We start from the raw sequence: 251,444 nt of genomic DNA, 5'->3' as shown, positions 1-251,444 counted from the left end.
TCTTTTCCCTGTGCTTACAATTTTGGCACGATTCTCTCACTAACTGAGTTTTGCAATATGAGGGAGAGGGCGGGTCAACCACCTTCTTGTAGCCAATCACATGATTCTCTTTTACTCTTATCTGATTGGTTCAATAAATGTCAATGTCAATGTCACCTTTATTTATATAGCGCTTTAAACAAAATACATTGCGTCAAAGCAACTGAACAACATTCATTAGGAAAACAGTGTCAATAATGCAAAAATGATAGTTAAAGGCAGTTCATCATTGGATTCAGTTATGTCATCTCTGTTCAGTTAAATAGTGTCTGTGCATTTATTTGCAATCAAGTCAACGATATCGCTGTAGATGAAGTGTCCCCAACTAAGCAAGCCAGAGGCGACAGCGGCAAGGAACCGAAACTCCATCGGTGACAGAATGGAGAAAAAAACCTTGGGAGAAACCAGGCTCAGTTGGGGGGCCAGTTCTCCTCTGACCAGACGAAACCAGTAGTTCAATTCCAGGCTGCAGCAAAGTCAGATTGTGCAGAAGAATCATCTGTTTCCTGTGGTCTTGTCCTGGTGCTCCTCTGAGACAAGGTCTTTACAGGGGATCTGTATCTGGGGCTCTAGTTGTCCTGGTCTCCGCTGTCTTTCAGGGATGTAGAGGTCCTTTCTAGGTGCTGATCCAGCATCTGGTCTGGATACGTACTGGATCCGGGTGACTGCAGTGACCCTCTGATCTGGACACAGACTGGATCTGGTGGCCACGGTGACCTCGGAACAAGAGAGAAACAGACAAATATTAGCGTAGATGCCTTTCTTCTAAAGATGTAGCAAGTACATAGGTTGTTATGGGAAGTGTTTCCGGTTCCGGTTTACCTAATTAATGCAGCCTAAAAATCCTTTAACGGATCTGGATAATAAAAGCATATTAGTATGTTATGAGTATGCCAGGTTAAAGAGATGGGTCTTTAATCTAGATTTAAACTGCAAGAGTGTGTCTGCCTCCCGAACAATGTTAGGTAGGTTATTCCAGAGTTTGGGCGCCAAATAGGACAAGGATCTGCCGCCTGCAGTTGATTTTGATATTCTAGGTATTATCAAATTGCCTGAGTTTTGAGAACGTAGCGGACGTAGAGGATTATAATGTAAAAGGAGCTCATTCAAATACTGAGGTGCTAAACCATTCAGGGCTTTATAAGTAATAAGCAATATTTTAAAATCTATGCGATGCTTGATAGGGAGCCAGTGCAGTGTTGACAGGACCGGGCTAATATGGTCATACTTCCTGGTTCTAGTAAGAACTCTTGCTGCTGCATTTTGGACTAGCTGTAGTTTGTTTACTAAGCGTGCAGAACAACCACCCAATAAAGCATTACAATAATCTAACCTTGAGGTCATAAATGCATGGATTAACATTTCTGCATTTGACATTGAGAGCATAGGCCTTAATTTAGATATATTTTTGAGATGGAAAAATGCAGTTTTACAAATGCTAGAAACGTGGCTTTCTAAGGAAAGATTGCGATCAAGTAGCACACCTAGGTTCCTAACTGATGACGAAGAATTGACAGAGCAACCATCAAGTCTTAGACAGTGTTCTAGGTTATTACAAGCAGAGTTTTTAGGTCCTATAATTAACACCTCTGTTTTTTCCGAATTTAGCAGTAAGAAATTACTCGTCATCCAGTTTTTTATATCGACTATGCAATCCATTCGTTTTTCAAATTGGTGTGTTTCACCGGGCTGCGAAGAAATATAGAGCTGAGTATCATCAGCATAACAGTGAAAGCTAACACCATGTTTCCCGATGATATCTCCCAAGGGTAACATATAAAGCGTGAAGAGTAGCGGCCCTAGTACTGAGCCTTGAGGTACTCCATACTGCACTTGTGATCGATAGGATACATCTTCATTCACTGCTACGAACTGATGGCGGTCATATAAGTACGATTTAAACCATGCTAATGCACTTCCACTGATGCCAACAAAGTATTCAAGTCTATGCAAAAGAATGTTGTGGTCAATTGTGTCAAACGCAGCACTAAGATCCAATAAAACTAATAGAGAGATACACCCACGATCAGATGATAAGAGCAGATCATTTGTAACTCTAAGAAGAGCAGTCTCAGTACTATGATACGGTCTAAATCCTGACTGGAAATCCTCACATATACCATTTTTCTCTAAGAAGGAATATAATTGTGTGGATACCACCTTTTCTAGTATCTTGGACAGAAAGGGGAGATTCGAGATTGGTCTATAATTAACTAGTTCTTTGGGGTCAAGTTGTGGTTTTTTGATGAGAGGCTTAATAACAGCCAGTTTGAAGGTTTTGGGGACATGTCCTAATGACAATGAGGAATTAATAATAGTCAGAAGAGGATCTATGACTTCTGGAAGCACCTCTTTCAGGAGCTTAGATGGTATAGGGTCTAACATACATGTTGGTTTAGATGATTTAACAAGTTTATACAATTCTTCCTCTCCTATGGTAGAGAATGAGTGGAACTGTTCCTCAGGGAGTCTATAGTGCACTGTCTGATGTGATACTGTAGCTGACGGCTGAATGGTTGCAATTTTATCTCTAATAGTATCGATTTTAGAAGTAAAGTAGTTCATAAACTCATTACTGCTGTGGTGTTGGGAAATGTCAACACTTGTTGAGGCTTTATTTTTCGTTAATTTAGCCACTGTATTGAATAAATACCTGGGGTTATGTTTGTTTTCTTCTAAAAGAGAAGAAAAGTAATCGGATCTAGCAGTTTTTAATGCTTTTCTGTAGGATATGTTAATTTCCCGCCAAGCAATACGAAATACCTCTAGTTTTGTTTTCCTCCAGCTGCGCTCCATTTTTCGGGCTGCTCTCTTTAGGGTGCGAGTATGCTCATTATACCATGGTGTCAAACTGTTTTCCTTAACCTTCCTTAAGCGTAAAGGAGCAACTTTATTTAAAGTGCTAGAAAAGAGAGAGTCCATAGTTTCTGTTACATCATCAAGTTGTTCTGAAGTTTTGGATATGCTAAGGAATTTGGATACATCAGGAAGATAACTTAAAAAGCAGTCTTTTGTGGTAGAAGTGATTGTTCTTCCATACTTGTAACAAGAAGTAGAATTTACAATTTTGGCTATATGAATTTTGCAAAGAACTAAATAATGATCTGAGATATCATCACTTGGCTGAATAATTTCAACACCATCAACATCAATTCCATGTGACAGTATTAAATCTAGAGTATGATTTCGACAATGAGTAGGTCCTGAAACGTGTTGTCTAACACCAATAGAGTTCAGAATGTCTATAAATGCTGATCCCAATGCATCGTTTTCATTATCAACATGGATATTAAAATCACCAACTATTAAAACTTTATCTGCAGCCAGAACTAACTCAGATGTAAAATCACCAAACTCTTTAATAAAGTCTGTATGGTGCCCTGGTGGCCTGTATACAGTAGCCAGTACAAACATAACAGGGGATTTATCATTAACATTTGTTTCTTTGGATAATGTTATATGAAGTACCATTACTTCAAACGAGTTATACTTGTAGCCTGCCCTCTGAGAAATCCTGAAAACGTTGTTATAAATTGAAGCAACACCTCCACCTTTGCCTTTTAGACGTGGCTCATGTTTATAACAGTAATCTTGGGGGGTGGACTCATTTAAAATAATGTAATCATCAGGTTTTAGCCAGGTTTCTGTCAAACAGAGTACATCTATATTATGATCAGTGATCATATTATTTACAAAAAGTGTTTTCGTAGAAAGGGATCTGATATTCAATAAGCCAAGCTTTATCATTTGTTTATCCATATTGCTTCTGTTTTTTATTTGTTGAACCTCAATTAAATTGTTAATCTTAACTTGGTTTGGACGTGTTTTTTTTTTTTTTTTTTTTTTTTTTTTTTTTTTTAATAAACACATCATATGCAAAAACATTAATCTTCATTTAGTTCCGGATTGTTCTTGCTAGTAGAATGGTACTTTTAACGTACACATAGGCTACATTAAAAAATACATATATAACAAGTTAATTAAAACATGACACTTTATAAGTTGTGTACCATTAGACTCCCATGTGTTCATAATGAATTGTGAGTTGGTGTTAACATTATTGGATTGGGTTGGCTTTACATTGAATTTTCATATAATCTGCATACACCATTGAGCTGTTAAACATTACAATCAAAATGATGTTATGTGACAATGCTCCGAACTAAAGTATCTGAGTGCTATACTTCGTAAAACCTTTTTACTAAACCAATAAAGCTACATAAATCTGAATTTGTCAGTTTTTCAGACCATCATTCAGACCGTCTCTGTTTACGGTATTTAACACTCAATTGTATAATTTTGATCATTCTAATTACTTTCATGTGACTGATCAAGCTATTATAGGAAGCAAGAATGAGCAACAAAATTATTTCTTTGTGTCCAGATTTGACTAATGCAAAAACTTACAGGTGCTGGTCATATAATTAGAATATCATCGAAAGGTTTATTTCACTAATTCCATTCAAAAAGTGAAACTTGTATATTATATTAATTCATTACACACAGACTGATACATTTCAAATGTTTATTCCTTTTAATTTTGATGATTATAATTGACAACTAAGGAAAATCTCAAATTCAGTATCTCAGAAAATTTGAATATAACTTAAGACCAATACAAAGAAAGGATTTTTAGGAATCTTGGCCTACTGGAAAGTATGAAAATGAAAAGTATTAGCATGTACAGCACTCAATACTTAGTTGGGGCTCCTTTTGCCTGAATTACTGCAGCAATGCGGCGTGGCATGGAGTTGATCAGTCTGTGGCACTGCTCAGGTGTTATGAGAGCCCAGGTTGCTCTGATAGTGGCCTTCAGCTCTTCTGCACAGCTGGGTCTGGTATATCGCATCTTCCTCTTCCCAATATCCCATAGATTCTCTATGGGGTTAAGGTCAGGCGAGTTTGCTGGCCAATTAAGAAAAGGGATACCATGGTCCTTAAACCAGGTACTGGAAGCTTTGGCACTGTGTGCAGGTGCCATGTCCTGTTGGAAAATGAAATCTGCATCTCCATAAAGTTGGTCAGCAGCAGGAAGCATGAAGTGCTCTCAAACTTCCTGGTATATGGCTGTGTTGATCTTGGACCTCAGAAAACACAGTGGACCAACACCAGCAGATGACATGGCACCACAAACCATCACTGACTGTGGAAACTTTACACTGGACCTCAAGCAACGTGGATTGTGTGCCTTTCCTCTCTTCCTCCAGACTCTGGGACCCTGTTGTTCAAGAGTGGCTTGACACAAGGAATGAGACAGCTGAAACCGATGTCTTGCATACGTCTGTGCATAGTGGTTCTTGAAGCACTGACTCCAGCTGCAGTCCACTCTTTGTGAATCTCCCCCACATTTTTGAATGGGTTTGGTTTCACAATCCTCTCCATGGTGCGGTTATCCCTATATTGCTTGTACACTTTCTTCTACCACATCTTTTCCTTCTCTTAGCCTCTCTATTAATGTGCTTTGACACAGAGCTCTGTGAACAGCAAGCCTCTTTGGAAAATGACCTTTTGTGACTTGCACTCCTTGTGCAAGGTGTCAATGGTCATCTAAGTCAGCAGTCTTCCCCATGATTGTTTAGCCTACAGAACTAGACTGAGAGACCATTTAAAGGCTTTGCAGGTGTTTTGAGTTAATTAGCTGATTAGAGTGTGGCACCAGGTGTCTTCAATATTGAACCTTTTCACAACATTCTAATTTTCTGAGATACTGAATTTGGGATTTTCCTTAGTTGTCAGTTATAAACATCAAAATTAAAAGAAATAAACAATTGAAATATATCAGTCTGTGTGTAATCAATTAATATAATATACAAGTTTAAATTTTTGAATGGAATTGGTGAAATAAATAAACTTTTTGATGATATTTTAATTATATGACCAGCACCTGTACACTTCAAATAAAAATAAATAAATAAAACAATACAACTTTGATAAAAATGTGTTTAATGATTTCTAAATCACGTTCCCAGCCACTAGGGAACACACAGCCATGTTTATATGTTTATAGAGCTAAACATCCATCTAGTGGTTACACAATGGTATTACATATGATAAATGGTGAATAAGTTCCCAAGTTAGAGATAAATATTTTAGTAATATTTAGTCAAATCCCCTTAAATTACAACGTTAATGTAAAAAAAATTATATATATATATATATATAATTACTGTCGGTTCAGTTTTGGTTTTTAAAAAAAATAATTGCCCCTGATCAGTAGACAGGTGAAATTATACATGTATTAAACTAGTGCAGATACTAAGTCATCTTTAAGTATCATCAAATTTACAATATTACAATAAGCTAATATATAATACAAAGCCTGTTGGGGAAGAAAAGGATACTTGTTACATTCAGTGACTTTTAGTTTCCTTATTTGGTCTTTCCTGTTCTTGTTTTGTTAATTGATTGATCCCCACCTGTCTCCAGTTCCCTGATTACCTCCTGTGTGCTCAAATACCCTGTCTGTTTAGTTCTTCCTCGTGCGTGATTGATGTTAGTTAATGTAGTAGTGTTGTATATTGTCTATTATCTCTATCGATGTTCAGTAGATAGTGATGGCAAAATCGAGGCCTCGTGAACCAATGAAACAGTTGAACCAAATGTGCCATATTGTTTCGAGGCTTCGAATCAATCCGACACCCGTCTCAACGGTGACACCTAGTGGTCACTTGCAGGTGTTGATCTGAAACAACCTTGACGAGCCATTAAAAAAATGTGTTTTTTTTTTTTATTATTATAATGTTCTAATATGTCAAACTTGTGACCTATAGACTCCTCACTGTGCATAATGTTATTTTGGTCATGAAAAATGAATATTAATAAAAGAAATCAAGCCACAATGTTTCACTTTTTTAGAGATTTTTATTCAAAAATATTAATTTATCTGCTGTGGAAGGACTTAGCCTACTTCTTTTTTTACAGATAATTTCTCCAGCCTTTGAAAAAATCCTCTCACAAGGGACACTTGTTGCTGGCATACAAAGATATTTTTTTGCAAGGACATACAAATGAGGAAAGATTACTGCTCTCTCTTTCCAGTAAGTTAGTGGATCATGAGTTCTGGGCAAATACGCATCGTTGATGTATTTTTTCACTTCCACTGTGGCATCAGCTGTAGCATTGTGTATCATCTTGGTTTGATGGATGCGAGTATCAAAAAGTTCCCATAAACTGTCCTGTGTTTCTACTGGTGTTGATGTTGATGGTGATGGTGATGGTGATGATGATGATGATGGGTGTGATGTTGACATTTCTGGGTCTGAATAAAAATGAAAACAGCAATTAGTAACAAATCCTAAACTGACGGCATATATGAAGGATATATTATATTACATGATTCAGATTACATAACATAACACAGACTGAAACTGCTCACCAGGATTTGTGTTTGAACGCATCAGTGAAGCACACTCCAGTGTGATATGCTTTTCAGCTTCCTGGGCTTTGGCAGCATTTCCAAATGCCACATTTTTGAACCTTGGGTCCAGCAGTGTAGCCAGTGCCAAGGCTCTAAAACTCTCATAACCTCCACATCTGGAGTGCAGACCTTCTTGCAGATGTGAGCCTATGAGCCAAAACAGGAGAAACACATATTTATAATAATGACAATAATATGACAGTTATGGTCAATCACATGGGTAGTATGGTCATTGTGGCCTACCTAATTGAACAGTTGATTCCTGCGTTGCATTTCCTTTTTTCTGTGCAAGCTTGTGCTGCAACATCCTGTACAGTGGTATAAGCTTTGAAGCAGACACTCTCTTTTCCTCTGACATCTCTGTTGTTGCGAGTTTGAATGGTTGCAGTATTGACAATGATTGTTGAATAATGTCATAATCAATACTTGTCAGGGGAGCAGTATCATTGTTTAAGTTGGAAAGTGCAGCAGCCACTGGTTCACGTTGGTCATACAAGCGCTGTAGCATGTCAAATGTGCTGTTCCATCTCGTGTCAACCTCCTGTATCAGTTTCAGAGTTGGTCTTCCCATCAAGCTCTGCATCTCCACAAGCTTGTCCTTTGCTTTGCAGCTGGATCTGAACAACCCCACTATCTTTCTGGCCTTCTGGCGTATTTCATTGATGACTGGGGTTTGATCTAGTGCCTTTTTCACAATCAAATTTAAAGTATGAGCAAAACATGGGACATGGCGAAGGTGGAGTAGCTGGGCACTTAGGATCATGTTAGATGCATTGTCAGTCAGCATGCACTGAACTTTGGAGGTTATTCCCCACTCAGCCATTAGCAAGGCTTTAGCCTCCATGAGATGCTGGGCTGTGTGGGTTTGGTAAAACCTCCTTACACCCAGTACAACAGTTGCCATTTTTGCCTCTGGTGTTATGTAATGGCAAGTCACACCAAGATATCCATCCATATTAATGGAGGACCACATGTCAGCTGTAAGGCTAACAAATTCGGCCTTTTGTAGGTCCTCCATTGTCTTCTCCTTGGCTTTGTTGTACTTTTCGCTGACCATTATATTAAGCACCTTCCGGGATGGGAGGACATAGCTTGGATCAAGCTTGTTCACAAATGCCCTGAATCCCTCATCGTCCACGATGGTGAAGGGCTGCAGATCCTTCACCACCATGTTTATAAGAGCCTCATCCAATTCCCTCTGTCTGACTTTTAAAAGAGAAGACAAAACATACTTTCAGACAAATACATTGGAAAAATACAGCTTCAATTAGTGCACATCTATTAAAAGTATAGCCTACTGGTTCATTATTTGAAAACCTTCCAGTGTTTATAATCAGTGCTTTATATAACTTATAAACTTTATAAACAGTGTCCCAAAAGGTTGTAATTATATTTCAATTATAATTATATCCCAAACAATGCATACCTTGCTTAGATGGCCCAGCAGTGTCAGTAGCAGGCCTAGGTACAGGGGGAATGCCATCCTCTGCACCCTGCAAAATGGCAGGATGAGTGCTCCTCAAATGGCGCATCATGGATGATGTATTGTTGCAGTAGGCTAGCTGCCGATCACAATACACACATCTCACTTTATTTGGGGTTTCTAAATGGAAATGCTCCCACACCACAGATGTACGGCATCTCTTCTGGGGAGCTTCCATTTTATCTATCTATCCAAATCTATCTATCTATATATGAATCGATCTATGTATCTAGATATGTATCTATAATCTATGTATCTATATATGTATCTATCTATAATATATGTATTTATATATGTATCTGTAATCTATCTATATATGTATCTATCTATTAATCTAGCTGTCTATATATATATTTATATCTATGTATCTATTAATGTGTCACTATATGTATACTCTGTCTGTCTCTAGCCTCTCAGTCAATGTGTTGTGTAAATTTAAATGTAAGTCTAAATTGCCTATAACTAATCAAATCGCACTATGTCACTATATCACCAAAAATCCGCTATCTCAAAGTCAACCTCCTCTCACAAAAACCCACGAGGTCAAAATGCGTTTATTTCACTTTTATACAGATGTGCGATTGTGTGGTCTGTTCCCGACCGTTCCAATCAAACGCTGATTCGGCGGACCACACCTGATGAAACAATTAGTGAAACACTTGGAGGCTTCGTTTGGTCATAGTCACGTGACATGGGTGTTTCGAATCACGCTTCGGATCAGTGTTTCGACACATCTGCGCTTCGGGATCTCGCAAAGCTTCGGAACGACTGTTTCGCTTCAGCCATCCTTATCTTTTGATTCATACCCTCCTCGAGCGCTTGATCTCTATGCTAGCATACACACGACTGTAACAGAATCACGGACCTAAAAGTGTAGTTTATTTAGCTGCGTTTTTTCTTTCTTTTTGTTTTTGTTTTCCTCCCTCTCCCGGAATGGCAATCCCAGCAGTCCAACTCCTATGCCTGGAGCAACTGGACCATTCGCTGGAGGACCATACTAGGGACTTTCTCGATCTGGCGTGCCTTACTCACTTCCCCGACCACTCGCTCTCTAATTTCTACTACACCGGCCTGAGCGAGCGGTGTAAGGCACGCCTACCAGAGAACGGTCTCCGAGAGGATTTCGCCGCCTTCGTGGAGTGGGTTCTGGAGAAAAATGGATCCCCATTTACCATCTGCACCGCCGAAGAGGATATATCAGCCCCACTCCCGAACCAGAGACTAGCCAGCCGCCATCACGGCGCACGGAGCTAGAGCCCGCCGCAGAGTCCGAGCCAATCACCGACAGGGAGCAGGAACTCGAGAGCGCGACTGACCAGGTGTGTGAGCCAACAACACCGTGCGTCGTGGGAGTTTTAGTGGAGATCGAGGGCATGGAGGAAAGCCCTGCCCACACTTCTGCGAAGGTGAGCTGTATTCGGTTTCTGGAAGTTATATGGAGCAATTTATGGACCTTATAGACTGGTTTGTGGAGGTAATTCCTGAATCCTGTTTCTCTGCTGGTTCCGTTCAGCCCTGATCCTCCTGTATTCCCTACCAGCCTCCTACTCCCACCTCCTCAAGTCAGTTCCTCTGCTCTATTTCCACTGGTTCTGCCCAGCCCTGAATTTCCTGTTTACCCGCTGTTTCCTCCCAGCCCTGATCCTCCTGTATTCCCTCCCAGCCCTGATCCTCCTGTATTCCCTCCCAGCCCTGATCCTCCTGTATTCCCTCCCAGCCCTGATCCTCCTGTATTCCCTCCCAGCCTGCCTCTCCCAGCTCCTCCTAGACCTGCTAGTTCCTCTGCTCCACTTCCGCTGGTTCAGTCCTGCCCCGTATCTCCTGTTTTTCTGCTGGCTCTGTCCAGCCCTGATCCTCCGGTGTTTCCTCCCTCTCTCATCTCCAGTCACTCCGGCTCTGCAGTGGTCTTCCAGGGCCCCGCCTCCGCCTTGGTTGCCTGAGCCTTCTGCTCCGCCTTGGCCCTCCAGGTCCTCGGCTTCACCCTGGCTCTGCAGCTGCTCTGCTCCATCTTGGGCTCCTCACCCACCGGCGCAGTCTCCGTCTGTCGGCCCCCTGGTGTCGTCAGCTCCTCCTCCACCATGGCTCCTCCCACCATCGACTCCACCGTGGATCTCCATCCTGGCTGGTCTCTGGAGCACCATCTGGCTCCAGGCTCCGCCCTCCATCCACTCCGCCCTGGTTCCTAGCTCCTTGCTCCCCCTTCACGTGCCCCACGCCCGCCTCTAGAACCCCCACCCTCCCTCCGCTGGTATTCCTCTTGCGGTGCGAGGACGCACCATTCCGGGAGGGGGCGAACTGTTACGTTCAGTGACTTTTAGTTTCCTTATTTGGTCTTTCCTGTTCTTGTTTTGTTAATTGATTGATCCCCACCTGTCTCCAGTTCCCTGATTACCTCCTGTGTGCTCAAATACCCTGTCTGTTTTGTTCTTCCTCGTCCGTGATTGATGTTAGTTAATGTAGTAGTGTTGTCTATTATCTCTATCGATGTTCAGTAAACTCCTCTTTTGATTCATACCCTCTTTGAGCGCTTGATCTCTACGCTAGCATACACACGACTGTAACAATACTATACGTACAGCTCGAAATTCAGTATGAACACATAATGGTACACAATCACAATTGTATGGTGTAAATCACTTTTCAAGCATAAGAAAAAATTATTGGCAGCATTTTACCGTTACTCATCAGTGTAATTCAAGTATTGTGAAACTGCAGCTTCATGCTAAAGCAAAATAAATATGATCTGTATTCTTTTGAAATATGATCTGTATTCTATAAGTAATGTAACAAGTTTTAACCATTACGCCTGTTACACATATAATCCGTCTGCAGTGGGTCTGCAGTCCGAGTGCGTTATGTATGTGGTGCTGAAGCAGCACGGACTCCTTGTGCTTTCACACAGGACGCGTTTGCAGTCCGCTACTGATCCGCGGCTGTTTAAGCCACAAAAAACAACGTTTGTCAATTATTTTGATATCAAATCATGTAAAAAAAATATATAAATTAAATAAATAAAAAATTCTAAAGCTTTTTCAGCACTGTGATACTCTTTCATCACAGTACAGTCACAATCTTTCATAGATATATTTAAATTCAAATATAAACAACGTATTACTCATGCATTTGACTGCTAGGTTTTTATAATAAGTTGCTGTAACAAGCTGCAACACATTTAAACACAACATTAGCCTTCTTTTCTTGTTAGGATATCACAAACATTTAAAATTAAAACACCACTGACAGAAACAGTCGACTCTCGTGCCTTTTGCATTTGATGGGAAGTTCTTTGGCTCAGCTCCAAAAGAAGAATCGGCTCTTTCGACTCCTGAATGGCTCTTAATTTAGGATTTTTCATAGGCCTTTGTTTTCTCTGAAGGAACTGATGTTGCCACAATACACAGTCACGACTCGTTAACTTGCAGTGGAGTGCCGCTTCCCCCCCCCCCCCCCCCCCCCACCCTCTGTTTTTATATAATGGTATGATCTCATATACTCACATCTGATTGGCCGCTGATTGGTCAGCAATGCGATTGCTGACCAATCAAAACAAAGTTCTGCCTTGAGGTAAGCAGCCAAAGGAAAAAAACTGGGAGCCGGCTCTCACTCGATGCTAGCTGGCTCTTCTGATTTACTACAAAGCATCGGCTCTCAGAGTCGCATCTTTTGCGCATGACCCATCACTAAAATCTTTATTACACACAATCCAACGGGTCTTAAATCACTTTGTTTTTCTGCCTCTATAAAATTGCATATATAATGTTGCCTTGTTTCTCTAAAGTTGCTCTTTTTCTTGTTTTAAATCTAGCCAAAACCCGTGTTGCGTGTGAAACACAGTAGGCTTTAATTAGTATACATTTATTGTGAAATGACTGCATTTCCGTGTCAATCCATGTTCATTTTTACCGCGAACAATGCGCTCTCACTTTAATTCAGCGCATGCAGCACAGCAAAAATAGACTCGGTGTAAACGATTGCTGCACTCCTGCAGACGCACTGCTCCTTATGGAAGGCCAAAGGGGTCAAATACACGTGAATTTTAACGCGTCAACAACACGTTAAATACGTGTATTTCACGCGTAAACAACGTGTATTTAACGCGTTAAATGCATGTAAATATGCGTGAAAAATCAGCGCGTATTTAACGTGTATTTCACGTGTTAAATACGCGTTAAATACATGTCAATGTCAATGTCAATGTCACCTTTATTTATATAGCGCTTTAAACAAAATACATTGCGTCAAAGCAACTGAACAACATTCATTAGGAAAACAGTGTCAATAATGCAAAAATGATAGTTAAAGGCAGTTCATCATTGGATTCAGTTATGTCATCTCTGTTCAGTTAAATAGTGTCTGTGCATTTATTTGCAATCAAGTCAACGATATCGCTGTAGATGAAGTGTCCCCAACTAAGCAAGCCAGAGGCGACAGCGGCAAGGAACCGAAACTCCATCGGTGACAGAATGGAGAAAAAAACCTTGGGAGAAACCAGGCTCAGTTGGGGGGCCAGTTCTCCTCTGACCAGACGAAACCAGTAGTTCAATTCCAGGCTGCAGCAAAGTCAGATTGAGCAGAAGAATCATCTGTTTCCTGTGGTCTTGGCCTGGTGCTCCTCTGAGACAAGGTCTTTACAGGGGATCTGTATCTGGGGCTCTAGTTGTCCTGGTCTCCGCTGTCTTTCAGGGATGTAGAGGTCCTTTCTAGGTGCTGATCCACCATCTGGTCTGGATACGTACTGGATCCGGGTGACTGCAGTGACCCTCTGATCTGGACACAGACTGGATCTGGTGGCCACGGTGACCTCGGAACAAGAGAGAAACAGACAAATACATGTGAAATACACAAGAAGTAAGCGTTAAAAATCTGTTTGAACGGGTCAATGTCATTGGCTGCTGAGGACTTGGGTCAAACCACTTCTGTGAGCTTAGGGGGTGTACCATTCATAGACAGGCAACCACCATTTAACATGCTATAGATCAACTTATTCAGCCTTATTATTTTGTCTTTTTTTATTTTCTTTTTTTGTATAGCCTATAGAAATAATATATTTAAGTTTCAGTTTTAATGAAAACTTATTTTTTACCACTCATGCCTTTGTGTAAATAAACACATTAGTGGACATTCTAGCTTTAATAGTGGTCACTCTTAAAGGGTTACAAGTAAAGCAACAAATCTGTTTTATGGATGGTAACTGTAAAATTATTACTGAAATATAATTAGTAATTAGTTACACTACTAGTTACTGCAAAAGTAATATTATTAAAATAACTAAATTACTAGTAACTACTTACTGCTCAACTTGGACTTTCAGTAATATATATATATATATATATATATATATATATATATATATATATATATATATATATATATATATATATATTTATATCCGTCTTATTTGATATTCAATATCTCAGGACATAAATAAAGTAAGATAAAGTGTATCTGTTTCAAATGTTTGGTGATAGTATAAGACTTAAGTTAGCATCAAGCATTAACCTTTGTGTGGGGGAAATAGTTACAATGGAGGTAAGCAATCAATTCAGGTTTAAGATACAAACCACTGAAATCAATATCTGTCTTTAGAAAACAATCATCTTAGTAATCAACAGCTTTTATTGTGCTTACATTTACAGCTATCGCCAGCAGGTGGCACTTATTGAAACCTCTTTTTGTTCAGAAATTCTGCACTTTTTGTTCAGCGATTATGCACTCATCAGACAATTAGTAATTAGGTACACAGGTGATGTTATAAGACATAAGCATTTAAGTCTTTCAGGATTAGAATGAGAGCTTGTACTAGGGTCAGGACAACAGAAGTATTCTACTGCTACCACCATACCACTGTGAACCCCCCCAACCCCCCATCACATCAATATTATTAATCATATTTTTCAAACTGCTGAATTAATATCGAGAAAAAATAGAAATCATTTGAAAGCTTAGAGTCTGAGCATTACAATGCATTTATCATGTTGATCAACTCCAAAATAGTGCCAAGTTATTTGCTGAGAAAAAAAATATATATATGTTATGGTATGAATGATGGAAGACCAGGGCGGGATTCAGTTAACAGTCTTTAATGAATAAAGGAAATAGTTCTCAATGAATAATGAGAACACAAATCACAGGCATTAATCAGAGCCAGAACAGAAACTGCCAGACGACTGGATCTTTAGAAAATCAGCATAAACTTCCACGAGGACAGAGGCAGGGACCCCGAGATGCATTCAGCCAGTCAGAAATAGTGAAGACAGCAGAAGGGGGTGAACAGCCATGAGCAGGCGCTGAACAGGTACTCTGCACAGGCACAGGCACAGGCACAGGCACAGCTGGATAATACACAGTCTGATGGCAGTATTACTCACAGCAGAATTTATGGTTTAGCTTTTCACAGACAAGACAGGACAAGACAGGACTAGAGAACAGACGTTTCTCACGAGAGGTCATTGAATAATCCGACAACAAGACAGGGCTAGGAAGAGGGAATAAGAAGCAGAGACAATCAAGAGAAAAAAAGGGAACAGGTGAGGAGAAGAGAACGAAAGGGGAAACAGCTGTAAGAGATAATGAGTGGAGGAGTGGATGTGTGTGCGTGATTGTGTGAGTGAGTGTGCGAGTGAGTGTGTGACCACAAGAGGGAGACAGAAAAAAGAGGAAAAGAAACCAGGATCATGACAGTGCCGCTCTCTCAACGAGCGCCACCTGGCGCTCCTGAGGACAACTGGCGGGACCGGAGGAAATCATCGATGAGTGAAGGATCCAGGACGTCCCGGGAGGGAACCCAGCTTCTCTCCTCAGGACCATACCCCTCCCAGTCGACAAGATACTGATGGCCGCGTCCCCGACGGCGCATGTCGAGAATCCGGCGAACCCTGTAGATACGGGTATCATCAACAAGACTAGGGACGCGGACCGGGTGAGAAGGGGGACGGATGACTGGTTTGATGCAAGAGACATGAAACACGGGATGAACCCCACGTAAACTAGGCTTAAGGTGAAGCTAAGTGAGACCATGGTCATGTAGGAACCGGTAACGGACAAAGTAGACTGGCCGGAGGGGAATTTCCAGCCTTAGTTTGCGCGCACGTAACGCAGGAGGCAATAAACCGTCGCACGTCTCGTTCCAAAGAAGACAGCTCGACGCGCAGATACAGGAACAAAAAGGAGCCCCTTAGGACAGTTGCGCGGGACTATGACTCGAGAAAGAGAATGCTTAACCAGCTTCTCTATTCCCCAGACGGTCGTGCCAACAACATGACCCGGGGGAATAATCTCCTCAGGCTCAGAAGATGAAGAGGAGTCAAAAAGACGAGATAGCGCATCAGGCTTGACGTTCTTGGTACCCGGGCGATACGATATGGTAAAATCGAAACGGGTAAAGAACAAAGATTTTAGAACGTCAAACGCAGTCTGCGCAGATTCTGACCACCTAAACTGGGACTTGACTGAGGTCAGAGCTGTAAGAGGAGCGGCCACTTGACTGAAATATCGTATAAAACGACGATAACAATTTGCAAACCCGAGAAAACGTTGTAGCGCGAGGCGAGAGTCGGGCACGGGCCAATCAGTGACCGCCTGGACCTTAGCTGGGTCCATACTGATAACCTCTGCCAAGATGACTGAACCTAGAAACGTAACTGAGGGGGCGTGGAAAGAACATTTCTCGGCCTTTACATAAAGTCGATTTTCCAGTAGACGCTGAAGGACATGACAAACATGTTGGACGTGCACCTGGAGTGATGGCGAAAAGATCAAAATGTCGTCGAGGTAGACGAACACAAAGACGTTGAGCATGTCCCGTAGGACGTCATTGACTAAGGCTTGAAAGACCGCGGGGGCGTTTACCAATCTGAAAGGGAGAACCCGGTATTCAAAATGCCCTAGGGGCGTGTTAAATGCAGTCTTCCATTCATCCCCCTCCTTTATACGCACTAGGTGATAGACGTTGCATAAATCGAGCTTTGTGAAAATCTCTGCTCCCTGCAAGACTTCAAAGGCAGATGACATCAGTGGTAATGGATAACGATTCTTGACAGTGATATCATTTAAACCCCGATAGTCTATTCAGGGATGCAGGGAGCCGTCCTTCTTTTTAACAAAGAAAAAACCGGCTCCCACTGGAGACGAAGAAGGAACGAGTATAGTCTTCCCCGGGGGGGCGTGGTACCCGGGAGAAGATCTATACTGCAGTCATACGGGCGATTAGGGGCGAGAGAAGTGGCCCGGGAACGTCTGAAGACCTCCCGCAAATTGTGATACTCCTCCGGAACTCCAGACAAATCACCTGGCTCTTCCTGAAAAACAGTTACAGGCGAGACAGGGGGCACAGCAGAGGACAGACAATCAACATGACAAGACAATTTCCAAGATAGATTAGAGCCCTCCGCCCAGTGAATCTGGGGGTTGTGGAGAACTAACCACGGGTGGCCTAAAACCACTGGAGTAAAAGGGGAATGAAAAATAAAAAAAGAAATAGTCTCTCTATGATTTCCTGAAACAGTAAGAGTCAATGGAGAAGTCCTTCTCTGTACCCTAGGAGAAGTCTAAACAGACTGGAGGCCCAGCCCACATCTGAACAATCGAAGCCCGGCTCGAGGGGGTAAAAATGGTTGGGGCCTATCGGGCTCAGGCTAAAATGCAGGATTCTAGTGTCTGTTGTTGAACCACAGGGAGACCTTCAGAGTCGCAGAAAACTTTTTTTCCCCTTAAATGGCTCGTTGCACCGGTGCGACATCAGAGTTTTTTTAATCGCATCATTGAGAAATTAGGTCAGACTCTAGAGCCCGGAAATTGTTTGAGGCTTTGAATAAACTGGAGCGAGTTTTGTACAAGAAGTCAACCCCAGACCCATATAATAATAATAATAATAATAATAATAATAGGCCTATAGCCTATTGATGTCACTGTTTTACTTGTAACTTCATAAAACAAGATTTCAGTGTAAAATTATGCACCATCATTTAGAGTAAATTCTCCTGATTAAAAAGAGCCCAAAACTATCTGTCAAATCTGTCATTTATATCTAAAGATTTTCCCCCTAAATTTATAACACACATAAAACTGCACAGGTTGCTGTCATGTAGGCTTTTCTCTTATAACTTCATGAAACATGCATAGGCTATATCATAAAAAAGACATGTCACTATTTGCAGATTAAAAACTGTCGAAACTCGCCATAAAACATAATTTAGATCTAAAGATATATTTCATAAAGCTATAACACATAGAAAAAATTAGGTAATGTATCTTAGCAAAAAAAATTAGAGGTTTCCGTCCCGTGTGGATTTAGCTCTTAACTTCACCAAACATGCATAGATCCTTTGATCAGATCGAAAGATTTCGTTCATAGAGCTGTGACACATGAAAGCAGACTGGCGCACTGAGGCTGCAAAGAAAAACAGCTCGATGCTTCACGTTTCGTTTTAATTCATAACTTCATGAGCCACGCATAGATCATGGAAAATTGTTTCATTATTTTCAAGAAATTCTCTTGATTAAAATGAGACTAATTATACAATAAGCTGTCATTTAGATCTGAAGATATTCGTCATCTAATTATTACACATAAAACTCCAAATGCGCACATGCTGCAATATTCTCATGGTTTTACCTTTATAACTTCATGAAACATGCTCTGATTGTGAAAGATATCATTATTTACAGCAGATTCTCACAATTGAAATGAGTCCAAAATCAAAACAATCCATTACGATCTTTCATGTGTAAATTATACCTAAACCCATGAATCAGTTGGAGAGCTCTATTAAACATTTGACAGAACGTAGAATCAGACTATATCTTTTGACTCTCCTTGCTATTTTCGTGGAGTTATGAGTTGGAATATTTGTGTATGGCACTCAGAAAGCAACAGTATTTAAAATCTGACTTTGCTGCAGCCTGGAATTGTACTGCTGGTTTCGTCTGGTCAGAGGAGAACTGCCCTCCCAACTGAGCCTGGTTTCTCCCAAGGTTTTTTTTCTCCATTCTGTCACCGATGGAGTTTCGGTTCCTTGCCGCTGTCGCCTCTGGCTTGCTTAGTTGGGGTCACTTCATTTACAACGATATCGTTGACTTGATTGCAAATTAATGCACAGACAAGATTTAAACTGAACAGAGATGACATCACTGAATTCAATGATGAACTGCCTTTAACTGTCATTTTGCATTATTGACACACTGTTTTCCTAATGAATTTTGTTCAGTTGCTTTGACGCAATGTATTTTGTTTAAAGTGCTATATAAATAAAGGTGACTTGACTTGACTAAAAATACTTTGGCGAGTCAAGAACTAAACAAAAAGTCCTGTTTCATTACAAAATACTGTAACTTTTAGAAATGTCATACTATCACCACAACATTTAAAACATATACATCTTAACTTACCTTATTTATGTCCTGAGATATTGAATGTCAAATAAGACGGATATGAAAAATGTCTCTTGAGCACTCAAATTTTTCTTACATTTTTATCAGTTATTTCTCAGCAGGAAAATGTCCAAATTGTCAGAGTTGAGCAGTAACTAGTAATTTAGTTATTGTAATAATATTTATTTTGCAGTAACTAACTAATTACTAATAATATTTCAGTAATAATTTTACAGCTACCATCCATAAAACAGATTTGTTGCTTAATTACTAACCCTTTAAGTTCAACCACTGTTAAAGCTAGAATGTCCGCTAATATGTTTATTTACAAAAAGGCAATATTTCATAAAACTGCAATTTAAATATATTTTTCTATAGGCTATACACAAAAAGACAAAATAATAAGGCTGAATAAGCTGATCTATAGCATGTTAAATGGTGGTTGCCTGTCTATGAATGGTACACCCCCCTAAGCTCACAGAAGTGGTTTGACCCAAGTCCTCAGCAGCCAATGACATTGACCCATTCAAACTGATTTTTAACGCGTACTTCACGTGTATTTCACATGTATTTAACGCGTATTTAACACGTGAAATACACGTTAAATACGCGCTGATTTTTCACGTGTAAACAACACATATTTAACGTGTTAAATACGTGTTGTTTACGCGTGAAATACACATATTTAACGTGTTGTTGACACGTTAAAATTCACGTTTATTTGACCCTTTTGGCCTTCCATAGCTCCTGGAAAGCACTGACAGACCACAACCGTGTGCAGTGTGAACGCTGGAATCCGTTAACATGGGTGCGTAAAAAATTACGCAATGCATACGCACCGCAGACGGAGTATGTGTGAAACGGGCGTTAGTTTGTGACTCGCTGCTGTTGGATCAGATTACTTTAAAGGTAATGGCACCGGCGGCAACAGAGAGAATAAAAGTTGCGTCTTCTTTCTTTGCGTGAAGATTTGGGCAGCTAAACCTACTCGCCTATCCAATGTCATAATTCTGGAGTGGTTTTTATTTACTTCATAATTGCAGTATAATTGCAATGAAAAATCTTCAAGTATATATCATTTAGTTGACTCTTACGTGGATTCATGCATCAGATTTAAAGTCTTCCATTGTCCTGTATTACACAGGAGCAGAAGAAGGAAATGCACAATTACAAAGAAACACAAATGAAATGCAATCATATAGAAGATCTGCAAGGTTATCCACCTCCAAGAACACCCATATACACACCATGTGTACTGATCGACTCTGATGGCTATTACAGGTTAATGATGAACTTGCTCAAGCCTGACGTGTACTGCAAGATGGCGGACAGAAATATGCAGCAAATTATAATGTTCAATGAAAAGGGGAAGATGGGAGGCAAGGTGAGATGAGTTAGCAAGCAATAATATCTGGTGGAGGAGCTGCTGGATCCAGCCCAGTGTCAAGACTGATGGGCTTCCTGAAACTGTAGGATGGTAAGTTTGGGATGGTGCTTCTAAAAAAGAAAAGGTGACCATACCCTGTTCAGCTGGAGTCAATTTATGAAATGAAGACAAGGCACCTATGTGTAGACTGAAGAAGGCCAGGCAAAAGGGCTTTGTGCAAAAGTGCAATACTGCTGGAGCTGAGGGCCAGGTGGTGCAGTCTGTCAGCTCAAATGCAGTTGGTTTGCAGCCGCAGATGAACATGGCAGAAAATACAATGCGACACAGGGTAAAACCAGTCTCCCAGCCTACCCAGATAACTCCAGCACAAATATCAACTACCATCAGTACCACTATAATAACTACACCCATAAAACTGACAACAACAACTACCTTGAAAAATACAATCACAAAACCTCCAATTACAATTACTATAACAACCACAGCACCCACTACCACCATTTTTCACTCAGCGATAACATTAGGTTACTAACGTAACCGCGGTTCTCTGATAACATGAAGTGAGGTATCTCACTATGGGACCGCCTCGGGCGTGGCCGATCGCGGAAGCACCAATAACACCACGTCTGCCAACCATGGCAGACCAATCGCTGCATCGATCAGGGAGTCCTGCTCCCTGTATATAAACCGCAGCTACCTGCCATTTCGTCATTCACACATATCTCTTCTCCGTGCAGAACAGGCAAGGAGGGCAATGTTTGTGAGATACCTCACTTCATGTTATCAGAGAACCGAGGTTACGTTAGTAACCCAACGTTCTCTTTCTAACATTCGTTCGGTATCTCACTATGGGATATAGACAACTCCCGTATTGCCGATATGCTGACGAAGCAGACTAAGAAAGGCTGAGTAATTATCTGAATCATAGCTCCAGACGGAGGTGAAAACAGAATAATATGAGGAATTTGCCCTTTAATAAAATTGCATTATACAACCTGACTACTCACTTCTAGAACTGAATGGGCCAGAGAGGGCTTTGTCACATCCAGTCTATAAAAACAAGCAAATGTGTGCGGAGAAGACCAGCTGGCTGCCGCGCAAATTTCCTGAATAGAGATGCCTCTAAACAGAGCCCAGGAACTAGCCATAACTCTAGTAGAGTGTGCTCCTAGTCCTATTGGGGGCTCCAAATTCGAATTATTGTAACATAATATGATAGCCTCCACCACCCAATGGGAAAGACATTGAAGGGAGATAGGTCTTCCTCTGTAAGAATCAGCCCACGAGACAAACAGCTGATTGCTCTTACGAAGTGTATGTGTTCTCTGAACGTACATATGCAGAGTACGAACAGGACATAAAGTGTGCAACCTCTCCTCCTCTGGGGATGCAAAGGGTGGTGGATGAAAAGCTAGCAGGTTCACTGATTAAACTGCCCCAGCGTGATCAAACACTTTGGGTAAGAGGGCAGGGTTAGTTCTAAAAGTGACTTTTTGAACACCCGGAGCAAACATCATACATGAGGAGTGAACTGATAAAGCATGTAGTTCACTCACCCTTTTTGCTGTAGTGAGAGCGAGCAACAGAGCCATCTTTAGAGCTAGTAGATTCAAGGCAATTTTATCAATGGGTTCAAAAGGGGCTTTTGAGAGCGCGTTCAGAACCATGGACAGGTCCCAGGGCGGGACCAGCGGCTTCGATACTGGGTCTAACCGACGTGCACCTCTCATAAATCGACAGACGAGAGGGTGCTGGCCAATAGTACCCGAGTAAATAACCATGTGACATGCCGAGATAGCCGACAGATAAACCTTAACCTCCCTGTTGGTTTATGTAGGCTATCACCGTTGTATTGTCTGACCAATACGTGATTATTCTTGAGAAAAAGCACAAAATGTCTCAGAGCTAGTAACACTGTAAGTAGTTCTAGAAAATTTATGTGCTTCTCTCTTAGTGCCGAAGACCAAACTCCCCTCACCGTTCTGCCCTCGAACACTGCCCCCCAGCCCGTGAGAGATGCATCGGTTGTCACCACTTTCCTCAATAGTACAGGACCCAGAGGACATCCTGTCCTGAGAAAAGACGGGGCTCTCCAATGACAGAGAGCGCTCATGCATTCTGGTGAGACTCGCACTCTGCGGCTGAGACGGCTCGTGGGGCGAATGCCCTGTGACACTGTCCAGTTCTGAAAATCCCTCATTCTCATCAGTCCCAGGGGAACCACTGACACTGTTGAGGCCATCAGACCCAGTAGTCGAAGACACATTCGGAAAGAGACTAAACTCTCTCGTTGAAAGAGGGAGAGGCAGTTGAGAAATGTTTTGATGCACTCTTCTGATAGGAACGCTCGAAACCTCACTGAATTCAACCTGAGACCCAAGTAGACTATTTCCTGTGAAGGAATTAGACAACTTTTTGTTTGGTTTATCTTGAAACCTAATCTCTTCAGATGCTTCACTAGTGTGTGTGTATCGCTCTCTGCTTGATGCGGAGACGGTGCGCAGATGAGCAGATCGTCCAGATATGATTAAACTCTGACTCCTCTGTTCCTTAACGGTGTCCACACATTTGGTAAATACCCTGGGTGCTAAAGCCATGCCATAGGGGATTCTCATATACTCGTATGCTGTGCTCTGATAAGCGAACCTTAGATATTTCCTGTGAGCAGGAAAAATATCTATGTGAAAATATGCGTCCTGGAGGTCCACTGAGGTGAACCAATCCCCTTGACGAATACTTTGACACAAAGTTCTGGGCGAAAGCATTTTGAATTTGTATTTTCTGAGGTGTTTGTTGAGGACCCGTAAGTCTAAAATGGGATGGAGACCTCCCCCTCGTTTGGGAATAGCAAAAAAACGGGAGTAGAAGCCCATCTGGCTTTCCTCCATTGGAATCATTCTTATCACTCCTTTTCTCATTAAAGAGGATATTTCTTCCTCTAAAACCTGAGCTGCTTCCCCTTGGGCCACTGAAATCACCACTCCATTGAACACAGGAGGTTTTACAGCGAATTGAAGTCTGTATCCTCTGTCTATCGTGGTTAAAAGCCAGGGATGAAATGCGCATGCGCGCCAGTTCGCCGCTTGAGCAGCGAGTGAGCCCTTCCCGGCTTCACTCACTGGCTGTGCTGTGGCACCCTATAGTGGCGAAGGGGGGGAATAACGCTCCGTCGAAGGAGTTATATTCGTTATTTTTTGTGATTGTTTTTCTTTTTTGTGATATCTTTTTATTTTCATCCCGCTCTGTGCCCTCGGCCCTTGGCCTGGATGCAACAGAGAAAACTTTATTTGTGAAGGGATGCTTACACACTTTTGTCTTTCCTCCCTCAGAACCAACCTCGTAAGTGGAGGGAGAGACAATTCTTTGGGGGGTGCCAGGTGAACATGTGCCATTTTCCCGCAAACACTGGACTTTGAACTGCCCACATGAACATTTTGCACATTTAGATTCCTTCTCCGTTTCCCCGCGGGAGGGAGAAAGGAATCATTTTGAAGGTATGGGACAGAGAAACCCTGAGTGCTGTCTCCAAACCCTTCTTGTTGCCAAACTGATCTCTCAGGTCGATCGCCTGTTTTTGTTCCCCTGAGGGGGGGCCGACCAGTGTTTCACTGCTGCGGCTGCGAACGATTGTTTCGGTTTCACGAAACCAGGCTTTGACTGAGGACCCGCGCTTCCCGGCTGTTGTGGCGGAGCAGGACGGGAAGGTTGATAGTCCGAATGACCTCTTCTACCTGAAGGCCTGAAATTCGGATGGCTTGGGTGATAAGGACGAGCTGCCGGCTTTCTGGGAAGACAGACCTCAAATGCTTCTCCCTCTTTTTCCTGCAGGTCACATTCCTGACACATAGCTGTTACCGTCGCGCCGAACATGGCCTTCGGATCGCTAGGGGCATCCAAAAACTCCACTTTTTCTTTGTCAGAGAGGCCTGACAAACCCAGCCATAGCGATCTCTCTCCCACAACCGCTAAGCCCATACTCTGACCGCAACTTTGAACTGCTCCGCGGGACGTGCGCAGGTTTAAATCTGCAATGACGCATATCTCCTCCCAGAGCGCTAGGTTGGGAGAACCGGAGTCCAGCTGACGCCCCATCTCCTCTAATAACTCCGCTTGATAGGCTGTAAGGAGGGACGTCACGTTCAAAGCACGTACGGCCAGTGCAGAGGATTTATAAATCTTTTGAAAAACAGAGGCCTCGATAAGATCTGTATCCGTCTGCACAGGGGAGGGTGAGCTCTCATCCTGTGCACTCGGCGGATGCGACTGCATCGGGGAAAGAATAGCATCTTCATCATTCTCGTCCTCGAGGATGGTCTACAAAACTTCGTCATCTTCCTCTCCTGCTAACGGATCTTCAAACAGCGGAGAAAGAACGGGTGACACCTTGTCCATCATCTCACCCCAGGAGCTGGAGGCCTGTGGACAATCCATCGGTTCCTCTCTGGGTTGAGCAGAGAGGCATGGGTCCGACTTCCCAGCTACTGCAACGCGAAGCCTTCGCTCTCAGGTTTTGACCGAGAACATCACTCAGTGGGGACAGCCCTCGGGGTTGGACAAAGCTGCCTAAGCGTGTTTAGCACCCAAGCAGGAGATGCAGAGACCGTGTGAATCTTTGGCAGAAATCCACATTCTGGATTTCACACAGACGCACATAGATGAGGAGGACGGCCCTGTCCTCTGGGGCTCTCTGGCTCTTTTGCAGTGGCCATGAAGCCTGCACTCTCTTCTGCACTCTCTTCGTAAGCCCACCACAACGTGACAGCTAGTACGGAGCTGTGCTGTGAAAGAGAGCTCTTTTCCTACTTTTTTTGGTGCGTGGTGAGCGCTCCAAAAACTTGAAAAAAATAAGTAGAGAAACAGTTATCTTACTCTAAGTGTTAGGTCACTCGACAAACGTTAAGAATATATTGCGTTTGGGACGTTACCTTGCGGCTCCGTCGAAAAACTGTTTAGCAATAATTATCCAAGTCTGCTGAGGACAGCTTCCGAAATCTTCACGGGGAAGAGAACGAGAATGACGAAATGGCAGGTAGCTGTGGTTTATATACAGAGAGCAGGACTCCCTGATCGCTGCAACGACTGGTCTGCCATGGTTGGCAGACGTGTTGTTATTGGTGCTCCCATAGTGAGATAGCGAACGAATGTTAGAAAGAGAACTACTATTACTGCAAATATACCCACCACACTGAAAAAAAAGTTTCATTCATCCAATAAAAAAAAATTAGGGTAATGATTCACATCTATATTTTATAACTTGAACCAATGAAAAATAAATGACTTGCCCTAAACAATATTTTCTATATCTATGAAAACTATTTTATTAAACATGGCACAGAGTATATTTTTCTTGAAAGTCAATTAATTTAAATTCTATTTTTGATCCAAAAAAAAATTGCTTTTAATCAAAGCAAAAATTCTCATTTAAGAAATTTATTTTTATTGTTTTCAATTTGTTGAACTGGAAAATTAAGAAAAAAAGCTAAAAAATAAAATAACATTCATGCATTTTTTTATTTTCATTAAATTCCATATGTAATTTAAAACACAACAAAACATGAATTTTTATCTGAAAACATTTCCCCATAAAACATGAAAAAAAACTAGTTATACAAACATAAAACAGTTTATCTCAGATTCACAAGCGGCATCAAAACTGTATGGTTTTATTCCAAAATATTGGCAGTACTGAACTTTTGTTACTAACTCAACTTTTCTGAGGTTGAGCATTACCTGCTGAATAAAATATAAAGTGCTTTTCAAACACGGTCCAGGAGCAGGGCATAAATCAGTCTGAAAACAATTGACATAGAAGGCCTGAGATCGGTCGTTTCATCCATTACAAAGTTTTCTTTCAAGATGATTCCCACTCTAGATGGGTTAGATGTGGACTTGCTTGATCAACGCTGAGGACTCTTACTGGAGTCTGTCTTGTCAGCTGCATCCTAACAGAGGCCTGGCTGCCTGTGATGCATTACAATCCTCCGACAAGAAAGTTATCCATGTTATTCCTCTCGTTATTCCAAGTCCAAGCTGAATCCACTCATTATTTCAGCTTCAAAAGTCCACTTGATGACACGGTGACGGATGACAAATGCAACTGTGCATTCTGACTCGAGTTAATTCGCATAATAACTTTGACTGTTTGCCCTTTTGAACTATAATAACGATCGCTCGTACAATGCCATGGCCGCTGACGTTATTTATTTGCTATCATCTGATCTCTGTGCTCTCTGCTCTGCATCGAGTCTTAATCTGACCACTAAAACTTTAAGATTAAATGGTTCATTTATAATATTATAAAAATGGGAGAAAATGTAAAAAGCGGGTTGGCGGTCGAAAGTGTCCCTCACTGGTTGCCATAGAAACATGAAATGCGCTCGAGACTGCACATGCGTGCTAGCTGTATCAACCTAGCATCCGAGCGTCATAGAACTTCATGTGACAGTTCACCTCAGATTGTGTTGCTGATTTGAAATATATTAAATATGAGTGTGTCAAGTCTGCAAGCATTAATACCGTGCGTGCACTCGTATTAACTATTACACACAATGTTAAACAGACCCGGGACCCGAGGTAATAGATTCGGACCCGACCCGGAACACGTGCGGGTCCCGGGTCGGGTCCTGGGTCGACGGGTCTCAGGTGCACTGTGAAGACCTCTAGAACACAGTGAACACACACAAACCATGAACACACATCTTGTGCAGTGGGCAGCCATTTATGCTGCGGTGCCAAGGGAGCAGTTGGGGGTTCGGTGCCTTGCTCAAGGAAACCTCATTCATGGTATTATAGGCCCGAGATTTGAACCCACAACCCTAGGGTTAGGGATCAAACTCTCTAACCACTAGGCCACAACTTCAATGGCAATGCTATTGCTATTGTCAAATACTCAAGATTATACGCGGTGTTCACACCATGTTCTACTTAAAGCTGTTCATGTCTTTGGACTGGGAACTGTGCGTTTCTATGGCAACACTATTGATGCATAAATTAATCTGCAGCAGTCAGGTACAGTCATGTGATACAAGAAGAAACTCACAGAAAATTCCCAGATTGCAGATGGTAATTATGTGTTCTAGAAGGACATGAATTCTTTTTCCAAATTGGAGTCTTGTAATTATGGCAAATACAACATGGGATGAATGCACTAAAAATGGGTGATGATGTGGGTGATGTCAGCCTTGTCGATGACAACTTTTCTGTGAAGATCAAACATTAAAGTTACAATTATAAGGGCATCTGACTTAACGGTTTACATTTAATTGTGCAGTGTACCTGTCAATAAAGTGATTTAATTAACTTCTATAAAAATGCCTTAAGAACTTTACTGGTGTGCATCTTGAGACACAGCAATGGCACTGACATATTTTAAGATGTGCCAGTACAAGATATTTCCAGTTAAGTACATGCATTTTAGTCTGAAACTTGTCTGTGAAACCGGGGATAATGTTTATATAACGTCTCAATTCTGAAAGTCGTGACATTTGCCAAGTATGGTTACCCATACTCACAGTGGTGCAAAAATTGGGAATGCGCCATATGCGGCGCATAGGGGCGCCACACCATGGGGGGCGCCAAAGCGATGGTTAATTTTTTTTTTATAATAAAAAATAAAAATGTATATTAAAAGTATATAAATATATATATAAATTTTAGAGGTCTAATAGGCGCCGGTGCCCTCATAATATTCCATCATAGAATTTAGACATAGAACCTCGCGAGTGGGTGGGGCGCCGTGAGCGCTGAGTAAGCAGCAGTAACGTTAGTGCGTTGTCGTTGAAACTCGAAAAAGATGGATAAAACAAAATAGCTCTCGGGGGCTAAAAATAGAAAAAGAAAGAGGGAAAAGGAGATGGCATGTCAAGGGATGCGACAGCAGCTAAATAAGTGATTGGTGAAAGGCAACAGGTAGGATTAAAAATGTGACTTCTATCCACCGCGGCCTCGGGGTCTGAGGACTTCACAGCCGGCGCTAGCCCTCTCCCTCCTAGTGGACAGGAGAAGCGTGTTTCCCCCTCCTACAGCGAGCTGTTGGATGTGGTTTCTCGCCCGGTGGGTGAACTGGGGCTGGATTGGGAGGTTGAGAAGGCCGAGGCCCAACCTTCATCTAAGCTGGATGACCGTTTCCTAACTAGTCGTACACCTGCGCAGCCCCGAAGGCCCTTGCCTTTTTTCCCGGACCTCCAACAGGAGGTTTCGAGGTCCTGGAAACAGCCGTACTCGGCGCGCATCACTAACGCTGCGGCTGCGGATTACGCCACCATTTCTGTCATGGCGAACCATGGCTATGCAGCGATGCCTCCGGTTGAAGAGACTCTAGCCGAACATCTTTTCAAGGAAAACATCTTTTTCAAGGATTTCAAGGAAAAGGACAAATCTTTTCTTTTGGACGCTCCTGTTTCTAAGGACGGTTTGTTTGGAGAGGCAGTCACTTCGGTGGTGGATAAATTTAGGGCAGCGAAACAGCAATCATCCACCTTCCACCAGCTGATTCCTCGCAGGCCCAGGGAGGTTGAACGCCGGCAGGCGCCCGCGCGTTCTCGCTCAACCTCCTCTCACCGCCAACGAGTTGCCTCACGAGAAGAGCCTTCACCTATGGCGCCCCCTCGTAAGGATTGGGGTCCTAAGGTTTTTCCACCGACTCGCCAGCGACAACGAAAGAGGTTAGACCTGAGCTCGACGGCTAATGCCTCTCGTTCTCGGGCCCCGAATAGCAACTCCTGATACTCTCCCTGCTTGCCAGGGACTGTGCCCTCCACTAGAGAGCGCTGTTGGACCACTTTTGCGCATCCAACCCTCTCACTGCAGTCCCCACACTCAAACATTGACTGTCTCGCCGCAAAGTGCACTTCGAGCAGCATTGGATCGAGTTATCATGCTGAGCGTTCCCTCAGACACTGCGCAATTCAGCTTTCAGAATCCGAGGGACGGTTCAAGGGTCTGGCAAAGACGGCCCGTTTATGATGGCTCACACATATGGAAGTAAAATAATGACTTATGTCTTTGAAATAAAAAAGCATGCTGAATAGCACTATCTGAAAAAATAATGCATTGCATTAACAGTACTTGCATTTTAATGCCTTGTATTTCCAGGGCTTGCATCTTTAGGTCCTGAAATTTAATATAGTTGTTCGTTTAAGCTGTGAATAATTCAATTCAAAATATTTCACACACCTTTTCATAATTAGAAAATCAATAATTCATATTCACGTTCCAGAATTAACTTCCAAAATATTAAATTGGTAAAAAAAAATACGATGTATAATATTTGACAGGCAAATTTCGGTCCATTTTATTTCCCTTTCCCTTTCCAAATTCGCTTCCACAAATTCAGTGGTTAAAATTCGGCAGATAATTCGCTCTTTCACATCCGGGAGCTGCAGGAATAGCAGTAGAGCACAGAGGCATGATCTCTATCTGCTGTCAGTCGCTCACCAGCAGGTGGTGCAAGCAGCTGTTAAATAAGGCCAAAGCAACAGGTGGATTAAGAAATACAGTTACAAAAACTGATCTGCAGAAATTGAGCAAACGCTAAGTAGAAGTTTTGATTATCGGGGCATGTGGAAAAGCTGATTGTGCGTATGTTTATTTCAACATCTTTGCTGTTACCAAGTAAGCAGCATTCAAAGAAGATTATAATGGTGTTTTACCCAACGCTGAATTACAGAACAAACATTACATCTAAGGAAGACATATATTGCTTTCGGTTGTTTAGTTTCCGTAAATTCAGATCTCAGAATACGTTTTATTGATGATTATGCAAACTATATAGACAGTTAAGCAGATGTAAAATATGAACGAACGCTCGCGGTTTCCCTCAGAAATCTCAGAAAACAGTGACAGCGATTAAAAGACAAAACTCACATCTTACTGATGATGCAAACTATATACAGACAGATGAGGATATGAACGCAATTTATGGAACAAGAAAAACTGCATGTTATATATATATATATATTAGGGGTGTAACGGTACGTGTATTCGTACTGGACCGTTTCGGTACAGGGCTTTCGGTTCGGTGCACGTGTGTACCGAATGACCGAATGCAATATTTTGTTTGCGGAACATAGGCACATTTTCGTGTTTCCAAACGAACATATTAAGTGGCGGAAGTCTCCGCGTTCAGCGCAAATCCCGCCCTGCAGCTGATTCTAAGGCCAGTGACACACTGGCTTCGTGGCGTGAGCGTGCGTTTCTGCTGCGTGTCAGTTGCTTCGCGTTTTCTGTGTCTTTACACACCAGAATCGTGCCTGACGCGGCGCTGGTGCGCTGCTGCTGCTGTAGGTGACATAGAGGGAGGCCGCCGACAGACCAGGGTCTTGTCTTCACAACAACAATATCTATATTTCATGTTGAGCATAAATATAAAGCCTACTGATAAAGGACACCGTCAACAGTATTGACGGTGTTTGACAGGTGCAATATGCCAGTGTGTCACCGGCCTAATGTTTTCAAAAGGCATCACGCAAGTGTGAACATCACTACAACTAGGAAAGAAACGATTGTAATTCAAACGCAGCTCCCGTTAGCATTTAAACAGACCTTTGCTCTTAATTCCGATCGGTGCAACGCAATAACGAAATCTGAGCAGGTCTAAAAACTGAAACTGTTGATGCTGCACTTCACACTTTGGAAAAGTTATATATATTTTTTAAATATGAGCAGGCCTACAAGCTGGGATTGGTAATGCTGCACTGTAACAGTTATTTATTTATATTTTTCATTATATTTTATTATATGATATTGGTTTGAGACTGAGAGTATTTTATTTAGGGGAGAACTTTGCAGCAGTATTTTGTTTCTTATTCTTTTTTATTTTATTATAAATTATATTTTATTATTTATTTTATTAAAAAGTATTTTTAAAAAGTGTAAACAAATTGTTAAAACAAGTTTATAGTAATAAACAACCTGCAGTTTAATTTTTGCATTTCTTTCCCTTTACTGTACCGAAAATGAACTGAACCGTGTCTTTAAAACCGAGGTACGTACCGAACCGTGATTTTTGCATTCCGTTACACCCCTAATATATATATATATATATATATATATATATATATATATATACATAAACATTAACGTCTTTTATTGCCTCAAGATATTAAATTATTAAATTCGGCATCTAATTAATACAATATATTACTGTATATTATTTACATTTAAGCAGTTGAGCCCAGAAATGAGCCTCACAAACCACACAGTTTCACCAAATTTCACCATTTTTTTCGTAAAAAGAAAACCAAGCGCAGTAGTTTTATGTTTGATATTTGCCTACAATAAATTAATAATTTACTCAAACTGACTAAATATATATGGCCAATAACGTATTTCTCTTTATATGGACACTACACAAATATTTTTTAAGAAAAATTACAATACTTAAAAAACTTTTTTTTTAAATGGGGGTTTTCGTGTTCAAAATGTTGTGTTACTAGTATGTTACTAGTGACCAGACTTACTTGCTACAGTTGAAATTTTGCCAATATCTTCCTCACTGTATATACAGTATATAATAACTCAAAAGAAATTACTGTTATTCACATAATTTTTATTTTATTATTTTATTATGTTCCAAAGGTGTAGTACATTCCTAGTTACTAGACTGACATACTATAGGTAAATTTCTGCTAATACCTCCCTTGCTGTACATAAAGTACATCAATATTTTAAAATACAACCTTTGGAACATGAAAAATCACTTTTGGGGTCTTACAGATTTTGTTTTGTTTTAAATAATTGTGAATGGCACATACACTATAAGGCAGATATTAGCAATTTACATGAACTACATAACTAACAACATACTACAACCCGTGAAACATGAAAAAATCACTTTGGGTAAATAGTTTTCTTTTATTATTTTATTTTAAGAAATGTATGTACTGTACGTAATGTAAGGGAGATATTGGCTAAATCTAACCTGTAGTAAGTCAGTCTTGTATCTAGCAATGTACTACAACTGTTGGAACATGAAAAACCCTTTCAAGGGATCTTTAATATGTAAATAATTGTATCCTGTAAATATATGAAGGGAGGTATTGGCAAAATCTCACCTGTAGAAAATCACTATGAGAAATACAAGACTCATTTTTTATGTTAATATAAATTGGTTGCATATTGTTAAAACTAATCATGGTATTGATATCTTTGTGGGACTGTCGACTTTATAGATCAGTGGTAATGGAAATCAATTATAAATAAAATGCAGCGCATTGGATTCCTTTTTACCTCATTTGCTTGCCTGTATATAGTTTGCATAATCATCAATAAAATGTATTCTGAGATCTGAGGTCTTATATCAAAAGGGGTGGTGTTAGCGCAGTGGATAAGACGCATGCCTGTGGTGTGGGAGACCCGGGTTCGAATCCACTGTGATCCGCCAGTGTGTCCCTGAGCAAGACACTTAACCCCTAGTTGCTCCAGAGGCGTGCGACCTCTGACATATATAGCAATTGTAAGTCGCTTTGGATAAAAGCGTCAGCTAAATGAATAAATGTAAATGTAAATATCACAGTATTAATTGATGGAGAAGCGTTACTCGACATTGGGGAATCCTGGAGTGTGACGTGAGGGGATCCCCAGTGTTACAGCACAGTGACGCACAAGCCATGACACAAAGTTACGGAAACTAAACAACCGAAAGCAATATATGTCTTCCTTAGATGTAATGTAAGTTCTGTAATTCAGCATTGGGCAGAGATGTATAAAGTACTAGAGACCCAGATTTGAGTAAAAGTACAAGTGCTCTATCAAAAAAATGACTTGAGTAGAAGTTGAAGTGCTCTTTAAGCACCACACTTAGGTAGAAGTACTAAAGTATTCAACATTTTTTGTACTTAAGTATTGCAAGTAGTCTATTTGAAAATTTACTACTCAAGTACTGAAAGTAAAAGTACAAGTATTGTGTTATGTAGTTATTGAAGAAAGTAGTCAAAAGTTTGAACATATTGTTTTTACTATTTCAAATGATTAACCTAAAGAACAATCACAATTCCTTTGACTATAACATTTTGTAAACAAAAAACAGATTAAAGGGTTAGTTCGCCCAATTTGCAAAATTATGTCATTAATAACTTACCCTCATGTTGTTTCAAACCCGTAAGACCTCCGTTTATTTTTGGAACACAGTTTAAGATATATATATATATATATATATATATATATATAAGATATATATAAGATATGTATTAGATATATTCCTGCCTCAAGTGGAGGAGTTTAAGTATCTTGGGGTCTTGTTCACGAGTGAGGGAAGGATGGAACGGGAGATTGACAGACGGATCGGTGCATCTTCTGCAGTAATGCGGTCGATGTACCGGTCTGTCGTGGTGAAGAAAGAGCTGAGCCGCAAGGCGAAGATCTCGATTTACCGGTCAATCTACGTTCCTACTCTCACCTATGGTCATGAGCTTTGGGTCATGACCGAAAGGACAAGATCCCGGATACAGGCGGCCGAAATGAGCTTTCTCCGCAGGGTGGCTGGGCGATCCCTTAGAGATAGGGTGAGAAGCTCAGTCACCCGGGATGAGCTCAGAGTAGAGCCGCTGCTCCTCCACATAGAGAGGGGTCAGTTGAGGTGGCTCGGACATCTGTTCCGGATGCCTCCTGGACGCCTTCCCGGGAAGGTGTTCCGGGCGCGTCCCACTGGGAGGAGACCCCGGGGAAGACCTAGGACACGCTGGAGAGACTATGTCTCCCGGCTGACCTGGGAACGCCTCGGTGTCCTCCCAGAAGAGGTGAAGGAAGTGTCTAGGGAGAGGGAAGTCTGGGGTTCTCTGCTTAGACTGCTGCCCCCGCGACCCGGCCCCGGATAAGCGGAAGAAGATGGATGGATGGATGGGCTCTGTCCCTCCATTGAAGCTATGTGTACGGTATACTGTCCATGTCCAGAAAGGTAAGAAAAACATGATCAAAGTAGTCCATGTGACATCAGAGGGTCAGTTAGAATATTCTGAAGCATCGAAAATACATTTTGGTCCAAAAATAGCAAAAACTACGACTTTATTCAGCATTGTCTTCTCTTCCGTGTCTGTTGTAAGACAGTTCAAAACAAAGCAGTTTGTGATATCCGGTTCGTGAACGAATCATTCGATGTAACCGGATCTTTTTGAACCAGTTCACCAAATCAAACTGAATCGTTTTAAACGGTTCGCGTCTCCAATACACATTAATCCACAAATGACTTAAGCTGTTAACTTTTTTAATGTGGCTGACACTCCCTCTGAGTTCAAACAAACCAATATCTCGGAGTAATTCATTTACTCAAACAGTACACTGACTGAACTGCGGTGAAGAGAGAACTGAAGATGAACACCGAGCCAAGCCAGATAACGAACAACAGACTGACTCGTTCACGATTAACACTGTGCTAATTTTATGAGCCCAGGTAATAGAGATGGGATTTATGGCTCTTTGAGGGGATCCGGATCTTCGCGATCCGTTCCTTTCAAAGAGCCGTTCTTTTTAAATATTTAGTCAGTTTTAAGAAGCCAGCTTGGGGGCATCTCAGTTTATCCTGGAAATAATCACTGGGAGGAATGATGAGGTGAGATTTGTAGTCAAATAATTAAAACTCAGATATCACACACCAATATCTGAGTTTGAATTATTCTGAAATATTGATTATTACCTCATTTGTCATGTGTGGACTATATTCCATAGGGTTGCACAAATCCCTCTGCTTAGACAGTGACATCACTATTTTGGATTTACCTTTAGTACAAAGTGTATGTGTGTGTAAAGCTACGTTGACTTATGTTATTCATACAATACCTACTCAAATAAACATCAAAAACAAAGCCGGCTGCAATGAATTTCTGTGCAAAACAGCTTTTACTACAAACACTTCCACACAAGAACATTGTTATCACACAAGAACATTTTGATAGAAAACAAAAAATATTTAAAGTAGATAAAATTAGAATAAATAAAATGGAAATGTCTACATACTACATACTATTACTATACTGTAAACTTTGCAAATAGGACATCAGCCCCTTCAAGTCAATGAACAATAACAAAGTGGGCTGCAATGAACATGCACAACTAATAACTAATATCATCACGCTATAAAGGGTTGGCCTGCGCTGGGTGCGCCCCTCCCCCTATAACTGTCTCGCGGAGGAGCTCATTTGTGTGCATCTGTGTGAAATACGCATAGGAAAAAAGAACGACAGAAAGAACGGCTCCCCTCCAGCCACGACTCGGCTCCCATCGTTCATGTTTATGAGCTGTTCAAAAGAATCGGTTCGTTCGCGAACGTCACAACTCTACCAGGTAAACCGAAGGCTTGCAGCCAATGACGCCATTACGTTGAGCGCAAAAGAACTGGTGAACTGTTTTCTTCAACTGGTTTATTGAATCGAACTGTCAGAAAGAACTACTGGTGATTCGAAAACCGATGCAACCGGTTCTTGACATTATCAGGCTAGGCTCGGTGATCTCTCTCTCCACAGCAGTTCAGTCAGCACGCGCAGTCTTCTCAATCACTTGATTCGCTCAATGATGTGCCAGCTTCATCAAACCTGCCATCTACAGTTCTGTTTGTAATGGAATGATTCGTAACATTTTTATAATTGTAACGAGTAACGATGTAGCACATAAAAAAATATCGGAGTAAAAGTATTAAACTCATCGAAAATATGTACTGAAGTAAAAGTGGAAGTAGGAGAAAAAAATAATACTCTAGTAAAGTACAGATACCGCCTTTTAGTACTTAAGTACAGTAGTGAAGTAGTTCTACTTCGTTACTATACATCTCTGGCGTTGTGTAAAACACCATTATAATCTCCTTTGAATGCCGCTTACTTGGTAACAGCAAAGATGTTGAAATAAACATACGCACAATCAGCTTTTCCGCATGCCCCGATAATCAAAACTTCTGCTTAGCGTTTGCTAAATTTCTGCAGATCAGTTTTTGTAACTGTATTTCTTAATCCACCTGTTGCTTTGGCCTTATTTAACAGCCGCTTGCACCACCTGCTGGTGAGCGACTGACAGCAGATAGAGATCATGCCTCTGTGCTCTACTGCTATTCCTGCAGCTCCCGGATGTGAAAGAGCGAATTATCTGCCGAATTTTAACCACTGAATTTGTGGAAGCGAATTTGGAAAGTGAAATAAAATGGACCGATATTTGCCTATCGAATATTATACATCGTATTTTTTAACCGATTTAATATTTTGGAAGTGAATTCTGGAATGTGAATATGAATTATTGAATTTTTAATTATGAAGACCTGTGTGAAATATTTTGAATTGAAATATTCACAGCTTAAACGAACAACTATATAAAATTTCAGGACCTAAAGATGCAAGCCCTGGAAATACAAGGCATTAAAATGCAAGTACTGTTAATGCAATGCATTATTTTTTCAGATGCTTTTTTGTTTCAAAGACATAAGTCATTATTTTACTTCAATACACACAGCTGCCGCTTTTTCGCTAGCAGCAGAGCCCGATGTTCATCTTGTTGGATTAATTCCTGCCGTGGACACGCTTCAGGATTATACACAATGAGACGTAACGACTTTGACGCATGCGCTTCCCCTGCTTATGAACGCCGCGAGCTTTTCGTGCCCGGACATTTTAACGTGTATGAAAACGTTGCAGAAGGCGGAAATCTTGAAACCGCTAATGTTGTTTCGGGCCGCGTGGGAACGCTTGCCTGGCATTTCACAATGGGTGTTATGCACAATTCGTCACGGATACACCATTCAGTATCGAAAAGGCCCGCCTCCTTTCTGCGGAATTTTTGTTGTGCCAAAAAAAGACGACGCGTTGCGACCCATTTTGGATTTACGCCATTTGATTCTTGCACTCAGGACGAGCAAATTCAAGATGTTAACGGTAAAGTCAATTTTGTCTCAGATTCAACCAAACTACTGGTTTGTCACGATCGATCTGAAGGATGTATATTTTCATATTCAGATCATCAAGAGACACAGGAAGTTCCTCAGATTCGCTTTAGAGGGCAAAACGCACGCGTTCTTCCCTTTGGCTTAGCTCTGGCTCCCCGAACTTTTTCAAAATGCATGGACGCAGCTCTGGCCCCGTTGCGGCTCCAGTCGGAAAGTCGGAACATTTCACCCCATTGTCTTCCTCATCGGACGATTTCGGTGACACGGAGGTGTGTTATGTCAATAAAGCAGTGGATGTCAACCGAGTTTCTTCTAGCCGGAGTTCGGCTGGGGATTTGTACTTCCCGAGAGACTGTCACGACGGACGCGTCTATGACCGGTTGGGGAGCTGTTTGTCAAGGGCGCCCAGCTCACGGAGTGTGGACGGCGACACAAAGCAGTTTCCATATAAACAGGTTGGAATTACTGGCAGTTTTTCTAGCTCTCCAGTACTTCTCGAATCTGCTGATCAGCCGTCATGTACTGCTCAGGTCAGACAACATAGCGGTTGTGTCGTATCTGAATCATCAAGGAGGATTACGCTCTCGTCCCCTGTGCAGGCTGGAGATAAATATTCTTCTTTGGTCTCAGAACAGATTTCTGTTGATCCGAGCGGTTCATGTCCCCAGACGTTAGAACTTCGAAGCGGATATGCTATCCAGACAGACTCTGGAGCAGGGGGAATGGAGGTTGCACCCCCAAACGGTGAGCCTCTTATGGCGGATTTTTGGAGAAGCAAGAGTGGACTTATTCGCGTCGAGCATGACTACGCATTGCCTGCTGTGGTTCTCCCTATGCCCTCCATCGCCCCTGGGCTTGGATGCGTTAGCTCACAATTGGTCCAGAACCAGTTTGTATGCTTTTTCCCCTGATTCGTTTAATTCCAGCGGTGTTATCCAGGATACGGCTGGACAGAGTGGAGCAGCTGCTGCTGGTGGCTCCGTGGTGGCCCACACAGCCGTGGTTTGCAGACATGATCAGTCTGTTAGCGGGCTCTCCATGGGAGATTCCCCTCAGACAGGATTTACTATCGCAAGCACAGGGAATGATTTGGCACCCAAGGCCAGATCCATGGAAGCTGTGGGCGTGGCCTCTGGGCGGAGTGAGTTAGTATGTCCCGGTCTTTCTGTTGAAACCACAGAGACTATAATGAATTCTAGAGAAGCTTCTACGAGATGCTTATATGCTTTCAAATGGAAACTGTTTACGACCTGGTGTGGAATTCGTAATATGGATCCAGTTTACTGCCCAGTGGCTTCAGTACTGGAGTTCCTTCAGGACCGTTTCTCTGATGGAGTAACGCCAGCCACTCTGAAAGTTTACGTGGCAGCCATTTCAGCTAACCACGTATATATAGATGGTGCCTCAGTGGGCCGTCATCCGCTGGTTTCTCGTTTTATACAGGGTGCGCGACGACTGAGGCCTTTCCACCCTGCACGAGTTCCTTTATGGGATTTATCCATTGTGTTGCAAGGTTTATCAGGGCATCCGTTTGAGCCCTTGGAGATTATACCGGATAAAATCCTGACTCTAAAGACAGTTCTTCTTGTGGCTTTAACCTCCCTCAAGAGAGTTGGGGATTTACAGGCTCTTTCTGTTTCACCCTCGTGCATGGAATTTGCACTAGGCTCTGTGAAGGTATTGCTGCGACCGAGGCCTAATTATGTCCCTAAGGTCGCTTCTAACCCTTTCCGCTTTCAACAAGTGGTCTTGGAGGCTTTACCCCCTGTAGAGGTGGGGTCAGGAGATCTGAGTCTTTGCCCTGTCAGAGCGCTAAAGACTTATGTTGATCGAACAGCCCCATGGCGTGAGTCTGACCAGCTTTTTGACTGTTTCGGACACAAGAATAAAGGCCATGCTGTCACAAACCAACGCATGTCCCATTGGCTGGTGGAGGCAATATCTTTAGCCTATGAGGCGCGCGGACTCGCTTCGCCCTTAGGAATTGGAGCTCATTCCACGAGAGCAGTGGCTTCTTCACAAGCTTTTCTCAGTGGATCTTCTATGGATGATATCTGTGCTGCGGCAGGATGGTCCTCACCGAGCACTTTTATCAAGTTTTACAGTCTGGATGTGAGGACGGCTCCTGGCTCCCGGGTTCTCTCCGCTTGAGCAGATGCTTCCTTGGATCCCAGCTATCAGGTACGTCGGCGTTATGGTATAGGGTTCCCATACGGTGACGTCACCGCAGCATTGAAGTGACCTATGAAAGGGAACATCTCGGTTATGTATGTAACCACGGTTCCCTGAATAGGGAATGAGATGCTGCGGTCCCGGCCGTTCCATACCTTGATAGCATTCTTCTTCTTCAGTTCATGAAATCTGAGCGAAATAGCACGCGGCACCCAGGTATACGATGCGTACGCATGCGTGGGGTGGTGCCAAGCGCTATTTGGCCAATAGGATTGCCAATGCAATTCGCGAATTCTTTTTTCATTTACACAATGGCATAAATTAATAAATTATTTTCATTGTAAGATAATTTTTTTTTTTTTTTACTCGAGTCTTTTTGGTTTAGTTTTGTCGTGGCCACGAGATATTAATTCTTGGGAACGTGATAATGTCGTGGCCACGAGTTTAATGAATAAACAAACCAGGGTGACCAGAGCAACCTGAGATTATCAGAGATTGATCAAATATTTTTTATCCATCCCACAGTCCATTGATCGTGTCTTTTTATGTAATATATGTTCAAACAAGGCTATTATTATTTTTATCATTACTGTATTTTTTGGACTATAAGTCGCACCTAATTAAGTATGTCGCATCAGTCCAAAAATACGTCATGACGAGGAACAAAACATAAGTCGCACTGGACTATAAGTCACATTTATTTAGAACCAAGAACCAAGAGAAAACATTACCGTCTGTTTTCAGTGGTAGACTACAGGAGCACTGAGCAGTATAGAGCGCCCTCTCGCGGCTGTAGACGGTAATGTTTTCTCTTGGATCATGTCAAATTAATTTTGATTAATAAGTTGCACCTGACTATAAGTCGCAGGACCAGCCAAACTATGAAAAAAAGTGCGTCTTATAGTCCGGAAAATATGGTATATATAATATATCCAAGTGGATGCTGCACACTGCTGGTGGTTGAGGAGAGACCCCCCTCAACCACCGTTGGGGAAGTCGTGGCCTAATGGTTAGAGAGTCGGACTCCCAATCGAAAGGTTGTGAGTTCGAGTCCCGGGCCGGCAGGAATTGTGGGTGGGGGGAGTGCATGTACAGTTCTCTCTCCACCCTCAATACCACGACTTAGGTGCCCTTGAGCAAGGCATCGAACCCCCAACTGCTCCCCGGGCGCCGCAGCATAAATGGCTGCCCACTGCTCCGGGTGTGTGCTTACAGTGTGTGTGTGTGTGTGTGTGTGTGTGCTCACTGCTCTGTGTGTGTGCATTTCGGATGGGTTAAATGCAGAGCACAAATTCTGAGTATGGGTCACCATACTTGGCTGAATGTCACTTCACTTTTAGAATGTCACTTCACATGATTGTACAGTCCTTTGGGTGGACAACAATACAAAATAAAGCACTATATAAATGCATCATTCATTTATTCATTAATTCATATAGTCTAACCGTATATAATCGATAATAATATTATATTAATTAGAGCTATATTTTTATATTTATTGTTATGCTTATTTTCCCCTTTCAATTCGTGTATTGCTTACCTAATTAACGTTCGGTGATAAATGAGTGTTTTCATTTACAAATGAAACTAGCGAATTATTAATTTACTATTATTACAGGGTTAGGATATTTATATAGTTATTGTTAAATTCATCCTCTAAAGTAATCAAAGCTTTATTGGCATGTCGGGCTTTTATAGGATATTACAAAATATATATTTAATGTTTTTATAATAATAAACATTTATTTGAGAATATATAGGCTAGCTTTTACATATTGTTATAAATCTGTTAAAACATTGAGATAAAGCATTTTTGTTAATTTATTAGACATTTGCTTTATTCTAATAGATTTTGCCCTTGTAAGGTTTTATATTATTTTTCTCATGTTTTATATATAAATGAACGGGAATCATTAAGGCTTTCAAAGCCTTCTGACGCCACAGAGCGCGTTCGAATAGAACGCGCGAAGTATATAAAGTGCGTGACATTCTTTCATTCTTTGTGGGTTTGTTATGGTGGTCAGAGAGTTTTTCACAGCGATGGGACAGCGAGTGACAAAAGTGAGTCCGATGACGGTTGGCGAGGTGTACGATCAACATTTTAGTACACCCCCAAAACCCAGCACCAACACGAAGCTTCAACATCCTCGTCCCCGCGATGAGACCCCTGTTGGTGCTGGAGGAGGCGGAGGAGGAGAAGGAGAGGAAAGAGGGGGGGAAGGGGAGAGGAAGGAGGCAGATAGAATGAGGGAGAAAAGAAAGAGCAAGAAATGGTGGCGGGGGTTGTGCTCTTTCTTTAGAGCTGCCAAAAAACACCCAGAGAGCAGCTCAGGTCAGAGAGAGGAGCAGCAGCAGGATGAGGGACAGAAGAGGAAGGTGGCATGGGCAGGAAGAAGTAGTGATGGTACATGACACAACCATGTTATAAAAATAGGATTTTTCACTAGAGCTCTACTTTGACCTTGTAAATCTGTCAGGACCTTCACACACAATATCAAAAATACACATCATACAGACATGGTCAGATATTTATTCCAGAACGTTAAAACATTATTTTTATATGTCTTTATTTACTAATACATGTTAAAACTAGAAATATTCAGAATAGTCTCTATCAAGTCATTTAAATGAATGATCTATGAAGAAAAGTTTAAAATAAATACAGCAGCTCACTTTACAAGGCACTGAGTTCATGTGAAATTGTTACCTTTAATAGACTACATCTTCAGCCGTTACACTGTGGGCGATCAGCTGGGCAAAGGTGGTTTTGGTGAGGTGTATGAAGGGACACGTCTGCAGGATAATCTTAAAGTAAGTCTAATATATAACACATTACCAAGCTAGCAAATGTTTTATCATCCAAACCCTCTTCTTAGTCTATTTTAATTAATACATTTTATTTTTGTTGTTCATCAGGTGGCTTTGAAATACGTCACAAAGACCCAACACACAAAATGTATATTCATTGTAAGTAAATTGCACTGTAAAAACAATATAAAATGTCTGATATTAATATTATTCACAAATTAAGTAAACAAACTGGTCTAAAAATTCAATTCTTCTAGCCTGATCATCCAAATCCCCTTCCAAAAGAGATCGCCCTCACCATCCTGGCAAATAAAGGTCCCAGTGTGCCAGAAATAATCAAGTTACTGGACTGGACGGACCACCCTGACCACTTCGTCATGGTCCTCGAATGTCCCTCTCCCTGTGAGAATCTCGTGGATTTCATCAGACGTCACGGTGGAAGCCTTGATGAGGAAACAACACGGCAGATCATGTGGCAGGCGGCTCACGCAGCAAACATGTGCCACCTCCGCAGAGTGTTCCACCGTGACGTCAAACTAGAGAACATACTAGTAAAAAGGGAGACATCCGAAGTCAGGCTGATTGACTTCGGATGCGGGGACATTTTGAGGAGGTCACCGTACAGGTCATACTGTGGTATGATATAATTAATTTCTTCTAATAGATACAGAACAATCATGCTGCACTAAAGCAAACTTACACATCATACAATCTCCTCTCTCCTCCAGGCACAGCAGTGTACTCCCCTCCAGAGTACCACAGCAGGGGGAAGTACTACGGCGGACTACAGTCTGGTCACTAGGGATTGTGATGTTCGCATTGTTGTGTGGACGCTTCCCTAGTGACTATGACCTGTTCCTGCTACACTGCAAGCTCTGGTCCAAACCCGGCCTGTCAAAAGGTGGGATCTTTATTAACAAAAAATTTATAATTCAGATTCATACAAAACACCTTACAGTTTAGAATAAATAACATGATCAAATAGAGCGAATTTAAAGTAATTTAAGGTGTGAAGTTTAAGGTTATCAAATGTCCTTCATGTCTTCCTGCACAGAATGCTGTGACCTCCTCGGGGCTCTCCTGCATGAGAAGCCAAGCCGGAGACTTTGTCTGGGGCAAATCATATCCCACAAATGGTTTAAGGTAGTGAATACAAGATCAGCTATAAAGAATTAACATCCTCATGACTCATGCGAAAGAACCAAAAAGTCAAACCTGTTCTTCTTTTCTGTTTTGTTTCAGGTCGTCTCGTAAGACCACTCAGCTGGTGTCTCTCGTGCAGCTTTGCGTCTTGCAGGCTGCAGCGGGAGACGCTTCCATCCCTCCTCTCGCCTTTGTGTCTTGCGGGGCGAGCAAGCCTTGTGTAGCGTCTTGCACCTTGGCTCGAGGAAGCAGTATTAGCGTCTGGCGGTACTGCTTTCGGAAGGATGTGTACATATTGTATATATGTACATACTTCTTTTGGTTGCCCCTATTTTTCCCATCATGGCCACTCCATTCCTGAGCTTCCTGCCTCCGCTCTCCAAATGCTAGAGCTCTCTCTTATTCTCTGTCAACAAGCAACCTTAAGATACTAAAGAAGTTCTTGCTATGGCTGCTCCACACCTGTCATAGGCACCCCAGTGGTGTCATTGCCTCCTCTGAGGTTCCTGTAAAGTCCACAGCCACCCTGGGCTCCAGTCTCCCAGTCACCTCTATACAGGCCCAGAGGTGTCTGCCATGTCCATTACTTCTTCAGAGGTTCATGACTGAGATAAGGTTCAGCCACAGCCAGAAATCAAAGCATCTCAGTTCGAAAGCTTCCATCTCAGCCACTCTGGTCTCCAAGCTCCCTTCATCTGTCATTGCTTCTTGGTCCAGTTACTCCTGTTACAGCTGGTAAAGATGGTCCTGTATTAGGTGCCATGGTCTCCAAGCTCCGTGCAATGCAGTCCTAGAGCTCCCTGCCTTTGAACAAAAGATTAAAAATGAATTTCAGAATGTTAAGTGAATAAAAAATTTTTTTATTAAAGAAACATTAAAAGTGCACTTCAAAGTGTTGTTATGACCAGTTCATTTCAAAGCATTGGCAAAACACATAACAGAGGGATCAAACAACAAAGGATATCAAAGCAAATACTTTTATTGTATTAAACTAATACAACAGCAATCAGTGTTAATAATAAACATAAGTCTAAGGGTAATAAAAAAAACCAAGAAAAAATGTCACAACACAACTTTAACTACATGATATAAGAAATACAAAGGTTAGCATAATCAACAAGATCTTACATGTTGAAACCAGAGCAACTCCAGAGAGACCATCCCACAGAGTGCCTGTCTTAGTCAACAGGTAACCCACTAATACATGCTACTAACAAACAATTAACAGAGAAGACCAATTAGGAACTGCCACACTCCGTCCAATAGGAGCTGGAGAAGACTCAGGGTCATCACAGTGTCTGCTTAAAAAATATATTATTAAATAACAAGTATAATGGATTTTAATTGAGTTAGCAAACATTTAACATACATATAAATGGTTAAAGTACATTTGGCAAAACAGTGAACACGTTTTGAATATTGAGTTGGTACACATTTTCTAAGTTTTGAAAAGATGGATAGATAGATAGATAGATTTAATTTAATTTAATTTCTCAATTTTATCTAGTCCTGTTATCTGTAAGTTAGCTATATAATGCTTTGTCCTAATCATTATTTCTATGTTCCCTCTCTTTTTTTCGTCCATGCATCCATTCATTGTTCAGGGACTATGTTATTAAGCGAATATTCACAAATAATACAACACTGGTGTTTCTACCTAAAAGAAAAAACACAATTACACTTGACATCCTAAGCAAAACAACCTAAAAGAATCCAAATATGCTCATTGTGGACATATTAAAAGAAATATGTTGTACAATGGCCTGAAATGCATGAAATAAAAAATATATCTTGCACTTTGAGAGAGTTTCATATTAAAATATAACGTTTATGTTCCGCTTCTCCATACAGCACAGGAATGTCGACAGGCAAATATTAAATAGATAAATATTTAGATAGATAGATAGATAGATAAATAGATAGATAGATAGATAGATAGATAGATAGATAGATAGATAGATAGTGTCACGATTAGATTGAGTGCCCATGAGCTTCAGTAGAGGGCACTCCAGTCAGGACCATTCCACCCATTCACCACCAGTTGTCACTTGGACACTAGCACCTCTCAAACTGTTGCACCACACCCGAACTACATTACCCATGAGTCACTGCATCACAATCACCCTGCCACACCTGCCCCTCATTCATCAGCCCATTTCCTTGCCACACCTGCACCTCATTTACACACACACATAAAAGCAGCACACTCACTCTCACTCACTGCGAAGTCTTGTTTAGCCAGTCTGACATTTCCGAGCGTTTTCCCTGTGTTTATTATTCCTGTGTTTTGACCTTTGGACTGTTTATTCCGACTCTGATTCTCCGCTGCCTGTCCCGATCCCTGCTTGTTTCTGATTACGATTCTGGTTATCCCTGACACACCTGACGCCATTCCTGATCTCTGCCTGTATGACCATTCTGTTTAATAAATGCTGCATATGGATCCGAACGCCTCCGACTCCTTGTTACAGAAGACTTCGCCAAACCAGGATCCAGCAGCTTTAAAGAGTAAATCCAGGTCAGCCATGAATCCAGTAAGCCAACTTATGCATTTACGTCAGGGAATTAGGCCCATCGAGGACTATGTGAAGAACTTTGAGTTTGCCCATTTATCTATCATGGACGAGATATGCCTGATGATATTTTTTCGTGGTGGCCTATCTGAGCCGCTTGGCTCACTCATGCCTTTGCATGATCCTCACTGGACTCTGCAGTATTATATTGATCTTGCACTCCAACTGAGCAGTTCTGCATATACTGTGGGTGTTGTGGAGGAGGAACACAGCACTTTTGCAGTATCCACCACTCCTGAGCCTTGTCCTGTAATGGCGGCCAGCCCAGCGACACTGCACAAGATGGCCGCCAGCTCAGCGACACTGCACAAGATGGCCGCCAGCTCAGCGACACTGCACAAGATGGCCGCCAGCTCAGCGACACTGCACAAGATGGCCGCCAGCTCAGCGACACTGCACAAGATGGCCGCCAGCTCAGCGACACTGCACAAGATGGCCGCCAGCTCAGCGACACTGCACAAGATGGCCGCCAGGCCCCTTCGACTCTCCAGAGTCGAGTCAGGTTCCAGTGAACTCTCCAGAGTCGAGTCAGGTTCCAGTGAACTCTCCAGAGTCGAGTCAGGTTCCAGTGAACTCTCCAGAGTCGAGTCAGGTTCCAGTGAACTCTCCAGAGTCGAGTCAGGTTCCGGTTGAATGTTCAGAGTCGAGTCAGGTTCCGGTTGAATGTTCAGAGTCGAGTCAGGTTCCGGTTGAATGTTCAGAGTCGAGTCAGGTTCCGGTTGAATGTTCAGAGTCGAGTCAGGTTCCGGTTGAATGTTCAGAGTCGAGTCAGGTTCCGGTTGAATGTTCAGAGTCGAGTCAGGTTCCGGTTGAATGTTCAGAGTCGAGTCAGGTTCCGGTTGAATGTTCAGAGTCGAGTCAGGTTCCGGTTGAATGTTCAGAGTCGAGTCAGGTTCCGGTTGAATGTTCAGAGTCAGGACTAGTTACCATGGACTTTCCAGAGCCAAGGCTAGTCACCGTTGAGCTAACGAGCGTTTTCCCTGTGTTTATTATTCCTGTGTTTTGACCTTTTGGACTGTTTATTCCGACTCTGATTCTCCGCTGCCTGTCCCGATCCCTGCTTGTTTCTGATTACGATTCTGGTTATCCCTGAGACACCTGACGCCATTCCTGATCTCTGCCTGTATGACCATTCTGTTTAATAAATGCTGCATATGGATCCGAACACCTCCGACTCCTTGTTACAGATAGATAGATAGATGCTGTGTTCACATCATGTTCTACTTAGAGCTGTTCATGTCCTTGGACTGGGAACTGTGCGTTACTATGGCAACACTATCAATGCCTAAATTAATCTGCAGCAGTCAGGTACAGTCATGTGATATAAGTAGAAACTCACAGAAAATTCCCAGATTGCAGATGGTAATTATGAGCCTACAAGGACATTAATTATTTTTCCAAGTTGGAGTCTTGTAATTATGGCAAATACAACATGGGATGAATGCACTTGTACATACCTGGTTTACTGTAAAAATGGGTGATGATGTGGGTGATGTCAGGCTTGTCATTGACAACTTTTCTGTGAAGATCAAACATTAAAGTTACAATCTTTATAAGGGCATCTTTATAAGGGCAAAAATGAAAATTATGTCATTAATGACCCTCACGGCATTCCAAACATGTAAGACCTCCATTCATCTTCGGAGCGACTGCTGTGACTGTTGACGTATGACGCTGCTGCCGTGTTTTCTGGTGTGCCCAAAAACAAAGATAACACGTCAGCAGCGTCATACATCAACAGTCACAGCAGTCGCACTCACAACAGACCCGGAAGAGAAGACAATGCTGAGAAATGCGTGAGAAAATTAGTTAACTAACCGATGAGAAATGTCCTGTAGTTTAAACAAATTTTCGCCGATCAGTCTCTCGAAAAACAGAAAGCGTGAAGAAAGGTAAATGGCAGAAAATAACATCCATACACCTAACTTATCTGAAACAAAGTTTCCACCTCCTCATCCACCACACATTACTGGGACAAAACGGTGTTGTTAATGGACTCGCGGCACCGGTGTGAGGAGGCGTGGTCATGATAGAAACTAAATCATATGAGTTAATCTAACATGGGTACATGAAGTGATGGGAACACTTTTTGTAAGTGAAGAAAACAAAAATAACTACTTTATTCAATAATTCCTTTGTCAACGGTCTCCTCTGTGTCACTCCATATCACCATGCCACATTATTGAATAAAGTCGTGATTTTTGTTATCTTCACTTACAAAAAGTGTTCCCTTCGCTTCATGTAACACAGATTGCACATCTGATGGCAGATGGACTATTCTGACGATGACTTTTCATACCTTTTATGGAACTCAACAGTGTAATTTACTTGGCAGTCTATGGGACAGTCTCAAGCCTCCATGTTTTCATCCAAAATATCTTAAATTGTGTTCCGAAGATGAACGGAGCTTTTACAGGTTTGGAATGACAGGGGGGTAAGTGATTAATGACAAAATGTTCATTTTAGTGTGGAGTATCCCTTTAAACTTGTCATCTAGATAAGATATATAGTGCAGAACTATTTAACTATTACTACAATTTTTCTTTGTTTAGAAAAATATACATTTTGTGTGAAAACTGTATATAAAAATACAATTTTAAATACATTTAAATCAAAAAATGATACATTTGAAATAAAAAATATAAATGTAAACATTTACATTCATAATTTTCAAAAAAAATCCTTTCTTTTGAGCCCTGTAGATATTTCACTCTTAAAAACAACGGTTCAGCATGTATGAAAGCATCCATGAAAAACCATTAACATCTATAGTGCAAAAAGTTTATTCAGTCTTCACAATAAGCAAATGGTTCTTTTAAGATCTTTTCATGAATTGCTCTTTGGGGAACCCAAAATGTAAAACCCCTCTTTTACAACCTTTATTTTTTGGAGTGATGATATACAAATAGGTTTCAAGTTCCGTTATTTGCTTATTGAACAATGACTTAAAACAGTTTGTTGTCTTATTAATCTTCTCATTCTCATTGTCTGCAGGTAATTATGGCTCCAGATGAGCAGAATCATATGTACAGTGAACAGAGGGATGAGTACCTGGAGCAAGTGTGTGATATGGCACTACGTAAAATTTCCATCATCAGCATCTTTGGGCCTCTCACAAATAGTACCATGAAGATTGAACACTACCGAAAAGGTAAGTGCTGCTTAGCATCTTTGTTTGTAACATATCATATCAAAATGTCTTCATTCAGATTAAATTATTATTATGATTATTAACAGGATAAGCCCTTGCGAGGCCTGTTGGACAGAGAACTCATTAACCAGGACCTCATCACAGCATTTCAGAAGCATTTCAGGGTTGATTTCTACTTTGACATGAAAAACGTAGATCATTTTATCAGTGAATAGATGTAGAGGCAATCATTTCTCACTTCATATTATAACACACAATTATGCATTCCTTGTTTCCACAGCAACGATATGAAGTGCCGATTGTCATGAAAGCAGTGTTTTGACTATGTTCACACATTGTCAACTCGCATTAAAGAGACAGAACAGCAGAGGACACTTGCGGTTATGTGGAAAAAGAAGATAAATCAAGATCTCTAGGACTTCCTATCTACTGTACGTTTAATTTAGGTAGAATTCTGTTTATTTTGACTGAAGATTCAGCACCATTTATTTATTCTAATTTTACATTAGATTTAATCATATTTTCAATACATCTCAAACACCCTGCAGGTCCCATCACAAACCCCGAGTTGGGAAACCTTTTAGTATTATAAATAACCTATAATGTAAAATCTCATCTCAATGGTTATAATATAGTTCAGAAAGAGACAACATACACTATAAAGCAATATGTAGGATTTGTAATAGGCATTAAACAGAATATCAACATATTTTAGCCAGTGGAGCACTTTCGATTCCTAAACCTAGACTGAGTTGTTCATGGCATCAGTAAGTTGCAGACTGAAAAAGTGCAGGAAAGTTGAGACTGTATAAAACCACACTTAAATTATCAAAATTAAGACCATTTTGTGAAATATATATATAGAAAGTGTTGCTGTATCAACACCACTCCCATTTTTTTATGTAACTTGGGAAAATATACAATTCCATGTTAAGCATTTATAAACAAATTTGGGGTCCAATTCAGTGAAGCATCAAACTACTCTTATGTGCATTGTACACTATCTGGATGTCTGACCTTCAAACAACCCTACTTAACAACAACTGACAGCTAAAATAAAAAACTATTTGTAGTAAATCTTGGGATATGGTCATTTTCTCCAGAGATCTTCCTGCTTATAAAAGTGCAATATGTTACTGGTTCTTTTCATTTCATTGGAACAAGCTCTCATCTGCACAACAACCCTCAATCACAAATGCTTCTGAAGAATGGCACCAATAAAAATAGGATGACGCAGTTCATTTACAGCTCTTTTGTTAGCTATTTTGGAGGTAGGAACATTGTTAATAATCCTTCTCTGCATTCTTTACAGTCCAGGAGGACCTGTGGATGTTTGGGTCCTGCATAGTGGTCCAACAGGGACCGCTTCCTCTCTGGGGCATGACAGCTTGATTGATGCCCTCTCAAAAGAAGGCCTGTTTCAGAACGAAAAACATCAACGAACATCTTTGATGCAGGTCACATGCCTGTTTCAGGGAACATCTCTGAAAAAACTCCCACTCCAATCCCAAATATAGTATGAGTCAGAGTTGGAAACGACTGAGTCATTTTTTGTTGTTTTTCTGTTCTATAGTCTTTTTCAGGCAGCTATGAATTAACCAGCCTTTTTCACAAATTGTCATAAATACAGGCCTGTGTCATATATCCCTATTGAAACTTGCTGGAAAAACCCTGGATGACATGAGTGGAGTCCTGGATCTTTATACCATAAATGGTGAGATTGTTTTGCATTGAACAAAACTCACTTTTATGGTCCCTTCACTTTCTTTTTGTTGAAACTATGATGTAGTGTTGAGGAAACTGTGGTCTGCATTGCAGAAAAAGCATCAGTGGATCTACACCTTAAGGATCTGTCTGCCTCGCTGGTTCAGGACAGCTACTTCCAGATTAGCCAAGAGTATTTCTCAATGCTGCCTGTTGGGAAAGATGGCAATGTGAAATCCTGGTACCCCTCCCTTATGTGGTCCATGTCAAGGAGATGGCCATCCAGCAGTCTTTTGGCATGTGCTGCCCTGACGATGACTACAGTCACCACAATGGTTACGGTTATTAAGAACAGAAGGGAATGTCTTTGAGCCTGTGCACTTCCTACTGGGAAAGGTGTGAGTAGTTTCAAATGTCAGAAAACCTTGCCTTTGCGTTTTTCTTACTAAACAGTACCATAAACACCTCTCACTTTATTATTTTTTAGTTGTACATTCATGAATTACCAATAATAAACTTTAAATTCCAGTAAATTAAAATCTAAGTTTTACTACTTATTTTGCAGATTGCTAAGATTAAGTCCCAAGTAAGTGTTTTGTATTGTGGGAAGTGTTTTTTGTACAGTATGGGCCATTTTATCTTAATTTTCATCCATTTGGAATTTCTTTTTTGCCCTCTTCTGGGCATTTTGTGATAGTGTAAACTATTCATGTAGAGTTAACTTTTGTAAGTGGACTACAAAGCATTTTTTAAGCGGATTGTTCGAACATCTAGGCATGGTTTCATAGACCGGGCTAGGCCTAAACCAGGATTAGGCCATAGTTCAATTAGGACATTTAAGTAATTTTTCTAAACATGCCTTAGAAAAAAAACATTACTGGTGTGCATCTTGAGACAAAACGAAGGCACTGATATATTTTAAGATCAATCAGTACAAGTTTCTTTCATTTGAAACAACTCAGACTTGCATTTTAGTCTAGGACTAGGCTTAAGCCTTGTCTGTGAAACCGGGGGCTAATGATCTGGATGATTAAAATAAATATATTTTAAAAAAAGGCTACATGTTAGATGAGTTATTAGTATACTGTATGTATATGCAGTTAAGCAAAATAAAAGCCTTTACATTTTAATTAGTACAAATCTTACATATTTTATACCAAAAGAAATACACAGATCCATATTTTCAGTGATCAGGTCGTTTATTTCTCTTCTGCAGAAAATCTTTAAATCATACTTGTAAAAAAAAAAAAAAAAAAAAAAAAAAAAACATTAGCATTTTCTTTTTCTTTCTTTTTTTACACATTTGAGTATAGGAAGGATCGTCTCTGTTGGTCTCAAATTTCCACCACATCTTATCTGGAATATTATTGCTGGAGATTAAAAATAACATTCTGTTATAATGTTGGCACAATAATTACTTCATTTATACAATGAACAAGACAATCACGTTATTGCTGTAAAAATACACATTTCAATTTTTTTTAATATTTTTAAAATAAAATTGTTTATATTTTTAATGAAGGCTAAATATTCAAGAAAATATTCTAATTGCAGTATTATTGCAGGTAAATTAAGCACTGCCTGTTTATAAATAAAAGCTTTCTACTGTAACTGTATTTTTTTTTAAAGATAAACCACCAATAAAGATTTGAAGATCTATGCTACAATGGATGGTGCAATTCACCAAGTAATTATAATATTATATTATATAATATTATTAATATTACCATGTAATTACAGACAAATCTAAATAATTCACTTCATTCTGATGTGGCAAATCTGATATATACAGGACTATAAAGAGAGGCATGCAATAAACACAAAAATATCTTCATCTTTACCTATAAATTAAATGCTTTTAAAGAATAATTTATTAAATAAAATGGAAACATTTTATCTTCAGGACCAATTCTCACAACTGACTATCATGCATATTACTAGCATACAGCCTAATTAATAGCCTACTTCAGTTCAGACTAGAGCATCATTTAAGGAATAGGCTACAGTCATTTCACTTATTTCACCACATAAATAATTAAGGCAATAAACGATATGGATTTAAGATGAAAATGTTTTAAAATCGTACCAGTTTAATTATCTTATAATCCATTACAGTGAACAAAACAGTTGTCGCAAAATGTCAGCAGCTATGTTTCTATGAAAAAAAGAGCACGATACCAGGATGACATAATTAAATTATTGTATACATAATAACGAATTGAGTTTTAATATTTTATTAGCTAACCAAACGCAAAGCTTCCACGAAGGAAAACTGTTCCTAGCACCGACTTCAGTTACTCAGATGAGCATGTGTTTATCAGCTTTTACCATCTGTTATTGAGGTATAACACTGACCAATCAAAATCAAATATTCCACAGAGCCTTGTAATAATCAGTCTGTGGTAATAATGGATATTAAGTAGTGTTTGAAAGTGCTTTAAACTGTATCGTTGCTGTTTCATAAGCGCCACCTGCTGTCAGAGAGCAAATGTGCATTCTCTGCTGTTTTTGATTCGTGCAGATGTTTTATTAGCAAGGCATCATAATGGTGTGGTTTAAATAAGTGCATTTTGTTCCACACAATGTGTGACCCACAAAGGCCACTTATAGTGCATAATTGTGAACTCTGTTATAAAAATCCTCAGTGCTTGCTTATAACCTTTAATGCTGGATCTGTGACTGATTCGGAAATCCTGCTTTTTCTTAATATGTAGTTATCATTTGACCTATGCTCATTCAGTTGAACGGAAGATTATTTTATAAACTTGTGCTTAACAGACGCTGATGTGTGGTTTTTCAGGACTCTGAAATGGTCTCTTTTGAAAGTAATTAATTCTGTCCTCCAGCTCCCCTCCTTTTGAACAGTTTATACAGCCAAGCGATGAAGAATATCACAGCTATTACAGCAAAGTAACTTGCATAGATCAGAAACTGTGGAAAGGAGCAAACAAAATTGCACAGGATATTAGCTTTCATTAGTGATCCACATGCATGATGACACACTCACACTAAAGTTCATGTTGTACTTTACCTGTAGAAAAATATCCAGGCCTAGACCAGCAGAATCTACTACAATCACGGTAAGAAGTGTCTGCAGTAAGAGTGCGATGAAAGTGTTTACTCCGAAAACCAAAGCATAGCGTTTCATACTTAGGTTAACAGCAATCTGATACCTGCAATACAAAAGACAAATTAATAGAACCTTTCCCAACATTCATATAAAATGTTTAGCATTTGTAATATTTTACAAGGGGTTTTCAAAGGATTTTAAAAAGAAATATTTGGCAATGGTCTGAGTCCAAGTACACAAGGAGAACCTGATTGAAATTGCCAATAGAATTTCAGATAAAAAAGCAGTGAGACTACTTTCATGTTTAGAAGGTAACATTTCTACTGTGAAACTCAAGAATGTGTGAAGATTTATATATGCTTATTTGGAGTTCTGGAGCTACTGTTACAAGGTCAAATACAACATGGTTCATAGCACTTTGTGGTCAGAACAAAATCAAAATGTATCCAACTTACAGTGGATTTCTAAAGAAAATGGATAAGGAGTGACAGCTTTGCTTACGTTGCTATAGTGATAAGTAGCATGTAGGTAGCTCTGAAGAGCATGTAGGAAGTGTAGCAAACCCAAATATTCCTGATGGTGTCCATGAGATACACACACACTGCAATTACCACAGAGAAGATGCAGAGAGCAAATTCTCCCCACACTGCCCAGGACAATTTCACGAAGCTTACAACAAACGCTGCAAAAGCACCTAGGTAGAAAAACACAAATCATTTAATTAATGTGTTAAACTGTTTTATTGTTGATCACATAACACGGGCGTCTGCTGTTAGCTATTTATGACTGTAGAATTTAGGTTTATGACTGATGAAAATGCTGGAAAAGATGGAAGCTTGTTTCCGATATGGGACAAAAGATAAAAAAGTAACTTTTTATCTCACAATTTCTATTTTTTTTTAGCTTGCAATTCGGAGTTTACGTCTCATAATTCTGACTTTGTTTCTCGCAATTCTGTGAAAAAAGTCCAAATTGCAAAATGTAAACCCAGAATTCTGACTTTCTTTTTTTCACTTCATGGGAAGCTTCATGCGATCGGAGAAATCATAACACCGAATCCGCCATTTTGTCCGACAAACAAACCAAGACAGGAGAATAGATTAAGTTTGGTGGACTTAAACTTGTAAAATGGTCTGTACTGGCATCTTTCCATGATTGAAATAAAATACCGAGTTAACATCTTGCAATTCTAACTTGTTTCCTCATTATTACAAGTTTATATCCCTCAAAATAATTTTGTTTTGTTTTTACCCATAGTGGAAAAGGGGCTTCCATAGGTTACAGAAAATACATAATGCAAAATCATTTAAGAATGGGAATATAATACAATTAATTGAATAACCAGATGGCCATACCAAGCAAGGTAGAAATGGTCTCCACATATCCATTGTAGATGTCAAACTCTTTGGAAGGTAAGATTTTCTCCCAAAGTGCTTGAGCATAATTAATCACTTGGAGGTAACCACATGTGGATAAAGCCCACCACACTGACCAGGCCAGTAGTGTGGAGGAGGAGTAACACTGCAGAAAGTCTGTCCAGAGCATTTTAAACACTTCCAGTAATCCACTACTGCTAGGATTGTCCTTGAGAGTCTGAAAGTCAAACCAAATCATAGAAACAGCTGAATATCAATATGCTGATAAACATGCATATGTCTGTGAACATATCAGTATCTGCCCATTTTAGCATTTTTTAATTAACATTTCTCTGCGTAGGCCAGTATTTAAGCGATAGTTCACCTAAAAATAAAAATCTGGCATAATACTCAAACCCCATTTTGTTCCAAACACAATGGTTAATCTTCAAACACACAAATTAAGATGTTTTTAATAAAACGTGAGACGTTACTTTCTTTCCATTGAAAGTCCAGGTAACCAAAACGTAGATAAAAGGTCATAAAGGGATCTTAAATTGAATCCATATGAACTAAGCAGTTTAATCAAAGTCTTGTGAAGAGGCATGATCACTTTATACAATGAACAAGATCTAATTTAGGCTTTTATTTACATATAAAACACACATTCATGAAGCACATAATGCATGTGTGTCACAAGCTACAACAAACCTCAATTCTCTCATGCACGCCTGAGCTTACAATTTTTACCATATTTGTGATCCTGGACCACAAAACCAGTCTTAAGTCGCTGGGGTATATTTGTAGCAATAGCCAAAAATACACTATATGGGTCAAAATTATAGATTTTTCTTTTACGGCAAAAATCATTAGGATATTAAGTAAAGATCAGGTTCCAAGAAGATATTTTGTAAATTACCTACTGTAAATATATCAAACCTTCATTTTTTATTAGTAATATGCATTGCTAAGAACTTCATTTGGACAACATCAAAAGCAATTTTCTCAATATTTAGATTTTTTTTGCACCCTTAGATTCTAGATTTTCAAATAGTTGTATCTCGCCAACTATTGACCTTTCATAACATACCATACCATCAATGGAAAGATGATTTATTCTGATGTATAAATAAAAGCCTAAACTAAATCTGTTTATCATATAAAGCAATCATGTCTCTTCATAAGACTTGGATTTTACTGCTTGATTCATATGGATTAATTTTCATGATGGCTTTTTGAGAGTTTTGATTACCTTGACATTCAATGGAGGGACAGAAACCACTCAGGTTTCATTAAATTCATTCATTCTTCATTTGTGTTTTGAAGATTAACGAAAGTCTTATGTGATTGAAACGTCATGATGTTAAGTAAATGATGATTTTTCATTTTTAGGTAAAGTATGCCTTTAATAATAATAGTCAGTATTAATAATGCTTAATACAGGTGAGCTAATACTGTAGGGCTCATTCTGTTCAAGAGCACATAATGGTAAGAAAAAGTATGTAAAATCTTTGGAATTTGTTGGTTTCTACATTAACTCATAAAAATTCATCTGAGTTTGTGTATGAGTACATCAGTTGTCCTCAGTGTGAAAAGATGGATCTCAAATTGTGAATATGTTGGAAAATTAAGGATTATAATTATACAAATATATATATATAATTACTCTTTATTTTTAATATGATTTATTATTATTTTAAATGTAATAAAACACTTTGGATGACCAAAGATGTATACACACACACATTTATACACAATATTTTTGTTTTCTTTTTTAAAATTCTACCCACTGTTCTTTCGTCAGCACTAAGCTGCATTTTGGACTCTGGATCCTCTGGCTTTTCAATCAGCTGACTACTGTTAATGGGTTCCAGAGCTCCATGATCCTCAGAGCTGCTCTCCCTCTGGTGAAAGAACAGGCTCTTATTGGGAATGGGTAGGAACCAAGGGGCAACAAAGGCTATGCAGGAGGACACCAGTGTGATGACGCTCAAGTAATACATAGGGACCTGGGCTACAGACACCAGAATCTGTCCGATGAGTGAGCCAATGGCCGAGCCCAACAGGGTGACACTGCGACAAAAACCAGTCACTCTCTGATAATGAGATGGCTCCACGACACTGTAGATGTAGGAATAGTAGGCAACTTCAGTGGCAGTTGCCAGACCGAAAAAGAACTCCAATAACTCCATGGCCCTCACACCCTGAGCCATCAGAAGCAAAGCATATGTCACTATGAAGCTTGCTGCCTGGACAATAAGCACAGGCTTGTAGCGAAGGTAATCCGTGGCCAAGAAAACAGGAAAAAGCAGCAAGAGGTAGGAATATGTCCAGAATGGATAGATCTCATTCACAACCTATGATAAAAGATAAAGTAGTTAGAAGGGTCTGTAATGTTACCATCAAAAAACAAACAAAACCAAAAAACTATAGTCCTCACAGTTTCAATACATGTGAGTGAACACATTTTAATTAAGTAGATCAAAAACAACTAAACAGATCTATAGTTACATATATATATATATATATGAGAACCACTGAGAATTCTGAAAAACCAAACAGCTTATTGAGGTTTTCTTATCAATAATTGCATTTTTTTATTTTTTCTTCATTATGATATTCCAGGACTGTCGCAATACCTTGCCATTCTTGGTTTATGATCCCCCAACCATCCACCACCCCCCACCCCCCCAAAAAAAATTAAAAATTTATTTTAATGTGAAAATTAAAAACATCATTAAAGTATAGACATTTTTAAATCATAGTATGTAAACAAAACAGCATATTAGACAGTGACCTATAAACAGAGAGCTGAGATGCAAATAACTAGCTGACAACCTACAGTTAGCAAATCGTTTAAAGATCTTTAAAAGAATCTTGTGACGCAGATTTAGTCATTTAAGTAGGTTCTTGTTTATGTCAAAAGATTAAACTTCTGGGATTACACAAAATAGCAGGCAGATTTGCCATCTAGTTGGCGGGAAAGCTGACCAACACTGCTACACTCAAATATTCTTCATATCTTTCCCTACAGTATATATGCAAATTCTTTGAAATCGTGCTCAGCAAGGAAATCTATATGTAGCAGAGTCAAAAAATGCACGTTTACACATTTCTTATTATGTTATGTCATGCAAAACCGAAATTCCATTTTCTATAGCGGTTACGCTTGAAAGTTACTTTTCAGAAAGATGCCATCACATGGTCTGACATCATTTTCCTGTATGCTTACATCACCTTCAGGCACATTTACCTTCTTCTTCTTCTTCTTTGACGTTTTTATGGCAGTTGTTGACAAACCAGCTTTAGGTGCATATATCACCACATACTAGGATGTGAAAACCCTATTAAATCCTGTTCATTAACTCTGTATACAGTATTTAAGATACTTAAATAGTATATGAAGCATGTCTAGTTGCATCTTTATGTAACAATTTCTGAAGTGAGATCTTAAGATGTAATCTTTCGCTATCAAATCCTTTAAATTTTATTAAAATATGTTTAACTGCTTCAGGAAGATCACATTTAACACAAGTCCAGACTCATGTTTTCCTATTAAATATAATAATTGATAAAGTACAGTGTGTCCAATATTATGCTGTCTTTTTTATTTTCAAAAATTCTCATCATTTCCAACTATTTTTTGAATATTATATAAATGTCATCCTTTATTCCCACCATCCCATTTACTCTGCCAAATATCTTTTAACACATTTTTCATTAGCCCTTTAATTTCTAATTTACTCATTGGAACATTAAACTCTATGTCTTGATGTTTTAATCTTTTTTACCCCTCTCTATTTGATCCACCATGTGCAGGTATCCATACAAAAGAGATAACCGTTTTTGTTTGTATTCTGAACAAACTTTGTAAAATATCAGATATAATGTCTCATCTGTAGTCAAAGATTTACCACTCATTAAACTTGATAATGCTGAAAAAAAGAGTCTGAACATATGACCACTTCAGGTAGGTCTATATTAATCTCTTCACCTCACTGAAGAGCCAATAATATTGCAGTCATTTGTTGTAGAAACTGATAGATGATTAGATGTGCTTTTTGCTATTTTATACCTCAACCTTGGAACATATATTGCTGCTGCTGCTACTGCATGTCCTGGTTTAGGATCCAAATATTGTACAATTGTATCTTTAGGTTCTTGTCTGTTTTTATCATTTATGCTCAACAGAACCTGAAAATCAGTAAAGGCATTGAGAATAACCATGGAGGTGTTACAGTATTGCAAACAGCATATTTGCTTTATTATTTGTTTTCTATCCAAAATGTTTAGATTCACATATTCATGTTCCCAGCAGTTTTCTAATACTCTTTTAACTCTGTGTATTTCTGAATGCCCCTTTACAGTATCCAAATACACCAGTTTTAGCTTCAACCTGCGAGGCTCCAGTGACATCTCATTCAGTTCAACCTGTGAAGCTGATACAGGACAGGAGAAGTTTAAAAAAAAAAAAATTCCCCGATTGATATTAGTATTTTTTACTGATATTCGAAATCCTCAATTACTTGGCCACATTTCAACTCCTTTAATAGCATTCTACATGCTTTCTTCTACAAACAACAATAAAGCACCATCGTCTTCATATAAAGACTTTCCAATCCCTGTTCCAACATGATTAAAAATATCATTTATCATTATGTTAAACAATATAGGGCTGAAAACACTACTTTGTGGGGTACCATTAATTGCATATATTTTTAAGTATGAAGCTTACTTCTATCAATTTAAAAAAAATCCTTAATCCAAATATACATTCACCATTAATATTATTTGTATTCAGTTTAATTAAAAGTCCTTCCTTCCACATCATATTGTACGCTTTCTCTATATGTTCAAAAACACACCAACTAATACTTCTTTATAAACCTGAGCCTTTATTATATACAATTCTAGACTTAAAATTGCATCTGATGTGTTTCTACCTTTTTCATAACCATAGGAGGACATAAAATATTTTTTGATCTTGCCACTACCATTCAGTTCCATTAGTTTACAAGGGTTAGATGTAAATACAAATGTTCTGTAACTTGTAACTTTTAAATAGTAATCTTTTCCTGGCTTTACAATTGGAATAATTATGCCATGTTTCCAAGAGGAAGGGAGCTTTCCTAATTTCCACACTATTAAAAAGATATAATAAAATGTTTTTTGACTTATCTGATAGGTATAATAATTTCATTACACATTTAGTCTTTACCAGGAGAAGTGTTTCTCACTTTTACGAGTGGCTGATTTAATTCATACATGGTAAAAAACTTCATCTACTGAGCTTTCATTTACATCTCTGTTCTAAAATATTTGGATTTTCGTATTTTTTTTTCTCTCTTATCTAATTTCTTTTGCTATATTTCTATTACTATGACCCTTAACAAAATCTTCAGCCAATATTACTTTTTTAGAGTTTGCCATCTGAATTGTTTTCCTGACAATTGCTTGTGCTCGCTTATATTCAATAAAATCATTAAATGAATATGACTATTTTACTTCCTTAAATACTCTGTTACTGGGATTTTCTTCACTTTAAACTTGTTCTAATTCTATTCCAATTTTGCATGTTATTGGGAAGACACATTTACCTCTGTTTCGGTGAGGTTTTTATCAGGTCCCATCAAAAACGAGATTAGAAATGGTTCCAGTGGTCTGTGGCTGCAGAAGAACCCATAAATACAGAGTAAAATGGTAGGGTAAAGCCATGGTTCAGACATTCTCGCTTGTATCTCGAGCAATGCGGGGGCATTTTGCAATCTCGCTGACCGGTTTGAAAGCGAGTCAAGTAACAAGCCAATGAGAGCTGCTGCGTCCCAATTCGCATACTATCCGCCCTAAATAGTATTCGAAATTAGAATTAGTATGTCTCAATCCTAAATCGTAGTAACGTTATGTTGAAATGAGTAGTATTCCAAAAGTACCCGGATGGTATACTGCTTCCGGTAGAAATTCGAACTTGCAAACTTGCCTCCGTCTCGTTTACTCGGATGTACGTCATTGATTACGTTGCATGAGTGCCCAAATTTGACTCATAATGATTAATAGATGCACGCACAATTATCCATGTACTGCATTAATTTTATACATGTATCTTACCAACCACAAACAAATGCCTGTCAATTTGAGTCTGTGGAATTCAGGATTAAATGATTGTACAAATAAAGACATGTTTGCGCAATAAAAATATTCTGTTCTGCATTTATATATCATAAATTGCTCATGAAAAAGGGAAACCGTGCATAAGTGGATCAATCAGGTAACAAGCGTGCATTAATTGACGTCTAGTTCGAGTCGATCTGGCGTTTCACGACACTATGAAACTATGAAAAAAACTCAAATGACTATGTGACAAGCATTTCGTCTCAAGATAAAGACTAAATAAAAAATGCCTTTCAAAATTAACACTGCGTGGAACGAGTGCGTGTCTAAAACATAGGTCTAAAAGTGGAGTGGAACGCAGCCCAGATCCGTGCAACTAGAACTACAACCACGCATGAAAGATGTTAAAAAACTACAAAGATGGTGGATACGCAACCCCGACTGACAGGTAGAGAAATGGGTTTGAGTTAGGGGTGTAACGATTCACTCGTTTTCTCGATGCATCGATTACAAACCCTGTCGATTCATATGCATCGATCTTGAAACATGATTTTTGAATCGTGAATCACCGATCTTGGACAGTTATCAATTAAAAATGCTAAGAATCGAATGAATCGCGATTTCTATAGCAATTCAATGCTTTCAAAATGTATACACATTAAATTACTACACGCACGAATTAATGGAGACCTTGAAGAGTGTTTGTGAATCGTGCCTCTTATCTGTCCTTCACGCGCTCCACTGTTTACCGCCTGTCACAGGATTGCGCTCGCGCTCCGTTCGTCTCTGACGCAGCTGACGTGTGATCTATAGGACTCGTGGCCAGTAATGCTAACGTGAAGTAGTTTTACTTTTCTGTAGTTTGTCAATGGCTCTCTACATCTTACCGACGGAGTTACCGGAGCCGTCGACAGCTGTATTTATTGCATGGACGGAGCAGAAATGTAAGTGTCTAAATCATACGCACAGATCCATTGAATGATAAATGTTTTTAAACAATGCGGATGAACCGAATATACGAAGGAAGCTTTTAAAATTAACCACAGCATTAACAACGACCTTGAAATAAGAGCGCGAGATTTATCTGATAATCAGATGCATGAAAGTAGCGTTTGTTTCATTAGCAAACAGACATCGGGCGCGTTTTCTCTCAGAATCATTCGCTGATGGAGAGGAAAAGTTAAATAGAGATGAAGACGTTTTCACACTGAAAGAGAAGCGATCTCGCTCTCATAGACGTGCCAGGCTATATCTGCAGCTAAACTGAATAAAAGCAGAATGAACTGATGAAACTAAAAAAAAAACACAAACAATTTATGAATGATGCAGTGCTAATTGACATTTATTACAGTACAGAAACTATAAAGTATATTTTCTTTATTCTGTGCAGAAAATTTAAATAATTGCTAATTAAATGTAGCCTAGTATATAAAACAATCATAAAATTACAAATGATTGATTATGGTCCAGCAGTGTATTTGAGTTATTACAGCTAATTAAAAGTAATTAAAAAAGAAGATAATTCCTTGTAAAAAAATAATGATAATAATAATAATAATAATTATTATTATATAGGCTACATACATAAAATGATTGTATTTGACATTTCTGTCACTTCTGAAATTATGGCTATGCCCCTGGTGTGACAAAATGTTAGCTTATACATAATACTCTTTAAGCTCTTTTTTAAAAACTTGGCTTACATACATTTTTACGTATGCCATGTCGCATCATTAAACTAGCATTTAACAATGGACAATTTTTTTTTTTTTTTCTAACCTATGGTTCTCTAACCATAAATGCTACTGTAATTTGCCCCCTGACTAAGCATTTAAAGAATTTAGTAGAAGCATTTAAATAATCCCGTGAATGCACTTAAAGAATGCAGAATCGAATCGTTATAATCGAATCGAATCGAATTTAATTGTGAATCGAATCGAATTGAATCGTTCTAAATTTGCAAAAATCGTTCTTGAATCGAATCGACAACCTATGAATCGTAATCGAATCGAATCGCTGCCTTGCCAAAGATTCACAGCCCTAGTTTGAGTGATAATTAATCAATATCTAACGTAACCTGTTAAAAAAAAAGTATTTAGGCCTAAGGTTATCCGCGTTATATTTTATCTGCAGCAACTCTGTGAATTTTATAATGACACTTTTTGGTCATTAACTTTTAACTGCATCTTAGTCTAGTTGACATGGGATGTGTTGCACTTCACTTTTAGACACGCACTCGCGAACTTCCCTAAGCAATCCGGATCCCCCTGCTGCCATTTTCAAGTGCGCTCCACTTCGTGAAGTTTTTGGACAAACCATCAAGTCTCGACCCCTTGATTTTGACCAAGGGAGCGAGTTTACTTCACTGTTACTTGTTATGGTTTAATAAAAGACTAACATGAAGAATTCTTATATTTATATATATTAAAAGACTAACATGAATAATTCTTATATATATATATATATATATATATATATATATATATATATATATATATATATATATATATATATATATATATAAGAATTATTCAATAGGCCTAGTCTGGTTGAATATTAACAAAGGAGTTTATTTCTTGATTTCACATTGATCAATTCGGCTCCCAACATAAGAATGTGGGCCATTTCGGTGATGACTTTTGTCAAGTTAATTATCTTTCAATTGCAATAATGTATTTACTAAAGGCACTTGTATGTTCTTACATAAAGAGAGTGGAACAGATCAGCTGGTGAATGTTTATGATATTTGAATGACTGCAATAAATGCATTTTATTGTTTTTCTGTAGTAGTTTTCTTTTTGTGATTTACTCAAAAGTTGAGGCTTTACTGTACTATAAAATATGCCGCTGTGGTAGAAACATCATTGTATACTGTGAATACAAAGAACAATTATCTCTTAAAGATTCTACAACTTTTGTGCAAGAATTTTTTATTGGGTGTTGAGACATTTTTAGACATCAGTCATCAACCTCAACAATAGTGACAGTCTACAAAATAATCAAATAAACAGATTAGCTCTAAACACAGCTGCAAAATGTCAACAAAAACAACTGCAAAAATAAAATAAAATAGTAAATAAAGAAAAGAATAGGACAATTCAGATGAATAATATATAGTGCATGCTGGGAGCCATGGATGAGTTATATACTATGCATGAGAATTCAGTATGGTTTTGTTGATTGCCACTGAGTTTCATTTTGTGTCTTAATTATAGTAGTTTGATACTTTTTGTACACAATGTTATTAAAATCCTTAATAATAACAGATTCTCCACTGTTGGATCTCATGCTGTAGCCTATCACAGGGTTAAATGTATTAATAGCAAAACACACCGTGATTGACACACACCTTTATGATCAGTGTTTAGACTTTATTAATAATGTTTGCAACTCAAAAGTAAATATGCACTTAATGTAGTTATTTGAATATATTTTACTGTTATTTACCACAAATAAATAAATAAAATCAAACTTACTAATAGGTTATCCCAATCTTATTTGCGTAAGTTTTTTTGCGCAAAATTGTTGGGGGATAATAGCCTGTGCTTGCCTGTTGCATGCGGTTGCATGACATGAATGGATATGTAGTTATTTTCTTTACAACATACAACAACTGCAGAGGAATCTGATCCTAACCAAAGTAAAGACAGATGAAGCTAGATGCCCGACTCCAAGACCCAGACAGCCTCATAAAGGTGATCCACAGGACACTCCGTTAGCAGCTCATTGTTTTACATTTATGTGAGATAAAGGACCATTTATATCCAAATGGAATGCAAACCGAACAAAACCTAGAAATATATATTTCACAATATAAACTGCTTAATCGGCCATTTTAAGTAAGATTTAACATTACTAAAAATGTGTTTGTGTGCCTGTGCGTTTAACTTGAATAATGTCCAACATATATCTTTTTTAAAGCAGTGGGTAATTCACTCGTTGATTTGCATAAAATCTACTTTGCGATTAATTGCTAGTGCAGCAGAAATAGCGCAACCTTAATGTAATTCGCTTGCAATGTATCTGGTTGCTGCTGCTCTAATCATAGTAACACCGCTTGGATTGTGACTTTGTACGTTTACTATTTAACTGACCAAATTAAATAGTAACAAGTTTTTTTTTTTTACTTGTAATAAAACCATTTGAGACCCCTGGTAGTGTATCTGCCCCGTGCTAGCAGAAGGTGGCGGTAATGAGCTATTTTAGTTTGCCCCACGCCTGAAACAACAAAGGGAAGAGAGAAGAAATTATTCCTGAGGAAATGCACCTTTGTTGTTCGGTAGTAACGGATACGTTATTTGGATTACATAATTAGATTACAAAAACCAAGAGTCTGCCAATAGAATATGGTATATTTTATTTTTTTATGACACGATTACACATGAATCAGCAAGAGTAATTGACTGTTTTTGTTAGTACGCTTTCTAAGAGCTGTCCACGCCGGAGCTTCGTGTGAAGATGGAGCGGTCTCGTTCAGCATTTGACCACTGGATGCACAAACACCACTTCACGTTCAGAGACACAAGAGGAAGAAACATTACTGTTCAGTGCAACCTCTGCCTACCAAAGATCAACATCTTATCCACTGCAAGGGACTCGACGTCTAATCTAAAGAAGCATTTGGAGGTAACGTTAGGCTAACATGTGCACGTTTTCTCAGTTTAACACCCAACGATTGTGTTTTTATTGTATATTTGAGTTTGTGGTGAAAACAATGCAAAAGTATACCCTTTTTGGTAGATTCTCGGTGGAGTACAGATAAAGCTTTTGTTGCACTGCTATATGTGAATACAAGGAAACGAAAATATGATCGAATTTGGTGGCTCATAAACACATGTAACGTTAGGCAGTGATTTTCACTTTATCTGGTTTTCATGCGAAGTTTTAAGCGAAACGTGGAACAGATGATCAACAAAGTGGGAGTGGTTTTGAGTCTATAGTAAATCCATTTCTTTTAGGAACCGTGATAAGTTAGATGTTAGAGTGCCAAATTGGGTCTGGTATTATATAATATCCAATATCCATAAATGAAAAGGCTTAATTTAAAAAAGGATTGGTGTAACGTTAGGTGAGAAGAACTGTTCCTGACGTTTCTGAAACAAGCTCTTGTTCTGCGAACATATTAATGATTAAATGACAAAAACGTTGGTAAAATACATTTAGGGCAAATGTTAATGTAAGACGTGGCCATTTGGGAAGGAGTAGTAACCGCATGTATTTTGTTTATTGTGCTCTGCAGAAGGAAAAAAATGGCGCTTATGTCACTATTATAAGTTAATAGGCAACGGACTCTTACTGTATGTTTGTAAAATAAAGTTTAAACTATCAAAACATGCATATCCTCCCTATATTTACATTTAAAAAAAGCAAATAGTCGTCTGAGAAAATGGCGGACGGCGGCAGTGGATCTGTCCATAACGTTTTAAAGGCGGGCTTAGCGAAGTGTTTGACTTTGATTTATGAAAAATGTTATGTACGAAATCGACCCCTATTCCCTATATAGTGGATATCATGTAGTCTACTACACGAGAAAAGAGTGAATGGAAATTGCAGATCGAATTGAGACTATGATGTAAACATCGTGCGCTGGAGAGAGCTGTGGACGGACAGGTGCGTAAATAATCTCGATAATATTTAAGTAAAAGTGTGGACACTTGAGTCAAAATTTTACTGAAAAGTCCAACTTTCTAGACAAAAATATAGGCTACTTGAATGAAAGTAAAAAAAGGACAACTCTAAAATGGCATTAAGTATTGTAAAAAGAAATAACATACTAAACAAACAAAAAAAGGTATTTAACATTTTACCATTGTAGAAACCTTTTCAACAATGTTTCCATCAACGGGAAACCAATTGAGACACAGGGCCCACAACTGATCTAAATTTTCCATTTAGAAATATATTGCCCATTCTCAATGGGAAAGTGCCCAAACAACATCACTCAGAAACATTGCTCAAAAAGATGCCTCGTGTGTTTTGCGGTGCCAGTTCATTGCTTCTATCTGCAATAATTGTTTGAGTCACTGTTTTTTCTGTTTGTTTGTTTGTTTGTCGCTGAAAATACTGAGATGCGATTTAGCTCTATTAATCAGCATATCATGTTACTAATTTGATTGACGCGCATGGTGTAATTACAAGTATTCAGTTTAATGCACTTTAGTAAAGTCCAGTTCCCCCAATATAATACTTAAATTTAATAAGCAAGTAAAATTACTCAAGGATTTTACACCTCTGGCTGTGAGGCTGTCGCAAATAAAAAAAAAAATGTATACACTATCATTCAGCAAGAATATTACCATTTAACGTTAATTTTCACGACAATTTTTTTGTTTGTTTTCTTGTTTTAATAAGGTAAATGCTTAAAGCCTCAATCAGTATAAAAACAATGTATTTACATTTACATTTATTCATTTAGCATGTATTGAATTGTTTAGTTTTGTTACACTTCATACTGGTATTCGTACATCGTGTAATTGATAATAAAAATACCTTGCGGTAATTCCTTACAGATTGTGCAGTTATACTCCTCTTTACAGTCTTTTTCTCTAGCTTTCACCAATAAAAATACCATAATCATGGATTTTGGGTATTCTTTAGTTTTTGAGGATTGTAGCATTACTAGCATATAGTGCTAGGCGGTTTGGTCAAAAATTTGTATCCCGTTTTTTCTTCTTTTCTGGTGATTTATCACATTTTTTCCCTGACTGGACCTTTATATGAAGTTTTCATAATGCACTATATAAGGGACTGGGGCAATTTCGGAGACAATAGATGGTTTAGGACATGTTCATTATAGTATGACAAATAATTATCATTCATCAAAGCACTTTATCTGTTGCAACTAGCAATGTAATGGTATGATTTTACGGTACACGGTTTAAATACAGACATTATTATAGTCCAAGAAGGATTCTTATTTTTAATAAAACCAAAGAAAAAATGAATTATGGTTATATTTAATCTACGTTTAATTAAGAGAGAGTTATAAAATGTCTAAATTGCGACTTTTTCCTCTTTCATTTAAGTGTCACTCACCTTGCCAGATGCGCAAACGCCAGCACAGCGAAATATCGGAGCCTGAGCCTCTTTTTCACCCATCCAAGCGGCTAAGGTCTGCTGTATGGGAGTATTTTGGGTATGTAAAAGACCCAGGAGGCACCATCAATGTTGATGGTTATCCAATTTGTAGAATGTGTCGGAAAAAAGTGTCTGCTCGGGCAAGCAACACCTCAAACATGGCGCACCATCTCCGTGACCACCATCCCAAGGAATTTGCAAAGATGAATGTAAGTGGAAATACTGTAAATTGTTGATAAATAAAAGGTAATAAATTAATGATCCCCCTTCATAATTTTCACAAAAATCTTATGCAACAAATTAGTGCAGGCCGACTGTTTAATGAAGAAACATTAATAAATACAATTACTGTGAGGGAAAAAACTGCAATAAACAACAAATGTAATAATTTACTATTCAAATTATTAACTTTTTCGTTGTACCGTGATGATCTCATACCGTTACACTTCTAGTTCAATTAACCTCAAAGCCACTGTCCCACTGTGTCCAACATGTTAAAGGGATAGTTCAAACAAAAATGAAAATTGTCATCATTTACTAATTGTCAAGTTGTTCCAAACCTGTAAGTTATTGTCTTTTGTGAAACACAAAAGAAGGCATTTTGAGAGAATGTTGTGACCATACAGTGAATGTTAGTGGGGTCAAAAAAAACATTGGATCCCATTGACTTTCATTGTTTGTACAAAAGCAGTTTCAAGATGGACTCATATCCTTCATAGGTCATTCATTCATTATTGATTTCAATTCTGGAAGACATAAATATTTGCAAAATACTCCTAATGAATGAATGAATCTCTATTGAATGTAAATTTTTCTAGTGCGATACATACTTATCATTTAATGTCTTAAAGTGTTTTAGTGTGTTTAATCTGCCTTGGTTTCACCAAGTTTAAGCACAGAAAATAAGTCTTATTTTGATTCATTTTCTTTGTCCTCCAGAGAAAGCATTCTGTGGTGTGTAGGAGAAAAATAAGAGATACACCAAGCAGCGATGCACCAAGCAGTGATGGACCAAGCAGTTATGGACCAAGCATTTTGGAAAATCAAACGGCAGAACCATCTGAAGCAAAAGAAGCTAAGATTGATCCCACAATTTATTATCAAACATCGCAATCAAGGCTAAATACCCTGGTTTTCAATTTCATTGTGGAGGATGTGCAACCTATTTCCATTCTAGAGCAACCTGGTTTCAGGAGGTTGATCGAAATTTTAAGCAGGGGCAAAAAAGTCATGAGTCAAAATGCTTTTATCACCAAACTTGAAGTAGCATTCAATAAAATGAAAGGGGAGCTAAAAGTGAAACTCGACAAAGTGAAGACACTATGTACAACTGCTGATGTATGGTCTGTGCAGGACAGAAGTTATTTTGGAATGACTTGTCACTGGCTTGAGGACAATCTAGAAAGGAAGTCTGCTGCTCTTGCCTGCACAAGAATCCCCATCAGCTACACTTGTGAAACCATCATCGCTAAAATTCAAGAAATTCATTCGTCCTATAACATCGAGAGCAAGGTTCAGGCCACCGTCACTGACAATGGTAACAATTTCATTAAAGCCTTCAAAGAATTCTCCTCTGAGGATGACCAAGATGTGGAGCAAAGTCATTTTGAGGATTTGGGCAGTATTCTTTGTGATGGAGAAATGGGTGGAGACTTCTTTCTGAGTTATTTCTTGCCACCCCACCAACGGTGTGCTTCTCAAACACTGAACTTGATTGCCTCAAAGGATCTAGCGGATGCTGTCTCAAAGGGACAGACAGGTAAACTGCACAGCAGCGCAACTGAAAAATGTGCAGCAATATGGCACAAGGTCCAAACTTCCACCGTAGCTGCTGATGCAATGGAATCCATTGCGAAAATGAAATTCACATTTCCTTGTCTCAATCAGTGGAGCTCAGAATACTATGCCATTAACAAGCTGATGTCACTTACTGATTCACAGCTCAACGAATTGACCGAAATCTTAGGTGTTCCATGTTTTACACCTGATGAAACTGCGTATCTCACAGAATATACTGACGTCTTCAAACCAGTGGCTTTTGCGCTTGACCTTCTACATGGTGAAGACAAGTGCTTCCTTGGCATTGTGATACCAACGTTGTTGACCCTTAAAAGGAAGCTTGAGGAAAAGGCAGCAAACACCCGCCTTTTCTCCAAGGTCATCGACAGCACTGTTAAGGCAATTGACTCTCGCTTCAAGCAGGTGTTTGGCAGTTCTGATGCCAGATTGGCCACAGCCACCATGCCACAGTTTAGACTCTGGTGGTTACCAGAAGATGAGAGGGAGAGTCTTCGAGCACAGTTGATCACTGAAGTATTACAGGTCGACCAAGGGACCGAAGAAACCGAGACCAATGGAGGCTCTGTTCATGAGGATGAATTCTTCTCGTATGGACCTGGAAGTTCTGCCAACAAAGGTGGAAAGAGGGAAGCATCAGAAGAGGTGTGGCTGTATCTTCAGGGCACAAACAAAGATCTGAAATGCTTAAATGAATTTCCAGGAGTGAAAAAAGTGTTCATCAAGTTCAATACAACTCTACCCTCAAGTGTTCCAGTACAACAGCTCTTCAACAATGGGGGCAATATTATGACCCCAAAAGGACATCACCTCTCAGATGAACATTTTGAGCGTGTACTCCTTTTACGTTACAACAGCAAAATCACCACTGCTTTGGAATAATTCATGGAGTAATACTACTGTAAATAGATTCTTTTTATTTTTGTATAGTTAACAGGATGTATGTTCTGTCCCTTTTTACACCCCCCCCCCCCCCACACACTTTAGTTATTCCACAAAAAAGCATGTGGCACCAAAAAGCTTTGGTAAACGTTTATTTCTTAGTAAACATGCATACAAAAATAAATGTTACTTTTAAAGTTTAGACTAGTGGTTCTAGAACTGTTCATACAACATGTTAGTCCTAGAATAATCTAAATGTATAAAGATTAGTTCTTACTCTAAATCATGATTTGATGTTAAGAGCTGTTGCTCAATGCTTTAAAAAATGCATAACTGTAACCATGATAAAGCACCAGGGGCCCGTTTCAGAAAGGAGGTTAAGTGAAAACTCTGACCATGTTAACCCTGAAATGAGGGAAACTCTGGGATTTCCATTTCAGAATGGGAGGTTTGTCAAACCCGAGAAAGCAGGGTAGTCAAGCCCATTTCTGAAAGAGAGATAACTTACTCTGTAAACCTAACCTGGTCGGGACTTCTCATAGTCGTGGTGCACGTGCTAAACTCAGTCAACCTACTCCGATTTGATTGAACGAACACAATTTAGCTGTTCTGAAACTGAAAACTCAAGTTTCCCATCTCAGAGTAAGTTTCAACTCAGAGTTAGTTAAACCTCCTTATTGAAATGGGCCCCAGGTTGCTTAATTGCTTGGCAGTCATAAACTATATCACATGGTGGAATAATTGTCCATTCTGATTCTTGTTACTAATAAATGTATTTTTTGAACATTGGTCTCTTATTTTATTGTTTCTACAATCTTTTAAGACCAGCAAGATGCTTAAAAGAGATACTCCACCCCAAAATGAAATTTTTTTAATTAATCACTTGCCTCCATGTCGTTCCAAACCCATAAAAGCTTAGTTCGTCTTCGGAACACAATTGAAGATATTTTGGATGAAGACCGGGAGGCCTGTGACTGTCCCATAGATTGTGAAGTAAGTTAAGCTGTCCAGGTCCAGAAAAGTATGAAAGACGTCATCAGAATAGTTCATCTGCCATCAGTAGTTCAACCTTAACGTTATGAATTCAATCTCTAGCACAACTTGATTATGCAGCAAGATGATGATCTAAAGCATGGGAGGAAGTCCACCTCTGAATGGCTCAAAAAAAAATAAAACAATTGGAGTGGCCTAGTCTAAATACTTGGACCTAATTGAGTTGCTGTGGTTCATGGACAAAAGCTTTAAAATTTCCTTTAAAGCCACACATTGGTGATTTTGCCATGATTGTGTTTAAGGCAGCTAATTTGTGTTTTTATTTTTAGTAAAACCCTATACAGTCTTGCTTTAAGCAGTAATTTTGGGAGAAAAGAGATGCTTTATATTATTAGGAGACTTTATTATTTATGAGACAAGCCTTTATTTAAAAGAATTGTGTTTAGCTATGTGAGCCTTTCATAAAACCCTTGGTACTATAGTATACATGATGTGAGTGAACTTTATTATGATCTGAGCTGTGGTGATACAGGGGCGTCAGGCTTTGTTTTTAGAAGACTACAGTCCTGCAGACATTAAAAAACAAATATCAGAGTTTTAATGTATTCATACTTATTACCCAGTTTATTACTTCCCATTATTCATAAGCATTGTACATCTTGTAAAAACAGTATCTCCTTTTCAATATCCCAATTATATTTCTTACTAGGAAGAGAATACTGGCAATTAATCCTGGCTGCTGTATGCTATAACATAGAACAGTACTGAGAGCCAAGCTTGCCACAGTATGCATTAATACCAGTTGTACAATTTTAATGCAAGATGGTGAAGAATCACCGATGGTGGTAATCCTTGTAATCCCACTTTACCATATTGACCCGAATATAAGACAATGTTTTTTTGGAAATACATCAATAATACACCCACAACAATAGGTGGCGCCAAAAACGCATAAAACGAGTGTTCATGAAATAAGTAATGTAAGGTGTGTTGTAAAGATGTCGAGTGAAAACAAAAGAAAACTAAAATGCTTACAGCGGCTTGAGTCGTGACTGTCATTAGCCTGATATGGGACCAAACTTGGTCTGTAATTGATTTTAAAACATAAGACTACCCAGATTTGAAGACTACAATAAGATGTCACTTCTACTATTAATACAATTTTGGTAGGCTACTATGAGATGGATGGACTAAATGTTATATAATTAAAATGTGCTACCTGTTATTTTTATGGTATATCAAAAAGTGTTTATTTTTTAAATGTGATTATTGTTTGTACATTTATCAGTATTTACCATACTTTCAAAACAAAAATTGAAATAGGAAAAATATGGAATATGAGAAAAATTTAGGGGAAAAAATTGTTTTACAGAGAGAGAAAAAAACAAACAAGATTTGGTTTTCAAAAAGCCTTTTTCCAAAAGGTCTGGAATTTTGAAAAAAGGGGGTCGTCTTATAATTAGGGTAATCTTATATTCGGGTCGATACGGTATATTGTGATCACTTGTCAAAAGCTATTGATATTAGCAGTTCAAAATGTAACTATAAGGGTTAAAAATATCAATACCAGATGATTTTACCTGTTGATTTTGCAGTCCTGAGGAAAAAAAAAACATTGATTATCTACATGTATCAAAAAAGTATGAAATTATATAGTATAAATATAATAAACATTTATACATAGAAATTGACAGATTATCAGTTCAACTTTTAGGAATATTGTGTTTGCTGGGAAACTTGCACCAATGAAAAGCACATGAAGCTGAACATAGATTTTTGCTTACAAAAGTAAAGTATGGAAAGTCTTAAGAGTAGGCACGAGAAATAAAAGAACCCAGTGGTCAGTGAGAAGAGGTTTACACAAGGTTATGGGTTAAAACACATCTGTCAAAGTTTTTACACAACTTCTCCAATAATGTGTAATGAGAAAATGTGATATTAAAGGTCATCTAAAGAAAATGTGAATATCATGGAAAAGTTCTTTATTTTTTGTATCAAATAAAACTTTCTTTTATTCTAGATTCATTGCACACAAACTGAAAGATTTCAAGAGATTTTTTGTTTTAATTCTGATGGTTATGACTTACAGCTTAGGAAAGTAAAAAATTCAGTATCTGAAAAGAATTGAATATTTTCTCAAAGATCAATCTAAAAAGGATTTACAAAACAGAAATGTTCAAGATCTCCAAAGCAGGTTTAATTATGCACTCAATACTTGGTTGGGTCTCCTTTTGCATGAATTATTGTTTTAATGCAGCGTTGCATGGAGGCGATCATCCTGTGGCACTGCTAGGTGTTATTGATGCCCAGGTTGCTTTGATAGTGGCCTTCAGCTCCTCTGTATTGTTTGTCATGTTACTTATATTCCTCTTCACAATACCCCGTTCTCTGTGAGGTTCAGGTCAGGTGAGTTGGCTGGCCAATCAAGCAAAGTAATATAATTTTGGCACTGTGGGCAGGTGCTAAAGTCCTGCTGCAAAATTAAATCAGCATCTCCATAAAGCTTGTCAGTAGATGGAAGCATTAAGTGCTTCAAATCTCCTGGTAGATGGCTGCATGGACTTTTGACTTGATAAAACACAATGGAGCAACACCAGCAGACGTCACTGCACCCCAAATCATCTCTGACTTCAAAACTTCACACTGGACTTTGGATTCTGTGCCTCTCCAGTCTTCCTCCAGACTCTAGTCTAGACCTTGATTTCCAAATGAAATGCTAAATTTACTTTCATCTGAAAAGAGGACTTTGGATCACTGAGCAACAGTCCAGTTCTTTTTCTCCTCTGCCCAGATTAAATGCTTCTGACATTTTTCTGGTTCAGGAATGGCTTGGTTCTAGGAATGTGACAGCTGTGGCTCTTTTCTTGAAGACGTCTGAGTGTGGTGACTCTTGATGTGCTGACTCCGGCTTCAGTCCACTCCTTGTGAAGCTTTCGCAAATTCTTGAATCTGCTTTTCCTGACAATCTTCCCAAGGCTGTGGTCATCCCTGTTGCTTGTGCACCTTTTCCTACAACACTTTTTCCTTCTAGCCTATGAATTTATTTTTATATAGTACTCTGTGAACAGCCAGCCCTTTCTGCAATGCAGCAATGACCTTCTGTGGCTTTCCCTCCTTGTGGAGGGTGTTGATGATTGTTTTCTGGACAACTGTCATGTCAGCAGTCTTTCCCATAATTGACGTTAAATATTCTAAACTAGCCCAAGAGGTACCCAGTATTTGTACTCAAAATTAATAAAACTAATCAAGCTCAAAATGAAATATTCTAGTTTTTTAGAGATACTGAATTATTTTCCTAAGCTATAAGTCGTAACCATCAGAATTAAAATAAAAAAAACTTTAAATATTTCAGTTTGTGTGCAATGAATTTAGAATATAAGGAAGTAAGCATTTTTTTTTATTAAATTACAAAAATAAAGACCTTTTATTATAGATACAGAATGTTGTATATATAAAAATAGGATTTATATATTGTGGCATTATTGTGGAATATACTCTTTTTATACACAGGTGATCAGGGTCTCTGGACATCTTTCTTCTGCTGTTCAGTAGTCGTTGTTACTGTGACTTTATCTTAAGGACTGTTCCACATTGTTTAAATTCTTTAAAATAGAGATCTGTGAAGCTTAATATCTTTTAGAAAATTATCTTTAAAATATTCTAAGGGGACAAATCTTTTGTTTTTACCATGACTTTTATGTTTCCCAGACCCTGAAACAGCAAAGCTTGCCCATATTATGGAAGTCGATATCTACCAGCAACTGTTTGATTAACGTTCTTCAAAATATCTTCTTTTTTTAACAGTAAAAAGAAACTCAGAAATGTGACAGCATTTTCATTTTTGGGTGAACTATCCCTGTAAAGTCGCAATGAACCAGAAGTAGCATTTTCATAAACATTGCCATTGTTTTCAAATTGTTTTCAGGCCCCCAAAATGCCATTGTCTTCCAAATGAATGGCCAAAACATGTAAAAAAGTTTTCAGTTTTAAGTTACTCCCCATAAATGTGTGGAGATGCATGGATCAATTGTTTACAATAAAATCTATAAGCATTCAGGAAACAAATTCATTTCTTTAAAATGTCAAGAAATAAGTTAACAAAAATTAATAATTTACAAACATCTCTGACCACATAACTGGCAAAAGAGTAAATATTAGAAATGTTTATTGAACAAGTACATTTCGATGATGACAAATGGAACAAAGCAAATTCTATTTCAGTACAAAAAATGGGGTTGTAGGAGAGAAAGCATAGCAGTAGTAATTTTCACTAGTCCATCCTGGCCTTCAGGGTGCGTGTGGTTATCTTATCCTTCTCACTGTGAAAACAAATACACCAATTAGCTCACTGAATTCAACTAGAAATGTAAAAATTAAAAACTTCATCGTCTTGAAATTCATTAATGAATCTGTACCATGCATTACTACAATCAATTCGACAATAAATCAAGCAAAAATAGCTATACAATGACTAAAGCAATTTTATGTTCATAAAGTTCAGTACAAATGACAATCTTGATTCAAATCAGTTAACGTAGTTAAGAGTTACTGATTGCCATAGTTTAACTAAGGTTGATGACATCTGAAAATATATATTTACATGACATGAACAACGACTCCCATTCCAGACACTGCATCCCTGTCAACAGCGTTCAGCATGGCCTGTGAGATGGTCTCAAATAAATCCTCTGGGTTCTAGAAAACACAATCAAAAGCACACGTCCGTAAGATTACCAGACCAAGATCAGATAAATCAGTCTTCATGTCCAATACAGTTACATAGTCTTGTTCTTCTCTACTTACCATGTCAGGTTCCCACAGGGACTCACACATGCCATACATCTGCTCTGAGCAAGTTCCACTCACAACAAAGTCTTCTGTCACCATTGGGCATCCAATAAGGTCAAGGGAACAGATGAAGGGTTCAAAGGTCTTTGGGTCCAGACCAGCAATCACAGGCTCAATGTAGTACGGCCCAAACCTGAGACAAGGACATGACAGGTTTCAATTCTGTACACAGTGCACATGGGAATGTTGCAGAGAAAGACATAAGTGCTAAACATTACATATCAGGGCAGTGTCTCAAAACCCTGTTCCTGGAAACACAGCAACAGTACACATTTTCCAAACTTTTCCTAATCTAACATATCTGATTCAACCCATCAGCTCCTTAGTAGAGACATCAAGGTCATTCAAAATAAGTACTGTTGGTGTGCTTCAGAAACGGTTGAAAAACACTGTTCTAGGGATGGGTTGCATGACTGACAACATCTGATTAGCTGATTTAGATTTTGACAGTGTTCTATGCTTTTTAGCAGGTCTACAAGTACTGTCAACATGAGACTTGCTGATATCTGCATTTAAACCAGTTAAACCCGAATTATGCTGTAGACACACTAACACACAAAACTGTTACAGACACTGCAATGGTCATATTATGATGTCACACTCTTTTTTTAAACAACATTTACTACGTCCAAAATGTAAAAATATGTATTCATTCTTTTCAACTGTACTGCAAACCAGCAGATTTCAATGTTACATTCTTTTAATTTAGCTAAGAGGTCACAGTGTGACCTCTCAATCTTCTATTGGTCACATGTCTTTCTGTGTTTTTGAAATCTGAAATGCCACAAAATTGCATGCACGTTGTTTAGTATTATAACACACCGACTAGTTGATTTAGAAAGGTAAAACCAAACTAATCATACCAATAGAACACTTTAGCACCCACTTACTCCCATAAAGCACTGTGAATGAGTCAATACTTTTATATTTCTCCATTGTTTTTAATTTGAGATTGTAGTTTGCAATGGGATTGTAGTTTCTCTTCTTTATTAATGCCGTTAATTACAGCACCTTTGTCTGATTTTCAACAGAATACTCTTTTGCTTCAGATCAAAGTTTGTTATGTTGTGATTTCCTTCCATTTCCAGTTATGGTTTTCTCTTTGGTGCCAATGAACAGTGACTAGCAGGTACAGACATGCATTTTTACCTCCTCTCATACAGAAGGTTGGACACCATGCTCATGAAGGTCTTAGGCTTGATCTGACGACCTTCCTTCAGCTCATACAAGTTCAAGCGGAACTTCAGTCTTTGAGATCTAAAACAAGAGAGAAAGGTAAAAAGTTACAACCAAATACAAGTGTTATGTTTAATATCAAATGTTATAATGCATCTGACACTGTATTCTTACACTGTCTGTACATCTGTGGCAAGGCCTGCCAGCCCGATGAAGAGTCTGTCTCCCATAGGGAAGATTTTCTGGAAGTCGGTTGTAACCATCTGTGCCTGGATGCCAAACCTCCGATCTGATGCTATTGCTACGCATTCCTTTCCACGCATTGCCATGACGGCACCTCCATTATATGACATAATAGACTATGGGTAGAAAATAATAAGACAATAAAACTCAATTTTTCTATACAGTCAATACATATTTCAAAAAGTTATATAGGCTTAAAAACTATTTGTTATCCAATGCATCAGAAAAGCTTATGAAGGATAACACATTTGATAAAGAAAAGTTCTACCGAATTCCCCTTTTAATACCGATGCATTTATGAAAATTATTATATAAAATACGTCTACACACAAGTGATCACCATCCATATTTAGCCCAGGCAGGCATCCAAGTACAACACTTAGTTTCGTTTTAAATATGATCGACTTAAATAATCCAGCTCAAAAGTACACGCTCAATAAAGCTTTTTATGCATGTGAAGTCAACTTAATAGACAAAGAAGTTCCTTATTAAAAAGCAATATGAACTGCAAGTTAGGACAAATAATTTGATAACTAATTTCGTCTGGAAAGATGGGATGGCTAATGAGCTACAGTGCTAATATAGACAAATACATTAAACAAACATACTTGATTCTTCAAACCTGTTCACTTACCATGATGGCAAATGTAAAAAGCAGGCACTGATATTAAGAACTGGTTTAATGATTTTATTATGTTGTGCTGAAAATAAAGCCGTAGACCGGGTAACACACGGTGACTACACACTTTCTCTCTTTCAAGAGCTGCTAGTCGTTCCTGCTGCTGACGTCATTTCCTCCAGCCGCGGTTCCTACAGCGCCCCTGCTGGACAACCCCCCTACTGTAACATACACACACACACACACACACACACACACACATACATACATACATATATCGCACGGGAGAATTTGTTCCCCTTTTCAGGGATTATGATTCATTTTAAACGGAAAACAACAAACCCACAGGAGCGAAAAGACAGGAGAAGAAAACAATGCTAAACAAAACCAAAAAATAAAATGGATTCGGAGGATGGAGTCTATAAGTGCAAGTAGCAAGTTTCAGAGCAAAATATGTCGGTTTATGATTAGCCAGAATTCTTTACCTTCTTCACTTCTCAAATGCAACAGTAACAGCATGATCAGCATGCTGTTACTGTTGCATACACCAGTATCGCGAACGTTATGTGATTCATTCCATCTTCAAATGTGGTCAAAGGCAAATATCTTTCTTTACCAGTCGTCTTTGTGCATTTAGGGATTGATGCCAACACGGCAGATCTGATTGTATGGAGATTCAGTAAAAACTGTCTGTTTAAAGGCAGTAGAACAGTAGTGCTGTTGTTCCTTGTCTTGTCCACATGCTTATTTGATGCTGTTGATCTGTCAATCTACAGGCTGTATGTGAAAGAGAAACAGCTGGTAGGGAAAATGACACCTGTATGGGTTCTAAAAAAGTGGGAGAATCTAAAACAGAAGTACAAAGTGATGTCCTCATCTGCTCAGGAAGCTCCTCCCATCAAGCAGTGCAAGGAAAAGGACTGGTTGACAACCCTGCAGTAGATGGAAATGAGACAGGAGGAACGAGAGACAAGCTTCAGAGAGAGAGGATGAGAGAGATAGAGGATCGAAGGACTGTGGACAGAGAAGAAGTGAGAGAGAGACAGGCGCTGGAGGTGGAGGAGAGTTGGGAATGATAATTGTTTGCGAGACAGGAACAGTGGAAGAAAGAGATGCTGGCTAGAGAAGAAAGGCAGGTAACACTTTAGTATAGGGTCCAATTCATACTGATAACTAGTTGCTTATTAGCATGTGTATTATTAACATATTGGCTGTTTATTAGTGCTTATAAAGTACATATAATGCATGACATCCATAATCCTACTCAATTCCCTAAACTTAACAACTACCTTATAAACTATAAGTAAGCATCAAATAATGAGTTAATTGAGGCAAAAGTTATAGTTAATGCTTAGTTAATAGTGTGAATTGGACCCTAAAATAAAGTGTGACTACACTTTACACTTACACAAGGGACTACAGAGAAATATAGGAGAGGAGAGAAAGAGAAGCTGCTGCTAGAGAAGAAAGGCTTTTTAAGCTCCTTGAGACATTTATGGCCAACAATTAAAATTGGTACTGATACAGTTACATTCCAAGAATTGCCTATTTTCTACTAATAAACTCTTTTGCATCGCCATCATGTGTCTAGTTATTTTGAATCTGAGAACTAGTAGTTAGTATTAATCTTTCCTTAGAGAAAAATGGTATATGTGAGGATTTCCAGTCAGGATTTAGACCGTATCATAGTACTGAGACTGCTCTCCTTAGAGTTACAAATGATCTGCTCTTATCATCTGATCGTGGGTGTATCTCTCTATTAGTTTTATTGGATCTTAGTACTGCATTTGACACAATTGACCACAACATTCTTTTGCATAGACTTGAACACTTTGTTGGCATCAATGGAAGTGCATTAGCATGGTTTAAATCTTACTTATATGACCGCCATCAGTTCGTAGCAGTGAATAAAGATGTATCATATTGATCACAAGTGCAGTATGGAGTACTTCAAGGCTCAGTACTAGGGCCGCTACTCTTCACGCTTTATATGTTAGCCTTGGGAGATATCATCAGGAAACATGATGTTAGCTTTCACTGTTATGCTGATGATACTCAGCTCTATATTTCTTCGTGGCCCGGTGAAACACACCAATTTGAAAAACTAATGGAATGCATAGTCGATATAAAAAACTGGATGATGAGTAATTTCTTATTGCTAAATTCTGAAAAAACAGAGGTGTTAATTATAGGACCCAAAACTCTGCTTGTAATAACCTAGAACATTGTCTAAGACTTGATGGTTGCTCTGTCAATTCTTCGTCATCAGTTAGGAACCTAGGTGTGCTATTTGATCGCAATCTTTCCTTAGAAAGCCACGTTTCTAGCATTTGTAAAACTGCATTTTTCCATCTCAAAAATATATCTAAATTACGGCCTATGCTCTCAATGTCAAATGCAGAAATGTTAATCCATGCATTTATGACCTCAATGTTAGATTATTGTAATGTTTTATTGGGTGGTTGTTCTGCATGCTTAGTAAACAAACTACAGCTAGTCCAAAATGCAGCAGCAAGAGTTCTTACTAGAACCAGGAAGTATGACCATATTAGCCCGGTTCTGTCAACATTGCACTGGCTCCCTATCAAACATCGTATAGATTTTAAAATATTGCTTATTACTTATAAAGCCCTGAATGGTTTTGCACCTCAGTATTTGAATGAGCTCCTTTTACATTATAATCCTCTACGTCCGCTACGTTGTCAAAACTCAGGCAATTTGATAATACCTAGAATATCAAAATTCTAGGTATTATCGGCAGATCCTTTTCCTATTTGGTGCCTAAACTCTGGAATAACCTACCTAACATTGTTCGGGAGGCAGACACACTCTTGCAGTTTAAATCTAGATTAAAGACCCATCTATTTAACCTGGCTTACACAACATACTAATATGCTTTTAATATCCAAATCTGTTAAAGGATTTTTAGGCTGCATTAATTAGGTAAACCGGAACCGGAAACACTTCCCATAACACCCTATGTACTTGCTACATCATTAGAAGAATGGCATCTACGCTAATATTTGTCTGTTTCTCTCTTATTCCGAGGTCACCGTAGCCACCAGATCCAGTCTGTATCCAGATCAGAGGGTCACTGAAGTCACCCGGATCCAGTACATATCCAGACCAGATGGTGGATCAGCACCTAGGACCTCTACTGCCCTGAAAGACAGCAGAGACCAGGACAACTAGAGCCCCAGATACAGATCCCCTGTAAAGACCTTGTCTCAGAGGACCACCAGGACAAGACCACAGGAAACAGATGATTCTTCTACACAATCTGACTTTGCTGCAGTCTGGAATTGAACTACTGGTTTCGTCTGGTCAGAGGAGAACTGGCCCCCCCAACTGAGCCTGGTTTCTCCCAAGGTTTTTTTCTCCATTCTGTCACAGATGGAGTTTCGGTTCCTTGCCGCTGTCGCCTCTGGCTTGCTTAGTTGGGGTCACTTCATCTACAGCGATATCGTTGACTTGATTGCAAATAAATGCACAGACACTATTTAACTGAACAGAGATGACATCACTGAATTCAATGATGAACTGCCTTTAACTATCATTTTGCATTATTGACACACTGTTTTCCTAATGAATGTTGTTCAGTTGCTTTGACGCAATGTATTTTGTTTAAAGTGCTATATAAATAAAGGTGACTTGACTTGACTTTCACAAATGCATACAAATCAATTGGTAATTACAAAGCAGCTTTACAGAAAATTTAAGTTTCTACATTATATTTAGTAATAGCTTATCAGTGGTGACTATCTCAAGTTGATGTCCATATGGCAGAAATGTATGGTAAAAATCAAGCAGTTAGTTAATATCATTTAATTAACCAGACAATCCAGCAATGATTACAAGTTGCGATCAAATTTATAGCAACATTTGGTCATTTTGTATGTTGTCTGAGGGTTGGCATCATCTGAGGTAATCTGATGGCATCATCTCTTCTCAGGTGTTCGGTCATCTCAGGTCTTTGTAAGGGCTGGATCCAGACTGAAGCTTGTAGAAACAGAATAGAGAAAAATAAGTGTAGCTGCTGTTGCAACTAAGCAAAAAATTATAAGGTTCAACCCAAGCAAAATAATTTTAATGTGCATTTGATCATATGTAACTGAAGTAGGGGGTTATGAGATACATTATGTGAATGCTTGGCTAAAGAGATGTGTCTTTGATCTAGATTTAAACAGAGAGAGTGTGTATGAACCCCGAACATTATCACGAAGGCTAATCCAGAGTTTGGGAGATTAATGTGAAAAAGCTCTACTTCCTTTAGTGGGCTTTGCTATCCTAGTAACTACCAAGAGTCCACAGTTTTGTGACCATATAGGGAATGGTATTGATTGTAGCATGATATTAGACTAGTTAGGTTAGAAAGAGTTAAACCATTTAGGACCTTAAAAGTAAGTAGTACTTTGTAACTGTAACAGAACCTAATAGGTAGCCAATTAAGACTAAAATTGGAGTAATGTCATATTTTCTTGACCTGGTAAGCACTGTAGCAGCTCCATTTTGGACCAACTGTAGATTGTTTATTTAAGATGGAGGACAACCAGCTAGCAGTGTATTACAATAGTCCAGTCTAGAGGTCATGAATGCATGAACTAGCTTTTCTGCATCAGAAAAGGGTAGCATGTTACGTAACTTGGCAATGTGAGATGGAAGAATGCTGTTTTTGTACAGTTTTTTTCTCCGAAATGAATTGGATAAAATTATTGGTCATCCAGTCTTTTATATTTTTAACACACTCTGTTAGCTTAGATAATTTAGAAGTTTCATCTGGTCTTGTTGAAATATATATGAATATCATCAGCATAACAATGGAAACTAATCCCATATTTTCTAATAATATTACCAAGGGGCAACATGTATATCAAAAATAGCAGAGGGCCTAGGACAGATACTTGTGGCACTCCACACTTTACTGGATTTAATTGAGATGATTCCCCATTTAAATAGACAAAGTGATAGCAATTGGACAGGTAGGATCTAAACCATCTTAAAGCCTGCCCATAAATAGTTTTAGTTTTGTAATCGATCTATGAGTATGTCATGGTCTATAGTGTCGAACGCAGCAGTAAGGTCAAGTGACTATCAGTGAGATGCAGCCTTGGTCTTACGCAAGAAGCAAGTCATTTGTCATTTTAACAAGTGCAGTTTCTATGTTATGATGGGGCCTGAAATTCTTCATAGATATAATTTTTTATACCATGCTAATTATAATAAACCAAAAAGCCCAAACCAAACATGACATGATTAAATAATTTATTATTTAACAAATCCAACAGATAGCAACACATTAGACAAAAATCAATATGCCCACAAAGCAGCAGACACAGAAACATAAAATGTTGAGCTTTTACATTCTGAATACAAGGGTATGAGACATTGAGTTTTTTTTTTATTCTATTGACAATTTTAACACAAAATGTTATGTAGAAGATTTTGTGACGTTTCTGTAAAAAGGTTATAGTGTATTTTGAGTCAGTTTAAGTATTAGTTGAATTACATTGAAGTTAACATAAGAATCAACAACATAATCAGGACAACAGCAGGTAAGATGCTTAGAATATTTCCATTTAAATATATTAATATATTTTTTAATATATGTATTTAAATATGTATAATATTCAATTATGTTTTTTAGCTTAGTTCCCACTGAAATTTGGCAGATGCTTTGAATTTGTCTTTGCAAACAAATATTTGGCCAAAAACTTGGTATCAATATCATACAAGCATCTTTATATTTCTCAAAATATAGAAATATATTAGAATAAATTTTATAAATGCTTTTTTCTATATATTTTAAATATGTATTTTTTTTATATAATCCTCTAAAATAAATAGTTTATTAGAAGACAAATATTTAGAATACATCTATACAATTAAATACTGAGATTTTGTAGCCATTATATAATTTTCACAGAATGTTCCATTTAAAATTACATAATTTATCTCACTAAAGACTGAATTACTATACTTACAATTAGCTTTCATTTATGTGTAGAATTATGCACAGTGCTTCATAAATATATCTATTAATTGCAGAGAATGTCCCATGATAGCTTAAAATGCTTTAACTCTTGTGGGCAGGAGTTCACAAACAAATGTAAGTTAAAGTTATTCAGGAAACAATATCACAGGATATCTTTTCCCACTTTCTGTTAAACTAGCACAGTATTCAAGCTGGACATTCTCAAACGTGAGACTCATCTAGATCCAGGTCAACAGGGGACAAGGGGAGTGGAGAGAGAGCATGCGGTGTGAGCAGCGAGGTCAGGAGTGGGTTCTCCGTGCCACGGTCCTCTCCTACACTAAGGGAGGTGTCCGTGTTTTGCAGAAGTCCAGTGGTCTCATCCTCGGGACTTTCTCTGATCTGGGTTGGGACCAGTCGGGATGGTGTACTTAGGACGGGAAGGGGAGGAGGAAGAGGGGAGCAGGCTCTAGAAGTGGAGCTTGAAGCAGCAGAGGGGGTTGGAGAAAGACTGCTTCTTACACTCCCGTGATCTTTCCTGTCTTTATTCTCATACTGAGAGGAAAATTAAGCAATGGTTATATAAGCCATCATATTCAGAGGTATAAATGGCTACATTCAATTTTAAAGACATGCTGTCTCCACTCAACATTGATGCAATGCACCCAAACATACATAATAGAACCTTTCATATCCAAACTAGCACTTACCAAGCTAACAGGGATATTCTCAGAACTTCCATAACGTTCTGGCAAGGGTTATAAACAAATTTTCTTCCGGTAACTTTAATAGAATATTCGTTCAAAGCTATTTGGTTTTAACAATGGTCTTAAACCGTTAGCACAAAAAAACATTAACTATGCATCGTTAAAGGAACTTTCTTTATTGAAACGTTTTAGTTAGATGTTTGTCTTACATTTTTTAAACATAACAATTTGTTTCAGAATGTTCAGAGAAAATTAAAATGTAACATTCCCATAATGCTCGCAAAACATTCCCTTAATGTTTACATTACCAAGAAAAATTTTCCATAAAAACTGCACAGTCTGAATGTCATTACATTTCCGTTTCATAAATTAATGGGAATGTTATCAAAACATTCTTACAACATATGTTTTGTTAGCTGGGTATACACTTTGTAATTTTAAATTGAGGATGTGTGTAACCAACAACTCTGCAAGCTTTCATTTAAACAATGTGTTCTTATGAATGACAGTGGGGTAAAATCAGACCTGTGGCCATGCTGGTTTGTGCTGGGCAGTTTTGATGCTAGGTGATGAGGACTCTGATGCGGCACAAGGAGAGTGTCCTCCTGCAGAATGGCTCAGCCTCCCAACCTCTGTGAGCCCTGGTAGGCCACTGCTGGGGCTGGGAGTGGCTGTGGGAGATCTGCCAGCTGGTTCCTGCTGGGTCTCAGTGAAAGTGACAGACCTCTTTTGGTCACCTTCAGCTGAAGAAAAAATGATAGATTCATTAGACTTTAGAAATTCATTAGTATACATTATTACATCATGCAGTTTACTGGGAATCAAATTCATAACATTGGTTTTGTTAACACTAATCACTACAGTCTGAACTATAAGAAACTCTACCTGGTTCTCATAGTGGCCATTTACAAACTATCTGTCTTAAACTGGGAAGTTTTTGCTGGTTTTGACAAAATATTGATGTCTCAAAATTACCATTTAGTGGATTTAAGTGTGCCCACCCACACATTATAGTATATTATATTATATTATATTATATTATATTATATTATATTATATTATATTATATTATATTATATTATATTATATTATATTATATTTATACACACACGTGCACACACACACACACACACACACACAGAGAGAGAGAGGGAGCAATATTTATTTGATTCCCTGCTGATTTTGTAAGTTTGCAAATGTACAAAGAGATGAAGGGTCTGTAATCTTTATAATTTGGTTATTTTAATGGATAGAGACAGAATAACCAAAAAATCCAGAAAAAAAATCATTATATAAAGGCTAGAAATTGAGTGAATTAAGTATTTGATCTGCTACCAACCAGCCAGAATTCTTGCTCGCACAGATTGGTTATGTGCACATGTGAAACACAGATTAGTCCTGTCACTTTAAAAAGTTACTCCTAATGTCAGCGTGTTAGGTGTATAAGACATCTGTCCACACAATCTGTATCTTCCATTACAACCTCTCCCATCACCATGGGCAAGACCAAAACAAATGTCAAAGGATGTCAGAGACAAGATTGTAGATCTGCACAAGGTTTTAATAGGCTACAAGACCATCATCAAGAAGCTTGGTATTCACAAATGGAAGAAATACAAAACAACCATCAATCGTCCTCAGTCTGGTGCAAGATCTTGCCTCGTGGGGTAATGATGATCATGAGAAAGGACTACACGGGAGGAGCTTGTTAATGATCTGAAGGCAGTTGGGACCACAGTCACCAAGCAAAAGATTGGTAACACACTGCTGCAATGGACTGAAATCCTGCAGCACCCGCAAGGTCCCCCTGTTCAAAAAAGGAACATGTACAGGCCTGTTTAAAGTTTGCCAAAGAAAATATAATGATTCAGAGAAGGCTTGGGCGAAAATGCTGTTGTCAGATGAGACCAAAATTGAGCTCTTTGGCATTAAATCGACTCGTCGTGTTTTGAGCATAGTTTGCTGACTATGACCCCAAGAACACCATCCCTACAATAACAGAGGTGGAAACATTATACTTTGAGGCAGTTTTTCTGCTAAGGGTACAGGGCGACTTCACTGCATTGAGGGGCAAATGAACGGGGCCATGTACAGTGAAATCTTGGATGAGAACCTCCTTCCCTCAGCCATAACATCAATAAGTCAATAAGTCATCATTAAGTCTTCAAGGATTACAATGACCCAAAACATGGAATGGCCTAGCCAGTCTCCAGACATCAATCCTATAGAATATTTGTGGAGGGAGCTGAAACTTTGCCAAATGAGAGCCAAAGAGAGAATCTGTAAAGAGGAGTGGGCCAAAATCCCTCCTGAGATGTGTGCAACCCTGGTGACCAGCTACAAAAAACGTCTTACCTCTGTGCTTGCCAACAATGGTTTCTGCACTAAGTACTAAGTAATATTTTGCTTGGGGATCAAATACTTTTTTCATTCACCTAAATGCAAATCGATTTCTAACCTATATAATGTGTTTTTATAGATTTTTGGGTTGGTTTTTTGTCTCTATATGTTAAAATAAACCTACCATAAAAATTACAGACCCTTCATTTCTTTGTAAGTCGGCAAACTTAGAAAATCAGCAGGGGGTCAAATAAATATTTCCCTCACTGTATGTATGCATGTATATATATATATATATATATATATATATATATTGTTTAAATATTCATGTTTAATGTTAAATCTTCTGCACATAAGAGTCACTGATATTCATTTTCTTTTTTAAGTTACTGTAGATAATGCACAAACAACACGCACCCCTGTCGAGTGGTTTACTCTTAGGCTGAATGCCCCTGCGGGTTGTTGAGAGTCTGGCTCCTTGACGTCCACAAGACTCATCCTGCGCCCTCTGTATAGACAGCAGGGGTCGCCGTAGCTGCAGGACACAGTGCTTCATATTAAAGGGGTTATATGACGTTGCTAAAAAGAATATTATTTTGTGTATTTGGTGTAGTGAAATGTTTATGCAGTTTAAGGTAAAAAATAAAAACATTATTTTCCACATACTGTACATTATTGTTGCTCCTCTATGCCTCGCCTTTCTGAAACGCATCGATTTTTACAAAGCTCATCAGTCTGAAAAGCGAGGTGTACGCTGATTGGCCAGCTATCCAGTGCATTGTGATTGGCCAAATGCCTCAAGTGTATGAAATGTTACGCCCCTTACTATACTGTGATGCTATGTCCTGGCTTGACAACACAAAAACAATAAAATCCATTACAATCGAGGCATTTGTTGTATCCAGTGGGAACATAATTACTGATTATAATGTCTTACACTGTTTTTTTTTAATGCATTGCGCTGCATATCGCGCCACGTAAATGTAAAACCATGTTGTGATTGGAGAAACGACAAACAACAAGCGCAACTACACTGCTCAAAACTCGCGTTTGAATCGTCAGTTGCAAATTCTTTTAATATGAAAACGTACTTACAGACTGTGAGTTAGAAGCGCAGACCTTGCAAAGTTGGAACTGCACCACTTTATAGAAACAGCCTTTGTGCCACAGCCGGCATTGTAAGCTACTCTCCCAGGAAACAGTCCTCTGTAAAATGTGCTGCACACGTTGGAATATTTGGGTTGAACTGTTCTGGGACAGTGTTGTAAATACAACTTAACCCCTGATTTCTAGTTGTGTCCTCTTTTGGAAGGCCAAACAAAGTAGTTTCGCTTTCACACCAAATCATACAGCGTCTTAATGACATTGCGCCGGCAGCAGCAACAATACTACAGCAAGAATAAAAGTTACTTCTTCTTTCTTTGCATTTGGGCGGTGTTATGCAACTCTTCCCACACAGTGACATAGACATGTGGGGGCGTGTTTAAACGGGGCATTTTAGGAAGGCATGGTCAAGTCTTAACTTTTATAAAGAATATCTCTTTGGATTTGAGACTTTCTTTGCAACTTTAGGGATCTTATCTATACGTGAACAGCTTGTAACACTCCAAAGAGAAAGGAAAACTTTGCATCATATGACCCCTTTAATGCCTAAAATAATAGATAATACACTAAAAGCAAAAAATAAATAAAAATAAGACTGTGTTCTAAGCACTCACCTGCCTAAGTCCTCTCTTACGACCGAGTGGTGGCTGGATAAGCAGATTCTGCTGTCCTGGTTCACTCTGCACGCTGGTAACCCTGCCGAGTAAAACCGAAGGACAGACACACAATCGGAGCTGATGAGCTCGAACAGCCCGAAGAGCTGAACAAAGTCCCTGTTAAATCCTCCTAATAAATTGGTGAGTTAAGAAGAAATGTGTCCCATCCACAAATCCCCATCAGTCCATAGCCCTCCACCAATGAAACACAGCAACAGGGACGAATCAAGAAAGCATGAATCACAGGTCAGAACCTGCAATGTTATCCACAAAAAAAGGGCAATAGAGAATCTGGTATAGCAGTATGAGCAGGAGGATATAAACATCCAATATAAACTAAGCCATTTTGTACAAGAATTTGTCAGATTCATGTAATGTCAGATCAGAAAATAAGTCTAATTGTCTACTTTAATCCTGCTAGACCATACCCCCCAGTCCCACAGATTGGCTCCCCAAAGAGGAACTCCAATTTGAGCAGCAAAAAGCCTGAAACATGAGTGGACACCATGACGCCATGAGGCTCATTGGAGATGACATGAGTACCACAAAGTGATAAAACATAGACAGGCATCACTGTCCCTAGCCGAGAGAGAGAGAGAGAGAGGGAGAAAGACAGAACGAAATAGCGACTTAAATGAGAAGAGAAAGAGAGATCCTAGTGATAAATCAAGTTGGATGTGATGAACAGGGAAGGCAGGCCCAGCCCCGGCACACAGATGGTGAGACACTGCACACACAGGCCATCACACTATACCTAGACAGGTTACCCTCCTCCAGAAGCCCCTGGGATTCATCTAGAACATTGGGTTCACTGTAGAGTTGGGCAGGGAACAAGATTAGGGGAATAAAAAGAGAGACATGCAACTCCCAGCTGTAGATCAGCCCTCTCTTAAAGGGGTCATCAGATGCTACATGCACTTTTACAAGTTTTTTTTAACTGAAATGTGTGTTGCAGTGTGTTTACACAACTGCCCTATAATGATAAAATCCACCCAGTGCTTTTATCTACTAAAATCTTTACCCCTTTCTCAAATCGATCCGATCTCAGATGCCTGTGTTTGTAACGTCACACAGACAGGCCCCTCCCACGATAGTTTGCTTGACAGTAGCATTTCAGCAGACTGGACTGGTGTCTTACCTTAGACCCGCTGAGTGAGCTGTCATCAGTCCACCATTGTTTCAACACCGGAGCAGATGTAGACAAGGATGACTCCTAAGCGATTGTGGTAATTTGTTCTTGGATGAGCCGCTGAAGACGCAGTGGATTACATTTGTTTCTGAAGGAAACGCACCCCCGATCTACCTAAATGCATCTAATGCGGCTAAGGTAAACAGTTTCTCTGAGAGCGGCTTTGAAGAGAGGGGCAGGGTCAGCAGAGCTCATTAATATTTAAAAGAATATCCTACAAAACGGCTTGCTCTGAAAAGAGCTGTTTTTGACAGGGTGAAAAGATGTTCTTTACACTACCACTGAGAAATTTTAACCAAACTATGTTACAGCCTTTTCATCAAGACCCTGAAGAATCATACCAACTTGTGGAAAATGGGCACCTGATGACCCCTTTAAAGGGAAAGATTGGATAAATAAGAATGTTATAGACAGTTTTCTGAATGAGCTCAAGTTTTTAAGAAGGCTGTTTGTTTACCTGTGACTGGGCAGCATGGTGCTAATGCCTGGTTCAGGCTGAGCAGCAGCCGACACCGAGGTGTGACTGGAGAAACGCCGCTGCGAAATGAGTCTGGGGAGGAAAGCTTCGTGCTCACTTACCACGCTGGGGATGCTAATCGAGTCATCTGAAAGCAACAGAGTAAAACTTTACATGGATCATTAAACAATCTTTTTTTTTATTTTATTTTATGCAAGGTTATGCAAGTTGAGTGCTTTGATAGTACACCTTTGGTTAATATTCCCTATATTAACAGGTAACCAGTAACACTACTTACAGTATCACAAATATATAGCTCAGTCATGAATCTCTAGATAATGCAGGTTGATAAGTCCTTTACATGCACTCCGCTAGCAATCATATGATTTAGTATATGGCACAAGCTGATACTGCAGCCAATGAGATCGTTTGCTCAACATTTAAATAGCATGGGTCATTATTCACTATAAGCTGGTCCTACAGTGCACTCAGTTGCTCTGAAATTCACCACCTACCCCAGCTCCACCTGTCTAGATCTGCTAGAAGATTTATCTGTCTATTCATCCATTCATATTATTACACACACACACACACACACACACACACACACACACACACACACACACACACACACACACACATATATATATGAACAGACTGTTCTTTTAAGTCAGATCTTTTCAATGAACTAGTTTACAAAGAAAGTGATACAATTCAGAATGACATGAGGACGAGTAATTGATAACAACTTAAATATTTTGAGTGAACTAGTCCTTAAGAAGAAACCAAAGAATATCAATCACACACTTTCCTCCTCTTCCTCATCGGTACACCGACTGAGTGTGTCCTGTGGAGGCTGGCGTGAGGGTTGGCTCTCTTGCTCCCAGACAGTTCCTGTACCGGTGTTGGAGCGGGACATGGTGGCCAGACTCAACCTGTATGCAGAGATGGACGTGCCAACGGTGCTGATGGAAGTCTTTCCTTGGTATGCTGAAAAACAGGAGAGATAAAGTCCAGAATACCGGACAGAGAATCACCTACATGTAGACTGCACATTTTGTCTATTTTGTCTGACACATCAAACATAGATGAAGCTACTGAGTCAATAACTAGATATATAAAATTAAGATAATGTGTAGATAATGTGTTGGCAAAAAAATACATAATTGTGTACTCTCTTTACAACAAGCAACTCTAACAACAAGTCACATATAATGAAGGAAGTGAAGGAGTGCATTAACAGGAAAAAAGCAGCTTTCTGGTACTGTGAACGGTTGCAACTGAAAACTGTACAACAAGAGCTCAAGCAGCTGCTTCAGTTGGCCTGAAGGTGACAAAAAGACATTATTGAGGAGAGCTTTGCCACATCAATCTATAAAAGACTCTGGGATTCAGTGAACTAGCAGGAGACTTTTCATTCCCATGGAAGAACATCATAACGCGAATGAACTAAATCAATTTTATTGTATTTTATATTTAATTTTATTACAGCCTTTCTGCTGAAGACTTTTGCAAAGAAACTGACCCCAGAAAATGAGCCAATTGAACATTAACCCTTTCCCGATCAAATGGTATCACTCTTTCTTAAGCAGCCTGTGACGAGTGGGGCGGGGCCGAGGGACATGGGAGCGAGGCCGGGGGAGTGATTGGAGATGAACTACACCTGTTCGTCCCACCGGTCTCGAGGCCCATGGAGGAGATGGAAGGATATAAAACTGGAGCGACGACAGTGAAGGACGAGAGAGGACCAGGCCTGGGCTTTTAGTTGTGTTTTGGTTTTTATTTTATGCGCACCAGTCGTCCGTGAGGGGCTGGTGCGCTGTTTTGTGTTTATTTTGTTATTAAAATGTTTTTGATTGTCCGCCGGTTCCCGCCTCCTTCTTCCGGATGAATATGAAGGTTGATATCATTACACAGCCATACTCAGGTTGCTAAGATCAATAACACCCTCTCAGACCCAAATATAATGCACAGAGGTGCTCCTCAGGGTTGCATGAGTTTGCCTGTGCTTTTTACACACTACACCAATGACTGAGTTAGCTCACACGGGGAACTACGTCTTTAAATTTTCAGATGATACAGCCTTCCTGAGCCTACTGTACAAAGACAGTGATCCTTCTATTTATCACTGAAGAAGAACTTTGAATAGTGGTGTGATGCCAATAAATTTATTTTAAATGATAACAAAATGGAAGTTACGAGCAGAGCAGTCAGTGTTCACAGTCCTGTTGTTATTCATGACACTCAAATCAAACAGGTGTGTTCCTATAAGTACCTTGGCATCAATATTGACAACATGTTTACATGGCAGATTCATTTTGACAATTTTTGTGCTTAACTCCAACAAATACTTATTGAGGAGACTCAGACTGTATGGTGTCAATGAAATAAAATATAACTATTATATCAGGCTGTTCTGAAGAGTCTAATAAGGTACAGAATCCAAGCTTGGTATGGTAACCTCTGTACAGCTAAAAAACAGACTTTCTTACATTGTCCAGACTGCCATGAAAACTGTGGAGCTGAAAGATCATCCATCCCTCCAAACATTATTTGAGCAGTCTGTGTAGTGGGGCTCACAAGATACTGGCTGATCCTTCTCACATCTTAGATCCTGAGTATGTGCTTCTGCCTTCAGGAAAAAGGTACAGAGTGTCCAAATGTCGACTCAACTGGTTCAAAAGCTCTTTTGTGCTTGCCTCCATAAGAATTTTGAATGGCAAGGACAAAGGCTAATGATTTGTTTCTTATCAGCAGTGATAATCTATCATTACGTATTGTTTTATACTATTTATTCTTATTTACTGCTGTTTATTATTTATTGGTTCTATGGTTTATAAACAACTACTTGTGCAATAGTGTTTTTTCAGTTGTGCAATGTGACATCTGATATACCTTTCTAAATGTCCTGCTCCCCTGTATGGTACGGTTTATGTGAGATATACTGTATGTGATTTAGTTATTTATGTGTGATTTGTATATGCAGCATGTACTAAGCACAAGAAAAATTTCCCCTAAAGGGAAAATAAAGTATATTGTGTCGTATCGTACTTCAGGTTTCGGAGTCTCTACTAATGAGCTGATCAGGTGTGATTAAGAAGACAAAATGTTCACTGTTGGGGGGCTGCAGGAACGTTGTTGAGAACAACTGTATTAACCCATAGTTAAGGATGACTTGTGGTTAACAAAGTGTGACAAATTTTGCTGAGAGATAGGTAGGTAAACTTTTGTTTTCTAGGTTATATCCCAATAAAGCTAGTTCTCACTGGAGCCACTGTGCACAGCCTCTTTCAAGATCTTGAGCTCGTTGCTGAACTCGGCAAACAGAGAGCTCTTGCAGAGGGACCGTGGGATGAAACGACGCTCTAGTTGTTCTGCAATATGGTGACGGGCCGTGATCTCCTCCTGAGACTCAGCTGGTTGGGTTAACAGCTGAAAGTAGAGACATGAAGACTTTTTCATTAATATGAATGAAATGAGCAACTGATACATCGCCAAGGCAGAAATACCGGCCGATATTCTGAATTGTTTATCATAATGACTAATTAATGTGATGTGCATTGGATCCAAACAGTGTGAACTGTTAGTGGCTAAGAGACTCACTTGATTGGATCACTGGATCATTTTGTTTACTTGTATAAATAACATACACTACAATATTACAATATTCCATCGTGACAATTTTCCAGTTGTCATTTTTTATTTCACGGTGCCTTTATAATTATGAAATAAGTAGTCATTTTAATGTAGCAATGTTGTACATGTGTTATTTACTAACTTAAAATAAATATGTGTTACCAAATATAAGAGCTTTATATCAGCCACCTTTTAAGATATCGACATTGGCTATTAAAACCCATATCGGTCGACCACTAATACAGAATTCAAAAAGGTAGCACAAATCCTCAAAATCTGCCTACCTTGCACTGTATGAAGGGGCGCAACAGAATGAAGATTGAAATTCTTGTGCGCACAATGAAGTCAATGAAATCCCAGAAAGCCAGACCACCAACTTTACACAGGGCCATTTCCTTGATCTGTAGACTCAGCTTGTACCACTGATTACCCAACTGTCGCTCAAAGCAGATTAAGACCACCTTCAGAGCTAGAGAGAGCAAATAAAAAAAATAAAAAGCATAAAATATGCAGATATCTTAAAAAAAGTACCAAGCCTCTAGTACCAAGATAAGCTGCTTGGCTGGTGGATTCAGCCAGTCCCTCTCTACGCTGGTCTTTCCCAGTGTCCCCTGGGGTGGAGCAGTGGGCAGGGGATGTATCCAGTACAAAGTTCTTACTGCGGGAAGTGCTAATAATGCATGGAGGTAACAGGATGTTAATGACTGTCTGCAAAAGTAGAAATACCTCCGGCTGCTCCAGATTAGGGATGTCTGTGAAGGGAAAACATAAATAAACATATTATAAATGACATCCAATCGCATTATGAATTTAAGCATATTTAAATTCCTGGTTCTGATGGTCCTCTAAGGCAGACCTTTACTCCCTGAGCCCACTGTTAATACAAATGGAATCAAGAGGTTAAGCAGCATCCCCTCTCGTCTCTCTTGATTGGTGAAGGGGGAGATCACATGACTGAGAGGAAAATCATCCTTTAAAGCCTAAATTTGCAGGAAGACATTAAACATGTGCATATGATTATAGGCAGAATTATGTCCATGAACTGAAATGCACAGTAGAATTATTTATGGGAAGGAACAGATTAAACCTGGATCTGTGTGGCAACCAAACGAACAACTGCTGTACTGAAGGGAAGAGGAGGAGACAGGTACGGACTCAAATGCAACAAGGGAAGTCCATCTGCCACACTAGATGGCCCTACAACTCCCATTACCTAAACACATACATCTTTATGTAAACACATACGCATTACACAAAGGATATCACCAGTGGTGGATGTTTGGGACTCACCAGGTTGACACAGACGTTGATTAGAGATCGCAGGTGAGGGAGGAAGGAAATGATTGGCTGCCGATAAAGTGTCAAACAAATCCCTTCAATCAGACTGCTAGCTGCCTCCCACTCCACCTGCCGCCTGAAAACAACACACAGACTTCAACTTTCAAAAGACGGACATCAACATGATATCATACATTAGGTTTTCTGCCACTAGTCACTGAATTACAGAGCCCCAAAGTAGAATTTTTCAGAAGGAAAAGATTTCCCCAGAAGATTTCTGCTTGTGCATTAGAAAGTTATAGGTCAAAAGTTCAGAATACTTAAGATTTTTTGATGATTTTGAAAAAAGTAACTTCAGCTCATCAAGGCCGGATTTATTTGATCCAAAATAATGGTAAAAATAGTAATATTGTTAAGTATTATTACAGTTTATAGTTAATAGCAGTTTATATGCACATTAAAATGTTCTTGTTTGCAATGTTTCATGTTTGTGGGAAAATCTTTGTGCTTTACACATTATAATAATTGGTTTGTGTGTATAAATGCAAACAACCAACACATAAAAATTGTGTATGCATGAGAAAACCTTTACGTTACCAACCCAAAACAATTTTCCCATGCACACATAAAAGTTTTATTGTGCACATATAAGTCATTGCTTTGTGTATATACATTTACACACAAACACACACACGCACACATACACACAAATTGTGAATACATAAGAAAACTTTTACGTTAAAAACACATTTTCCCATGCACACATAAAACTGTTATTGTGCACACATACGTTTTTCAGAAAATATTAGCAATTTTGCATGCACAATAAAATGGTAATGCACACACAAAAATAGTTTTCCACATGCTGTAGAAACTTTGATATGTCCACAAAAACACATTTGGGTATTGAGTTTTTTTATGTGCAAATGACTGATATGTGCAAAAACTGATACTGAATGGCTACATAAAATAGGCAGAATATTTCAGGTTGTACTTTTTTGAGAAAAGAGTATTGTAGACAATATTTCGCAAACATAAGCAAACTCATAGCATTTACAAAAAAGCAAGATATATATTCTTAGGCAAACATTGGGGAAAAAGGTCCCACATTTAGTCAACATTATTTTGAAATCATAATGAGACAATGGAAAACAAAGAACAATACCAAAGCACAAAAGCGGAGCTCGGCCAGTGAAGACAGAAACACGGTGGAGGGCTAGACATCAGCGTGTGGACATACCTGGTGCACAGAGCCTGAGGATGAACGCACCTGATTGTGGGCATCTTATGAATCTTGTTAAACATGCGGTCCAGCCTCTTCAGAATGAGGATGAGGGCAGGACGAATTGCCTCTGCAGACCAATCAGTGATGGGTAACATTTCTGTGATGTAGTGGCGCAGTCCTCTGCTTTCCATTGTCAGTGTGTCATACGGGGCCAATTTGAGAAGGGAGTGGGCGATTTCTGCCAATCTGCAAAACACATAGGTTACAAATGTATGCCATGACTTGCTTGCTCCATGTGCTCCCAAATGTTCAAACAGCTTTAGGTAGTCTTTGTTTTACCTCATATGAGATTTGATATCCAGCAGTTCTAGAGCCGTGACTCTGGGTTCTCCTGCCACATTCTGCAGGATTTTGAGGCGAGGACCACAGTGCTTGTAGAATTCTGTACAAATTTTAAGCAGAGACTCACGGGGGCGACGGAACTCTTCACGGGTGATACGCTCGTCCAGTTCCTCCCTCATTATTCCCTGACCCTCCTCCAGCAGGTGCAGGTTATCCCTGCAGAAAGAGGCAAATCAGAGCACTTTCAAATAACTACTACTTGCTTTATTGTCTATGTACTGTTATTTGCGTACCATATCAAGAGGCAAACCATATGTGTTCAGGCAGTGCAGCCATTTTCTGCTATACTACTTTGCTACAGTAACAACATTAAGTAGGTTGAGTAAGTATATGGTGCTGAATGAAAACTGCAAGAAAAAAATGTATAAATTTATAATGAAAGATTTGTATTGTTATGCAAATGAGCAATAATAGTTCACTATGGGATTCTTGGCATGGTTACTATTCTTACTAACACACATTTGCTGTGCTTCGGCACTGCCCTTCCATGTAGATGAATCTGATGGTTTGAGGTATATGCATGGTTTCCTGTGTTTACCATATGAATGTGGACATGACTAGCCATATAAAGATCACTGACACAGAAAAAAGTCCTAAGAGACAAATATCTGAAAAATGTCCTGGCAAGAAAGAACTATAGAACTCTGAACGCAAGTTATATTGTAAAAACCTTTAAAAAAAAGTTAGGTCAGCTAGGAAGGGAAAGGCACAGTTTCTGTATGTCAGCTGTTTTACTTTGTTATGATGCTTCAATAAAAAAGAAGAAATTGCAAAAAGTCACAAAAATAGAAGCTGATTCAATACAGTATCAACTATTTCAACTTTAAACAACTGTAAACAATGTCTTTAGACCCTTATCCTGGCTGTAAACATTTTTTGGTGTACAGATACATTAGAAATGAACCTGGTGTTTGGTCCTCCAGACATGGCGTGGTTGGCTGTAGTTGCTCCCTTGTGGCCTTGATCATTTCGACTCATCTGAGGTGCAGTCATAGGTCTATGAATTAAAAATCAAATGATAACCCAATAATAAATTATCCATGTCATAGGGCATATCTAGGACTCTCGGACAGTATTTAATTACAGTAAAGGTGTTGTTCTGGGACTGACCGTGTCAATGACTCCACGCTGTAGAGCAGAGCCTGCAGAGAGGTGGCCAGAGCAGCTATGGCAGTGATCTCATCCCTTGCTGCAGACGCCGACTCCAGAGTCTGGATGTTACTCTTCATCTTCTGCAGGTAACATGGAACTAAAGCCTCAAGAACCATCAACATCTGCAGACTGACAAGAGAAACAGAGAATTTCTGCCTTGGACATAGAAATATTCCTTTTCAAGTCTGAAATACACTAAACAACTTTACATATATGAACGAAATCACTTGCCAATTTCGTAAATGTTTACAGGGGAAAACTGGTCATCATACACTAAATGACTGAGGATCACACTTCCAGACTTTAAAAGTGCCTCAAACTCAAAGAACCCTAAAGTATCAAACACGTTTGATATCCTTTGACTGGACTGAATCATAATCTGAAGCTAAAAACTTTAAAGGAAATCACATAATAATCACATAATTAGCCATTACATCATTAAAACAGAGATTTGCTAAAAATTACATTTAACAGTGTTTTTAAAATTATTTGAAATATTAGTGTTTTTTTTAAAAAACGATTTTTAATTCAGCATTAAATAATGTCAGAGAGATATTCTAAATAATCTAAATGCAAAAATTGGGTAAATGAGCATACACGCATATCTAATATTGGAAAATATATATCTAATATTGATTGGCATCTGATATCTGCTTATAACTGATATGAAATCTGCAAGGTACAAACCTGCGGTAGGATTCTGGGGCATAAGCAACCACTGTGACACAGAGCTTTATGGCTTCACTGATTGAAAATGCCAGGTCCTCATTACCGTAGCAAAAATCTGAAAAAGAAACCCAGAACAATAACAAAAGGCTGGTGACTAGGGGTTGCACGACTACTGATTTCTACTAGTCGATTTTTTATTTAAAAAATACTTGAGTTACTCGACTACTCGTGGTTCAATCTACTGTAAATGAAAAGCCTTTTTTTTTAAATCAATAAACGCTTATTAATAAATAGCCTTTACATATATAAAATGTAAAAACTATTATGACATTACATATTTAAATTTTCATGTAACAGCCAGTATTTGTATTTGTGTCTTGTAACAATAACAACATTTTTCGTATCTGCATTTGGATACAACGTCGTACAGTACTTGATAAGACCGTTATGGCTTTTTTTCATAGTTATCACTGAACAAGTATGCCGTGTTAAACTAAAATAATTATTTATTTCATTTTTGAAGCCATTATCCGTGCCATTCGGAATAAGGTATTCGGCTTCAGGGACACCCCTATTTACACATTTAAATTTTACATGCAACATTGATAAGGTCATAGAAAGTAACAGCTAGACGCAATATTGTAATCCTAAAATTCACGTCGTATTTGCAAACTCTTTGTACGCATTATGGTTAATGCATGCTCAAGTAGTCGATTGTTTCCGACAGCGCCGACTAGTGGTTGAAGTAGTCGATCACTCGACTAGTCTATGCAAGCCCTACTGGTGACATAGGGCATGGGGGTCGATCTAATTTATGTATCCTCCAGGAGCTCTGTGAGCCATTTTACCCAGAGAGCGGAGAGGTTTCTCAGCCTTCACCAGCTCCAGAGCATCCAGGGAATCTGCAGTCTCTCCCTCCAAAGATACCAGCAGGTCAAAAAGGCACTGTGATGACACGCCTTTTGATAAACCAGTACTAGTGCGAGTCTGTAAAAAAAATAAAAAATACATGCAATGTTTAATAATGCTGTAATAACACTTGTCTATGAATGAATAGTTGTTAGGATCATTAAAGCTCAATTTTCTTACAGTGAACTCCAGCAGTGGGGCCACACTAGCGAAGAGCTGCATTATGAAAGGTTTGCGGTGGAGGATATAGAACTGCCTGCAGCAGAATTCAATCCCTTGACGCAACAGTGGGTTACTCTCATAATCTGCATACGTCTTCAGCAAAGAACAGCAGCAACACAAAACAGAATAAGCATCATAAAAACAGGGAAAAAAACATTCCTATGTGATATTAAATAAATAAAAAAAAACCTGGAGCATAGTAGGAAGGATCCATTGATAGCCACTGAGGGAGAAGAGGTGGTTGAAGTGTACAGCTGTGTTGATGGCAGTGGCGCTGTATTGCCTGAGGAGGGCGCTGTCCTCGGGGTGTAGGAGCAGTGCACCATTAAACACATTCAGAAATAACATAATCTCATCACCCCAAGGGTATTCACTGGGCATGCCCAGAAACATCTCCTCCAGCAGTTTGATCCATAGGACCTTGTGTAAAGTGTCCAAACCAAAGAGCTCTTTGCCTGGGAAGGGGGGAAATTGATAACATTTATTGATTATATAATATAGGGGGGGAGGGGGTGGGGGTGAGGGGTCATTTATTGTTGCAGCTGGCTGTATGAAATCAAGTTAAAGAATTTGAATGCTAATTTAAATTTAATGATGTTTCAGAATTATAAGTAAATAACTTATCTGATGGAGAGATGCAAATCAGTTTAAAGCACAGTCCTGTTTGATAAACCCGCATCCACACCCGACCCATTATCCAGCAGCAGCACTAATTTAATTCTGTACTGGACTAGACCTGTTTGACCGTGACCCGAACTGCATTAATTCTAGCTACTGCTGTTACAGACACGCCAGGTTCCACCACCTACCAATCACAGCGCACTCCCACCTGATCCTCATCCACCAGCAATCACCATAGCACTACAAATACCACATACACGCACCCAGTCAGAGTACGGTCTCGTTCGCAACAAGGTCTTACCTGTATTCTTACTCTAAGGACTAACTCTATCTCTACTTACCTCTCTCCAGCGATTTCCAGAAGCTCCCCGTCTTCTTCGTGCGTGTATCCACTTCCTCCAGCGTCTGCAAACCATTCCACTACGGATCCCTTCATCACTGCCTCCAGCACCATCACATCACCCAGCACTACCCGCTCTTGTGGCCCAATTAACTGTGTTTCTGTTACTTTCCGTAACAGAAGACCGGACCAAGTCCGATTGGCACAAGCATGAGCCTCACGGACCCCTTCCAGGACCTGGTTGACACTTTGCGTCGGACACTCACAACTCTTCCCGCATCTCCATCACCTGCAAGCACTTCCGCCGACAACACCACCACTTCCTCACCTGCCGTGCACGCCAGTCCCATGGCCAAGCCGGCGCCCTACTCTGGTTCGGTGGAGGATTGCAGTGGATTCCTGATCCAATGCTCGCTGGTCCTGGAGATGCAACCGCACTTATACCCTACTGAAAGATCTAAAGTGGCCTTCCTGATATCTCAATTACAAGTTAAGCACTTCAGTAGGCCGATTCAATTTGGACACAGAATAACCCAGTTATCCAGTCTTATTCTAGCTTCATCGACCATTTCCGAGAAGTTTTTGGCAAACCAGCTTGGGTAGAACGCTTCATTCAACTCTCCATCCGCTTCGCCACTCATATGCAGTCGTGACTTGAAGAGCACCAGGGCCAGGCGTATTCCAACTCGCCACTCTGCCGACCAGAGACCGTCAGCTCCCCAGAACCAGCAAGCGAGCACATGCTCGTTGATTCCTATCGCCTCACTGCTGCTGAACAACAAAGACGGCTGGCCCAGAATCTGTGTTTATACTGTGCATCTCCGGGGCATATCATCTCCGTATGCCCCGTCCGTCCTCCTCGTCCCATGGTGGGTGCCATTCTCCCTTCAAAGTATCAAATGAAACCACTCACCACAATAGTGACACTTACTGCCGCTGACATCACTCTTCCAGTTTCCTTCCTCCTCGATTCTGGGTCAGCCGGCAACTTCATCTCCGGCGCCCTCTGCCGTCAACTCAAGCTCGCTACTACGGCAACACCGTCAGCCTACCAGGTCCACACAATAACTGGAAAGCCTTTGAGTCGAAGATATATTCGTCATAGTGTGAGCCCCATCACTTTCCAAACCAGACTACTCCATCAAGAGGAGATCCACCTGCAGGTTCTGGAGGAATCCACCGCTGATGTCATCCTAGGGCGCCCGTGGTTGGAGCAGCACAATCCCGTCATCTCCTGGAAGACGGGCGAGGTCCTGAAGTGGGGCGACTCCTGTTTCCAGGGCTGCATCACTGGTTACCCTGTTCCAGCCAGACTTTCCCCGGAACCTCTTACTGTATGTACCACCTCCATCGAGAGCCAGTTGGAGAAACAATCCATCTCCATTCCGACCTGTTACGTCCCCTTCAGTGATGCATTCTGCCCCAAATGGGCCTCCAAGCTGCCTCCACACCGGCCGTGGGACTGTGCCTTCGATCTGCTTCCGGGTGAACCAGTGCCTAAAGGAAGGATATATCCCCTTTCCATCCCGGAGGAGAAGGCCATGGAGGATTACATCAAGGAGGCGCTGGCTCAGGGTTACATTCGTCCATCTACCTCCCCTGCTGCTTCCAGTTTTTTCTTTGTGGAGAAGGACGGAGGCTTACAGCCCTGTATTGACTACCGTGCCCTCAACAATATAACAGTCAAGTTCCGCTATCCACTTCCCCTCGTCCCAGCTGCCCTGAAACATCTCCGTGGTGCCACTGTGTTCACCAAGTTGGATCTCCACAGCGCATACAACCTCATTCGGATATGTGAGGGGGACGAGTGGAAAACTGCCTTCATCACCCCTACCAGCCACTATGAGTACTTGGTGATGCCGTATGGACTTGTTAACGCCCCCTCCGTGTTCCAAGACTTTATCCACGAGGTGCTCCGGGACTTCCTCCATAAGTTCGTCCTCGTCTACATAGATGATATCCTCATTTACTCCCGGAGCCTAGCAGAACATCGTCGCCACGTTGCGGAGGTCCTGCAACGCCTGAGGGCCTTTCAGCTCTACCTCAAGGCAGAGAAATGCTCCTTCCATCAGCCCTCATTGCAGTTCCTTGGATATAACATCGACAGCAGTGGCATCCGGATAGACGAGGGGAAGGTAAACCCTGTCAGAAACTGGCCCACTCCTACCACCATCAAAGAACTCCAACGATTCCTCAGCTTTGCTAATTTCTACAGACACTTTATTCAAAATTACAGTTCCATCACCAACACTCTCACTAACCTCCTCCGAAAAACAAACCCAAATCACTGTCATGGACCCCAGCCGCCACAGACGCCTTCAACTCCCTCAAGGAGGCTTTCACGATCGCTCCACTCCTGGTGCATCCTGACCCCAATCGACCCTTCATCGTCGAAGTCGATGCCTCCACCACCGGAATGGGAGCGGTCCTGTCACAGCAGCAGGGGAATCCCAGTTGCCTCCATCCATGTGCCTTCTTCTCTCGGAAGCTCAACCCGGCGGAGGTCAATTATGACATCGGCAACCGCAAGCTGGCCATCAAGTTGGCCCTGGAGGAATGGAGGCATTGGCTGGAGGGAGCCAAACACCCTTTTCTAGTCCTCACAGACCATAAGAACCTCGAATATTTACGTATCGCCAAAAGGCTGAATCCAAGACAGGCCCGCTGGGCGCTATTCTTCACCCGCTTCAACTTTTCCATCTCATATCGCCCAGGGGACAAGAACATTAAGGCTGACGCTCTGTCCCGGTGTCATGCCCCCGAGGAAAACCTAGAAGAACCTGAAACCACACTTCCTGAGAAAATAATCGTCAGCCCTATAACCTGGTCCGCAGAGACCCTACCTTCCTCCAATCATTCTGATTACTCCGCCGGGTTGCCCACCGGGACATCAATACATCCCCAGGACACAGGCGCACTCCACTCATCCACTCCACTCACACATCTCTTGGCACTGGTCACCCGGGGGTCAATGAAACCCTCTCGCTGCTAAGGGAACGCTTCTGGTGGCCCAACATGGCATCGGACATCAGAAGGTACATGAACAGATGTACAGACTGCGCCATCTCCAAGAGTTCACGCCATCTACCATTAGGCAAGCTCCACCATCTGCCCGTCCCTAACCGCCCGTGGTCACACCTAGGGGTGGATTTTATCACTGATCTTCCTCCTTCTGACAATAATACATGTATCCTGGTCATTGTTGACAGATTTTCTAAATCATGTCGTCTTCTCCCTCTGAAAGGTCTACCCACGGCCATGGAAACGGCCGAGTTAATGTTTAACCATGTTTTAAGATACTTTGGCATTCCAGAAGACATTGCCTCAGATAGAGGTCCCCAGTTCATCTCCCGGGTATAAAAAAGCGTTCCACTCACTCCTAAGTGTGGCCATCAGACTGTCTTCCGGATACCATCCCCAACAGAGAGGAAGGTTAAGGAGATTCCGGCCGCTTCCTCTGTACCTTCTGCCATGGCCTCCAGGACTCTTGGAACCAGATCCTAAGGTGGGCCGAGTGTCCTGCTATTCCGTAACAACTACATCAGGTATGCAAAATGATTTATTTTCTCATGTAACACAAACAATCAAAAATAAACACGCGGTGCAACATGGCAATTACAAGAAAAAAGGTGAGAACGCACATCCTAACAGAAAAAAAAGATGAAAACGCGCTTCATTTCTGTAAACAATCTTGTATTTCTTTTGTCATTCTGTATCAGATTTAATGTTATAGTAGATTATTAGCTGTTAGAGCAGACCTATTTATATTGTTCAAAAAGATTAGTGCGCTCAGGACTTTGTGATATTGTGAAATTGACACCACTTGGTAAATGGTTAGACAGCTGGTCAAGACTTTTATCTATTTTAAAAATGATCAAATTGTTTTTCTCACTAACCTAGAGGCTCATTGAAGAGTGTGAACTCAGCATCAATGGCAGAGCGAGGAAATGACGGCAGACGTAAAAGGTCTTCCTGAAGCATGGAGACATGGAATTGTTTGTGCATGGCAGGCATGCGCTGGGTAAGTGAGATGATGAACAGAACTCGGCCAATCTCTTCCAACTTTCTAGAAAACACCTGCAAAAAAAATTATTGGCTAAGTATTGTTAACTGAACTAAGAAATTTGCTAGACTTAAAAAGTAACATACGGTATATGCATTCGACAATGAATCATAATAATAAAGTTACCTTCATATTACAAAAAACTCTAGGTGAGCTAGTCCAAGGTGTTCAGTAAAAAGTTCTCCCGTAATGCTAAAATGAACAAAACTCACCTGTTTCTGGATGAGCTCCTGGCCCTTCTCTGGAAGCATATAAACCAGGTTGAGTTGAGGAGACACTGATCTTCTGAAAGGGTAGATGTCTCGCACATATGTCTGATGCAGAGAGGCATACCAATTTTCAGTCACCATACAAATGATCTGGTGTTTATTATCAAGAATATATAGTATGTATCCTTTGAAATGTGTAGATCTGTGAAGAAACAACCACAACCCACCTTGGCATAGTGTAAAAGGTTCCAACGCTTATCCATCAAAAAATAGTTAGCAGATCGAGCCTCTGGTATATTGAAGAATTCTAAACACTCCTGGTGTGAAAGTATATAAGTAAGAAGGAAAAAGGTGTTACATTGTAAAAATATAGCTAAATAATGGTCTAATTATAGAATAACTTGTCTATATTGAACAAATTTACAGCTATAACAATGACCTTCAAAAGGGACTCAAACTGGGTGTCTTCATGCACTGGTAACTGGGTGGGAATGTCACACTCATTCTGTCCATGAACCACCATGGTTTTGGTTCCTAGGCACACAATTACAGGAACAGTTATAAACATGAAAAAGACAATAGTAAACTTATTGTCTGTATGGATGGAGTAATTCTGAAATATGCAACCTGGCATGGAGGCAGTAACCAGAAGCTTGACCTCACACTGTTCTTTCTTCATAGTTTGCTTAAGGTCTTTGAAAAAGAGCCCCTCGACAAAACCCACCACCTCCCATAGAAAAGTCAACGTGGCTGATATGGCATCCATGCCCCACTCACAGGGAGTCCTTACGAAGTACATGATCAAGCCCACCTTGGGAAACAATAACAGATTGCACATGTCTAGTTTGATATGTAGATCTGCAGAATGAGATTGCTGTATCTCCATCTTTTACACTTAAAGGGATAGTTCACCCAAATATAAAAATTCCATCATCATTTGCTCACCCTCATGTCGTTCCAAATAAATAAGACTCTGGTTAATCTCAAAACACAGATGAACATATTTTAATGAAACCTGAGGATACTCCATTCAGAGTCGAGTTAACAAATCTTACAAGATACAACAAGGTAATAAAGGTGTTGTAAACTGAATCCATATTTACTGAGTGGTTTAATCTTGTGGAGAGACATGATCACTTGTTAAAATGAACAGATTTATTTTGGCTTTTATTTACATCTAAACTAGGACAGACATACATACATAGAGACCATCACATATGATAAACCACTCGATTCATATGGATTCATTTCATGCTGACGTTCTGACTTTTTGTATGCATGCTAAGGTCTCACCAGATAGTTGAAAAGAATGTGCGAGGTCTGTGCAGGCAAATCCCCAATGTTAAGAAGCAGTTTCCTCAGCATGTACATCAACTCATCCTGAGAACAATAACCATAACATATGTTTAATCATATAACAGCACACACTCATCTTTTGTTCTCTAAAAGAGTGATTTATTTAGTGATCTTACCTGTCTATTACTGACTGTGAGTTTCTCCAGGAAATGTCTAAGGACCAAGGATGGATCTTCAATCAGGCAGTTCCACAAGACCTGCTGAGCAACAGCACATACTGCGGGAACACAAAACAAAGAAGCAAAGTTAATGTGAGGGTCTAAAAGATCAGTGGGTAAAAATGTTTTAGTTTTTTTTAAATCTTCGTTGCCACTCACCTGCAACTCCATCTTCCCGAACTCCTCCATCTTCCATCAGGTGCACAATGGGCAACACAGCAGCGCAGATGCATGGTGGGAAAACAGACTGGGGTGGCTGCAGCATGTGATGTGTTGGTGTGAGTTCTGTCATGTTCTCATAATCTTGTAAGGTAAAACAAACCATATTAATGAAATAATAAATTCAATGGACGTCAATAAATATAAGATTTTATGATTCCTTAACCTGTACCCAAATGTATTCATAGTGAAATAGTGATCAGGTTTTAAATAATTTTAAATGTTTCTTACCTTCAGCACTGTCCACTGACCGCACTGACCACACAGAGCCCTTGCGGAAGGAGTAGTTTCTGTGGGAGTTACTGGAGGCACAAGAGGAGCTGGCGGACAGACGACGTGATGTCAAGTTCACCACATCTTCTACTGACGGAGAAGTGGACACCAGATATTATATTTGTTCATAAACCGCTCATCTATATTAACATGTTCTGAAAACCCATAAGGTTTCAAATAGTTTCAGGACTGATCATTGGGCTTAAAGCGAAATCAACGTTTCAAAATCAAATCCTGACAATCTTCACTTAAAAAAGTTATATCATACATTTTTTCCCCCTTGAATCCAATAATAATGACCACTTGCCACTCTCTTTTAGGCACTTAAAATGAAACATGAAACATTTAAATTTTTGTTATTTAAAACTATGTAACATACAGGGAATTGTAGTACACTGAACTTTTTTTTTTGTAAATATTGCAAGTATTAATGTAAATAATATTTTAATGTAAAATATTATTTAATATTGATGAATCAACCTAAACACATTCAATTATAATAATATTTTGTCTTTAGACTAAAGTCTTTATATAATAATAGTACCTAACTATTCTGAATTTTCTGTCCTCAGCAAGTTGTGTAAGTACTGGCAAACATCTTGTTATGTTAAAATCAATGTTCTTTTTAGACCATGTGTTGAGATATGGAAAGTTATGGTGTTTTCATAATAAAATTAAAATATCAAGAAAATGAGATATAATTAGGATAACTCTAACTAGTACAGCACAGAACACACCTTCCTCTTCCTGCTCGGGTGGGGGACTGCATGTGGGCTCATAGCAGGCCTCCTGAGCGACAGGGATGGCAGTGATGATGCTGGCCTCACGACCGAGCCTCCTCTTCTCCTCCTCCTGCTTCATGTTCTTCAGGATGTGCTCTGCCCGTTGGTGAGAGCGAGATACTGCACGTGCCGAGAATGATTTCTGAAATGTACAGGGAGCAAATACAGGAATGAATGAGTGGATAATGGGAAAAATCTTCTGTAAAATTTGTTCATGACCATTTTGTCTTATGGCAGCAAAGTTTTGATGCGTAGGCAGCTAAAACATACAGACTGATCTTCACTGATTGCATCTGGAACAGTGCCTGCATTAACAGGAACCCATGGAGGGTCAAATATAGGCACACATGGCATTCCCAGGATAGGAGAGGGCAGTGTGAAGTTAATGCTGGGTGGAGGAATCTATGAAACAACGTGCAAACAGAGATAGATTGAACAAAATGTTTAGATATTGTCAATATTGATATTATTTTGTTATAATGATTTAAAACAAAATAATATCAGAGTAGAATATGCATAGGATTTAAAAGTGTACAAACATGCTGTAGTCAAAATAAAAAAAAAATTAAAACAGACCTACCTTAAAAATCTGTTGAGCCCCCTCCTCCATCCGAGGCCACACTTGGTACCGGAATCTCCAAACAGTGTAGAATTTCAAAATGGAGTTAATTCTCTGACATGCTTCCTTGTGCTGAAACTCAGCCATCATCATCTCGGTTACTCCATCCGGCACCTTCACCGCGCACAGCAGGAACAGGGCAGCTGCGTGTTTGTGTTACAATGATTATAGACATATCCTTTTAAGAAATGAATGTATGAATATAGGCTACACAAGTTTTGCACTGTGTTAAATATGTTAAACATCCTTGAGCTTTAAAACGTGTAGCACAATTGACAAAAAACAGCATTAACTAACTAATAACTACACTCCCCAGCAAGGGATGAATATATTTGCTAGACAGACCTGCAGCTGCAGCCATATGTTCATCCACACTCAGTAGAAGCTCCCATGCTGCAGGCAAAATGTCTCCATACATGTCCTCAGTCAGGATAGGGGCTGCTTTTATAAGCAAGGACAGAGGGGCTGGAGATAGACTCATTACCTAAAGGAATAGAACATAGTACACCTAACACAACTAACACACAATCAGTATGGCTTTGTAAAAACAGCAATAGTTTGTACACCGGTAGTGTACAATAAGGAGATACCTGGTTGCGGATGTACTTTAACATGCCAGTGTCTTTTTTGCCCGCAGCACTGCTGTCAGTGGGGTGTCTCTTCATGGATGGGGTCCGGAGGCAGGATTTGTCTAAACACTGAAACAAAAAAACAATTATATATTGTACTTGGGCTGTCAGGGTTATTTTCTGTTTTGGTTTAGTTCTGTGTTTAATTTGACCCAGTTTCATTTGTTTTCATAGTTACTCATTAGTTCTCACCTGTTCTGATTCTGTTAATCAGTCTATTTAAGCCCTCAGTTTTAGTCAGATCCTTGTCTGGTATTGTTTGTATGTTTCAGTTGTTGTGTCATGGTTTCTCCTGAGTATTCCCATTGGATTTATAATTAAAGATTGTTGGTTTGTTGACTTCTCCTGCATTGTGTGCTTGATTCTGCACAACAGGTTACAGAATACCAGACCTAAACTACAGAAAAAAGGACTCACTAGCAGTGCACCTACTCCTTCTCTAGGAACAGGAGTTTGCTGGAGTATTTGGGCTGGGTACTCCGGTGTGGCTGTGTTTCCAACACTACCTGTGACCCAGAACCCAGCCAGCCATGACCCTGCTGCATGGACATGGTGCCAGAGTCTACCACAGATGGAGAGCCCGAGCCCAAGTGTGTGAGCCAGCAACATTGTCCATCATTAAGGGAGTACTTGTGGAGTTTGAGGGCATGGAGGGAAGCCCTGCCTACACCCCTGCTGCTGAGGGTGAGCTGTGCCTGGCCTCTGAGGTTTATAGGTGTGTTTGAGTTCATGTAGCGCTGTGCAGACCAATCGGCAAGAGTAGCTACTTGCAGTCAGGGGCGGAATTGAAAGCATGAGATGTCAAGTTGGACACTTTCTGCTCCCGGTAGTGATGCTCTAGCTGTGTTTGCATCCTCAATCAGTGCTTTAAGTGGGCCGGTACGCACCGGTACTCAGTACCGCCACTTCCAAATATAGCTCTTGAGCGTACCGCCACCTCTCCGTGCGCCCAGAACGTGCTTTTAGCGTACCGGTACGCTCATTTGGACATCTGTTTTAATAGAAGTTTTAATCTTTTGCCTGCGCTGCCGCTTTTCAGAGCACCCTTCACAATGCAAGCTTCCTAATTTGTCCCACCGAGAGCAGAGACTACATTACCCATACACCCTTGAGTTTTACAAGTAAAAAGCGCATGTGTCGCTTTTGCCGCTGTCAGCAACTCATCGTTGCCGGAGAGAGTGTATGAAACGCACATACTCGGCTCGGTTAAAATTCAAATATAGTGATCAACACTAAATATGCTCTCCTGGCTTCAGACTCTGAGTACTAAAACAACACAGTCAGAATCAGATGACTCGCTGGCTGACACCCCACCAGGCCTGAATAATATTGCTGCAGGTCAGACTCAAGCTAATGAAGTAATGCAGTAGCTCTTTCAGGTAGGGTGACCAGATGTTCCGAAAAATTCGGGACAGTCCCGAAATCTAAACTGTTGTCCCGAATCCCGAATCTCGAATCTGGCCCTAATTGTTCAGAAAATTATACTAAAGCAAAATCTTGAGTAGTTATTGTCTGATAAACATTGAAAACCGTCTGCGGAGGTTGAGTCGTCCTGCAAGCAGCCCCCGCCAGCTGCTCATTGGCTGCAGCATCTTTTTTCTAAGTTCTAAAAAAATACTGTAGGTGGCTAGGCTGTAGAGACACCCCACTGACAGCAGTGCTGCGGGCAAAAAAGACACTGGCATGTTAAAGTACATCCGCAACCAGGTATCTCCTTATTGTACACTACCGGTGTACAAACTATTGCTGTTGTTACAAAGCCATACTGATTGTGTGTTAGTTGTGTTAGGTGTACTATGTTCTATTCCTTTAGGTAATGAGTCTATCTCCAGCCCCTCTGTCCTTGCTTATAAAAGCAGCCCCTATCCTGACTGAGGACATGTATGGAGACATTTTGCCTGCAGCATGGGAGCTTCTACTGAGTGTGGATGAACTGTATCTGGTCATATATATAGGCTATAATAGAGTACTGTCACCTCTTTTGGGCCACTTAAAGCACTGTCCTCAATCACAGATGAAGTGGACCTTTACAATTAATCCAGAACACGGCAGAAAGATTAATTTTTTAATGACCTCACGTCATGTCATGTCACACCTCTGTCAATTTCAAAATCTTATCAATTTGCACTGGCTACCAATAGCTGCTCACATAAAATTCAAGGCATTAATGTTTGCCTACAAAACCACCACCGGCTCAATCTCACAATCTCAAGCCTACTGGTTTTTATCCAAAATATATTTTACGTGTTTGGAACGACATGGGGGTAAGTGAATAATGACAAAATTTTCATTTTGGGAAGTAGTATACCTTTAAATAATTCATAAATTAACAAAAAAAAAGAAAAAAAAGTGCAACAAGTAGTAGCCTATATGCAGAGTTAATATTGCAGTTAATATTTGTGATGCACTTCACGAACAACTTAAGAAAGCGGCATCCCGTTTGTTTCCTTTATTTCACAAAAGCACAATGTTTTGTTTTATTGTGACTACACACAAATAAAAGTAAGATTTCTAATAGTTTTGAATGATGTCTTATTCTTATCTATATGACCATAAATGAAGGAGTATTGTAAGTTGTTTTCACTTTTATAAGAAAAAAATCAAGTGGTCATGCAGCCGCCTCATGTACACACACAGTTCTAAGCTTTGCTAATTTGACAACCCAGACAGTTCATTATCATAATAAAATAGTCAGCCAAACATGGAAAAACCACACTGCTCAATTTAAAAATCCTGAAGTACAATCTGTGCTGCTCAGTGTGACCACCATACTGCCATGATACTATGCCAAATGCACGGTTATATTTTCACTCCTGTTCTGGTTTGAGTACTGTTAAATTTAAAGCAGGGGTGTCAAACTCAGTACCTGATCCAGTAAACATACCTGATCCAGTTAATCAGACATCCCTGATTTAAACAATTTGTTGTGGACTGAGGGGGACCAAAATAAAATAGCCAAGCTATTTTTATAATGTTTGTAAATGTCTCGATTTACCGGTAGCCTATTTCTGAATGTAATAACAAAATGTGACTTATATGCAACTTATCTGCTTTTTTTCTCTGTCAAAAACACAATTTTATTTTATATATGTAGCATAACCTAATAACTTTTAACTGTGCAGCAAACTTCTCAAAATATTTTGAAAAATTACTTTTAAATACTTAAAGACTTTTAAACTGTCTTAAAATGACTTTATAAACCATTTAACTGATTGTATGAATTGGTTAACATTAACTGGAGGTTAACTGGTTAATGAGCATCCCTAACTGATTGAAAAGCTTGTTATAGGCCTCTTATTTTTAAACTGTAAGAAACAACAAAATTTATACACAAAAAAAAATATTGTCGCAATTACAACAATTATAATTTTCCCAGATTTAACATGAAGTAGGTTATTCAATTTCTCACCTACTTCACATAATTGAAAGATAGGCGAAAGATAGTAGATTTGAATTTTGGCGCTCCCCCGTGACGCGCTCTGACGCACCTGTCAGCTGATGGAGGCGGAACTTATAGCGATCGCCTTTTTCTTTGTTTGTTTTATTTTTCAACAGTTTTATATATGTGAGAGTGTGTTTTATGTTGAATGTGAATGTATCTGCATGATTACCATCTGTTTGAGTGCAAATCAGCCCAAATCAGCTCGCTATTACTGTATGATCACGGCTATCAAAGTAAACGCATCTATATGAATAAAGAGAGTGGATTATTGATTTATTATTATTATTATTATTACCATCTGTATAAGTGGCCATCAGCACATCAGCACTTATTTGCATCGTAATTCATTGTAAATGCTGCATTTCTAGCAATCTCAGGATTTTCTGTAAATGGCAAACAAAGTTAAATCTATTTTCATTTTTCTTATTATTCTTACTCAAATTATTCTTATTGTATTTTTCTAGTGCTCAAATAAATCACTTATATGATGTCTAAGTTTCTGTCTAGTGTTTTATAATTGAAAACTATGCAGTGGTATGTTTACTGACTAAATAGTTTGTAGAAGCCTTCAATACTATTGGGAAATATATATTTTTTATATTTGGGGGGTGTAGGCATAGTCTCATAAAAATATTTGCAGGAGTCTCATTTTTCATGATATCTTATTCAGATTTGAAATAGAAACTCATGAGACATGTGGCTTTCAATCCATTACTTTTCTAGATTGCTCCAGGACTCATTTCATGTATTTTTATATCAAATAAAAAAATATTTAAGTGTGGTAAAAAAAAATTCAAGGCACTGAAGTGTCTATAACTTTTAATATTTTTGAGCATTATCAAATCTGGTTGATAAAAAGTAAAGCCCAAAAGGTCTTCTTCCCGAAGACACCAAAATAATGTTTGTAACACACTGAAGTAGGAAACTGTTCCAATTCTAAGTTAGGTAGAGCACTTTCAGCTGTGAGGTATTTTTGTCCAATTTAGTGGCATTTTTGCCCGAAGTTCCCATGGCCAGACTTACACACACACTCCACCCATGCACACAGCTCTCTTCTTACTCCCAAAATCCAAGCTGCTGAAGACAATGTGGATTAATTTAGTTTTCAAAGAAAATGCTCCTTCGACTCTACCGAAATTAATTTATGTCTGCACAAATCATTTTACACCGGACTGCTTTGTGAATGAGGGTCAGTATAAAGCAGGTTTTGCACAAAAGTTGCTCCTGAAGGATGGAGCAGTGCCAACTGTTCGTGATTCAGCTACTCCTCCAGAATAATTAAGCATCACGCATTAATTTTCAAAGTTGCCTTTCTGAAAGGGCTTCTTAGCACTTTTTAAGGCTAATGTTACTAAAGCTACCATTGTCTGTCTATTTTCACTGATGCTGCCTTCACGTTCTACAAGAATGATCGTAAATAGGACTGTGGGAGTTAAAATTGCATATGAAGCAATGTGAAGCCAACCGCTGGAATTAGTCAAACTCATAATCACAAGTGGAGCTTTTAAAGTTTGTAATAGCATGCAAGGGCACCATGAGTATTTTTTTATAGTGCCGTGCTCCCGTCTGTGTAATTCATAACGTGCATGTTTTTTTATGCACAGTACAAATCAGATGACTGACTTTTAAATGGAGTGTGTTTTCTGTAAAGATAACAGGCTTGTACTAATAGTGGAGTATTTATTTGCAAAGTCTAGCACTGGTATTGCCAGAGTTTGAGCTCTTGAAGCCCCACCCTCTTCCCCAGACCACCAGCTCATTTGCATTTAAAGGGAGAGAAGAAAATGGCGCATTTTGGGTCATACCCTAAAAGTGGCAATTTTAACAAACATTAAAAAATGATCTGTAAGGTATTTTGAACTAAACCTTCACGCACACACTATGGGGACATCAGAGACTTATTTTAAATTTTGTAAAAAGGGGCATTATAGGTTACCTTTAAACTTCCTTAACTTTTTTATACTTTCTTTTTTTTTTAAATGCTTTCAAATAAGCAATAATCTGCTATGTGATTTCTTTAAAAAGAGACCGTAGGTCTGTATTCCAGAGTGTTCAGGAATTACAACCATGTTGCAACAAGCATTGATAAACAAGTGTTCTGTTTAAAGTGAATTTACACCCCCAAAGGGGCGACGTATCCTGGGGATACAAACAGTAAAATACAAAAAAAGTAAAGTTTTGAAAAAAAAAAAAAAAAAATATATATAATATAATAAAATTGTATTATTTGAATCTCAATAAAATGGAAAATAGCAATAAATTAATTTCTGATGTCTCTTAATGGTTTTGCCTTTTTTAGGGTTAAGTTGAATAAATGTAACATTTTGAAGAAGCATGAGCAATGTTGAAACCACATTTTCTTTACAGTGCACAGAATGCAATTTTTGATCTTCAGAACAAAATGAATAAATTTGAACTTGCAACATTACTAAAGGAACATAAAATTCTGTTTTGGGCCATGTCGAACACTGACACTGAATATTATTTAACCACCTCTTTGCTCTTCTTGGCACGGCCACTGATATTGCCGGTGGTGCTGTTCTCTTCCAGACTGTCTACTGTCTCTCCGTATAGAAGTTTGATGGCACGAATGAGCCGAGCACATGAGCGGCTGTGGTGCTGATAGCAGCGAGGGTGGCAATAATCCACATGCGTGCAGATGAAACTCTGCTGGTTGCACAACAGAATCATGATCTGGAAATTGAGAAAGAGGATTGTATCAGACAAATATCAGACACATTTTTTTCACACAGGGAAAAGTCAGAGTGCTGGCACTTACATGTAGCCACGACATGTTGCGATGGTAGTTGTCCTCCACACCCCCTGTGCTGCCAGGACCCTCAGGTTCAATGCTTGGCTCGCTAGCACTCCATGGACTTCCTAAACATATACACATTTTGTAATAAATGAAAATAAGTTCTTATTTATGTTTTTTAAAGTTTTGGTTTACTACAATACAATAAACTGTTAGTAATATACAGCAAAGCCATTATCTGCATGAGCATATTTGTATTGCATATCTATTTGTGGCAATGATAAATATTTATGTTTTTTATTTTGGATGTGGGCAGTTAGTTGTTTTAGATTTATCTTTTTGACATTTATTGTGTCCATATATGCCTTGTATAATCCATAAAAGTATGTAAATCAAGCTATATATAAATGTATACAGAAATAAACCAGTTTGGTGACCCCTGCTGTATATAGAAACATGTTATCATATATTTCTCACTTAGATGATTTAAAGCAGCAGTATAAACATTATAAATAGTGGAAAATATTTACGACATCATAATTCCGTGTTAAGGTATCATTCAGGAAGGTTTATTATTCATGCCATTTTATTTCCTGTTATGTACTTCCAAATAAGGTTTGGAAGCTTTGGCCAGCTCCCTAATTATTACATTTACAAATTAAACATTAAAGCCCTCAGATACATGAGGTCAAGCTTAAATAAAATAATATAGGGCAGAAGGATTGTTTGACCTATATCAGTGACAGTATCTCTTCTCTGGGAGAGCAGCCGTTCTGACTCTGCGTCATTCTCTGACTCAGAGTCCTGTCTGGACGTCTTAGTGCTTTTCAGACTCCCTGCTCGGTGGATAGAAGACAAAGAGCCTCCTTTCTTTACTCGGAAACTCCTTGCTCCTTTAATCTGTAGCAACCGAGAGCCACCAATACGAATCTTCCTAATTGGAGCTGGGGAAAGGAGACGAGACAAAATGATAAAATATTGATAAATCAGACTTCAGCCTTGATCAAACATGTGGACAACTATTCCTTTTCCTTTTTACCCAGTGGCTCTTGTGATGATTTCTTTTCCTCACAGCCAGTGTCAGACTTGAGGGTGTGGCTGCTGCTATTCAGAGAATCATGCCCATCTTCATCATCCAGGATTCCTGCAAAGCTGATCTTCCTCTCATAGCGGTGACGGCCTAGCTTAGGGTCCAGATGCAAACGACAGCTCTCTAAATCCTATTGAAGCCAAAAGACACGCCTGTTATATGTATTCTTTTACTGGGCGATTTAAGATCCACTTACCCATCAGTCATTAGTCAAACAGGCTTTATATACAGCAGGGCTGTACGCTATTAAGAAATGAATTTAATTGAATCAAGATATTTAAATTCGAATTAATTTCCCATTCATAATTCATTTCAATAAATTTCGGTAAATTTCCAATTCAACATCCTGTGTTGTGTCCAACTGAATACAAATTCCAAATTATGAACTGAAATATTTCAGTTTAAATTTTATTTTCAGTTATTTTACTGCTTCAACTCAAACGTATAGTTTAAGATAGCAAGTTAATAGGTTTAGTTTTAGTTAATAATAATAACTCTGATGAATTAATTTGGTCTTAGGGAGTCAATACCAAAACTCACCACAAGGGGCTCTGTCCTGGGTCTGGGGAGACAGGGAAAGGTCTCTCGCAGGAAAGTGGTGATCTCTAGAAGCAGATGACAAGCAGCCATCTTCAGGGCAAAAGGACATCCACACTTTGTGGGGTTGACTGTGTCTGTTGAAAGATTCAAAAAAAAAAAAAAAGTTTGATAAATGCTCAACTATTATAATGGATTTGAAGAATCCATCATCTTTGTTTGAGCCCACTCTTACTGTCATCCAGATAATCTTCCTCCTCATCCTCCTTTTTCAATCGTCTCTTGCTCTCTTCATCATAAATAAAACCCAAGATGTTGGCTGGACTCTCACTGTCTGAGTGGCAAATTTCACTCAGCCGAGTGCCTATCGCCTTTTTGAGGATACAAATATTAGATACAGGCAAATACTAATAATTAATTTCTCAAAAATTACATAGGAACACTTTCTGCAGGAAAGACTAAATCTGCATATCAGTTTGCATTATATTACTCACATCTCCCCACTGGTAAAAGTGTTTGGCTGCGTTCCACTGGAGCTTTGTGTTTCTTTTGTTTCCTGCTACCGGCGATCGTCCCCTGGACAGTCCCCTCTTAGTGATGTTCACATGGTGACCTTTCATCCACTCTGGCCAGTTACCACGGTTACAGCGATGTACAAAACGAGCACACTCCAGGAAAAGCGAGGCCCTTGCCACCACAGGCGCTTCCTGGTGAAGACATTTAGCACAATTAACAAGATAAAATTCGGTTCCCTATTTTTTCTGAAAATAAAGACAAAGTTTTGGCCTTGATTTAAAGGTGCCATATAATTCAAAAATCACTTTTTGAACACTGTTTGAACACAGTTGCGTGGCCACAGTGTGTGAAAACAACCAGCCTATAATGGTAAAAATCCATCCACTCATTTATTTATAATCCCAGTAAATCATAAACTGTCTCTCCACACTTCCAGATTTCTCACTACTATGACATCATACTCGGGGAAAGTCCCACCCATTTGTTGACGATCTCTGCTTTATTAGCATAGACATAGCCCTGAGAGAGAGGCAGCGGTTCTGTTTTCTTGCTGTAGCTGCTGGAGATACAATGTGAGCGACAAAGAGCCATTAAAAGTGTAATGTGTTGGGATACGAACATAGGAGTCTCCATAGACTAAGGATCCCGTGGTTAAATGTAATTTTTGCAGAAATTGTCCCGGGAGAAAAATGAAAAGTCATATACGTTTGTAATAACATTTTACACTGGACTGCCTCACAAATGAGGGTCATTTCAGCGCTGGGGTTGTGCAAAGATTGCTTCTGAAAGAGGGATCGATACCAATGCTTTGTGCGCAAATGTCCAGACTCCAGACAAAGTAAGCATCACGCGTCATATTTTGTTTACCAAAAGAGCTTCTTGGCTCTCTGTAAGGCTAATGTTGATAAAGCTACCATTGTCTCTGTCTGTTTTCAGTAATGCTCCCTTTCAAGTGCTACCAGAATGATTATAAATAGGAATGTGGTAGTTAAAAATTGCATTTGGCAGCAATGTGAGATCATCAACATGATCTAAACAAGTTAAACCATAACACCGGTATGCCTGTAAGCATGAGCTCTTAAAGCTCATTATCATTTAAAGGGGACAAACACAGAAACAGCGTTTTTTGGCTCTTACCCTAAAAGTGGCAATTTCAACAAACTATAAAAAATTATGTGGGTTATTTTAAGAAAAAACTTCACATACACACTCTAGGGACATTTGAGAACAATTTAAAATAGTAATCAGTAATCATTTGCTAATTTAAAAAAGTAATACACAAAAATAAATTAATAGCAATTTTGAGTATCATGTAAAAATCATGTAAACTCACTTGAGATTACTCTAGACATATCAATGGTCTATAATAGTAATAAACATAATGCAAGTCAAAATTCATCTATTAGGATGCAGCTATAAAAAAAAGCATAAAAATTAAAACACCAACATGTTAAATATATAATTAAGTATATGCACTATATTATATCAACATTATATTTTTCCTTAACATGTCATTGATGTCTTAACTGTTTAGTGGATGTCGGAATAAATCCCTTAATTTTGTCAAATAATAAATGTGTGATGGTGACAGCTAACACAGCACAAAATGTTTCTATCTAAGACAAATCTGTGGCAGGGAAAGAATTCAGAGCAGACAGGTTCCACATACCAGCGCAAACAACAACATCTGGTGAAAATGTATAAGGACTGAATCTAAGAATGCCCAATTTATTATAGTAGTATGAAATTCTGCTTTTCAATATTAGTAACTTGTCATTATCTTTAGGTCACATCCCAAAACAATTCAAGCTGCCAGTTATTAAGCCTCTTATTAAGAAACCACAACTAGATCCTAGTGAACTGGCAAATTACAGACCCATTTCAAATCTTCCATTTATGTCAAAAATTTTGCTCAGTTGTGCTCCTTCCTGCAAAAAAAATTATCTCTATGAAGAAATTCAGGCTGGTTTCAGGCCCCACCATAGCACAGAATCTGCACTTGTTAAAATTACAAATGACTTGCTTCTTGTGTCAGACAAAGGCTGCATCTCATTGCTAGTTTTACTTGATCTTTTTGCTGCATTCGACACCACAGATCATGGCATACTTATAGATCGATTACAAAACTATACAGGTATTCAAGGGCAGGCTCTAAGATGGTTTAGATCCTACCTGTCCGATCGCTACCATCGCTATCGCTATTTAAATGGGGAGTCATAATGTTTCTCCTTAATGCAATGTATTGTAGGCTGTCTTAAGTGCTGTGTATTAATGTCACGGGATTATATATTAACAGGCGGGGGATGGGGTGTTGGTTATAGTTTTATTTTTTTTATTTTTTATTTTTTTTTATTATTATTATTTATTATTATTTTTTTTTTGCATATAAGAAAATTAATCCTGGAACCTGTAATTATTTCAAGGTCATTTGTTATTCGAATAAAAAACCCATTTGACAAAAAAAAAAAAAATGGGGAGTCATTTCATTTATCATCAATTATATGGAGTGCCATAAGGATCTGTCCCAGGTCCTCTGATATTTTCAATATACATGTTGCCTCTTGGTAATATTATTAGAAAATACGGGATTAGTTTCCAATGTTATGCTGTTGATACTCAACTATATATCTCAACAAGACCAGATTAAACTTCTAAATGATCAGAAATTTTACAGAGTGTGTTAAAAAATTTATTATTCTCCTATTAAATTCGGATAAGACAGAGATATTACTAATTGAAAAGAGCACACCGAATTTAGTATATTACAATTTGTTACTAGACCTTCCTGTACTGTTACTTCCTCTACAGTCAAAAATCTGGGTGTTATATTAGACAGTAACTTGGCTTTTGAAAATCATATATCCCATGTTACAAAAACAGTATTATTCCATCTTAGAAACATTGCCAAGCACGGAACATGTTACCTGTTTCTGATGCAGAAAAGCTAGGTGGTTGTCCTGCATCTTCAATAAACAATCTACAGGTAGTCCAAAATGCAGCGGCTAGAGTCCTTACCAGGTCAAGAAAATATGACATTACCCCAATTTTACAGTCTCTGCACTGGCTACCTTTTAAGTTCAGTATCAGTTACAAAATATTATTACTTACCTATAAGGCCCTTAATGGTTTAGCTCCTGCATACGTAACTAGTCTTCTACCATGCTACAGTCTCCCTAAGGGCACAAAACTCTGGACTTTTGGTAGTACCTAGGATAGCAAAGTCCACTAAAGGAGGTAGAGCTTTTTCGCATTTGGCTCCCAAATTCTGGAATAGCCTTCTTGATTATGTTCAATGTTTATACACACTCTGTTTAAATATAGATTAAAGACACATCTCTTTGGCCAACCATTCAAATAATGCATCTCATAATCTTGGACTGCAGTTACATCTGATTAAAGGCGTCTTAATCTTACATCTTAATTTTCTGTAAAGTTACTTTGCAATGATTTGTATCATAAAAAGCGCTATACAAATAAACTTGAATTGAAATGAATGAGATGAGAAAAACATACTCATAAACTCTAGGCACCATAAACTAAACAATTTAGGATCATAGAATTAGACTTTCAAGACATTCTAAACTAATGTAGAAACGTGCGCCCTTGCTGGGATCTATGACCAATTAAAACGTGTTGTAAAATTGACACTAATATAAAATAATTATATCCTCTGACTGGATGGAATCAAAGTCTGAAGCTAAAAAAAAGTTAACTTCATACTCTATGTCATTTTCTGTGAAATCCATCAACTCTTTCGTCAACTAGCGTCAACTCATCCAGACATAAATGTGGGCAAAACTCATGTAGTGTATTCCAGCCTTTAATAGCAATTATCTTGATATTTTATCTGTCCAGTCTAGTATGTTTCAAAAGTAATGTGAAACCATTTTATATATAAGTAGAAGAAATAGAACTGACCAGGTCCAGTGCTGCTGCTAAAATGGAAGCATCTGGTATAGTTCCTGGCTCACAGCAGTTCAACAGGAACTGAAATCTCTTCATGCCCTGTCTGATTGCACCTAGATTCACAATGTTCTTATTCTTCATGGCCTCCTGACTGGCAGTCAAGCGCTCCTGGAATCCATGGCAACCTTGTCAGGGTACAGAATGATGTCAGTGAAAGGAGTGCAGAACCTTTGCATGAACAGCTGAAAAAGGCTGGTGAAATATGCATCTGATGATATCGAATGAACATGCAAGTCTGTTTTATGCCACTAGTCTAAAACAACAAGAATACTCAAGATCCGCAAATCAAACTACGACTTCTGAAATCCTCCAAATAAATATCTAATAACAAGTCACTATTAACTTGGAGAGCTGAAGGTTCATGACAACTCTGACAAAGCTGTGACGGGTCATGGTGCCAGGTCATAGGTCAGAGAACCACAGTCCCTCTTCCAGCGGATGCATCTGACAAAGATGGACAAACACACAGAGAGCTAGTATGGAAGATGGTAGAGGAGTGTACCAGAAGCACAAGACAAGTCAAGTACGGGCACACACACACAAAAAAACATAGCAAATTGTGTACGGGGGAGGGGGAAGGCACCCCAGGATTCTACCATCTTTCTCTTCTGTGTGGTGAAGCTTGGAAGGGTTCCTCCGACCAGACGGCTTCACAGCACTGGTGAACTTGACCTGAGAAGTACAAAAAAGGCTTAAAACAAGGACTTCCTCTCTGATATCTCTACAGCAATGACTGATTGTCTGTCATGAAAGTTCAGCCTTATTCCCAAGAAAGAAATTAGGTGAGTCAGAAACATTATTGCACTAATGATCACAGTAACATTAACATAGTATTTCGATTTGTTGTTAAATCAAACAGTCATTCAAATAAAGAAATATTAAGCAGAGTCGATTATTCAAAAATAACTGTTTTGATCTGATCATAGCCTAAAGAGTCATGGGTCTGAGTTGGATAGCACTATATTGTAGACAGATTGGAAATTAATCCTAATAAACATGCCGCTAAAATTAAAACCATTAGCCTACATTAAAAAAACATTTAAAACAGTGTAGTATTTAAATATTCTCGTTTATGTCAGACTGTGGCGACCGCGGACTTATCGCTCACATAATGTACCATCTAAAATAACGGGAAAACATATAGATTTTATGACATAATATGTCGTTATAAAGAGAAAAATATGTCGTTCTAACGACATAACATCTCGTTTTTACGAGAAAAGATGTCATTTTAACGAGAAAATATCTTGTTATTACGAGAAAAGATGTAGTTTTAATGAGAAAACATCTCGTTATTTCAAGAAAAGATGTCGTTTTAACAAGAAAATATGTTGTTTTAACGAGAAAACATCTCGTAATTACGAGAAAACATCTTGTTATTACGAGAAAAGATGTTGTTTTAACTAGAAAAGATGACGTTAAAACGACATAACATCTCGTTATTACGACATAAGTGAGTGGAAAAAATAAAATGTGTGTGGCAACAATGCGTCACCATATAAAATAACTAATACTGAAATAAAAATTAAAATGTACATAAACATATTAGAAAACAAACAAAGCTACTACAAAAATCGAAAAAAGAATATTATATTATCTTATTATATTATAAGATATTTTATTATCATGGACACTCTTAACCAACTATCCTAACCTTACTACTCAGCAAATGCAGAGATTTGCCCTTACCTTGGAGCTCTGTCTGATAAAGGACAGTCTGTCCACTGAGCTGATGTCCAGCAGGTCATCCACCCCATCAGCCAGACCAGATAGAGAGGAGCGTTTCAGCCAGTTTCCTGTTCCACAAGGTAAATGTTTATATGAAATAATTATAATGTAGCACTCTGGTAACTCTGAGACACATTCAGACCTATTTGCACTCTGGTACCCTTTAAATGGAAGTGCAAACAAGCCAAAAGGAATGAAAGTTGGAAGATTTCATGCTGGTGCTCCAGCTCATATAGCATAAACACAAAAATGGACAAATAACACATGCACACTCACATTACATAAAAGTACATAAAAATAAATAAATAAATAAACCTTTGAATGCATTTTTTTAAACTAAAGCTTCCATTATGACACTGTATGATGAGACTGTATAACTAAAACACAATACATGGAGAGAGTGAGTGGATGGCAAACTTTCCTATGGCATGCTGGTGACAGAACAGGAAAGGAAAGAACAGAGATATGATTTTTCTTAACATTCAGATCCCTAAGCCACCAGTAAACCAATTACAACTAAAGACTCTAGTTAATTGGTATTTTTTTTAAAAGTCCTAATGTTAACCTCACAATCTCTCATATTACAAGCATTCTTTATAATAAAACTATGCATAAGGCTGTATACCAGAAAGAGCTTTTTCAATCTTACCTATGTGTTGCACGGATATTAACACATTTAAGGGAATGAAAATGTTTTTTTGTTATGAACAAGACCTTAAAGAAACGTGTATGGAAGTTATAATTTTGTAGTTATTTGGTTACAGAGAGCAAATCACTAACAGTCTAGAACTGTTAAGATAAATGTTTTTACTGTACTTTCCATTTTACTGACTGTTTATCTGGTGTTTAATTAGTAGTGTAATATATCTCATAATACACCTGAATCCTACATACAGTAATTCTGTAATTGAAGAAATTCAGAAAAAGAGTAGCCAAAGACTCTAATTATCTGTTTGTATTCGAAAACAAAGTAATAGAAACAAATAAGGTTATGTTTGTAAAGAATTTCTTTCTCACAAAAACATACCTATGGGCAGTTTGAGCTTTTTGCGTAGTGAAATCCGACGGGAACGTGAACGTGAACGACGGTCTGTGGTAGTACCAGAATGGGCAGTGGTGCACTCTGAGGTATCCTGCTCTGATTGACTGCTTGTATCACTGGCGGCACTCGGAGATTTGAACATCTTCCTCCAAAAGTCCTTTCTCCCTAGAAGTGCTCCTGGGATTTGCTCTTCACTGAAACACGGATACAGATACATACAAACTCCATCCATGCATGTTTCTGATTTATGCATTCCAAAATGTATTGAATTAGTCAAATTAATTTAAAATAAATGTTTAAGTGTACTAAGCAAATAGACAAATAGAAATTCCATAGGCATTTTTATACTGAACATTTGAGTAAATATGTGTTATATTTATGCATGTACTTTTTTGTTGAAGATGGCTTGGTCTCCTTTTCATCTGTTTTCTTAGTGGTATTGAGTTTTTCAGCGCTGTCCAGAAGTGCACTGAGAGCCACACGTCGGAAGACATTTCCATGGGACTCCTTAATAAACTGAACCAGCTGACGTATGTCGCAATACAGACCCTGATTTGAGTGTGTTTAGATGTAAGCAGAGACAATCAAAGTGTGAATGTGTGAAAAGAGATAGATGGAAAGTAGAAAACAGAAATACAGATTTAAATATTCAAACTTCAGTGAACAAGAGACTGCTTTACCTGAGAGGTGCTATTTATCAGCTATTCATTCTACATTCTACATACAAACACTCAAAATACTATTTATAACTACTATTATACCATGTTCTAACCAGATGTCAAACAGCAAGATCCCAACCATGAACAATTTGTCTGTCCACCCTGAATGCTAAAATGAAGTGTGATGCTATTTCAATCATAAATTACAAAACTACAGACAATCAGAAAAAAAATTATCTCAGTTCTGCCTCAGACAAAGTAAAAAAATGTGAAAGTAATTTTTGAGCAATGCAAATGTATCTTACAATGCAACTTTACATCTCACAGTGTGACTTAAAGTAAAGACTGATCTTTCTTTAATATTGTGATCTACATCTGAGTTAACTGGTTTATTGGAAAAAAAGTAGGACAGGGACTTTCATCTATTCCTTGGTTGTTGATTGTTTGATGGAGGCAGATCTGAATGCAAAATTTCAGCCGATTATAAGTAAGGGGTGGCGTTAAGGTGGACTAATGATTGGAGAAGTTTGGCATATGTCACAAGAGAGAAGTTAAAATTTTTCTTAAAAAAAAAGGTCAAGATCAATAAAATGCCGACTTTAAAGGGGTCATGTGATGCAATTTATATTTTTTCATTCTCTTTGGAGTGTAACAAGCTCTTGGTGCATAAGGAAGATCTGTAAAGTTGCAAAGACTAAAGTCTCAAATCCAAAGAGATATTCTTTTATCAAAGTTAAGACTCTACCACGCCCCCCTCATTCAAACATGCCCCCATATGTATACATCACTATGTAGAAATATTTGTGTAATGCTGCCCAAATGTTCATGCAAAGATGGTCTCAGTAACTGCAGTTAGTTTTAAAGATGAAGCTCACGATTATGGAAAGGGCGTTACATTTCTGAAGAGTGCTTGCGGTGTTCGGCCAATCAAAATGCACTGGGTCAGTTGCCCAATCAGAGCAGATTGGGCTTGTTAGAAGGAGGGACTTTTTTCTAGAAAACAATGCATTTCAGAGAGGCGGGGCATAGACCTCACACGGCAGACTAGTAGTCCAATGCACTATACATTACGCCACACAGCCACATGCAGTAGCTTCTTCCAGGCTTGTGTCAGTCCTAAACAAAAGATCACCTATTATAGGCAAAACCACAAAGCCCAAGGTGGAGCTTGATCACCAGCAAAGGCACCACTGGGATTCGAACCCAGGATCTCCTGTTTACTAGACAGGTGCTTTTACCAGCTAAGCCACAGCACTGAGTTGACTTAGGCCAGCATTCTTCAGCAGCACCTGAGGGGTGGTTCGCAGATGAAATCACATGCTGCTCTGGCACTCTTCTGCACCCCCTATTTGTGGATAGCAAAACCACACAGCCCAAGGTAGAGCTTGATCACCAGCAAAGTCACCGCTGGGATTCGAACCCAGGATCTCCTGTTTACTGGACAGGCACTTTTACCAGCTAAGCCACAGTGCTCTGCTGCAGTGCTGAGTTGACTCAGGCCAGCATTCTTCTGTAGCAGCTGAGGGGTGATTTGCAAACAAAATCTCATGCTGCTCTGGCGCTCCTCTGCACCCCCTATTCGTGGATAGCAAAACTACACAGCCCAAGGTGGCGCTTGATCAAGAGCAAAGGCACCGCTGAGATTCAAACCCAGGAGCTCCTGTTTACTAGACAGGCGCTTTAACCAACTAAGCCACGGCACCAAACTGCATCCATTAAAGCATCCAGATAAGAGGCCAAAGGCCAGGCACAGCACAGTTTAAAATAGTTTTTTTGACAACTGAGTCGGGGTGGCCTATAAGCCTCTGAGTTTGTTGGCCAAGCGCCATGAATTAACTTTTGAATGGCCTCATCTGTCCCTCAAATAGGGTTTAGGATAGAGGTCTTAAACTAAAGAAGTTTTGTTTATTATTTTGGCCTGGTCAACTCCTGAAGAAAATTCCCTATTTTCTTATTTTGTTGGTTGTATTTTTGTTTGGTTCAATTAAAAATCCTCAAAAGAATCCCCGCTTTCTCCTCCTCTTTTCATGTTGTGCCCTTTACCTCTAGACGGGGCATAACATTAATTGGGGGCTCGTCCGTCCATTCGGATAAAATTAGAAGCTTGTTCACTCATCCATCCAAATGAAATTGAGTATTTGGGTAATCACTGCTTTTGCAGAGTTGTGTTTTCTTGTGTTTGCCTAGTGGTTTTCATCTAGTGTGGGAGGAAGCTTATGGTTTACGATGTCGTTGAAATTTGAACTTGAATTTGAACGCGCCTACAGAAGAACAGTTTGAAAAGTGTCGGAAGGGTGATTTATTGTTAATTGCAGATTTCTTTGATGTAGGCGTGCCTCGAAATGCGCTTAAGAGGGAGATTAAGGAGGCCTTGCACAAGGAGTTGGTAAAGCAAAGGATTTTACCTGGTGAAACTGAGGTAACGGGTAACAGGGTTTTCTGACGACTTAGATCCCGATAATCCCTCTTCACCTAAAGAGAAAATGCTAGCAATCCGACTAAAGTAGTTAGATGTGGAGTTAGCCCGACTGCATTACCAGAGTCAGCTTTTATAGGTCCGAGCACTGGAGCTTGAGACAACATGAGACATCCGGCTCAAAGAGCTGGAAAATGAGCAAAAGTCTGGTCAAACACAGCATCCTTCTTCTCCTGGATTGCAGGGAAATGCTACTCCTGTGCAGGCTGTTCATTCAACAACTCTTCCCGCAGCATCGTATACTTTACCGGTGAGTCAAACTGAATTTGATGTTTCCAGACAAATTTCGTTAGTTCCTACATTTCGAGAAAGTGAAGTCGATACTTATTTCAGAGAAATGCCAGAGAAAAGACTATTCTATTTAAGTGGTGTGCAGCAAGTAAAATCAGCACGTTTGAACAAGGAGTTAATCCTCGTAGAGGAGTTTAAGAATTGCGTGTCTGAAAAGATTGTAGTTCATTTAAATGAGCAAAAGGTGACATCACTCACCAAAGCTGCCATCTTCGCAGATGAATTTGTGCTTACACACAAAATTGTGTTTTCTCCTTTACGTCTTACTCGTCGTGTTGCTGAGCGGAATCACAATCCTAAAACTGTGATTGGCCAGAATGATGAGCAGGGTCCTAATTCTCGTGAGTGTTTTTACTGTCATGAGAAGGGTCATTTGATCGCTTTATGTCCTACGTTACAATATAAGAACCAGAGGAAAACACAGACCACACATAAAAGTGTTGCTTTTGTGCATACCAACCCTTCAGAGTCTATGCTTGTGATTGATCCCACCTTTGAACAATTTGTGTGTGATGGTAAAGTCTCCTTTTCTGAGTTAGACACAGAGCATAAACATGTACGCATTTTGAGAGATATGGGTGCGGCACAGTCGTTCATCTTGACAGATGTACTTCCTTTTTCGACACAGTCCAGCTGTGGTTCAGATTTCCTAGTTCAAGGAATTGAACTTGGGGTAGTTAGGGTTCTGCTCCACGAGATATATTTGCATTCTCATCTTGTGACTGGGTTAGTCAAAGTAGTCGTACAATCTCAGTTGCCACTGAAGGGCATTTCTCTCATCCTTGGTAAAGATTTAGCCGGAAGTAAGGTGTCTTGTCTTCCTGAAGTAGTTGATATACCCCGTGTATCAAAAAGTAATGCGCTATTGACTCAAGAGTTTCCTAAGGTATTTCATTCCTGTGTTGTTACACGAGCACAAGCTCGTAAGTTTGAAGAAGAACTTGATCTCTCCGACTCATTTATCTGTTCTGATCAGTCAGATGTTGAGACCAGTTTAAACGTAGAGAAACAAATTTTGAGTTTAGGGCCAAATGTTGATTTTCCTTTTGATAGGAAGGACCTAATCGAAACACAAAAATCTGATGGTACACTGACGACTTGTCTGATGACGCTGTGATGGATAAAACCTTGTTAAATGATAATGTTGCTGCTTATTTTCTAGATGATGGAGTACTTATGCATAAATGGAGTTCAGAAGGAAAATGTGACTGGAACTCTGTTTTCTAGGTACTGTAGTTCTGCCTAATTCTTACAGAGAATATGTTCTACGTGTTGCTCATGACCATGACTTGTCTGGACATTTAGGGATCAAGAAAACCTATAACAATCTGTTAAGACACTTTTTCTGGCCTGGCATGAAAGCTAGCGTGACTAAGTATTGTCGATCTTGTCATGCTTGCCAGGTTGCTGGAAAGCCTAACCAGGTTGTTGCCCCAGTACCATTAAAGCCTGTTCCGGTAATGAGCGAACCTTTTGAGAAACGTAATAGATTGTGTTGGTCCCTTGCCGAGAACTAAGTCTGGCCATTTGTATCTGTTAACTTTAATGTGTTCTGCTACCAGGTTTACAGAAGCAATTCCGCTACGCACCTTGAAATCTCCTGCAATTGTGAAGTCCACTAAGTTTTGCACAACTTTTGGTATGCCAAAAATAACTCAGTCAGATCAAGGATCTAATTTCATGTCCCGTGTGTTTCATAAGCTAATGAAAGAACTGAATATCAAACATTGTGTATCCAGTGCATATCATCCACAATCACAAGGCGTGTTAGAGAGGTTCCATCAAACTCTTAAGTCTATGCTTCGAACTTACTGTCTTGAACATGAGAAGGATTGGGATGAAGAGGTTCCCCTTTTGTTGTTTGCTGTCAGAAATACTGTCCAGGAATCCCTCGGATTCAGCCCAGCTGAATTGGTCTTTGGACATTCCCCTCGTGGTCCATTAAAGATGTTGCAAGAACAACTTCTTTCTCAAAGTCACTCAGTTAAAGAACAGAATGTGTTAGATCATGTGAGTTATTTCCATGAAAGATTGCGTTTGAGCCTGGTGATGAAGTTATTGTGTTACTGCCTTTGCCTGGGTCAGCTATCCAAGCTAGATTTGTGGGTCCATATGTGATTGAGGAAAAGTTAAGTGACACTGACCATGTGTTAAAAACCACTGACCAGAAAAGGAAAGAGAGGGTATGTCATATTAACATGCTAAAATTGTATGTTTCTCGTCCTAAGCCTGATTGCACAGTTCCACTTCCTGTTATTGTATCTGTGAGTGCAGTCTCCTCTGACTTTTCACCTGTAGATGATCTACGATTTGGAAGTGCCTGTTTGTCTGACATTTTTCTGAAAAATTCTGAAACCCTTGCGGTAATCAGTTCAAAACTCTCTCACTTATCTAGTTCATCTCAAAAGGAACTCATGCAGTAACAAATGTAACAAATGTGTTGGAGCATGATATTGATGTGGGTGATCATCGTTCTGTTAAGCAAAATGCTTATCGTATCAATCCAGTAAAGCGTGAGATCATGCAGAAGGACGCAGTACTTGATTGAGCATGGTTTAGCTGTGCCAAGTTCAAGTCCCTGGTGTTCCCCATGCCTTTTAGTTCCTAAACCAGATAGAACGTCATGCTTCTGCACAGATTACAGAAAAGTTCATCAGTTGATTAAATCAGATTCATTTCCTCTTCCTAGAATAGATGATTGTGTTGACCGCATTGGTCAGGCCAAATTTGTGACTAAGCTAGATTTACTAAAAGGTTATTGGCAGGTGCCACTCACTGATCGTGCTTCAGAAATCTCCGCTTTCGCTACTCCAGATGTTTTCCTGCAATACAAGGTCCTTCCCTTCGGCCTGAAAAATGCTCCTGCCACTTTCCAGCAATTAATGAGCAAAGTGCTGTGTAATGTAAAAAATTTGGAAGCCTACCTTGATGACATTGTTTGTTACTCTGATACATGGGAAAGTCATTTAAAGACTCTAAAGGAAGTCTTCTCTAGGTTCCAAGAAGCTAATCTCACCCTCAATTTAGCAAAATGTGATTTCTGTCATGCCAAGGTCACCTATTTAGGTAAGGAGGTTGGTTATGGTATGGTACCAGTGGAATCTAAAGTTCATGCCATAATGGATTTCCCCTCTCCTAAATCTAAAAGAGAACTCTGGCGTTTTCTTGGCATGGTCAGTTATTACAGAAACTTCTGTAAAAATTTCTCATATGTAGCAAAGCCTCTCACTGATGGTCTTCGAAAAGATGTTTCTTTTGTTTGGAGTCCTAATTGTCAAATTGCTTTTGATTCCCTAAAAACATTCACTAAAAACATTACACTCGAAGTGGATGCCAGTGGAACCGGTGCTGGTGCTGTCCTTCTACAAGAGGATGATCCTGTACGCTTTTACTCCAAGAAATTAAATTGACACCAGTTAAATTATAGCTCTATAGAAAAAGAAGCTTTAGCTCTTTCATTGGCATTACAGCAGTTCGAAGTGTATATCAATTCAAGTTCACAGCCTGTTGAGGTATTTACAGATCACAATCCACTTGTTTTTCTTCATCGCATGTGCAATAAGAATCAAGAATCAGGTGTTATGTATAAACCTGCTGCCATGTTTATTCTTATGTGTGGGGGTGTTACAACCCTTTGTTTTGCATTTTGTCGTTTCTGTCTCCTTTTTGTTTTTGAAAGTGTTTGTCCAGGTAGGATGCTGATTGGCTCCTGCAGGCTAATGATTGGCCCATTTGGATTGGTGCATTCAAATTTAGGCACACCTTAAAAACCCTGATGTCACTTCCTTTCTCCAGTGCAGAGCAGAGGTTGGTTTTTGGCTGTTTGGTCTCTTTGTTTAATTTTGATACTATTTTACTAAGTAGGAACTGTTTGGTATTTTGACCCTATTGCTTGTTATGACACGGATTTGGATTCTCCTTGTAACTCTGTTTGCCTGATATTGTAAAGGGTTGGGAGCAAGTAAGGAGTTTGACGCCATTTTGTTTATTGTAACCTTTTGATCTCTGTTTTTTGGTTAGGGAGTTAGGTTAAAATATTGTACTTTTATTTTATTTAATTTTGTTTAGGGTTTAGGAAAGAGGTCTTAAACTAAATAAGTTTTGTTTATTATTTTGGCCTGGTCAACTCCTAAAGAAAATTCCCTATTTACTTGTTTTGTTGGTTGTATTTTTGTTTGGTTCAATTAAAAAAATCCTCAAAAGAATCCCCGTTTCCTCCTCTTTTCATGTTGTGCCCTTTACCCCTAGATGGGGCATTACAATACATACATACATACACACACACACACACACACACACACACACACACATATATATATATATATATATATATATTAGAAATTTTTACTCTGATTTGGAAACAGTTTTTCATATCTCTGTGATGCTTATACAGCTGTTTTCAAAAAGATGACTTTTTACTTGTTTTGTTTTATTGTGCCTGGTTAGTATTACTGTCACCAAAGGCAAACTCAAGCCTAAACTTTTGACATTAATTAAATGAAACACTCTCACCAGGTTCTCAGAACTGTGAAGCTCATGTGTAGTGGAGGAACATCTTGTAATGAGAGACTTGAACATGCAGCCCACCACCACAGTCTCCATGCTCTGGGCCAGAGATTTATCTCCTCCAGTGGTGAAGTTGTTCCCAAAGCCAGCCTTGTCTGCAAACACAAACAGGTCATCTCAGAGGAAACCTGTGACCTGGATGCCATATCTGGGCAAAATCACTGAGGCTCAGCCATAATTGCCAAACAATGAGGGAAAGCAGGAAGCATTGATGTTTACAAGAGGAAAAGGAGGAAAATCAATAGCACATATGATAGGAAAACCTAAAAAGTGATTGCGGGTTTTGAAGGTTTGCTTACATGCAAGTGACTGAAGCCTGAGAGATAGTTATAGACCTAACAATCAGGTCATGCTCTGATTTCAAAGCAATGTTGAGTTTTGTTTAGCTGGATCTATAAAGCCGGTTTTTAGATTGTTTATTTAGTAAGGCCTAAGCACTGTTTAGCTCTACTATAGGCGAGAACATAACCCTGGACATTGTGAGGGGTGCAGGAATGGGTGTAATGCCTAGTTTTGGCAGTAAATTTAGATATTGTGTATCTACCGATGTTTCTTTTATTCGCCCTCCTGGACCTCTCACCTGCACTGCCGTATTCTGCAAGAGAAAAGATGGTGGGCAACATTGGTGTCAGGCCAGCACAAACATGTACTCGTAGGTCAGGAAACACCAACTCAATCCTAAACACATCCACGCACAGACGCTGCACCCACAGATGCAAAAAGAAGACAACCGAAAAAAACATAGGGATAGAATTTTCATAACACTCTCTCATGTTCACTAACTTGCCAGAAATCAATCGAAATTCAGCTTATCTTGCTGTTTTGATTCAAGAAAATTTAAAATACAAATAATATACAAGTATATATACTAATATATCTGGTGTAATAGCTAATCATATAATTTAAGGACACGAATGAAAAAGCACTGATATGTGACACAATTATTCTGCCTGCTATATTGCTATGATCTGTTTTGATTGTTCATGGCTGTGATATAAAACATAGTTTCTGTTGTGCATCTGAGACATGTGGTATGACCAGTGGTTAAACAGGCTTTTGTAGGGAGGGGGAGCCCTTATTTACGGTGGTCATCATTAAAAATCGTGTTTGAATAAAATGACTTGAGGGCTGATGCTGGGCTACTGCTACTAACACTGCCATTGCTGAGAGCTGGGTTGCTGGTTGTGCTTTTCTTTAGGGCTTTTCTACTAAATGTATAGTTCCAAACATCAAAATTACTGACAATGCACAGGCTTACATCTTCAATCTCTATCATTCTTTTGATATGATAAACAATTGCAGCATTAACTTACCCCCCCCCAAGCTAAAGCCTTAGGAGCAGTGGTGCCCCCAGAAAAATTTTACAGGGGTGGCCAGTTGAGGCCATAGTAAATCTTGGGGTGGGACATCGAAATAATTAGACTATTTTGCTGAGTGTTATTGTGCTGATGTCTTATTTCTAATTGTGCTGACAGCTGACTCTTATTTTTACGTTTATACAATTTTTTTCTAAAAGTGTGAACCATCTTTTAGGTCAAATACTTGCATTTGGGCTGTTACCAAGCAAATGCAATCAGTATCAACAAAACTGATCTTTGCAATGCAGAGAAAACAAAAGCTGCATCTGAAGTGTCATTTAAAAAAAGTGTGCATTATAATGCAGCTCTGTGGGACATGGAATACTTTAACCTGCATTTACAAATGAATAAATAATGTTTTGATATTTTACAGATAAAACATTGAAAACTGATGTTTGATATTATTAAAAAAATTAAAAGGTACCTTAAATGTGAAATTAAAACAGCCAGTAGGTGGCAGCGAGTCACTGTTAATAAGAGAGTCGGGGACGGGCAGCTACTCTGGTGGCGCCAATCTGCAATCTTTTATGGTGGCTGCAGCGAGTGCTGCACGTTTTTTTTTTTTTAATATTGTGAATTTACATTCTGCATTTAAATTAATAGTAACCACTGCAAATCATCCTGGGGTGGCCACAGGGGTGGCAAGAGTTGGCCACCCCTTGGGGGCGCCCCTGCTTAGCAGACAAATTAAATCAAGTACACCCGGCTGCAGCATGCAGATCGAGGCGGGGCTGCACCTGGGGCTGGGTTGCACGTGCAGCCCCGCCCCACACCTACTCTGATTGGTTCGATCGTCTTTCAAAGACATACATGATAGGAAATGTGTGCGTAGTTGGTGTAGGATGGAGAATGCTGTTTAAAAAGCTAAAAACGCTGTCGATCTGCAGGCTGCAGCCGGGTGCTTCTCAATTTAATGAAAAACTAAACAGTGCGAGCGAGGTCACATTAGAAAAATGAAGTTGTAGGTTGTGTTTGAATAATTAATTGTAAATTAAACCAAATACTCATGTATGCTCGATAAAGAATTAGACAGCATAATGAGCCCATCGAGAGGTTGAATTTAAAAGACGTCGATGGTGCGCGGGGTGCTGAACCAGAGAACGCAGGGATTAATGCATTATGACGTCTGATAATTCCATGTAGCCTGGGTGTCTCTGTGTAGTCTTGCTAATTATTCAGTCTCATATGCCATGTAGTTACCAGGAGATGAAAAATAAATCAAGAGGAATAACAATATTTGGTGCTGAAGGAGATGGAGCTGAGCTCCGGCATGGTGTGTTGTGGACCCGAGGAGGCGGAGCTGAGCTCCAGTGCGCTCCGGCCCAATTTAACCTATGGGTATGACACAGAAATATCCAGATGTTCTGATAAATGGCAGTGTGAAAATATGATTTAAAAGTCACAGTGTTCATAAGAAAAGTTACTCACTCCATTAATTTCTACAAGAAATGAGACTTGTACAATATACAGTACAGTCAATTGGTCATTTTTGGAAAATATTAAGCCAGGCAGGGGATCAGCTACCACCTGTTTAAATTGGGAGGTTTGGTTTTACATAATGACTGGCTAACTGTTCATTACATTATCCTGCTTATTTACCAAATAAGCAAATACATGTATAGAAAACACTGATCTTATTTTATTATATTACTTTGGACAAGCTTAGATTTTGCAGAAAAACAGTCAACAAAATAAATGCTCCATATTATTATAATATTAATTTATATTTTATTATTAATACTAAATTTAAGTTGCTTCTTCTATGGACTAGTTATTTAATATAATTAGCCACAATGTAAAATGTCTTTATCTATTTTAATTTTTCTCTCATCCAGCTCTTCGTGTCTCTTAGTGGTTAGTTGTTCTTCCAAGCTCATTTTCTTGCTTTTTCTTGCTTCTAGTAATCTATTTATGGATTATCCTCACCATATTAATAAATGAATACTCAAGTCTTCCAGTTTTGAGTCACAAGACGGCACCAATGAGCTATTTTAAATTGGTATGAAAACAGATGATGGTGTTATACAAGAGACATGAAATTAGCAACGGTATCTTGGACAACAGTCAATTATACAGCTTATTTTAGCTTAAACACATAGCTAAACTCAGCTTATTATTATTATTGACCAATCAGAATCAAGTATTTCAGAAAGCTGTTTAATAATTACTTCAAATTCACTTAATTTGAATGAATTTTACTGAACATCCTTCTCTATTGCTGATGCATGAAAATGGGACTCATGCTGTATCTTTGGAGAATTCAGAAAAGGGATAAAAAAGTTTTGTCTGGGCATGTTAAAGACATGCACTTAATAATTGCAGCTCTGCCCTCTTACTGTCAATGATTGGCTCCATGCAGAAGCCAAGTAGGGCGTGCAGGAAATCCACAATGTTGTTGAGGGAATCCTTATTAACGTATTCTTTCATAGTCTGACGGAACTGCACTTTATCCAGCTTGTACAGAGTAGTCAAACAGTTCTGCGCCTTAAAAATAGGACAGAGCATCTGGTCATTCACCTTTCTTGGAGACAAATAATTGCTACATTCAAATGAACCCCTATTAAAAAAACCTATGCCATAATTTAATTAAAATACATTTATTTCTTAAATCACTTAAGACTTACTGATATAAAATTATAATTAAACTTTATTTGGAGCATTTCTTTATTGCATGCACGTTTCTTAATGCTTAAAATATGTTTTAATATCACTATTAATAAGTATTGCATAATCTCTGTATAATATCAGCCCTTAAATGCAAGATATTTAAAGTGTAACTGAGTTATACTTGCAATAGTTCCACTTTAGTACAATCAAAAATACTCTTTAGTTGGTATATATCTTTAGTTGGACCTCAGCACTACTTCCGCACAATTTGTGCATTAAGCACAACATTTATTGTTTCAATTTAGCGTACTTGTATCTATACCAGTTAAGTATACAAAAAGTATAATTGCAGGGTATAATTATTAAGCACAAATATGTAAATGTATTTTTAGTATACTTAGCATAAAATAAATGTATTTCAAATACATTTTAGTATATTTATTCTTTCACTAGGCATTATATACAACATACATTCTGAAATCCATTTCTGACAATCTATGATTTATAGTCTGACAGCAAATCTACATAATGCTGTCTGACAGGGATCGGAGATTAAACCTCTTAAAAAATAAAAGTTAATCTGCACAGTAAAATTATATTTTAATTGTATGAACATATTGACCTGCATCCGAAGGCGGTCTCCAGAGTGCCCGCGATGACCTTCACCACAGCCGTACATACAGCCGAGTGATTTTACAATTTTAATAAGCATGGTGAGAGCCAACCTATGAGTGCTGATTGAAGTGTCTCCATCCTGTTGATGATTTAAAAAATGCATGAAATCTTGCGTGTGATAATTACTTTCACATATTAATTTACAACAGATACATTAACTGGCTTACCTTGTTGTCCTTATTATCCTTTATATCATCTCTGCTTCCTCCACAACTCTCTCCACCGCCTCCTCCACCATCTCCTCCATCTCCTCCACCACCTCCATTAGGTGCTGCTCCTGTGCCTCCAGCAGCCTCCCCCTGAGCTCCACCCACACTTTGACTGGCTCCCTCCTTCGGATGCTCCGCCTCTTTATCCTCAGGTTTGGAAGCTTTCTTAATTAAACTGGGTACAACGCCCAGCTGCAGGAGGCATTCAATGATGTTGAGAGCCACGTCGCAAAATCGAGAACCGATGTCTTGGGTAAGTACGGCATACAGGGCCTGCAGAATAGCCTTGAAAAAAACACAGTGGTAAACAGGAAAGGCAACAATATTCATAATACGTACCATATGGTCAGATCTTTTCAAGCTTGATAGGGTACACTAAATCTAAAATAATTTTCCTCAAACGTTAATGGCTAATCGGAAAACAGAATTTGACACTACTGGTCAAAGGACTGAAATACTGTAATTATGATTTTTTTTAATGTTTTTTAAAGAAATCACTTATGCTCACCAAGGCTGAATTTATTTGAACAAAAAGTAAAGCAAAAGGCTAATTTTGTGAAATATAATTAAAATAATTACAAAAATTTAAATAAATACTGCTATGTTCCAGGCAGGTTATTGAGCTCATAAATCACGATTTCAAACCACGACTAATGACTCAGTACCATTCCAGGCAAGTCATGCCAAACTTCCTGAGCGCATGGAATTGTATCTAGATTATAAATTTTATTGCAACGTTACATCGTCCTAAAATCGTTTTTTCAACGTGTACCACTTGCATAAACACTGCATCCTTAGGCAATATTATCCGTATATCAGCCGGTTATGTCTGCTGTAGGATACTTACCAAGACGGGCATTTTGACATTATTTTTGTTTGAATTTGTCCATTTAAACACAATACTTCAGAGAGAGCTTATATTTGCGTGTGTTCGGAGGCTAAAAAGAAAGGATTTTTAGAAATCTTGGCCAACTGAAAAGTATGAACATGGAAAGTATGAGCATGTACAGCACTCAATACTTAGTTGGGGCTCCTTTTGTTTGAAATACTGCATCAATGCGGCGTGGCATGGAGTCAATCAGTCTGTGGCACTGCTCAGGTGTTATGAGAGTCCAGGTTGCTCTGATAGTGGGCTTCAGCTCTTCTGCATTGTTGGGTCTGGCATAACGCATCTTCCTCTTCACAATATCTCATAGACTTTCTATGGGGTTAAGGTCAGGCGAGTTTGCTGGCCAATTAAGAACAGGGATACCATGGTCCTTAAACCAGGTACTGGAAGCTTTGGCAATATGTGCAGGTGCCAAGTCCTGTTGGAAATGAAATCTGCATCTCCATAAAGTTGGTCAGCAGCAGGAAGCATGAAGTGCTCTAAAACTTCCTAGTATATGGCTGCGTTGACCTTGGACCTCAGAAAACACAGTGGACCAACACCAGCAGATGACATTGCACCCCTAAACCATCGCTGACTGTGGAAACTTTACATTTGACCTCAAGCCAGGTGGATTGTTTACCTCTCCTCTCTTTCTCCAGACTCTGGGACCCTGATTTCCAAAGGAAATGCAAAATTAACTTTCATCAGAGAACATAACTTTGGACCACTCAGCAGCAGACCAGTCCTTTTTGTCTTTAGACGCTTCTGACGCTGACTGTTGTTCAAGAGTAGCTTGACACAAGGAATGCGACAGCTGAAACCCATGTCTTGCATACGTCTGTGTGTAGTACTTAAAGCACTGAATCCAGCTGCAGTCCACTCTTTGTGAATCTCCCCCACATTTTTGAATGGGGTTTGTTTCACAATCCTCTCCAGGGTGTGGTTATCCCTATTGCTTGTACACTTTTTCTACCACATCTTTTCCTTCCCTTCGCCTCTCTATTAATGTGCTTGGACACAGAGCTCTGTGAACAGCCAGTCTCTTTTGCAATGACCTTTTGTGTCTTGCCCTCCTTGTGCACGGTATCAATGGTCATCTTTTGGACAACTGTCAAGTCAGCAGTCTTCCCCATGATTGTATAGCCTACAGAACTAGACTGAGAGACCATTTAAAGGCCTTTGCAGGTGTTTTTGAGTTAATTAGCTGATTAGAGTGTGGCACTAGGTGTCTTCAATATTGAATGTCTTCAAATTTTCTGAGATACTGAATTTGGGATTTTCCTTAGTTGTTAGTTATAATCCTCAAAATTAAAAGAAATAAACATTTGAAATATATCCATCTGTGTGTAATGAATGTTACTCGTCATTGGGGGATCCTGGAGTGTGATGTGAGGGGATCCCCAGTATTACAGCACAGCGACACACAAGCCATGACACAAAGTTACGGAAACTAAACAACCGAAAGCAATATATGTCTTCCTTAGATGTAATGTTAGTTCTGTACTTGAGCATTGGGTAAAACACCATTATAATCTCCTTTGTGGTAGAGAACGCTGCTTACTTGTAGGCTACGGGTAACAGACTTTATACAGTCTATGGTAACGGCAAAGATGTTGAAATAAACATTCACACAATCAGCTTTTCCACATGCCCCGATAATCAAAACTTCTGTTTATTGTCTGCTCCATTTATGCAGATCAGTTTTTGTAACTGTATTACTTAATCCACCTGTTGCTTTGGTCTTAATCAGCAGCTGCTCGCACCACCTGCTGGTGAGCGACTGACAGCAGATGTAGATCATGCTTCTGTGCTCTACTGCTATTCCTGCAGCTCCCGGATGTGAAAGGGGAATTATCTGCTGAATTTTAACCACTGAATTTGTGGAAGCGAATTTGAAAAGTGATATAAAATGGACCTAAATTTGCCTGTCAAATATTATACATCGTATTTTTAAACCGATTGAATATTGTGGAAGTGAATTGTGGAACGTGAATATGAATTATTGATTTTTTAATTATGAAAAGGTGTGTGAAATATTTTGAATTGAAATATTCACAGCTTAAACAAACAAATATGTTAAATTTCAGGACCTAAAAATGCAAGCCCTGGAAATACATGGCATTAAAATGCAAGTACTGTTAATGCAATGCATTATTTTTCAGTTAGCCTAGTGCTATTCAGCATGCTTTTTTGTTTCAAAGACATATGTCATTATTTAACTTCCATATTTTAGTTTCAGTTTTAGTACCGTATTTTTCGGACTATAAGGCGCACCTGAGTATAAGTCGCATCAGTCCAAAAATACATCATGATGAGGAAAAAAACATATACAGTCGTGGCCAAAAGTTTTGAGAATTACATAAATATTAGTTTTCAAAAAGTTTGCTGCTAAACTGCTTTTAGTTCTTTGTTTCAGTTGTTTCTGTGATGTACTGAAATATAATTACAAGCACTTCATACGTTTCAAAGGCTTTTATCGACAATTACATGACATTTATGCAAAGAGTCAGTATTTGCAGTGTTGGCCCTTCTTTTTCAGGACCTCTGCAATTCGACTGGGCATGCTCTCAATCAACTTCTGGGCCAAATCCTGACTGATAGCAAGCCATTCTTTCATAATCACTTCTTGGAGTTTGTCAGAATTAGTGGGTTTTTGTTTGTCCACCTGCCTCTTAAAGGACTGACCACAAGTTCTCAATGGGATTAAGATCTGGGGAGTTTGGGGAAGTTGTGGCCTAATGGTTAGAGAGTTGGGCTCACAATCGAAGGGTTGTGAGTTCGAGTCTCGGGCCGGCAGGAATTGTGGGTGGGGGGAGTGCATGTACAGTGCTCTCAATAACACGACTTAGGTGCCCTTGAGCAAGGCATCGAACCCCCAACTGCTCCCTGGGCACTGCAGCATAAATGTCTGCCCACTGCTCCGGGTGTGTGTTCACAGTGTGTGTGTGTTCACTGCTCTGTGTGTGTGCACTTTGGATGGGTTAAATGCAGAGCATGAATTCTGAGTATGGGTCACCATACTTGGCTGAATGTTACGTCACTTCACTTCCAGGCCATGGACCCAAATTTTCAACATTCTGGTCCCCGAGCCACTTAGTGCTGGAAAATGCATTGTTCTTCACCAAACTGTTGTTGGATTGTTGGAAAAAGTTGCTGTTGGAAGGTGTTTTGGTACCATTCATTATCCATTATTATATGGCTGTGTTTTGGGGCAGAATTGTGAGTGAAGTGAAGTGAAGTGAAGTGAAGTGACATTCAGCCAAGTATGGTGACCCATACTCAGAATTTGTGCTCTGCATTTAACCCATCCGAAGTGCACACACACAGAGCAGTGAACACACACACACACACTGTGAGCACACACCCGGAGCAGTGGGCAGCCATTTATGCTGCGGCGCCCGGGGAGCAGTTGGGGGTTCGATGCCTTGCTCAACGGCACCTAAGTCGTGGTATTGACGGTGGAGAGAGAACTGTACATGCACTCCCCCCACCCACAATTCCTGCCGGCCCGAGACTTGAATTCACAACCCTTCGATTGTGAGTCCTGATTCGCTAACCACTAGGCCACGACTTCCCACTCCCGAGTGGGAAGTCGAGTGAGCCCACTCCCTTGGATGAGAAGCAACCCCACACATGAATGGTGTCAGGATGCTTTACTGTTGGCATAACACAGGACTGATGGTAGCGCTCACCTTTTCTTCTCCGGACAAGCCTTTTTCCAGATGCCCCAAACAATCGGAAAGGGGCTTCATCGGAGAATATGACTTTGCCCCAGTCCTCAGCAGTCCATTCACTATACGTTCTGCAGAAGATCAATCTGTCCCTGATGTTTTTTTTTTGGAGAGAAGTGGCTTCTTTGCTGCCCTTCTTGACACCAGGCCATCTTCCAAAAGTCTTCGCCTCACTGTGCGTGCAGATGCGCTCACACCTGCCTGCTGCCATTCCTGAGCAAGCTCTGCACTTGTGGCACTCCGATCCCGCAGCTGAATCCTCTTTAGGAGACGATCCTGGCGCCTTCTGGACTTTCTTGGATGCCCTGAAGCCTTCTTTACAAGAATTGAACCTCTTTCCTTGAAGTTCTTGATGATCCTATAAATTGTTGATTCAGGTGCAATCTTAGTAGCCACAATATCCTTGCCTGTGAAGCCATTTTTATGCAACGCAATGATGGCTGCACGCATTTCTTTGCAGGTCACCATGGTTAACAATGGAAGAACAATGATTTCAAGCATCACCCTCCTTTTAACATGTCAAGTCTGCCATTCTAACCCAATCAGCCTGACATAATGATCTCCAGCCTTGTGCTCGTCAACATTCTCACCTGAGTTAACAAGACAATTTTCTGAAATGATCTCAGCAGGTCCTTTAATGACAGCAATGAAATGCAGTGGAAAGGTTTTTTGGGATTAAGTTAATTTTCATGGCAAAGAAGGACTATGCAATTCATCTGATCACTCTTCATAACATTCTGGAGTACAGTTGTGGCCAAAAGTTTTGAGAATTACATAAATATTGGAAATTGGAGAAGTTGCTGCTTTTTTTATAATAGCAATTTGCATATACTCCAGAATGTTATGAAGAGTGATGTTTTGTAAAAATAAAAGATAATAACAGCACATTTCAGCCTGTCACCCTTCGTGAAAATATGACATCTCAAACATACAGTAGTAGTAGGCTACAATAAAAGGTTTTTTTTTTTTTTTTTTTGGTGCTTGACGAACTTGTTTTGCTGTTGCACCCGTGTCTCGCACAAGAAACTAAAAATGCAGAGCTCAAGTTTAAAGTTCAACTTTTGTCTCATAACCTGTGTTATTTTCCATTTCACTGCCACAGACGCATCCTTTATGATCAGCCGCTCAGGACTAACAACGTTAGCGATGTGTTCAAGGTTACTGTCCTTCATTGAGCGGTTAATCGCCTCAGCAACCTCAAGCGCGAACAGGCATTTCCCTAAACAGCCACAGGCCAGATTTTCTGCCACAGTAAAGAGCTTATTTATAACAAAAATGTTTATTGATTTTTGCTATTTAATATTTTATTTCAGTAACTGTTGTTAGTTTTGTTTTGTTTTTTATTTATTGTGATTTTTTTTTATTTATTCCAGTTTACGAAAAAAAAAATTTGACCAATTGTTCAAGTCATTGTTCAAGTTTTTGTTTATGAAAATATCCTTGGTGAATTCCTCATTGACTAGTTGATGAACATAGCCATACCGCCCTGCAAATTATAGTCTAACTCATTTCCTTGCTCGTTCTTTAACTTGTGTTTGTTGCCCTGTCTAAATTATGGAAATTTGACATTAGCCTACTTCACCTTAGACTTTTAACTCCACTGCAACATCCACTAGCAATGGCTAGAACAGCAACTGTAAACACCACGACTTGCGTTGAACCGGCGAAGCCCTCGAATCAGACAGGAGAACCGTGACTGAGAACATAACACACGTCGGGAAGCGTGTTTGTGAAGGCGGGCCAGGGGGTGATATTACTTGATGTGTAAAGACTCCTTCAGATCAGAAGCACCAGGCTGGCTGCAATTTGACAGTACACACGCAACATTTTTTAATTATAGCCTACCATCGCTTTATCATTGATATTAATCTATTTATTAATCTATTAATCTATTTATATAAATCTATTTATTAATATCTATCTAACATGCTGCTTCAGAGATTAATTAATATTATCCATATTAAAAAAACAATTGTGCTGCTTAATATCTTTTTTTTTTTGTCTGTGATTTAAAAGTTTTGGTGTCAATACTTTTATTTAACAAGAATGCATTAAATTGATTATGTTACAAAAGACTTTTCTTAAAAAGAATTGCTGTTAATTGAACTTTCTATTTATCAAAGAAGCCTGAAAAAAATGGTTTCCACAAAAATATAAAGTAGAAAAAACACTGATAATAGTAAGAACATTATTCATATCTGTACATCATGATTTTTGAAGAATCATGTGAAACAGAATAATGGCTGCAGAAAATTCAGCGTTTCATTACAGAAATAAATTACATTTTGAAATATATTAAAACAGAGAAAACAGTCATTTTAATATTGTAAATTGTAATAATATTTCACAATAAAATTTTTTTTACTGTTTGTTTGATCAAATAAATGCAGCCTTGTTGACCATAAGAGCCTTCATTTAAAAATCATAATTATCCAAACTTTTGACTGATAGCAAATCTGTTATTCTATGACAGTAAACCAATGCCCCTCTGCTCAAGGCTGCACCCCTTACCATGAGGTCCAGCATGCCATTCTTCAGAATGAAGTTGTTAGTTCCCTCAATGGTGTCTCGATCCTCTAGCGACGTGTAGTTGATGCAGGAGTCTGTCAGACTTCGGGGAAGTTTGGAGCAGGCCAGCGGCTCACATGGCATCTCAGGGATGGAAATGGGGTTACACAGTTTCTTTATGTGCTCTGTGAAGAAATCTGTGTAACCTACATTAAAGGAAGCCACAGTTGTGTTAAATGTAGCCATGGTGATGGTGGAGATCTGGGAATGAACTGTGAAAGAAAGAAGTCAATGAGTCAAAATCACCATCAAAACATTATCTGGAAAATATTTCATTACATAATTTTTCTAAAATGTACAGTGAACCCACTAGCACTATGGAAGTACATTTGGTTCAATAAAAATGAACAAAACTTTATAAAACTGAACGTAACTTTTTCAGAAACTATCAAAAATATGCCATTACAAAAGAAGAAAAACACAATGAAAATGAAAAAAATGAACTCAGTCGCACAAATTTAACAGGCTCTTCAAATATGCTTCATTCTTGTTAATGTTTTTCAAAGATTTGTTTTCGCTAATCCTGGATTCTGAATTCATTGCCTCAGATTTTGCTTACGTTTCGCAGTTTTCCATTTGGTGTTTTGACAAACTTCTCGTGGGGGCGGGCTCAACAGTGATCTACTCTGATTGGATAGTGAGGTTTTGATACACAGGTGCTCTCTGACCGCGAAAGTACAGACGCCACTCTGTGGCGCGCATATTGGAAAGCACTCGCGGTGATTTGTATTACTAAATATGTAAATAATATTTGACCTTCAATCGTCTCAAGTCTGTAAAGATGAGCTCTTGTCCTTCAAGGCAGCTTGAAGTAAGCTTGTGTTACTGAATGAATAAATAACCCACAACGAACTGTTGCACACTGTAACATGAATAAAACTTGTATCGATGTTATTGTTACTTCAGTAACACAAGCTTACTTCAAGCTGCCTTGAAGGACAAGCCGAGGAGGAAGACGATGATGCTCCGTGTCTCCTGACAGCTCATCTTTACAGACTGAGACAATCGAAGGTCAAATATTATTTACATATTTAGTAATACAAAGCACGACGTACAGCATACAAATCACCGCGTGAGGTTTTTTTTCTTTTTCTTTTTTTATTAATGCAGAGAACAACATACATCACATAATATCAACCACAAAAAAAACTATCAAAAAACAAAAACAAAGAATAAAATAGAACTAAAAAGGGCCAAAATCTAAACAAAATGACACAAGGATATCAAAGGCATAGCAAATTCTAACAGTGCTTATAGCTTTCTTATTAGTACAGTCGTGGCCAAAAGTTTTGAGAATTACATAAATATTAGTTTTCAAAAAGTTTGCTGCTAAACTGCTTTTAGATCTTTGTTTCAGTTGTTTCTGTGAGGTACTGAAATATAATTACAAGCACTTCATATGTTTCAAAGGCTTTTATCGACAATTACATGACATTTATGCAAAGAGTCAGTATTTGCAGTGTTGGCCCTTCTTTTTCAGGACCTCTGCAATTCGACTGGGCATGCTCTCAATCAACTTCTGGGCCAAATCCTGACTGATAGCAACCCATTCTTTCATAATCACTTCTTGGAGTTTGTCAAAATTAGTGGGTTTTTGTTTGTCCACCCGCCTCTTGAGGATTGACCACAAGTTCTTAATGGGATTAAGACCTGGGGAGTTTCCAGGCCATGGACCCAAAATTTCAACATTCTGGTCCCTGAGCCACTTAGTTATCACTTTTGCCTCATGGCACGGTGCTCCATCGTGCTGGAAAATGCATTGTTCTTCACCAAACTGTTGTTGGATTGTTAGAAAATGTTGCTGTTGGAGGGTGTTTTGGTACCATTCTTTATTCATGGCTGTGTTTTTGGGCAGAATTGTGAGTGAGCCCACTCCCTTGGATGAGAAGCAACCCCACACATGAATGGTGTCAGGATGCTTTACTGTTGGCATGACTTGACTTGACTTGACTGATGGTAGCGCTCACCTTTTCTTCTCCGGACAAGCCTTTTTCCAGATGCCCCAAACAATCGGAAAGGGGCTTCATCGGAGAATATGACTTTGACCCAGTCCTCAGCAGTCCATTCACTATACTTTCTGCAGAAGATCAATCTGTCCCTGATGTTTTTTTTGGAGAGAAGTGGCTTCTTTGCTGCCCTTCTTGACACCAGGCCATCTTCCAAAAGTCTTTGCCTCACTGTGCGTGCAGATGCGCTCACACCTGCCTGCTGCCATTCCTGAGCAAGCTCTGCACTGGTGGCACTCTGATCCCGCAGCTGAATCCTCTTTAGGAGACGATCCTGGCGCTTGCTGGACTTTCTTGGACACCCTGAAGCCTTTTTTACAAGAATTGAACCTCTTTCCTTCAAGTTCTTGATGATCCTATAAATTGTTGATTTAGGTGCAATCTTATTAGCCACAATATCCTTGCCAGTGAAACCATTTTTATGCAATGCAATACAATACAATACAATACAATTTTATTTGTTAAGCACATTTAAAACAACCGAGGTTAGCCAAAGTGCTGGACACTGACATAATTGCAACAGATTTTAAAAACACATAACATGAGCACAATACACAGTTTAAACAAGTGACAAAATAAAATAATAAAATGCAAAGATGAACTCTCAGGCTGGTTTAAAGGCCAATGAATAAAAGTGAGTTTTAAGTCGTGATTTAAAACTGTCAAGGCTGGGAGCCACTCTGACACGCATAGGCAGATCATTCCACAGCCTAGGGGCCACGACTGAAAAAGCTCGATCTCCCCTATTTTTAAGTCTTGTTCTAGGAACGGATAAGAGTAGTTGGTCAGCAGACCTCAATGACCTTAGAGGAGCATGCATCTTCAGTAGATCATCTATGTAAGCTGGGGCTTGACCATGAAGAGATTTAAAAACAAACAATAAAATCTTAAACTGTATTCTAAAACAAACAGGTAGCCAATGAAGAGAGGCAAGAACAGGCATAATGTGTTCTCGTTTACGGGTACCTGTAAGGAGTAGAGCGGCAGCATTCTGAACTATTTGCAATCTAGAGAGAGAGGCCTGGTTAACTCCTATATATAAAGCATTACAATAATCCAGGCGAGTGGTGATAAAAGCATGTATAACCCTCTCCAAATCTTTGAAAGATAAAAATGGCTTCAATTTGGTAAGTAGTCTAAGTTGAAAAAAACTAGCTTTTACTACAGAGTTTATCTGTTTCTCTAGGTGAAGATCACTATCCATCTTTACCCCAAGGTTCGTTACCATAGACTTTACATAGGGCGTCAGGGGTCCCAAGTCCAATTTGGAGGTGCTAGTAAAACTGCTAGGTCTGAAAATCATAATTTCAGTTTTACTTTCATTAAAATGTAAAACGTTTAAAGCCATCCATGCTTTAATATCATAAAAACACTCTAACAGCCTATTTATCGAATCCTCACCCTTACATTTTATAGGCAGGTAGATTTGTAAATCATCTGCATACAGATGGAAACTAATATTATGCTTTTTTAAGATGGAACCTAAAGGAAGCAAGTAAAGGGAGAAGAGAATCGGCCCCAAAATAGAGCCCTGCGGTACTCCACATGTCACTGGTGCTGCTGGTGAAGTAGAGCCCCCATACCCAACTTTAAACACTCTCGCTGAGAGATATGATCTAAACCATTTTAATACAGTGCCTTTAATCCCCACGTTGTGCTCGAGACGCGAGATAAGAACACTGTGGTCAACCGTATCAAAGGCTGCTGTAAGATCTAAAAGCATCAAGATTGAAGAATCTCCAGAATCTGTTGAAATCAAAAGATCGTTAAAAACTTTTATAAGTGCAGTCTCTGTACTATGAAATGCTTTAAAACCAGACTGGAACACCTCAAGAATACCATGCAGATCTAAATAGGCTTGTAACTGCACTAGGACTGCCTTCTCTAAAATCTTGGACAAAAAAGGAAGTTTTGAAATTGGACGGTAATTTGAAAGAACTGAAGTGTCCAGATTTTGTTTTTTGATAAGGGGCTGCACCACAGCCTCTTTAAAACAAAGTGGCACATAACCAGAAGTCAGACTACTGTTTATGATTGCTTGAATGTTTGGTCCAATAGTGTTCCATATCTCTTTAAAAATACGTGATGGGATGATATCAGTGGGACAAGTTGAAGGTTTTAAATGTGTAACAATGTCATTAAGGGCCAAGATGGAAACAGGCTCAAACTCCGTGAGGACTGCAGCGCACTCTATGGAAATGGAAGGATCAAAGGTTGGAGGTAAAATGCTAGCTCTAATAGTGGTAATCTTTTCCACAAAAAAGTGGAGGAATTTTTCACAGGCCACAGTAGATTCTTCCAACATTATAGATTGTGGGGTATGAAGAACAGAATTAATTGTTCTAAAAAGAACATGAGGTTTATGGCCATTTTTATCAATAACATCAGAGAGGTATTTAGCCTTTTCAGTTTGAACAATTCTCTGATAATTATTCCAACAATCCTTTAGAATATCATAAAAAACCTGCAATTTATGTTTTTTCCATTTTCGCTCAGCTTTCCTACACTTTTGCCTAGCCGCTCGAGTTAAATCATTAATCCACGGTTCAGAATTTGGTTTGGAGCGCCTGGGCTTTAGTGGTGCAATTTTATCAAGAATATTTATACAGGTGGATGAAAAACAGGAAACAAGCTCATCTGTACATTGGAAAACAGACGGCTCTATAGTGTCTATAACATTACTAAATGCTTCAGAAAATTGTGCAGCAGTGGCCGGTTTAATCATCCTGCGGATACGAGGTGGAGCACATTGCTTAACAGTATTGTATGGAAGGGAAACATCAAATAAAATTGGTGCATGGTCAGAAAAAACAGCCTTTTGTATCTCAATATTTAAAATAGGCAAACTGCATGACAAGACAAGATCTAATGTGTGGCCATGAATCTGTGTAGGACCACTTACAAACTGTATAAGGTTAAATGAATCAATAAGTTCTAAAAAATCTTTAGCCAACAGATTTGTGGGACAACACACATGAATATTCATATCTCCTAAAATTAAGATCCGGTCATATTTTGGCATAATTTCAGACAATAATTCAGTAAAGTCTCTGATAAAATGCTTGTTATATTTAGGAGGTCGATAGATAAGAGCACACAAAACGGGCTGAAATTTGCCCAATTCAAACATTGTTATCTCAAAACTCGAAAATGTTATCATTGGCAACTGCCTGCAATTGTATTTTTCCTTAAAAATAACGGCAAGTCCTCCTCCTCGACCAGTAGTCCTCGGGGAGTTAAAATATGTGCAATCCAGTGGTAGAAGTTCAGAAAAAGGGCTCGACTCACCAACATTTAACCAAGTTTCAGTCACAAATAGAAAATCCAAGTTATGCTGGGAAAAAAGCTCCCTTAAAATAAAGGTCTTATTCACCAGCGATCTAGCGTTGACCAGGGCAGCTCTGACAGGAGCCGGGGAACTGGCCGTACGAGTTACATAACTCAAAGACCGAAGGTTTCCATGGTTAACACCGCCTTTCCTAGGGCGAGGTGATCGTTGGCGAGAATACTCCATATCTTAGCCAGTAATTGGTATCAACCAGGTCCCGGCAGGATCCATAACACGCCAGGATAGTGAACAAAAGGCAAACGAAAGTGACGCCGGGATCCACAGGCAGAATAGTCCGCTATGTAAGCTTTCAACCTCACCAGCTGCCCACTGCGCTTCCCACGGCGTCTCGAGCGTCCTCTCCGGGCAAGGGAAACCGGATTGCGTACAAGATGAGCGGGTATGTTTAGCAAGTGGGGAGGGAGAAAAGTTTTCTGACCATCCCAGTCACACTTAGTCGACTTCTCCATCGCGAGACGGAAATCGATCAGCGTTTGACGATCATAAACCAGCAGAGAGTCAATACATTGCATAAACAGTGACACAAGCAGTAAAATCACGAACAATTTGCTCAGCACCAGACGGCAGGCCACAAACACTGGCGCCATCTTGGAGATCTCTGCAATGATGGCTGTACGCATTTCTTTGCAGGTCACCATGGTTAACAATGGAAGAACAATGATTTCAAGCATCACCCTCCTTTTAACATGTCAAGTATGCCATTCTAACCCAATCAGCCTGACATAAGGATCTCCAGCCTTGTGCTCGTCAACATTCTCACCTGAGTTAACAAGACGATTACTGAAATGATCTCAGCAGGTCCTTTAATGACAGCAATGAAATGCAGTGGAAAGGTTTTTTTGGGATTAAGTTAATTTTCATGGCAAAGAAGGACTATGCAATTCATCTGATCACTCTTCATAACATTCTGGAGTATATGCAAATTGCTATTATAAAAACTTAAGCAGCAACTTTTCCAATTTCCAATATTTATGTAATTCTCAAAACTTTTGGCCACGACTGTAGATACTGAGATTACATTCAAATAGTTTTCCATTTCTTTTAGGAAAACAGAGAAGACATGTTTACAGTTGGAGAATTTGAATTTGTGAATGTGAAATTTGTTTAGGAATTTTTTTTAATTAATAACAAAACTGATATTTTTGTTTGTGGAGTCATAGTCATAATACCCCAATATAATGTTTTTCATATGTACTGAGAAGCCTGGCAAACACACCAATATCATCCCAAAGTTTCTTAGTGTAGTGACATGACCAAAATAAGTGTACAGTTTCTTCAGAACTCGAACAAAAAGAGCTTGTAAGATCAATGTCAGATTTAAATCTTTGTATAAACTTCTTTACAGGGTAGAACCTGTGTATGAGCTTAAAAGAAATTTCTTTCACTAGAAAGATACCCGATTGGTAGAGACCAGATTTAATCACCGCGAGGAGCTTTCCAATATGCGCGCCACTGAGTGGTCGCGGTCAGAGAGCACCTGTCCATCAAAAGATCACTATCCAATCAGAGTAGATCACTGTTAAGACCGCCCCAACGATAGGTTTGTGTCAAAACACCAAACGAAAAACTGCGAAACCTAAGCGAAATCTGTGGCAATGCATTCAGAATCCACGATTTGCGAAAATTAATCTTTGAAAAACATTAACATTTTTTTCATTTTCATTGTGTTTTTCTTCTTTTGTAATGGCATATTTTTGATAGTTTCTGAAAAAGTTACGTTCAGTTTTATAGTTACGTTCATTTTTATTGAACTAAATGTAATTCCATACTAGCACACCATTGTGACACTCATTTCGAAAACCCCTGGTATTTTACTCATCTTTATTAATTCCATGAAACATTAACTGTAATATATTCAGAATCAATAGTGTAATAGTGTTACTTATTTGCTCACCACCCTCTTTGATGGTATTGTCACTGTGACAGTTGGAATGTTCAGGCAAGTTGTGGTGGGAGTGAAAATGTTTAGCTCCAAGACCGTCCACATCTCCAGCAATATCTGAGCTTCCATGGTGTGTTAACTTCCCTATATCACAACAATCACAGCCACAATATGACAATAATCTAAAACTAATCTCATACAAATGCAAGCAATTTGTAAACACATAATTTGTATGGGCAGGGCTGATGCATTAAACCATGAAGCAGAGAACCCAGAAAAATTAAAACAAAATTTGGGAAAAAATAACAGGGCCCTATTACTTGTTAACAATTTAATAAATAACATTACTAAATTGATGAAGTTGTATGAAAGTTTTTGATTATTCACAATTATAGCATGTAAATAAAAAACAGAATATGGGAAAAATTTCATAGGGGCCTATATACCTATGATAGTGGAAGGGCAACCCCCTCGGTCCAGAGTGCGACGGTCATCTCCCAGTCCAGAGAAGCTTCCAAATGAGAAGGTGCTAAGTGTGGGTGAGACATCCAGGTGATCATCATGCATCAGGAAAGGTACACCCATTCGACGCAGCCGTTTCTTTCCAGTATGATGGAATGGGATAGAGCCTTTTCTCTCTCGGTCTTCTCTATGGTTCTTAAACTGAAAAATAAATAAATAAACAGGAATAGAATAAAGCAAGTGCATAGTGGCAGTTTGAAAGTTAAATGTCAAGAAAATTAAGAAAAGGTAACCTTGCATGTGATATCATGGTTTTTCAAAAACTAAAATATATCATATTGGTTTATTATTTGAAACTATTCATAAAAAAGAATCTACATACCTTTTTGAATATGTTCATGCCGATCTCAGCTGAGAGGTCAGGGACTGCTTGTCTCCTGAGGTTGGTAAATGACACTTTGGAGAAGGTCTCAGAGCTCAAAGACCTGCTTTCCTCATTACATTTTTGAGTCATATCCTTAGAAAAATGGCAAAGAAAAAATCAGGGTGTCAGAAGTATGCATTGTTAAAAAACACCCTAAAAAAAAATCAAAAAAACCCACAATGACTTATGATGGTTATAATGTTGTATAATACTATTTCAGTTCATTACACGTCTTATAAAGTAGCAATGGCACACCCTGATCATTAATCCTGTGCCATACAGTAATCTAATCTAAACCTAAGGATTGAACCCTACTAATTAAAAAAAGTAAGACGGAACTTACAAAAAGAACATAACTGCGAGATTGCTCAATCATTCCAATTACTCATTACTTGTGCCATATTTGGCATAATCAGTCAGTTGCCAAGTACAAATTGCCAAGTTGCCACATACAAAACAGTAATTTTGTTTTAAGCATTTAAACCATTCAGATCGACTGGCCTTATTATCTCACACAACAAAATTCATAAATAAAATACTATAACTGAATAACTAAATATTATTTGTGTCAGGGTTATTTTCTGTTTTGATTTACTTTTAAGTGTGTTCTGTTCCTGTTTGCCATGTGTTCCTCATCCTTTTTTGTTTCCCACACCTGTTATGTTTTAACTTGATTATGTTCCTGTTATATAAGCCCTGTTTCTACAGTTTCTTTGTTCATCTTCATCAGTGGGTTGCTTCCTGTTGCTTTTGATTTCCTGAGTTTTCATTGCGTATTCATAAAGACTATTTGTCAGGAACTCACCGTCACAGCCACCCCAATCATCACCCGCACCTGACTCTCATCAAGCACGATTCCAATCACCAGAGTACTGATCACCTGCACCTGCACCCAGTAATCACTCACCAGGATGAAGACACCTCGTACTCAGTACTCGGGTGTCTGGTCTACTGTTCACTACCCACTGAACTGGTGCCCGACCTCTTTCTACTAACCTCTCTTTGCTATGTCCTCAGATCTCACGACGATCTCCTGTGAACTACATACGCTGACTCTCCATATGATTATCTCCAGAGCTCTGGAAGTTCACCTCTAAACAACCCAACAACACCTTGTCAAGTCAAGTCAAGTCACCTTTATTTATATAGCGCTTTAAACAAAATACATTGCGTCAAAGCAACTGAACAACATTCATTAGGAAAACAGTGTGTCAATAATGCAAAATGATAGTTAAAGGCAGTTCATCATTGAATTCAGTGATGTCATCTCTGTTCAGTTAAATAGTGTCTGTGCATTTATTTGCAATCAAGTCAACGATATCGCTGTAGATGAAGTGACCCCAACTAAGCAAGCCAGAGGCGACAGCGGCAAGGAACCGAAACTCCATCGACAGAGGTGACAGAATGGAGAAAAAAACCTTGGGAGAAACCAGGCTCAGTTGGAGGGCCAGTTCTCCTCTGACCAGACGAAACCAGTAGTTCAATTCCAGGCTGCAGCAAAGTCAGATTGTGCAGAAGAATCATCTGTTTCCTGTGGTCTTGTCCTGGTGGTCGTCTGAGACAAGGTATTTACAGGGGATCTGTATCTGGGGCTCTAGTTGTCCTGGTCTCGGCTGTCTTTCAGGGCAGTAGAGGTCTTTTCTAGGTGCTGATCCACCATCTGGTCTGGATACGTACTGGATCCGGGTGACTGCAGTGACCCTCTGATCTGGATACAGACTGGATCTGGTGGCTACGGTGACCTCGGAATAAGAGAGAAACTTCTAATGATGTAGCAAGTACATAGGGTGTTATGGGAAGTGTTTCCGGTTCCGGTTTACCTAATTAATGCAGCCTAAAAATCCTTTAACGGATTTGGATATTAAAAGCATATTAGTATGTTATGTGTAAGCCAGGTTAAAGAGATGGGTCTTTAATCTAGATTTAAACTGCAAGAGTGTGTCTGCCTCCCGAACAATGTTAGGTAGATTATTCCAGAGTTTAGGCACCAAATAGGAAAAGGATCTGCCGCCCGCAGTTGATTTTGATATTCTAGGTATTATCAAATATCCTGAGTTTTGAGAAGGTAGCGGACGTAGAGGATTATAATGTAAAAGGAGCTCATTCAAATACTGAGGTGCAAAACCATTCAGGGCTTTATAAGTAATAAGCAATATTTTAAAATCTATACAATGTTTGATAGGGAGCCAGTGCAGTGTTGACAGGACCAGGCTAATATGGTCATACTTCCTGGTTCTAGTAAGAACTCTTGCTGCTGCATTTTGGACTAGCTGTAGTTTGTTTACTAAGCGTGCAGAACAACCACCCAATAAAGTCTTAGACAGTGTTCTAGGTTATTACAAGCAGAGTTTTTAGGTCCTATAATTAACACCTCTGTTTTTTCAGAATTTAGCAGTAAGAAATTACTCGTCATCCAGTTTTTTATATCGACTATGCATTCCATTAGTTTTTCAAATTGGTGTGTTTCACCGGGCCGCGAAGAAATATAGAGCTGAGTATCATCAGCATAACAGTGAAAGCTAACACCATGTTTCCTGATGATATCTCCCAAGGGTAACATATAAAGCGTGAAGAGTAGCGGCCCTAGTACTGAGCCTTGAGGTACTCCATACTGCACTTGTGATCGATATGATACATCTTCATTCACTGCTACGAACTGATGCCGGTCATATAAGTACGATTTAAACCATGCTAATGCACTTCCATTGATGCCAACAAAGTGTTCAAGTCTATGCAAAAGAATGTTGTGGTCAATTGTGTCAAACGCAGCACTAAGATTCAATAAAACTAATAGAGAGATACACCCACGATCAGATGATAAGAGCAGATCATTTGTAACTCTAAGGAGAGCAGTCTCAGTACTATGATATGGTCTAAATCCTGACTGGAAATCCTCACATATACCATTTTTCTCTAAGAAGGAATATAATTGTGAGGATACCACCTTTTCTAGTATCTTGAACAGAAAAGGGAGATTCGAGATTGGTCTATAATTAACTAGTTATTTTGGGTCAAGTTGTGGTTTTTTGATGAGAGGCTTAATAACAGCCAGTTTGAAGGTTTTGGGGACATATCCTAATGACAATGAGGAATTAATAATAGTCAGAAGAGGATCTATGACTTCTGGAAGCACCTCTTTTAGGAGCTTAGATGGTATAGGGTCTAACATACATGTTGTTGGTTTAGATGATTTAACAAGTTTATTCAATTCTTCCTCTCCTATAGTAGAGAATGAGTGGAACTGTTCCTCAGGGGGTCTATAGTGCACTGTCTGATGTGATACTGTAGCTGACGGTTGAATGGTTGCAATTTTATCTCTAATATTATTGATTTTAGAAGTAAAGTAGTTCATAAACTCATTACTGCTGTGGTGTTGGGAAATGTCAACACTTGTTGAGGCTTTATTTTTCGTTAATTTAGCCACTGTATTGAATAAATACCTGGGGTTATGTTTGTTTTCTTCTAAAAGAGAAGAAAAGTAATCGGATCTAGCAGTTTTTAATGCTTTTCTGTAGGATAGGTTACTTTCCCGCCAAGCAATACAATATACATCTAGTTTTGTTTTCCTCCAGCTGCGCTCCATTTTTCGGGCTGCTCTCTTTAGGGTGCAAGTATGCTCATTATACCATGGTGTCAAACTGTTTTCCTTAACCTTCCTTAAGCGTAAAGGAGCAACTCTGTTTAAAGTGCTAGAAAAGAGAGAGTTCATAGTTTCTGTTACATCATCAAGTTGTTCTGAGGTTTTGGATATGCTAAGGAATTCGGATACATCAGGAAGATAACTTAAAAAGCAGTCTTTTGTGGTAGAAGTGATGGTTCTTCCATACTTGTAACAAGAAGCAGAATTTACAATTTTGGCTATATGAAGTTTGCACAGAACTAAATAATGATCGGAGATATCATCACTTGGCTGAATAATTTCAACACTATCAACATCAATTAAATGTGACAGTATTAAATCTAGAGTATGATTTCGACAATGAGTAGGTCCTGAAACGCTTTGTCTAACCCCAATAGAGTTCAGAATGTCTATAAATGCTGATCCCAATGCATCTTTTTCATTATCAACTTGGATATTAAAATCACCAACTATTAAAACTTTATCTGCAGCCAGAACTAACTCGGATGTAAAATCACCAAACTCTTTAATAAAGTCTGTATGGTGCCCTGGTGGCCTGTATACAATAGCCAGTACAAACATTACAGGGGATTTATCATTAACATTTATTCCTTGTCACTGAAACACTTGTAAATAAACTACTCACTTGCACTAAACCCTCTGTCTCCATAGTTGTTTGTGACAGAAGGCTGGACCCCTACAAAATTCAACCATATGGATCCCCAGTCACCCGCACCCAACGATCTGTTGCAGGAACTGGGCAACCTCCTCCAGTCAGCACTCACCGCTTCAGCCACTCCCCGATCTGCCTCCGCCAGTCCCATGGCGCTGCCTGCATCATATGCGGGAGAATCAGCTGGATGTGGTGGTTTTATGCTTCAGGTATCGCTGTACATTGAGGCGCAACCACAGAAATTCTCAAATGATTGATCCAAGGTAGCCTTATTAATTTCTTTACTATCTGGACGCGCCAGTGAATACACCATCCTGTTTCGAACATTAGCGGCGGCTAGCTGTTGGAATGAAGCAGAGCTTATAAGCACCTAGAAGCTGCCCACCAGTCTGGTTCTCCCGCTAACAGCCCTCCAGTACCAGAACCTATGCAAGTGGAATCCACACATCTATCAACTGAAGAACGCAAACACCGGCTTACAGCAGGAAACTGCCTTTACTGTGCCTCGCCAGATCATGTCATCCGTGCCTGCCCAGTAAAACCCCCACGTCCTTCTGTGAGTATTATCCAACAGAACCCTGTAATTTCCAAGCTTACAGCCATGCCAGTCTAACTAGTCACCCCAGAATGTTTCTGTTTCAGCCCTGGTGGACTCTTGCTCCTCTTGCGAGTCGAAACTATCCAAGGAAAGCCGTTAGGACGTGGGCGGGTTAAGTTTCAGGCATCCCCGTTAACTCTCAAGATTGGCCTCTTTCATGTAGAGGAGATGCACTTCTTGGTACTGGAGGGACCCACAGTCAATATCACCCTGGGACGCCCCTGGCTCACATTACACTCTTCGGAAATCAGGTGGGATTCATGTGAGGTAACTCGTTGGAGTCTGTTCTGCCATCAACATTGCATCATCGACCTTCCTCGTCCAGTTCTCCATTCTCCTGCAAAGGGGATGAATGGAAGACAGCCTTCATCACCCCTTCTGGTCACTACGAGTACTGCGTTATGCCGTATGTACTCGCCAACGCCCCAGAGGTTTCATGAACGAGGTGTTTCGGGAATTCCTCCACAAGTCAGTCATAGTTTACATCGATGACATCCTGATCTATTCCCGGAACCTGGCCGAACATCGCCACCACATGACGCAGGTCCTCCAGAAGCTCAGACAACACCATCTATTCCTAAAGCTGGAGAAATGTGAGTTCCATCGCTCCACGGTACAGTTCCTCAGGTAAAACATCAGCCCTGAAGGTATTCAGATGGACCAGGGGAAGGTATCCACCATCAAGGAATGGCCCATTCCACAATCTGTGAAGAAACTACAGAGGTTCTTAGGATTTGCTAACTTCTATCAATGCTTTATCCAAGACTTCAATCTGCATACTGCAAGACTAACCTCTCTCCTTAGAGGTAAGCCCAAGTCCCTGTCCTGGACTTCCACCGCCCACGAAGCATTTGAAGACCTGAAGAATGCCTTTAGCATGGCTCCCATCCTTCGTCACCCAGATCCGGAGTCTCCATTTGTGGTAAAGTATTCGCCTCCACCACCGGCATCAGAGCCGTGCTATCCCAGCAGTTCGGTGAGCCTCCACGCCTTCAGCCTTGCGCTTACTATTCCAGGAAACTGACCCCAGGGGAGCAGAATTACGACATTGGGAACAGGGAGCTGTTAGCAATAAAGCTCGCTCTAGAAGAATGGAGACACTGGCTGGAGGGAGCTAACCACCCCTTTACGGTAATCACTGATCATAAAAACCTACAATATCTTTGTGAAGCCCGTAGATTGAATCCCCGGCAAGCTCGTTGGGCCCTGTTCTTCACCAGATTTAATTTCACCATCACTTACCACCCTGGAAACCACAACTGCAAGGCTGATGCTCTTTCCTGTCTGCATTCCCTGGACACTCCTTTGGACCCTGAACCTATACTCCCTCCAGCCATGATTATCAGCCCCATCATGTGGAGCACGGACGAGGACATCAAAGCAGCTACCCAACAAGAACCTGCTCCGCCGGGAGGCCCAGTTCACAGTACACCAGGCTCTGGACATCCAGGCAGCCAACGGACCCTCTCGCTCCTCCAAGCTCGGTACTGGTGGCCCAGTATGTCCCTGGATGTCATCAGGTACGTCTACAGTTGCTCAGTGTGTGCCATGTCTTCCACTCCATGTCAACTCCCAGCAGGCAAATTGGTAGCCCTACCTGTTCCTCGAAAGCCCTGGTCCCATCTGGGAATTGACTTTGTCACTGACCTACCCAACTCTGAAGGTAACACTTGCATCTTGGTTGTTGTGGATCGATTCTCTAAAGCCTGCAATTTAATTCCCTTGCCAGGATTACCAACTACCCTAGAAACTGCCGAAAATCTCTTCTATCATGTCTTTTCCGCAACATTGGTCTACCAAAGAATATTGTGTCCGACCGGGGTCCACGATTCATATCCAGGGTATGGAAAGCCTTTTTCCATCTCCTAGGAGTGATGGTCAACTTGTCTTCTGGGTACCATCCGCAGACTAACGGCCAGACTGAGCGGAAGATCCAAGAACTCAGATGGTACCTCCGGGCATACTGCCAAGACGATCAGCACAGCTGGAACCGTTTCCTTCCCTGAGCCGAGTATGCAAAGAACTCCCTCCGACAAGATACCATCGGCCTCACACCCTTCCAATGCATGCTCTGTTACCAACCCCTTTGTTCCCTTGGACAGGTGAACCTTTGGACGTTCCAGCTGTGGACTACTTGTTCCGAGAGAGTGTGGTACTTAGCTCACATCCACCTCCAGCGCACCATACGGAGACACAAGGCCTTTGCTGACGTTCGACATGCCGCCACTCCAGTTTACCAGCCAGGTCTGGTTGTCAACACGGGATCTGAGTTTCTTTCAGCAATGCAGGAAGTGGAGTCCCCACTACATTGGTCCGAGAGAGGCAGATCAATGAGGTCACCTCCACTACAGATGCCCCGGAACCTCAGGAACCCTTACTCTCATCAAGCATGATTCCAATCACCGGAGTACTGATCACCTGCACCCAGTAATCACTCACCAGGATAAAGACACTCTTACTCAGTACTCCGCTGTCCGGTCTACCATTCACTACCCATTGAACTGGTGCCCGACCTCTTTCTACTAACCTCTCTTTGCTATGTCCTCAGATATCCTCACGAAACTCTCCTGTGAACTACATATGCTGACTCTCCATATGATTATCTTCAGAGCTCTGGAAGTTCACCTCTCAACAACCCAACACCACCTTGTTACTGAAACACTTCTAAATAAACTACTCACTTGCACTAAACCCTCCATCTCCATAGTGGTTTGTGACACTATTACTTATCTCCATTGTTGTGTGCTTTATTACAGCCACCATAGCATGACAATAAATACCATACCTGTAATTTTTTTGTTAATTATTTATTTTCTTATCAATATGGGTTTATATTGGATGTATATCATCTAACGTTAAAGGGTTAGTTTGCCCAATTTGCAAAATTATGTCATTAATAACTTACCCTCATGTTATTCCAAACCCGTAAGACCTCCGTTTATTTTTGGAACACCGTTTAAGATATTTTAGATTTAGTCCGAGAGCTCTTAGTCCCTCCATTGAAGCTGTGTGTACAGTATACTGTCCATGTCCAGAAAGGTAAGAAAAACATCATCAAAGTAAAAACATCAACAAATCAGAGTTAGAATTTTTTGAAGCATCGAAAATACATTTTGGTCCAAAATTAGCAAAAACTACGACTTTATTCAGCATTGTCTTCTCTTCCGTGTCTGTTGTAAGACAATTCAAAACAAAGCAGTTTGTCATATCCGGTTTGCGAACGAATCATTCGATGTAACCGGATCTTTTTGAAACCGTTCACCAAATCGAACTGAATCGTTTTAAAACGGTTCGCGTCTCCAATACGCATTAATCCGCAAATTCTTGAGCTGTTAACTTTTTTAATGTTGCTGACACTTCCTCTGAGTTCAAACAAACCAATATCCCGGAATAATTCATTTACTCAAACAGTACTGTACACTGACTGAACTGCTGTGAAGAGAGTCTTATATAAAATGACTTGCTGTGTTTATTTGTTTTGTTTTTTTATTGTATTTATATGATATTTGTATTTTTGTAATTGTATTTTTGCCATGAAAATAGCTTTGAGTGCTGACATGGCATTAAATAAAATAATCTGAATCTGTGAAGAGGGAACTGAAGATGAACACCGAGTCGAGCCAGATAATGACTCGTTCACGAGTCAAGAACCGTTTCTGTCAGACGTGTCCGATTCGAGAACCGAGGAGCTGATGATACTGCGCATGTGTGATTCAGCGTGAAGCAAACCGACACACAGAGCGTCTGAACTGAACTGATTCTTTTGGTGATTGATTCTGAACTGATTCTGTGCTAATGTTATGAGCCCAGGAAAACCAAAGGCTTGCAGTCATCGCCAATGACGCCATTACGTCGAGCGCAAAAGAACCGGTGAACCGTTTTCTTCAACCGGTTTATTGAATCGAACTGTCAGAAAGAACCACTGGTGATCCGAAAACCGATGCAACCGGTTCTTGACTCGTGAACGAGTCATTATCTGGCTCGGCTCGGTGTTCATCTCTCTTTTCACAGCAGTTCAGTCAGTGTACTGTTTGACTACATGAATTACTCCGAGATATTGGTTTGTTTTAACTCAGAGGGAGTGTCAGCCACATTAAGCAAGTTAACAGCTTAAGTCATTTGTGGATAAATGCGTATTGGAGACGCGAACTGTTTAAAACGATTCAGTTCGATTTGGTGAACTGGTTCAAAAAGATCCGGTTACATCGAATGATTCGTTCGCGAACCGGATATGACAAACTGACACGGAAGAGAAGACAATGCTGAATAAAGTCATAGTTTTTGCTATTTTTGGACCAAAATGTATTTCCGATGTTTCAAAATATTTAACTTTGATGATGTTTTTAATTCCTTTCTGGACATGGACAGTATACCGTACACACAGTTTCAATGGAGGGACTGAGAGCTCTCGGACTAAATCTAAAATATCTTAAACTGTGTTCCGAAGTTAAATGGAGGTCTTAACGACATGAGGGTGAGTTATTAATGACATTATTTTCATTTTTGGGTGAACTATCCCTTTAATTATTAAATTGTGCATGTCAAGTTCCCTTTATTTTCACATTAAGATTACCTTTGCCATGTTTTATTTCATCTTTAAAAATACAATCCAAAATAAATAATTTCTTTATATATATTAAAATGCTGTGATGCCTAAACTTTTACTGTAGCATTGAAATGGATGTTTATATATATATATATTGTCAAATTATCCAGATTGTATGGAATTTTAATATCGGCCATTTATTGATTATCAACCATAACATAAAAAAAATAATATCCTTATTTATATAAATATCTACTGGACTTAATATCCATGCATCCTTGATGATAGTTACATGGCTTCCACTTAATACACGTATATTGCTGTTGCTATGTGTATGTAACGTACAACAAGATTATTTTGTGGTAAAACTGTATGATAATTTTAAATGAATTTATGATCATGGAATATATTTCAAAACCTGGCCCCACCAGAAACTAATACAGATAAGCCACTGACCATTACCATCTGAAATTGCTATGTAAAAATACTGTGTCTCACATCATCTAACTGACACAGGTTTGCTACCTGTGTTTTGTGAGTATTAACCAAAGAAGGGGTAGCAGCCACCATGGAACTACTCCGGGGTCGTGGTAAGGGGGGTATCAGGGGCTCAGGGGGCCGTTCAGGCTTCTCCTGCAGTATCTGACGCAGCCGTTGCAGGTAGTATATGAGGGACCAGTGCACACCTTCTTCTGTCCAGTGAGGCTGCATCAAGCAACGCAGCACTGCAACATCAAAATAGGTGGCATATCTTGCTCGCCGTGATACAGAGATGCCACCAGGGACTGAGAAACTTTCAGTAAAAGAAAGAGAGAGAGAGAGAGAGAGAGAGAGAGAGAGAGAGAGAGATTTGTTACAAAAAATGATGGGTGTTCAGACTCCGTTTGCTCAGAATCGTTGCTTGGCAACTGCACTGCTAACACATGCACAGACTAAAGGTCCGTTCACACCAAGCACGATAACTGTAAAGATAACGATAAAGATATAGTTCTAAAAATCGTTCTCAATATTAAAGAATAGCGGAGTCCACACCACAACTATAACGATAAAGGCACAGAGAAACTATATCGTTGGAATCACTTTCAGAACTTTTTTTTTCTGACGAACGTTAAAAACATTGCCAACCAATGAGAATCAATCCTGCTGTAATGAGCTCGAGAATTTAAAGCAGCAGACGCGCGTCCGCTTAGACTACACAAACAATATCGTTTGCTGGTGTGGACGCTAATATCGTTATCTTTATAGTTATCTTTCTTGGTGTGAGAACTTAACATGGTGACAGATGTCTGACTGGAACTAAATAATATTTATCTAGCCAACAATGGATGTTTAAAGAAAAAATGCTTTAAAATCATTCTAGTTTTAAAAGATTGTAATAGATACACTTTTGCCAACACTTTACAGTAAGGTTCAGTTTGTTATAATGTTATATGTTATAATAATGACTAATATTAAACTAACAATGAACAAGTTAATACATTTTCAGTCATACTAAAGTTAATAATGTTCATTTCTAGATATATTTATAAAAAAATATAGTTGCATATTTAGAAATGAATATTAACTAAAAAAAAACATCATTTTAAAAGTATTTTCCATTATTATTTAATGAAAGTTTTAACATTAACTAAATATATATATATATATAATTGTAACAATTTAATTATTCACTTGATTGTGTAACATTGAAGTCTTAATACGACTTTTTTATAAATACAATGTTCATTTACACCCCCCCCCCCTCCCCCCAATTTCAATACAGAATGGTATAGTTCTGCTAGACACCTGCATGTGCAAACACTCACTTCTTTGGTTGTGAAAATCCTTTTTCAAAAGCCTGCTGTGAGGACCCTCCCTTCTCTACAGAGTTGCCGCGGCGACAGTTCTGTCCTGTCGCTGAGGGGGAGGAGGAGTCTGGCCGGACTGGTTCACATACCACCTGAAAGCCGAGATAGGCGAGGAAATCACAGCTGAACAATGATGTTAATGCACTAAGAGAGAAAATTAATATAAACCAGGACTAAATGAGCCAAAAGGGGCTGTGAAGCTGCAGATCACAATCTGAATACTCACTGCAGGGCATGGGTTGCTGGAATCATGAGGACTACACTGGTTATTCACTAGAGAATTCCTCTTTGCTGTGGAGAATATAACAGAGAAACAGCAGATGTGAGAAACATGGACAATTTACACACATAAAGAACAATGAGCAAAGATGGAATTGTATATTGGGTTTAACGCTGGTAAAACACATCAAAAAATATGTTTCTTAGGACAGAGGCGATAGAAGAACCATAAAAAAATAGGTGAATTTACTGAAATCTGACCTGTGATAATGTTACGCATGGGTTTGACAAGGGCAGAAAAAGCTGGAACATCAGGATGACAGTGCTCCCACATTGGCTGCCAAATAACAAGTCCACCAGCTAGTCGAAAGGTGAGGTCAGACTCCTGACAAATGCAAAATCATCAACCATTTATTTATTTATTTTTTTTAAATATTTATTTATTTTTGCAGTTTAAACAAAAAAATATATTATCTGCAAAATAAAAAGAATACATGCACAGCCACTAAAACAAGGATTTTGAACTGATAAAGTAAGGCTCAACAAGAAGAATTTCAAGATTTTACTAAAAGTTTCATTGGCCCCACTTCAAAAAATTATTGATTTTTATTTGTATATTTGCTGGGAATATTTATATTTTTCAGTAAATGTTAGGTTTCAATTTTTTCATCACTAAAACATTTAAATGATGAAATAATTATTATACAATAATAATATAATTATTATAATAAAACAATAATAATTAGAATTTTATATTTTAAGTTAAATATAAATATAATGTACAACAAACTGGAAATTATACAGCTGTAATGAAATTCCATAAATTCATGAACGCACTTCTGCTATAACCTCATCTAAGTTGGCCAGCTAGATAAAATTATCTAATGAAAAAAATCAGAAGAATTTACAACAAAAATGTAGAATAGATAATGGAAAACTAAGGCTTTAAAGTTAATGCACAATATCAATGATGTAAAATGTTCAGTGGCAATGCAGCAACTTCCATGAACTCTCTCACACTGGCCTTGGGCCAGCAAGACATTCGTATTGTTGAGCCCTGCAGAGAAAAAAAATAAACAAATAATATCAAAAGTAAAAGTTCCAACCTTGATCCGATTAATGAGGGGGGCAAAGAGAAACACAAAGAGCTCCACAGTGGCCATGTTCTTATGGTAAAGTTTGGCACGGGCATATTCATTCTCTTCGGTTGTGATGCCATTGCGGTCTGTGAGACCCTGGTTTCCCATGGGCTGAAGGTAGGCACTATTGTTACCACTGCTACCCCCAGACCAGCCCTGTCCCAAGCCAGGCTCCTGGTGGCACTCCTGGGCTGCCTCCAGAAGCATCCATTGTAGGGTGTGAAGGAGTTTAGTTTCAGCTACCCCGAGTTTATCCTGATCTCCTGATGAAAAGATATTGTGGACATGCTAAGCAATAAAATTAACCACTAAATGTATTTACCCAAACACACACACACACCAGTACACAGTGCACAAATGACAATATAGCAAGTGCAGTTTAATAAGGGTTCCTACCCAGATTATTGCGGTTCGAGAGAAGGATGGCAGTGCAGTGGAGAACATGAGGCAGAGCAGCCTGGACCAGCTCCCAGCGAGAGATGCTCTGGATGGCTTCAGTGAGGGCCGGAGAGAGCCCATGGAGTTTGTTCTCCACCAGCACCCGCTCAAATGACTAGGAAGGATAAAAGCGTGAGACATATCCTCAAGAACACTTATCAAATGATTTCTTCCTCTTATTACAGTGTTATTTATACACAAGAAAGGAAACCTGATATAGTAGCATGACCATCAGTCATATGACACAATAATAATAATAATAATGATAATAAATATCATTATTACTACTGTTATTTATTTTGTATTATTATTATATATGCTACCCTTGGGAGATATCATCAGGAAACATGGTGTTAGCTTTCACTGTTATGCTGATGATACTCAGCTCTATATTTCTTCGCAGCCCGGTGAAACACACCAATTTGAAAAACTAATGGATTGCATAGTCAATATAAAAAACTGGATGACGAGTAATTTCTTACTGCTAAATTCTGAAAAAACAGAGGTGTTAATTATAGGACCTAAAAACTCTGCTTGTAATAACCTGGAACACTGTCTAAGACTTGATGGTTGCTCTGTCAATTCTTCATCATCAGTTAGGAACCTAGGTGTGCTACTTGATCGCAATCTTTCCTTAGAAAGCCACGTTTCTAGCATTTGTAAAACTGCATTTTTCCATCTCAAAAATATATCTAAATTACGGCCTATGCTCTCAATGTCAAATGCAGAAATGTTAATCCATGCATTTATGACCTCAATGTTAGATTATTGTAATGTTTTATTGGGTGGTTGTTCTGCATGCTTAGTAAACAAACTACAGCTAGTCCAAAATGCAGCAGCAAGAGTTCTTACTAGAACCAGGAAGTATGACCATATTAGCCCGGTCCTGTCAACACTGCACTGGCTCCCTATCAAGCATCGCATAGATTTTAAAATATTGCTTATTACTTATAAAGCCCTGAATGGTTTAGCACCTCAGTATTTGAATGAGCTCCTTTTACATTATAATCCTCTACGTCCGCTACGTTCTCAAAACTCAGGCAATTTGATAATACCTAGAATATCAAAATCAACTGCAGGCGGCAGATCCTTTTCCTATTTGGCGCCCAAACTCTGGAATAACCTACCTAACATTGTTCGGGAGGCAGACACACTCTTGCAGTTTAAATCTAGATTAAAGACCCATCTCTTTAACCTGGCATACACATAACATACTAATATGCTTTTATTATCCAAATCCGTTAAAGGATTTTTAGGCTGCATTAATTAGGTAAACCGGAACCGGAAACACTTCCCATAACAACCTATGTACTTGCTACATCATTAGAAGAATGGCATCTACGCTAATATTTGTCTGTTTCTCTCTTGTTCCGAGGTCACCGTGGCCACCAGATCCAGTCTGTGTCCAGATCAGAGGGTCACTGCAGTCACCCGGATCCAGTACGTATCCAGACCAGATGGTGGATCAGCACCTAGAAAGGACCTCTACATCCCTGAAAGACAGCGGAGACCAGGACAACTAGAGCCCCAGATACAGATCCCCTGTAAAGACCTTGTCTCAGAGGACCACTAGGACAAGACCACAGGAAACAGATGATTCTTCTGCTCAATCTGACTTTGCTGCAGCCTGGAATTGAACTACTGGTTTCGTCTGGTCAGAGGAGAACTGGCCCCCCAACTGAGCCTGGTTTCTCCCAAGGTTTTTTTCTCCATTCTGTCACCGATGGAGTTTCGGTTCCTTGCCGCTGTCGCCTCTGGCTTGCTTAGTTGGGGACACTTCATCTACAGCGATATCGTTGACTTGATTGCAAATAAATGCACAGACACTATTTAACTGAACAGAGATGACATAACTGAATCCAATGATGAACTGCCTTTAACTCTCATTTTTGCATTATTGAGACTGTTTTCCTAATGAATGTTGTTCAGTTGCTTTGACGCAATGTATTTTGTTTAAAGCGCTATATAAATAAAGGTGACATTGACATTGACATTAACAGAACTGTATGCTGATTTTTTTTTTTATTCTTACTGGTAAAAACTCTGTGGCTGTCAATAGAACAAAATATTTAAAATGATAATAATAATAATAATATAATAATAATAAAATAAATTGCCAACGATTTTAATTTTAACAGTACACTAAAAGTGCTCAAGTAAAAACCTGTTAATTCATATATGGTTCCCTTATTATATACGGTGAAAAACTGTAATAAATCTAAAAGAACATTTAAAAGGTAATATACTGCCAAATAGAGTTGGAAATGAAAAATAACTCATCTTATTGTGAATTGAAATAAAGTGAGGCATTTTATTGAAATAATTGTTTCTTCTTAGTTCTTTCTTATCAGTTATGTAGGCTACATTAGGGTTTTATGTCACATCTTATGTTGTTAAATTAATATTATTCAATTTCAATTATTTAAGTGCCGTGTGTGTTATCATTATGGCGTTTTGTATTTGTGTGCACAATTTTGCCATATTAACCATTATATAATTTAATCAAATATAGGTTGTGCATGAACCTAGTATTAGGGCGTATGTTTTCTGAGACAGATGAAAGATTGTTCACAGGTGAAGGTGTTCACTTATGATTATTAATACACTCACCACACAGGAGGCTTCATACTGCTTCCCTAACTTCGGCCGCAAAAACGCGCTGCAATAGATACATTTTTCATTTAGTTAACCTATATCAGAAAAAAGCATAAAATAACGGTCATAACTGAGCCAAGGACACTGTTAAAACATGGTTTTAACTGAAATTGAATTATGACGTGCTCTGGTTATGGTACTGACATAACGATGGCTCTATGAAAGTGAAGTAGTATTCGATAGAATATTCTGCAAATTTTGTTCAGGGTTTCATCATAAGACACACAAGGTGCGGCGGTGTGTGAAAAGATGACGCACGAGACAGCAGCGCGACAGAAACCCATGAGAGATGCACACGAATGAGAACCGCTCTGCGGGAGCCATACACGAGAGGAACTCGCAGAAAACACCTGTTATGCCACGAAATCACTGACCTGGTCTGTCTCCATAGGAAGGTTTGGATCGGAAACGGGATCCCCCGGCAGTTTTCCTGGTCACTGTCATCCAAACTCTTTCTTTTAACCATTTTTGACCTGCTGGATTCAAGGGTGCAGACGGGCTGCTCAGAGATGGATTTGATTCACGGCATCACCTGAATATTTTACATCAGAACATAAAATGGCTGCAGGTGTTGACTTTTCTCGACACCTCCGCGTGGAGCAGCGCTGAAAGACCTAATCCAGTTGTAAATTAAGTGACACTGACCCCCGGTTTGAAGATACGTCTTCAAATACGTAGCCTAATCAATGTTATGGAGCGACGGACCCCCATCTGGGTCAAAAGCTCGAGATTCGCAAATATTTTGGTATAAGAAGTACCGCGTGATTAGGTCCACAATACGCCACAATAATACTACAAGCACAGTTACAGTAATAAAATAAAACATAGCCTAATAATAATCATTTATGGGAAGCTTTCCCCCTTTTAGTTTCCTTTCCTGTAGGATTACAGGTGCTGGTCATATAATTAGAATATCATCAAAAAGTTGATTTATTTCACTAATTCCATTCAAAAAGTGAAACTATATATTATATTCATTCATTACACACAGACTGATATATTTCTGATTATTTCTTTTAATTTTGATGATTATAACTGACAACTAAGAAAAATCCCAAATTCAGTATCTCATAAAATTTGAATATTACTTTTAGATTATATTTGGATTTTTAGAAATCTTGGCCAACTGAAAAGTATGAACATGAAAAGTATGAGTAGGCTATGTACAGCACTCAATACCAGAGGTAAAATACTTGAGTAATTTTACTTGATTACTGTACTTAAGTATTATTTTGGGGGATTTAAGTACAATTTAAACTGACTACTTGTACTTTTACTTGATTACATTTCTGAAGAAAAAAACACTACTTTTTACTCCTTACAATTTTATTTCATCATGACAAGTACATTATATTTTTATTTTATCTTATGCACATTAAATATGGTAAACAGAAGCTCAAACGTGTGTGCCTGATGTGAGAAATAATGATCATTGTTTTCATGCATCAAACACACACATTTCTACTTCAATTATGACTTTCATCAGGTAAATGTCTGGTTTCAAAAGTTCACCATCAAATCTGAGGAAGTATATTGAGATAGCAAAATTGCATTTTCCCGCCCAAAAATGTTTATTCATTATTTGTTCTGTTTAAATTATATGCTTAATAAATAGTAATTCATGTTTAGTGAAGTTATACCAGGCGGTGGATAAGTTGTATTTACAATGTCATTATATGAAACATTAAATAGGAATTAGGACTGTCAGTGAATATTTTTTAAATCTTAATAATTGCATTCTTTTCTCATTAATTAATCTAATTAGTCACAAATAATTATTTATCAATATTTGCTAAGAAAATCAGAAATCAGAAACAAAGTGAACATGACATTTAAATATTGGTATTTGTATTTTTCTTAGTTTCACTTAAGAAGACAGTGATTCATTAACAGGGGTTGCATGAGTTACTGTCATATTCGCTTTGTGTATAGTTTTTGAAGTGTCATTTTGGATGTCCCATAAACTTTCATTATATAAAGAGAAATTATTATTATTTTTTTTTTCTTCTAAAACTCTTAGTTTGTCTTCATCTGATAAATGAAAGTCATATAGGATGGCATGAGGGTGGAAAGGAAGGAGTTTCCTTTAAATCCCTTTCCGTGTTTTTTTTTTGTGTGTTTTTTTCCCGCTGTGTTTCATTTTAATTGTTGTTGTTGAACTAAATATACATGTTTGACCTGTGCCATTGCTTTTTTTTAATTCTCTCCCTTTAACCATTCTTCTGTCTGTCTGTCTACTTTTTAAATACTTGAGTACAATTTAAAGTTGTACTATTTTACTTTTACTCAAGTATGTTTTTGACCAGATACTTGTACTTTTAACTGAGTAAAATTTTTACTGAGTACTAGTACTTTCACTTGAGTACAATTTTTGAGTACTTTTTACACCTCTGCTCAATACTTAGTTGGGGCTCCTTTTGCCTGAATTACTGCAGCAATGCGGCGTGGTATGGAGTCAATCAGTCTGTGGCACTGCTTAGGTGTTCTGAGAGTCCAGGTTGCTCTGATAGTGGCCTTCAGCTCTTCTGCATTGTTGGGTCTGGCATATCGCATCTTCCTCTTCCCAATACCCCATAGATTTTCTATGGGGTTAAGGTCAGGCGAGTTTGCTGGCCGATTAAGAACAGGGATCCCATGGTCCTTAAACCAGGTACTGGAAGCTTTGGCACTGTGTGCAGGTGCAGGTCTCCATAAAGTTGGTCAGCAGCAGGAAGCATGAAGTGCTCTAAAACTTCCTGGTATATGGCTGCGTTGACCTTGGACCTCAGAAAACACAGTGGAACAACACCAGCAGATGACATGGAACCCCAAACCATCACTGACTGTGGAAACTTTACACTGGTCCTCAAGCAACGTGGATTGTGTGCCTCTCCTCTCTCCCTCCAGATTCTGGGACCCTGAATTTTTTACTTTCATCAGAGAACATAACTTTGGACCACTCAGCAGCAGTCCAGTCCTTTTTGTCTTTAGCCCAGGCAAGATGCTTCTGACGCTGTCTGTTGTTCAAGAGTGGCTTGACACAAGGAATGTGACAGCTGAAACCCATGTCTTGCACATGTCTGTGCGTAGTGGTTTTTGAAGCACTGACTCCAGCTGCAGTACACTCTTTGTGAATTTTTGTATGGGTTTTGTTTCACAATCCTCTCCAGGGTGCAGTTATGCCTATTGCTTGTACACTGTACATTGTACACTTTTTTCTACCACATCTTTTCCTTCCCTTCGCCTCTCTATTAATGTGCTTGGACACAGAGCTCTGTGAACAGCCAGCCTCTTTTGCAATGACCTTTTGTGTCTTACCCTCCTTGTTCAAGGTGTCAATGGCCGTCATTTGGACAACTGTTAAGTCAGCAGTTTTTCTTCCCTATAAAAGTGTAGCCTACAGAACTAGACTGAGAGACCAATTAAAGGCCTTTGCAGGTGTTTTGAGTTAATTAGCTGATTAGAGTGTGGCACCAGGTATCTACAATATTGAACGTTTTCAAAATATTTTAAATTTTCTGAGATACTGAATTTGGGTTTGTCCAGTTGTGAGTTATAATCATCAAAATTAAAAGAAATAAACATTTCTGTGTGTAATGAATGAATATAATACACAAGGATGTATAATGAATGGAATTAGTGAAATAAATCAACTTTTTGACGATATTCTAATTATATGACCTGCACCTGTAAATGGTAACACTTCACAATGAGGTTCCATTAGTTAATGTTAGTTAACTAACACGAGGAAACAATGAACAATACATTTATTTCAATATTTATTAATCTTTGCTAATGTTAGTGAATGGAATACAGTCGTTCATTGTTATCATCAAGCACAACTTTTGATTTTAATAATACATAAGTTGAAATTAACATTAAGATTAATAAATGCTGTAGAAGTATTCTTTGGAATTTTGGAATGGACATGGCAGCACCGGAATTACAGTTCTATAACAATGAAGAAACTGTAGGCTATATTCCATTAAAAAGGCCATGTGCTACAGTGCTACAAGTAGCATATTAAATGAGAAACTTGAAGCAAATGTTACAAAATTAGCTGGAAATACAGATTGTCTCTATATTTTTTACAGTACATCTTTCTTTCTTTCCTTTACTTTTCTATCTTCACAGTGCTTGATAACACCAAATTTCCAAAGTGCAGTGTAGTAACAATATCTGCAGCAAAAACACTTTAATGCAAACTATGGTTACCATACCAAATGTACAATTCATTTATGCAAGAACAAAAGTGTAATACAGAAGTGAACACAACTATGATGTAAGTGCATGGCAATTGTAATTACACTTCAACAAATGTAAGGAAAAATGTGATCCTTTCATACAACAAAAATGAATTTAAACTCTCTTCTGGCTGCTACAGTAGGGACATGTTCATAAATTGCGGTGTATTAGAGTAAACCAGTATCATCTCAGTCTTTCTTTAATAACACATCAGACAAGAATACAAGTTAATGTTCATACTCTAAAAACAAACAAATATGATACATTCATGGTGTCAAAACTTTTCTCAACGCATTTATAGAATAGTTATGGTTTTATTAATTCTGATTTTCCATGTGAATTTCAGGCCAAGTGAATGGAATAATTCAGTATAAATTCATAGTCTATTCCTAACAACCCCAAATAAAACAGGCCTATATACAGTATATTGTTTTAGAATTGCATTGCATAATTCACATGAATCTATTTTATTGTGATTTTTTTTGTCTGTTTACTCTATTTTAATAATACTGTCACAATGCCTACATTTGCACAATATTTGATCCAGTATCCAAACACATAAAAAAAGTAAATTTAAAAATGATGTCAGATGTGCTTTATGTAGTTTGCAACATCATCAGATGACAGAGGACTTCATTGCTCCAGGTAGGGGGGTCATCTTACCCCACTAATGAAACAAGAGGATTTTTGATTTTGTGATTTAACAACTAGATTATCAAATGTTTCCATTTAATTTTTCAAAATATATCAAAATATATTTGATGATGCATCCTCCTGTACATGCTAAACCAATTTACAAATGTGCTTGTTTCTACTTTGCAGTAAATGCATCTTCTGTAATCTTCCTATACATCTGGGAAAAGTGGTCAGTTACAGTACATAACTCCTGGAGGATTATAACATGTAAAAAAGGTTGATTCTTGAAAAAAAAACACATAACATTTTTGATAAAACATAAGATAGATTGCCATTTAGACACTGAAGGCAAGAATTTAGTTCCAAAACACCATGAAGATTAATTTCAAAAACACTTTATTATTTTTTTCTCTCTATAACCATACACATTATCAAATTAATGCAGTGGAATGAATATGTATTGAACCCATCAAATGGTAGCAGCAAGTCGATTACCTTTAAGGAATTAAATTTTAGTTGTTTTGTGGCATTTAAAAAAATGAGGGAAACTAAAATCCTACATAATTAATTTAGTGAGTCAATGTCTATAAATATCAATATTTTAAAATGTAAGGGAAATAACTAATTCTAAAAAACTGAACTGATAACATTTTTTTTTTATCTGGAGTAAGGATTTAATAAAATCTAGTCACTCAGTGTACTATTGGAATCATATTACTCTTTAAACTACTGAAGAAAAAAAAAAAGCACACACATATGAAGTCTCTTAAATCAGCCATGATCCCTGAGTAGTCTCTCACAAATATAAATACACAATCTCTGGGCCACATTGACTGTAAATTATAGGGATCTGTGTGTCCAGGATACCACAGTAAAAGAACCTTCGGTCATCTGAGATGAGCAAGAATAAATATGTCCAAAAAACTTGGCGACCCCAGATGAGGTTGTTTTTATGATAGGATTTTATGATCAGACCAACATGGTCTTATGTGCTGTCTGACACTGTACGCTTGTGAGATCTGAATGCAGTGACTGGCTTGGCCTTCTTATTAGGACATACTGAGGTCTCATGTACGTCTTGTCTTTGGCCTTTTTGATTGGCGCTTGGCTTCATCCAAAGGCAGTCCATCCCCGCTTGTCTGAGCGAGTCCTCGAACACCCTGGATCTGACTGACCATATGGAGAAGAAGTGGGATCACCTGGGAAAGACATAATATCATTATCTACATAATATCTTAACAACTGCAGCTATTATAAATGTCAATAATTTCTAAGTGGCTTTGAACTATTTTCAAAGAAAAAGCAATAGGTACCCGCTCATGATTATAGACAGCAAGCAACAACAGTAATGTCAGGGGAAGGGCGATGAAAGATCCCTGGGCAACATCCTGATCTGGAATTTTCCTCTGTGGAAAGCCGAACAAATTCATTCAAATTAAATCTCACTTTGGGCTTTAAAACACAATAATTAATAATCAGTCATATTTTCAATGCATTCAGCTGCACAGACACTATTGATTACTAAATTGAGCTGAATAAAGATACTGTTACCTTCTGTAAAGCTGCTTTACAGCTGGATTAAACTGGTTTCATAATTTATGAACTTTGCAACACTGACACTGTTATCGAACAGAATCACCACTGAACTGAATAATGACACCATTGTCTTCTGAGTTGCTTTACACTTGTACAGTGATTAATTCTGCAATATTAACATGGTTATTTTCCTGTTTTCTACTGCACAACTGCTTTGTCGCAATCTGTACAGTATGAAGTGATATATAAATACTTTTGAATTGTCTTGAGAATAACAACCTAATTTTATATGAAAGTCATACTCGTGAAAGCTTTCTGAGAGCAGAATTTAGATCCTTTCGACACCAAATGCTAACAACAAACACTGATGAATGATCTATTCACACAAATCTTACTGGTCAGCACAATCTGATCACTGGACAAAGAAAAAAAAATGGATGTCTTGTGTGAAAAGGTTCTTACATTAGGGTTAAAGGTTAGTGTTACATGTTTGTGGTAACCAGAAGACGTGAACGAGACTTGTGGGAGTTTGAAGTCATACTGGGATTGAGAAAGTAATGTGTGCAGAATCAACACATAGCTCTGCAAGAAGAAAATAACATTTAATTAATAAATGAAAATATCTGACTATTTTAAGATTTACTTAAAAATCTAAGTACTGGCAAATTAATATGAATATTGTAAAACAGATTATAAAAATAGGAGCTGTTTAGAGGAAAACAGTAAATATAACTGGAACAGAGGGGTGATTAGTATGGGTCTACCTCTCCATCCCGTGGCAGAGGGGCAAAGTGGAAGAACATGGACTGGCCAAGAGACACACTCTGAATGGGATTGTCAAGGTTGTCACTCTTGCAGAGCTTCACCTTCAGAGGAGTTAAAGATTTTATCAAATATGAAAAACCATTTCAAAGGAGTATATATATATATATATATATATATATATATATATATGTTACTGCACCTACCCAGAGAGTGGGAAGATGCTCAGAGGAAGTGATGACATTGCCACTCAGATCAAACTGATTGATCTGTCTGAAGGCGATTATGTTTATTCCTTCAATATCAGTGTTGCCCACCTAAAACCATCCCAAAAATAAATACATGAACAGAAACTTCAAATAAAATATGTAAAACAAAACAAAACAATACAATAAGGCAAATAAAACTTCAATACTCACCTTGATGGGTTTGTGTGGTGGTAATGCTCTCTCAATGTGATCATTTCCCTCTCCTCTCAGCTGAATGTTGTAGTTACACCCAGGCTGACATTGATCATGAAGGAAAGACAAGCTTTGTTTAGGATCTTAAAACGTATGTTCTTGTGAACTTTTCATATAGTTTGTCTAAGAGTTTTCTCTTGTGAAGTCTCACCCGCAAGCCTCTGAGTCTGAAGCGGCCCTCTTCGTCAGTAACCGTGTCCTCACTGTACACGCTGCACTCTCTCTGCCCCACTGCCTCCACAGCGACACCCTGCTCTGCATCGCCTCCTATTGACTGCACTGTTCCATAATAGCTGAGACACATCAAAACGCACAAACAGAAAATTTACCTCACAATGGAAAGTGCATGTTTAAAATTTGAATTTTTTAAAATAAATTGTTCGAAAGTGACAGTAAAGACATTTATAATGTTTACATTTACATACATAATTGAGTTCTACACTTTAGATTAGTGCTGCACAATAAATCGCATGCAATATTTAATGCTGGTTCTGTAATCAGAGGTAAATCTCCATCTCCTGCACACTTTCACATGGAGCAGCATTTACTACACAGAGCCATTGTTCACTGACAAGCTGCGCAACACCACGTTTTAACCATAATTTGCCATTTTTAAGCAATCACTGACTGACGCAGCAACCTCCGCAAGAGGGCGCACGTTAATAAAGATCACACTACAGCCAAACGCAAAGACTTGAGTGGAGCACCTTATTTTATCTAAAAATAAATAAATAAATAATAATAATAATAAAAAAATTCCCTATTCAGTAAGAAAGCTAATTATTATGAAACCAATTGAACTGCATTTTCAAGCACTTTATCCAAATTCCAAGCATTTTTCAAACCTTGAAAACACTGCATTAAAATTAAACCAAGGATTCCAAGCACCCGTACGAACCCTGTATTAAGCAGCACTTGCTGACCTGTAAGCTGTTTTGAAGCCAGTTATGGGAATATGGAGAACCTGTCCTTCTTCTACTGTGATCATTTGTGCTGAGGGCTCAAAGCGGAACTCCTTCATCATGGGCTTGAAATAGTACTGGCCAGGACTCTGAGATGGAGGGAGGAGGAATTAAGACAATCTCTAGGTATTTTATTGTATGGTCAAGAAATATGAAAACATTTTCAAAAAATCTTCTTTCATGTCCCACAGAACAATGTCATATAGCATTAGTAGGGCTGGGTGATAATTCGATAACGATAATTATCGTGATATAATAATAATAATAATTCCTTAAATTTATATAGCGCTTTTCTAGGCACTCAAAGTGCTTTACATTGTCGGGGGGTATCTCCTCATCCACCACCAGTGTGTAGCATCCACCTGGATGATGCGATGGCAGCCAGAACGCCCACCACACACCAGCTTATTGGTGGAGAGGAGACAGAGTGATGAAGCCAATCAGCGGATGTGGGGATTGTTAGGAGACCATGATTGTCAGAGGCCAATGGGCAAATTTAGCCAGGATGCCGAGGTCACACCTCTACTCTTTTCAAAAGACATCCTGCGATTTTTAATGACCACAGAGAGTCAGGACCTCGGTTTAACATCTCATCTGAAGGACGGTGCTTGTTGACAGTATAGTGTCCCCATCACTACACTGGGGCGCTAGGACCCACACAGACCACAGGGTGAGCACCCCCTGCTGGCCTCACAAGCACCTCTTCCAGCAGCAACCTAGTTTTCTCAGGAGGTCTCCAATCCAGGTACTGCCCAGGCTCAGCTCTGCTTAAAAATAAAAAATAAATAAGTGAAGTGACATTCAGCCAAGTATGGTGACCCATACTCAGAATTTGTGCTCTGCATTTAACCCATCCGAAATGCACACACACAGAGCAGTGAACACACACACCCGGAGCAGTGGGCAGCCATTTATGCTGCGGCGCCCGGGGAGCAGTTGGGCCTTGCTCAAGGGCACCTAAGTCGTGGTATTGAGGGTGGAGAGAGAACTGTACATGCACTCCCCCCACCCACAATTCCTGCCGGCCCGGGACTCGAACTCACAACCTTTCGATTGGGAGTCCGACTCTCTAACCATTAGGCCACGACTTCCCAATTAGCTTCAGTGGGAAACCAGTCTTGGGCTCCAGGGTGATATGGCTGCTGATATACAGTACAGACCAAAAGTTTGGACACACCTTCTCATTCAAAGAGTTTTCTTTATTTTCATGACTATGAAAATTGTAGATTCACACTGAAGGCATCAAGGGCTATTTGACCAAGAAGGAGAGTGATGGGGTGCTGCACCAGATGACCTGGCCTCCACAGTCACCGGACCTGAACCCAATCGAGATGGTTTAGGGGTGAGCTGGACCGCAGACAGAAGGCAAAAGGGCAAACAAGTGCTAAGCATCTCTCGGGGAACTCCTTCAAGACTGTTGGAAGACCATTTCAGGTGACTACCTCTTGAAGCTCATCAAGAGAATACCAAGAGTGTGCAAAGCAGTAATCAAAGCAAAAGGTGGCTACTTTGAAGAACCTAGAATATGACATATTTTCAGTTTTTTCATACTTTTTGATTTAATTCCATATATAATTCCACATGTGTTAATTCATAGTTTTGATCCCTTCAGTGTGAATCTACAATTTTTATAGTCATGAAAATAAAGAAAACACTTTGAATGAGAAGGTGTGTCCAAACTTTTGGTCTGTACTGTAATTTTTCCTCGATAGTAAGAGCTCGATAAACGCTCGATATAATGTTTATGCATCAAAAGCGTACAAAACAGCGCGACTCATTTGAATCACGCCACATGGACCGTTTATCCGATCGGATCAAAGTTCAAACTACAGATGCGCAAGCTCACTAGAGCAGATGTGTTTCCTCGGTCACACGACACTAACCAGAGCTGTTACATCTAGTGTGAAGCACTTTAATTCAGCGATGAACACAAATGACTCAGTGATTTAAACTAGTTTAAAGCCAAACAGGAGAAATAATGTGTGCAACGAGACAGTAAAAAGGCTTTTCAATTGGATTTACAGTAGTAACACTCATTGCACCATTATATTATGGCAGAAATTTGGGATATGCACACTGAATTTTATTAAAAGAGTAATGGTATAATTGTAGTATGTATTTGTGAGCACGTGTGCATTTACAAATGCATAAAGTGCAGCATAATTTGAAATCATGAGTTTAAAGTGTAAAGCATTCAATTCACATGGACTGACCGTCACACAGAGAACACATGATCATGCTGGATAAAAATGCACACTTCACAAGATCTCACAGCTGGATTCGACTAAGTTTGCAAGGTTTGTGAAATTAAATGTTCATTAGCTATTCAAAGATTTGTTTAAATGACATAAATGCGTATTTGCTTAATCCCGGCGGCAAACGAGGAAGTATTATAATGTTTGCCTTTCTATTACTAATAATATAAAAGCAATTGTTAAAATACTTTTTGTATACATTAATTCCTTTGTTTAACCAATTATTAGACAGACTTCTATCCATATTAGACAGAACTTTTCTGGCTTTAAAAATTTTACATTTATCATGATTATTGATATCGACTGATGTGTAAAAAAAATTATCTTGATAAAAGAAACAATTACCTTTAGATGTTTTTGGCCATATTGCCCAGCCCTAAGCAGATTAGGAGGCCAGTGTCCTGAGTTAGCATGTTTGAGCGGAAGTTTGCCCCACTGAGAGACAGCAGAACCCCAGAGAGAGGAACACCATCCTCTGCCTTTATCTGTGGCGCAAGAAAAAAAACCTTAAACCAAATGAACCATTTTTGTCCTACAAATGAAAATACTTGAAATGTGATAATAAAGTGAGGACACTAATGTGACACTGACCTCAAAAGTGACGCCTGCCAGGGCAAATGCCTTGAAGTCTCCTGTGTTTCCCTCCACTGGAGTCAGGACAAAGCCCTCTTTACTGGCACTGATGTCATACAGAGAGTCACTATGTAGGGGTCCAACACTGTTTTTAAAGAGGGAAAAAAAAGGAATATTCATTTTTCAGCCATAACGACTCATTTTTACTTCTAAATAGGCCAACAGTCATTCATGCTGGCATATTTATAAACCTTGCTTTTAATCTAATATGCATTATTAAATACATAGAGCTAATAAATAAAAGAATGCAGTCTTTTTGTGAACAAATGAGATAACCTGTAGGTTCCGGTTTCATCCGTGAGAACTGTTATGAGAGGGGTTGTAGCTCCTCTCTCCTTAATGGAGATTTCCACACCCTCCAGGGTAGGCGAAACCTGCCCTGTGAGGAACAGCCCTGCCCGGCCCACAATCTCCACCATTTGACCTGGGCAGTTCTCTGTTAAAACATTGTTGTATATCAGATTTCAATATAAACTGGGGTAAGTATGTGTGCTTATAATTAGGACAATACATTAAAATAATATCATAAGAAATACCAGTTGGCAATATCAAGCAGCATAACAAGATGTTCTGTACAGCTGAATATAACCAGAAGCCTGGTACATTCAATTTACAAATGGCAGCGCATGCCTCTTTATGTAAAAAATTAGGTGGATATTTTTTCTGGGTCTACATCAGGTGTGTCCAGTTCTCTTCTGGAGGCTCACCTTCCTTTAGAGTTTCGTTCTAAATGTATCCTGAACCAGCTAATTGAAGGGTTGTGGCTTTGCGTTGTTTCACACTCTTTGAAGAGTTAAATTCAGAATTTATTTATTTGCTTCATATCTCTTGAAGATCTGTTTATGATTGGTATTCAGCAGACTAGCTAAAATAAAAAATGTACTGTCAGAAAAAAAAAAGAAACAAAAAAAGGTAAGTTATCCTTAACCCTTGTGTGGTGTTACTGTTATTCAGTCAGTGTTCGTGGGTCTGGTGGACCCAGTGCATTTTGGGGTTTTTAATTCAACAATCAAAAATTTTATGTTAAAATACTCAACAGATGTTTACTTCATCCCAATTACAAGCGATATACACAGCATATATGCTAAATATTCGCCTTTTACCTTTGTTAGATCCCATTCATGAATTAAAGTGCTACAATTAGCAGACAACATCTATTCATACAAAGAACAAAGCTGATATTTAAAAATTATTTACAGTAGGAAATTTACAAAATATCTTCATGGAACATGATCTTTACTTAATATCCTAATGATTTTAGGCATAAAAGATTTTTTTATTTTTTATTTTGACCCATTTAATGTTTGTCGGCTATTGTTAAAAATATACCCCAGCTACTTAAAGGTACAATTTGTAAGATATTTGCAGTAAAATATCCAAAAACAACTAGGCTAGTGTTATATATTTTGTCCAGCTGATTACTAACAATATTGTGATGAGTGGGGCGGGGTCGAAAGACGTGGGAACAGGAGCGAGGCCGGTGGAGTGATTGGAAATGAGTGACACCTGCTCGACCCACTGGTCTCGAGTCCCACGGAGGAGATGGAGGGATATAAAACCGGAGCGACGACAGTGACGGACGAGAGAGGACCAGGCCTGGGTTTTAGTTTGTGTTTGCTTTTTATTTGTGTGCGACAGTCGTCCACGAGGGGCTGTTGCGCTGTTTTGTGTTTATTTTGATTATTAAAGTTTCAGTTTGATTGTCTGCCAGTTCCCGCCTCCTTCGTCCCGATGATTGTGAAGTTTTATCGTTACAAATATCTCTAATGTTTTCAACTACTTGTAAATCATGAGAAAATTTCCATTTTAAACAGTGACACGGGGCAGTGCAGTCACCTGTCAATGATGTTAGTTACCCTTTGTTACCGCCTTTACTGATGTAGAAATCACATGACAACAGTGGACAAATGCGGAAGTAGCTTCGCGACAAACTTCAACTAGAAAGAGATGCCGATCTCGCTTGTGTTTTACTCGACAGGTGAGTTGTTTTGATTCGTATCTTTACAGAAAATGTATGCTATTATAACGATCAACAAGATTAGTATTATGTGGCATACACGCCAAACGTGGTACAACGCGTCTCTAGACCCGCGCAAGGATGCGTCTGATCCATAGTCTGATCGCGTCTTTGCATTGACTTTGTATGTAATCTACTCGCGCAAATCGTTGAACTCGCGTTAAATCCATGATTTATCTTTCCGTTTGATTGATGGCCGTCAGCGGTTGGGTAGAAGACAACAAATCCCATCATTCCACGCTCCTTCTTAGTGTCATCAAACCACGCGCGATTGTTATTGTTTTGATAGTGCGCCCTCTCGTGGCAGGTCCTACAACCTGTACCTTTAAGACTGGTTTTGTGGTCTAGGGTCACATACATGCTTTTTCTATTGATATGAATCAACTGCGTGAATTTGGTTGTTGGAAAGTGTCATTGTGGATTTCCTTTTGACATAGCTTGATAAATATCAGTTTTGTTCTTTGTATGAATAGAGGTTGTCTGCAATTTGTTCCATATTTGTTGTGAAAAGACACACCATGCATTTATTAGTATAAAATAAAATGCTTTAAAAAGGTTGCACTATAACCTCCAGTGATTGTAGCCTCTACTTCAGGAGGGTAAAACAGAAATTCTTTCGATGAAGGTGTGACTGTGATCTTCTCCCCAGCCCTGAAATAGCCAACACATCGAAGACATAAAATTAAGACCATGAAATTTGTGACTGGTAGGAAGAGTCTTCTTTTCACATGATTTAACAATATTTTTTCTAACACAGACAGAAAAGGAAAATACTTGCAAACATTCTCCAAAGATCCTACCGTGCCCAGTAGGAGAACTCATAGTGGAAAGGCTCATGGAGTTCATCTGGTTTCTCTTCCACAGGGGGGCTGTTCTCGTCTCCTCTTTCTTCCCTCTCCTTTTTACGGGCAGCTATTTCCAGAAGCTGCTGCTCCCATCGCTGCTCCTCATTTGAGCGCAGGGGCCCCAAAACCAAAGCAGGCTCACTCTCAATGGAAGATCTGCCAATATGAAACAAATATCACCCCAGGTGTATGGAAGGCAACAGCCAGAACACAAAACAAAGAAGATATGCAGTACTCTTTTAGAAACCCATTATAATGCTTCCTCTCAATTACTTGATGGTGACAGTGACATCCAGCATCTTATCAGTGGTAATGAGTCCCGTCATATGGTGTCTAACAGCAGTCAGGGTTAAAATGCTTGGGGCAGACCTAAGGAGTAAGGGCAAAAAAAAAAAAATTGCCCATTTCATTCAACAATGTTAAACAACATGCAAATACTGCAAAAGCACCAGATCAAAAGGTAAAAAGCTGTGGCAGCCACTTTGACTTTAATAAAATGCTTGGCACCGGGAGTTACATACGTGTTGTAGGTGTAGTAATCTTGTTCAAACTGGTGACAGGAACGTGGAGTCACTTTATAAAGACCTATGATTAAAAAGAAATATGTTTAGCACTTCAGGCTTTATGGACTTAATGAACTTACAAAACACAAAAGGCTGAGCTCACCTGGCTTGGACAGACAGAAGCGATTAACTCCTTTGGACAGATTGTAAATGCCAACGTTCTCTGGTGAGCTGCCATCTTGGAAAAATTCCTACAATTTTGGACAAATAAGGAATCATCAGCAATACTATTTTAGGCTTGTAACAGCTGATTGTGGCAACTATGTGTTCAGTGTTTAAATATTGAATGTTTTTAGGCCTTACCAGAGTAATGGCATGGGATAGTGAGCAGGGCAGCAAATATCCAGTTTGTCTGAACTCCACTCCCTCCACGTATGAGTCAAGTACATCTATCTCCACTGACTTTTGCTTCCAGCACCACTCTTCTTGTGTGATAGACACTGTGATAACCAGAGTTTGTTAATTTTTTTCCTTAATCTGAATGTCTATACTGCTGAAAGGCACACTTAGTTTACAATATATTGCAATTTATTAAACTTTCAACAATATAACAAACAAATCAAATTAAATACAATGTAAAATCCAACATTATTTATAATTTTGCTATTGCTCATTGTTGGTTGATGCTTGTTGTTGATGCATCAATTGGTATGATGCTTCATGCTATGCTTAGCTCCTCAATTTGCCGGTGGAGGGCTTGGCCCAGTAATTGCTGCTTGCAGCTATATTTAAAAGATATTATTGCTCTTTAAAATTATAATATAATATCCTATCTTATGTTACTATACAATAGTAATATTACAATAGCAATGTATCAGATTCTTAAAGGGATAGTTCACCCAAAAATGAAAATTACCTCATGATTTACTCACCCTCAAGCCATCCTAATTATATAAGACTTTCTTCTTTCAGATGAATACAATTGAGCTCCTTTCACACTGCCATTCCGGCAAATACACGGGTAAAGTGTTTCGGCAATTGTTCCCGGGTCGCTAGATTTTGCACTTTCACGCTGCCAGTGATTACCCGGGATATGTGCGTGCTTTCACACACAACCTGTAAAGATCCCGTAACGACACGTGACATCAGGGCGTGACGTGTAATGTACAAGTCGAAAACGTTAGGCACGTTATACTTTCACTGAAGCAAGCGAACGATCTCGGTGCAGCGCGTAAAGTGAGGAACTAACTGATCTCTGCTTCATTACAGTTTGCACATATTTTTTTGTCGCGAACGTTGATCTTCCTTCAAAACAGCCGGTTAAAGAGTCGTGTGATAACGCGCATCATCACTTCGACACGGCATTAGATCTGGCTTTTGTTCACACAGCGCTCGTCCCAGGTTGAACCCGGCAATGTTACTAGGTCCCTGACCCGGGTTCAATGCTGGAATCAATCCCGGGATGTGTTTGCTTTCACACAGAAGGTGACCCGGCAATGTTACGGCAATTTGCCGCGTCCGACGTGCAGTGTGAAAGGGGCTTTGGAGTTTTATTCAGAAATATCCAGGGTTTTCCAAGCTTTATAATGTAGTAAATCAGTGTTTCCTTTTTTTCTGGGGACCCACATTTTAAAGTCGATAAATCCTTGTGACCTAAAAACATTAGGCCCATATAGTTCATATATCAGAAAGAGAATTTATGCATTAACAAAATATGTATGACCATTTTTAAGGTCAGTTAAGCTTCCACTTAAATATTTAAAAGAGATACAGATATTTGACAAAGCACAATTATTTTTTATTTACCTGTTGTTGACAATAAGTAAAATGCAGAGGTGAAATGAGAAAGGAAGAGTTGACAGGGCATCTCATTGTTTTCATATTCTCATCATTAGTGTACACAATTTATACTTAATGAGACAAAGTGCAAAATAGGGCAGTCAATCATTTATTTTTCTTCCTATCATCAATAAAACCAGACAGAATCAATGCATGCCTTTCATATAACATTCAATGCTTTGCACATCTACCAGAATAATATGAACAAGTTTCTTACTGAAATATTTTTTGAGAACTTTATGCACCTACTGTAATATACACATTTTATAAAGTGCACAGTATGACAGGCTCTCATTTTTTTGTACATGAGGAGAGTGCAACACGCATATCAGGTGCAGCATTCAGTCTATTCCTGTATTTTGCCTTTATTTTTGTTAGAACTGAGAACCCAACTTCACATTTGTATGTAGTTGTAAAAGGAATAAGCAACAGTATGCTTGCCTTGCTTAAGACAGGGTATTCTACGGTGGCCGAGAAGTGCAAAACAAATCACAATTACAAAAACAAAATAACAAGTCCAAAAACACAACGACAATTCAGAAAACAAAATAACAATTCAAAAAACACACCGACAATTCAGAAAACAAAATAACAATTCAGAAAACACAACGACAATTCATACAAAACGGAAAAGGGAGGTATATTTTGAGAACGACATACTTATCGCTGATTGGATGAGACACCTGTCAATCAAAAATAAATTGTGATCAACTTTGTTGAAATCTAATGTTGAATTTTGCTAAAATGGAACACATTAAACGCTATTTTGAAGAAGGACATTCATATGCCATCATTGTGGACATGCTGGCGACATACCACGACATTAAAATGAGCTTGCGCTCATTAAAAACACACCTGAAGAATAATGGTATGTTCAGAAGAAAGAACTATTCGCCCATAGACAAAGTAAGGAATGCTATTATTGCAGAGCTGTGTGGACCAGGACAGTTGTTCGGCTACCGGACAATGTGGTTAGTACTTCTGTGTTTTCTGAATTGTCGTTGTGTTTTCTGAATTGTCGTTGTGTTTTCTGAATTGTTATTTTGTTTTCTGAATTGTCGTTGTGTTTTTGGATTTGTTATTTTGTTTTTGTAATTGTGATTTGTTTTGCACTTCTCGGCCACCGTAGTATTCAGATGAAATGCTTACCCAAAATGATGATAATGTCATTTTTATGGCTGGTTGCCGAGTGCAGAGCGCAGCTAAAGAACAAAAAAAAAAAAAACGGAAGAAAACGACGAGCTCCCTCATGCGTCTAATTGGGGACCTACACATATACATTTTTAATCAAGAGTATATAGCACACTGAAAAATAGTGCTCGACTTGGCGACCCATACAAAATCTCCCGCGACCCACTTGTGGGTCGGGACCCCGCCTTTGGGAATGACTGTAGTAAATGGTGGTTTAGACTTAAAATAAAATGCATCCATCCAGCATAAAAAGTACTCTACATGGCTATTGGGGGGTGGGGTAGTAAAGGCTTTCTGAGGTGAATCGATGCGTTTGTGTAAGAAAAATGTCCACATTTAAAACTCTAGCTTCCATTAACTGTCGTATGCAGGATCACAAGAGAGTTTCAACAGATGACGTAGGCTTAGTATAAGCTCCGATGAAAAGTATGAAAAAAATGCGAATGCGCAGAGGAGACAGCAAAACAAAGCACTGGTCATGGATTAGAAATACAAAACATACAACATACAGGTGCATCTCAAATCAGAATGTTGTGGAAAAGTTCATTTCAGTAATTCAACTCAAATTGTGAAACTCATGTATTAAATTAATTCAATGCACACTGACTGAAGTAGTTTAAGTCTTTGGTTCTTTTAATAGTGAAGATTTTGGCTCACAATAAACAAAAACCCACCAATCTCAACAAATTAGAATAAATAAAAAAAACATTTTTAGTGAATTGTTGGACTTCTGGAAAGTAGATTCATTTACTATACATGTTTCTCAATACTTGGTAGGGGCTCCTTTTGCTTTAATTAATTATTGCCTCAATTCGGCATGGCATAGAGTTGATCAGTTTGTGGCACAGCTTTTTTCTCATTTTCCTCTTGACAATACCCCATAGATTCCCCATGAGTTTGCTGGCCATTCAAGCACGCCAACACCATGGTCATTTAACCAACTTATGGTGCTTTTGGCAGTGTGTGCAGGTGCCAAATCCTGCTGGAAAATGAAATCAGCATCTTCAGCAAAAGGAAGCATGAAGTGCTCCAAAAATGTTTGGTAAACGGGTGCAGTGACTTTGGTTTTCAAAAAACACAATTGACCAACACCAGCAGATGACATTGCACCCCAAATCATCACAGACTGTGAACACTGGACTTGGGCTATGAGCTTCTCCACCCTTCCTCCAGACTCTAGGACTTTGGTTTCCAAATGAAATACAAAACTTGCTCTTATCTGAAAATAGGACTTTGGACCATTGTGCAACAGTGCAGTTTTTCCTTCTCATTAGCCCGGGTAAGACGCCTCTGACGTTGTCTGTGGTTCATTCCTTGACACATTTGTGTGTGGTTGCCCTTGATTCCTTGACCCCCGCCTTAGTCCATTCCTTGTGAAGTTCACTCAAATTCTTGGATCGATTTTGCTTGACAGTCCTCATAAGGCTGCGGTTCTCTCGGTTGGTTGTGCATCTTTTTCTTCCACACCTTTTCCTTCCACTCAACTTTCTATTAACATGCTTGGATACAGCACTCTGTGAACAGTCAGCTTTTTTGGCAATGAATGTTTGTGGCTTACCCTCCTTGTGAAGGGTGACAATGATTGTCTTGTGGACAACTGTCAGATCAGCAGTCTTCCCCACGTTTGTGTAACCTAGTGAGGCAAACTGAGAGACCATTTTGCAGGCTCAGGAACCCTTTGCAGGTGTTTTGAGTTTATTAGCTGACTGGCATGTTACCATATTCTAATTTGTTGAGAATATGAGAATATTTGGTTTTTGTTAAATGTGAGACAAAATCATCACAATTAAAAGAACCAAAGACTTAAACTACTTCAGTCTGTGTGCACTGAATTTACTTAATACATGAGTTTCACAATTTGAGATGAATTATTGGAATAAATGAACGTTTCCATGACATTCTAAATTATTGAGATGCACCTGTGTATAAGCTAGATCTTATGGTTCATAAAGTTTTAATTATGGATATTTTTCTTAAACAAATGCATCCATTCTCTTCAGAAGGCCTCTATTAACCCACAGGGCTGTGTGGAGCACTTTTTATGATGGATGGATGCACTATTGGATGACAAAATCTTAACCCTCATTCACTGCCATTATAAAGCTTGGAAGAACCAGGCCATTTTTTTTTAACTCCAATTGTATTTGTTTAAAAGAAGAAAGACATATACACCTAGGATGGCTTGAGGGTGAGTAAATCATGGGAAGTCATGGGCAGTAATTTGTAATTTGAGTAATTAACGCGTTATCATTTTAAAAATAGTAATTAGAGTATAGTTACAAGCTGAGGTCTCTATAGATAACTGCCACGTTACTTTGCTGATAGAATGCCAAGTTTTATCATCTAGAGATTGTAAAAACTATGTAGCACACGCACTGTCGAGTCAAGTGCCAGTGGATTAAAGATCTGCTCCTTTGAGACCCGATGCAACAGCAGCGTGGGATGAGACATGTCAAAAAAAACTATTCTGATTTGAACCTCGTGACATATAAATGCGCACATCAGCCCGATCACTTTATTTAGCGTTCATGTAAACACTACAATAAGATTCATCAATCGGAATGAATTCAGTCTGATTGAACCAAAAATTTTGCATTCAAATGTAGCCAGTGTTACAAGTTTATTCAGAAATACTTTTAATATGCTGAAAAGGTGCTCAAGAAAGATTTTGTATTATCATCACAGTTAAAAATGGTTGTACAGCTTAATATTTTTGTGGAACCTTGAAACGTTTTTTGTTTGACTCTTTGATGAATAAAAAGTTGAAAACTAATAGCATTTATTTGAATTTAAAAAAAAAAATGTTTTTTAATAATCTAAAAGTCTTTAGTGTACTTTTTATCAATTTAATTTGCTGAAAAATATATAAATTTGACCGAAAACTTTTGAATTTTATTTTACATATTTTATACTTTAATGGTAGCCATCTCTTTTGCTCATTAAAATCCAGACAAATCAAAACGCTTATAAAGCGCTTACCTTTGTACTTTCCGGGTAAGACATTATTTAAAGTAAAGCTGAGAGTTTCACTGCTACCAGACAACTGGAGGTTCTGTCTCTCTCCCTGTCTGCTTACAGGCTGAAGAGTGACTGTCAGATCTCCACATGCCACTGATGGGACAAATCAATCACTTGAGCCAAAGACAGAAAACACATTTATCTAATTGAATTTGACAGCAGACATTGAAAACCAGCTCACCAAGACAGGACACGGAGCCAGAAACAGATGCTATGAACTGAGTGAAGAGAAGGTCAGTGATAGGACGATCCACGAGTGAGATATCGAGAGAGTATGGCTGAAGAGTAAGCCCAGCCTTCACATCACTATCAGAGAGGGTCACCTGTACTGCACACAGCAATCTAAATTAACATGCAATTTTCTAACTTTAAAGTCATGTTGAGTCACAACTTCTCATTAATCTCATTACCTGTACACTGTAGTCTCCTGATTTAACTTGAAAGCAGAACGCTCCATGACGGTCACTTTCGACAGTGCGGAAAAAGCCCTGATCCTGTCCCCGAGTCGAGAGCGCAACTTTGTAGTGCCCAAGCTGTTTAACCGTCTCAGGAAGATGGGTGACTGAGATGTGACCACACACGCTAAACCTGAAAATGACAAAGTGGGGCAAATATTTCAAATCTGACCCCTAAAGATAGAGGACCAAGACCTAGTCTTTGTTTATCCTCTGAACACAGTTTTCTGAGGATGATTCTTGCCTAGATACTCACCCTGCAGTAATGATGTCTGGCAGCTGAGGGGTGCTGGGAGCAATCTTCACAGTGATTGGCTCAAAGAACATCAGCTCCTTGCGAGTGTTGATGGTGTAAGTGCCTGTGGTCATATTCTCCAAACGAAATGAACCATCTTCTTTAGTCTCCACTGTGAAAGAGATCAAGGAAGAAGCAAAATATATGCAATGTGTAAATTTACCATAAATGTGTTAATTAAGCGTGAATTGTGGAGTACTTAGGATATACCCTAATATGCCTAATTATGTTAATTTTACTGATGTGTATCAACACAGTTACCTTTAAATTGGTTGTTAAGTGTTACTACAGCATCTGCAACACCCTCTCCATTGGGGCTATTCAGAACTCTGCCCATCACTGAGAATCCCATGACCCGGAATATTGGCTGAGAGAAAAAAGAAAAGAAAAAAAAAAGAAACCAGGTTAGAAACCAGGTTAGGCTGCTGAGAAAGACAATTTTATACATTATTTATTTACTTATTTTTACTAATTATTATTTAATGTCCATTTGAAAACATTATGTAAAAATTATTATAATTGTGTCCAACCCAAACTGTCAATTAATGTGTTAATTCATGTCTCCATATCTGTGAAAACAAGTCAAAGAAATGAGAAACTCACCTCCAACGTTAAACTGCTGTGTTCCACTTTGAAATCCATACGAGAAGGAGCAACGTCAAAAGTGATTCTCTCTCCTCTGTAATATGGGACCTACAATTCAAGAAGAGACAAGTTTAAAAAAGACTGACATCTGTACTTTATCTTAACGTCATAAATAAGGCTGCATGAGATGGATGAATCAATATGATCCACACAAAGATCTAATCTAACCATCATTCCATCATATTGCAGTGTGCCAAAAAAGCAGCATTAGAAGACCTTAATAATTAGGAACATAAGCATAATTTGGAACATATCTTAATAGACAGTCAAAAACCTATGACTGTGCCAAGTCATTTGGTGCTTTAAAAATCAGTAGAAGAACTTTAAAAATAAATCCTTACATGAACAGGCAATCCATGAAAATTACATAAAACTGATGTAAAGTCATCTCCCTTTCTGGACCTGAAGTGTTCTGTAGAATGTTGTATCAACTGAGGTTTATCAATACACTTCTTAAACAAGTCAGATTTTAATAGTCAAGGAGAGAGAAAATAAAAGCATGGATGAATCTGTTTCTTGCATTATGTAGAATTCTAAGATGAAAAAAATTACCAAAATGACTTGTTGTTGCCAGCTTGTTATTCTTTTCCTTGCACAATTTGAATTGTCAGTAATAATGTTATTCTGGTAATAAGACATTATATTTTATTTCATTGTGAAATTATATACATCATATAAGCAGGCATGATCAAATAACATGAAGGTTGGTGACAATAAATTCTTACCACAGTGTATTCACCACTGCGAAGGCAGGGGAATGAGAAAGTGCCATCCTCAAGAGACTGGGAACTGCACAAATACACAAGGGAGGGGTCGCTGAATAAAGCCACATCCACAGGAGCCACATTGCAGCCACTGATATCCTGAATAAACAATAAATTAGTTTAAAGTCTACTGGATGACAGATGATGAGTTGGACCATGTTTTTGTGGTCGGGCTATGAATCTAATAAAACCTTTTACCTCCTGTGTTACACTGGCAGAGTAAAGGAGGAAGCTGACTCCTTTCATAGGTTCACTATCACTCTGCACCTCTCCAGAGACATCATAGCCCTTTACCACAAGAGGAGCTGCGGCGGGGGCATTTTCATTTGACACAACCACAGTGGTTGAGCTCTGTGAGGGAACAAAATAGTGAACAGTATAGTGAATTGTACGTTTTCTTAGGGGGAAAAAAAACGCTGCATTTACTTTTTAATTAAATGCTTTGACATAAATGTAATGTAAGAACATACATTACTGTAGTGACATGAACATCTTTCTTCAGGTGTTGTCACATTTGTCACTGAGTACTAAATACCTGCTCCATGGTCCATGAGGCATGGGAGGCGGTGATGTCATAACTTCCTGGAAGCAATTTGAGGAAAGTATACCTGCGAAAAATCAACACAAACAGGGTAAGATGTTTTTATGTATATTTGTTAAATGGTATTTATGGACACTGGATATTATTTTGATGTGAATAGTTCAAGACAGACCCTTAGGGTAAGATGACCCCCCCGCACCCCCAAAACAGGATATTGGATATTGTGGCTGGTGTTTTTAAAGGGGTCATATGACGTTGCTAAAAATAACATTATTTTGTGTATTTGGTGTAATGCAATGTGTTTATGTTGTATAAGGTTAAAAAAAACACATTATTTTCCACATAACGTACATTATTAATGCACATTACCTCTACGCCTTTCTAAAACGATTGGATTTTTACAAAGCTCATCATTCTGAAAAGCGAGGTGTATGCTGATTGGCCATCTATCCAGTGCGTTGTGAATGGCCGAATACCTCAAGAGTGTGACGGAAATGTTATGCCCCTTACCCTACTGTGATGCCGTGTGTCCCGGCCTGACAAGATGAAACCAGTAAAACCCATTATAAATGAGGCATTTGTTGCATTCAGCGGGGACATAATTACTGATTAAAAATGACTTATACTGTCTTTTTACGCATTGCGTAACATGGTGCATAAACATAAAACCATGTCTGCATTTGTGATCGCAGAAACGACAAACAAGTGCTACTCTACAATGCGCAAAACTCGCATCTGAATCATCAGTGGCAAATCCTTTACATATAAAACGTACTTACAGACTGTGAGCCAGAAGTACCAGACTGTCCTTGCAAAGTTGGAATTGCCCAACTTTATAGAAACAGACACCAGCATTGTAGGCTACTCTCTCAGGAAACAGTCCTTGTCCTCCATTAAATGTGCTGTACACATCTGAATATTTGGGTTGAATTGTTCCAGAACAGTGTTGTAAATATAAAACCACTGATTTCTAGTTGTGTCCTCTTTTGAAAGGCCAAACAAAGTAGTTTTGCTTTCACAATGAAACACACAGCGTCTCCATAAGATGGTGGCAGCGGCAACAGCAAGAATAAATGTTATGCCTTCTTTCTTTGCATTTGGGCAGTGTTATGCAAATCTTCCGACAAGTGATGTAGACATGTGGGGGCGTGTTTAAATGAGGCATTTTTGGCAGGCATGGTTGACTTAACTTTTATAAAGAATATCTTAATGTAGAATATCTCAAGAATAACGATGGATTTGAAACTTTAGTCTGCATCTTTAAAGATCTTTTTTATGCACCAAGAGCTTGTAACACTCCAAAGGGAAAGGAAAACTTTAAATTGCATCATATGACCCCTTTAATATAATAATTAGCATAATTCATGGAAATTTGTATTTAATAATTTCAGGAAAAGTTGCAAATGTAAAAAATATTATTTCATATATTATTTCATAATGTTACTCAAAAAATTATTTATCAATACCAATGGGCCAATGGAGTAATGCCATTCAATCTGAATTCGTAGTAGGGCTGAAACGATTCCTCGAGTAACTCAATTACAAAAAATGGAAAAAAAAAACGTGGAATGGCACGGAATTTGCCAAATTATGAATGAATTAATCAAAAATATGTCATTGCACTTACATCAAATCACAATATGGACTAATATCTGTAAATATTAAGCCGGAACAGTCTATTTAAATATGAATCCTGCATGTTCTGCATGTCTCTGTTAATGAATGGAGCAGAAGCGCGTCTTCGTTTATTACAGACACTGAAGCGCGTGTGACGCTCGCGGTGATTTTAGCATCTGCTGTCTCACTAAATAAGGACGTGAACACATGAACAACATCTCCAGAACTGATCTGACAGTCACTTCATGAGCATTTGACCGTTTGATTTGAGTAAAACTAGCATCACATCACATACACAGAACTGTAAAGGTACGTCAACCCGTCAAAATAAAAGTCCGCTTTAGTTTAAAAGACAAGTATTTGCCAGAGATGTATTACTATTGTTCAGCAGAATGTACATAGCCTACTACAAAAAAAAAATCAAACATTATTTTTTTAAAGGTGTCATGTGCAAAAATTGAGGTAAAAATATACAAAAAATGACCTACACGCATCAAAAGTATGAGAAGAAATAAGGGCGATGATGTCATTAAAAAAATGTCAAGTTATAGTGCTGCAGAGATATCAACCTTAATTAGCAGTAGCATTACTAGCCCCGGCCCGACAGGTGTCGTAATACCAGTTTCGGCCATGGGAGGCGGTATGCGGGCAACATAACCACCAGCCAACCTGCAATACACGAATAACTCGCACGGCTTGTGGGCGTACCTGAACCTGATGTAAATCATGTGGAAAGTACAGCCCACTACTTCATTTCAGTTCAGGGAAGAGAGTGCAAGGATGACTTAAGCCCTTGGCAAGAGACCACCACCCGCTACAGGGAAACAACCGCGCTCGGAATCACAAATCAAATCCGATAAGAAAAGGAGCCGAACCAGAGTAAACATCGGCACTGCTTTCAATCACTGGAGACAACTGATGGACCTGAAAGAAATGAGGTTCGACACCGAACTTGCAACATTTCTTTTGGATTGGTAAGTTAGATGCTGTTAGTATTTCGCTAGAAGTTTGTTTTATATGTTTGTGTATTTTTTTTTCGAGAAGTTATAACATGTAATACATGAAATGTATCGAAGGCTGTTCTATAAACATGCTAATGTTAGCGATGGCTAACCGTAGCTGCGTTTGATAATTAGCTAGCTATAACTTACCCATTTTTTTATATCATAAGTAACCTGCTCTGTCTAGTCTCTGTGTCCTCTTTGCTTCGTGGTTTTTCTGTACGTGAGAAAATTGATGTGTTGCATGAAAGCGTGTGAAAAGAGTCAATTGCGTGTGTCTCACGGTGAATGCTTGAGAGTTGGCAGCTCGGGTTACGTTGGTTGGCGCTAGCTTGGTCAACATCAGCTGTCTGATGTTGACAGAAAACTGTCTGTCAAATTAATTTAATTCAAATAATGTGTATATACAACTCAATGTAATATGAACAAAACGAATATGAACATATTCACTGGTAAAGGTGAAGGGGAGTAGCTTGAAGATGTCATGTTTCAAAATCACTTCACATCACCCAACGTTCCTCTGGAGCAGCGGTTCTCAATTCCAGTCCTCGTGCCCCACTGCTCTGCATATTTTGCACGTTTCTCTTTGTTAACACACCTGATTCAGATAATCAGCTCGTTAGAAATGAACTCCGTGCATGAACTGTTTTTCAAATGTTCATTGCTCCCTACTCTCTGAGCAGGGGAAATCTGTTGACCTCTCATCATTGACCTTACCTCACATCGAAACATTCATTCACTGATTTGTGCTGTGCAGCGTCTTTAAACATGGACAACTGTGACATCATATACCTCTGTAAATCAATACAATTTAAATTCACGTCTTGCACACTTCAATGCACTTTGATTGGAACATATAGCTACGTTCGCTTCGAACTGGAATCATGGCTGAATATCCTGTGATGTCCACTTCGCAGGGCACTAATGTTCAAATAGAACAAATGTCTGAAGCTCTAAGAGAAACGTTCAAAATGTGCAGAGCAGTGGGGCCCGAGGACTGCAATTGAGAACCGCTGTCTTATAGGCTTCAGCTATGCTCTAGGGTTGTTGTGATGGTAGGGGCGGAGCATAGAGACTGCCGTTTCTCGTTTGTTACTCTAGAGTAGACAAATTCACTTTATTGAGGCATACTGCCCCCATCTGGTATGGAATGTGGAGTATGACTTGATTTTTTTGCCAGATATGACAGATGGCACCTTTAAAGGTTTAAATCACACAACATTTCTTTCATGTTTTATTTTTAATAGTAAATTCCCTTTGTTTAACAAAAATTCAATTATTTCAATAATTAAAAGATAAATTAAATTAATGTTTTATGTGTTTAATGTGCATCTCAGAAAATGCTTTATTTAAAACCCCATCTGAATGGCACTTAAAATGCACTTAATTCATCTGTCAACTTTATTGTCATTGTTCACAGTACAAGTACAGACAGAGAAACAATGGGTACTAATTGAATGTTTATTTTTGATGTATGCATTGCATTCTATGCATTTAAAAAAAATTAAAATATTTTTTTTTTCTAAAAAAAGAAACTTAGTTGTTCATTTTAAGAGACCCAGGAGTCTTATTTTCTCTTGCATAATTAATATTGCACTTTAATTAAGCAAAAACACATTTTATCCGATTACTCGATTAATCAATGGAATTTTTGGTAGAATACTCGATTACTAAAATATTCGATAGCTACAGCCCTAATTCGTAGTCTACCGCCATTAAGATATCCTTAAAATAAAAATAAAAAAAACTATGTAATTCATAGAATTATATAGTGTAATTCAGATCTCTTTGACTGTGATTAATTATCTGATATACAAAATAGAATATCTGACTTCATATTTTAAATGATAATATAAAAATAATAACAACATAATATCATATTATATAAATAAACAAAATTCAAACTTTAATTCCAGACACTTCAAATTCATACATATGCTTGAGAATTTGACACATGATCAATCTAGAGGATCTACATATTACAGATTGACCTCTTGTTGAATGTAGGTTTTTTTTAAATGACTTGTTAAAGCATTGTGTGATGTTGCAATGCTGCTGTAGTATCTGAAGACATTTTGCATGCTCAAAGTCTAGCTTGACCACTACACAATATCTACTCACTGGCCTCCAGCTTGTGTGAGCACACTCTGAAGGACATCATCTTCTCCTGCTTTTCTCAAACTTACTTCAACCCCTGCAGGCCCCAATAAATGCCCTTTACTAAAGACCTAAATGAGGGAAGACAATTATCAGATATTTTCAATTTTTTTACCTTACCAAAAACTGAATTAATAAGTCAGCTGAATAAAACTTAAACTTACAGTTCCCAGGACTGAAAACCCAGTAAAAACAAAGTTGATGTCTTGTTGTTTAGTGCAGATATCTGTAATTCCATCTACATGCAGGTCCACAGTTGTTGGTTCTGCACACATATAATGTTTAACACAATACAGGTGAATAGTGAGTCCACCTTAGTGAACCCCGGACTGATCAAGAGCAGATTAAAGACAATACAAGTACTCTGAAATTGAATCATTCATGATTTTATTGCATGATTTTATTGCCACTTGATATGTGAAATCATTTCTTACCAAAGCTCCATCCTGATGGTGGTTCTATCTTTATAACAAAATCACCCTGTAAAAGATTGTAATCCCTATTAACACAAACATACACACTTACCACCAGGCTAAATTTTAACAAATGAAAGCATTCATTAAAGGGTTAGTTCACCTGAGAATTAAAATTCATCCATCTTCTACTCACCCTCGAAGCATCCTAGATGTATGTGACTTTCTTCTTTCAGAATAATCCAATCGGAGTTATATTAAATGTCCTTTCTCTTCAAAGCCTTTCAATGGGGTAAACAGTTGTTTGTTGTCAACAGTTCAGAAGACGGGAAATAAAGTGAGCGCATCTTAATAAAATGTCCCTCACACAGCTCCGGGGGGTGAACTAAGGAGCCCTGTAGCAAATACATGTGTTTTTTTTCTAAGATAAATATCCAGATTTCAAAGTAAAAAAAAAAACTTTTTGGGGAACCGGAAGAGGTTCAGGCGGATGTCGTAGTTTGTCATCACTGCATCACAAAATGCTGGTCACAAATTAGAAGCACAAAACGAGGATTTGTAAAGAAAATCCTCAGAGGATTTAGAAATAAGCTAAGAGAAAACTGGTTTTCCTTTGCTAAAGTAAGGAAACGTTGTTTCCTTTGCTACTACACTTCCCAGAGGCGCACGCACGATGCATACGTCTTCCATCTTCCGCCTGCACATCTTCCGCGTACCACAGTCGGCAGATGTTAGAAAAAAAAGTGTTCATTACATTTGAAATCTAGATATTTATCTTACAAAAACGCATGGATTCGCTATAGGGGAACTTTATTCACCCCCCGGAGCCGTGTGAGGGTCGTTTTATTACAGATGTGCGCTATTTATTTCACATCTTCTGAACTTTTGACAACAAACACCCGCTAACCCCCATTGAAAGGCTTGGATTAGCAAGGACAATTTAATATAACTCTGATTGGATTATTTTGAAAGAAGAAAGTCACATACACCTAAGGATGCTTCAAGGGTGAGTAGAAGATGGACAAATTTTCATTCTCAGGTGAACTAACCCTTTAAAATTACTAGAATCTATTGTGGGCCATATGTATATGTTGACATTGTGACATTCATCTACAGTAAGTCACTGAGGCTGGAAACTGCATCTCTGATGATGTCATTTAAGGTTAAGCTGCATGTTTAAGGATGACATACTGCATTGTAAGAGCCTGTTAGGCAGTCCCTCAGCCCACTTGACTCCTGTTCCAGTTAAAAATAGACTGGCATGTCAAAGATGAATTTTGCCCCAATTTACACCAACAGAGAAAGATTGCAGCAATTTGAGAGTCCTATGTCAATATGTGATTAGTTTAAACTCCCCTGTGAAATCTTCCCCATTCTGCAGATTAGGGCTGTACAATATATACAATTTTGTGATATATCCCAAATGAACTCTTAAGGGCAGTGATATGCATTCCAATTTGATATTAATGCAGGAATCCAGAAAGTTTATGGAGATGAAAAGAGCAGCAAAACAATTACAAATATTTATATTAGTTTGATAGTCTTTAATCTGTGCATTGTTTGGCGGAGAACCCATGGATAGATAGGATAAATATGTTCTGCCAATTAAGTACAGAATATAAAATCATGCCTTTATTTGATTAATTGAGTTATCAAAGAAATAATGTACAGATTAACTGATTATGAAAATAGTTTTAGTTGCAATCATAGAGTCCAGCCATTGTTAAAACAATTATATATATTATATTATTATATATAAGCCATATGAAAAAAAAGTTTATTTGGTAGTGAAGAAAGTAATGTTAAATATAAAAATTGGAATAGATTAGTGAAACTAGAAAAACTGTCAAATAGAAAGCAGAATTCACTCAGCCCATAATTTGCTTATACTGATGTTGTCTATCATTTTGCACAAGTTCACTGTAAGTTAAGCCTCTTCTTCACCATTTGATTGCCATTAATGTTAGATTATACTTTTACAGAAGGTCGTTTTGCTTAGTTCTTTACCCTGAAAGGCCTACCACATTCATATTGGATGCATTATTAGGCTTAAAAATAAAAAAAGATGCCAATGTATATAATTTTCATCTATACTGTGTAGCCCCTACAAGTGTAGCTACCTAGTGGTGAAATGTCTTCAAAAAAAAACAAAAAAAAACAAAAAAAAAAAAACCTTCCTTATGATTCAGCACAAATGCTACAAGACATTCTAAAATGACCTTGGATGTCTGACAGCCCATGCAGCTCTAGGTTACAGTACCTTGTCATAGAGAGGGATCATGAAATAACCATTGATTGGTGCACAGTCAGTCTGATATTTCAGAGAGCCCTGCTTAGTGTACAGCTTGATCTGTAAAGAACACAGCACACACATAGTAAAAGATGTTCATCGTAAGCTCATTTTGTTTTTGGCAATGTTATGGTATTAACATATCTCAGTGAATTATAACTAAATATAACATGTAGAGTATTTGATCTTAAAAAGAACAAAATAAAACTAAAATAATGTGCGTATGTACATTATTACACGTGCAGTATGTAATAGTGTAATAAACGTTATACATGGACTGCTCGTCTAAGTGTAAGCAATTAATTCAGATAGTTTCAGTGATTAATTTAAGTGAGGCAGATCTGTTATAACAACAATAGTAATCACGACAGCCATCTTGCGATCTATAACCAATATCCAAAACTGTTTAGGACGGCAGATGATGTATATATCAGAGCATCAGTTCATTTCCGGAACGTCTTGCGCTAGCTAGACAGCTAACGTTAATCATTTTTAAATCAGAACTCCCAAGTCTTCTTACCTCAATGACAGAGTTAATTAATTAATTTCCACATCTGACTTGACAAAACCCCCGCAGCCTACCAAAATGTCATCAGTGCCATTCACAAATATCACATTAAAAAAAGATAGAATAAGAATCGCTAGCTCCTTAATTCCACCCATTGAGCAGCGAGCGCTTGTGTAGCGTATTGACGTACGGTGCACTTGGTTCAGATGACTTCAGCCAATCATTCTAATGGCAAATCATTTTTAGTTCTTTCCTATTGGTCAGTCACGACCGGTGTCTATATTCTTTATTTTCACTGGCTGTTTCAGGAGAGGAACTCGAAAATCTGCGGATAATTAGACATTAGAAATATATATATATTTTTTTAATTGTTTTAATTCTGATATAGAATGGAATGTTAGACAGTATTTCTCAGACAAATCGCATGATATCTTAAAACTATATATATATATAATTAACATATTAACAAATTATTATACACAAATTCAACTTAGCAGGAAAGCAGTAGAGCGCCGAGCCAAAATCTCTACCTGCTGCTACCTAACATCAACAGTAGGTGGTGCAATTGGATGTTGTTTATGAAGACCAAAGACAACGAGCAACAAAACAAGAAGCTCTTAACGAATGACTTGAAAAAATGGACCAATCTCAGCAACCACTTAATAAATGAAGTCTCTAACAGCTATTTTCCTGTTTGACTCTGTAAAGCTGCTTTCACAGAACCAATTGTAATTGGTAATAAATAAATAAAACCAATACAGATAAAGGTGACTTGACTTGTGTGTCATAATCATTATAGTCTCACACATGTCTGGCATAAAATTTGCTGCTGAAGTTTCACTATTATGTAAACGATTCACTGTTATGTTTTAATGTAATGTATTGAACTTTTAAACATTTGACTGCCAAGGAAATGATAAAATATTTCAAGTTCTGTACATTAAATAAATAAATAAATCTGATATAAATCTCAATGTTCAGCACATAATGCTTCCCATCACTTAGCTGTCAGAGATTTCATTTATCTTCCAAATGCTCTGTGAAATCACAAGTTAACATGAAACAAATGTGCTACCGTTACTGATATAACCTGACAAAAAGCTATTTTTGACAATTCTCGTTCTCGGTAACACTTTAGAATACTGTTTCTTACTTACTGCATAACTAATAAGGAATTATTGAAGAACAAACAGGTAATTAATTATTTATTAAGACTTAACTCACTACTGTTAACTACTAAGGAAGATGTGTTAATCACCTGTTAGTTCTTCAATAATTCCTTATTAGTTATGCAGTAAGTAAGAAACAGTATTCTAAAGTGTTACCCAATTTTCATCTAAAATGGAAAATGCATTTTTGTCACACACTACACACAGTGACCAATCCACATAGAGTATGGAAGCACATGGGTAGCGATATTCAATTTGCAATGTAATATGCAAAATGACAATGCAATATGTAAAATGGCAATGCATTTCTGTATTTACATTTACATTTTCCAATACATTTGTGCAACATTTGGTGCAAAATGAAAATGAAAATTAAATTACATCATTTTCATTTGGCATTTCATACACCAGTTTTAATATGTAAAATGAATATTAATTTTTACGCTTTATAAGTTGCAAAATTAAAATGTATTACAGAAACGATTAGACATGTATAACATGTTCAAGCAAAAACTGTGGCAAAATGATCATTTAAATGCTATTTTTCTTAAATGCATTAACACTCACAGTCAAGACACTTACGATTGCATTTTCATTCAGTGTCCCGTAATGAATGTAGCAAAATTCAATGTGCACATTGAAAATGCATTCCGAGACGATCACTTGTCCGCCCCCTCCCAGCATGTCAATCACTGCGTGAACAAGGCGGGGCTTGCAGAAGGTCTGAGACTCAAATCTCAAGAAGAGGATTCAAGTGAGAGAACATGGACAAGACAGTTGGCCCGTGTACGTTTTGATAATTTCGGTTTATGGCTTCAATATTTCATTCGCACTTGTGGGCGGCGCTGAAACGCTGCTTTCATCTGATTGGTCGAATCGCTCCAGCTTCAGCTCGGTCTTTTAATTCTTTCAGCAGAATAAGACTCAGTGCGAGTGAAGCACTGTAATGTCTGAAACTACACTCACTGTTAATTAGCATAATATTTGAATCAGATGATGCTGGCCACATAATTCGTGCTGCACTTGCAAGAGACCCCGTTAAATTATTTCTAGGTTATAGTATTGTATAAATATTGTCCCACTGATAAAAACAGTGCAAATAGTTCTGTCTCCTTGGATAACAGTGAAGTGGAAATAAATATAGTTAAATTTATGAAATAAAATAAAATAGGATTTCTTGGGAAGGTAAGTCTGGCCAGTTATACAGCAACACGAGTCAGACGAGTCTGAAGATCTGAGCTGAATTTGGTGAAACATTAAAGTTCTAGTCTGTGTCAGTTACTCTCATAATAAATAATAATAATAATGTTACCCGTATTTTTCGGTATAAGCTGCATCAGTCCAAAAACACGTCATGACGAGGAAAAAAACATATATAAGTTGCATCTATTCAGAACCAAGAGAAAACATTACCGTCTACAGCCGCGAGAGGGCGCTCTGGGGTAGGCTACAGGAGCACTGAGCAGCATAGAGCTAATTTTAATATTTTTATTTCAGAAATGTAATAATATTAATTTTTACAATTATTTATTAATGTCACACACATACCTAGTGCCTTATGACTTAAAAGATGAGAGTGGTAAATGTTACAGACATGCAGTGGTGGACGAAGTACACAAATCAAGTACTTGAGTAAAAGTACAGATACATATAATAAAATATTACTCCAGTAAGAGTAAAAGTACTCCTTTTTCAATTTTACTCAAGTGAAAGTACAAAAGTACTCGATTTTTTATGTACTTAAGTAAAAAAGTACTGAAATTTTATATAGGCTACTTAATTAAATTTTATATTCGCACATATTTTTAATAATCCTACTGCTCAAAATACCTGGGATTTTTCCCAAAATAACAACTATATGGAGTCAAGATATGTTTTTGTTGTTGATATGGACTACGCTGATGAGAGTGATGTTAACTGTGAAAGCTTACACTGTGATGTACATGAGAGAAAACAGAGATGACCATCTGATTTTCACCAGTAAGAACAAAGTATTTTAAAGTTTGTTGTTTTACAGAACATCACAGTTAGGACTATATATGACATGATAATAAGGCCTGAAGTTAGGAAGAACATTTTAAAGGAAAATATAATTATAGAGGTTTATAAACATAGAGGTTTTCAAGAGCTGGTGTGAATAAATATAGATTTAAGCTCAAAGAGACGTGATAGGCTGCACATGATTTGATATTTTATTCGGACCCAGAATACAGCGAGATGAACATCACAGAGCGCTGAACTCTCCTGTGTGTTTCATTCATACTCGAAGCCGGAGGGCGCTCTTGCGCAGAAAGTCATATCAGGAAATTCCAAATATGGGTCAAAAGCGTCCAGCTATCGCTGTATGAAAGCAGTTTTTACACAGAAAAAAAAAAGGCCAGAAACTTTTGGAAACACGAAGACATTAAACATACGATTGCAATAATATATGGTTTTTCAAGTCATCTTCATCAGGTGATAAATAAAGTATGAACAATGCAGTGCTAATTGATAAAAACATTTTGTAGTATATAAACAAATCATTATTATTTGTTATTGTCCAGCAGTTATAGATTTCTAAGCCAATTAAAAGTTAGAAATTTGAGAAAAATTTAAGTTGCCTATTGTATCCACTACCAGTCAACAGTTTTTGAACAGTAAGCTTGTTAATATTTTTTAAAGAAGTCTCTTCTGTTCACCAAGTCTGTATTTATTTGATCCAAAGTACAGCAAAACAGAAAAATGTTGAAATATTTATATTAATTATATATATATTTATATATATAACCTATTTATATTAACTGTTTTTTATTTGGATATATTTCAAAATGTAATTTGTTGAAATTTCAAAGCTGAATTTTAAGCATCAATACTCCAGTCAGACAATCCTTCAGAAATAATAAAAAAAAATAAGGTTTCTTTGATGAATAGAAAGTTCAGAAGAACAGCATTTATTTTGAAATAGAAATCTGGATCTGAAATAGAAAATTATGTCTTTATCATCACTTTTGATCAATTTAAAGTGAAGTGATGTGACATACAGCCAAGTATGGTTACCCATACTCAGAATTCGTGCACTGTATTTAACCCATCCAAAGTGCACACACACAGCAGTGAACACACACACACTGAGAACACACACCCGGAGCAGTGGGCATCATTTATGCTGCGGCGCCTGGGGAGCAGTTGGGGGTTCGGTGTCTTGCTCAAGAGAACCTTAGTCATGGTGTTGCCGGCGTGAGACTCGAAACCACAAAAGAGTCCTTGCTAAGTAGAAGTGTTCATTTCTATAATTTATTTTCCAAAAAACTAAAATTATATTGACTGTAAGCTTTTGAATGATATATAGTGTACAATAGGCTTGGGCGGTATCCAAATTTTGATACCGTCAAACCTCCTCCCTATTTTACCTCAGTATACGGTATTACCGTGAATAATTAAAAAATGATGACGTAAGGCTGAGACAGCATCACCAAACTGTTTGCTTGTGCCTAAACCATTCAGAAACTGAATACCAAACACTAATACTGAAACAATAACAAAATTGCATGCACAACAATATTAACAACTTTTATTAGCAACAAATAGCAATAGTCAAACATAATTAAATTAACATAAACATACAGAACAGTTTTTGCGCAGAGACGCGCACACAAATCAATAAAATCACTGTGCATGGATAGTCGAACATTCGAATATTCGTTCTGCTCTAATTATTCCATAAATAAAAGTGATATTCAAATTGACATATTTTTGCTTGCCATAAAAAAAAAGTCCACAATAAAACCTAATTCGGTCACTTTCTGTGATTCTCCACGGCATATTTGAATATGTATGCAAGCAAAAATAATTAATGAATGAATAAGAACTGCTATCTTCTACAGTACTTCAAATATGCCGTGGATAATCACAGAAAGTGACCGAATTCAAGAACATTGTTGCGGCATCTCTCAAGCAACGAATAAACACCGCTAACTTGGAGAATGCAGTGAAAACTCTTCTCGCGTCTGCCCTAGACCCTCGGCACAAACATCTCAGGTTTCTCGATGAAAACATGAGAGAAGTAAGAAAAAACCCCTTTTTTGAACATTATCAGAACATTTTCCTTGATGCGAGTGGTGCGGATGCAGCCGCCATCATCAACGATGAAGAGGATGAAATGCCCACTCGTCGGAGAAGGCTGAGCCAGTTCTTCAGCGATTATTACAGAGACTCCAACCGAGACGAGTGGGTACAGCTGGAGCCATGTATTCCACCAGATGAGGATCCCATTCAGTGTTGAAACGAAAACACGAAGCGCTTCACAAAACTTATTCGCTTAGCACACCGTTATTTGTGAGTCCCGCCAACGTCTGTGTCGTCAGAGCGCGTTTTCTCCGCGGCCGGCCTTAATGTTAACAGACTAAGAAGCCGACTTTCTCCCAATCATGTTTACATGCCCGTATTTCTTAACAAGAACATGTAAAACAATAGAAAAAAAAAGTAAAAAAGATTTGCTGACAGTTTCAAAGTTAAGTGTAAGCTAAATTCTGTACGATGTCAATGGCCTAATTGCTGCAGGATGCTTTACGTTTTTTCTTTGTTCATTTTTTTTTTTTTTTTGCTTTTAATCTGTACTTTTGTTTGTTTGCACGCATTGTTAAAGGTTTTCAGCTACAAAACACGATGTGTAGCTAATGTTCAAGCTCATTGTGTGTAGCTAAGCTTGTTCAAAAATGACAGAAGTTATAAATGTTGCTGAAATATAACGTCTGTCTCATTAAACTTAATTTAAATAAACGAATATTCTAATATTCGTTTTTTGTGAGCTCAAAATTATTTGAATGTGATATTTGCGGGAAACGCCCATCCTTAAAAATCACACTGCACGAACAACTTTTAATAACAAAGAGCAGCTTATAAAAAAAAAGCAAATAGACCCACAACAGTCAACCAGAGTTGAATTAAAATAAACATCCATATTATATATATATATATATAATGAAAATTATTGAAAAGCAATAGGTCTAAATAAAAACTTATTCTTTCCAGTCTTCTTTCCAAAAACGTTTTTAATTAAATCCATATAAAAATATCTGAATCCATTAAATAAATAAAAAAACACAGTGCCAATAGGAACGAATGGCAAGTGGCATACAATCTAGTCAAGATTTTTCGCTAGGGCACGTTGTGGACCGACAACTTTACCTGCGGTGCTGAAAACCTGCTCCGATGGTGTGCTTGTAGCACAGACGCACAGGTACTTTCGTGCCACTCGCGACATCTGGGGAAAACACCAGGCAGCATTTTTCCATGAATGAAGTGGGTCCTCGTCTCCTTGGCTCCAAACAGTAGGCTGTTATATCAGCTCCGACTCGGTCCTTTACGTTGCCGATTCCGACAGGACCTGCCATTGCATCGGCTTTTTTTTTTTTTTTTGCATCTCTTTCTCCTCGTCTCGTTGTCACGCGATGACAACCACGCATATGCATTTTTAGGTATTAAATAAATTATATTTAATATTTAATCCTTGTCTCCTATACAAGTGCAGTGTTTTTTGTTTTTTTATTGACGGTATGACGGTATTGAAACTGATACCGTTGCTATTTTTAGATCCCGCGGTATCATATTACCGTATTACCGCCCAAGCCTAGTGTACAATGCTGCAAAATCTTTTTATTTCACATAAATGCTAATTTTTGGATCCTTATATTCATCAAAGAATAGGCTACTGAAAAAAATACTCATGTTTTAAATATTGATAATCAGCAAATCAGCATATTAGAATGATTTCTGAAGGATGTGACACTAAAGACTGGAGTAAAGATGCTGAAAATACAGCTTTGATCACAGGAATAAATTACAATTTAAAATACATTCAAATAGGGAAAAAAGTTATTTTAAATATAAAAATATTTCACAATATTACTGTTTTTTGCTGTACTTTGGATCAAATAGCAGGCTTGGTGAGCAGAAGATACTTCTTTAAAAACATAAAAAATATTAGTGTTCAAAAACTGTTGATTGGTAAACTATATAGATTAAAGAAATGTTATATAGCCTACATATATAGCATATATATATATATATATATATATATATATATATATATACTATATAATTTCTGTCCCCCTCACTTCTGAAAAGATGGCTACGCCCCTGGATTTTTTTTCCTTCTCAAACCTTGTCTGTGGTGTAAAAACACCCCTGGCCAAACAGGGTGCATCTCTTCCCACTTTGATAATTACCGTAGTTACTTTTCTCCCCAGATGTAATCTATCTATATATATAGGTGGTTGAATAAAAATATTTGGACAATATATATAAAAATTACCTCAACTTAGCACCAGCAAGCTTGTTAGCTAGACAGTTAGCATCAGCTAACAATATTGACTTATTTTCAGTACGGTTATGAATAAACATTCATGTCTGTCTACTCGTCTAGTTAATCCAAACGTTACTGTTGATAAACAATATAAAAACAGACGTCACATAGGGATGGTAGCATTTTAATAAAACTGTTAACATTGCGGCAGCGGGGAATTTGAACGTGCATGAGTTATTGTATTTAATCTGTGTAATTTTAATGTGTGTTTTTTATTTATTTATTTTTACCTAAAATTGATGTGTCTGCATCATCTGCACTCGAGTATTTCAGTGGTCTTAAATAGATCACTCTTTACAACGGATTTAGTTCCCAAACAACTGACAATTTTGACCTAAATATGATTTTCAGTTACAATAATTAATCCAAAATTTCGACATTAGTAACTTACTTTTAGCAACATCAGACCATTTTGGTGTCATAATTGGTTACATGAGATGTCATACTGTATAGAAAGACTGCAGAGACATTCAGAATAGCAATGCTTGTAAATTCAGACCCTGTTATATTGGTATGAATATACAAAACATACATGTTCACTTACATGAACTCAGTGTATTCCTATTAAGAACTCTTGCAATGCAGTAAAATGGCATTTTGTGTCACATATAAATCATCAAATAAAACCTTAAATAGAAGTCAACACCAAAATGCATACATGAAATAGTTCTACATTACATTTGAACTCATCAAAGCCCATTTCTTTGATATAAATAAACATATTGAACAGAAAACGGTTAACATATACGACTTGTGAATCCAACTTAGAATGTAATTACGAGCTATTGAGCTCAGTTTGAAAAGAAAACGTAAAGACCTTGAGCTGTTGTTTCATCCATCTGGAACGGGGTGCACATTTGACAAGCTAAACAGTGGGTGTGTGAGAGGAGGGGCGCTGGACGAGTCAGGGCTGGCAGCGTGTGATGGGGCACACCTGATAGAAATGGAGCCTCATCACCGCCGCTGTTGAAAAGCCCAACGCCACCTTTATCCCCGGTTTTATTTTGATTTTCTGTTAAATCAATAAAAGCCTCTCCGAGGCCTGACGCCACGCCCAATGTGTCTGTCTTGTGCTCCTCCCGTCACACTTGCTTCCTTGCTGTAGGCTATAATCACCGATGCATTGCCAAAAACGGTCAATTCTTCTGTGGTCCACAGCTGATAGTTAATCTTCCTTTTGTCTAGACTACTTATGTCTGTCACTTTCAATTATTCACATTATTGCAGTTCACAACACCGCATTAAACAAAGATGTAAACAAAACACATTGCTTCATAAACTATTACAATTACTTGAAGCACAGTCAACATAAATGATGTTTAGCAAAGTAAAATGTCAAAAGTGAAACAATCAGTTCTTTTTTTTAAAGGCTGTAAAATCATTAAATCACATGATTAGATCATCTGGTTTGTAATTGTATACAAATATTAAACAGACAATTGTTTCGGGACAAGAATAAAAAGAAAAAGGATATCATGCGGTGTAGGAAATATATATTTGTTACAAATTATAAATCAGCATTGAATCTGCACAGGTGTAACCATAATTAAAATGAACTTGAATACATTTTTAAAAAACTGTAAAATACTGAGAGAACATATAAATAAATAAGAGCAATAACAACTGCTAGACATTCAGCATGCTAATGTTCTTTACTAAAACTTAAAACTATATCTAATTAATAAGATAAGTGCATCATATTCTTGTACACAGACACAATTCCAAAATTGGCTAAACACAGGCTGCTTATTAGAATACTTTTTACTGAAGAGACCCATCAGTGTAGACAATAAATACATTTTTCAGAGAGGCTTGGGTGAAGCTTTGTTTTGTTTTTCTGTTATTTTATGGAATGAATATTGAACTGGTTTTATTACACTGATTGTTTTAAGGAACACTGATAAGGCCCCAAAAATAAAGACCAGAACGCCTTAGATAAAGAGAGCATAATATGATTTCAGGAGGTTGTCATGGTTGAAGGGTCAGTCCACATGGCTGCCACATCTCTGAACCTGCAAAGAGTATAACGGCAAAAACGTAAGTATGCACAGCAAAAGGATCAGTGACCAATAAAACTGTTCATGACAAGAAAAAGAAAAAAAACTTAGAATTTGGAATCTTTGTATTTGTGGCGTTTCAGTTGTTTTTGATATATTTAAACCATTTTCAAGATATATTTAAAAATGCATCTAAAAAGAAAAATGTTATGTGGTGTAAGCAAAAATGAAAAATATACACTACCATTCAAAGGTATTTTTTTTTCTTAGAGAATTAAAAAAAACAATTCAGCAATAATGCATTATTGACATAATTATATTTCAGTCTGAAAAAAAAAAAAAACATTCCAAATTTCATTAATACACCACAACAATTTTGGACTAATTATACACTGAACAAAATTATAAACACAACACTTTTGTTTTTGCCCCGATTTTTCATGAGCTGAACTTAAAGATCTAAGACTTTTTCTGTGTACACCAAAGGCCTATTTCTCTCAAATATTGTTCACAAATCTGTCTAAATCCGGTGTTAGTGAGCACTTCTCCTTAGCCGAGAAAATCCATCCACCTCACAGGTGTGGCATATCAAGTTGCTGATTAGACAGCATGATTTTGGCATGAGTTGTGCTTTAGGCTGGCCACAATAAAAGGCCACTCTAAAATGTGCAGTTTATCACACAGCACTGTAACAGAGTGAAATGTCAGTCACAGTTTTTCCATATACTTAGGGTAATTTAATTCAAAATTCTATGTTTTGTGCAGATGCAGATGCGCAATTGCATGAAGAAGTAGTTCAGTTTGGATAGAGGGAACACATGTTTCTTGGTTCTACCTTGAACTGTTGCTTGACAAAGTCCTAGTTGAGAAACCTTTGGTTTTAAGCTTAACGTGAGTATATTTGAATATTGGCTTCTTTCATTATTTAGAATATTTTTTCACTTCAAAAATGTGTGTTTGGATACATGCCTGATTGTGACTGTGTTCAATCAAATACTGTTTGGAGTGGATGCTTTTGTGTTGGATTCCTTTTTTTGAAGGATCTTTCATCTGCTAGTCGGGAGTTGTTGTCCCGCTGTCTGGTCTCTGTTTCCCTGAGTCTCCACTAGTGGTCTCGCTTCCCCATAGGCACCTCACCGTATGCACTACAATTCCCACAAAGCCTTGTCCCTTCATCACAGTAATTGCACTCCTGTTAATTGCACTCAGGTCTCTTAACTTGATAGTCATTACCCTGTAATATGGTTTACTATAAATAAAAAGTAAAACAAACAGGGTTCAAATAATATGTTTCTGTTGATGGATGCACATTCTGGATTCCCAGACATTACAACAACAGCGATGATAAAATAAAAAAATTAAAACTCGATTCTCGAAACTCGAAAAGAAAACTTGTTCAATACTAATACGAACACTGGATCAGTGCATTCTCTTAAAGTCACAGTCTTTATATTAATCCAACAACAACAAAGAAATCACTCACTGCTCTTGATTAAAAAGCTTTTTTTTTTTTTACTTTAATAAAGAGTAATCTTTAATTTATAGTCCAAAATGCAATGTTTTACATTTGATTACTTTATTTAATTTCTGTACCTAAAAACTAATGCAAGACCTATATAAAAAAAAAACCTGAAAGTCAGTTTATTTTATTTGTATCTTAACTCTATTGTATTTGTGCTGTTGCTTGTAGTTAGAATATTCTTAATAATATGATATTATATATTTTTTGAAAGTATAATTTTTCCATAAACATAGCAAATACAACGGTACCGAAACCGTGACTCTAAAACCGTGAAACAAACCAAACTGTGAGATAGTTTAACTGTTCCACCCTAATATTTACATAATCATTTGGCAGATGGACACTTTCATTCAAAGCGACTTACAATAGATAAAATCTATTTAAAAAAAATATATACATATATATATATATATATATATATATATATTACAAATGTATATAATGATAGATGTTTTAAAAGAGCATCTTAATGACAAACTAGCACACTGTTTTACATATGGGGATACAGTATTTTTTTTGTGCCAAAATTGACGAGAAATTGATTGTCCATTTCTAGCCTACAATATGTAGCCTAGTGTACAATGCTTATTTATTTTGAAAGTGACGAAGGAAGCAACAGTATCACTAGTGCTGCTAGTGCTCCTGCTGTTGAACAAGAGGGGGTGGACAGTTCAGCCTTTGAGTTAGAGCAGGAACCTTCAAGTAAAGTTTAAGTTATAAGCAAAACTAAACATGCTGGCTACTCTTAGAATATGTGCTTTTATGATTTATAAGGTCATCAGTAGTAGGACTGTGATCATTGGGACATACAATTGATGGCTGCATAATTAATATAGATTATTAAAAGTGCTTATTTCATATTGCAGAGAAACTCAATGTGTAGAGTGAGAGAGAGAGGGGGATAAAGGGAAAGATTATAGAGACCGTGAATGGCTTGATACTTCTTGATACTTCATTTGATTATTTTGCCCATCCACAGTCTAAGGATTTTGATTTCTTTTTTAAGTATAACACAATTCAAACAACTGAAAGAGCCAAAGAGTTTATCAGTCTGGTGGACACATGAATTTGGTGGTGGTGACTGCAGCAACAGAGGTGGCCTGGGGTGGAGTCAAATTCCCGGCATGATTTACTGTCCCAGTCCGCCACTGGTTGTGAGGCTGGTTGGATGTACTGCCAAATTCTCTGAAATGCCTTTGGAGACTGCTTATGGTAGAGAAATGAACATCCAATTCACGGGCAACAGCTCTGGTGAACATTCCTGCAGTCAGCATACCAACTGCATGCTCCCTCAAAACTTGCGACATCTGTGGTATTGTGCTGTAACTTTTTTTTTTTTTTTTTTTTTTTTTTTTTAGATAAGCCACAAATGAGGGTTCATCATTAAGATCAAATAAAGCATTTTATGACCTTCAGCAAATAGTCTCTCTTTTGTTTTGTTGTGTTTTATTCCCCAAATGCTAAGTGTGTTCAAGTGAAAATTAATTATACAGAATAAAGAAACGAATAAACCAACATCAAGACTTTGTCCTTAATTTTAAACCCAAGAAACCATCTTATAGTTCTTATCTGAAAAAAAAATGATCCATTCCTTGGCAAAAATTAGATTTTCTTTCCAAAGAAAAACATTGTGTGCGTTGAAATCTGTTGATCTACCTTATAGTTGACAACTGTTACGATCGGAACCCAGAGAAACACAGGAGACGAGAGATCCAACCGCAGTGTGGTATTTAATGGGTAATCCAAATCAGAATCCAACAAGCAGGGGTCAAAACCATAAATCCATCCAACAATAAACAAACAGGGAAGGAGCAGGAACTGGGTGACGGAATGAAAGGACTCCATGAAGACAAACAGAAAAAGACCGGTAAAGATGCTTTGTCAGATTTAAGTTGAACAGCGGTCCAAGCGCGTGCCGAACAGTTTTTATAATATAAATGTAATTCTGACTGACCTGCTCCCTTACTGGCGAACATGGCTGGGATTTTGCAACAACTTGCTGCATCTGTGGCCAGGGCTTTTCTCCTTTTTATACGTTGCGACTCTGCTCCTCCTTTGCGTTTACGCTCCAATTTTTACGCGATTTTCTAAGATAGTAGGCTTGTTCGACTTCATGGAGCTCTGCGCAAACCGATCGTCGGCTGACTTGAAGCAGTGCATGCCGGTTAGAAATTTTGTCCGACTTGATACAGCGCTGACGCCACGTGACTGTGACGTGTGCCATCAAAGTACCGCGAGAGTGATTCGAGAGTAGCCGGAGAACTCAGCCAGCGCAGCTTCTGAAGAGCGGCTGCACAGGTTCTGATGACGACACAACTGATCCACGATTGGCTGGATTCACTGATGACACCGATGACGTGCGTTTCAAGTTTATTGCGAGTTGACTTCAGTTTCAGAAATTCTCATGTGGACTTTTAAAACAGTTCAATAGGTTTTTATGTAGTCTTCATCTTATAAATCATATTTATTAAATATTGTTTTACTGGCTTTACTTTATTGTCAATATCAAGTTTGTATATGTTTATTTTGCATGACTTTCTTTTTTTATACAGACATTTTACAGTATTCAGTAGCACAACCTATTCGAATGAGCATTTTTAATAACTAAAATGTTCATCTTAAAAACATACAATCTAATGTGTTCATAAATGTATGCTCCTATACAAATGATACATAATACATTATGTTCCTCCATTTGTTTGGTTTCTTCATATTGTCTAGTTTATTTTGCTGTGTTTATACTTCACCTGCATGTGGCTAGCAAACTGCTAACAACCTTCTGTAACTTCAACTTAACAACTTGACAACATTCTGTTCACTTTCAAATAGTTGGTCTAAATCACAATATAAATCCAACAGAATTGTGCTTTTCTGTATATGAAAATCAGTGGTGTTATGTTTAAAATTTTAAAAAGAGCTCAGCAGGAGGGTACTGTAAATCTTGTTGCTGAAACCTTCTTAAAAAACACATACCATTACCCACCAGGGAATTTTTTTTATAGGTTACTTTTATCATTTTGTATTAGCAGAAACAACCATGTCATACTGCTAAAGTATATATCCAATATGTTATCTTGTTTTGGAAGACACCCTTCCAAAACACCCCTTATACACACATCTTAAACGCGATCAAGTAAGCAAACGCCACGTGATCTGCCATGACTGACGTAATTGCAGCAAACTACGGGAGCCACAACGTGTCCGGCTTCATATCTCCGTTTGCAGCTCCTCCCCACCTGCACGCGGCTACTCTCGCCGATCGGTTGCATCCAGCCGCAGCCGATGTCGAACACACCTAAAGCCTGCCTCTGGATATAGCCAATTAGGGAGTGCTTCGCTGATGTTTGCTCCAGTGTTGCCAGGTCTCGCAAGACAAATAAGCAACCAGGCCTGTGAAAACAAGCCCAAAACAAGCAACTTTTTCTACGGACACCCCCCCCCCCCAGGTTCTGGGAAAAGAAAAATAAATAAACTGTGTGCATGGTTTTACAATTCGTGGGGACGGATTTTAAACTGTGGGTACAGACTGTCAATTTACATCCATGTGGACAGATTGGTAAACTGTGGCAGTCTTACAAAACTGCACACAAGGTACAGTTTATTTATTTTTCTCCCCCCTGAGCTTCAGGACAATGACCACAAGAGGAAGTTGAACCACCTTTTAACATTATTTAACATTAGAAAACTGATGGGATATTAAATATAGACTGATGTACGGAGTACATTATATACACAGTAAACATCTGATAATTAAAAAGTCCAGTCAGTCACCATCAGTCGCAACTCGCGCGCATTTATTTAAAGTTTACGTCACTCAATGACGACATTTTCCTAACCAGAAAAAAAAAAGATTGCCCTGCTCGAAGGGGGGGTCCAAGATGGCTGCCTAATCAGATGTGTTTGTACGAGCTCCTGCACCATATGTGCTTAGATAGTGCAAAAAGGACTTTTAATTAATTGTATACTGCCTGTATGCCATTTTGTTGCTTTTTTGATTTGAAGACTACCTTTATAGTGTCACCATGGGGCGTAAACGCGGTCATTTGAGTAACTCTTCGACTGATGCTAAGGAGGCTAGCGTTAATACTAATGCATGCTCACCAGCCAGTAGCGGTCATGATTACGTTGTTTCTTGTGCAAGCAAGGAAAGTGCGTTCTGTTTAGTGGAAGAGGAGTTCCCTGCGTTGCCTATCACACCGAGTAAATCACCGGTCATAAAGAAGAGAGCAAGTGACGACACTCGAGCTGATATCTCATCGCAGCTATTAGGCATAACACAGCTGATCAACAGTCGCTCAGACGGAATTGAAAGAAAGATCTCAGACATGTCAGCTGAATTAAAGGCCGTTGTTGAGAAGGTTACTACTCTTGAGCGGCGAATGGATGGTGTTGAACGACCTGTGGCTCAGTTGCAGCGGAGGATGGATGATATGGATACATATTTGAGAAGGCGTAATTTGAGGATATCCGGAATTCCTGAATCTGAGCGCGAAGATATTAAGCTTGAGGTTGTCAAAATCTGCCAAAAAGTTTTCCCTAGTGAAAAGGACAAACTCTCAGATGTTATCGACGTGGTCCATCGTCTCGGGAAAATGCAACAAGGTGGCGCAGGCGCGGATCGTCCCAGGGTGACCATTATGCAGTTCTCCGTTCGCTCTTACAGAGACGCTATCTGGAAGGCCGTGAAGAATTCTTCCTTTCTGAAAGAGAACGGTTTGCGCTTTATGGAGGATTTTTCAGCCGGAGATCGTGAAAGGAGAAGGAAGCTGTGGCCAGAGGTCCAAAAAGCGCGTGCAGAGGGGAAGACGGCATATTTTGTTGGAGGCAGAGCTTTCATTCAGGGGCAGGGTGAAATCTTGTCTACTTAAAGTGCTTTCATTTTAATAATAGGCGTCGCCTATTTTGACTTGGACTGATCTGTCGTGCACTTTGTAGACATTGTTACGGGTTTGTTTTATACATTTAAGAATCTGCCAATATTTTCCATTACAGTGTTCTTTTTGTAATTTTTGATATTTAACATGGTGCTGCCTTTTTCAGCATTTTTTATTTTTGTGACCTACTTTCAAAAATCTAAGTCTATAGAGCGCTCTTAAAGCGGGTTAATTGTTCCATTTTTTGTGATTTCAAATGTCTTTTTCTGTTGTGTCTTTAAACGCCAGGGGTTTAAGAAATGTTGTTAAACGCAAGGCCTTATTTTTTTTTTCTAGACAGTTTGGTTCTGATTTTGTTTTTTTTCAAGAGTCTCATTCTAATGATAAAGATGTTAATTTTTGGAAGTCGCAGTGGGGTAATGAGATATGGTTTTCTCATGGTTCAGAGCACTCTGCAGGCGTTTCCTGTTTAAAAAATAATTTTGCAGGGGATGTGTTGCATACATACTGTGATGAGTATGGGCACTTTACTTTGTTAGTTCTAAAATGTTATAATGTCAATCTTATTGTTGATAATTATTATGGTTATAACTCTAGATCTGAGAATGATCAGCTATTATTTGTTTTGGAAGATAAGCTTACTGATTGGCAGTCAAAATTTCCAAATGCTTATTTAGTGATTGGTGGTGATTTTAACACTGTCCTAAATGAATCTCTTGATAGGTGGCCACCTGGTCGCCAATCAAACTCAAACACAGCTTTGAAAGCTTTTATGCATAGATTAGAGCAGGGGTTTTCAAACTGTGGGTCGCGACCCACTCGTGGGTCACGGAATGGAACAAGGTGGGTCGCACAAAGTCACTTGGCTGCAGCTAATTTTGCGTTTCAATGACACACAGACACTAACACAGTTCAGTCTAGGGCTGCACGAATGTGACGAGTGGGGCGGGGCCTAGTGCCATGGGAACAGAGCTAGGCCGGTGGAGTGATTGGGAAATGAGCAACACTCACCGGTCTCAAGAACCACGGAGGAGATCGGAAGGATACAAAAGAGGAGCGATGACAGTGAAGGACGAGAGAGGACCAGGCCTGGGTTTTATTTTGTGTTTGTTTTTTATTTGTGCACGGCAGTCATCCGTGAGGGGCTGTCGCGCTGTTTTGTGTTTATTTGGTTATTAAAACTTTGTTTGATTGTCCGCCGGTTCCCACCTCTTTCCACGAAGGAGTCATCGAGGCGGTGGGCTGGAGTGAGTTCGTCCGTCCCCCCGGCAACTCACTCCAGCCCACCACATCGAGCACCCTCGGCGGCAGACTCCTTCGCCCTGCTCGATGGCACTGCGGATTCACCCCAGCGGCGAAGGATCTTCGGCAGCGCGCCCCTCCTTCCTCCCTGGCTTCGGCACCAGTGTAAAACATTAAAATCTTCACAATCACAGGAAGAAGGAGGCGGGAACTGGGAACCCACTCATCACAACGATATAGCCCACCAACATTAATAATGAACTGCAATATCCTTAGTGTGATTTTCAAATTGCAATTAAGTCCGTGTGCGTTGCGTGTTTTGAAGGTCTCAGAGCAATGTCATTAAAAGGTTCAATCGGTCTTTTTTTACCTATTTCACAATTATTTTAATCTCCAAACTGTTTTAGATAGTTCTGCTTTGCTTCTTATGCTTTTCTAAAAAAGTGTTGGATTGTGCTCCGTTCTCGCCGACACACACGGAAGGATCATGAATGCAACAAAACACAGCAGCGCAGATTACACTTCACTGGAGTGAGCCTGCTTCACGTTTTTATGGACACTACATATTTTAACGCCAGTAAACAAAAATTAAAACTTGTAAATTTGTAGTGAAATTTTCAGTTGTACTCTAAAATAAAATGGTTATTTTTCTTAAATACTTAATTTCTGTCATAAAAATTTTAAGTAAGATTAGGTTTAAAGTAATTTCACTCGTTGTTTTTTTTTTTTTTTTATATTTTGGTGGGTCGTGAAATATATTACACTTGTCTAGGTGGGTCGTGGAATGGAAAAGTTTGGGAACCACTGGATTAGAGCTTGTAGATATCTGGAGGGTTAAAAATACATATGACAGAGAATACACGTGGAGCAATAAAAATTCATCTAGACTTTAACGAATTGATTTTTGGTTAGTCTCTAGAAATTTAGATAAAGATCATATTTCTGTTGATATTTCTACAACGCCATTAACAGATCATAAGGCTGTCTCTATTAAATTTATATTTTCTCCTGAAGCTAGATTTATCAAAGGCTCCTCTTATTGGAAAATGAATAGTTCGTTACTTAATCATAAAGAGGTTAAGTCAGAGCTGGGAAGACTTATTGGCTTTTATTGGAGCAAAGCTAAACAAGAAAATTATTTTGGTTTAAATTGGGAATTGTTAAAACATGAAATTGGGAAATACCTCAGAAAGTATAGTGGTAATTTGGCTAAATTAAAACGTCTCGAAGAAGTTAAAATTGTTAGTGAAATCTCTTCTATTACCAAGATCTTGCCTGAAAATTTGTCCGATAGTCAAAGAACTCATTTAGTTGATTTACAAATTAAGTTGGATGATTTGTATAAATTAAGAGCAGAAGGTGCTTTTATTAGATCAAGGCAAAGGTGGCTTGAGCATGGAGAACAAATGTCTTCCTATTTTTTTAAGCTTGAGAAAAATAGGGCTAAACATAATTCTATTTCTCAATTAAATATTGGAGGGGTTGTCTCAGAAAATCTTAAAGAAATTTCCCAATTTTGCTACAAATTTTACTCTAATTTGTATCAATCTAAATTTAATCTAGCCGATTTGGATAGTTTTAGTAAACATCTTGGTAATGTTAGGACTATTAGTCATGATGATCAAATTTTATGCGATTTGCCAATTTCTATCGATGAGGTTAAGGACTCAATTTCACAGTTAAAAATGAACAAGTCGCCTGGTAGTGATGGGATAACGGCTGAATTTTATAAGTTATATTCTGAGCTGTTATCTCCATTCCTCCTGCAAGTGTATACAGAGAGTTTAAACTGCTCTGAGCTTTCTGTTAGTATGAAGCAATGTGTCATTTGTTTAATACCTAAACCTAAAAAGGACATTCTTCTCTTAGACAATTGGAGACCTGTTAGCCTTCTTAATAATGACTATAAATTGTTTGCTCTTATTTTCTCTAATCGTTTTAAATTGGTCTTGAACTCCATTATTGATGAAAATCAGTCAGGTTTTATGAAAGATCGTCATATCTTTAATAATATCAGACTGGTTTTTGATCTCATTGATTACTCTGAACTTATTGAGGACGATAGTTTAATTCTGTTTTTGGATTTCTTCAAAGCTTTTGACACAATTGAGCATCCTTTCATTTTCTTTTGTTTAGAGCGTTTTGGTTTCGGACCTTTTTTTTTGTAATGCGATGAAAACGTTGTATGCTGGGGGAAATAGCTCATATTTCAATAGTTAAATTAGGACACGGCACTACACAGAGATTTTTTTTAGAGCGAGGTGTTCGGCAAGGCTGCCCAGCATCCGTATACCTCTTTCTTATTGTAGCTCAAGTCTTTTGTCATTTTATAAAGGAAAGTAAGCTTGAAGGAATTCATATAGCTGGTAGAAATATTTTAATTAGTCAATTAGCAGACGATACAACCCTTTAAAAAAAAATCCAACCCAGGTTCATCAGGCGATTAAAATTATTCATTTGTTTTCTAATGCTTCAGGTTTGTACCTTAATATTAAAAAATGTGAAATTTTAGATTTAAAAAATTCCTCCCTTTTATCTTTGGATGGTATTCCTGTTAAAAAAGATGTTAATTACTTAGGTGTTGTCATTTCGAAAAATGAACAAGATAGAGTTTCCCTGAATTTTAACCCTGCCCTTGAAAAGATTAAAAGAAAATTTAACCTTTGGTTATTAAGGGACTTGTCCCTGAGAGGTAGAAATTCTGTCAAAAGCAGAAGGAATTTCTAGACTGACCTATATTGCTTCAACTATACATTTAGACAATAATTCTCTAAATGCTATTGATCGGACTTTATTAAATTTTTTATGGAAGAATCGTGTGCATTATATTCGTAAATCTGTTGTCGTGAATTCTCTTAAAAACGGTGGACTTGACTTTTTGGATTTTTCTACTTTAAATAACACTCTCAAAATTAACTGGTTAAATTTTGTCTGAATAAACCTTCTTTGTGGAATTTTATTCCTAATTTTATTTTTGACCAACTCGGGGGTCTTTCTTTTCTACTAATGTGTGATTATAAGATTGAGAAATTACCCGTAAAACTATCTGCTTTTCATGCTCAAGCCTTGTTGGCTTGGAAATTGATATACAAGCACAATTTCTCTCCGCAGCGTTATTTTATTTGGAACAATCGTTGTATTCTGTATAAGCACAAATGTATTTTTTTGAAAAGCTGGTTTGATAAGGGTATTGTTTTAGTTTCTCAGTTGTTTAATACTCAAGGGTATCTCATGACTTATGATGAGTTTCTTGAACACTTTAATTTTCCTGTGACTCCCAAGGAATTCTCTCTTGTTTTCTCTGCGATTAACTCTGGTATTACTTCTTTATTTAGAGATGTGTTATGGGTTGACATGCCCATAGTCAATCTAACTGATACAATGTGTGGTAAAATTTGTTTTTCACAGACTAAAAATAACAAATCTATTCGCGATCTGTTTTTAAAGGAGGTTACTACCAAGCCTTGCTCTATTGCTTATTGGGCTAAATTTGTTAGAAACTCTTGGGAAAGTGTTTGGCTATTGCCTCACAAGTTTTTTGTTACAAACAAGGTAAAGGAAATTTCTTTCAAAATTATTCACAAATTCTATCCTGTTAAACATTTTCTTAGTAAATTTAAGAAGGATATTGATGTTTCTGTTCTTTTTGCTCTTTGCAATTGGAAACTGTATCTCACGTCTTTTGGCACTGTAGTTTTGTTAAAAAGCTGTGGTATGACGTCTCCGTGTTTATCAAAGAAAAGGTACTCTCTAATTTTATTTTACTATTTGAAAATGTAGTTTTTGGATATTTTACTCAGGATAATGTGAATAACGAAGCCTTTGTTATTAATCTGTTTATTCTTTTAGTTAAGTTTCACATCCATAAGTGTAAATTTTCTAACAGAAAACCCTGTTTTACAGTGTTTTTTAAAGAATTGGAAAATTACTTTTGTACTATTCAAAGTAGTACTAATAGAAAGATAACTAAAACTGTCCGTTTATGTTCTGTCTTCAAAATATTTGAGTAATGTAATGGTCTTGCCCTTTTTTTTTTTCTTCCTTTATTTCCCTGGCTTTATTATTTTGTCTGCTGTATTGTTCTGTATATGTTGTTAAGGCATAATAAAAAAAAAAAAAAAAAAAAAAAAAAAGGATGCACAAATATGAAAAAAAAAGATTGCCCTGCTCTGCCTCTGATTGGCTACTCGTTGCAATCTCGGTCCGAGCCAGTTAGAAGCAGGATGTGGGTGGGAATATCTGCTTGATAACTTATTATGGAGCTGGGAACAAGCCCAAATAAGCAACTACACTTTAGAAACAAGCCCAAAAAAAAAGCGACCCGCGACTACCAATATTTGTAAGCGACTTTACAGAAAAACAAGCCCAAAGTTGCATATAATAAGCGGACTTGGCAACACTGGTTTGGTCATGTGGTGGTGTCATTTTCACTCCGCGATCGCCTGATTCGTAGATCCTATGGAATTGCATTTAGTTCAAAAATAATGAACGTAACTTTATAAAACTGAACGTAACTTTTTCAGAAACTATCAAACATATGCCATTACAAAAGAAAAAAAAACACCATGAAAATGAAAAAAATTAACTCAGTCGCACAAATGTAACTGGCTCTTCAAATATGCTTCATTTTTGTTAATGTTTTTCAAAGATTCGTTTTCGCTGATCGTGGATTCTGAATGCATTGCCACAGACTTCGCTTTTGCTTCGCAGTATTTCGTTTGGAGTTTTGACACAAACTTCTCGTGGGGGCGGGGTTAACAGTGATCTACTCTGATTGGATAGTGAGCTTTTGATGGACAGGTGCTCTCTGACCGGGAAGTACAGACGCCACTCAGTGGCGCGCGCCGCACATATGGAAAGCTCTCGTGGTGATTAAATCTGGTTTCTACCGCAAAAAATTATTTTTTACAGACAAAGTGAAAGAAATTGATTTTAAGCTCATACACAGGTTCTACCCTGTGAAGAAGTTTATACAAAGATTTAAATCTGACATTGATCTTACATGCTCTTTTTGTTCGAGTTCTGAAGAAACTGTACACTTATTTTGGTCATGTCACTACACTAAGAAACTTTGGGATGACATTGGTGTGTTTGTCAAGTGTACGATTTTGCCAGACTTCTTAGTACATATGAAAAAACATTATATTTTGGTATTATGACCCCACAAACGAAAATATCAGTTTTGTTATTAATTTTAATTTTTTCCTAAACAAATTTCACATTCACAAATGCAAATTCTCCAACTGTAAACCTGTCTTCTCTGTTTTTCTAAAAGAAATGGAAAACTATTTGAATGTAGTCTCAGTGTCTAATAAGAAAGGACTATTAGAATTTGCTCCGCCTTTGATCATGTGTGATTTTGTTTAGATTTTGGCCCTTTTTCTTTAGTTCTATTTTATTCTTTATTGTTTTTTTTGTGGTTGATATTATGTGATGTATTTTTATACTTTTGTATGTTTTTGTTCTCTGCATTAATAAAGAAAGAAAAAGAAAAAAAAGCTCTCGCAGCGATTTGCATGCAATTTGGTCGTGCCTTGTATTACTAAATACGTAAATACTATTTGACCTTCGATCGTCTCAGTCTGTAAAGATGAGCTCTCAGGAGAGACGGAGCGGCAATATCTTCCTCTTTTTGTCCTTCAAGGCAGCTTGAAGTAAGCTTGTGTTACTGAAGTAACCGATAACATCGATACAAGTTTTTCATGTTACAGTGTGCAACAGTTGTTGCGGGATAATTATTGTCATTCAGTAACACAAGCTTACTTCAAGCTGCCTTGAAGGACAAGACCTCATCTTTACAGACTGAGACGATCGAAGGTCAAATATTATTTACATATTTAGTATACAAATCACCGCGAGAGCTTCCCAATATGCGCGCCACTCTCTGGGGCCACTGACTGAGTGGCGTCTGTACTTCCCGGTCAGAGAGCACCTGTCCATCAAAAGCTCACTATCCAGTCAGAGTAGATCACTGTTAACCTCGGCCCCACGAGAAGTTTGTGTCAAAACTCCAAACGAAAAACTGCGAAGCAAAAGCGAAATCTGTGGCAATGCATTCAGAATCCATGATCAGCGAAAACGAATCTTTGAAAATCTGCATGCTCGTCGTCCTCATCGGGGTCTCAACCTGACTTTAGTTTGTTGTCGTAACTGATTTGAGTGGGCAAATGCTTACATTCAATGGTGTCTGGCACTTTGGAGAGGTGTTCTTTTCACGGATGAATTTTTTTCACTGTACAGGGCAGATGGCAGACAGCGTGTATGGCATCGTGTGGGTGAGCAGTTTGCTGATGTCAACGTTGTGGATCGAGTGGCCCATGGTGGCGGTGGGGTTATGGTATGGGCAGGCGTATGTTAACGAACACAGGTGCATTTTATTGATGCCATTTTGAATGCACAGAGATACTGTAATGAGATCCTGAGGCCCACTGTTGTTCCATTCATCCACGACCATCACCTCATGTTGCAGCATGATAATGCACTGCCCCTTGTTGCAAGGATCTGTACACAATTCCTGGAAGCTGAAAACCTCCCAGTTCTTGCATGGCCAGCATACTCACCGGACATGTCACACATTGAGCATGTTTGGAATGCTCAGGATCGACGTATACGACAGCATATGCCAGTTCCTGCAAATATATCTAGCAACTTCGCACAGCCATTGAAGAGGAGTTATTGCACTGTGTGAGGCAAATGGTGTTCACACCTGATACCCCCCCCCCCATCCGGCCCTCCCAATAAAGTAAAAAACTTCACATTTTAGAGTGGACTTTTACATTGGCCAGCCTAAGGCACACCTGTGCAATAATCATGCTGTCTAATCAGCATCTTGATATGCCACACCTGATATTTCTTGAAAAGTTAAATCCCAATTCTGATTGGTTGATTAGAATGTTGTTCCAGGATCGACAAGGATGTTGATCCAGGAACATGCTGTACTTGGTGAAATCACGCTCACGCCTGTGAGGTGGATGGATTATCTCGGCTAAGGAGAAGTGCTCACTAACACAGATTTAGACAGATTTGTGAACAATATTTGAGAGAAACAGGCCTTGTGTACATAGAAAAAGTCTTAGATCTTTGAGTTCAGCTCATGAAAGATGGGGTTGTATTTATAATTTTGTTCAGTGTATTAATAAGAAGAAAGTTTTTTCTTGAATACTAAATCACATATTAGATGATTCCTTAGGGAATACTGAAGACTAGAGTAATAGTCATTGCAAATAGAGTGTTGCCATTTCAGAGTAAAAATTCAGCATTGAATATAAGACTGTTAGGACCGTTAGCATAATAACACTGTTATAAAATTTTAGCTTTTTGGTGTATATTTAATATTTTCTCCCTATAAAGTATAACAATTAAAATGATTAGTTTACTATTAAAAAACATCTGTTTTTACATGTCATTGCTAGCTTTGAATCTCACCTGGCATTTATGAGGTACTGTGCCAGGGTGATGTTGGCAGGTGTTCCAGTAATGGTGATCTGACGGTCTGATGACCCCTCCATGGCATTAGCAATTTTGATCTGAGCCCCAGACATTTGACGGATTTCATTAATTTTTGTGCCCTGACGTCCGATAATGCAGCCTATTAGCTAAAAACATAAAACAGACCGATTAAATTGAGTTTGGAAAATCAACAACTCTTCCTTAAATTCTTCTTTATTACAATAAGAGGGTTACTGAGGACAAAGGATTATGCTCACATCATTTGGAATGGTGAGTTCATGAGTACTGGCCTGTGAACTGGCATCCAGACCTAGAAACAGAAAGAGAGTGAGAGAACTGAGAAACATAGAGAGCATTTCCCCCCCAATATTAACCATGTTAAAACTGTACACTGTAAAAATTGTTGTAATTTGAATGATAAAAGGCTAAAAAATGCTACAGTAAAAAACTGTTAATTAGTTAATGGTAAGTTCCCCTTAGTATATATGGTGGAAAACCGTAATAAATGTAATGGGACATGTCATGTAATTTTAAATACTGTTAATAAAAAAATAAATTTACAGTTTTGGAATTGAAAAAGAACAAGTCTTCTTGTAATTTACACTGACAAATACAGAAATGGACATTGCCAGAATTCCCTGTGTGACACTTTTTTCAGGGTTTTTCCTTTTTTTTTCTAATCAGTTAGGTACATTACGGTTTATGTGACTTTTTTTTACTGTTCATTTTTTTGTTTAAAATGTAAAACTAATATGCTGATTCTGGCAACCACAGCTGTTTTTTTTGTTTTGATTTTTTGCTACATGTGTAGCATATTTCTTAATATTATATCTTTGCCCATCCATCTAGAAATGTTTGCATTAGGGAGAGGTTAATTGCTACGTTGGGTAGTATTCTTTCAAAAGGTACCACTTAGGCACAAATATGTATACTTTAGGTACTAATATGTACCTTTAAGGTACCCCACTAAACATTGGACATCAGATAGACGTGCAGATCATGTCTATATTAGGTCCGTCGGTCCATGGCCATTTCTGAACATCTATTCGACGTCCAAACTAGGTCCACTATTTGGACGTCCAAACATGACCCAACTTGGATGTCATCTTGACGTTCAACATTTGATCTTTGAGCTGGGTAATTTTTTTGGACGTCATTTGGACATCTATAACAGGTGCAGGAAATTTACATGATTAATATGTAATACTTGTTTTATAGGGCCTATCAACATGATTAATACATGAAGAGTTCAGATGGAAAAGCCTCTAAGTGCCATCTTAAATTTTCTTCTAGAATGATAATTTTTATCAAGCTTGTATATTTAAGTTCAATAATTTCACTTAAAAGGCAATGCAAATTACCTATTAATTGTCATTTAAGTGAAAGAACTTAACTATACAGGCTTTATAAAAATGATCATTCTAGAAGAATTTCAGATGGAACTTGGAGGCTTTTGCATCTGAACTCTTCACATACAGATTATTTATAAACATTTCTTTACCTGGTTTATTTAAAGTAGCCTATCAAGTTATTTCTTTATGCATACATGTATTTTTGCATGTATATGTTTATTTATTTGGAAATGCAATGTGTGGGAAATTATAGTTCAGAAAATAATTTAATGGTAGCATATATTAGGCCTATGCTCCTTATTTCTAATTTAAAAAGAACCAACAGCAGCTAAAGGATAGGCGAGGACAACTCTCTATCAAGGGCTTTGGATTTCAACCAAAGAGACAAATGATGGCACAGCTTTTCAGCCTGCATCGCTGGTGAATTTATTTTTGAATAAAGATGAAAATGTTGATATTGAATGGTGATTTATTTGTATTTGTATAACTGTAGTGTTGTATGTGGTCCCATGTTTCCAGAGGGTGGAGGACATGTTTTATGTGCCAGTTAATTTTCCTGTAGCTTTGTTTGTCTCAACAGCTAGTTTCAACAGAAAACGCATTACACCTTTGTATGCATCTCCAGGTATCAACTGCTGCTGAGACAATCAAGTGGAGATTTTGGAAAATGATCTAGTCCCATTTCAGAAGGTGGCATACTGTTCCAGATCATTTTGCATTCCTGTTGAAACTAGAATTTAAGCAAAACAACGCTACAGGAAAATTTACTGGCATGAAAACATGTCCTCCACCCTCTGGAAACATGGGACCACAGTTATAGAAGTTATAAAAACGACGTCCAAAATAAGTCTAAATTTGATGTTGAAAAGACGTCCACAAACGACCACATTTGGACTATAAATAGCCCTTACACAGAGGTCGCACAGACGTCAACATTAGATGTGCGGAAGACGTCGAAAAAAGACTTGGCCTGGCATTACAAAACAACCCCTTCAATGGACCGAATTTGGACGTCTAAAATTTACATGAAAAAGAAGTCACTCCGTCGTCACATTGCACAGTGGGACTAGTATGCAACCCATCCAGAGGGAGAAGAGTGAAAGACAAAAGTTAATGACAGACCTACAGGTATATAGTTAAGGGTGTGTAGCGGGGGGTTGAGTACGTACCAGGAAAAGCGGGGGTGGTCTGTCCGAGGGAGGTAAAGGGGGTTTGCTGCATAACCAGCTGATGGAGCTTTGTCAACTGCTGGGCAAGGGAGGAGGATCAGTACACTTAAGAAGTTATGATTAAATAAAGAAGTCCTGCTTGGACCTTTACAAACTCATCTAGACACTAACAAGGGGAAGCTGTGAGAAATCTAATTTTTGACACTGCCTTCTATAAAAAACACAAAAATATCAGTTGAATGAATTTTAGTAAAGCAGGTCATGAAAAAAAAAAGGTTAACAAGAACCCTACACTAAAGAAAGAAGGAATAGAAGTTGTACTCACGTCTGGGTGTGGGATGGCATATTGTCCCTGAATGGTGTAGGCCTAAGAAAGGAAAAATAATATTCAATGTACATAACAGAATTCAATATCAATGTACTGTACATACAGCCAGAGGTACATAAACTTTATAAATGTAGTAATTATATTTAATTCAAATCACATTTTACATGTGCAACACAAGTGAAAACTAATCAATTTCATGGCCTGAATTAACTTTGTGACACAAAATTTTACATTTAAGTTACAAATACATTTTTGTACATATAAGGGGTACTTTCACACTAGCACTTTTGGTGTGCACCCGGGTTCGAATGACGTCAGAGTTAGGTTCATTTAGATGTTCTTCTTCGTTTCATTAACTTATTTTGCACAGAATTCTAAACCTAAGGTCCTTCCATTTTGTGCACAAAAGGGTGAACGTACTTTTAATTTTGTGGATAAGAGAAAACAACTTTCATGGAGATTATCAAATACATATATTTTAGTCCATGACAAGAATTAGATGAATGAATGTCTTTGAATGAGATACTGTACTGTATTTCAACTTTGAAAAGGATCTGGATTATTTGTCCACAAAATGTTATATTAATTCCTTACATTTATATAGCGCTTTACTAGGCACTCAAAGCACTTTACATAGTCAGGGGGTATCTCCTCATCCCCCACCAGTGTGCAGCATTCACCTGGATGATGTAATGGCAGCCATGTTGAGCCACAACGCCCACCACACACCAGCTTACTGGTGGAGAGGAGACAGAGTTATGAAGCCAGTCAGTAGAAATGGGGATTGTTAGAAGGACATGATGGTCAGAGGCCAATGGGCAAATTTAGCCAGGATGCCAATGTCACATCTCTACTCTTTTCGCTTATTGACAGTATAGTGTCCCCGTCACTACAATGGGGCGCTAGGACCCACACAGACCACAGGGTGAGCACCCCCTGCTGGCCTCACAAGCACCTCTTCCAGCAGCAACCTGGTTTTCACAGGAGGTCTCCGATCCAGGTACTGACCAGGCTCAGCCCTGCTTAGCTTCAGTGGGCAACCGGTCTTGGGCTCCAGGGTGATATAGCTGCCGGTATTTGCACAGTCCATTTCATGGTTCATCATGTCACAATATGCATTTCCTTTTGTGGACCAAATGTATTTTCTTTTACCAATAAAATTAATAAATTAAGCAAATTAACATTTGATTTTCTGAATTAAATGAAGTGCTGTTACATTTCTGTTAATGTTATGAAACGAATTAAACTGGCTTTTGTCTTTCTGTACATGAAATCATAACATTTTCTTAACATTTTCTGTGGAAGAAATCCAACTGGCTTTTGTCTTTTTGTACGAATTCTATTAACATAAAATTGTATTTTGTTAGAATTTCTTTAAGTAATTCAATTATCCAAAAAGACTGTCATACATTTTACATTTATCACCCCATAGAAATAAAGGTGCATCTCAATAAGTTATAATGTTGTGGAAAAGTTAATTTATTTCAGTAATTCAACTCAAATTGTGAAGCTGGTGTATTAAATAAATTCAATGCACACAGACTGAAGTCTTTGGATCTTTTAATTGTGATGATTTTGGCTCACATTTAACAAAAACCCACCAATTAATCAAATCTCAACAAATTAGAATATAGCTTAACAAAACTTACAGGCAGAGGCTGATGCTGCAGTAACAAGCTGAGGCCGGCTGTGGCTGGTGCTGCCAGAGTATCTGCTCTCACCTGGCCCCCAGAGAAAATGACTTGTGCAGTGGCAGGTTTCGCCCTATATGGAATTGTGGCACCTTTGGGTGGGGACTGGCAAAAGTCAGTGGAGGTCAAATAAAGATGGAAAAATCAAGAAAAATAAAAGTGGGGGCAAACTATAATAGAACAGAATGTATTAGATCATAACAAAATGAGACCATGATAAAAAGGCAACTTCCTCTCTGATATTCAAATCTATTTTAAATCTGTCATACAACGTATTTTTCTTATTTCCACAAAACACAAAATTAGATCTTTTTAAGAATGTTCAAAATTAATCCATACCTGTGTTTTTTGCACTTCATAACATTTTGTTGGGTTGACATTATTTGACGTTTGAGGTTTGTTACGTAATATTTGACATATATCATCTGTGTATGTATGTGCTGATCAATGTTTGGATTTGATCTGAAAGTGGATTAAGTGTTAGATTTCTATCTGTTCATTTGTGGCTTGAGAGTTTTGATTTTCATAATATGGACAAAAAAGCTGGAACATTCTTCAAAATATCTTCTTTTGTGTTCCACAGAAATCAGAAAAAGTTTCAATGAGAGTTGAGTGAATTATCTCTTTAACCTCAAAACCACTGTAATTTGTCTATTCCTTACCTCCAGCATGACCACACAGATCTGCTTCACACACTGGACAATAGCCTCTGGAGCACCTGAGATAGTGACCGCCCGCTCAGTAGAATTGGGCAACATGTCTCCAGCCACTTGCACTTGAGCCCCTGTAGTCTGGGGAACAAGCACAGCACAATCAGAAACCCTTTGAACACAGCACTACCATACTTCAGTAACAATGGCATTCTAAGCATTAAAATAAATACTGCCGCACTTTATGAAATAGGTAGATCATGAATAAATTATAAGTTTGAACATACCTCCCTCATCTCCTTGATCTTGGAGCCTCCTTTCCCAATTAGAGAGCCACACTGACTGGCCGGCACCACCAAACGCAAAGTCACTGGAGGCTTACTAGTAGCCTGGCTATTGCTCATAGAGTTAACAATATCCTGCATAGAACCAAAACATTGATTTCTATTACAATTTTTTATTGATTTATTTTGGGGTTTTAGTAAAAATTTGTAATTAGAAAAAGAATTAAAAAAGTTAATTAGAATACTTCTTCAAACTTGTATGCGATCATGGCAAAGGCCTTGAATATGGCATCTGTGGGTCCTGTTATGGTAACTATCCTCTCTGGGCAATTCCCCTCTGAAATATTTATGCGTGCATTACTCTGTAGAAACAGTTTGTAACGTTTGTTAATAACCATGTCACACTTATTACAGCAACTAAAATGAATTGTAATGCTACTTACATCTTCACGCATCTTCTTCACAGTTTCTCCTTTCTGAAAAGAATAATAGCATTTTTGATAAAACACAGATGTTAATGATTGCACAATGTACATTTGTAATAAATACATGTTCAAATCCATACAGTACCAAAAAAAACAAAAACAAAAAAAACTGTTACAAACTCAAGAATTTGGCAGCATAGATTTATGTTTCTGCCGGTGGGTGCCCAACCAACCCCCAAGCCCCACTATTTTTTTTGAAAGCACAAATACATTATCAACAAAATATAATTGGTTAAGAAAATTATATGGGCTTATTACTCAGTGTTTTTTACTAGGCTTGGGGTCCGTTTTTCAAGTCCCTTTCTCCGTGCGATTGATGAAGATTTCAATTCGCAAACAGAAAAACACAAACTGCAAAATACATGAGTCAAGTAGACAGACATTCAATAGTCATAAATCCATGGTTTATCTATACTATTAATGGTTTTTTGGTTTTATTTGCAGTAAAACCATGGTTAATTTTTTTAAGGCCAATGAAGCCTGTGTGCATACTGTGTACTTTAACTGTATAGAGATTTTCACGAAGGAAATTAACAAATATCCTGCAAATTTTTCAGACTTTGAAGATTTGCCACACAAAACTCAGTGCGATCGCCTAAATATAAGCTACTTATAATGAAAACTGCTCAAACACAGTTTTATCCAGGTCTGGTTCCAGAATTAAATACTGAGGGTGTTTCAGAAATTAGCTCTAGCCTCAATGTATTTTTTTATGTATATTTTTTGGTTTTATCTATTGCTCTTTTTAAGTGTGAATTCCGCATTAATATGCAGATGTCATTCCCCAAACTTTGCAGCACGTAGGCCTATGTAGCTGAAAAAAATTAATAAAATACAAATCTAAATGGATAATGGTGAGCGTAATTTCAACAAGTACAACATGTTCCTGGATCAACATCCTTGTTGATCCTGGAACAACATTCCAATCAACCAATCAGAACAGAGATATAACTTTTCAGGAAAGATCTGTTTGAGGCTTCAGAATCAGAATTAGGTGCTTCTACGCCCTTGTTAATCAGTTATCATTTCCCACTTATTTTAGAAATAAAATATGGTTAGGGTTTGGGTAAAGTCTAAATTTTTTGGCCAATAATGTTGATCCAGGATCATCAAAAGATATTTCCTGAAAAGTTATATCTCTGTTCTGATTGGTTGATTGGAATGTTGTTCCAGGATCAACAAGGATGTTGATCCAGGAACATGTCGTACTTGTTGAAATTACGCTCACCATTATCCATTTAGATTTGTATTTTATTAATTTTTTTTCGGCTACATAGGCCTACGTGCTGCAAAGTTTGGGGAATGACATCTGCATATTAATGTGGAATTCACACTTCCAGGAACATGTCTTACTTTGCAAAATCACGCCGACCATGGATAATATAGCCTAGAAAGCACATAAAGAGCATTTCCTTTATAATCACTAAAAAGTGTTGATTTTACCTTGCCTATAATGCTTCCAACCTCCTGCAAGATAAAAAAATAAAGTGTTTATTGTAATAACACACTTCTATCCATTTCCTTTTCAGGAGAGACATTTTTGTCCTCTTACAAAATATAGTACACAATCTGTTGTCTATCACTGGTGGAATTATTACCATGGTGCAGTAAACTGTGTATGTGGAAATTTTTGATTAGATTCATGTTGTTCTTTTACCTTGCCATGCATGAGGAGTCTGATAGTCAGAGTGACATTAAGTCCTCCTTCAGATTGCACTTTGTTGGGCTCCATGGTGAGGATTTAGGACTGGGTGAATTAGTTAGGAACTCACAGGAGCAGTTAAGGAATAGGGGCCAGTGGTCACCACACAGTAACCTAAAATTTGAAAGAAGCAACAACAAAAAACTTATTTTCATTTTGAAACAAAACCAAATTAAAATGTATTATTGCACTGGAAAACCCGACAAGTTAGGGTAACTCATTTCAGTTTGAAGAAACTGATTACCTTAATCAATTTAAAGCGGTCATATGATGCAATTTAAAAATGTCCTTTCTCTTTGGAGTGTTACAAACTCTTGATGCATAAAGAATATCTGTACAGTTGCAAAGACTAAAGTTTCAAATCCAAGGAGACATTCTTTATAAAAGTTAAGTCAATCATGCCCCTCTTAAAAGCCTCATTTAAACGCCCTCAATTTCCTACATGACTGGGTGGGAAGATTTGCATAACACCACCCAAGTGTTCAAGCAAAGAACGAAGATGTAACTTTTATTCTCGCTGTAGTATTGTTGTTGCCGGCGCCGCCATGTTGTGTACAGTAGGTAGACAGCCTAAAGGCCCTTTTTACCGCCGCACGTACCGCCGCTGCGGCATAGTAAAGTACATTTGCAGCTTTTGACCGCTGAGTGGCGCTTTAGCCACAAGCTATCAAATAAGCGCATCAAAGCACATTTTCGCAAATAGACGTCAGTTTTGCCTCGCTGATGTGTTACATTTGATGGCTTCAGTCGAGGAAATTGAAAGAAAAAGACTATAGTTAAAATATTTAATATATTTGATATGTTATATTCACAGATGAAAGTTTGGTACTTATGAAGTTATGTGCATTTCTTAGAACGAATTCAAGCAGGATAAAATGTCAAGCCTGTGCTTATATTTTCTCTAAGCTACATGGTATTAAACCATATTTTAGATTTGATACATTTAAAAGGTGTGCAGTATTATTTATATTATATGAATTATGTGTTATATTATTCAAAAGAAATTGTGGTTTACTTTGTATCAGAGCATTAGAAGTGGTAGCCTATTTTAGGGGGGTAGGCTACATGGATTAATATGCAATGTCAATATTTTCATATATTATGCCTGTATTTTAATTTATATTTAAAAATTCCTTTAATAAAACAACATGCATTTTTGTTATTCATTACCTGTCCTTTATTTTGACAGATAACTTCTTGGGAAAAAGACATTTGTCTGTAAACTGATTAAGAAATTGTTGCATGTTTAAACGTGAAGCGCTGTATAATTTCGTTCACATTAATTATGCCTAATTAGCCTAAAACAAGAAATAAATAAATTAAACCTGGAGGATTAAGCTAAATCTTTGAAACTCTAAAGAATGGATGGATTAATAAACCATCCTCATGATTAAAAAAGTTCTCTCATTATAATCAACAAATTGCACACAATGTAAAAAAGAGCTTCATTAACTGACAACATAAGTGATTTTAAAGGGAGCCTTCTTTACTTGCTTTTAGTGCTGAGCGATAGCATATGGCCTAAAAAAAAAAAATCCGATTTATGATAAAGAAATATTTCAAAACAAGTTTTGATATAGTTATAAATTTATAATTGAGACAAGATGATAAAAAACTGTAATGTTATTACCTTAATGCTGGAAAGACCTTTATTTTATTTTATTATTATTTTTTATGATTTTTTATTATATAGCCCATCATGCATCTAACCATCCACTCGGTGTTAAGAGCTGTTCAGATTCAAACTGCAGGTCCGCAGTGAGTCAGTGTCATGGATGGAGGACAGAGCAAGTGTACACTTGTGTCCGGTGTAGACCTGGCGTGCGTTTTTTAATGGGTTATGTTACAGCCCTGCTTGTTTTTAATGTTTTTATAAAATATATGTATTGACAGCATGATCATATCATGGTATTTTTTACTGCCATGCGACCTAAAAAATTAAGGCTTGGCGAGCCGAGGAACGAGCATTGCTGCAGGTTGATTTCGGCGGATGTGCTGTGCTTGTGCTGCCGCGGTCGTCTTCATTTCATCGGGTGAAACATCTCTCTCACTCAGCAGCAGAGTCTGTGAGTGGAGCAGCAACAACTGCTCAAAGCATCAGCTGCGCGCGCACTGATACCAGAAATACAGCCCGCCTTCACTCCGTGCATTAAGTATTTAATAAATAAATAAAAAATAGCAGGAGAGTTTCAAAGTGTCTTAGGCTATTGTGTGTAAGCTTTTTTCCCAGAACGCCTTAGATAAAGAGAGCATAAAATTATTTCAGGAGTTTATCATGGTTGAAGGGTCAGTCCACATGGCTGCCACATCTCTGAACCTGCAGAGAGTATAATGGCAAAAACGTAAGCATGCACAGCATAAGGATCAGTGACCAATTAAACTGTTCATGACAAGAAAAAAAAAAAAGCTTTTGAAAAGTCAAGTTCTTAGAATTTGGAATCTTTGTATTTGTGCTGTTTCAGTTGTTTTTGATATATTTAAACCATTTCCAAAATATATTTAAAAATGCATCTAAAAAGAAAAATGTTATGTGGTGTAAGCAAAAATGAATAATATACACTACCATTCAAAGCTAAGATTTTTTTTCTTAGAGAATTAAAAAAAAAAACAATTCAGCAATAATGCATTATTGACAATTATATTTCAGTCTGAAAAAAAAAAAAAAAACCTTCCAAATTTCATTAATACACCACAACAATTTTGGACTAATTATACACTGAACTAAATTATAAACACAACACTTTTGTTTTTGCCCCGATTTTTCATGAGCTGAACTCAAAGATCTAAGACTTTTTCTGTGTACACCAAAGGCCTATTTCTCTCAAATATTGTTCACAAATCTGTTCACTTCTCCTTAGCCGAGAAAATCCATCTACCTCACAGGTGTGGCATATCAAGATGCTGATTAGACAGCATGATTTTGGCATGAGTTGTGCTTTAGGCTGGCCACAATAAAAGGCCACTCTAAGGCCTAGTCCACACGGACACGGGTATTTTTATAACCGGAGCTTTTCCTCCAGCGTGAAAACACATGAAAACGCCAAAACATGCTATCAAGCGCTATCAAGAGCATGCCACACCAGCAGGCGGCGATATAACCCAAATTGTAAAGTCACCTTGGCCAATCAGAAGCAGTCAGCAGCGCACAATCTGACGTCAAACACAGCGGATAACGCGCACACTCTGATGTCGCAAGGCAAAAACCCCGGTTATACTGTCCACACGACAACACTGCAACCGGCGTTTCTGAAAATGCTCACCCTGGCCGTAGTTTTCAAAAATGTTCGGTTTCGGTGCCCTGAAACTGCGTTTTCGTGTGGACGAAAGGCCGAACCGCATAAAAAAAGTCACGGTTATAAAAATACCCGTGTCCGTGTGGACAGGGCTTAAAATGTGCAGTTTTATCACACAGCACTGTTACAGAGTGAAATTTCAGTCACAGTTTTTCCATATACTTAGGGTAATGTAATTCAAAATTCTATGTGTTGTGATACTACAAGGCACTAGAGGGGTCTCGTTAGACACACCTGATTTGTATATCAGATGCGCAATTGCATGAAGAAGTAGTTCAGTTTGGATAGAGGGAACACATGTTTCTTGGTTCTACCTTGAACTGTTGCTTGACAAAGTCCTAGTTGAGAAACCTTTGGTTTTAAGCTTAACGTGAGTATATTTGAATATTGGCTTCTTTCATTATTTAGAATATGGGGGAATGTTTATGCTTGTTTTTGATATTTTCTATTTTTCACAAGTACTTTTTTCTTATCATTTCACTTCAAAAATGTGTTTGGATACATGCCTGATTGTGACTGTGTTCGATCAAATACTGTTTGGAGTGGATGCGCTTTTGTGTTGGATTCCTTTTTTTGAAGGATCTTTCATCTGCTAGTCGGGAGTTGTCAACTATAAGGTAGATCAACAGATTTCAACGCACACAATGTTTTTCTTTGGAAAGAAAATATAATTTTTGCAAAGGAATGGATAATCTTTTTTACTGATCATGAGCCCAATATTTAACAAGGCAGGAAAACATTTATTCTACCTGAAGGAAGACGTATTTCATTGAGCTAATGCTGTTGAATGGAGAGAGAGAGAGAGAGAGAGAACCAGACTAGGGCTATTCTTAAACTTGGAGCTCATTATATCGAAGTACAAATCCAAACACCAGAAACGTTATGCATTTTATGAATAATGAAATGTTATGAAAAGTATGCATTTTATTTATTCACATGCAGTATGGTTGTTGGTATTTTAGTTCACAACTTTAAGTTCCATTGTTTAAAAAAAATGCTTTATTGGCTAACGTTTCATAATCTTTCAGTTGTTATGCTCTAAAATCCAATGCCATTTGTAATTTCACAGTATTTTCACCTCCTAAATCACTAACCTTTAAAGTCACAATTCTATAATGGTCAAATTTACTCAGGCCGATTTATTTTTTTAATGGCTTTATTTATTTATTTTTGAATAGTAGCCTACATAAATAGATGAAGCAAAACAAATATTTGGATGGTTCCTTATTTTTTCCATTATTTTCTTAAAGAATAAACACTTATTTTCTACAAGAATAAACATGATAACATATTACTAATTCATAGAAATAATTTAAGCAGTTAAAACCTATTTTTAAACTTGAATTTAAATACTATCAAACAAACTTTAAAATCTCAAGGAGTTTATAAATTTAAAAAGGATAAAATGTCACAGTGCATGTTAAATAGCCTAAATGAACTTGTGTTAACAATATAATTAGAACTAACAATATAATTTGATTTCTTTACATGAACAACTCCTGTATAAAATGGGACCGCAACCTTTATATCAAACATTTTTAAATCGTCCACAGCTGAGCAACTCGAGAGGGGGATCTGCGCCAGAGCGCGTGAAGTGAATGTGATGAACGAGGTCATTTTCAGATGCAATGAAAAAAAAAAACCTGGATAGCCTAGATTAGGCCCATGCAGGCTCTGCTCTGAAGTATATAATACTTATAATTACTTATAATTTAACCCAGAGTAACACATTTTAACGGATTAATCGCCTTTTTCATTTGCTGCATGTTTTCTTTCTTAATTTTTTTTAAACATGCAACAAAAATAAATTAAGTTTGTGATTAGAAAAAAAATATGAGTAGTGTATAGGTTTCATTTTAACGGATTAATCACCTATTTTTTTTTGCATGTTTTTTTTTTCTTTTGATATTATATAATTCATGTATAAATTGCATTTTATTACATTTAGAAATAATAACGGCTGGCCTAATAATGTTATCATGTACAAACAGGATATATTTATTTAAATTTAACAAATATATCAGAAGAAAACAAGATTTGAAAATATAGAATTCTAATGGATAAATATAATTGCAATATATAATAATACAGGCTTAGCTATAAACAAACAAAAAATAATAATAATTTAAAGCTAAGCATAAGGTAAGGTTGGGCTTTCTCATTCTCTCACTCGGGAGAAACCCGTTTCCATATTCGTGATCGGGGCGCTGCACAAGATCCCGGGCCCTATGCATAGGGAATATATATTCCAGACTTTTCAAGGGCCCTCTCTTCCTTTAGGGCCCTGGTAATCAGTACTGGTTTTACCCCCAGTCCGGCACCCCTGTTCGTGATGTTGCCCATTTGAAGCTTAACTATTATTCATGAGGTAAAATAGGCGTTGTCGTTCACACATGTTTTCAGTATCGATGGAAAAAAATCATAATTAACACTATGTTGAGTAAGTGGACCGCTGCTAACGCTGAATGTCTGGTGAACGACTGCTGTTTCCAGTGAATATGTGCTAGAGGCACCAGCGCGATCAAACGGCTGAAACAGAAAATACTAAATTTTTGGTCACACATAAGGCATAATTCAAAAATGCAAAGTGTTAGTAGTTTGAAAAAATCAAGAATAAAAACAGAGTTAATAATAATTATTGCTAAATGCTGGACCGTTCCCATTTCGCTCTGCATATGGAACCTGAAGATTTTTTTTAAACCAAGAATGAACCAAAATGAAATGAAAACATTTAGCTTTTTATCCGTATATATATATATATATATATATATATATATATATATACGGATAAAAAGCTAAATGTTTTCATTTCGGTTCATTCTTGGTTTAAAAAAAGGCTGCCTACCTACTGTAGATTGAAGTCATGGCCTAGTGGTTAGAGTGTTTGACTCCAAACCCTAAGGTTGTTGGTTTGAGTCTTGGGCTGGCAATACCATGACTGAGGTGCCCTTGAGCAAGACACCGAACCCATAACTGCTCCCTGGGTGCCTCAGCATAAATGGCTGCCTACTGCTGTGTGTGTGCACTTTGGATGGGTTAAATGCAGAGTACAAATTTGGAGTATGGGTCACCATACTTGGCTGTATGTCACATCACCTTTTTTCATTTCTCTAGATGCTGTGTTTCATTGTGAAAGCAAAACTTCTTTGTTAGGTCTTCCAAAAGAGGATGATATCTGCTTCGTCATGCCTAGAGCTGATCCGTGCTGGTTGCTATGGAAATACATACATTTTGCGGGATCTGCTTTTACTGTGGACGAAGCGGAGTCCAGCCCGGGGTCGTCACATGTGGTTGCCGCAAGACCGCCTTCCTTTCCTCACTCTAGCCCACAGTGTGTGACGCATTTTATGGAGGACTGTTTCCTGAACCCGCAGTTTTACTTAGCCTAGAATGGGTTAGTGCTTGAAGGCTGTTCTATAAAGTGGGGCAGTAAGAACTTTGCGAGGACCGTCTTGCACTTCTGACTCACAGTCTGTAAGTACATTTGTTATATTTAAAGAATTTGCCACTGATGATTCAAATGTGAGTTATAAGGATTGTTGTATGTTGCTTTTCCGATTACAAATGCAGACATGGTTTTATGTTTACTCTGCGCAATACGCAGTAAAAACACAGTATTCCGTAATTATGTACCCACTGGATGCAACAAATGCCTTGTTTTAATGGCTTTTATTGTTTTTGTCTCGTCGTACAGGGAGATGCCATCACTTGGGATGGGCGTATTGAGCTGAAGTATCAATATATAGATCCTGCCGTGAGTGTCGAAAGTATCGATACTCAAACAAAAAATAACGATACTAAGGTGTTTTTGGTTTACCAGTGATTTTGTTTATTTGACAAAAAAAAAACAAACAAAAAAAAAAACGCACTGAATTGGACTAATAATCTATGTTAGCAAATAAATGTGTAGGATAGAACTTTTTTTCTTGCTCAACAGAACATGCAAATGTTGCAAGACAGAACCAATCCACCACAGAGAGTGTTCACTCACTTCTGACAGTGCATTCAAACAGGGCTGCGTTTCCCAAAAGTATCAAAGCATTAAAGCTTTTGGGAACGGCAGCCCTAAACATTGCTTACCAGAGGACAGAAAAAAAAAAAACACGTATATGTTTGAGGTATTTCACAATAAAAAAAATTGAAATTAGTCTACATAGTTTGGGCATAGTTATTTAAATTGAACATTGAAAGATAATATTGATCATGTTCTGTTCTGCAATGTTAATGTAAATCATTCACAATCAAAAAAAAAAAAAAAGGCTGAATTTTATGCATGCAACAGCGTTTCACTGGCAGTCCATTATGAAAATAAACCATGGTTTTACTAAAGTGACTATAGTTCAACTATAATATTTGTAGATTAAAATCATGTGTAAACTATAAACATATTTGAACAATGTGTAAACTATATAAAAATATAAAATATATATATTTTTTATATAAAATATAAACATATAAACTAATAAGTTACAGTTAAGTCATATTGAATGTTAAAATGTGTTGTAAACAAAGTGGTTATCATTATCCATTTTATGGGTATCGATATAGACAATACTGCCTTGAATAATATCAGTATCGTATCGAAAACAAAATAAGTAGTATGGCACATCCCTGGCCATCACAGTTTGTTAAAGGTCATAATATTTCCGTCACATGCTTGAGGGATTCTGCCAATGACAATGCACTGGATTGGTGGCCAATCAGCGTACACCTCGCTTTTCAGAATGATGAGCTTTGTAAAAATCGATGCGTTTCAGAAAGGCAGGGCATAGAGGAGAAACAAAAATATACAGTATGTGGAAAATAATTAGTTTTTTCACCTTAAACCACATAAACACATTGCATTACACCAAATACACAACATAATGTTATTTTTAGCAATGTCATATGACCCCTTTAAGTTATGCAATTAAATATTTACAATTAAACTAAACACTTTATTCAAATACTTTTTATATCTAAGATTTCATTGTAGCGAGTAAAACCATTAATATTAAATTAACTCAAAGATCTTGCAGTTAACTGCTAACTAGCAATAGCGCATATCATGTGCTAACATAACTAACAAAGAGACTGCACTATGAGCAAGTGTAATTACTGGTCTTTAAATAAATCAGCATAAATATTAGCTCACTATTCATTGGCCTATCATCAACCTAACAACAGTCTCTGCTCTGAAGCACAATGGTAGCCCCAAAAGTCTGTTTAAGTCCCAACATAACAGAACATGAAATACTAGCAGACATTGCATATATTAATATTTTCCCAAAACACATAAACTAACACTTAATTTTTACATTTACTATTCTTAATGACTCTAAGGCAAAACTGGGAACTTGGAATCTGCTGTAACTAATTCAGTTTATTTTCTCATTTATATAATCAGTTACTGAGACATAACATAACCTGTTCTATTCAGTGAAGTGAATTTTCAGTTATTTTTGAGTTGACTTGTTTTTATATTTATATTTACTAAATATGACTTTCACACTGTCATAATCAGAGGAAAACAAAAGTTAAAAACTAGAGTGACATCTGAGTCATATCAACTCTAATATATATCGCTAAGGTCAAGTTTAGGTTTTTTAACATCAGAGATTATAATACCTTGAAAAAGCTAAATAGTTACCTAAATCAAATAAATATGATTTTCAAAGTACATCTATTTAATTAGATTATAGCAGATGCTTTGCCAGTGACCATGTATCTTGCAAGGCAAAAAAAGCATAAAATAAATATGGATTATTGTTATTATTATTATTTTCCCTGTCTGCAGCCTTTGACACAGATCAACTGTTAATTAATGGATTGTGTGCAGATAATTTTCCAATGGCTGCATTATTTCACAGCTCAGATGACTGGCTGAAATGAAAAAATATAAAATAAAATGCTGTCTTATTACAAATAAGAAAGAATAGCCTGTTAAAAACAAAGCATTAATTTATCTGAATAAATAGTACAATAAAATCAATCCAACAATCAAAATGTTTAGAATATTGCTCTGCACATCTCAGACCAGCAGGCAGAGGTAGCAGGGGACAGATAGAGAAGGATGAGATCTACAGCCAAATGTCCTCCAATCTCCTACAGGACGCCAGATTACATAAAGACTTTAATCCAGATTAACAACATCCAGGGGTTGGTGTCTAGTCATAACAGCAAAAATAATCTAAAGAAATCGACAATCAGTGCCAGGCCTAGCAGACTAGAAGCCGGAGGCAAATAAATAAACCTCCTCAATTATATAAAAGAATAGGTTGCCATAGTAGAAACATCTCACATCTTGATGTATTCAATTCTTAAAAGCTATATAGCTTGTGGAACAGGAGATACATTTCTGAAAAAGAGAAACATTTTAACAGTGGGATGAGCAATTAATCACAAGGGAGGATTATACACAACACACTTTCATAAGGGCCAATCAGGCTGAAACAGATGGCATTATTTTGTGCCAAGGGGATCATAGATGAATCAGGTCTGATTCTGAAATACTTTTGCACCCATAATGCCTCAGAGGAAAGGCCCTACTAAGATAGTGTGGACAGGAGCTTTGTTTTTGCATCGTTTTTTCTAATTAGAGTTCCAATTCTGTCTGATGTGATGAGGTCGTTTAGAAAACAAAATGGCCACATATGGCACAGTTTGAGGTATGTTTGCTTCAAATTAGCAAACTCATTCTCTTTTTCAAACTAACCTTTTAATCACTCCTACAGATGAACACACACATACACACAAACGCACACAAAGATACAAAATTCCATGGATTAATAAATGTGCAAACATCCAGGTTTCTTTTTTTTTAATTTTTTTATTTTTTTATTTAGCAAGTTAGTTATTAGTAGATTTCGCTGCAGAATCACAGCCAATGTACACACAAAGAAACCAAATTTGCTGTTTTGAATCTGGAATATTCTGCTTTTCAATGGTATTCATGCCTATACCATTTGATTTACGAGCTCAGCTTGAAGAATATAAAGAATTCATGGCAAAAAATGTCACTGCCTATTGCTTCCGATTGCTACTCCAGGATAAAGTTGTCTGTAACTGCTTGTCTAGGATAAATTTGTTAAAGCCAAATCCAAACCTTAAAAATTATTGAAATGTAAAAGCTGATTCTACATCAGTGATTGCAGAAAGCTGTTATAATGCACATCTTACCATGTTTACCATATGTGCAGAGAAAATTGATTCATTTATAAAAATTAATATTATATATTTTAATTTAAAAAAAATTTTTTTGTGATCAATTTTTTTTATTGGTTTTTCCATTTAGGAAAACAAAAACAAACAACAACAAAGCAACTGAACAAACAGATGTAGCTAGCATCAATTTAACAGTAATAGCAAGATTAACAGAGAAATTGACATGGTAGTGTAGCATAACAGATAAATAAATAAATACGTAACAATAGCAAAACTACCAAGCATATGAAATCAAACAGACAGAGTATATGCAGGGAATACCACATATCCCCCCAACCCCCCCACCCAACAGAACCCCAAGAGAGAGAAAAAAAAGATGACTACAATAAAGATTTTAGCGTAGAGATGGTATCCTCCCAACATGAGATGTTTTCAGGTTTGGCCAAGTGCAAGTTTGCTGCCCAACGTTCCATAATGGCGATATCCATGTAATCTAGCAGCCATTTGTTAAAGGATAATAAATGAGGGGGTTTCCATCTACCTGCTATCAGCCTTTTAGCCGCAGTAAGACCAGCCAAAAAAAGGCGTTTGGATTTAGCAGGTAGGTTCAAACCCAAAGAGTCATTCAATAATAAGAGAGTAGGCGAGTAAGGAATCTCCTGAGACAATAATGTGGACAAAACACTACAAACATTTTTCAAGAAAGCCACAACACCTGGGCACTCCCACACCATATGAAAAAAAGTGCCCAAACTCTTTTGCAAGCACAGAGTACAATTAGGAGAGGGCAAAGCTTTAAATCTGAACAAACTGCAGGGAGTGTAATATGACCTGTATATAAAGTTGCAATGAATCATTCGGTGGTTTGGGTTTCTGGAAGAGAAAGACAAATTTTGCCAGATCAAGTGCCAGTCCAGATTATTATTATCAGATTGCAAATCCTGCTTCCAAACTCTATCCAGAGAGAATGGTTTGTCTGATGCCTGCAACAAGACAGCATAAATAATAGAGACCAACCCCTTACCCCCGGTCAAAACCTTATGAAAAGGATGTAATCCTAGAGTGCCATTCCAAGGAACCCCATAAGTGCGCATTGCTATACGTAACTGAAGATAAAAGAAAAAGGAGGAACCGGGTAAATTAAAGATTTTCTGAACGTCTAAGAATGAGCGGAAATATTCAGCCCCAAAAATGTCAGATAGTGTAAATACACCATTATTTGCCCAACTAGAAAAGTATATAGGGCGTCCTCCCAGCTGTAGACGAGAGTTAAAGAAAATAGGTGACTGGAGATACCAATTTGGAGATATTTTACAATATTTTTCGGCAGCATTCCAAGTGGAAATTAGCTCAGTGATAATGAACCCAAATTTAACCTTAGATTGTTTAATAGAAATATTAGAGTAAAAGTGGAAAGAGGGCGCAACACAAAGGCCCAATGGTATAATTGGAAGTTTGGGAGTCCTAAACCCCCAGACCTTTTTGGCCTTTGAAGGACAGAGATTTTAATTCTGGGTCTTTTACCCGCCCAGATAAATTTAGAAAGTAGTAAAATAATTTTTTTCCAATAACCTTTGGGAGGTGCCAATGGAAGCATAGAACCAACAAAATTTATTCGGGAGAGAATATTAATTTTAATCACTGAAATGCGGGAATGAAAAGACAAAGTTGGAGAACTCCACTTTTGAAGACTATTTTCCACCTCGACAAGTACTTTATTGTAATTATTAGTCACTATGGCTGATACTGTAGGGAAAATTGAGATTCCTAGATATTTAAACGTCTGAACAACTGATATGTTCATTGTTGCCACGGTGGCAGGGGCCTGTCCAGTAGAAGAATTCAGAGGCAATAATACAGATTTTTCCCAATTGATTTTATATCCTGAAACCTGACCAAAGTCCTTAAAAATATTTAAAATGTGAGGAAGACTATGAGAAACATTATGAAGGAAAAGAAGGATATCGTCTGCATACAAAGATATAAAATGTTTGGTATTATGTATAACAATAGGGTTATGACTAACTGACTGCCGAACTGCCTGAGCAAGAGGCTCAAGAGATAAGACAAACAACAAAGGTGAGAGAGGACAACCCTGTCGAGATCCTCTAGATATGGGAAATTGCTTAGAACAGGTGATCCCTGTCAAAACCGTTGCAGTAGGATCATTATATAAAGTTTGAATCATAGATAAAAAATTATGTCCAAAGCCCATATGATACAAAATGCCACTCAAGATGATCAAACGCCTTCTCTGCATCAAGAGACAAAATACCATTTGAAAAATCAGTGGTATTGGAAGATTCTATTATGTGAAGAAGGCGACGGACATTATCTAAGGCAAGGCGATTCTTGATGAAACCAGTCTGATCCACGTGGATTAGAGTAGACAAATGTGGTTCCAATCGGGAAGCTAAGACTTTGGCGAACAACTTCGTATCAGCATTTAGAACAGAAATAGGACGATAACTCGAACACACAGAAGGTTCCTTACCCTTTTTTAAAAGTAAAGAAATAATAGCAATATTTGAATAGTTAAAAAAAGAACCCTTAGTAATTGTAGAATGAATCATCTCCAGTAAAAGAGGACCGATTTGGGGCCAAAAGGCCAGATAAAACTCGGGGGGGTATACCATCAAGCCCTGGAGATTTATTCTTATTCATGCTCAATAAGGCTTTGTACAACTCACTCAGAGTTATTGGAGCATCAAGTTCAAGAGCAGAATCATAAGAAAGCTTTGGAAGTTGAAGAGGGTTCAGAAAGCTTTTGCATGCCGGCTCATTATAAATAAACTCTGAGGAGTATAAATTAGAATAAAATGAGCAGAAGACATCATTAACCTCATTTGGATGAGAACACAGTTTACCTGTGGAAGATTTAACAGACGTTATGTTGGCCAATTGTTCATTGGTTTTAAGTTTCAAAGCCAGTAGATGACTTGGTTGAGCACTGTACAAGTATTGAAGTTGCCTAGTCCTATGAATGAAAAAGTCAGATTTGTTCCTAAGTAGTTGATTAAGGTCTTTCATCAACAAATCTCGCTCAAGAATAAGGTCAGAGGTAGCATTCAGAGACAAAGAACGCTCTAAAGTTGAAATTCTATTTTCTAAATCTACGATATGCTTCCATCTTGTTTTGTTTAGATTAGAGGCAAATCCAATTGTTTTGTCCCTTATGAACCCTTTTACAGCTGACCAGAGTACCCTGGGATCATCAACACAGGATCTATTTATCGTAAAAAATTGGTCCAGCTGTTCTTTCATTTCCCTTAGAAAAGTTTCATTCTGCAATAAAGTACAATTGAACCGCCAACGGGCCGCTCGTTTGGGGCCTGGAGAGATTGCCAGTTTGCCAAATACAGCCCTATGGTCAGAAAGAGACATAGGAAGAAGAGCGAAATCAGAGGCTTTTCAAATAAATGTTTAGAAATGAAAGTGTAATCTACAGTATACGGGAAAAAGTTCTATGTCGTGATGAAAAACAAGAAAACTCCTTTAGAGAGGGATTAGCAGTCCGCCAAACATCTATTACGGCACAGTCTAAAGCCCATTTTCTTAATGCAGTGGAAGCAAGACGTTGGTTTGCCCCCTCCACCACACCAGTTCTATCTAATTAATGTGACCAAACCACATGGAAGTCACCTCCTATTATTAGACCAAAATCAGATAAATCCAGTATAAGTTTAGTCAGATAATCAAAAAAGCTCCTATCAAAAGCGTTAGGGGCATAAACGGAAACAAAAGCTATTTTTTTATCATTTATTAGAGTTTTAATAAAGACAACTCTACCCTCAGAATCTTTCCCGGTGTCTAAAATTGTAAACTGAAAACTACGTTTAGCAACAATTGCTACTCCTCTGTTTTTTTTTTTAATTTGAGGAAGAAGCAATGACATGATAAAATTTATTATGAAATCTGGAAACATCCCTTTCCAGAAGATGGGTTTCCTGAAAAAGAGCTATATCTATTTTCATCCTCCGCAAAAAGTCCAGAGTGCTTGTACGTTTATGAGGAATATTAAAACCCCGCCCATTCCACGACAAAAAAGAGACACTAGTCATAAGTGTCTGAGTAGAAAAATAATATCAAAATAGTGAACCAATAAACTACCACCTCGAATGCAAAATGAAAAGTGTATAGTTCTATCCTTTGGGTCCTGTCCCACCCAACCATTATCCCTTCATTCCGAAACCCCCCCAAAAGCCCAAGCCGGGTAGAGCAAGAACGCCTGGTATCCTTGCTGTCGGGCCCGGTGCATGACAGGGAAACAGGGGCACCTCCGCTTCGATGTGTGGTCACTGTAGTCCGCTGTGAACCGAATGGTGTGCCCATCGACTTCAATTGGATTTTCCCTGGCTTCTTTGAGGATGCGATCTTGCAATTTAAATCATCATTAAAATTATTTATTTATTTTTTAATAAAGGCAGTGTAAAATGCATTTAGTACATTTTGATATTACAAATATTTTTATTTATGTTTTATTTTTACATTTATATTAAGTCAGGAAACCATTATTATAACTAAAATTCTCTACAAAGTATAAGTTTTTTCTATATATTCTTGGCCATCTACTTTGTTTTTCCTGGCACCCAAACTAAAAGTCATATAGAAAGATCTGCCTTAATTTACCCATTCTTTTGTAATTTTTGCATGGTTCTACATTCTTTGTTATGCTAACACAGCAAGATCATCTAACACAGCAAGATGTATATATACATTTATTCATTTAGCAGACGCTTTTATCCAATGCGACTTACAGATGAGGACAGTGGAAGCAATCAAAAACAACAAAAAGAGCAATGATGTATAAGTGCTATAACAAGTCTCAGTTAGGTTAACACAGTACACGTAGCATGCGCTTTTAAATAATATTATAAATAAAAAGAAAACAGATAGAATAGAAAAAGAATAGAGCAAGCTAGTGTTAGAGGTCTTTACACACACACACACACACACACACACACACACACACACACACACACACACACACACAATGGCATAATAAATGAAAAGAAAATAGAATACAAAAAGATTAGAAAGGTAGTTAGATTTTTTTTTAAAGAATAGAATTAGAATAGTGAGTGTTAAAGTTAGAGGGTCAAATAAAGATGGAAGAGATGTGTTTTAAGCCGATTCTTGAAGATGGCTAAGGACTCAGCTGCTCTGATTTAGATTGAACATTTAATTTAAAAGTCCGTAAAAGTGACTTTGTGTTTCTTTGGGATAGCACAATCAAGCGACGTTCACTTGCAGAACGCAAGCTTCTAGAGGGCAGATATATATATATATATTAAATACTATTGCACAGTTGTTTAAGTAATGCCATTATATCACTGAATACAGCGTAAATATTTGTTAAAAATTCAACCATGCAGTCTTTTCTAGCTACTTTTGTACTTTCAGTATGCCGGTGATAGAATTTACATTACCTGCGGTACTGTGGCCTATATACATTATGTCCACAGTTAAGCTACTAGAACACCCCCTCTAATTTCAGAAGCACCGTCAGAGATTTTGGCCTGTGCGCAGCATTGTAAGAGGACAGCCCATGACATCTGATTGGGAAAGTGGGTCAAGCTTTCTACTAAAGAGCTTCTGGCCTCTTCTTCTGGAGCAGCTATCACATTAAGCTCGCTTTGTGCATGGCTGAGCAATGCTCAGAAAAAGCTCCCCCTGTTTTCACTGCGCATCTCTGCATGGCACTCAATGTACAAAAATGTATCGTTCGAAGAGGGTCTTCCCTCCCTGCACTTCCAATAAAGAGTGACATCTCTTATTTAAACCTACTGAGGCATGAACTGCATTAAATACAGAAAGAAGATATTAACAATGAAAACATTAAAGAGTGACCACTTTATTCTTATTTTATACATGTCCATTTTTAATTGTTTTTAGTAACTTGCAACACATTTGAAGATGAATGATTTTGGGGGATTTATTGTCTGATTTATTGTGCTGTCCTATAATATTTCAATATTGTCCTGTCTATTGTGGTAAAGAATATTATTTTTAGTATACTGAACTTCATAGGAATAAACAAGAGATTATTGTGATTGAATGCAAACTGACAATTACACTATGACAACATTTAGAAAGTTGGTTTAATGTTAATAAACCCACTCATTAGTTTGAATTTCAAGAAGAGTCACAAAAAACAAAAACAAAATGCTTTTCTCAAACTTGTGATTCAGCCAAGAAATGCAAACACAGTTAACAATAAATCATGAATGATCTAAAACAACGGATCTAATTCCACCATGTCATTGTCTTTAAGCATTCCTCTCAGTTTGATAGTTTCTAACAGTGTAAAATAATGGAACCTTCACTGAATTTTGCAGTGGTCTGCCTGCTCTTGTCTATCCATTGTCAAACATATATTGCAGAGGAGGTTCTGGTATGAGACTTAAATAATTAATGGATCATAGAAAAGTTACACGTGTCATTTTCATGCAAAGACATGGTAATTTGACACCCTGTATACCATGTGATGCAAATATTGATAATTCATTGATGGCCAAAGTGGCTTTAAATTTTAAATCCCCTGAAGAACCACATATACTGAATCACCCTAAGCCTATGAGCATGAATTGATATTGATATTTTATGATGATGATGATAATCAGGATAATGACTGTTCAGATATTTTCAGTTCTGATCAAAGTAAAATTCGGCACAATGCCACCTTAGTTCTCTCTCACATACAAAGATGGTGCATATACCCATAGACAAGTTTTGTGGTAATTATCCAATAATTTAATTATCTTACTTAAGCTTAGTTCGTTGTGCAGACCACAGTGAGTAAGAAATAAAGGAGATCTAATTGAGCAATTTTTCCAAGAGATAGCCACACTTTCCTCAAACACGTATTGCTCCTTTGTATTTGTTTAATTAGTGGCTCATTTAGGCATGTCCTCGAGCTTCAAATACAACCGTTTCCGAACAATGTCCAGCAAGGTTTAAACAATAGTTGTCGCGATTCAAAAATTAATGATATGTTTGACCTTTGGTTGGCCTAGAAATCAAAACTAGTTTCAAAGCAGATATGTTACAGGTATTGTAGACTAACATTTCATAATGCTATTTGTAGTATGATCATCCAAAATGATGTACAATGTCAAAATGTATGTTTGTTTTTAATCAAAGTAAGTAAACATTAAGATCAAATTTAAAATGCACATGATAATAAATATTCAGAACAAACCTTCAACCTTCTGAAACATCCTCAGAAAACAATCAAAATAGAAGCTTGAAAAGAGGCTTTACCTTTGGTGCTACTGGAAACAGATGGCCACCACTTTCGATGTTTGCAAAAAGATTAATAATAACAAAACAACTGGCAAACGGAAAATGAGTTTCCCTCTATCCTCTTGGTTAACTCAGATTGAAAGGTAGCATCCAATTGGCTAAAAGATAGAGTCATGTGAACACAGTGTCACAACACGTGACTTTCTCGTGAAACAGAATGATGGCAAAAAAGCATTTGTACTGAAGTGATTTTGGGGTTCTGTTTAGATCTTTGGACAGTGTTGTGAAATGCTGAAAGCAGGTCAGGAGACCATGGGTGCAGGAGCACAGTGGTTTCCCCTCCTGGGAGATATCCGAATCTGTTCAATGAAACACCCTGACAATTCAGCAAAAACAATTGGATGGTGCTCATCTGTGTCATGTCTGCTCTTTACCCTGAGGGGATCTTAGTTATGATGACAGATATTTACTCCAACAATGAATAACTTAAGTAAATCTCCTAATCTCACCCTGCCCCACATCACCAAACAAAGCAGT

The 251,444-nt window shown here is 38.3% G+C and overlaps 6 protein-coding genes, 1 long non-coding RNA gene, 3 other non-coding genes and 1 pseudogene across 13 annotated transcripts; 2 read left to right on the top strand and 9 right to left on the bottom strand.

The window, feature by feature from the left end:
- The first annotated feature begins 41,627 nt into the window (after positions 1 to 41,627).
- On the top strand, positions 41,628 to 44,933 carry LOC132152007 (serine/threonine-protein kinase pim-1-like; annotated as a pseudogene).
- Positions 44,934 to 53,732: 8,799 nt separating this feature from the next.
- On the bottom strand, positions 53,733 to 61,477 carry LOC132152006 (thiamine transporter 1-like). 2 transcript variants are annotated; one of them, XM_059560625.1, is made up of 6 exons: positions 61,126 to 61,477; positions 57,274 to 57,885; positions 55,529 to 55,757; positions 54,675 to 54,867; positions 54,135 to 54,276; positions 53,733 to 54,034 (listed from the first exon to the last, which is right to left on the bottom strand). In XM_059560625.1, exons 1-6 carry the CDS (start codon positions 61,252 to 61,254, stop codon positions 53,933 to 53,935), a joined length of 1,407 nt encoding a protein of 468 aa, XP_059416608.1. In that variant the 5' UTR covers positions 61,255 to 61,477; the 3' UTR covers positions 53,733 to 53,932. The 2 variants fall into 2 exon arrangements, with proteins under 2 accessions (XP_059416608.1, XP_059416607.1); XM_059560624.1 differs by having other exon boundaries at positions 55,529 to 55,766; positions 57,319 to 57,885; positions 61,126 to 61,476.
- Positions 61,478 to 65,854: 4,377 nt separating this feature from the next.
- On the top strand, positions 65,855 to 71,451 carry LOC132152005 (zinc finger BED domain-containing protein 4-like). Of its 3 annotated transcripts, XM_059560622.1 has the most exons (4): positions 65,870 to 65,985; positions 66,053 to 66,262; positions 68,662 to 68,922; positions 69,653 to 71,451. In XM_059560622.1, exons 2-4 carry the CDS (start codon positions 66,095 to 66,097, stop codon positions 71,390 to 71,392), a joined length of 2,169 nt encoding a protein of 722 aa, XP_059416605.1. In that variant the 5' UTR covers positions 65,870 to 65,985; positions 66,053 to 66,094; the 3' UTR covers positions 71,393 to 71,451. The 3 variants fall into 3 exon arrangements, with proteins under 3 accessions (XP_059416604.1, XP_059416606.1, XP_059416605.1); XM_059560621.1 differs by having other exon boundaries at positions 65,855 to 66,262; XM_059560623.1 differs by lacking the exon at positions 68,662 to 68,922 and having other exon boundaries at positions 65,860 to 66,262.
- A 5,082-nt stretch (positions 71,452 to 76,533) lies between these two features.
- Positions 76,534 to 79,476, bottom strand: LOC132152003 (proteasome subunit beta type-3). The gene is made up of 6 exons (XM_059560620.1): positions 79,287 to 79,476; positions 78,584 to 78,768; positions 78,383 to 78,490; positions 77,189 to 77,366; positions 76,986 to 77,080; positions 76,534 to 76,704 (listed from the first exon to the last, which is right to left on the bottom strand). Exons 1-6 carry the CDS (start codon positions 79,287 to 79,289, stop codon positions 76,656 to 76,658), a joined length of 618 nt encoding a protein of 205 aa, XP_059416603.1. The 5' UTR covers positions 79,290 to 79,476; the 3' UTR covers positions 76,534 to 76,655.
- On the bottom strand, positions 77,849 to 78,376 carry LOC132152004 (uncharacterized). Its single transcript, XR_009436460.1, has 2 exons — positions 78,154 to 78,376; positions 77,849 to 78,007 (listed from the first exon to the last, which is right to left on the bottom strand). It is a non-coding gene; the product is annotated as an uncharacterized LOC132152004 (long non-coding RNA).
- Positions 79,477 to 85,134: 5,658 nt separating the features above from the next.
- On the bottom strand, positions 85,135 to 169,867 carry LOC132152321 (protein unc-80 homolog). The gene is given in 63 exon segments (XM_059561107.1): positions 85,135 to 85,797; positions 86,475 to 86,692; positions 88,707 to 88,824; positions 90,008 to 90,089; positions 90,804 to 90,860; positions 91,696 to 91,843; positions 92,503 to 92,685; positions 94,962 to 95,127; positions 95,616 to 95,800; positions 95,877 to 96,083; positions 96,188 to 96,311; positions 96,419 to 96,544; positions 96,622 to 96,745; positions 97,880 to 98,080; positions 98,174 to 98,428; positions 99,141 to 99,233; positions 99,347 to 99,517; positions 100,076 to 100,172; positions 100,906 to 101,044; positions 101,147 to 101,281; positions 101,378 to 101,643; positions 106,046 to 106,226; positions 106,425 to 106,526; positions 106,649 to 106,738; positions 106,861 to 106,955; positions 107,049 to 107,232; positions 107,715 to 107,801; positions 107,894 to 107,994; positions 108,095 to 108,238; positions 108,386 to 108,517; positions 109,165 to 109,351; positions 109,480 to 109,611; positions 109,790 to 109,971; positions 110,174 to 110,312; positions 110,419 to 110,526; positions 116,393 to 116,593; positions 116,679 to 116,779; positions 117,386 to 117,598; positions 117,694 to 117,874; positions 118,285 to 118,418; positions 118,517 to 118,652; positions 118,776 to 118,988; positions 122,716 to 122,888; positions 123,360 to 123,435; positions 124,453 to 124,559; positions 125,519 to 125,805; positions 125,910 to 126,082; positions 133,472 to 133,620; positions 137,220 to 137,367; positions 138,113 to 138,273; positions 138,377 to 138,659; positions 145,488 to 145,756; positions 152,797 to 152,925; positions 153,228 to 153,444; positions 153,626 to 153,760; positions 163,629 to 163,896; positions 164,909 to 165,042; positions 165,177 to 165,241; positions 165,431 to 165,554; positions 166,276 to 166,571; positions 166,705 to 166,861; positions 169,357 to 169,405; positions 169,776 to 169,867. Coding segments are annotated over 63 exon segments (9,963 nt in total). The 3' UTR covers positions 85,135 to 85,464.
- On the bottom strand, positions 127,375 to 127,448 carry trnat-agu (transfer RNA threonine (anticodon AGU)). Its single transcript has one exon. It is a non-coding gene; the product is annotated as a tRNA-Thr (tRNA).
- trnat-agu (transfer RNA threonine (anticodon AGU)) lies at positions 127,591 to 127,665 on the bottom strand. The gene has a single exon. It is a non-coding gene; the product is annotated as a tRNA-Thr (tRNA).
- Positions 127,822 to 127,895, bottom strand: trnat-agu (transfer RNA threonine (anticodon AGU)). Its single transcript has one exon. It is a non-coding gene; the product is annotated as a tRNA-Thr (tRNA).
- A 4,773-nt stretch (positions 169,868 to 174,640) lies between the features above and the next one.
- On the bottom strand, positions 174,641 to 201,150 carry LOC132152002 (BOS complex subunit NOMO1-like). The gene is made up of 31 exons (XM_059560618.1): positions 201,000 to 201,150; positions 200,432 to 200,546; positions 198,193 to 198,238; positions 197,923 to 198,023; positions 197,723 to 197,829; positions 192,978 to 193,050; positions 192,641 to 192,793; positions 192,404 to 192,541; positions 191,637 to 191,726; positions 191,295 to 191,400; positions 190,995 to 191,145; positions 190,694 to 190,871; positions 190,465 to 190,606; positions 190,245 to 190,376; positions 184,599 to 184,735; positions 184,399 to 184,486; positions 184,254 to 184,317; positions 184,006 to 184,101; positions 183,688 to 183,888; positions 183,456 to 183,538; positions 181,147 to 181,306; positions 180,829 to 180,955; positions 180,600 to 180,722; positions 177,944 to 178,071; positions 177,172 to 177,313; positions 176,979 to 177,062; positions 176,766 to 176,876; positions 176,562 to 176,663; positions 176,260 to 176,379; positions 175,575 to 175,667; positions 174,641 to 175,460 (listed from the first exon to the last, which is right to left on the bottom strand). The coding sequence occupies exons 1-31, from the start codon at positions 201,122 to 201,124 to the stop codon at positions 175,329 to 175,331; spliced, it is 3,648 nt and encodes a 1,215-aa protein (XP_059416601.1). The 5' UTR covers positions 201,125 to 201,150; the 3' UTR covers positions 174,641 to 175,328.
- A 9,215-nt stretch (positions 201,151 to 210,365) lies between these two features.
- Positions 210,366 to 251,042, bottom strand: LOC132151343 (poly(rC)-binding protein 3-like). The gene is made up of 13 exons (XM_059559440.1): positions 250,926 to 251,042; positions 233,182 to 233,340; positions 232,968 to 232,991; positions 231,483 to 231,515; positions 231,285 to 231,401; positions 231,043 to 231,174; positions 230,768 to 230,896; positions 230,064 to 230,210; positions 228,412 to 228,453; positions 228,087 to 228,162; positions 225,823 to 225,875; positions 225,542 to 225,711; positions 210,366 to 210,493 (listed from the first exon to the last, which is right to left on the bottom strand). Exons 2-13 carry the CDS (start codon positions 233,254 to 233,256, stop codon positions 210,439 to 210,441), a joined length of 1,053 nt encoding a protein of 350 aa, XP_059415423.1. The 5' UTR covers positions 233,257 to 233,340; positions 250,926 to 251,042; the 3' UTR covers positions 210,366 to 210,438.
- Between the last annotated feature and the right edge of the window lie 402 nt (positions 251,043 to 251,444).

Source organism: Carassius carassius, chromosome 10 (genome assembly GCF_963082965.1).
Source record: "Carassius carassius chromosome 10, fCarCar2.1, whole genome shotgun sequence".
NCBI lineage: Eukaryota > Metazoa > Chordata > Actinopteri > Cypriniformes > Cyprinidae > Carassius > Carassius carassius.
Note: the sequence above shows the minus strand (reverse complement) of the source record. Positions and strands in the feature narration are given on the sequence as shown.

Bases quoted from the DNA above. Each gene is read 5' to 3' on its own strand.
- LOC132152006 (XM_059560625.1), bottom strand. From the start codon at position 61,254: ATGTCTGAACCATGGCTTTACCCTACCATTTTACTCTGTATTTATGGG. The intron at 54,868-55,528 runs GTATGGCCATCT...TTTTCTACCTAG, and splicing joins GACCATTTCTACCTTGCTTG to GTGCTTTTGCAGCGTTTGTT. The intron at 54,277-54,674 runs GTAAGCAAAGCT...TTTGTATTGCAG, and splicing joins CTACTTATCACTATAGCAAC to GTATCAGATTGCTGTTAACC.
- LOC132152005 (XM_059560621.1), top strand. From the start codon at position 66,095: ATGGAGCGGTCTCGTTCAGCATTTGACCACTGGATGCACAAACACCAC. The intron at 66,263-68,661 runs GTAACGTTAGGC...CTTTCATTTAAG, and splicing joins ATCTAAAGAAGCATTTGGAG to TGTCACTCACCTTGCCAGAT. The intron at 68,923-69,652 runs GTAAGTGGAAAT...TTTGTCCTCCAG, and splicing joins AGGAATTTGCAAAGATGAAT to AGAAAGCATTCTGTGGTGTG.
- LOC132152003 (XM_059560620.1), bottom strand. The intron at 78,491-78,583 runs GTAAGAATACAG...CTCTTGTTTTAG, and splicing joins GCCACAGATGTACAGACAGT to ATCTCAAAGACTGAAGTTCC. The intron at 77,367-78,382 runs GTAAAAATGCAT...TCCTTGTCTCAG, and splicing joins AACCTTCTGTATGAGAGGAG to GTTTGGGCCGTACTACATTG.
- LOC132152002 (XM_059560618.1), bottom strand. From the start codon at position 201,124: ATGGGTGGAATTAAGGAGCTAGCGATTCTTATTCTATCTTTTTTTAAT. The intron at 200,547-200,999 runs ATTAACTCTGTC...AACATCTTTTAC, and splicing joins TCAGATGTGGAAATTAATTA to TATGTGTGTGCTGTGTTCTT. The intron at 193,051-197,722 runs GTGAGTAGATAT...GATTTTTCGCAG, and splicing joins CTCACACAAGCTGGAGGCCA to GTATACTTTCCTCAAATTGC.
- LOC132151343 (XM_059559440.1), bottom strand. From the start codon at position 233,256: ATGGAGCCCAACAAAGTGCAATCTGAAGGAGGACTTAATGTCACTCTG. The intron at 231,175-231,284 runs GTATTCTAATTA...GGTTCTATGCAG, and splicing joins TCGCATACAAGTTTGAAGAA to GATATTGTTAACTCTATGAG. The intron at 210,494-225,541 runs GTGAGATTCAAA...TACTCTTTGCAG, and splicing joins CAGTACCTCATAAATGCCAG to GTTCAGAGATGTGGCAGCCA.